At 38.9% G+C, this 286,318-nt stretch overlaps 6 protein-coding genes and 1 non-coding gene across 7 annotated transcripts; 4 read left to right on the top strand and 3 right to left on the bottom strand.

Annotated features, from left to right (window-relative positions):
* Window positions 1-2,313: 2,313 nt before the first annotated feature.
* Window positions 2,314-66,891, bottom strand: LOC135413765 (uncharacterized). The gene is made up of 21 exons (XM_064653905.1): window positions 66,746-66,891; window positions 64,647-65,206; window positions 64,333-64,433; window positions 63,905-63,974; window positions 62,675-62,805; window positions 60,937-61,025; window positions 58,398-58,497; window positions 57,038-57,081; window positions 55,881-55,958; window positions 45,496-45,692; window positions 43,235-43,299; window positions 42,903-43,009; window positions 39,808-39,919; window positions 35,146-35,245; window positions 24,709-24,748; window positions 23,664-23,715; window positions 16,909-17,020; window positions 12,088-12,171; window positions 10,409-10,532; window positions 5,314-5,404; window positions 2,314-4,221 (listed from the first exon to the last, which is right to left on the bottom strand). Exons 1-21 carry the CDS (start codon window positions 66,889-66,891, stop codon window positions 4,147-4,149), a joined length of 2,478 nt encoding a protein of 825 aa, XP_064509975.1. The 3' UTR covers window positions 2,314-4,146.
* A 6,504-nt stretch (window positions 66,892-73,395) lies between these two features.
* FGG (fibrinogen gamma chain) lies at window positions 73,396-78,722 on the top strand. Its single transcript, XM_064652297.1, has 10 exons — window positions 73,396-73,549; window positions 73,641-73,685; window positions 74,115-74,298; window positions 74,402-74,495; window positions 75,461-75,591; window positions 76,233-76,366; window positions 76,495-76,679; window positions 77,413-77,690; window positions 77,971-78,137; window positions 78,501-78,722. The coding sequence occupies exons 1-10, from the start codon at window positions 73,475-73,477 to the stop codon at window positions 78,513-78,515; spliced, it is 1,308 nt and encodes a 435-aa protein (XP_064508367.1). The 5' UTR covers window positions 73,396-73,474; the 3' UTR covers window positions 78,516-78,722.
* A 5,977-nt stretch (window positions 78,723-84,699) lies between these two features.
* Window positions 84,700-91,847, top strand: FGA (fibrinogen alpha chain). Its single transcript, XM_064652294.1, has 6 exons — window positions 84,700-84,852; window positions 86,645-86,773; window positions 88,085-88,268; window positions 88,565-88,710; window positions 89,625-90,633; window positions 90,990-91,847. The coding sequence occupies exons 1-6, from the start codon at window positions 84,802-84,804 to the stop codon at window positions 91,697-91,699; spliced, it is 2,229 nt and encodes a 742-aa protein (XP_064508364.1). The 5' UTR covers window positions 84,700-84,801; the 3' UTR covers window positions 91,700-91,847.
* A 1,763-nt stretch (window positions 91,848-93,610) lies between these two features.
* FGB (fibrinogen beta chain) lies at window positions 93,611-101,064 on the bottom strand. Its single transcript, XM_064652295.1, has 8 exons — window positions 100,908-101,064; window positions 99,146-99,349; window positions 97,726-97,909; window positions 96,910-97,137; window positions 96,187-96,300; window positions 95,548-95,670; window positions 95,076-95,361; window positions 93,611-94,198 (listed from the first exon to the last, which is right to left on the bottom strand). The coding sequence occupies exons 1-8, from the start codon at window positions 100,980-100,982 to the stop codon at window positions 93,970-93,972; spliced, it is 1,443 nt and encodes a 480-aa protein (XP_064508365.1). The 5' UTR covers window positions 100,983-101,064; the 3' UTR covers window positions 93,611-93,969.
* Window positions 101,065-106,334: 5,270 nt separating this feature from the next.
* Window positions 106,335-124,830, top strand: PLRG1 (pleiotropic regulator 1). The gene is made up of 15 exons (XM_064652293.1): window positions 106,335-106,452; window positions 108,371-108,477; window positions 108,695-108,837; window positions 109,811-109,864; window positions 111,402-111,495; window positions 111,925-112,015; window positions 112,176-112,277; window positions 114,392-114,484; window positions 114,857-115,006; window positions 115,122-115,223; window positions 115,743-115,845; window positions 116,418-116,526; window positions 118,034-118,173; window positions 120,791-120,984; window positions 121,953-124,830. Exons 1-15 carry the CDS (start codon window positions 106,444-106,446, stop codon window positions 122,010-122,012), a joined length of 1,551 nt encoding a protein of 516 aa, XP_064508363.1. The 5' UTR covers window positions 106,335-106,443; the 3' UTR covers window positions 122,013-124,830.
* A 21,263-nt stretch (window positions 124,831-146,093) lies between these two features.
* On the top strand, window positions 146,094-258,431 carry DCHS2 (dachsous cadherin-related 2). The gene is made up of 20 exons (XM_064652292.1): window positions 146,094-148,476; window positions 194,299-194,490; window positions 201,121-201,352; window positions 214,784-215,020; window positions 216,330-217,349; window positions 218,729-218,904; window positions 219,328-219,427; window positions 224,905-225,062; window positions 226,012-226,852; window positions 227,763-228,002; window positions 231,871-232,005; window positions 232,251-232,460; window positions 233,696-234,553; window positions 240,185-240,295; window positions 243,069-243,280; window positions 244,748-244,899; window positions 247,550-247,680; window positions 249,185-249,471; window positions 253,218-253,356; window positions 254,784-258,431. The coding sequence occupies exons 1-20, from the start codon at window positions 146,659-146,661 to the stop codon at window positions 257,408-257,410; spliced, it is 9,876 nt and encodes a 3,291-aa protein (XP_064508362.1). The 5' UTR covers window positions 146,094-146,658; the 3' UTR covers window positions 257,411-258,431.
* Window positions 251,052-251,157, bottom strand: LOC135413911 (U6 spliceosomal RNA). The gene has a single exon (XR_010430480.1). It is a non-coding gene; the product is annotated as a U6 spliceosomal RNA (small nuclear RNA).
* Window positions 258,432-286,318: the final 27,887 nt, after the last annotated feature.

The raw sequence follows: 286,318 nt of genomic DNA, 5'->3' as shown, positions 1-286,318 counted from the left end.
CAGGAGCCCTGTGGATTAGCCACAAGACACACACAATTATATAAATTAAACCAGTGTACTTGCAAATTCAGATGTTTAAATATATTTGGAAGGTTTGCTACAAGTAAATAAAACCAGGGGGAGGAGGGGGAAACTACTAATTTTTAACTAGTGCATTATTTTTAAGGGACAGGGGAAAAGAAAAAATGCCTCATCCTGATGAAGGGTCTCACCTGTTGGTGATAGTCACGGCAGCTGGTCCAGAGCTGGAGCAGTGTGCCACAGAAGGTTGTCGAACATTCCATAGAACGTCTGGGCACAGAAAGGTTCCTGTCTCCCTCCTGGGAGGATGTGCACTATTCCTGCCCTGTGCTGCCATCTCAAGATTCCCCCTCTCCCCTTCCCCAAAGCTGTCTAGGGAGCCTCTGGATGGTCTTTGTTGAAACAGGCGCTAGAGATGCTTCAGTCCTACAGTTCAGAATTCTTTCCCCTGCCCAAAGAAGGTAGAGAAATTCAACTAAACTCCCTGGCAGATACAGACATTTCCCAATGGGATCTTTCTCTTGGAGGCATCCTTTGTTTGCTTTCTTCACGCTAGTTAGCTTTAATCCCAAAATCACCAGGGTCCATTTCAGGTAAATCTGTAAAGGAAACCAGGATGAAATCGAAGAAGAGGAATTGCCACAAGAAGACTCAAAGTCTTCCTGCATGGGAGGGTTTCAAAGTTTTAAGGTGAAAGGTGTTACATTTATGCAGTGTAATTTCCTAGTACCTAAGGCACTAGCGGGTCTCCTCTCTCCCTCACCCCCCCCAACCCCTCGCTCAGTCCCAAGCCTGGAAACCCCAATGAACAAGCCCAAAAGGCATTACAGAGCAGACAGGTCTGTGGAATGGGTTGCAGCAAGTGAAATCCATCCACATAATGCTTTGCCACTACCTTGCAACTGTTGTGAGCATTACTGTGTGCAAACCACTTAATACAATACAAAGTAATTTCTGAATTAAACCAGATTCTTGCAAAGCAACTTGCAATCCAACATTTTCTCCTTTCAAACCCAAGGGGCTACACTCCTATTACTGCCAAATTTTCATGATGTAAACTGAAATTTAAAAGGTATACTTACCATTATTTTTCATCTGCTCTGAAGTAGGAAAAAACCATTTATTTCAGTGGAAAAATGGCTCAGTGGGAGATGGCAAAACTAAAAACATACATTGTGCATCAAACACTAGCACATCCTCTTGGGTGACCTTTTGTACCTATAATACACAAATTTAAGTGGAAAAACACTTTGGAATATTAAATATAAATCAGCAAACTGACAAAGTATTTGTTTGGACTGTTAACTGCTATGGAACAATTTAATTATAAAACCCATGCTTTAGTTTCAACAGTTAGGGTGAGATGCAGTAAGAAAACTGCAAGAGGTAAGAGAATGCAGCCTTTGTTCAGTAGTGCAGATGAGCCACAGCACAAAAACTTCTTAGGTAAGAAGTGTGAGCCAGTTTCCATTACACTGAAACTCCTGCATTACAAGGAACCTTATTTTATGCACTCGGCATTACTATTTCCATCGTGCCCTCACAGCTAACACAGTAGGGAAAAAGCAGGAAAGGCAGGCAATTGGAAAGGTTAAGTTCTTGCTTATATGAGGAACAGACTTGGTTTAACAAGCAGGCAAAATGAATTTTTTAGCTGACTTAAGTTAAACCAATGCTGGTTGCAAACATGCTCACCATTTGACATTTTACCAAACATTTCTCCATTACTCAAGTTTTACTGCAGATTAAGAAACGCAGCTTTCATGTCTTTTGGGACAGCTGAAACAAGTATAGTTTCGTGAATTCAAACCACGTTAAGGTATTCAAGGAGAATAAAATCTTTGGATAGAGATTTTTGGAGGATATAATTTGCAAGAAAATTATCTGAAAAGCAATGCCACTTGGTTTAAGCTGGTGTACTGAAAGAAGGAATGGACAGAAAACATGTTTGTGAAGGATTGTTTCACAGCATCCAAAAGGGCTATTCCAGAGATAAAAAATAACGCCTTTGTATTCCCATATCCAACCCATTTGAACACTGTACCATTCTTTTCAGCAAATTGCAGCTTCCATTATAGAGTTATAAGTAACCAGGTCTCTAGAAAACAGTATCATTTACCTTTCTAGTTTTTGTATTTAACAAAGACTAGGGACAGAACAGACAAAATCTGAACGAAGAAGGAAACCGGCAAGACAATGCATGAAATTGCAGGCAAGTGAAACAATCCCAAACAAAGAACCTTTGAGCTAAGTATCACTCTCTTCCTGTAGAAGATAAATGACTAAAACAAATTTATACTTTATAAATATTCATTTTTATTCAGAAACTTATTGCATACACATTTCCACAGTCACTTAAGCAGCATATTGAGTGAATAATTACTGTAGCGTTTTTATCCTTGTAGGTTTGTTACGGAGGCCTATCACTTTTGTTTTATTTCCTCTTAATAGGCTTCCAAATTATTAACAAGAGTTTTCTAACAAACAGTGAATGTAAACATAATAAAACCTGCATGCCATTTTCCCTTTGAAGTTATTAACTTGGATATTTTTCTGCAATGAAGTAATGACTCATTTTTTACAACCTCACTGAATCATGCTGTAAACATGGATAGTACTTATGACTTGCTCAGAGGATAATGTGTTTAGATGGATAAAGCATTCACTTATGATACCTTCAACTCAAATGAACAAAACTACAGAAAAGGTGGGAATGACTCATTGCCTAGTCCTCCTTAGCAAGCAGGAGGCTAGGAAATCAGTAACAGTAATAGCACAGACGGAGCTTTAGGAACAACTAACAGACAGTTTAGGTGACAATTAAGAAAATACTTACTTTTATAGTTTTGTCTGGTATTAATAATGTCTCATTTTGTTAGCACTAAACAATACAGTTTCCCCCCAAAACCCAGAAAGATTAATTTCTGATTATAAAATGGCTGAACATGTGGAGTAATATTTTTATGGCTTCAGCAGAGAAAATACAGTTATCAGAACTTCCACCTTGATATTGTCCCAGAAGTATAATACAGATTTTTGAGTCTCTTCTAAATCAGGTGAAGAAGTTTAGAAGTATCCTAATTTGAATATGCTAGTCATATTGTGCAGGAAGATGGGCAGGTGATAACTGGGAGTCAGAAGAGAGACAGAGTACACTGCATTCAACATGGTATTCCTTTCACAGCAGAAAACAGACTTTTCTGTGGGAAGGGCAACGCAAACAACAGTCAAGTGAACTTAATCCAGGCATGACTGCTGCACAAAAGGAGGACTTAACAGCCCTGAAACAAAACCAGGTATCCCTCCACCCCCTGCCCCCCCCTTCCACCCTGCCAGGACTGCACCATCCGGCCCCCCTTGCTCCCTACCAGGACTGCACCATCCCAAGGAGGAGCAAGCAGACAGACTCCCCTTTCCTCACGTTCAAATTTATTACCACGCCAAGATCTGTGATTTCAAAGTCAGTGCTTTCAACTGAGGGACTGATTAGTAAGAGATATTGGAAAATGTAATAATGAAGTCTGTCATTAATAAGACAAAGTGCTGGAAGTTTGGTGGATCACCACCAAAGGTCAGCATTTACAACCAGTCACTGTATAACAGTACCAATAATTACTTTTCTTTATTGCCTAACAGAGAAAGCTGTTCTCCAGTACCAGACAGTGCTGACTTCACAGCAATGCACAGCAGGTTACCCAGCCTCACTCTGTGCACAGGACAAACACAGCTGACAGGACAGTAGTCCATTCAATTTTCAAATAAAGACAGAGAAAAGGAAAAGAGAGATGGACTGAGCAGGAGGTAATTTTCATCCTGGGATAAAGATTATCTTGTCTTATAATTAAATGTTACGTTGCAATTTGATTAATTCTATTTTTCAGGAAATAAATTAATTCTTCATCCAATGTATTATCTAGATAGGAAATGTTATCAGTCACAGACAAAGCTATTAGTCTGGTATTACTCAAAACATATGCTAATCTGTGCCATATAGCTAAGCCTCTGAGAGATAACTGTCACAAATTTCTACTCTTTGACTTTAAAAAAATCTCACTCAAGAAGCCAGTTCTTGTTCATAATGTTTTTATACCACTCAGTGTTAAAAGCATATATATTAAACACCTGTTACTCTATCAGTGATTTTAAATCAGGAACATTTTTAATCTGGAAATCCAACAGCATCTGTCCAAGTGCTTTACCCTGTAAGAAAAAGAACCAAACCAACATGTCATTTTACTATCTAAATATACCACCTTTCTAAATTAAGTTTTTTAGAAGTGCTTCAATACAATATTTTTCCTGTAATCAGTGAAAATTCAGTACATTTGGGAAGTTTTTCTTTAGTATTTCTTTCTATACACACATACATATATATATATTTAATTTGGGGTGAGTTTTATCAAGCCTAAGTATGTACGTTATCCCAAGTTATATTTACCTTTTCCATTTATTTGGCTTTCCTACTTGTGAATCAGTACAATTAAGTAAGGAAAACTATACAGTTGAGTTTTCAAGCATCTAAACATGAACAGATGGAACAGTTTCTTCAGTTTATTTGGTACCTAGTGCTAAAATACTTATTTGGGGTTCAGTTCTACTATCCAATTCATATATAGCATCACCTTATTTTTTGAGCAGTCTTCTTGACTATGCTGAGATTATTTGTACACATAAGCATTTCTGAGCCTATGGTAGCTGTGCTGTAGCCATAGCACTGCTACATTAAAGGATCTCATCTTCAGGATTAGAAGTTTCAAATATTTAATACTCAAACTGTACACTTAGAAAGTGTTACTTTCAGGTTCACATAATGTCATCAACACAAAAGAACTTCTATCTGTCTGTTTTTCATATTTATATTATTTATCAGTATTTTAACTACAGAAGGCATAGGATAAGTTAGGAGTTGTTGTACAGTGCGTGGTTCCTGTATAAATACTAAGAAATAATCTAGTTGTCTAGTAAATCTGCATTTTTCAAAACATGACAGCCTTTTTGACAAACTAATTTTGCTGGTGCATCTAAAAACTCAGGTAGCACATCTTAGAATAAATGATTTGAAAACTATTTCAATAGTTTCTCGTACACATTTTTTCACCACATATTCTAAATCAACTTTTGACTTCCCTATGTTGTTTTCAAACCTTAAAAAAAAAAAATAGGTAATGTCTCTTAACAGGAAATTAAAAGGAACTAGAGTCAACCCCCAAAGCTTACAGTTCCACCCCAAAAACTAGTTATAGAGAGACTTATAAAAGATAACTACATTAAAATCATTGCTTTGATACATGCCTGTGGGTCACTTCTTAGGGATGCTATACCACCACCACCAAGGGAATTCTTCAGAACAAAATTTAATCCATGGATTCCTGGCAACTCATATCTGTAAAATAAAAAATGCACATTATTTCTCAAGAGATTTTGTAAGGAACATTTGTACAGAACATCAAGCAAAGCCAGCATGCAAAAATTTCACGCTTCTGATTGCATCCCACTGCCAAGTCAAACCAAAAAGTTAAGATTAACACAAGGTCTTCCCTGCCTTCATGTTCCTTCCCCTTACTCCAAATCAAGAGTCCCCATAGTTTGAAAGTAGAACCATAAAGTAATCATTTCTCTATTCAACTCCAAAACTCATGCATTTCTAATAGGGCCGTTTCTAAATTTCTTTTTTCTATGAGTTAAAGCCCATATAGAAAGCTCTGTAGGCCAGAGGTTCAAGATCCAATATCAACTCAGACAACACAGCAGGCAAAAGGAAGTATTTTTATTAGTTCCTAGTTCTGATACCAAAAATTACCATCACTTAATTCCTGGCACTCACTTTTGCTAACAAATGCACCAGCCAATTGGAAAGGCATCCTCTTTATTACTGAGAAATAACTATGAGTCACTACACTGAACACTTACGACCAAGAGATAATTCCATAGCAAATTAAAAGTAGAGCTACATTTCAATGCTTTCTTGGAGCCACGTATTTTGTTCAGGTGAAATTTTATTTTAGTGTGACAGACCTATTTTCCTGTTCCACTGCCACTGTAATAATTTTTCCGTTCTTGATTTTGACTAGTATGGTTCCAATTTGGAAACTTCTGTAGCAGTTTGGCAAATGGCTCTGTGGTTTCCTATTGTTCCAAAATCCATAAATAGGTCTACAGCGTATTTCCATTTGCCTCTCCTTGCACAGTTTTTCAGTGTTTTGTCATCTTCCTTCTATTCTTGTTTTTCTTTGGTTTTGCTTTCCTCCAATATTTTCTTCATCTAAGGACTAGACAGTTTTCCTTTAACTCCATAGGAAAGTATTTAATCAAAGCATCATCAAGCCATGAGGAATAAGAGAGAAAAATTATATCTAATTCTCACTGTCTCCAGATGTTTGACTGCTGCACTTTAACTTCTTCCAACACCACTTATTTTTCTTGAGTCACCTATCTGGTCTTCATCTGTTTGGGACAGATTCTTCCAGTCTTTCTCTTGATACAGCTGGAATTTCTTGCAGCACACTTACACTGCTTATTTTATCATTCTAAGGTTCAGCTCCTTTTGAGCATTGTGAAAATTACGGCTGTTGCTGATATTCACAGCCCTGTATGCCCTTGTATCTTGGGCATACGACGCAAACCTTTCATGGAAGGAGAGGATTCTCCTGAGCCATCTGGCAATTGCTTCAGTTCTTGTTCTTGCAAGCATTAGTCATGGAGTGTCTGTGTCTGTCTCCCAGACAAAAAGTTTTCACTGTTCCTTCTACTTTTTCGTTACCACACTCTACTTTAGTAGAGTTGTATTAGTATAGTTGTATTATACAACAATGTATAGTTGTATTTAGTAGAGTTTAGTATTAGTTGTCATTATGAAAAAAAATTGGTGTCAACATTCTGCTGTCCTTCCTTAAAAACCAGTTGGCAGGCAACATTATCATGCTTAAATGCAAATCCATTGGGAAGGCAGGAAAGTAGAATAATCCACCAGTGCTCTAGTAGACAACAAGAATATGACGAATAAAGCAACTTCTACAATAAGTCACCTACATTATTTACTAAATAGCATAATCAGCTACACAGCACAACCAGAGGACCCCATAAAATTTTCAACTAACAAGCTCAATGCAAATTACCAATCACCACATACCGTGAGAGCTAGGCACTACACTACAAATTTCACTCTGAAAAACTGGCAAAGATTTCCAGGCAGCACACAATTTCACTACTGGCAGATCTCTCCACAAGAACTAGACTGATGGAATATATATTTCAGAAGCTAATACCTCTTTTCTCAAAAGAAGTTTCATGAAAATCAATCAGGAAAAACAAACCAGGAAAGAAACTGAAGAGCATACAAAAGTAGAAGCAAATGACAAAATGAGTGGAAGAATTTCATTTTACTTTCTGCAGTAATTCTGGCAGAGGAATTATGTAATACAAGCAACAGATCTTAATTTGGAACATTTTAAAATGACATATTCATTTTAAGTACTTTGAGGAAATACTTACACTGATATACTCTAGCTAAAACTAGGACTACAAAATAATATACAAAGGTCAGCATCTTCAATATTTTAAGGCCTGTTTGAAGCATCTGAGCATTCAAAATATTTCCACACAGAAAATAAACTCCCACAATAAAAGAAAAAACAACCACTATAATCACTGTAATAGTCTTAAGTGGCAACAATACATTAACCAAAATGTTGGCAGGCACTCAGCATAATTAAACAATTTAAGTTTAATTAACTGAGATCTAAAGGAAAAAAATATTATCTAATTGTACAGTTCAATCAGAAGTTTTAAGAGCTGCTTTAAAAAAAAAACCAGAAAACAAATAAACCCTTCAAAGAATCATAAGTCTGTGACAGAAACCAGTAAAACAAGGAAAATTCACTGTTCTAGCTGAACTCCTATGCTTATGCACAATGGGGTGCCTGCTTAACTACTTCCTTTAAAGTGCTGTCCATATATATTGAAAGAAATCAGGTTTCCCTCTGAATTTCCTGTTAAAATGCATAGAAATAATAATGATAGAAAATTATTTACTGCATTTAAATCCAAGAAAAGATAGGATTCTTTTCATCAGAGGAAAGCAGGAAACAAGACCATAGGCTCACAGAGATGTTTGCATGTAGAAAAATATTTATTTTTCCCCTCTAATAGAGATATGTACCAAAAAAAAAAAAAAAAAAAAAAAAAAAGGCAATCTAGAAGCATCAGTGTCCACATTTCTGCTCTTGGTGAAAAATACCCCACAGGAAAAAAACAGCTGTCATTTTTTTTATTTCTGAGCATTGGAATGTTCTCAAAACATTCCATATACAATATTTCAGAAGACAAAACCAACAAAAATCTCACAGGATAGTTTTACTATCCTTCTTAAATGGCTGACCTAATACCACTACAAAAAAAGTTTCTTATTCCCTATCTTAAGATAATCAGATCTGTTAAGAATGTACTCTAGCACTTTATTACGGAAAACAATCACTTAAGTTTGGCATTTCAGGGCATGGGGGAGTTGAGAGACCATCTGTTGTTATTTTTTTACCTGGAAATTCAGGAAGTTTGAGTTTTCAGTGTTTTCTATCACAATAATCCCACCTTTTCTCTGTTTAGTATACCTATTTAATGCCTTTACTGAAAAAGCATGAAAGGCAACTGGTTAACAGACTCCGTTCTGTAGTGAGGTAGAGCCATGATTGGTGTGCTTTAAGTAACAAAACTAGAACATATTTTTAACCACTCACCATATAATAAAGAAAATAAAGGAAAATTAAACAGTAAGACAGCTTTTTTATCATAGTTAAAACTAAAAAGTAAACAATTTGAAAACAAACTACACAATCTGAAGCACATGAGCATAATCCTTATAATCCTAAATATTTCCACAAAAGGTTTTATTCTTTTTCCCCAGTAGCTTTCCAATTCACTTACAGAGCTCCATTATCCCATAATTAAAGGAAGCCAAACTCAGGAACAGATAATCTAATTAATCAAAATAATTTGGCTTCATCCAGACACAGCAAAATTCAACTTTTATTTATGAACATAAACAGCATTAAAGAACAGCAATGAATCAATTGCTAGAAGTATCATTAGGAGGCGTGACTTTTTTGATTTCTTCTCTTCTCTGCTCTGTTTCAGAGGAAATTCAATTACATTTCTTAGCATCACAATTTATTAGATACATAGATTTGTTAGCACTTACAAAACAGTGGGTGAGATCAGCACCAAGCTGCTTATGAAGACAAAAATCAGCACTTACAAAAGACCCGGGGTGAAAATAACTCCAAGCTCTCTGAGCTTTGGAGCTGCACCATTCTGATTAAAGCTCTTTGAACAAGTGAAAAGACACCTAACAATTTGTCTACTACCCATGGAAATATGTAATGATTTTGGCAGAATCTTCATATTTGCAAATAACTGACTTTGTATCAAAATACATTTTAGAAGAGTGAACAGTTTAAGCTTTTATGTGTTTGAAAAGCAAGAAAAAGGTTTAAAATCTGTTGACTGTTTTATGGACATCCTTAGGGGAACAAATCCTAATACCTCATGCTACAAGAACAGCATACATCTCATTTGCTAGTCCCCAGGAAGGACCCTGAGCATCAGCCATAGAATGAAAACAAAACTATTATGTACGCTGTCTGCTGGAAGAGGATATTCTTTTCTAGATGAGTGTCAGGTAAAAGTGTCCTGTTTGGGATGTACTCTCTTTCAGAGAATAAGAAGGGAAATCAGCTATGTTTTTTCTTTAAATTCTGGCTTTGTGTATGTGGCACAAAAGTGAGTCCTACTGGGGTGTTTGAAGGAAAGTGAGTGAGCTTCATAAATATTAAAAATGTTTTGCAGAAACAGGGATAGTATGAGGCATGTTTCTGACAGATGATCACATAAGTTTGGGCTCCAGACTACAGTGGCTGTGTGAAAGTCTTTCAGGTGGTGTTCTACAGATTTCGAACTCTCAGTTCAGCAGTGGCTCAAAGGATTCGGAAGCTTCAGTTACTAAGGCTCCTGCAGTTTCCAAATGGTTCAAAACCAATGGAGAGAGAAATTTCTCAAAGGACATTAGAAGGACATTATTTCTTGTTGGTAAAGACATTCTGTACTGGAACAAAACAAAAACAGCCCCAACACTACTATGCTAATGCTGGGAATTTAAATGCCTTCACTAAACGGATTCACGGCCTTTGTCCAGCTTCAGCAGAGGCCCAAGTTCAAGTTCTTTCATAGTGATTACACTTAAGTTGTTATTTCAAAAGGCAAAAGAAGATACATAAAAATATACCAAAGGCAATACACACAGCTTTGCAATATCTGTGTTAACATACTTTAAGATAATTTCTGATACCATCACGTATCTACCATACAATTGTAGACTGAGCAGCAAGCTACTCACCTTGTTACTAATTGTTGTTCTGGTTTTTCACGCTCTAAAAGGTGTTGAAAGTAATTCTCCAGGGCTTGAGCTGTTAAAGTTTTCTTTAGGTATGGATAGTAGAGGGGATGCCGTGCTATCACACCTGTTAAGTATTAACTGGCATTAGTTGAAATAGGAGCTGTTAAAACCAATTTGTATTTATCCTTTCAAAACTGATTTAAGATCCTCTGTTTAACTGAAACTGTACATATGGATCCTCTTTAATGAGCTCCTGAATAAAAAACACAATAGTATGACAGCTCTCTCTCTGTCAGTAGAGATGTAGGGTGGAGCATGACGAGAAAATGCTAAGTGACCACAAAGTGATTATTGGACCTCTTCTGGCTGCAAACATTCCCTGCCACTGACAGACACCTAAGGAACAACAACATCTCAACAAACAACCCACAGGCAGTTCTCTTCCCCTAAGTGGTTTGCAAGACTTCGATAAGTAATCACAATTAACCATAACAAGGCATGATCAGTGACTGAAGGTTTGGTCCTTGCCCCACCTCTTAAATGAGATTCTGACATAAGTGTGAGAAATCACAGTTACATTTGTATTCCTGTAAATATGCTTTCATAAGCTTCAGTTAATTTTATGCTGAAGCTGAAGTTCCAGAGCAGGATCAGGAAGGCAGATTTGTGTCATAGGGACCTTTTCATCTGTGGACTTCGAAGACTAATTTATCTTAGAGGTGAAGTTTGTTGTTGTTATTGCTGTTCCTTAATAAAGCAGTAGTGTCTTTTACAGCTGAAGAAGTCTATTATGTATGCATCATTCATGATCTGGCAATGCTACACTGCAACAGTGGTCAACCATAGGGAAAGGGAAATTAGAAAAAAGACAAAAAAAAAAAAAAATCAATATTTTTTCATTCTTCAACCCAAAAAAAGAGTTGCACAAACAAGGACAAGAAAACTATATTCCTAAATACAAATGAACAAAATTTATCAGTTTTAGCATGACAGCTAATAGCAAATCAAATCCCAAACGCACCTTTAATTCATACTGAGCTTTGAACACCACACGCTCTCATCTTCCAACAAGTAAGAGAGCCAATTGTTGCATGCAGAAGTAAGGAACAGAAGGAATTATTAAACAATGCAAAGAAGCAGCACAATCAATGTAAAGAGACTGCACACTGAAATACAGCATTTGGATTAGCAATATAATAAAAATGTTCTCTTACATACAAGAACAAATTTTGGTATTTCCTAACACTGTCAATGTTTTAGCCATATACATGTTACAAAATTCATGTATGAAAATACTACACATGATCAGACAACCAAGAAATTATAATACATAACATATATACATGAAGGAGTAGCAACTGTAAGAAGAACCTCAGAAAGGCATTTCTTAACTTTTGAGAGCTCGACTTTCAAACCTTAAACAAAAATCTTTCTTTGTAGTATGACATGCTAGGATTTTTTCTTAGTGCCTCAGATTACAACATCTGCTAATCAGGAAACTAATGATATTTCTTTAGCAAAATCCTTGTTCTAGATGTATTCTTTTTTTTGTTTCAGCACAATTAAAAAAAAAAAATCAAGTGATATGAGAGATTTCAAGAAATTAAGAATAGCACTTGATATGTAACTCTTATTTGAAAGTCTTACATCACTTCAGAAAACAAGAAAACTAAAAATACCTATGTTTGCAGAATTGCCTTTGTCTCCACTTCTCGTATAGGCAAGATCTTCTAAGCGATAAGTATGTGGACCACTTGGCAGATCTATACAATATAAAAAGGAATACATTTTAATGATGCTACAAATAATAGCATAATTTGAAGATGTAACTGTCATTTTAAATATATGCTTTCTGCATTGCTTGGAATAACTCTGAAAACATTTCCAATTTTTCTTCCCACAGGAGCACCTAGAGAAAGAGAGGTGAGACTGGGTCCCAAAATTACAAAGTTGTTATGTCCTGCTTCATCTCCCAAATCCCTTTCCTTTTTTTACAGCCAAGTGTTGTACCAGGCATCCCTTCTTCCACCACCCTTGAATGTGAATATTCTTCTTGATCTTAGCAGTGCAGTATCTTTGAAGGAGGCATAGCAGATACTTGTCAGTTCTTGCCTAGCTGACAACTTTTATCCCCCTTAAAACACAGATCTCTCTGCTTCCAGTGCAGGTAGAAAATACATGTGGATGCTACTGTCCTGATAATTCTATGTGTGTTTATTCTGATAACATCTGTAGAAAACTCACAATTTAAAATTCCTTTTCAGCACAACACGACTCCCACTTGCACTGTTGTAACAGTTACTTATCCAGCTGCATAGAAGAAATCTAAGACTTCTAATTACTGGGTTTTTTTAAATATCTTAGCATTATATAAGAAAATGCATTCTCTATAGGAAGCCAATCTCGATTATTTTATCCATCTACATATCAAAAAGCAAACCCACTCCTGTCCAAATCCAGAAATTCCATATCGTGGGATTCACACAGTATACACCTGAGGTTTGATGGCTAAGTTGCACAGCACAGACCTCCTGCAACTGTTGATGACTAAGAGCAGTTGGCTGTCACCATCTAGTTTCTGTCCTCCAAAGCCAGAGATGAAGCACTCACTTTGCTACTGAGTTATTCATAACTCAACATAACACAAACTTGAAGCATAGGCTATATCAAAGTTTTTAGGCACTGAGAATCTAGTAATGTTCAGCCAGTTCTGCTCCTGATCCAACTTGCCTACAGCCATATCAGCTCTCCCAGCATCCTTGGCTTTTCAGTCCCATCATCTCTAACAGATAGACCTACACTCCTGACTCAGAGTAGACTTCTCACCCCCTCAGTTGCTCTCTCCTCTATCCCCTTCCTGTTGCTTTTCATCCTTCTGCACACAAGTGGCAGCCCTCCCCTTCTCTCTGCTCCTTGAACACCAGTAGGGGGGGACTATGCAGAGCAGGGAAGCAACAGCCTTCCTGCTTTCTGTCACAGCTTCTGGTACAACTGCTGCAGGTGGCAGCCACAAGAAGTAACTGACAAATGTCCCAAAATGATCTATTTCTTTTTAAGGCACCAAGCAATTCAACCCTGGGCACATGCCTGTCACAGGAAATTTCAGTTTTATGTGTTAAAAACTGCCAGATTTAAAGGAATTGAAGTCAGGCTCCTGTAAATCAATTACGTTGGACAAACGTCACGCTGCTAGATACAATGCAATTTGAAAATATAGCAGTCTGTCATTTCTGTACTATTATTGCTTCTGCTTAGGATACCAAACTACTTTGGGCTTTTTTTTTTTTGCCTTTTTTTTGCTTTCTTTTAATTTTAGGGAGTAAGAGACCCAACACTAAAGATGCTATGCTCTAAATGCTGGCCAAAGGCAGTGTATAGAGCACAGCGCACCTAATACGAAGGCATGAGTAGATATGCACTCCATGAACTGCATCAGGTGATGAGGTAAACACAGCCCTAACCAAATCATCGTTACCTTTAACTTCTTCCTGCTCACAGGGAGTTGCTGACTCATCAGACATGAGCCAAGCTGACCTTGGTAAGAAAGAAACTATGTCCGAATCCTACTGCCTGCAGTTTTCACTGACCCTGTCAGAAAGGGAGGCTGCAAGTCTATGGCAGTAGCAGCTAGACACATCCCAAAAGTTCATTTGGGTATGGGGTGGGTGATACAACGGATAACAAAAATGCCTTAGAATGACATAACACAGAATTTGTATAGTATATCTTAGTTCATGGTACTTATTTGGTTGAAGCAGATCAGGTAACACAAGAATAGCTTTGCTGGCACATGTGAGTGGCAATAACAAGGAAAACAATAACGAAGAACTAGGGGCTCACCACAGCAACCTCTTCTACTGGCACACCTGGATCAGAAAATCTACCCACAACCTACCCAAACACCAACCTACCAGCATTTAACTGCCTTAATTAAAGACCTAAGGTTTTATAATATATATTGGGTCACTGTCAGAGATGATCTGAAGGAGCGATTATAGTTTAGTCTGGCACAATGGCTCCTCGTTGGTAATTAAGTCACAGTGGCATGAAATTTGAAATGGTGAAAGCATACAATGAAAGACATATTTGTTTTGAACTTGCTCACAATCTTGTCCATGTTCACTTACTAGCCGAAATGTGCCATGAAACTTGGCAGAAGGTATTTAAGAGTGTATTTATTTAACTGGGGAATCTTATTTTTGATTAAACATCTCTATTAAGAGAGAATCTGAAGAAGTCCAGCTAAAGCTCATTTTGGACAAGACTACTACACTTCATTTACTACAGAAATCACATGAATTTTCATAATGTCATTCAATACACAATTCGAGAAAAAAATGAAGTGTTTCTTCAGGGGCTGAAGTTTGACAATGTCTGAACTGTATAAGCTGTAGGTCTCTTCTCTATCAGACATTTTACAGTCAGTCTTTGACAATCTCCCATTAAACAAAACCAGTTCAAGACCATGTTCTGGTCTTGAATCTTCTCATTTATTATTATCCTCATTGATTTATTTTTCATGATCCATTTATCAGGAAATTGTTTTCATTTAATAAACATCTATGAAAGCTAGGGAAAATGGTAAATTCAAATTCCACCCCCCTCCCAGAATCACATCTAGCAGCTTATTTGAAATCCATTTTCACATATTTCTCTTATCTATTCAAAGACAACTAACAGTCCCACACACTTGAGATAACCATGAAACTGAGAAAAATACTTCCATTCTTTATAAATACTGACAAAAAATGCTTTACCAGAAGCTATTCCTTTTACAGTCTAACCCATTTGTCTTTCTCATCCATGCTGTCCTGCATTAAGCCACGGAAGTAGGTAAGTATTTAGTCACAGACAGAAAACATTTATATTTACAACAAAGGGCAAAAGTTTAGAGATCCTTCTCAGGGGAAACAACCAGAGGAGCTCTGCTGTCTCTCAAAAATGGGGTTTTGCCTAATAAAAGCCTGAAGAATTCAGTACTTAAAATTCTGCTGTCAGGCACCTCAAAGTTTTCTCAAATGACAAAAAGGCAATAGGGAGTCCAACAGCTTTTTGCTTCTCTATTTAGCATTGTGGTCACCTTGAAAAAAGAAACCAGACAACAGAACAATGATTTCCTATTTCTTATCTTGCCCAGTTTGATGGTGTAAATACACCACTGCCCTCCTGAAAACTCCCAGGCATCAGAGAGATTCTGGTGTGACATCAGATTTCCAACAGACATAAGAGCTGAAAACATACTTAAAGAGTTTAACTTGTTTCTGACTGACACATAAATCTTCATATTGAAGAGATGTTTGAACATATGGGGGAAATGAACACATGCATGGCAATCAGGCATCCACCATCAGTGGCTTTCAAATGGTAACAAACACATAGTCCTATGTATATTTCAAAATTTCTCTATGTGATACAGAACATTCCCTACTAACTCATAATTAGTTGTTATACTATTCTATTATCAGTTTTGAGAAATACTACTCATGGATATCTGAAATCCAGAATAAATCTTAACACACAGGTGCCTTTACAGCATTAATTTTTCAAGTATACAGACTTAAATACCTGAATTACTCTTTCAACATCAGTATTATTTTTAGAAATTTTTCAAACAAGTAATCTTTAGGTACAGTCACCTGATTTAGATTTGCAAATACCTATCCACAGCTTTAAATTAATTCTCTCAGTTCTATGGTATGCAGAAATAAGGTAACGAAGACCAAAAGGGAATTATGAAGCATTCTATACGTTAAGAAATACTATATATCATTCTGCCATTAAAAAGAAAAAAAAATCTGAAGTGTCCAGCACCTTCAATAATCAGTTGTATGAGCAACTCTGATTTAACACTTCCTTTTCATTGTGGACATCCTGACCTGTTCCATTCAGCTCAATGGCTTGCCCTTCTCAAGGTTCTTCTTTCTCAGAGAGCTTGGTTAGACAAGTCCAGCAGGAACACAGGAATTATCATGCTGGATCATTAACTAGTGTGATTTCTTTAAAAGTCACCAGTTCTAGGCTGATCTCATTCTTGTTAATTTTGTGAAGGCTGCCATATGGAACAGGAGCAAATATTAATCTTCTAAATTTTAATAATCTAAGTGCTGTAAGTCTCTAAGTCATTCTGTATGTCCATCCTCTATTCTGAACATCACTAGTCTGGTGTAGGGTAAACCCAACTATTTCCAGGATTCACAAAAAGTAAGATTATAATATACTTTGAAACCATGTTTCAATTTCAAGCAATCTTTGCAACATCTTCAAGTGTGTCTTAAGGCCTAGTTTTTTTGAACAACAATTTACTTATGTACTTCTTATAGTTTCAAATACATTTTATACTGCATGATGCTAACCACCTTCCTTCCAAGAAAAATAGTTAAAGCGTTTTGCAACGGCCGTAAAAATATATCATACAGAGGTAGAATGTATTTCACAGACAAATCTAATATGATTTTCCAGGACAAAGATAAAAAAAAAATCAGTCACAAAGATGAATGTACCTTTCAATTCACTGCTAATCTTCGGTGGATCAAATGGAACCACTTCATCTGATGTAAATGTGAGATCCTCCTCAAATATCTCAACATGCTGCCCATTTAAAAATAGGTCGATCTGCAGAAAGAACAGATTTTCAAACTGTCAAATTAGAAATCCATTGCAACATGAATAAAGCACATTTTTAATTAATTACTGATGTCGTATATTTTCAGTTACAGTTTTATAGATAAGGTTCTGTTGCTCCCTTTTAAAAAGTCACAATACAATAATAATTAATTATAAACCTAAAAGAAATCTTTGTGTAGGGGAAAAATGGTATGAAACACTCAAAGAAGTACTCTATCCAGTTTGGTATGTTTTAAAGAAACATTCCACCTCCCTCTATATACTGCAACACAACATGGAATTTCATGTCACAACTCTCGACAGTTAAATCCCAAAACTTGAACGTTTCCAGCTGTTCCATCATATAACCCCCTTTCCTTCTTAATGTCACTGTCCATACTAAAGACAACCTCCTCGTTGGATCCTGTATTCATCTTCAAATATATTCTGTGAAAGCCACCAATAAAAATAAATCAATACTGGAATTTTGGGTTTATGGTGAGATAAAATACAAAATAAAAAATGCTATGGTGTTCATTTTGCACGATGAGCTCTCCGTCCCACCCCACCCCCTCAAAAATCAGTAAAATGCATAGTCAAGTGTGCTATTTTATTAGCTGATTGGGCTATTTACTGCCCTCATTTAAACTGGCATAGAGCTCATTTTCTTCCTAGTAGCTGGCCAGTGCTGTGTTTTTTGGATTTAGTATGACAATAAGATGGACAAACACACTGATGATTTAGTTGTTTCTCAGTAGTGCTTACTCTCTAAGTCAAGGACTTTTCACTTTCCCATGCCCTGCCAGTGAGAAGGTGGACAAGCTGGGGAGGGAGCACAGCCAGGACAGCTGACCTGAACTGGCCAAAGGCATATTCCATACCACAGAGAGTCATGTCAGTATATAAACTGAGGGGGGTGGGAGTTGGCTGGGAGCTGCTGATCACTGCTGGGGAATGGGCTGGGCATCAGTCAGTGGGTGGTGAGACACTGTACTGTGCATCACTTGTCTTTCTTGGGTTTTATTCCCCTCTTTCTTCTTTGTTACCTCCCTTTTAATAATAACAACTACTATACTTTGTTTCAATTATTAAACTGTTCTTATCTCAACTCATAGTTTTAACCTTTTACCTTTTTTCTAATTTTTCTCCCCATCACACTGGGTCAGGGGAGGGAGGTGAGCAAGTGGCTGTGTGGCACTTAGTTGCCAGCTGCGATTAAACCATGACAGTCCTTTTTCACACCCAACGTGGGGCTTAATGGGTTCAGATAACAGCAAATCTGACTAGATCATGTTAGAACACAAGCATTCACTATGTTAGTTTAATATTCACTGCTCACAATGATTTACTTTCTCTCAAAGTTGATGTGTTTGTTCCTCAAGTTCCATTATGTAACAACTTGCAGCATGTGTTCTCTGTTATGATGTTTATCACCCATGGAAACCGGGTTGAGGTTATCAAATTGTTGTACTTTGTAACATTGGCTTATGATAGGATGTAATTGCTGGTTGTGAAACTAATCTGGCATTTGCGCTCAGCACTGCTGTCATCTCTGTACTTGGGCGTCATCTATCAGAAACTATTAATAATTATACCTTTTACCTTTTCTCCTCAAAGACCCAATCCACGGGGGGGGACACACTTCCTTTCATCTTCCCTTTCTTCAGGCTAATCACAATAGCCATTGACAATTTTTAACATCCTTGGGATGTTCAAACTAGAATGTTCCTATTGCTATGTCTTCACAGAACCATGGAATCAATTAGGCTGGAAAAGACCTCTGAGATCATCCAATCCAGTCTATGGCCCAACACAACCATGTCAGCTAGACTACGGCACTAAGTGCCACATCCAGTCTTGCCTTAAACACACTGAGGGACAGTGACTCCACCATCTCCCTGGGCAGCTCACTCCAACGCCTAATCACCCTGGCACAGTTTTAAGACTATGTCCTCTTGTCCTATCACTGGTTGACTGGGAGAAGAGAATGACCCCCACCTCACCACAACCTCCTTTCAGGCAATTGAGGAGAGCAATAAGGTCACCCTGAGTCTCCTTTTTTTCAGGCTAAACACTCCCAGCTCCCTCCACCATTCCTCATGAAACTTGTGCTCCAGTCCCTTCACCAGCTCTGCTGGCCCTTCTCTGTACATGATCCACACCTCAGCATCCTCTCTGAATTGAGGAGCCCAGAATTGGACACAGTACTCCAGGTGTGGCCTCACCAGCGCTGAGTACAGAGGGACAATCACTATCCTGGCCCTGCTGGCCACACTATTCCTGATACAGGCCAGTATGCCACTGGCCTTTGCCACCTGGGCACACTGCTGGTTCATGTCTACTGAATGTGTTCCAGGTCTTTTTTAAGGTTAAACAACTATTTAAGAATACTACCCAGAGATCCACCCCACAGAGAGAGACATGGGGGGGGTGGTTGATGAAAAACTCAACATGAGCTGGTAGTGTGCACTCACAGCCGAGAAAGCTAATTGAATCCTGGGTCGAAGGAGGTGATTCTCCCCTTCTACTCTGCTCTTGTGAGACCCCCTCTGGAGTACTGTGCACAGTTCTGGTGTCCCCAACATAAAAAGGATAGGGAACTGTTTGAGCAAGTCCTGAGGAGAGGCACAAAGCTGAAGAGAGGACTGGAGCATCTCCCCTACAAAGACAGGCTGAGAAAGTTGGGGCTGTTCAGCCTGGAGAAGGATATTTTGGAGGCCTCATAGCAACCTTCCAGTATCTGAAGGGAGGCTACAGGGAAGTCAGAGAGGGACTCTTCACAGCAACTGTAGTGACAGGACAAGGAGTAAAGCGTACAGATTGATAGAGGGGAAATTTAGGTTAGATATTGGAAAAAAAATTTTCACTATGAGGGTGGTGAGACACTGCAACAGGTTGCCCAGGGAGGCTGTGGATACCCCAACCCTGGCAGTGTGTTCAAAGCCAGGTTGGATAAGGCAACCTGGTCTAGTGGGAGGTGCCCCTGCTCATGGCAGTGGGAGTTGGGACTAGATAACCTTTAAGGTCCATTCCAACCCCTTAACATTCTCTGATTCTATGATCTGCTCTGAGGCTGGATAGTTAAGAGTGTCAGGGTGCATAGGATATTATGGGCAAGTGCCTAGGTGTGTGGGCAGCTCCGGTGGTTTGGAACTTTACCCCAAACAAATGCAGAATCCAGAAAAACTAGTAAAATACTTGGAAAAAGTATGCCATCACCTTGGCAATGCCAGAGAGACATAAATCACTGCAATGTGCTGGCCCAGGCCTACCGAGCTCTGTTTAACACTACTTAGTACTTTCAAGGGGAGGAGGAGGTCTCTGGATCTGACAAAAAACCAAAAAGCCCTGCAGCTACTCCAACCCTGGCAACAGGCACTGCAGCTGAGGGAGAGGACCAACACCTCCTAGCTACCAGTCACTCCTATACATAAGAAGAAATCAACACAAAACTCAGCTGATTTAGTAAAGGAGGATGAAGCAGGGTCATCACAAAAATAGGAGAAAGAGGCAGAACAAGATCCCCATCCTTGAGTGAGCAGTGGGATATGTGAAAATATTTCAGCTGTCTTCCAGGTCAGCACATTATCACCTGGCTGCTCCGATGCTGGGATAATGGAGCTAGTAGCCTGAAACTAGAGGGGGTAAAGAAGTCAAGAAGCTACAATCATTTTCTAAGGAAGGGGACATTGACAACTGGATTTGAGAAAGCGACCACGTCCTCAGCCTCTGGAGGTGACTCATGTTAAGTCTGAAGGAAACGTATCCCTTCAAGGAAAATATTTTATGTCACCCAGGTAAGTGGACCACAAGGAAGAGAGGTATCCAGTACTTGAGAGAATTAGCCATGCTAGAGATGATTTATTATGACCTGAACAATGCACAGCTACCCACAGATCCAGATGGAGCCCAAAGCTCATGACCCACATGGCAGCAATTTGTACAGAGCGCATCATCATCGTATGCCAACTAATTGGCAGGCATGAGACCCGGAGAGATGAAGAGGCACGACAGTGGATCAAGTGGCTCACCAATACAAACAATATGAAGAAAATCTCTCTTCCTCCCTATGGAGTTGTGTCTTGGCTCTGGAAAAACTGAATAAAGGGAAAACCTGTCCTGGGAGTTTCAGCAATTCAAAGCGAAAACTTCTTGCTCCTCATCTATACAGACCAGTATCTCAGCTATTAACAGTAAGCATTCTTTTGCTCAAGAGAAAGGATATAGAAAGTACACGTGGCAGGGTACCCTGCAGTTTTTCCTGTCACTGACAGGACACAATGAGGTGGGATGGAAGCAACTGACATCCATTTTATGTGTGTTGGAAGACGCCCAGTACTAAAGATTCGGACATATGATCGAGTTACAATACCACAACAAAACAATATAAACTAGCTTTGCTGCAGCAGTTATCGGTGCTCAGTCATCAGCAAAGGCAAGATAAGAAAGAGTGCTGAATAGAGTTAAGATTTCCCTTAGAGAATAACTAATAGTGACTTTCCTTCAGTAGGTTTGCTGCCATTTTTCTCCCTACAGCAAAATTTTAGGTTACCTTTGAAGTACACATGGAGAGTAACTACTATTTGAACTGTAAAACCATTGGTGATCTATGATAAACTCGGGACAATTGCATAAAAGCAGTGGAAACAACAAATGAGATACTGAATCCTAACTGACACCCAGAAAGGTGTTAAACACAGAACAAAAGAACCCACTGTAGCAATATTAATATAACTGAAAATCTGCTTATGGAGTTTTTTTGGGTTTAGGTCAAATGCTGAACTAGAGCAAGACTTTTTATAACTGAACTTCCAATTTAGAAAAATCAGTTAATTCATACTTTACTTACTCTGTAATCTCTCACTAGACCATGGTTGTTAATACATGGCTAGAATTTTGAATCAAGGACTTGAATCACTTACACCCCACTTTTACTGCAGGACAACACATTGCACTTTGCTAATGGTGTATCAGTACATTCATGAGATTAGTTACATAGAGCAAGGACTTTGGTTTTCTGTATTGAAAAGAATAAATGAGACTCTGCTTTCCTTCCTTGTTAAATTGGGTTACTATTTAACCTCAACAGCATTTTACCAAGTCTGGAACACAGTGCTAATTACCAAGTTTATATTTAATTTGATGAGCAGTACAGTGGCAGGCTAAACTTCCATAGATAGTACTTCCATATTAAACTTCACAAAGACAAGCCATTTGTATAAAGCAAAATATAAGTGATGATAAAAACAAGTACTTGAAATTCTTTTTAATGCTTTTCCACTAAGCACAGTTTACAAATAATATAATTGTAATAACTAAATAGCATCTCCTCTCTAAAGTTGTGAAACTAAAATATTTTCCATTAATGCAGAATACTACTTAAAAGAATGGGGCTTGTTTGTGCTAAACACTGTATGAGGGTTAGAAAGTGAAAAGTCCCTTTCTGGTTAGAATACTTAAGCTGTTGTGTATGTTGCCCCTTGCCAACCTTATCACTTGCTGCCTGTGTTCTCAAAGCTTCCCTTCACCACCCTAAGCAGAAGTCAGTCACAACACCTGTGGTCTAACACAGACCAACATTCTGGCCTTTGGCCACTTTCTTGACAGTGGATGAGTGAGAAAACTCATACCGAGTATGAGGATGCCTTGGCATGAGAGGCATGCAATAGTTACAAGTCACTTAAAGGCCCTGGAAAAAGAAGAGCATGTACATGATTTTGTCTGCAGTCTCCAAAGGATCAATTAAGTATCTGATGGCATTCAAAAGAGCAGAGATCAACATTTATAAATCCAAACATTTTATGGTTTCAGCAAAACCAAATTCTTTAAATTTATCTTGAAGACTTCAATCTAGACAGGGGTATATGTGTAACAGAAAAGAAGTAGGGCTCTAAATGAACATGTCATGCACTGTAATTTCTCAACCAGGGCTGGCTAGTCATCTGAACTGTAAGTTCCTGGACTAAAAGAAATGACTGCTATGAACTGAATAGGGCCACTGAGAGACATCATTCACAGGCTCCTCCATGACACTCAGCACAATAGTTGCACAGGCTTTCGTAATTTTACGGTTTTTGTAATATAGGCAAGAGCAGAAATTACTATTTCCATTTTTATAGACAGGGTATATGGAAGGAAAAGGCCCAACTCTCTGTTAAGGTAAAACATCTATGAGTCAGAGGAAATTCACTAGTTTTAATACTTATTCCCAGTAGTATATAGAAAACGTAGACTCCCCAAAAAATCACAAGATGCGTCCAGGTTCACAAGATTAATACTCCCCTTTCTGAACACCCAATTGCCTACTTTTTAAAGAGGTCCCGTTACCTTTCAAAAAAGTATAAATTTTCTTAAGGACTCCCTGCAAACACAGTAAAAACAACTCAAACCTACAATTCTAGGAAGTTCGGTTCATGAAAAGAGAAGTTTCAGTTTTGGTCTAAGATATTTCAAAATTTGCAGCAATTAAAACGGAAGGTTGGCAAGTTCAACTGTTGCAAAACATTCTGTGTCAATAACATTAGTCTCTAAGGAAATATGTTTTAATCAAAGTTACCAGAATACTTTGCAGTTTTAGAACTCAAAGTCACTGAAAAATGCCAGTCAGCTGAATTTTTCAAACTACTTCAAAGAAAACCAAGCACAGGCTTACCTGAACATTTCTTTTGGGATAATAGAAGAAAAATGGCTTCAAAACTGGAGACCTAGAAACACAAAACAACAAGCATAAATGCATTTAACTAGAAATTAATGCATGAGAACTAAGAGGAAATTAAAGCTGTTCAACCATAACTAACAATAGTTTTCCAAACAACTTTGGAAAGCCTAAGAAGTGTAAAAATTCCTTAAATTCCATTATTAAGAACGTAAGACTTTGTTAAAAAAAATCCAAGAAATTTTTTCTGGGGGAAGATAGTCAAAATACCAAAAATATTTTCTTGACATGTATTTCATGTATTTCATGACACTGAAGTCTGTTGCACTGCCAGTAGCCCCACATTAATACCTAGGCTAGTTACACAGGGCTACTGGAAATATAGCTAGAGGTCCTCCTCCCACCTTCATATGCAGTACTTGCTTAATGACAGCAAAGTTTTAAATGTTCTCATGAATAAGCATGAAAAGGTTGAGAATACAAATCACCAGCAGACCTTAGTCTTATCTAGAAAAATACTGAGTCAAACCAGGATTTTTTTTTTATATCCTTAACATTATTCTGTTCAGCTTGCTCATGTAATGGTTTCATGATAATATTTTTTTGGGATGTTCTGGGACATTTGACCTCACGTTTCTAGGTGAAGTGAGCTGGTACAGATGTAAATTTGGTGTGCCTGTATTCCAAACTAACAGCTACAAGAGAAAACTGGTCCAGAAATCTGCATGTATAACACATGGTTGAGCAACTGCCTTGCCACGAAGTCACATTTGAAGTTCTCTCTACAGCTCATTAAGAAGAAATTGCTATGAGCTGATCAGAGACTTACATAACTTATATTCAGTAAAGAATTTTACTACTTGCATATATATCCTATAGCACCCACTATTACCTTGTTATCAGTTATTAAACATAGTGTGCAAAAGAAAGATTTAGTTGCCTCTTGTGGTTGCTGTTTTAAGCTGAGGAAGCTTGTGATGGTGAGTGGTAGGAACACTATCATCACATATTACAAGAAGTCAATCATCAGGAATTAACTTACACTCTGGGGCGCCCTCCAACAATTCCAGTGAGGCCAGGTGCTAGAAATGGAAATTAAATTAACAAAAGAATAGTTAAAGCCATCTTCAAAACATTAGAAGAACATTTAGAACAACGAGTGGAAGAATTAGAACATTATCATAGCTTGAATTTTTCCTTTAATACACATTTAATAAATACAGGGAAGCATCTATAATCTCAAAGTAATAAAATAACATTTTATACAACAGTCAAAAAGGCAAAACATGCAACTGTGGCTATTAACAAAAAAATATTTTAAAATGTGCACAGCATAAGCTACATCTTTAGATTCTCCTTCCAAATATTTTGTATGCCAGTGAGGCGATACATTTGATAAAGAACTTTGCTTTCATCTTTTTGTTGCTGTTTTTTTATTTACTTTTAACGAGAGCAGAGAAACAATTCTGATCTGGACCATGCTTTGTTTTAATATTTGTTTAATATGACTTTGCTTGTTAGATTAACTGTTTCAGATTAACTTACACCATTCTCTCTAGCACTTTCAGTAGCTAACTTAGCTTTCTTAAGGTGATGGGTACTGCAGATCCCATTCTCTCTCCTTGATACATAGGGGCTTAAGGCACTAGCATGATCCCAGATTTGCAGTAAGTCAGCACTGTGATTAGATTCTTATTTATTCTCAGTATCAGGTTGTAAAGCTTTACTACCATTAAACCCATTCAGCCGGCTCAGTATTTCTGAAAGGAACAGCTCTGCTCTCCTCTTCCTGAGCATAGCTTCTCACCCTTCTTTCTGGCATGGACAGCACACAGAGCTCCACAGAGTATTGCAGGGGGAAGAAACAGTGAAGTGCATACTTCAGTATGCACTTCATTAAATCAGTCTAGGAATTAATTAGCAAGTGTGTTAAGCAGACTCCTAAAAACGAGTGCTGTGGAAAGCTGCCCACATGCTGTATTTGGTCAAATTAATTCTGGCTAAAATGGGCTTCCTGCTTTCTCCAAGTGTGAATTCTGTTTGTACTCTAAACAGACTAAAAGCCATATAACTGTGCTGTTGTGGTACTAAGCTCACAGTGATAATCCCTACTTCTCAGCTGGCTGTTCTATCTTGGATTCTGTGCCTCGGTAATGTGAACACATATCAGCAGCAGCATAGATTACAGTCCTGCCATATTCATGCTCACTGGAAGTGACTTCCCAAAAAAAAAAAAAAAGCCTATGTTTTACAGTAAAGGAAAAAAAATGCCTTCATAAAAAAAGCACCATGAATAAACACCTCTCTACCCACTAAGTTCTGCTGAAAAAAATGTGGTAGTGGAAACATTACAAAAAAATCCCTTACACCAGTGTTTACACAATTTTAAATGATCCAGTGAGGTTTCAGCACTGTACATCTCACTCATTCAGGCAGAGCTGCCATCCAACAACAAAACCAACTACAGTTATTTTATTGAACTAAGCGCCTAGTTTGTTTATTTAGGTTGTTGGAGGAAGAGGCTGGATATGGAAAGGTCATGTTGAAAATATAGGTTCATGAAGCTAGTTAAGTTATCTGTGGATTGTCACATGGGTCACTTCCTGCTAGGCAGCTGAATTGCTCATTAAGGATACCAGATTTTGCTCCAACATCAGTTTCAATTTCCTGAAAGCTCTCAAAGAAAATTCTTCACTTGCTGGCTCTCACACAGTGGATCTTGGCTCCTACAACATAGCAGTTCTCTAAACACTGACCAGAAAACAATCCACCTAAGAGCAACCATTGCTCACACCTCGAGGTTACAACTACCTTCTACTGCTGCTTGCTACTGTTGTTCTTTGAAAGTTCTCCACCACAAGCTACTCTAACAGATCTGTCTCTGGAGGTACTACACCTACCCCTGCACATAAATGCAATTGCAGAGCAAAGCTACACCAATATCCCAGTTGGAATGTTATAAAGTTCTATCTTATGATTATCCAATCCTTTGCTTATGTGAACATAAATAAGATGGAAGCCCTTTTAAGTCCAATTTAATTTTATCTATATGCAATTCCCACTTAGGATTCACGCAGAGAAGATGAAGCCAATTTTAAACTGATTGTGGCTTACAATCAGTGATTTGTTTTTTGTGTAAACAGCACTAGAGCACTACACCTCACCTCAACCCATGGCTCAGATCCCCATTACATTTCTCCAGTCAACCAAAAGGAAGCAGCAGAAGGTGATGTACAACCAGGTAACAAACAGTGGGCTTGTCACTCTGGCCAGACCTACTTCTGCTAAGTAAATTGTGATCTCCTTGGATCAACTGCTGCCCCAAGACAATACCTTCAAGAAGATTTCCTCATGCAGAACTTTATGCTTACTTTGCATTGCTTGCTTAAGTATCTGTGCAGACACTCTCCCTCCCTCCTTTCAGGAAGATTTATCTTTATCTACCCTGACATGAACAATTTGTCATACTTGCAAAGAGTATCTATCAGGCTGCAGTCTCAAGTCACTATAATTCTCAGCTTAACCGAAGCTGTTGTTCTCCTTTCCCAGAAACTTCAGGACCACGTTTTGTTATCAGAGCCCCATTCGTTAGTTACTCAAGGCAGATAAAAGTATCATCTCATCTGCCACCAGTAAACCTCTTGAACAAGTCACTTCAAGTTGAAGAACAACTCACCACCGCTGTCTGCCAAATTCCATGCCTCAGAATGGCATAGAACTGATGCATTGCAAAACCAGCTGAATACCTTCGGGTTGGAGACCTTGCTTTCAGTGCATTTATATACTGACCCCATTCACCTGCAGGTACAGTATTTTGCCTGGTGTAATCAAACTGCGTATTATGACACTTATTGTGATTCAAGTGTTTGATCCAAAAGCCTGCCATTTCCAAGAACATTTTCCCTCACATTGTCTGAGGACCTAGCCTGATAACTAAAAATTCTCCAGATGGCCAGGCATTTGAAACCAATGAGTCAGTACTGGGGATTACACCGCTGCAATTCCACTGCTTTCCTTAACATCCAAATATATGGCATGGTCAGAAAAACATCAGGCACTAAGTCAATTAAGTCTACTTCTTTCTAGGTGACTAAGCACTGGTACAGGACCATTCCTTTGGACTCTGTCCTTAAAGGTTTGAATTTACACTGAATCTAAAAAATAAGGAATCAATTATTAGTTAGCAAGTGCTTCTCTTTGGTTAATCTGCACAATTCTTCATGAAGTCTTATTCTGTCTTTTCATTTTATGACTCCTTCCTTTAGCTTACTTTAACTCTTACTCGTTTGCAGCCCAAGTACCTTAGGAAAAACAAATCATCAACCTCTGACTGTACATGGACGTGTAATGTCTCACATTTTTTCCTTCGTGTCCATGATTCTTCCAGCATAGCTGCAAAACCCCAAATTTTGGGTCCAATAGCAAACTTGATCATATATGATATGCTGGAAAAGACAGCAAATTTTTGATAAATTTCATGAACAGAGGTAGCAGGCAAACAGAAGAGTACTGGGAAAACCAACGTTGCTCTTAGTTGGGACAATTCAGGGAATGGATCCACTGAAAATCAGCTCTGGCAAAAAGATGTATAAAATTGGCCCAAACAAGCACCATTTCAATATGCAGAACTACCATGTTTTAATACATTATAATCTATGCCATAAGTATCACCCTGTAAAATGCCCCACAGCAGAAGAAGCTCTGGTTGGAACCTGGACCTATGAGATGCAAATTTCCAGCAAAGCAAGCTTCATTCCTTTCAGCTCTGGTAATTCTCCACTCGATTTTAGATGGTGGAAGACCCTTATGTTTTGCCCAATTTTGGATTATTACTATTTATTCTTTAATCTACTTCTGTCAAAATATAATACTTCTGTACAACTCTGTACACTTTTCAACAGAATAGACCATTATGCAATATATGTAAGATGCTAGACTGCTTGAAGCATTTTTTTAAATGTTTTGGAGTAAAAAAGTATGAAAATGTTCCAACTATTGGCAATCTAAAAAGCTTTAAGCGCTTTAAATTTAATAGGTGACACTTTCTTTGAAGCTTCACAGAATTCCAAAATACAGTGATGTCTCTTGCTCACCAGCTTTCAGCTTTTAACTTTAAATAGTTTCGTTCCTCATATTTCCAGTGATTGAATTAGCTCAACCAAAAGGTTATTAATGTATTTACTGCATATTCTAAGGAATTATACATATATTTATATATAAAAACCAGATATCAAAACAGTCTACTTGTCAAGCATTATTTTTTAAGCGATCAAACTAGGCAAATCTGAAATCTCAGGTTTTATACTCCACAGTTCTTACATTATGGTTGAGCACTAGCACAAAATGCATACATTTTTTACAGGAGTCAATTACATGTTCTTAATTATTCTATCTGTCCTCTGAAAACAGCAGATAGTTTATCTTCTGCAATATTAGTCTCAAAAAATGGTGACTGCAGTAAACTGCTAGAACAAGGACATTTCTGAAGTATCTTCCAACACACTTAGGAGATCAGTCATAATATTTACATATACTCAAGCACTTTAAAATCTCAAGTTGTATTAACCAGCTGTCATCTTAGTGTCAAACTCCGGTCATTTTAATGTGAAATAAGGGTCAGCGCATGATTTCAGCTATTAGCAAAACATTTCTTAGCTACTGAACCCCCGTTAAACTATAAATGCCAGTTTCCCACAGTAAGGCTCTTCTTGAGCCTCTTCTACACTGCACTTCATTCAGAACTAAATATCTGAATTAAAGAAGACAAAATAAATACACTAAATCAACACAAATTATTTCAATTCTAACCACTTGGCGGACTGTACTGTATATAATGAAGACATTTTCACCAAGTAATACAAGCCTGGTCTGTGTTTGCTAGCTTTTATGAAGTGAGGGTAAATTTCTATGGACAGGACAATGCAGAATTGCACTGAACTCCCATAGGCTATTACAGATTTAAAAATCTATGTGTCTAGGATTCTTCAATGCCAAGTTTAGGAAAGGTCACATTATATAACAGGAGAAAAACTGTGAATACCCCACTATTGGGACTAAACAGTTCACGTTTAAAGTTTTGGTTTGTTGTTTTGCCTTTTTTTTTCAGGAGACCATACATGCTTAAAACCAAACAAACTTACTGGATGCTTTTAAAAAAACCCTGGCTATTATCAACTTTCAGACTACTGAAGACTAAACAGAAGGCATGATTTTATCAATTGAAAGTTTAACAAACTCAACTGCTAATTGTAAAAAAAAAAAAATGGAATTAAGTGTGTTTGGCCTTTTTTTTTAATAATTTGTATCCCTTTAAGTTCATCAGAAGAGCATAATCCAAATGTAAAATGATTAAGTGTTTGAACTGGTAAACTAAATACCATACTCAACTGAAGTTTACAGTAAATGTCTTCCATTCCAAACAGAAAATAAACAACAAATTGCTCTCTAAGGTATGGCATGTCTACATACAGTAGCTTCAAATTCTTCTCTGAGCTTAAGAATCTCATCTGCAGTTTCAATAATACTTAAAAACAATTTCTGTGGAAGTACACTCATGTGTCCCACTGGTCTCCAACAAAAACGATGGAAATTTAAAAAGCATTAGAAAAAAATGTCAGGGAATGTCTATGAAATCTCAGTCTTTCACTCTTGATTATGGAAGCCTCTTATTAAGAGATGCAATTTCTCAAAATTCTCTCTTGTAGGTCTAACTCCTTGTCTATATGGCAGAGCACAAACACACAGGCTTCAGCCCATTCCAACATATAAATGGCATTTCTTCTTTTTACACAGAGGATAAGATTCCGTAAGAAATTGAGAATGTCAGATCAGCACAATGCCTTGAAGATGGTTGTCTTTCTACTGATTACCAGAAGTAAAGATCTGCCATAAGTGGAAGAAGAAGGGAGGGAGAAGGAGTAATCAGCACTCTTAAACTGACTAAAAGCTATAGAAGCTATACAGTGCTTTCCTTTTATGAGGTCTAAGTTTTATTATCTTTTACATATATGAATGCACAAAAAAAATGTATCCTACCCAAAAATCATGTTGCAAAGTAAGTCAGAAGTTAATAAATACTAACATTAAGACTTTAAATTCACTAAAAAGCACACCTCTGACACTCAAGACCTAACTCCCGAAGTTCTAAGTCTCTGAAGTGAAGCATTATGAAGATCATTCCTCAACAAAATTATTGTGCTTTTTAATCACAGGAAGAAAAAGAATTTCTTTTTGTCTTACTGTTCTTCTCTGCAAAGTCTGAAAAGATGTAACTGAAAACTCCCTCAAAAAGTTTCAGGCAAATAGCTAAAACATTTTATCTCAAGTGCTTCAAATTTAGTCTAAGTGAAAATAACCAAAACTATAGTCTTTTAGTACTGACTTTAAAAGAAATTAATACCTATTTTACCTACAATTTATAATTTTCATATTATGGTACTACCAAAATAAAACTACCTACCAACTCTAGCTCAGGGCTTCACAAGTAGTAACTAGCAGGCTAAACCCATCTGATGAAACACTAAGAGTGACAGTTCTCCTGGATTTCATCTCAAAAGATGCAGCGGGATCTCTTGCGACTCCCCACCCTTATTCTGAGCCATCAAATATCCTTTCTCAATCACTCTTCTCTTCTACTCCTCATTCCTAAATTTTAGACAGCTTGGTCCCCTTAAAGATTGGTGGAGTTGCTCTTCAGAATTTCTTACAGGGAAAGCAGAACCAAGGACTCTGATTCACATTCTTTTGCCATTATACTTTCTTCCACCATCGCAGGAAACCATCTGTAAAGCAGATAAATACTTTCCAATGTTACTAGAAAATAGAAAGCTTAGCTGACTGTCTTTACACAGCTTTCTAAAGGTTCTTGGATGAAAGGTGCTATGTATGAAAATTATCATCTGTACAACTGTCCACACATCACTTAGAGTAACAAACACCAAACTGCTATTGAGGTGAAAGAATAGAGTTAAAAACGATACTTTGCAATCACTAGATACAGGTCAAGCAGATGGGCAATTTTTTTTTTCTTTTTTTCCTGTTTGTCTGGTACAGATCTAGTAAATGTACCTTGTTTTTTAAAGGTCACTCTTAAATGTCCAAAAAATAACATAATGCAAGTGTTTCAGATCAAGTGACATAACCCTGCAAGTCAACAACAACTCCTTTCTCCCTACTGTCCATTATGAAGGATCTATAATTTCTTTCTGCTTTTTCTCAGTTCTTCATTAAAATATAAGCAAAATAAGAAGAAAAGGGTTGTTTGCCATGACTCTCAGTCACTATCTCACCTCCTGGAAGTGAACTAATGCAGGAGAGCTGGGAGGGGCATTACCAAGCCGGCAATCCTTGAAACACAAGACTTCATTGTTTAAAGGATTTTCATCAGGAAAAGCCACATGCTTAAAATCTCACTTGGTGTGCACCCCCACAACTGCCACCATTTGGCAGAACAAAGCCACACAAGGTTACATCACATAGATCCAAAAACCACATCTCATAGGTATGCTCCATCCATATAAGATAATTCACCTAGGACAACAACAATCTCAACAATCTTGGGTCTGGCTTCTGTTCCCAAGATCATTTACCCATCTATTCAAGTCTTGTCTATGGAGCTGCCTGTTTTAAGATAATTAAGCATCAGGAATTCCTTGTTCTGCTCTTCCCAGCAAGTCCTGAAAATCTACACTACTGTCAGAAACTAAGCATTGTTAAGCTGATTCAGTTATTAGTACACCACTAATTACTGTTTGGCAGGGTTTCACAATTCTAAATCTCACTGAAGAAAGAAAAGACTCTTCATAATGACTGCTTTAAGCATATTCCACATCAACAAGTAGCCTACTAAGCATTTATATCCCAAATCTGACCCTTCTCTGCATACAGAAGAGTTTATTTGGTGCAGGTAATGCAGAAATTCATCACACAACAGCAACTGAAAGAAGTGACCATACGAAGCAGTCACAATATATCTTCAACAAATTAAAAAGAAGGACTATGTGGTTGTTCAAGCACTCAGAAGCATGTCAGCAAACAGCAGTAAACAGCTCTGATACCCTCTGACACTAGTTATTTATATCATGGAGGCCAAAAACCTTGTTGCAGTCCTGTACCTGGCAAGCAAAAGTGTTGTTTATCACCAGATGCCCCAGATGATGCCAGAAATATCCTCTTTCCCTTTGCTGCTCATTAGCAGCACTTCTGTAACTGAAACAGATTTCAATTTTTTTGAGAATATCTGCTACAGGATGTTCTAAAAAGCTTAAGCTATTCCCTTAGGAAACAAAACTAGCATCCCTACCACCATCCACATAGACTGCCTAACCCCATTCTACACAGGAATGCATTTTTTCATCACAAAAGCCCTGATAATATGAACTGAAAGTCTGCCAGCCACCTTAAGGCACAGATGTTCACATACTATGGTAACGAAATTTCCATACTGTATATACTCCACCCAATCCATGTAGTGCAGATTTTCCACTTTTTTCATTCTGCAAAGATCAGCAGTAAAAGGAAAAAACTGAACCCTTAGTAAACCTAACACTTTCAGACTTCAAAGGTGGTTTCTATATGTAGCAGTTACTTTATAAAAGAAGCAGCAAAGATAGAGAGACAAGTACAGGTCCATTAGCTTTGGATCTGACAAATAAGCAATTATTTTAAAATCCACCCAGCTTTACTTCATTCAAAAAGATGTTTTCTAGGGAATTGTCTACGCATATGTAGAATAAATAGTAAGAATAGATATTTACTTCCATAGTAATTTTTTCTTTACTGATTCAGTAAAGAAAAAACTACTTCAGTTACGAATCCCTAACTAGTTATAGAAAGGACAGTTTGGTCCAATGCTGAAAATACCATTTTTCATTCATTAGCTAAAACCCAAGTCTTTAGAAGCAACATATATCTGTGCTACATGCTCACCCGCTAATCAGCCTTCAGAATTGCAAAATTTTAAAATATTATCTCAATGAATATTTGCAATTAGTTTTATATGACCATACTCTATATTGTAGGGATTAAAAAAAAAGATGATCATGCACTGACCTTGTCACTATAAACACAACTTTTAAAAAAACCAACAAACCATCCTTCATTAACTGTTCTCTGCTACTGCTGTAAAGACTAAAGCACAGAATGCACATGCTTCTAAGTAATTTTGAATCCACTGAAAAAAAAAAAGACTAGTTCCTTAACTGCAAGGCAACACCTAACCACTCCTTCATTAATCAGGATTCTAGATTTGCTATGGAAGTTCAGAGTTTCAGGTTAAGCTCATGGAATTTAGTTTTGAAGACCTATATAAATCCTAGGTATAGTTTTCATCAAGATATGCAGAAGCCTTTACAAAATATCTGAGCTCTAGTACTCAAAATAAGGAAATTTAAATTCATTTTAAATGGACAATAAAAGCCAGATTAGCTTCCACAACCTAAGCACCAAATCACAACATATGAATGAGCTACTTAGAACTGAGATGGATACAGTGGTGACACTTAAGGGACTCGTGAAGAGAACAGAAAAAAAAAGTTTGCTCAAAGTAATCAAACAGTAAGTCCCCCCAGAACATTTAGAGAATCCAATGACATTTACAAAGAACAAACGTGAATTTTTTTGGAACAAACATTAGGTAAGCAGTAGAAGTACAGATCTCTTCGCATTAGGTGACTTATGCAAATAATTTACAATATACCTTCAAGACTAAGATGGACTTAATTAAATCCCAGTATTTTAACTAATATGTCAATTAAAAAATAAATCTTTTAATCATTGCAATACATCACAAATTCATACAAAATCAAACACTGAAGACAGAATAATTTGAGGTTAGACAATACTGCAAGATGGTAATTTAAGTTGGGTCATTAATATGCACTATGAATAAGAATTAGATGCAGCACTTATACAAGCAGCTACACATTAAACAGGTTAGAAGTACAGTAGCATCAATAAAAATCCTTTGCAGTAACATCAGATAATAAAGTACTGAAGAGAACCTTCAAAACCCTCCAACTGCACAGCTCTTCATAAACTACAATGTTATAGCAGGACACTGTGGTAAATTTTTGCCAGCTGAGTAGCACTCAGTGTTTATTGCCAGTGAAGTCTAATACCATCACTAACTTACAGTAACATGGTAGAAGACAGTAAAACACTCAGTGCAACCACATGTAGGAAAACAAAGACAAATAAGGAAAAGGAAAAAAACCAGGAAGGAACAGTGGCAGCAATGGAAAGATAGAGTCTCAGAGGAACACAAAGGCAAACTCTCAGGACTTTCATTTTATCATTTTGCTAATGTCTGTGGGTTCCATCTCTACACCAAACATAAGTACCCTTTAAAAAATTATTTCATTATGCACAACACAGTGAAATTGAACAGAGCTTCTAAGCTGAACACAAGGTCCTAGTCATGCTCAGAGAATTAAATAAAAAAGTAACTTTAAAATTCTTAGAAGACAATATGAGTACTTACCCATGCCAGTTCCAGCTGGTGCAATCTCTCTAGAGAAGATTTCTACAGCTTCTTTTTGTTTATGGTGTACAGCAAGCCAAATAACAGCTTCCCGAGGACCCTGCTTCAAGAAGGTTGAAATTAGATTAGCTTAAGATGTAGAATATTGGTTAAATTTACCAAACTGAAAAATAACTGTAGCTCAGCATTCAAGTTAAACTATTCAGTGACTTTTCATCCACCATCATTATAATTTGCTATTAATATTTCATTATCTTCATTTTGCTACCACAGAATCAACTATTGGGTATTTCAGACTGCTAGGACACTGTGCCTCTTCTCCAGCATTCTCCAAGAATTAAGTACTGTAACTAACAATACCAAATACTTGGCTTCACTCTCAGTGGAACCGGCAAACAAACTTTACTCTTAAGTGCACTGAGAGTACTTTGGGGCCAAATTAGAGAGCCAGATGCGCTTCTCTCAGCATCAAGAAGGAAGCAGATCTGTCCACAGAAAAGAATTCAAACCTAATCTTTGGGACGTACACATGAGAACGTGTAAAACTCACCAGGATTTCAGAGAAAAGAGGAGATGCTCCCTCTAAAGGTAAATCAAACCAGTACTGTGCTCCCAACTCTACAGTCAACTAAAACACCTGCCCTTGCAGACTTGATAAGCACTGTCTCTTGCTTAAGATTTTACTTCTCTAAAAATCTGCTATCAGCCACTGAAGGATCCACCGTTGGAACCAATATACTGGCAAAAGCCTTAGACTGAACATTAGGTCTCACTGAGGGCAAAGACTATTTATTCAAGAATTTGCAATCACCAGCAAGAACCACCTTTAGTTCACCTTTGAATCTATGAAATCTGCCCACAATAGAAGTCTGTCTCTTACTTGCCTTAAAGCACAAGTGCAAGTACATATGAAATGGGATTGCACAAGATGTCAAAATCTGCTGGTCAGGAGTTCCTCACAGCACTACTCAGGTACAGAGCTCTGCAGCAGAGTATTCCTTCTCTCTTGAAGTCATCTCTTGTTTTGTTTATGAATACAAAGTTTCTAAACATTCTTTGGTAACCTTACGTGAAATTCTTGGTTTACTTAAATCAATATAAAAATCAAAAAAGGATAAGTGACTACAAGACACTAGGAGATTTCTTCCAGTGTTTATGTCCTTCTTTAAGTCAACAGGAAAGGAAAGGATGTATTTCATGAAAGCATGAAAAAAACCACGAAAGTTTGTGCGGAGTTCATTTTCTCTTGTTATTCTACAGAGCTTAGAGCACTTCATAACTCTTTAAATGCCCTGTCTAACTAATTCCTTTCTATTTGTCAGCTTTTGATATCCCAAAGAGATCATTATGTTAACAGACTACTAAACCTATTCCAACTGAAATACATGACAAAAATCCCTCAACAAAGAGGATCGCTTATGTCAGGTTATACCAAGGGAGGAAAACTTCCTACTTTATAGCTTGTGATCAGCTAAAATTCGATAATGAAGGGCCTTCTTGTTTTAGTATGTTTAAACCAATGTCCTAAGTATTCATGAAGCTGAAAGAATATTTTTGTCTACTCCCAATTCTAGCGGCATATCCACACAGAGGTACTCTGAGGTAATAAAAAACATAATTGCTTCCTTTTTTCTTAAGTACTCCTAAATAGACTCATAGGACACACACAGTTCATTTCTCAGCCTCCAAGCTCTCAGCCTGGAAAATACCTGCCATAATACTCTCATATTGGAAATCCTGCAAACTTGATTCACATTTCTATCAGATGATTTCAATACTTGTGTAGGCAAACCCTAAAATAAAAGTTTAGTAGAGCCAAGGTGGAAAAGGTTATATTATTTCTGATCATGTAGATCAGGCATCACTCAAAGGATAAAAATTTCCTTCTATGAATATAGGAAGAGATGTCCTGATCAAGATAACAGAGATAACAAATATCTCTAGAAAAAAAAAATAAATTCCAGTTTAAGAAAGTTTCACTAAGCTGCTGTAAAAAAACAGTTGCTACACAAAAAATATGCAGCCATGCAATGAACTCAACAAATGAGTAATTTTAACATTTACTGTTCCCAAAGCTATCACACAATTCATTAAATTACTACAGATAATAATGAATAGGAAATGCCCTTGTACAAAACACACTCATGCATTCACATGCTTCTATTTCATTTCAAGTTCTAGGTTTACTTCCTTGCTCACAATTGCAACATACAATGGTCCATTAAAATAAGATGAATCCTGTTTTCAGTGGCTGAATCCAGCATTAAAACTAGATATATGAACTATTTTAAAGTCATTAATCTTCCAGTATCAGAATTAAAATAAAAAAATAAGAAAACAAAGTCTTAACAATGTGTTGTACATCAGTTAACAAAGGGTTAGCAGAAAACTAACAAAGCACATACAGTTTTTATGTAGTAAACTCTAATGCTCAATGTACTATTAATAGATATCTTTTACATTAAACACATATAGTATTTCTAAACAACTCACTGACACTTTGTCACTGTCTGAACTCCTTCCCCCAGCAAAAAACGACAGAACAGGAGATATTAAAAAAAAAAATTCAAACACCACTATGGTGTCAATTCAGGTCTCTTTCTTGCTCATGCTGGACACTACTGCTGACAAAGCTACTAGAGTGAAAGGCAGCAACCACATAAACAGGCAGAGAAGTCTGAGAAAGGAAAGGGGGCAAGCACTCCTTTATTTCTCAAGGATACTTCATGCCATCAGAAAGAGTCAATACTCCACACAGCAGCTCAGACTACAGTATACAGGCCTATATAAGCCTGGCATTTACAGTGACTTCACAGCTGCAAAGGCAAACCTCTGCACTAGTTTGAGAGATGGGCATGAGAATCAGTCCAGTCAAACCAGCTGTCTACACAGAGCTCCAAATGTTATTCAACTTACCCTGTCTTGGTATTCACTTATATATTTGCTTCTCTTCAAATTTATATGGTAGAACCTTCAAGACAGGAACTGTTTTCCTTTTGTGTTAATATTCTGCTTAGCATAATATGGCTCTGGTTTAGACCACTGTGATTTGTAACCCAAATAACCATGTCTAATTTTGCATGGAAAGACATGGCAGGAAAGAATGTTTAAGGGACCACATTATTCCTACCTGAAGCCCCAATGAGTAAATGTTTTCCTTAGGATTCTATGACTTTATATTTCAAATAGAAAAGCAAATCCCAATCCCCAACCCTTTTTCTCAAGCTACTACGTCTGCTTTCCAGATGAAAACTCCTCTGGCTAGTTTCTTCTAAAAAGCTGGAGGAACCACGAAGCAGGAAGGCAATAGAGCGATTTCCTGCATTTCAGCCTTAGCCTCACATCCTGTTTAAGGCATGTATGAGAAGCACATACAATGGCGGTAACGCTGTGTTTACTTTTAATATGAAACCTGGGAGCTGAGGCTGGAAATACAGAAAATACTACAAAATACTCAATTTCATTTGAAAAAATTCTTCTATTTTCTGCAAGCAAGGTAAACTCAACAATTAGGAAGGAGAAATTGCTCTTCAACTCATTATTCACTCTATACAATGACAGAAAACCTCCGATGTAACAATTTAATTAAAGAATATATATTACAGTGCATAATCATAAGAAGCTGGTACGAACAAAACACAGACAAGTTGAACATCTGGGACATCTGTTCCTATGTTTCAAAATTTTGATGCTGCAATCTCAGTAACACACTTAAAATTGCAGGCTTTATGATTCTAAAATGAAAAAGACCACATTATAATGCTCAGTCCTCAGGAAGCAACTCCTGTTGCTGTGCAGAAGGAAATTGAAACTCGAGCGCTGAAACGGATAGCTGCAGATATAACTTGAGCAATTACTAAGAACACAATTTTAGTAAGAAGTTCACTGTCCTTCTCCAGATCACATTCTTTTTTCCCCATACAACACCAATTGTCAGCTATTAAGTGTCAGCACTAAGAACAAATTTAGAGCTTTGCCACGTGTACCTTAAGAGTTTTCCAAGACTGCCACTGACAAAGAAGAATTAAATGCTACTGTTTTGGAACAAATTAAACTGTCTAAATATTTAAAGTGCATGTAAGTGAGGGCAAGATTTACATTTTTCCTTTAAAAAGGACTTTCATACTCTCAGATTAGGAAAACAGACCATGGATATCACAGCTGCAGTGGCTACAGCCATCATTCATATTCCTACATATGAATTTATTCAGTCACAAAATACAATGCAGAATTAGGTATGTGAAGATTATTTCACAAGTAGTACTCACAGGCAGTTTTAAAGTTGTGCAGGCAACAATAATGCTGATCCTTCCTGACTCTGCAATATTTATAATGTGATCTTTCAGCATTACATCTAACGCAATTAAAGTCTATGCGATCAAAACTTTATTATAAGACATTTCTTTAGATGAACAACATTAGAATGGACTACAACAACACTTTTGTAAGATTTTATATCAGTGCCTCTGGAAGACCCAATACTGCAAAGACCTTGCCAGTGTTAATTTTGTACACTAAGTAGTGACACTGAATTCTTTGCAACATGAAGGGGTGAAATTCCCAAGATGATAGTGACTTCCTTTAAAGTTGTGGAAAAGATAACAATGTGGAAAGATTAAAAGAGGTCAGTAAAAGTTTAAGAACACTCCACTGAATACTTACACCATCTATACTCCTTCTAGCATGAGGTCCATATGTATCTTCAGACCCTAAAATCTGTATGTTAACTGCACTGTAATCTTCATAACCGAGCTGACTGAAAAGAAGACGAGTCCTGCAACAAATGATTTTTTTTTTCATTAGTAAACTGCCTCAAAACAATTATCTGAAGTAGCCCTGTGTGGTCCACAGAAGTTAGCTCTGTCACGTAAACTGGACCATGGATACTTTACACTAAACAAATATATCTGAAAACTACAAATCAAGTGATTACTGACAAGGAAGTCATGCCTATGAATTTATCCCTGGGTTTCAAACTGAGCCTTTTGTTTATTCAAATTATTTGAAAGATGATAAGCAAAGACAAATAAATGTATTTCAGTTCTTACTGTTATCTTTGAAATAAAGAGAGCTTCAAATGTCATTAGAGTATATGCAATCTTCCAGGGTTTCACACTGCTAATTCAGTTTGTAACTCTGTTTCTACTATAAGGCATTATGAACTACCGATAAATACAAGAAACAATCTTGTTACATCACAGGCACTGATGAAGGGGGGGGGGGAAACCAAATGAAGGAGAACCACTTATTCAAGCCTAAAAGATGATTACTTGGAATTAATGAACATACAACTCAAATGCCAAAAAGCAGATAATGTTTTTAAAGAGCATGTTTTTTCATCACTTGTGCCTGTCCAGTCTGACACTGCAATCTCTCAAATTCTTTTTATAAAACACATATTCCCACTACAAAGTACATTGTGTTGAGTGCCCAGTCTGTCCAATCACAATAAAGAGTATGAACACTACCTTTTTATACAGCACGAAAACACACACTGCTTTAAGAGAGACAGGAATTAATGCTGGGTTTTGACAAATACTAAATTTGGAATAAATAGACTGCTTGCCACAACTCAGAAAAAACAGCCCAACTGTCAAGTACTAAAAAAAAATCATATGAAGACCAAAAAAAAAAAAAAAAAAAAGAAACCACAACACAAAAACCCCACAGTAAAAAAAAGGTAGAAAAAAGTTATAGAGCATCCAACTGTTAAAAATACTCTGACTTGTTAACATGTTGCAGACGGGAAAAATAAGTTAAATTCTGAAGACCCTAAACTGGTTTCCTAAGAATCTTAGTCTGGCACTCTTCTAGATCGAAAAAAGATTTTATCACTTGAAACACTGGAATTATGTTAGGATGAGAAAAATAGTTTGCATAGGTGAAACATTTCAAAGACACTGCTAATATATCATTTTTGTCATAAATATTAGCATGGCACCTGAAGAAATGAAGCAATGTACAGGAGTTAAATACAAAATATAATTTTCTAATTGCTGTAAAGAGATGAAGGTGGTTCATGTACCACAAATGAGGCCACCTTTAATTTTGATGAGAAAAAAGGAAAAGAGACCTCATTTAAGGTAACTAATTTGCAAACTGTGTCTGTAGTAAGTTATTTTATATTATTTATCTACAAACATTACAGTCAGAGATATTACAGTTCAAAATACATTCTATGGATAATTTTTAGCTCTTTCATCAAAAATAAAATCATCAAAATAAAAGGACACCAGAGACTACTCCAAAAAGTCTTCTTCGCACACATATTGCCAAATCTCTCCTGCTTTCAATAATGAATGTAGTGAGGTGTAGGTCAGTGGTCAGTCACTTCTACTGCGACTGCAGTGAAAGGACAAGAGGAAATGGCCTAAAGCTGAGACAGGGAGATTCAGATTTGATATTAGAAAAAAAATTTTTACTGTCAGTGTGATCAGGCAATTCAAATAGGTTGCCCAGGGAGGTGGTGGAGTCACCATCCCTCAAGGTGTTTAAGAGGTGTCTGGATCTGGCACTGAGCAATGTGGTTTAGGGGTTACAGCGATCATCCTGGGTTGATGATTGGACTTGATGATCTTAAAGGTCTCTTCCAACCTTGATGATTCTATGAACAGGAATTGGTGAAAAGACTGAAGTCAACATTTCCTAAAGAGATATCACTGCTGGTAGAGCATTCTCTGAGAGGGATCCAAACAGCATAATTCTTATTCTCTGTCTGGGCTGACATACACAAATCTTTTGAACATGCCACACAAACAATTCCACAAATTAAGCTGTTTAAGACTGCATTTGAGATGGAGAATATATTTTTGTGTATTGTGATTTTTAACACAGAGAACATGCCTACAGGCATGCCTCATGGGCTAGAGGCTACTTATCAAAATTAGTCAACCAGCCTTCAACTACCTCACATCAGCTTTCTTCTGAGGATTACTCAGGAGACCACAGTAAACAGGCTGAATTAATTTTCTAGAGGTTGGAGAGGCAGCAGCACCACAAGCTGTTTCAATCAGGCAAAAGATTCACGTAGTCCAGTCTGAAATAATGTGCAAGAGCAAATATGAAAGGGAAAATACATCCATCTATTTTTTTTTTCTAAAATAATGACCTAGCTTCCAGAAAGGGTGCTTTTCAGAGGTTCTGGGTCCCTGAGTCTTTGTATCTAACACCTCCTGGAGGTTTTTTTCCATCATTTGATTTTCTCAGCAGCTCTTGAACACATACTCTTTTAGCATTTGCACAGTTTACACACCCCTATCAGTCTGCTCTCATCTGTCATGTCTCTTGAGGGAAGTCAGTCAATGACTCCTTCACCATAATGCTGCACACAGGTACATGAGCAGTCACTATAAGTTCACAGTAAACCCTGTATTTCTGACTATTCTAGTGTAGTTGCTGCATGGGTCTATAACAGGATGGCAGGAAGTTTTATATAAAAGGAAATTTATCTCATAACTAGAAAGACTGGGGCTATTGGAATAAATGCTCAGATACTCTTGTGAGGATATGGAATTATATTTAAGAGGAATCCCTCCTTGCCCAAATATACTGACATGAGTGCAGTTATATGTTGAAAGCAGGTTTCCTGAACAGGCTACTTAAGTCTTAAAATGTCCTCCAAATAGGAAGATTATAATCTTCAAGGGTTCTTACAATGTTACAACTGTGACATATGATAGCAACATTATTTTTTTCATTATCTCTGAAAAAACAAAACAACTAAAAAACAGATCCCCTTCCAAGACTCAAATACTAACCTTTGCAGAATACCTTCTGCAGTGCGTTTTCCTTTTTGTACTGCCTTTGGACCTCCCACTGGACAGACAGCAGTTGCTCTGAAGCCATCAAGATAAGTGGCATTTACCTAACAATAAAGGGATTATGAAATTACATGCCATTCAGTACTGATATGCAATAAATGCTCTCAAGCAATTATTATCTATACAAATACACACTTATTAACATTATACAAATTAACAAGTTTTTATATATCAAATAAGGTTTGTCTTTTTAAACTTTTCTCCTCTTTCTTTTACTCTTGGGGCAGAGAAGATGAGGATATCTCACACTCCACTGTATGAGGTAATACCTTATAAAATGTTGACGGAGGCAATCCTTTGGCTCCACAAACTTTCACTGCTCCACCATCAAAACCTACAGCGGTTAAAAATCAGTATTTAAGCTTCTTCAATATAACTTCAAAGACATTCTTTTGTGATACATATTAATCAAATGCTCTTAATTAAAAAGTAAATCGTTGATAGCTGTACTGCCACAGATGAGAGAACCTCTCACAAAACAGTCCTTCCTGCCTCAGAAAGCACAGTGAACTGGTGACTAAATTTATGACTTCCGTGAGCCTTTTAAAAGGGTGACTGAAATGTTTATTCACACACTTAAAAATACTTAACACAGAAAGCAGCCTTAGGACTTCAGACTCAATAGTTATTTCCCACTAATAGCCAGTTATTGCACACACACACACAGAACATACAATTTACTGTAGCTGGCTGGAGCGGACTGCAGTCCCTCACTTGGTAAAGAAACAAAACAAGGTGAGAAACCATGAGAGTTTATTTGCTGATAGCTTAGTAAATTAAGGGATAACTTAACTTTAGCTTTCTTGTCAATAACAGAAACTGAACAGTCTGAATATATGTTCCAGGGCAACTACCAAGTTCAGTGTTAGGAGTATTAGTGCAACAAAAAAAAAAAAAAAAAAAAAGGAAGAAAATTGCTGTTTTGGCATCAGGTCAAGCTTGAACTAGAGAAAATCAATAGGTGCAACTCCTTTAAAATCAGCAGTGCAGGATCAGCACCTCATGCCAGAGAATTATACTACAGTTCATCTGTACCTAACCTGTGCTAGCGAACATTCAAGAAGCAGTTTAAAGCTTTATACAAATACTCTGAAAAGACTAGATCAAAATATACTCAAAATGTGACCAGTACAAATTTTACACATCACTCAAATATCATGAGGTTAATTTAACTGTCTGAATACAGTCAGGGTGAAGATCTGGAAGAGTTTCATTTTTCAGGTAAAGGAATAATACAAAGAAAAAAAATCCCACAAAACAAATGCATAGCATCCATTGACAAAAAAACCACAAAGGCACCTCTCAGTTCAAACACTGCAAGTAATGCAGCAGCATAATAAAAGTGGCAACGTAAACAGCAGAAGTAGATAGCTTGCCTGTTTTTACTGGTGTACGTGTCAAAGCACTTCAAACTGAAATATTTAAGAAATCTGCCCATTTTCCATCTGTTATATTTCTAAGAGGGCTAACTGAAAGTTCATGTGAAAGTTCATTTTAAGTTCAAACATGTCATATCAGGTCATTTGCAAGCTAAAAGTTCATACGAAGGTTAGAGTTTCTTTTAAAAAAAAAAAAAGACTGGGGGCTTAGAGTAGCCTTATCAGACTGCCATTTGCTTATGTTGCATGAGCAGAAGGTTCAATGTATTGTTTTATGGAATTTTTATTATTAAAATATTTTTCATGTTACAGCATTTTCAGTTTTATCACAGTAAGTTTTTAATTTGAGATTTCAGTTGTTCTAAGCTTTATAAAGACACTCGGCATACTGTCACAGATAAGTTCCATTAGAATGAAAAAGGATACAACATAGATGCAGTAAAAAACAAACTTTAAATGACAGTCTTGCTCAAACTACAGATCTTCAAATCTGTTAAGCCTGGGGGTTTTTTGTTTGGTTTGCTTTTGAAGCTAAATCTTGAACATATATTATATCCACCTTTAGTCTACTGCTGTTAAGTGTTTCCAGAATAGCAAATGGACTTTTTCAAACACTGATTTTCTGGTGGCAATCCTGTGCCTAAGCATGCTTCTACCACTTAAGATGATCCACCTAAATGTCTAAGAAAAACACCATTACGAAGTAGTGCTTTGAAAGACTTTCCATTGTTACTAACACTTAAAATGTCCTAAGTTAAAACATGTACACAACCTTTTTTTTTTTTTCTTTGAGAAAAGAAATTGAGCTGCAGTCTAAAAAATATTGAAATCATAGTGGAGCTGTGTCAGTGTTGTTCATGCTGCATACACAGTTTAAGGACTTGGTAGGTGCAGGGCATGCATTAAAAAGTAAAACAAAAGGAATAGCGATCAAAGATACAAATTAGTCAGCAAGATAAATAAGAGTATGCTTAAAATTTCTAAAGGAATTTCTATAAGAAGTCCTTGAAAAAAATCAGTTTAATACAGTATCACACTCTAAGGAACTGATTTAACAAAAAATATGCTGAGACAACATGGAAATTAAAGTAGCTGCTTTAGTTCGATAACACAATTCATTGACAGATCTCTTTACATGTAAGAGGACTAACCTGGAATTTCAGTGATCGAAACTTGGGAAAAGTCACATGTAACATCTGGTAAAAGATAGCGCTGAGGATTTCCCAATTCATATACCAACTGTTCAGCTACAGTGCCAAAAGAGATTAGTCCCCCTGTGTCTGGTGGTTTGGAAAGAATAAAGTCTCCTTCAGAGGAACATTCTACAATGGGAAAGCCTATGTTGTGCCTAGAACATGAAAAACATTAAGAAAATAACCCTATAAATACAAAGGAAAAGTGAAAAGAAAAATTATTAACACCACACCAGAATTTTATAGTAATGACCAATTAAAGAAAACCTATCAAGAATTAACAGATCTGGCTGCTTCTACAGAAACATACCTAAGAAAAAGCACTGGACAAACTGCTCGACTAAAATATTAAGATGCAGTTTATTGTCTGGCAAAGAAATGCAGACATAAAAGCAGATACCAACAGCAAACATGGAATTGAGGAGGGAAATGGAGAAGGACACTAACAGAAATGGTTTGAATAAAAAGAAGCTGAAAGAATTAGAGGACTATAATTAAAGACATAAATTAAGAAGAAAAACAATGATTGCTAATTCTAGCCCTGTTTGGTTACTGCAGCACACATAGCATGAAAGGGAAGACATGTAAATACATCCTGCACTCTGGATTTGTAAAAAGGCAGTAAAAGCAGGAAGAACAAACTGTACTGGAAGTCTCAGAAATGAAGGGAAGTAGAAAACAGGAATAATTACACATATTAGGACAATTTCACATCAATGATACACAGGAAAGTTTTAATCATAGGCATAGCAAAAACAAAAGCAGTAAAGTTATAGATATGTTCATAAATTAAAATATTCTTCCCCCTCACCTTCTCACAAGCGTTAATATACAAAATTAATTGAGTAACTCATAATAAGAGGCACATGCTGGTCATTACAGCAGCAGGGCAGAATTTTCAGGATTATATGGATGAGATGCAGACATCTGCTTTTCTAGGTAAAAGGTTTTTATTTTATTTACAGAGAATTTGAGCAAAATTAAGGACTTAAAACTTTTCAGAAGTACCTGAGATTTAAAATAAGTGCTAATATTCTTCTAAAAAGGCTACCTGGCTAACCCTCTCACAGGAAGTCTGAAATTTGTACATGGGTCCCAGAAACACAAAATGAACACAAAAAGAGAAGGAGATATAGACCCTTGCCAAAGTTAAACTGTTCTAAAAAGGTCCTAATAATGAAAGGTGGTGAAGTTCATCACACTCATTGAAGTCAGTGACCCTCAGGTCTCTCACACAAACTTAAAATCAGTCTATCCCTGAATTTAATTATTTGCTGGTGGTAACAATGTGCTGAACATACAACCAAATTCGTTATCAGCAAAGGTTACATGAACATAGTTTGTTTAACATAAATCCACAAAGTTTGGAAGAAAGTAAGCAAAGAAACCAGTGAACTCTTAAGGGACATTTGTAAAAGTTCATGGGAGTTTGAGCAGATTCCTTATCATTGGGAATATTCAAACATAACCCCATTATTTAAAAAAAGGATTAAGATACAAGATCTGTTACCAGAGATCAGCAACTTTAATGCTTATAGCATACAAAACTTTAAAAGTATGGTAGCTAGTAAACACTTAGAAAAGCCCATATCAAATCAGTAAAGATTATACTTCAATTGACTGGTCTTTGAAACTAGTTAAACCACCAAACAGATGTAGGGAAACAAAAAAAAAGCCCACCCTGGTGAATGCAAAGAATTGAAAGGAATCAACAATTTTTTATACAAGTTATTCTAGTGGGGTTTTTCTAGGGGAAGAGGAGGGAGAAAAGATGGTAGCAACAAGTATAACATACCACATTTTAAAGTGTAACACAGAAAAAACCAACACCCCAAAAATCTCTCAATTCTTTATCTTGAACATTAATGTAGGGTAATAGACTAACGTATGTAATTATCCCAACTTTGTAAGTAAGGAGATGCATACAGGAAACATCATGATTTGTCCAGGGTAACAAAGCAGGATCAGTGACTGAACAAGGCTAGAATTAAGATGCTTTTACCCTCTTGGTGCCATCCTTGTGTGTTTTGACCCTACCATCTATCTGTCCTAAGTCAACAGCACCTTGTGAGTTAGGCTCCAAGCAGCTTATTTGAATCACCTATCCAAAACATATCCCTTCCCTCAAGACACATCACCCAGTGCAATCTCACTGCACTGACAACCAGCATCCCTGTTGCAGCCCACTTTGATCTCAGTCATCAGCACATGGAACTCTTACGATACATTCCTGCACTTATTCCTGAGTGACCTTTGTTTGGAAGGAAGAACTAGACTGTAGACACTCAACTTCCTACTCTGAACCACTGACTCTACTGACAGTGATTGAACTTCATTTTGCCCAAGCTCCACTCTCAAAAGATCCAAGCCGTTTAAAAACAAAACCCAAATATGCTGTAGTGAGGCAAAGGGAGAAATTTCACCCCCTGAAACGGTTAAAATCTGGCAAATACTTAAGTCATTAAAAGAAGACCAAACATGGATGACAGCAGATAAACAGTATCAGTATAAACAACACTATTATTCAGGTCTCTCAGTATGCAAAAGGACAGACTCAGATTTTCTTGTTATCTTAGGACCACAAAAGACAGGATCTTTATGGTGGAGTTTTTTATACTGCCACAGTGGCTGGAAGGAGCTCATATAGGTACTTTCTCAAACAGCTTCTAAATAGCCTCTGACTTTGAGATTTATTTGCTATATGAAAACAGACACTCAATTCTTAGGACTTGCAGCAAAGTGTTGATACAAAGCTTGTAAGAAAATTGTCTGGAGAAGACATTTTAACACACAAAAAAGACCCCAGACAAAAACAAATACCACCCTCAAAAAATCCAAAACAAAAAAAACCACAAACAAACAAAAAAACCAAACACCAAATCCAAACCAAAGGGGAAAAATAAAAGTCTTAAAGTCTTCCTAGGAGAGGCATGATGACACAGGATACTAGCATGTCCTAGCATGATTAGAATTTTTAGCTATATTTAAACCATTCTGAAATTTATGACCCAGAAAGGTCAGTGAAAAAAACCACTACAATCAGTGACTTATTTGGTCATCTCTTTAATTGTTACTCTATTTCACAATGAAAGTATCAGGGAAGACTTTTTGCCTTTGTCAAAGATAAACATGAGGGATGTTTCCTCCTTGGGGTACAACACTACCCAGTGAACTTTCCTGAATGCTGCTAGTTGCAGAAGATGAGTGTTCTCCTAGGTCATGCCAGGTCTGAAATTTTTAAGAATTCACAACACAGAGATGCAATGACTTGAGCAAGAAGCCCCTGGATTCTATCTGTATTTTAACTGGATGACTGGAAAAATACATATATCCAGTACTATCTCGTAGCAGATGACGGTAATAATCCACATTAACATATGTACGCTTAAGAGAAAAACGTATTTTGTGAATTGCTAAAAGACATTACTTAAAATTAATTTTCAGCATGGAAAGAAACTGGTCTGTCACTCCTATGGCACGATTCGGTCAAGTGATATCTACTTAAACCTGGCATTAAGAGCTCTCTAGAAGCAGTAGCTGCCTGAACCAGGTATTCTAGCACATACCACACCATCACATGGATCACACCATCACCCTGACCAGCACTTCCAGTGAAAGCAGTAACTCTTTGCCTGTTTCACTAGTAGGTTTTGCTGAATGACTACACACCATATGACATCTGCTCTGAAGGGAACATGCCAACTTTAGGCTGCCCATAACCCACAGCCAAGCTTTAATTTTGTAGTGTAGCAGGGGAGTTAAATCACAGAACTATGAACTTCAGCATCAATTACAGTCATGGCACCCAAAGCAGTACAGTGTCTAAGTGGCACCTTTCAATAATAAAAGAATTGTATCAGTTTAGTGACAAAATTCCTATGCAGAACAAGGCAAGATCAAGCAGTGTAAACAATTCTGAAAGGGAACTACTAAAATGAATTCTAATTAAATTATGTGATTGTGTAATTAATAAAATGTAATACTAGAGATAAATATCAAGTAGTACTTTTAGAATATTTTGAGCAGTTCTTTCAACAGAGTTAAAATAGAGAAGTACTATACATCAGTTTGTGAAAACTATCATTCTTTAATCCAAAAGGTCCATTTCAGGTTGCATGTTTGATATTTATCAATTAAATAAATTACACACATTAGTCAACTACAGCACTGAATGAAACGAAGCTAAGATTAAACCTCAGAAAACCCCTTCAAACTGGGGCTAGATGGGCATTAACAGTTAAAGCAGGTTCTCACTGATTACAGCACAGGGGTACCTAAGTCACAAAACCGGTTTTACTACTGCAGAAACTTCATCAACCACCTACAGCTGCTGTCCTATTCTTACAGCAATCAAGACTCTGAAACTGAGTCTCCTGTCAGTTCTCTGCCTGCCAATGACTTTGATTTTTTCCATGTAAAATGCTAGGGTTTTTTCAGTTTTGGCTCTCAGAAATGTTACAGCGGATGGGCATGTATGAGGTGATAACTTCAATTGCCTAAGAAGAGATCCCCCCTCTCTCTACTCCAGGACAATTCACTATTCAACTCTGTGGAGCCACGAAGACAGCCTTCCTTCTTATTTTGCCATGCATCTTACACCATTTGCATTACAACAAAAGGAAAATCCATGATCAGTACTTTGGGGAAAGACCTTGTTTGAGACAGGTCATAAAGTATCAAATCCCTCAAGTATCTCATTCTAGCCACTACTGCTAGACTGAGATTAATGGCAACAGAAGATGGGGACTGTTGGTGTAATACATTTACTTGCAAGGGAAGTTACTGCAAGAAAACAAAAAAGCCACAGCAATGTATGTGACATGGGAGTGAACCAGAATCCAAGTAAGCTGTGGTATGAACTTCTAGCTTTACAACTGATGCAGTTTCCTGGGACGTGACTCAATGAATGTCATGCTGAAGAGAGCTCTAAGCCAAGCTTCTCAACTGCCTGGGTATGCATTTTAACCACAATGCTATTAGGCAAAAAGGAGAAGCTCCTACCACTTCCAGCAGTGTTTTGACAAGAAGTTCAAAACTAGTAAAGTGTCAGGCAAGATCAGCACAAGCTTATGGGTAAAGGTATAAGCATCTATTTACACGTAGGTACCAAAATGTTTCCTAGCATGCAATTCTGCTTTAGGCAAAACTTACTGATTGCATCGCTTATCTATGCTGACTAGGGCATTTCAGACTATGTATTGTATTTAAATACTTAATGGCCAGACAATTTCAGCCTAATCAGACCAGCTGCCTGTGTTTTCAGCTGTCTGGAATACGTGGTGGTACAGAGAAAAAAAGCATTCCACATTGCTGATTGGGACTCGCATGCTGGATTTTGTTCTACTCCCAAATTAAAAAATCTGGATCCAGCCCTTAAGAGACTACAGCTATTCACTTACCCTTTTGGTCATTCCAGGCCAGAAGATTATGCAGTCTCAATCATTGTACACTCTTGGCTTAGGACAAAATGTCAGTGTTTATCATCTCCTCAAAATGATTACTCTACTGATCAGCATTAGTTTATTCTCTCCTGCATTTCAAAACAAAACAAAACAATGTACTAATCACCCATTGGCACTAAATAATAGTGAGAGACAGCAATGTCTGGGGATAAATGAAACTAAACAGAGCTGTGCATTATCAATATCGTTTTGGCAATACAGTTCATTTTGAGACATTGTATGAATTCCTCATTGGGATCACAGAATCACAGAATATGCTGAGTTGGAAGGGACCCACAAGCATCTTCATTACTCTCCTCTGGATGCTCTCTAATAGCTTAATTGCAGTGACCAAAACTGCACACAGACCTCAAGGTGAGGCTGCACTAGTGCAGAGCAGAGCAGGACAATCCCCTCCCTCAACCGGCTGGCAATACTTTGCCTGATGCCCCCCAGGACATGGTTGGCCCTCCTGGTTGCCAGGGCACCGCTGACTCATGTTGAACTTGCCATCAACCAGGATCCCAAAGTCCCTTTCCATGGCACTGCTTTCCAGCATCTCATTTCCCCAGTCTGTCCATACAATCAGGGTTGCCCTGTCCCAGGTGTAGAATCCGATACTTTCCCTTGCTGAACTTCATACAGTTGGTGACTGCCTAGTCCTCTCATTTGTCGAGGCCTCTCTGCAGGGCCTCCCAGTTTTGTCCCGCATCCAAGTCATTTATGAAGATGCTGAAGAGCACAGGGCCTGAGATGGAGCCCTGTGGAATCCCACTAGTGACAGGTCACCAGCCTGATGTTCCCCCATTCACTATCACCCTCTGTGCTTGACCCGTGAGCCAACTGCTCACCCACCACATGATGTGTTTATCCAGCTGTGCTGGACATTTTATCCAGAAGGATGCAGTGAGAGACTGTATTGAAAGCTTTACTGAAATCCAAAAAGATTACATCAACTGGTTTCCCTTGATCAGCTAGGTGGGTTATCTTGTCATAAAAGGAAATCAGGTTTGATAAGCGGGACTTTTCTCTTATGAAGCTATGCTGGCTGTGACTGATGACAGCATTGTCTTTCAGGTATTTTTCAACACCTCTCAGGATAATCTTCTCCATAACTTTACCAGGCACTGAAGTGAGACTGACAGGCCTGCAGTTACGTGCTAGACATTAAACAGGGAGCAGTGACGCATTTTCACTTCTGCTGACCATCTGCTGACATAAATTACTATACAAATAACAGGAAAGGAATAAGTGCCTTTTTTGATAACACTTAAAATCAGCATTTAAGAATGCACGTTAGACTTCTATAGACTGTAAACTAATGGTTTCTTGCACTGTCTCTGCTCATCATTCTGTCATCAGAGAATGCACACAAGAGGCGAGTCAAGCAGCCACCTTCTCACTGGGAAAGTAATCATCACCTATCCCCTCTACCTGTCTGCCTGTTTTCATGAAAACTGGATAAAACCTTACAGCTTCAAGATTCCTGCCTTTAAGTCAAATGCATCAAGGAGATACACACAGCAAAATTAAAGAAAGTGCCTTAGGTGAATAGAGAGAAATCAAGGAAATTTGGCTTCTATCAACTAAAGTAACTTGGAGAGTCATGAGTTGGAACATGCACTTCACTTGTTTTACATTAAAAACTTACTTTACTGACACAACAAAGAAAATGAAATAGCAGCTTAGGTTTTAATAGCTAACCATTAAATAGCCACAATATACACACATGAATATTCCTTAAAGCACCCTTTTGCAGTGGAATTGAGTTCCCAGAAGTATCTGCATCAAACATTTCAAGAAAATTAAAAATAAACAAACAAAACACCCGCAGAAAACACCAAAACCCCCACCAACTAAAAAACTATGTTGTGTGAACGAAGTGGGTCCAATCCAGTACCTCTATACACATCAAGACATGATAGCATACACACAGAATATAAGCTCTAACTTGCCTGGCTTTATTTAGATTAAAGTGCTCCTGTTTATTTGTTAATTATTTTGCATATGCATAAACAACACACAGATAAGGTTTTTAAGACTGAAACATGATAAATTCTTTGATTTTTTGTTTACAAGTTAGGAAAAAATCATGCCCGTCAGTCCTTCTTAGCAGTACACTTAAGCCCTCTTCAGCAGTTAAAGACAGAAGAGCCACATGGATTACTATTCTTGGGGAGGAAAAAAAAACCAAACAAGGACAGTCAAAGAAATGACCCAAGCCCACCCTCTGCAGTAGGGTTGAGGAGGAGAGAGGGTGCCCTCCAGTGTTCAGTCACCAGAGAACAGTATGTGCATGGGACAGGTTTTCTGAAGCTCTAGTAAAGGTCTGGGACACGCTTGCAAGACCTGAATGGTGAATGGTCTTGGCTGCAGGAACATGTTTATGGCAGTGGGAAATTTGTATGTGAAAGGTACATTAATGACAAACACACAGATTTAATTTGGCTTCTTCCCCCTCCCATTTGCTAACTTTGTTGGGCTGGTTTGGATTTAACATGTATCAAAGACACTATGATTTACTGAGATCTAAATTATGCACATTGACTTTCAGGAGGCTGCTAAAAATGTCGTTTTTCATAAATGAGGAAGAAATCATTAATAGACATAGTCAAGTAATTTCTGTAAACTGTCAGAGCTCTGCTGACTTACTGCCAAAATAATTAGTGTTGGTGGTAGCAGGTATGACATGTTTTAGTCATTACTGAGACTATGAGTTACCATATTATTGTATATTATTATGAATGAATGATGTCCATGCATTGAAAACAGATTCAGATTGCTTAAATAACAAAAATCCCAAGTCACCAAGTTTCTTTAACTTAAGGGGACAGGTTACTACTAAACTATCAAATGGAAACTCCATTTTTCTGCAGCCCAAAAGCTTTCATAATATTTCCCCTTCATGCACTTGGGCCTAAATACAGTAAGCACTTATTTATTAGGAAACAAATTAAACAACTAATTTCCTCCCCTCCTTCCTTCCTCCCATATCCTAAATGGATGTGCTGGATCAGAAGTCCACTTCAGTCAGTGAAGTGGATCTCCACTCTGCATCTCCAAACGTAAAAACAAAGCTCACGTGTTATTTTGGTTTTGCCTAGTTTTAGGAGTTTATCATATAGACTGATGTGTCGCATGGTTTTAGTTCAAGAATTTCATCAATTAAATGTCTATGACTTTGAACTTGCAAAAAAAACCATTAGTTTTAAGGCATCATGATTAAATTTTTACCAGACTTAAACTGAAGGTAAATAACTGTTATATTAGCACAAATAAAATCAGGTATGGTTCCAAAGTATTCACACAGCTTGATGGGGACAAGGTAACAGAGCAGTATCAGGTGCTAAATTTCTATATCAATAGAGCACCAGTCAGCTCTAAGCCACAAGTCTACTATGATTTTAGACACAGTTCTATGATTCTTACAGACATAAAAGTATTAGCTATGCATATCCATGTATTATACTCATCTGTAAAATTAACTACTCACACTCCAGTAGCTCACAGCTTAATATACTCAAACTTCCTTTTTTTTTTTTTAAACCAGACTGATATTCCTCACAGAAAAATCCTTAATGACCTATCAAACATTTTAATAAGAAAATTAGTATTCTGGTTTTTTTACTTTCATTTTTTATAAAGCAAGGTCTTCTGGAGTCACAGAAGATTTAAAAAATTTTCATGAGACATCATCATAAAACCATTGGGAGATACATCAGGAGTAAGATTAGCAGTTATAAATTTCCAAATCAAATAGAGCATCTTGTTACTATAAACTGTCTCATTTGATTTCCCGTAAAACACAACAATGAAAAGCGAGTGCAGTTTGTTCAGGGCTAGTATACTTCTAACAGGTGAGAAGAAATGTCTGACTCTGCTTCTTTCAATGCCATACATGCCTTTACCTTTAAATCAGCAGTGTTCAGGAACTCACAACAGCAGAACACATCTTTCAGGATCACACTTTGTACCAGAAGCAGTCACTATAAGAAGAAGAAAAAAGCCTGGCAACCCTAGGGCTCCTCAGATTGCAGGGCACTGCTGCTTCATCCACCTGGACCACAGTCAACTGGGGAACAGGAACACGCTGTATTAAAGCCACCCTTCTCTCCTGCATCTCCCCACTGCTCTTCAGCCCTGTCCTCCACCACACAAAGAAGCACTGTCTCTCTCATGATACAGCACAGGACAAGATTCCTCCCTCTCATCCCAAGAAATACAGGAATAAACTGGAACCAGAACCACTTGCCTTTGCAAAAATGTATTTCCCAACTACTTTTAAACACAGGCTGGTCAAAAGCAGGTTCCATCAGCAGGCAGAAGGACACACCTACATGAAAGTCTAATTCAATAGGTCTGAAGACAAGATACACGTAAGTTTTTGAAAGAACTGACTATTCAACACATTTGAATGGTGGTGATCAGGTTATACAGCAGGACAGGACTATGGCATATATTCATTCCTACCACAGCAAATTATATAAAACTTGTCACTGACCAGTAGGCAACTCTGACCTAACTAAAGACTAATATAACAGCATCCAAAATATCGATATTGTCTTTTTCATTACAGTCACACCTGACAGTCAACAATATATCTTTTCAGAAAGCAGATGACAACAAAGGAAATAGTCTGAAATAGGAAAAAATAATCAAAGGGCTAATTTTTTTTTCAAAATTTACTGAAGTTAACAAAAGAAAGACCCCTGTTGACCGAAAAGGAAAACTGCACTAGGAAGAACAGACCATGTAGAAAAGTTGAGGCAGCAAAATATCAAGAGGCCCATATTGCCTCCCCCAAAAGAGTAAGGTAGAAACAGTTCTCATAGCACAGATATAAGTAGGAAACCTCATCTTTGGTCCACTACAAACATGGATACTGATGTCAAGATTACCTACCAGTCGGGTACTGTGTGCCAATCAGTGAATATTCCACCTGTACACTGAGCACCACATTCAATGAGATGACCTGCAAGACTGGGATAATGGCATTCAAATAACTAAATATTCTGTAAAATCAAGTTTCACAAATCCAGCTTTAAAATATAATGGCACAAAGGAAATAAAGGTAAATAACAGAACATGCTACTTTTCCGTCCATAAGCATCTAATGCAATCATAAATTACACATTAAACATAATAAGGGATTTTGAAAGAGCAATATAAGTAGTTGAAAGGACTAACCTTTACATGAAGAATTTTCCTGCAAAAAATAACCTAAAAGATTATCTAACACCTAAAACCAAGTTTCCCTGGTCATTTCAAGAAGTCTTGATCTATATTCAGTATCTTAAGTAGTCTGTGTGTAACTAAATATGCAAAGCTCATTTTTAAATCAAGAGATAAAAGATCTCACTTCTAATGTGAAGCAGAGAATGTGTTATGATTATGTATTACTATTTTCAAATTTTGATTGCGACATAAATACTCAACAGAATTATGGGGAAAAGCTTCATCTCTCTGTGGAGCCAGTGTTTCTCTCCACATTTATTATTCTCAAGGAGGTTCTAGCACACTGGTATTCTCAGGCTATCTAGGTAGTTATTTTTTTATGGACTTCAACTCAGATAGATGACGAAGAATGTTAAATTAGATGACAGAATTTTATCCTGTGCTTTCTGCATCGGATTCCTTACCCTAGGACTACAACTAGGGTTTGTAAGTAGGAATACTGACATTGAGCTTCTGCAAAACCATACAGGGACCTGCCACCATCCCAACTATCAGCAGTGATTGCCCACCAGAAAAAGCTGGGAATCACTGGTCTGTACTGTAAGATTTCATCTCTTGACACCAAATGAACAGGAAGTTAAGCCGTTAAATAAAATCATTCAACCCTTTCCTCCTTTTGTTATTTTAAGCGGGTTCCAGAATGATGTTTCTATAATTTCAATTCCAAGCAAGAATACTGAGTCTTAAAAAAGAACCCAAAACCTAACAAAAACATTAAATTAATTCAATGATAATACAAAACATCACTAAGTGCTGAAAAAGTTGGTATCTTGACATTGTGATATGAAATACAAATTTATCCAATTTCTTTTTATATCATTTACCTTCCTGCAGCTAGCAAGTCGTATTCATCCCTATTCCAGCCAAACTAGAAGAAAAATACAAGTATTTTAAATATATGAAAGTTTCATAGAGTACAGAAAACTGCACACAGCCCATTCGCTGCTTTCAGTAGCAATGTATGGGATATATTTTTACTTAACTGTAGAAATCTAAATAATAATTGGCAGGTGTTGTACATGGATTTGAGTTCCTATACAGCATATTATCAAAAACGTCTGTTTTACTTCCTCTTACTGATACACACAAGAAAATACAAACTCTTAAAAGTCATACCCTCTTAAAAAAAATTGGAAGTGCAACATTCATATTATTCAAAACCTGCACAACTCAGAGGTTTAAAGATCTAGTACTTATCTTGTGTCACAGAAACAAACCCCTTTTCAATTTTTGAAAATTGTCAGTTCCTGGAGTACTACTAGTCATCCTTGAAAACTAGAAGTATGCTTTCTGTTTAACTAGAAATTTTAACTAGAATGTTTTCCTGAAGTTCAACCCAGTGCAAGTAATAGAGTAAGTTTCTTATTTAGCCCTTTGCAGAAATCTCCCCAAAAACCTTTCAATAAATTAGATGAGGTCTCTCTGGAGTAGATAATACACACTGACAATTGTTATTTTCAGAATGTAAACAGCTAGGAATAAAGTAACAAGTTATAATGGCAATAATAAATAGCAGAATTTAACTCTAGATTAGGCAAGGTTTGACATGCATGAAGAGTATGATGTTTTAGAAAGCATATTTGTAACTAGACACTAACACATAGCCTCATATTTTTTTTTAAATATGCACCAAAAGAAAGTTTCCATATTTCAATGTGTGATCATTCACAAAAATTCATGAAAATCTATTAAAAATACTTCAAAAACTACACATCTCGCTGGTATAATTTGTTGAATTTCAAGGAGCTCGAGAAATGCTGCATTGAACTTGACTACTCAAAACAAAACCAGTGTTTTAGAACTCTCATGTGCTCCCCCCTCCAACCCAAAATGAACTCTACTATCGACACCTTGGGGTAAAGAAAAATATACTTGTTTCTTAATCTTGAACACGAAATGTTAAAGAAGCAGGAGGGGGAAAGAGTGAAATAGTGCTGAAACAGAGTAAGACTTCCTTAACTGAAATTTTTCCAGCCTCACAGTATACAAGTTAAAATATCCCTGCTATATTTTTAGGAGAAGTGAAAGCTAGCATCTTTTCATGAACCTAAGAAAAAAATACAGACACTCATTACTTTTAATTTAGTATCTACATTTTCACAAGGAACAAAAATTGACTAACAATGACTGGTGAATATTGATTCACCTATATTAATTATCATATGGAAATTAACTTGTACTTACAGAATGAATGAGTGGTCCTAATACAATCCCACTGTCAACACATCTACCCGTCACAACAATATCAGCTCCAAGGTCTAGAGCCCTGCTGATTGGTCTTGCACTAAAGATGATAAAACACAACAGTAAGTACTTCGACATTTTAAAGCATTTCCTGCCACACACAGGTTAAAAATCACTTAAAAATCCCCTAGGAAGTCAATAAAATCAACTTTAACAACTAATTTGTCACTGTGTATATACAAGACTATTTTAAAGAGCAGTCATGAGAACACTATCGAATTCAGGTACCCAAATAACATAACTGAAACACTTGTCTTGATGCTTATAAAAACTGTCTTAAAGAAAGTGCATAGAGGGACACTTCTGTTATCAATTACAGAAAATAGTGTTTTTCAGAGATTCATTACTCATCTCATTTGTAGATGAGTGTAAAAAGATGAATATTCTTTACAGAGAAAGCTTGGTGACTTTGCCCTCCAATTTTAAACCTTTCAGATCAATTTAGCTAAGTGCTTCCAGAACTTGCAGTATCGATCGACTTCAAGAGCACTGTGCTGTCATTATTTTTGAAGAAATTCTGGCAACAGATTTTAGAGACTGATCAGGTAAGAGTCATCCCACTCAAAATTAGTCAGGCCTAAAAATATTCACCCAGGTGAACTACTCAAGTTTATACACCTCAGTGAGCAAGCCTTGACCAGACTGCACAGGTCCTGGCTTCTGAATCCGTGCTATCTGCTGGATCCTTCTATTCTTCGTGAAATAGGCAGCTTAAAAAAATAAAACAATCCACGTGTGCCTTGAAGAACAAAGCCAAGAGATTTTTTTTTTCTACAGTTTCTATAGATTTAGCCCCGATTTTGTCAAGGGATAGAGATAAGTTAGAAGACACCAAAGTCCTCTAAGTGATGTAAACATAAAATGTACTTCCCTTCCCCCCCCCCCCCAGTGCTACATAAACCAAAGGATACTAGCTAGAACCACAAGCAAATATAAAGCATACAGAAACAATTCACATCTTTGGGCACAGTGTTAACTAACAGGTAAAAAGGAAAAATGGGGTTTCTGCACACATACAGGACACTGATAGACAAACTGCATAACTGCATTTAAAAAGCAGTAAAAGCCATTTGGCTTATACTGTCAAAAATATAAGAGTTCACAGAATTCCTAATAGCCCAAAGGAAAAGGGACAGAAGAAACACTTCAGAACCAATAAGCAAATGAAAATTTTTCTGATGGAGTTTACACACTTGAAACAAGAATCAAAGTGTAAACATCATCAAATTTAGAGAATTAACAGTGCACCATCTACAGAAATTACAGATTTCACCCAATGCACTCTCATGCTGACTTGTTTTAAAGGCATATATAAACTTATTATTTGCTTTATGAATAAACATCCACTGCTGATGGTGTCAAAGGAAAATGTAATTTAGGAAACCACTAATTTAGGAGGCTGGTAATAGCTTTACGTTGCAACACAACTGAGATTAAGTCCTCCGTAAAGAAACACCACTTTTATTAGAAAACCAAAGTGAGAGTCTGCTGTTCTGTTAAGGAAGCAGAGACAGAGGTAACAGCTTTTTTAAATCCAGCAACAACAGAAAACATAAAGATTAATTAAAAAAGACTAATTGTTAAAAGGTTCTTATTTTACAGAGGAAAAACACGTTAGGCACAGCCATCCACTGCTATCTGTCAATGATGCATTCTAGAAAGTGCAATGATAACGACAAAAGAGACAGCACACCAGTTTTTACATTAAGATTAATACCAAAGAGGGGGGACTGTGCACAGTTTAGAAAAACACCAAGCATAAATACAGAAGGGATGATATTTATGAGTAACATGGAGGACAGAAAAGCAAAAACAGGACCATACAGATTATCAGCTGTAAGAGATGCACTTGACCATTGTCCCTCTTCTCAGTCTTTTCCCTTTGATAGATCTGATTGATTCATCTGAAGTTGATGGTGACAATAAAAGTGCAACTGTTAACAAACAGGTAGCCAGAACACTTGCTTTTAGAGATATACTGAAAGCCTTTAATATCACGATGGAGGCAAGGGAGATCTTTCAAAACAGTGATTCCTGAAAAGCCAGTTTCCAAAACTTCAACAGCGCAAAGCCTGACACACACTAATGGAACCTCCTACAGCACTCCGAGTATGTCCCAGTACTTGAAATCCTCAGTTGCACTTCTCTAGTGCTAACATCATAAAATACTCCATGCTGCAACAGAATACACAGCACATGAAAAAGCATTTTTGTGATTGTTGTAATTCAACTAAAACTGTTTTGGCTTGAACTAAAACCTGAGCATTCACAGATGATGTAGTGCTAAAGAGTTGTAAATTCCAAGGTTGTAAATTAAAATCTATTTACAAGTTACAATTTTTTTTTTCTGGTTGCTTGAATAATTCAAAGGTGAACCTCATACACTAGTTAGTTCTAACTGCAAAGTAAAACAAATTCACGTACTCAATTAGTTAAAACTGTTTGTCCATAATAAATAAAACCTGATAAAATAACTCACCCAAGATATACATTCATGCTGTGAATATTCTCTGGAAATGGTTTGCCACTCTCTAAATCAGTGATACCAGCTCCTTTTAAGTTCTCTTTCTGTTAGAAAAAAAAACAGAACACCAAATCTATGAGTATTTTGAAGTTTCTACTGTAAGCCTTTTATTAGTATCAAACAACAGATCCACTCCACAGCAACTCCAAGCAAAGTATAATTATTCAAATTACCAACAATACAAATCAGTTGAATGGTTAAAAGCCTTAGACACACTTTTAACCATAACTTTTCCAGCATGCAGAAAACTAAGTCAGTCTTCGAAGTATGCTAGTTCATTCACAGATGATCAAATACAATGAACTGGTATATTCTCTAGTCTTTTAAACTGTCTTTAATTGCTGTAGGATTTATTAAATCAACTCCTGCAAGCAGAAATGTGTCTGCCACACCTGAAATGTGTCATGGCCAGAGAACAAGGCTGATCCTGCAGCTTCTCGTGATACTTCAAAGAGGTTGTGTTTTCAGAAAAGTAGGGGGGGTGTTTTTGACCGTGCATTATTAGGCAGCCTGGCAGTCCAGTGGATGGAGGGAACAATGACTGCATAGACACAACATATAATACTAGTTTACAGGTGGGATCTGCAATGTCAAAAAAAAAAACAACCTTCCACTCTGAATTAATTTGGTGTTCTATGTTAATGACTTAAACCCTCCAAACCACAAATAATATATCCTAGTATAGTTTAGCATATTTGGTATCAACAGTAAAAGTTGCCTGTAGTCAGTAAAAGCTGTCTCTTTTTTGTTCCTGTAAGCTATGTGCTGACAACAGCATAGAAAATAATGCATTTCAGATCAGACATGTTCATAACAAGCTCAAATAATGACCACTTCACTGTTGTACCAGTAATGAAATTCTGGAAAGCAGACAGTAATTTTAGTAGGGCAGAAGTTTCTTAAAAGAAAGTCCAAGCACCACACATAATTTGCAAATAAGGAATCTTACTTGACCATCTTCCACATTCAATAGCATGCAAGGAGTAACAGATCCTAAGCAGATAAATAATTTTCCAAGTTACAGGCAGAGATTTAACCATAGTGCAAACCTCTCCCCTCTTAACCACTATCAAGATATAAACCGTTTTCCCAGTACCTTTTCAGGTAAGACCAACATTTTTTTGGAGACTTCATAAATAAAGTGTAACTCTTTAAGTCAAAAAATCCCATATGTTTCATCTTTCAATTTTATTTTTTTTTTAATATTTAAACTTCAGTCTTCCCACTTAATATTACCCTAATGGCTGTAAACTAGTTACTTAAAAACAGAAAAACCAGCTACCTGTAAACAAAGGAACATCAGGAAATCCATGTAAATTACTAAAAAGAAGCTAGAAGGGATATATTTGAATGCATGGTAACAACACCATATTTAGAAGATTTAACATGCAGGATTAGTTAGTTTAGACAGAAGCAATACGTAACAGCACATACTAGCTTCTCCTGAACATCAGGCAGACCTTATATCATATTCACAGTTTGCTTCAAAAATCTAAATAGCAGATCCACAAGCAGACCCACCCCCATCCCATACCAAACATAAGATGCGCCAAGAATTGTTTTCACGCATTAAGAAAATTAAGAAACAACTTCCAGATACTTTTAATAGTAGACTACTGCAATAAGGATACACAAAATAAGTTCCCATGCTATACAGACTAATGCTACTAAGGCTTAAGACAAAGCAGAATACCTCACTCATTAGATCATCTCCAGCAACAACAGCTATTTTCAAATCAACATCTGCTTTCTTTGCCACATCCTGAAGGGCAGCTGCACAAGCAAGTGGATTAATTCCACCAGCATTACTGATGACACGAATACCTTATATTAAAAAAAAAAAGAAGGTAAATTCCAAAGGCAGCACCATCACCTATATTTTAAAAACCTTAAGTGTGCTGAAACGTAAGCAAGGTATCATCTTGTAAGGTGGCAGATATCTAATCAAGTAAAATACTAAGATCACATTAAAATATGAACCCCATTTAACCTGTCAAATAATCACTAAAAGCCAGTACAAAATTGTTTACAGAAAAATAATTATTATAGATATTTCTCATCTTTCCTTTATGCATGGAAGGAGAAAAATGACCAAGACACATACAGAAGCAGAAAGACAGTATAAAAAAATCTCCTATAGGAACAGTATTGGACACCGGTCATTCAAACATCCATGCTCCGCAAACAGCTGCATTTTAGTAGAAATGTGCATCTAACTAAAAATTCTGTACAGTTAGCAAGGCATTACGTTCTCAGAAGTAATTCCCTTTCTTCTCTCAAACTCAGAAAGCTGTGAAGCTGTACTAAGGTAAACAAGCAAAAAAGTGATCAGAAAGTGGTACTGTAAAATTACACTGAAAACGTCTAGATCTCATGCTTCAACAAAGATCTGTAAAGCAATCTTCAATTTACAAACTAAAGCCACAGTAAAAAATTTGTGAAAATATATGTATATATTTATAATGATAGCAAACATTTTAAATTAGCCCAATTTAAACTTCACCATCAGACCTGTAACTCAAATCTATTACCATGTGATTTTTCATAGTTATCTTAGAATGGTTTGGGTTGGAAGAGACCTTAAAGATGATGTAGTTTAAGCCCCCTGCCATAGGCAGGGACACCTTCCACTAGACCAGGTTGCTCAGAGCCCCAGCCAACACTTCCAGGGACAGGACATCCACAACTTCTCTGGGCAACCTGTTCCAGTGCCCCTCCACACAGTAAAGACTTTCTTCTTAATACAGAATCTAAATCTACCCTTCCTTCAGCTTAAGGACATCCCTCCTTGTTCCATCACTACATGGCCTTGTAAAAACTCCCTCTCCAACTCTCCTGTGGTACCCTGTACAGACTGTCTCAGCCTATCGTCATAAGCAGGTGAAGTTAATTAACATACAAACTCATACAAACAATAGCATACCTTTCCTGTGAATATCTTTTATATACGGAGCCATGGTAGTGGTGACAAAATCCGGAGTGTAACCTAAAACCTGAAAAAATTAAGAGCTATAACCATCTCTTAGGGGTAGGTCAACCCAAGCCCTTTCCTTGCTTAACAGGGAAAACAGGGAAGAACAACCACCTCTCAAAATGCTCGGACAATACGAGCATTAAGCCATGTCATACAATGCCATAAAATGACATGACTTTTACTATATGAAACCGAGTAGATGAAAATAAATATATACACACAAGTAAGAAGTATATGAAAGGAATCGTATCACCGTAACCAGACATGTCTTAAGCAGACGCCGGGTGCGAGTTGGGCTGAAGGGAGAGGTCGGGAAATACCGGAGCGCCCGCCCCAGCCAAGCCCGGCACGCTGCGGCTCGCACCGACTCTACTTACGGGAGACCGGGCCCTGGCGGCCGTCAGCAGCGACATGGTGATCTCGGACAGGTAATCGAAGACGAGGAAATCCAGCTTCCCTCCGTACAGCAGCTGCGGCACTGTCGGGCAAGGCAGAGCGGGCTTTCAGCACCGCGGCACCCCCGGCGCGCCCCGCCCGCCCCGGCCCGGCGCTTACGCAACGGGGCTGTTTGTGCCGCCCGCAGCCAGCGCCGCCCGCCCGCCCCGCCAGCCCCCGACCCCGGCCACAGCCCCCGCCGGCTCTTCCCGCAGCCCCCCGGTAGCCGCTGCCGCCGGCGGCCCCGCCGCCACACCTGCGGCCGCCGTGTCGCCCCAGAAGCCCGAGGCGCAGCCGATGCGCACGGCGGCGCCCGCCGGGGGCTCGCAGCCCGCGCTGCGCCGGCGGCTCCAGCGGGGCGGGCGGACGGCGGCCCCCAGGAGCCGCGGCCCCCGCGGCCCCAGCAGCGCGGCGCAGCTCATGGTGGCGGCGGGCAGCAGCGCGGGCACCGCCCCGGCCGCGGCCGACCAACAGAGCGCCGGGGAGGAGCCGGGGAGGGGCCGGAGGCCTGCGCAAGCGGCTGGAGAAAGGGGCGGGAGAAAGTCTATAAATCCTGGGCGTGCCGGGCAAAGTGATTGGAGCTGTGGGAGTGCAGCTGGGCTTGGGTAGCCTGGGTGAAAGCTGGCCAGCAGTGGCGGGGCGAGCCTAGGGCGTGCACAGTCGGGCCTTCGGCTTTGGTTTGGGTTGTATCCTGGCCTAGGCCAGACATGGATCAATGGCAGGAGGGTGCCGGGCTGTCGCATCAATGGCAGGAGGTGCTGCCCCGAGGGCACCCGTGTCACTACCGAAGCAACAGGCGGTGTGTAGGGGGATAACCTTAAAAGTGGAAACGCCCTTCAGGTTGTGATAACTTCCAGAGCATGTCAGCTTGATTATGAAATCTTTATGTAACCCTCTCCTAAATACGAAATATGTTTATTAAAAAGTGAGGCTTTCTGTGGGAGTGCATGTCTCCGTTCTGACAGGACAGGTTTCTCAGGTTCTGCGTTGAATTTCTAGTCTGTGGGCATGAGATAAGTGTCACCAACCTAGGAACTTGTGCCGTAATATGGGAGGAACGGTTTTGCGATCAGAAGTCGGAACTGGAGGGCTGTGTCCGAACGTCTCCACTGGAGGCTAATCACGTATCGGTACTTAGAGCTACTCCCTGTCTGACATGAACTGAAGTCACATGAAGGACTATGACTGATTCAGTCTTACGTACTAATTCGATGCAATAATAGCCAGGCCTCCCTTAACACATGCATTTATATTTCATGAATTATCTCTTGCAAATGATACAATAATAAAATCTGATGTCTTTGCAGGAGTGCTGAAAAATACAATGTTTGGTGCAACATTGACAATACTATGTACGTGATGACGAGAGGGGGTTTAGTGATGTAAGAAGTAACCATGTTGAAAACAAATAAATAAGTACTTTTGAAAATTGTTGATGAAACTTCGGTTAGGCTAAATTCAAATTGCAATTAGAAATAATGCAGTTGAGAGAAGATAGAAAATAGTCATGCTGGGATCTTAGAATTTAGTTCTGTATTTAGTGAGGTACAATGTTTTCCTATTGCAAAAAAAGGCTTTAAGGACCGTCTTCCAGCATTCTTAGTGCCACTAAGAACGCTAGAAGTGATGAACAATTTCTGTCCTAAGTTATTAAAGAGGCAGAACCAAAGAGGTCACAGAGAAAGAAAATTTGGTTCCCTACACATAGCAAGGATCTAACTTTTGATTATTAAATTATTAAATACTTAATTATTATGTTGAAATTTTGCAAGGTTTGAGTCCTTATAAACTAGTAAACATCCAAATAATCATGGGGGGCAGGGGGGAACATGTTATGTATGCATAGTTTACTCCAGCTTTGTCCTAAATATATGTAATAAATAGATATAATAAATATATGTGTTATTACTTTAGCTTTATCCTAAATATATATTTATTGTAGCTCCTTAAAGTAAACTTTGAAGCAAGAACCTGAAGAGAGAACTGTCTGGTATAAAATATTCAGCTATCAGTATAGACATAAAGATAGATACTTTCTGTAGTTAAATTTTTAAAGTGTCTTTCATGTGTGTTTCTATACAGAATACTTTGCAGTAAGATTCCAACATATTGCAGTATAGCAAGAAACATGGCTAATCCTCAGCAAATCATGCAATGGTCTCAAATCCTGTGGTGAAATTCAAATGCAGTTTACCTTGGCTGAGATACTGTAACAAACATGCTGCAGTCCTCACATCTGTGCTTTGAATACACATTAAAAAGAAATGCCCCTGACAAACAGAATCATTTATAACCTATGAGTGTAAGTAAAACTTCCACTGAAATGTCTTGGGCCAAGATTTCATGCTGCCCAACTGAATTTCTGGACGTTGGAAGACCTGGCTGCTCACACCCAGTGACCCAGAGGCCGGTAGATGGCTGTGTTTCACCTCTGTCGGCAGCCGCCTCGCCTGCAAAAACAACCTCTGGCCGCAGAAGGTGCCGTCGGCTCCTACCAGCATCCTCTGTGCTGCACCAGGCAGAGAGGCAAATGTGTGCGTTTCACCCCATTTGGACTAACAGAGCATTTTATCTATATTAAGATATAAATATTCACATGCACATGTGTACATTGGTAGAACAGTCTTGTAATATAGAGGAGTGCTTTATTCTTTTCATTTCTTTCAAGTATTGTCATAGCATGGATTTTGAAAGCGACTGCTCATGGTTCTGTGAAGGACTGGATCTTGCTTTGTCAGAAACCATTTCAATGCCCTTATGGAACCTTAAATACAGTTTTAGCAAATTTGCATATGGATGTTGATATGTGTGAGAAAGAATTAATATCCAATGTGTATAAAATACTAAGACACACCTATTAGTTGATCTGCCAAAAACAAGAGGAAAGGATTTAGGATTGTTTCTATTATTTGCAATGGTGCACTGATGAAGGGATCAAAGCCTGTATTCTATTGGTTCCCCCAGCAGTTTTGTTTCTTGCACAATTTAGACTTGTCCAAAAGTAAGTAAGTAGGCTATTTTATAAGCTTGTTGAGATTCCAATAAAATAATCTATTTTTCGCAATAGTAGTTTATTCACTACCTCTATTCTCTCAGCTTGATTATTCAAATTATTTTTTTAAAGACTGAGTTTTCATTATCATCATCATTCCATCATGAGCAGTAATGATTAGCTCAGAGCCTATAATTTCATACATGAGGTTAGGATTGTTTTGATGAAAATAGAGGCAAATTATTTAGAGGTTATTTTCCAGGTAGGCTTGGGAGGCGATGTTCTGTCATGGTCAAGTCTTAATTTTAAGATTTTGGGCTTTATATGATTTTACAGATTTTAGGAATAGTTTATTGCTCTTTGAGGACATCAGATGGCGCTGTGTGGTTGTCAGTGAAGCCCGAAAGAAACTACAATCAGTAACAAGCCTATGTGAAATTCATACACAGAGTTGCTAGTGAAAAACGTGACTGTATTTGTGGTCTATATGGGGGATATGGGTCCACAATAATAGCTGCCATAACTCAATCACGGGATAGGAATCCATTGCTTAATGTACAGCTTTTAAGAGTAAGCCAGTTTCTGAATTCCTCTCATAAGCTGTGAGAAGAAAGGGGGGGAGAGGGGGGAAATCTGGATTTAATTTTTATGCTGGAGAAAGAAAAAGGCTACAAAGTAAAAAAAAAAAAAAAATTAAAGAGGATAATTTTCTCCTGTTGATGGTTCAAATGATCAGCCTGAGATTCGATTTCCTTCAGTGACCCTAAATACTTATATTTACTTTTAATAGGCTAGTGGCATTAATGTTTCATACATAGGCCTGCACTTCTCTCCCTGTAAACAGGTTTGTGCACCATCATGGAGCACAGATGTAGTGTAAAATAAATGTGAAATTCATTTTTCTGCTTCAATCATCCAGAATTAGTATCACTCAGGCCTAATTTTGGAAGTCACAGAAGACAACACAGAGTACATTTTTCCAAAGCAAATATACTTTCCATTATATTTCTAGGATTTTTCTGACAGTCAGGCTTCCTCTGATTGCTTAAAAAGGTACAAGCAAAGTATTTCACAGGCTGGGGGTTTATTGTGAAATATATTACATTTTTGCTATGTTTCTTTTAATGTCATTGTAAATAAGTTCCTGTTCAAACAATAGTTTCAGCATATATTTTAGTTTATTGAAGTAGGCTTTAGTTTATTGAGGCTCTGTCCTCTCAACTAATTACAAAATATTCAGCAAATATTTGAATTTACTACTTATCTCAGTCCCACAAATTGGTGCATTTCTTTGTTTAACAAATGGAGTTCACTGTTCTTGCCCTCAAGGTAAAGTATACACTGCAATCTCTCCTCTGCAGACAGTCTGAATACCAGCCTTTCCTAAGTGAATCAACAGTTGAAAATGATCTCTGTAAATCAGTAAAGGGAGAGAATTTGCCATGTTACATGTAATACCCCTATTTAAGGCACAAACAACTCAAAGCTCAATAATGATACCTCACTGAACCCAAAACATGGTTTAGGGTTTTGTAGTAATTTAGTACATTTTTATCACTTTGAAGTATAACATCCTATGCTCTGGGACTCAGAAAAACCTGTCAACAACCTGCCTTGTTGACAAAACAACAAAATGAGTTATCTTCTGAACCATATTGACCGCATTCCTTTATATCACGTTCCTGGGTTTTTTAGATATATGTCCTCTCCTAATACTTTAAGTTTTGAATGAAGTTTAAATAAAATCTTAAATGTATGAAATTAAGTAAATGCTAAGGAGAAACACTATAAAATTTTTCAAAAATAAGATAATAGCTCTTTCAAAGCATCAAACATCTGGCTTATGGATATGAAGTATTTTCAGGAGTACTATGAAGTGCCTTGATTTTTGGCCTTTTAAATTGTTAAATATTTTTTAAAATTTGTCTGCAATAATATTTGAAGACAAAATAAGAACTATGTGTTAAAGCAATAATCCTTGATTATTCTGTGTGGAAATCAAAAGATCTTTTAGGTTGTTATATTATCTACAAAAAGTGCTGACTTTTAGCAGTCACAAATCAATGTAACCTCCATGTTTTGATTTCAGAAAATGCATTATCCCATAATTATTAAAGAATGCACTCTAAAATGAGTGAAAGTACCTTTTCTGTATTCACAGTGTGCATGCAGCAAAATGCCCCATAAATTCTTTCAAAATGGAAAGCTCTGGCTGACATGAAATACATACATTTCTTACTTTTCCTCTCTCACTTTTCAAAGAAATAACTATTTCCAGCCAGTATTTGAGCTGTGGCATAGTGAGTACCTGTACTGGTGTCACAGGTGAAAAGAAATTAAAGTCTCTTCCATGAAGAGCCATTGATTTTTGTTGACTCAGTTCAGGAAGGGTGGGGAAGAAGTGTGTCGCACAGAGTGGACTATCCAATTGGCAAAAATGTTGTGATTTACCTTTTGCCCAAGTTTTGAGTATTGAAAGAGAAAGATCAGCTACAAAACCTTTTTGTTTTTCATTTTCACTTTCGTACTGTTGGCTTTTTAGCACACCATCAGCATAACTTCAATACTAGACAACTTGTTAGCTGTTTCTGTTTCTCATCCTAATTGTCACTCACTCATTGATTGACCTAGCAAAGGGGTTTTGCCCACTAATCTGTTTAAGTTAGTAGTAGTACAAGCAGGGTGATGCATATTGATGATGGATTGCAAAGCAGAGTAGAGGTTTTTTTTCAATATTTATTATTTGGTATTTTTCTATATTTATTTTTGATGTTTGTTTTTAAATGGGAAAATTAACTGTGGGAGCATCTAAAAAAAATGCAAGTTCAAGTCAAGTCCACTGAACACTTTAGGTTAAACAGTAATAAAACCCCATTGAAAATGTTAAAATATGTCACTACAGAATTTCTGAAATATTGTAGACTGGTTTTTCAGATTAGATTCTTAAGGCATGTAAGTATGAGTTTAAAAAACAGCTGTTTTTCCAAGACAGCCATAAGGATATAATGATATTCAGAAACTAATTTACAAACAAAAGCATATTTCTTTTGATTCATTTTTCTGAGGAAAGGTTTTCTATGAATACTGGGAAGGTGTTGGATAGAGTCCCGGTGGCTTTATGACAAAAATACTAATCAATATTGAGTTGAAAAAAGCTCTTTTAAACAAGTAATGATTTACCTTTACTATCTTCTCAAAAATATATTGCAAGAAAAAAGTAAACTGAGTTTGAGAACTCTTATTTCCACCTGTGCTACACAAATTGTTCCTCATGTGCTAACAAAGCAGCAAATAGACTTACTGGAAATAAAACACTGGCCAGAAAATCAACATGGTTAAATTATGTTGGACACGTCTCAGGGTACAACTAGGTCTCTAGCACATTTATTTGGTAAATGGGTCAGCTGTTTTGCAGCCAGAACACATCAAGACAAAATGTCATGTAAGGGAGGAAAAGTACTACGTACTCATTCTTCGAAGAAAACATGTTGTTTTCAACTTAATGAAAAGCAGGAATAAAATATTTCTAAATAATGAATGGTGTAACCAGAGAAGAAAAGAAAAGGAAGCAAATATATGAAAGGATTAATTATTTAAAGCTAAATCATGACCATGTACTTAGTAAAGCAAGCACAAATTTCTTGAGGTTCAGGTATCTACATCTTCTGCTAAGTAGTACCAGTGTTTGCAACCATAAATACAGCTAAGTAGAACTTACAAATGCAATGTGCAGATATTTGGTAATCATTAAGGCAATGTTGAAAATTGATTCCTTCATGAATATAAATATATACAGAGATAATTTTGTGCAACACAAGCACACAATTTAAAATTTGGGTTTTCTATTCCTCACTCATTTTTAGGGATAATGGTCCTTTTGCTTTGTCTGCCCAATTAGCCAACTATCTTGAACATTGAAACTCTATTTATACATGGATATTATTTCATTACAACCATTCTCATGGTTTAATTCTAAAAGCTCAGGCTTTTTATCTCAAGATCAACTAGGCTATTACTGCCAGAGTTGACTGTTGTCATCTTTTCTGCCTCTTGAAGTTCTTGCCCAGAAACACAAGACAAATTTTTTCATTTTCTGTAACCAAATATTCTTCTGACAGAATTTCAAGCCTATATGTACTGTTATTAGTGACAACAGGGAAAGGGGTGTTCTTTACTCTGTTAAAGGCTGAGGGATACCTGAATTGTGTTATGTGGTTCACCTAATTGCGTCACGGACAGCACGTGCCCATCTGCACTCTTCAGTGTACATCTGCGGTTAAAGCTGGGCCAGTTATCTTACAAAGTTCATACCAGCCATCTACTCATTCTGTATTGTCATATCTAAGGGAATCCTGCTGGTGCACAGCCTCTGACATTGTACCTCCAGGACCCTGTGGACCCATGTGTCATGACCTGCAAAGAAGCAGCAAAGCAAGCTCAATGTATGAGCAGCAGTGGCAAGGAGGTTCACTGGTAGTTTCCTGAGTCGATGTTAACACCGTCAATGAAGAAACAAGAAAAAACACAAAAGCAGGTAGACTTTTACCCAGTTTTAATTTACTTTATTTTCACTCTTTAAGAAACAGAACTAACCACATAAAAGGTGGAATCATGTTCTCTCTGTATTAGTATTGTCAACAGAAGCACATTCTGCACAGGACTCTGGAGGGTAATACCAGATTTGGAAGGGCAAACTTATAGCATTAGTCATCTTCTGAAAAATACTTTTGGCAGCCTGGCAGCTAACTCACTGGTCATCAGTACAGCTACTGGAAAGCTGACTCTCCCATGAACACTGCTTCAGCTTCACGGAAGTGTCACATCAGTTGGATTTTTAGCATCATGAATACTCATATCTCCTTCTGGCAATATCTTCGAACATGATTGGAACATTCTGTTTGACCTAATGTGACCAGATAAAAAAGGATATACAGGTCAGGAACTCTCCATGTTTCAGGGCATAATTTGATGTAATTTTGTAATAATCTGGTTTATATGGAATGCTTTTGTCTGTGTTTTAAGTACCTATTAAGCAAAGTTGAAGTATTGATCCTGCTGTACAAAGGTGAAATCATTTGCCTGAAATCACAAAGCTGACCCCAGTAACAAAAGATCTAGCAGTGAGCCCCAGTCCCACCATTCTTTTCATCATTTGGTCAAACGTGTAATGAAGTCAAAAGCCTCATTCAACATTGTCTCATCACGCATGATGCTGTACAGGCACAAAATCCAGCTTTCTCTGGAGAAGCCACAGCCTGGAGACCAGGTGCAGGGCATGAGTGGAAAGGTATGATTGCTGTTAATACAGATAGCACATACTGAAACAATTTGCCTGGGACAAAGCCCGTAGCAGAAAAGGGGGCCTGTCACCAGTCTTCTAGCAATATTGAATAAGGCAGATTCCAACAAACTAAGTTCCCCAATAAGAAAGCATTGACCAAAGTCATTGAAATGGACTCCTTGTGTTGAAGGGTAGGGAATATTTGTGCTTTCATTGTCTGTGACAAATAACCACAGGCTTCTTTGCAGATATGCCACTGTCCAGCAACTTCATGCTTTTCTCTTCCTCAGTTTTGTCATCCACAGAATAGGGAAAATTATGTTGAGTCTCTTTGCAAAGCACATTGAGATCTGTGGCAGAGAAGTGCTACATAACCACAAAACAGTGTTTATTGTTAGGCTACAGTTGTTGCACATAATTCAAATGGCTACTGTGGCTTTTCCTTGTACTATTTGAGTGAAATTCTGCCAGGCCCTGTCGTGAAGCCGTGTGTGTTTCCTTATGCTTGTGTTACTGGATGTAGCATCTCAATGCCTTGTTCCACTTTCCTGCCTCCCCTGAGGCCTGTCTGGAGCAGAGATCAAGTGGGTAAGTGGGAAACAGGTTCTGAAAATGGGAGGAGTAAGAGAGGTGTGCAAATTCTGGGAATCCACCTCAAAACCCTACCCCACCTCTTCCCACCACCTCCCAGTGCCCGCCCCTAGCTTCAGCCTGCCTCCTTAAACTGCTGCCACCCTGTGCTGGGTTGAACATTTTCAGCTGCTGGCTGCACAACTGCACAGAGCAGCTGTCAGCACCTGGTGGGACAGACATGATGGGGCTGAGGTTACACAGCTGGACTCCCCTGGGGTGTCTCCTCTCCCTGCTCTTTTGTACCAGCATGGCGGTAAGTGAAGAGAGAGTGTTAGAAAACATGTTAGCACAGAAAACGCTGTCAGAAAAAATCCACTGAAAATGGTCTTCTTTCTTCTCTTCAGTACGTTGCTACCATAGACAACTGCTGCATATTGGATGATCGATTTGTAAGTACCTGAAAAATTTTCTTATATCTTAAGAGTGTAATTAAAGCTTTCCTATGCTGATTATTAACTACCATTGTCACTTGAACCTTGTTGTTTTCAATACTTATTAAGTGTGCTGTGCTTAAACCTGTTATTTATTAATAGCAATGTACACTTGGTAAAAACGTATGGGAGGCTGCGCTGTGGATGAAAGCACATATCCAGAAGATGCTACAAAAGTAATAGCATGCACTGTTTTCTTGCTATGTATGCACATAGCATGAAAGTAAACTGCCTCTGTAAATACAAATACAGCAGAGTGGCAAATTCCTGTTCTTTTTTATCCACTATCATTTGTGTCAGCAGTGCAGGAAAGTTCCTCTGCCCAAATATTCTGCTCTCCTTTCTTTGGTCCCAAAACATTGCCAACTATTATTCTTTCTTCTTTAGGGTAGCTTCTGCCCAACAACCTGTGGCATTGCAGATTTCTTTAATAAATACCATGTCACTGTGGATAATGAACTGCAGGAAATGGAGAGAATTTTGCAGCAAATTTCTAACTCCACAGTGACAGCAGAACATCTGATTCAGCACATCCAAGGCCTCTATCCTTCTGAGAAGCAGACATTACCAAGTGAGAATATAGAAATAACTGCACAATTGAAAAATATAATTTAAGTTGTTTTCCTTTTAAGTTGCATAATTGCAATTATTTTATACCTTTGTCTGTTTTACAGATTCGATTGATGCTCTTACTCAAAAGTCCAGGAAAATAATTGAAGAAATTATCAGATATGAAAACACTATATTGTCTCATGAAAATACTATACAGTAGGTATCTTTCACTTTTTATGTTTTTGACAATACAAATTGTTTTATTTCTGTTCTTTTATCAAGTGCCACCATGGCTCTCTCAGAAATGTTTTTTTGTGCTGACATGGACAGTTTTGCTCACACTGTCATCAGTAGCTGCCTAGCAAGGCACAGGAGGATCAAGAGGATCTGACACTGAATTCTCTGCTCATCTGCATGATCTGTTAATTGTGCAAGAAGTGCAAGATAAGAATGCCATGAAGCCTGGCAATATTTCTATTTATGTTTCTTTTGCTGTAGCAGCTACCCCTACATTTTTTTTTCATGATCTTTGGAGGTCATGACTTCGTGCTGTAATGCAGAGTGTGTGGAATATTTATACAATCATTCATTCTGACCAATTTTTCTGCATATATCCATGAAAATCAGCTCAGTTACATTGTTATAAATCATAATTAACTTTAAACTCATTAGTAGTCTGTTCTACATTGACATTGAAAATAAAATTGAAAACATCATTAATATTTTTAAATCTTAAGGATATGTTTTTTGACCTGAATGTAAAAAATCTCCACTTCTATACCATTATGTCAGATTGTTTAGGCATTCTGACACTTACAGCAGTTTATTTACAGAACTCATGTTTTACAAATACATCCATAATTAAAGAGGAATAGTTTATCATTTACTTTAGGAGAGCAAAGTAAAACTCTCCATAGAGTTATATTCATACATTAATAACTAGTTGGAGTTTTGGTGATTAGAGTCAAGTTTTGCATGTGGTTTTGAGTAAGGTTAAGCATGTGCTTTCCAATTTTGGCTAGTTTCCTTAACTTTAAATATCAGTGATAATAGAGGCACCCCCTTTTGCAGGGGTGCATGTAGCAGCATGCTAGATATATGAGGCGTGTGTACAGGGAAATGTGTATTACATATTCAGAAACAGAGGAGTCAACAGCCCATTTTTATGTCTTTCTGTCCAGACAATTGACAGATATACATATACTGAACAGCAACAGGATCACACAGCTGAAAGAGAAGATTACCCAGCTTGAGTTACAGTGTCAGGAGCCATGCCGAGACAGGGTTGAAATACAGGAGACAAGTGGAAGAGGTATGCAAAATGCTTCATAGATGGTGGAGAGTTAATTCAGTTACAAATGCCGCCGATTGATGTCACAGCAATGAGTTATTTGTAATCTTTTGGGCCATAGATTTCTGCAAAGATATATAAAATGTCAAGTTATAAAGCTGGTGCTTGGATAAATGTCAGTGGCAAGTAGACACTCTGCAAACAAGGCATTCAGATGGGACACAGTTCTTCCGTGGCCTTTTTAGCCAAAATACCATTGTCCCAAAATGTATGCTAAATGTAAGTAGACTTTCCATGGAGAAACAGAAGATAACTCATTATCACATTTCTACTGAGTAACACAGGAAAAAAAATTATTCCATTAGTTCCAAAAGTGTCCTTTTTTGTTGCTATAAAAATTAATGCAATGACTATGTTTTACATTTAAGTTGCTTAAGCTCTATGTGAGACTAAATTCATCTTCATCTTACACAAGTCCTGGGATGCTCAATAAGATTTTTTATGGCAGTGACATTAAAGTATGTGGACTAAATAGCTAACTTTGCAACAATGGCATTTAGATTAATTGTATTTCTTGCGCTAAGAAAGTTAGAATATAAAATATATGTGAGGACAGAATTGTAGCTAGATTAATCATGATCCTTTGAATATCTTTACTTCAGATTGCCAAGACATTGCAAATAAAGGTGCCAGGAAAAGTGGTCTTTACTTTATCAAGCCTCAGAAAGCCAAGCAGCCATTCCTAGTCTACTGTGAGATTGACTCATATGGCAATGGCTGGACAGTATTACAAAGGGTATGTCTCTTATGTATTATTACTATCAGCAAGCTTATTGCATCGGCACAGATTTATTTACCTACATAAGATACATATATTTTTGACTGAGGTTTTTATTTCTGGTTTTGGTGGTTTTTTCCCCCCAGAGACTGGATGGGAGTGAGGACTTCACCAAAAATTGGGTTCAGTACAAGGAAGGATTTGGACACCTGTCTCCAGATGACACCACTGAGTTCTGGCTGGGCAATGAGAAGATACATTTAATAACTACACAGTCTACTCTGCCTTACACCTTACGAATAGAACTGGAGGACTGGAGTGGCAAAAAAGGGTATTTGCTCATGATGCTTTTGAAAATGACAGCTTAAAACCTACTGCTCCCACTGCTGCATCAGTTTGTACAGCTTTGAAGAAATTACAAGCCCTTAGACCTGCTAACATGCGTAGGACACTGCTTTGGCTCCTGAACTTAGAGCTGTGACAGCAGTCACTGTGGGACTTGTTGCCAGGCACACGTGCATGTCTGAAGGCCACATGCTGTCAGCACTCATTTATTAGGCAGAAGGAATATGTTTCTTCTCTTCAAGTTTCTTCGAGTCTTATGGGCTACATGACAGTTATAAGTCCCTAACAAATGAACTGTTCTGTTCTATTCTTTTATTTTCTATTCTATGTATTCCTTTCTCCTGGAGGACTTATTGTCCTTGCTATTTCTGGAGACATCCGCTCCTTCCACCAAGATATTTCTCGTGACCTAAGTAAGCCTCAGCATTACAAACCTGGGAGATGTAGATATATGTGTGTGTGTGTGAGTGTTTTTATAATGTAGATATTTCATACATCAGTGAAGACTAATAGTCAGAAAACATGTCTGGTACTGGAGTACAAAAGTTGGTCGGATGTATGTCATTGAACTGAGATCCACAATCACATAAACCCAATTCCTTTTAAAAAGCTAGGATGTAATAAATGCCTTTTCTGCAGTTCTAACACCTATGCATTTTCCATTTGTGCATGACTCGGAATGCAGCATGCTCATAGTCACCATTCTCCTTTGTTTACAGCACTGCTGACTATGCTGTATTCAAAGTGGGAAGTGAAGAAGATAAATATCGACTGACTTATGCCTACTTTCTTGGTGGTGAAGCCGGGGATGCCTTTGATGGTTATGATTTTGGAGATGACCCAAGTGATAAATCCTTCACCTATCATAATGGCATGCAGTTCAGTACCTATGATAATGACAATGATAAATATGATGGCAACTGTGCTGAGCAAGATGGATCTGGATGGTGGATGAATAGATGTCATGCTGGCCACCTCAATGGCAAATATTATACAGGTGAAGTGTCTTCTAAATACTTATAATCCAGGACACTGCATTTTAGTGGCAAAGAAAAATCCAAAGCTGGCAATAACTGTTAACACCAGCAGTAGGAACTCTCCATCCCAAAGTGGTAGAATCCATCCTGAGGGAAGCAAACTAGGAGGACAAAGGCAGTGAACAGGGCCTGTTAGCACGCCCAGGGGTGCCATGGAAGTGTTAGTACCAGAAACATGTATGGGCACATTAACTATTTTAGAAAGCAACTAACTGTTTTACTCCAACTGATATTTTTTAGGTGGTGTGTACACAGCACAAGATGCTGGTCCATCTGGATTTGACAATGGCATTATCTGGGCAACCTGGCGTGACCGGTGGTACTCCATGAAGAAATCTGCAATGAAAATCATCCCATTCAACAGACTGTCAGTAGATGGACAGCAGCACAATCTAGGCACCAAACAGGTTCGACCACAGGGCTGAGGAGATAATTAAAATAATAACAGAACATAGTGATCATTTCAAACACTGAGCATGGACAGCTGAAGTGTTAAGCCCACTTATGGAAGTTGGCTTTGTTTACCATTTTGTCACAGAAATACTTGTACTTCGATTTTAGTATACTTTTAACATTACTGTTTCTTTTAACAGATAAATAAATGGATAGTCTCATGATCAGAAATAATCCCTTGCCCTTACGTGTTTTAAATGTTACATTTTTAATTTTGAACTAGTATAACAATGTATGAACACTATCAACACGTCATCATAGCCTTATGTATGTCTTTCTTTAGAAGAACATTAAAATACTCTTTTCTTCTGTTGTAGGTTGGAGATGCGTAAAGGACAATTTCACAAAGGCCAATCTGAACAGGGAAAGCAAATCTTTTTTCTCCTAGACACTGAACTTACTTAACATTACAGTTTTGACTATAAAAAAACGTTGACTGTAAGACACCCAAACCTCTTCCCCGAGTGGTGCTTACCTCTGTGGATGGTTATTTTATTTCTGTACACATTCTCAATAAATTTTTGATTATTACAAAAAAAGTCTGAACTTGTTATCTGTGCTCTGCAGTTGGCCAAACAAAACTAAGAAAACTTTTGATGGTTGGAATGTTACTCCGATCAAACCTATTTGATTCAGTCATTTCTGAATTGCACACCAGTGGTTTTTGCTCTTTGTTTAGAGACACGAGTTGGAGCTATTTCTCCATAAAATGTGGCTTGTTTCCCAAAGTTTTCAAGTTTTCTAATAAAATTGTTTTGTGACATAGATCAAAGTACATAGCAACTTGAAAGTGGCCTATTTTACTGCTGAAGACTACTTAACTGAATTTACCACAAAGTAGTGTTCAATCGGGATGTGTTAGGAAGTATACTATCAATGACCAAGAACAGTGTTCTACTCCAGAGCATACATACTAACAAGTCACTTAAATTTTACTCAGAATAAGTTTCATTTGCTCTACGACACACAGTAGCGCACTGTACAGCCATCGTTCCTGAATACCCCCCTTTTTTCATGAATATTTAAAATTGATCCAGTGTATTTAGTGTCATTATCCAGCTAAAAAATCTTAAATTTTACAGCATAAATTCATTGTATTTTACTTGCATTTTCTTTTTCTGGGTCTGGTAATAATTTCCCATGTGATCCACATAAGCAAATTCACAGCACAGATCAAGACCTGCAAAGAGTTTGCGATGCTGTCTGAATGTACTTGCTCAAAATCTGATGAGTAGTGCATTAGCAAATCACTTTAGGCTTGTAGACAAATTTGTCAACAAAAAATACACTCAGAGGTAGAAACTGTCTCAAGCTGATATATTAAGAAGTGAAACAGAAAGTATATCCCAGTCTTTATTTTTAGCTACTTGTGAAAGAACAGAAATTGCTCTGGTATTTCTCAATAGCACATTCAAGTGCTTTATTTTAAAGACAGGGAGACATTACACTAAATAAAACAGATGTTAAAGTCAGTTTATGCTACCTCAACAGTCTTCCAATTTTGGTGCCTAGGTCTCTAGTGAGACTGCTGCTGAGCCTCTTCCCTGGATCTGAGTCTCTACAGCATGATAAAGTGCTGGCTCCCTCTCATTTTTACTGAGGTTTTGAATTAATTGAAGTTTTACTCTTGGACCAAAATCTAAAAGGAATGTTTGTTTCTACAAGTAGGTAAGAAGCCTACTTGTGTAGGGTCACCCTACATCATTAGTGTAGGGTCAGATGGGGCTAACAACTGTTTGAAATGAGGGATGACCCCTCCACACCACTGAACTGGTGTATTTGCACAACTCTGTTGCACCCATGCAACCAGCCATGCTGCACAGCTCACCACCAGCCTTTACACCCAATTCCTCACCAAGCAAAGCAGTTTTCCTGAACGTTTTGTGCTCTAAGGCCTTTCCCATGGCTCCTCCTAGCTGAAGCAGTATGTGTAGAGAGGCTGGAGAGAAGGATGCAAGGGAAGGGTTGGCAAACCCAGTCTGACCCTGATTCTGCAAACACACACTTGAGAGGCATTGGCTGAGTCCCTTCCACTTCCTGTTTTCAATTTATGCCACCTATGACATGACTTTAAGGTTGATATTACTTATATATTTGCAACATGTATTTTAAAAATATTCCTTTCCCCTCTGTATCCACACTGCTGGGCCTGAACTGTGATTTGCCTCTCCTGGTTTAGCTTTTGGCTACAATGATTTATTTCATGATAATCTGCTGTAACTGCACACATTCCATTGGTGTGAGCTGGCACTTTATGGACTGCTCACCACAAATAAGATTAGCTTATTCTTCCAGTTGTTTTGTTGATTGGTGTCTTAAGTTTTCACAAATCATTTTAACCTCTGGAGAGGAGCATTTACTCCAATGGTCAGGAGAGTCAGAGTTAGTGAATCCAAAAAGCCTGATCTTTCAAGCAAGTCCTATGCCAGAGTTCATCAGTGAGTCAGGCAGGATCCCAGCCCACAGTTATATTCTCTGGGCCCTGAAAAAAATCTGGCAAGAGTCATGCCTTTGGAAGCTCCTTTCTTCTGTGTCCAACCCTCTGTCTATCAGAAACAGGCCTGAAAAGACCTCCTATTTCCTCTAACTCTTAAAAAGAGAATAATACTCCATGTATTATTTTTTGCAAGCAAATACATTGCAATTGAACTTAATGCCCCTATTTTGCATACTGAGATCTTGTCTTTCTTTTCTCTAAATTAGTCTTTATTGTACATGACCCTCAGACCATAGCCTATAGTAAAAGTTGCCTGTATTTAGAAAAGTCTGTCCCTCTCAGTTTATAAAAATTTATTATAGGACTTGGTGGCCTTTTTTGCACACCTTGTGCTAGCAGTGACTCTTCCAAAGACCTCTGTAGCACAAAACAGAGGAATATCACTCCAAAGGAAAAAAAAAAAAGTGGATGAGGAAGGGATAGAGGAAAAGAGAGTCAAATAAAGTGCATGGACTGGAGGACTTTCTGGATTCCTCAGTCCTGGGATATTGCATGGGGAAAGTTTGGGACCAGGTGCTGGGACTGACTAGTAACAACTTCAAAAGAGTTAGGTAGCCTAAGGAGCATATGAAGAGAAAGTGTAGATGAGAGCTGAATCTGAAGGAGAATGGAGGCTAAGACAAAGCATCCAGAGGAGGGACATGAATGAGCAGATAAGAGGAGCAGAAGGCACCACTTGGAAACTGGTGATGGGGACTGGTGGTAGGGCAGGAGACAAAGGCAGCACTGGGCAAAAGGTGGGACTCACATATAGGGCACACAAAGCTGAGCTAAATCCCAGACTCCCTGACTATTACTGTGGCATTTAGCCAAGAGCAGGGCAGATGAAGTGGTGAACTGCACTTCTGTCCTTTGATCATGAATTAAAGTTAAATCCAAAGTTTACTAGCTCTTGGCCTCTAGCCTTTCAAACAAACACTGGGAGAAGTGACTGGATGATTGCAACAAAAGGTACAGGCTGAAGGTCAGGCACAGATTCAGCCCTCAACTGGAAGGCTTGAGAAGCTCCTCCTTCACCCCAGCCTTCCCCAGCAGCTCCCTTCACAGCAAGCAGGAAACCCCTCTTAGCTTACCTCATGTTTATGATCAGTTATCAGCTTTTTCCTGTCCCACTAGCCTTGATGGCCGAGTTTTCCTTGGACCAACGTTAAGTTTAATGTATCTGAGTGTCACCAGAGAGCTGTGCCCTCCACCAGGGTCAAAAGAGGCCTGGAACATGCTACTTGCCATGTCCCCTATTACACTGGTGGCTGATGCCCAGGTCACCACCTAGCAAATTGTCAGCGTGGTTGAAAAGGCCAGAAATTCTTTTTCTTTACGTACTTTTACAACTCTTGATTTTTAAGGTCTATTATATTACAAAAATAATGTTCATGTATTACTGATGATCACAAAATCAAGCTCCTACAAATTGGGAAAAGTTAGAACCAAAGTCACATGTCACATCACATCTGAATTATGAGGGATGCTTTAGTTGTTGCATAGGTTGTAATGCATAGAGTGGGCAAGACCGGGTGGGATACAGTAGTCTCTTACTTACAGCTGATATCCTGCAGAATTAGGTGCTATTTCTGCCCTGATCACCCTGTTCCTGTGGGACCAGAGGCAAGACACTCAGGTGCCTCAGAGCTATCTGCTGATTGTTCCCCCTGAGCCACAGTGCAAGCACAGAGATGCAGCTGCCATCAATGGGATCCGCATGTATGGTGTGCTTTGAAGACTCAGACTATTGAAATGGATCCCAAAAATTAGTAACTACTTTTTGACTTAACCTCCTCACTTGGTTTCTGCAACTGTGAAAAAGGGAAAGTCATGGCCAGGGAATCAATGTTTGTAAAGCACTACAGGAAAATTTTTGAAGATTTAAGCAATCTGCAGAGCATCCTCAGTCAATGAAAAGACTGTACAGCTCTGGGGAGCTGCTTGCCTGTGGAGCACCATCCATGCTCTGTGTGAAGAGAAAGGGGTTCAGTGGAAGAAACATCATACGTGATCCTGCAATAAAGCACAGTCCATGAATGTATGCACAAGGAGAACCCATGGAGGTTGCACCTGCAACTCTTGTGTTCCTAAGCAGGAAGATTCCAAGGCTGTGAACTTTAACCAGACTTTTGTATCTACCATAGAGGCTAAAATAAAGCTTTTCTGAGTTTGAGTGGGAGATTTGCAACGGACCTCAGTGTATTTTTGATGAGGCCCATTTTACTCTGTTCTGTAACATAATTAATACTAATCCTGTAAGACTTCCTCCTATTGCATTCCTTACCCCCTTTGAGCATTTAATTGTGCTATGAGTTTTTTATAGTTCTTTCACAGAACTGCTGCAACAGAGAGAACTAAAATGTATAGGACTTGATGGGGAAGCATCATCAATCTTGCCCCTGATGAAGTTAGCAGCTGAGAATTTTGGTGTGTTAGTATGTTGATTATCTGCTTTGAGTTCAGGAGCTACCTTATGTGCATTTATCAACCAACAATATGGCCATGGCTGGATGACCTTCAAACTGAGCAAAGGTAATATGGGACCCGTTTGGACATTTTTTGTTGAAGTTAGTTTGGCTTTCTTGTTGCTGAATTCAGAAGAGTTTTTGTTGCATGAGATTCTGCTGGAAATTGAAGTAAACAAACCATCTTGTTTCAGAATACACACAGATAAGATTAAGCCTTAAATATAAGAGAAACCCTTTGTCATGCAAAATACATCCTGGTGGTGTAGGTGTTAATCAATGTAGTACCATCTTACTGAGCTCTTCTGCTCAGGATATGGCTTGTTTTCAGTGATATTGGTGTAAGTTAGGTTTAAGAGGGTTTTCCTAGACAAGAACAACATGAAGTGCAAGGCCAGAAATGGGAGGAAACAAAGGATCCACTTCAACTGCAGTGAGTTTCACGTAGAGAGGCTTCAAGCCTCCTGAAGGCAGAAAACAAGAGGAAAAGCAGAGGAAAGGAGGAAAAGACAAAACCTGTGAGGCTGATGGAATGGATCCAAAGCTAAAATCAGCTATTTTGAATTTAGTATGTTTTACAGTGTCAGAGTTAAGCTTAAATGTGTTCCTGTAAAGCGGAATGTGATAAGATGTTGTACCCTGTTGATGATGGAGAGTTTTGTCATGCAGTTTTAAAAAGCCAAGAGAGTTTTGTTTTTTCAACTGAATACATCCACATTTACTCTAGCAAAAGTTTTTTTGCTCATTCCAGCTCACTGCAGTGCAACTTTTGAGATGGGCAGCATCTCTCAAGTGTCTGACAGCCATGTATGACCCTCCCCAGTAATAGTAAGGCTTGTTATAGAGATCACAGAAGCGAGACATTATCAAAAGTTGCCACACAGACTATATCCATTATATAACCTATTAGGGAGACATGACTCCTTAGGAAGATTTAATTATGCTTAAGATTTGTTCTGAGACATTTTCAAGTACCACTCTACTGTGCTCTTCGTAAATATATATTTTAAACAAATCCTACTTGATAAAAATTATAATACGCTATTGGTGTAAGAAACAGCACAGTGTTAAACCCATCATGTATTCCACAAATACCACCAAGACCATAAACTGATGTAAGTTGGTCTCTGCACCTCAGGAATTAATTTGGGTTGATGACCACATGGTCACAGATAAACTGTATTAACCTTTCTTAGACTAATACTTGCTCTGGAACATCCAGTGGATTTCACAGCAGTGGAACATAGTCACACAGAAAGGGCAAACCCATTACTTCCTTTTTCAGATGTCACCTCTTTGATTATGCAGCTAAATGTCCATCACACAGGGTGTGTGTCTTCCAGAAAATGAGCATTGCTGGATCCCACTAGGTCCTGCATACATCTTAGTTGAACATCCAGTGACGAGAAACAACTGTAGACAGATTTTTTTCCTGGAACTCATGGTGTTGCCAGCATGTTGGTGTTGTACAAACTTATCTGGAGCAAATAACATCAGAAACTTGTGCAAGAGGCCTTAAGTAATCACTGAAGGGGAGGGGGGTAGTTGGTGTGTTTTTTCTACAAACAGAGGGGAGCATAATGATTAATCCCAGCTTCACATTCAGGTTTAAATTGCACTAAAAGACTGGCGAAGAGCATCCTTTCAGTCAGAGTTCTTGCTCTTCTCCTGAAGATGATACCTTTGAGGATCCTCTGTGTTTTGCTGGGCCTCAGCATAGCTTGGGTATGAGTTTACTTACTTGACTCTTTTTATATCTTTCTGTTTTGAATAGTAAACATTTATTTAATGTTCATTAATAAATTTAGATAAATTTTGGCTGTCATTTAACTTGTAAAATTCAATGCACACATATATGCACAATTATATTACTGTAACCACCTCACTGATGTACTTTCATTAGTAGTTCTTAACTATCCAGCTCTCTATGGTTTTGCTTAATTTGGTTTTGCTGAGTCTGCCTGGCTTCAAGAGGAGCAAAACATATACATGAACATGAATTCATAGATTCATGGGTGATGCTGTAAGTCTTAGACATAACTTATTGGATGCTAGTGACTCCAGCCATTCAAGAATTTTCATGTCCTTTGGACAGTATTTCAGCAGGATTTTCCACCTACAAATGACACACAGTACCTTTATTATGAAATACACATTGAAAAACAAGGATTCTTGTGGCAGCAATGTCAGCTGAAACTGGAGCTAAAGAAGAATTAAATTTTAGATAAGGAAAAAGACAAAATTGTTTTTCAACCATGCTAACATAACCTTGCTTTTTTCTCATTGAGGACTCAGTCTATAATCTTATGTTAGATTCTTTACATTTCTCTTTGTAACTATTTATTTTTTGAAGGAAGTGCATGTTTTAACAAATGATAGAAATTATAGGAAGCAGCTGGGACAAAACAGAAGCAGCCATGTTGGAGCTGTCAGTGCCCAAAGGGCATTTGTGGTTTTATGTGTTACTTTTAGGAGGCACTTGGGTTGGATCAAGTAATTATTTAATAAAACTAGTGTGAATGTGCTGATTTTAATAAAGACATTCCAGTTCCCCAGAGTGGTTCTGACCCTAGAGGTTAGAATTAGGATTTCCTTCTCAGCCTCAGAATTAATCATTAATAATCATCATAATAATTAATATTTAATATTGTAAATCTTTAATTATGATGTTTGAAAAGTAAAAAAGGCATGCAGAGGAATCCAGTCAGACCTAATTACATTTCAAGCCCTAAAACAGGGCTTTTTTTAATGAATAAGAATAATTTTACAGTCTTTTACTGATAAAACTGTAGGAATCCTTATCATGTTTTGGCTTAGAATTAGTTTGTATATATAACTTTTTCTTCTCAGACTTGAAGAAAACCTCAGTATATTTATTTCTCTTCTTTCCATAAGCAGAGTGAAATCCATTCATGACTGACATTATTATTTTAATTATTAGTTTCTTGCTCTTTTGCGAGGCAAAACAATATTATAAGCCTGCAGTTAGTAACTGTGATTAAAATCAGGAACACTAATGGGAAACCTCTTCATATATATCTTTAAGTCAGTTTTGTATAGACTGAAGGTGGTAAAGTGACAATAAGAATTTTAAAGTATTGCAGCAAATAGAAATAGAACATAGGATTTTTTAAATATTTGCTTTAACTTACCCAGTTTCAATCTAATTTCAAGTTAATTTTATATTTACACACAAATATTGTGTGTAAATTACACAAAATATTTATGTGGAATGATATTAGCATAATATATCCTGAGCATCACTAGCTCTCTACATAGCTGCATTAATTTTAGGAGATACAAGCTTTACTCTGAGAAAACAAACAAAATCATAACTTACAATAAATGTTGAGAATAAAATCCTTGCACTGTTTGGTGTGGTGCTTACCAGATGGCTGTGATTGCCACATATCAGCTGTGCCACTAAGTGTTGGAGGACATCAGCATTATGTTTCTGTTCTCTTGACAGCTGTTTAGTTAATCTCAGTTTTGCTTTTCCCCTTTTTCCTCCTGGCAGGCACAAGCTGGAGAGAGTACCTTTGAAGAGTTGGGTGCAGGAGTGCGTGGTCCCAGGATTGTGGAGCACATGTCCCAGTCCAGCTGCCAGTATGAGAAGAACTGGCCCATCTGTGCTGATGATGACTGGGTGAGCTCTTAGCTCTGGGGTGAAAATGAGGCCTGTCCATAGGGCACTCACAGACCTCAGCCAGATCACTGCAATAGGTGCCACACAGCCTTGGGTATTAAGCCTGAGGAAGGATAGGTAACACTTCAGTTTAGGGCAGCCTGGAGAGATCTCCTGTGGGAAAGAAAGAAAGAAAGAAAGAAAGAAAGAAAGAAGAAAACAAGGAGAAAGAAAGAGGGAGAAGCTTGCAGTGGTGCAGAATGAGAAGAGAAAGTAAGTCTGGAAAAGAAAGATTAAATTAAAGAAGGCTAATCCTAGAAAAACAGAAGAAGCATTTCTTTTCAGAATTCTGATATTGCCATTTCTGGAGTGGGTAAAGAGAAGGGCACCGGAAAGAAAGATGTGAGACAAAGAAAAGAAATAGTTAGAAATCACATACTCTTCACTAGTTACTTTTTAGGAAGTCAGATTACAAGATGCTCAGTAAAAGTTTCATAGTGATTGACTGGAGGAGTCTGAGGGGAGACCTTGCAGTCTACAAGTTCCTCGTGAGGGGAAGAGGAGGGGCAGGCACTGATCTCTTCTCTGCGGTGACCAGTGACAGGACCTGAGGGAATGGCCTGTCAAGGCAGTTTAGGTTGGATATTAGAAAAAAGGTTCTTCACCCAGAGTGTGGTTCAATACTGGAACAGGCTCCTCAGGGAAGTGGTTACAGCACCAAGCCTGACAGAGTTCAAGAAATGTTTGGTTGATACTCTCAGACACATGGTGTGACTCTTGGGAATGGTCCTGTGCAGGGCCACGAGTTGAACTCAATGATCCTTGTGGGTCCCTTCCAACTCAGCATATTCTGTGATTCTGTGATTCTGTGATTCTGTGATTCTGTGACTAGATGTCTTCATATATAAACTATTAATTTCTCTCCTTCTTGCTTTTTGCATCTCAGTCCATTTCTATGCTACATTTATTTGATGACATCTTGGCAAAGAGATTAACTCTGTAAGAACATTCAGATTTTCTGATGAAAAGTTCACTTTAAAAAGTTGGACTCTAATATCCTTGCTCAAACTGGACAACAGACTTCTTACAGCACCCCTTTAGAAAATATGTGTGTTTGTACATATATATTTATTTCATAAATATATATGTATATTTAATCTCACCCATGAGGAACAGAGGAGAGAGAAAACTGCAAGTTTACTTGTTCCTCACCCCATGTTTATGGCAGGTTTTTGAGGATAAGCTTTACTGATCAGGTTTTTTTTTTGATCATTACACAAAATGTTTACTTGTGAGGATTTTAACACAATTATTTCCCTCTTCCAATTTTAGGGTACCAAATGTCCATCAGGCTGCAGAATGCAAGGACTGATTGATGAAATGGACCAGGATTATAGCCGCAGAATAGACAAAATCAAAAGGCTGCTTGCAGATAATCAAAACAACTATAAAAAATCCAATCAGATAATTGTGGAAACTGTAAATGTACTAAAACCAAACCTGGACAGTGCTAATCGTGAGTATCTCGCACCCAGTTTTATTACCCATTGCCAAATTATTCTTTTTTGTGAATAAGCAATAGGTAGTGAAAATATGTGCTGCTCTGGACATAATTGTCAAGAACCAGAATAAACATAATAATAGACTCATAATAGACTAACTGCTAGTTAGTAAAAACTAACACAATTTTTATCTGCTCAGTACTATGAAAAATATGTTCTAAATTATGTGTTTAATTACATATCCTAAAATACAATACACATTTAGGAAAGAAAATCACATGCATAGCTGACTGAGGCATTTCTGTTTCAGAGGTTGATGAGACTTATGGTCTCGTGTCAGGAGAGCTGAGACGGAGAATTGTGACATTAAAACAGAGAGTTGTCACTCAAGTAAACAGAATTAAAGCTCTGCAGAGCAGCATCCAGGAGCAAGTGGTGGAGATGAAACGCTTAGAGGTAGGTATCTGCTACACAGCTTCCGTTCTTTCCAGGGCTTAGCTACAGAAAGAGGATCTATCCCTTATACTGTTCATGGTGAGCAGTGCTCTCCCTGGAAGAAAACATGGTGCAACTCTCACAGGATCTGACTGGCTGAGACAAATCCCCAAATGAGTTGCTTTCTGTGCATCTTGGTATTCTATTTCCGCTCTGTGGGAACCAGCGTGAGCTCCATAGGACTCCTGGTCCCATCTGCTCCTTCTGCTCTCAGTTATCTGCTGATAACTGGTTCTGTATGAGGCATTTCTCCTCCTGTAAGGAGCTGCTGAGCAGTTAGGAGGTGGATGTGCTCCGTTCATCCCCATGCTGCCACTGCTGCTCAGAGGCAGGGCTGGCATTAGAACCCACGTTCCTAGACTGCAGCCAGTTCTTCTGGGGATAATGCAAGGAAATGTCCTATTTTTGATGCCTGGATCAGAAATCCAGCATTTGGATCATTTGAGAAAGCAATGGTAACCCCATGATGGCAGGCCTCACAGCAGGGCCATGACAGGCTTTGGGACAAGTCCAGTGTCTTCCCCTCTCCTTGGTGAACCCATTTCTGCACCAGTCCACAGAGAAAGCATTCCCAGCTCTGCAGCATTCCCTTCAAACCCAGGAAGACACCTCTATACCTCGAGAATAAAGGGAGCAGAGATTGGGAACGTGCTACAGTGGAACTCCATGGAACTCATGTGCGCTGTGCTATTGCATGTGTTGTATTTACAATGGAAATAAACCTATGATGATTTCAAAACTGAACTTTGAAAAGTTCAGCTGTAGGTGGGAGGTACAAGGGCAGCTCCCATCTTTCTCCTGTTCAGTAAAGGATACCCTTACTTGAGGAAGTCAGGAAAGCTCCCTAACCAAATTATTTCTCTCTGGTTATGTAGGTGGACATTGATATTAAGATACGAGCTTGTAAAGGAACCTGTGCTAGAAGTTTTGACTACCAGGTGGACAAAGAAAGCTACGACAACATCCAGAAGCAGCTTGCCCAAGCCAGCTCCATCAACTTGAACCCAGAGCTTCAACCAACCACCCTGAGCACACTGAAAATGAGGCCACTTAAGGACTCCAATGTTCCTGATCATTTTAAGCATAAGCCTCTGCCAGAAATGCAAGCTCTGAACATAATTAATGACATCAAACAGATGCAAGTGGTATTAGAAAGACCAGAAACAGAGAGAAACCCTTCCCGAGGAGACAGCCCGTATCACAAGTCAGAATCAAGGGGGGATGGACCTCCATATACCAGCAAATTAGTTACTCCTCCTCATGGGAGAGAAACCCTTAGTCTGGAAGACAAAACCTCCTCCACTGTTCGTAGATGCACCAAAACTACCACCAAAAAAATTGTCAGTGGCCCTGATGGCCCTAGAGAAGAAGTAGTTGAGAAAACAATTTCTTCTGATGGCTCAGACTGCTCCTATTTACATGGAGCAGGAAATGCTGGAGGGGAAGGGAGCACCTACCATTTTAGTGGCGCAGATGGCATGCACAAGCTAGAGATGTTACGCCCTGAGCTAGAGTCATTTTTTGCCCCTGATTCTCCATCCACTGCTAGTAAGCACATTACTGGCACAAGCAGTACCAGTCATTCAGGGACTTATGGGGCAAAAGACAAATTTGCAGACTTAGGAGAGGTGGAGGAAGATGACTTTGCAGGACTTCTCCCATCTGGATTCCCATCTGGCAGTGCAAGTCACTCCAAGTCTGTAGTGACCAGCAGTTTCAACAAGGGAGGCTCTACTTTTGAGACCAAATCAGTAAAGACCCGTGAAATAACTGAGCAGCTAGGTGGGGTGGAACATGATCAGAGTGCAGAGGACACCCCAGACTTTCAGGCACGCAGCTTCAGATCACCAGCAGTGAAGCGAAGGACAGCCAACACTGGGAAAGGTAGTTATTGAGGTAGTGGAGCTGAACTCCATCCATAACCAAACTGACTTGTTTTAGATACTATAGTACAACAGTGTGATGATAAAATGTAAGCACTGTGTCTGTTTGTTGCCACCTCGAAACAAAAGGGAAACTATTTCATTAATACTCGGGTATTACATAGACAATTCACAATTTAAGAAGTATGTAAAGTTTTCTTTTCTGAATTCTTTTTAATGTTGCCTGTCACTATACCTAGTGTACTCCACAACATGTTTAACAATTTTCCTCTGAACTATTGGTATTTGGATTCCTCTGAACCTTTTATTAAATTTTGCTGATAACTTCTGTCAAACCAGATCAACTTTTTTTTTTAGACTGTGATGATATCCGCCAGAAACACACTTCTGGTGCCAAAAGTGGCATTTTCAAAATCAAGCCAGCGGGATCCAATAAGGTCTTGTCTGTTTATTGCGACCAAGAGACCACTTTGGGAGGATGGCTATTGATCCAACAGAGAATGGATGGATCAGTGAATTTTAACCGGACCTGGCAAGACTACAAGAGAGGTTTCGGCAGCGTGGATGGCAGAGGGCGAGGAGAGTTTTGGCTGGGCAATGAAAACATGCACTTGCTGACTCAAAATGATACTCTCCTTCGGGTAGAGTTAGAGGACTGGGATGGAAATGCTGTGTATGCAGAGTATATCGTACAGGTAGGGTCTGAAGCAGAAGGGTATGCCCTTACTGTATCTTCCTACGAGGGGACTGCTGGGGATGCACTGATTGCTGGCTGGCTGGAAGAGGGCACTGAATACACGTCCCATGCCCAGATGAAGTTCAGCACCTTTGACCTGGACCAGGACCATTGGGAGGAGAACTGTGCAGAGATGTATGGGGGCGGATGGTGGTACAACAGTTGCCAGGCAGCCAACCTCAATGGCATTTACTACCTGGGAGGCCACTATGACCCCAGGTACAATGTTCCTTATGAGATCGAAAATGGCATAGTCTGGCTTCCATTTAAAGCCTCTGACTATTCCCTCAAAACTGTTAGAATGAAAATCAGGCCCATAGAAACCCTGTAGAAAGACAGGCTTTTAATGTGTGTTACGAGTACAAGTTGAAATTTTTTTTTTATATATATATGCATGATGTACCTTTACTCTGTGAATTTGAAGGCAACTGGATATATCTGTGGCTTAAAAAATAAACAATGATTAATTATTAACAGAAGAGTTCTTTGATCTTATTTTTAGCGGAAAAACCTTTTCAAGGACATACTGATTTAAAAATCCTTTTAATATGAACTTTCTCTATGTCTTTGACTGTGTCTTTGTCTACGTCTTTGGCAGCTCACACCTTGACTTGAGATAAAAATATTTATAATTTGAATTATTTATTTTGTTTAAGAGTGCTAAAGAAGTAAAAGAATTTAGAAGTATGTTCATAACAAGATCCCGCCTCCACTAACATGAACTGTGAAAGTCTGACCAAGTTCAACATTCACTATTCTAGGCCATCTCCTCTTATTTCTATTTCAAGGGGGGCATAACAGCAGTGGGAGTCAGTTCTCAGGCAGAACTGAGAGTGGTTTGGGTTCTCACTCTTGCCACAAACACCTAACATGGAGTACACTTTGATAAACAATGCATGCTTTTTGGGACTGACTTTTAAGGATCTCTTAAGCTTTGATTTTATAAATATATAGACCTTCCATCCCATTGATGATTTGTAGATAGCTTACCATGCATACTGTAGCTTCAAAATAAGACAGATCCATGATAACTCATCAAAATACAACTCCCAAAACAGGCTGTTATTTTCTAGCAATCACTAAAAGGTTATGACTCTAACCAGCACAAGTAAGATGAGGAGCACCTGAATCTTTCTCAGTACATGTGCCAAGCAAGGGTTTTTATATAGATAAGGGTTTTACATCAGCTTGCTGACAGTGTGTGGTAAGGATCTTTTAGAAAAAAAGCTGGCTGCATTGAAAACCAGTTATATTGGTTACACAATTATACAAGAATGTGTTGTATTTACCTTTATATCTTATGACATAAAATTACACAAGTATTTACACTGTTTAATATTTCTGTGCTTCTATTGAGAAACAAGCATGAAGAAACTCCCTTGTCTCTGATCTCATTGGCATGTTGCATACCATTTATCACTATCATCAAATACTGGCAAAGCAGCTCACTTTTAGCCTTTTTTCAGTGCTTCTCAAACACAGCCACTGACTAACCTTTTTGGAAAGTTTGCTGAAGAGCAAAGACCCCTTTATAGTCACGTGTGAAGAACTGTCTTTGCTTTTGGAAAACAGGCTTGTCCTTTACACGTTGTGTTTTTGTTCCTTAGCCTCAGTGGAAGCCTGCCTATGGGGATGCAGAACGTTTGTGCTCATGTAGTGAGATGCTGCCATTATGTCTCCTTCTTGTCCTCCTGGGCTTCACAGACTAAATAAACACTAGAGGTTTCAGATGGGACCCATCCACCCCTAGTGATCTGGGTCCCTTCCTTTGTGGAGGAAAGCAGTGCCCTTTGAGAAATGTTGATCCTGTCTACCAGGGCTGGGAAGTCTTATCTTTGTCTGCACCAGGGTGCCCAGACCACTAGTTCTATTGAAATACCCATCCTCCACCTATCCTGTGATTGGAGTCATTAATTACTGTAGTCCCATGAGAGTGATTGTGTGAAAGACATACTGTATTTTATTCTATAATAAAAGGATATGGGGTGGTGGGAGGGATATTAAGAGGCACAGTGTGTGAACCAGGTCCCAGAAAAGGGCATATTTTATCCAGCGTACAGGATATGAGCTGAGTGGTGACCTACCCATTTGTTCAATACTATCTTTTCACTTAATTCCTGCTCAACTTGTTAAGCAGGTAGTTATTGTAACTTATAAAAGAAAATAACTGTCCCTTATTTAGGGGAATGTGTTTCCTTCTCCCCAGATTATACATAAATAATTAGGAACCATGTGAAAAATATTTTAGTTTTAAGACTTTAATTTTTAGAAAACATTTTAAAATAATGCTCTCCCTCTTTAAAAGTGGTATAGAAGACCTTTGTAAAAGAGTGAAACAAGTTGGGTTTGGGGTTTTCAGTGTTATTCTATACTAGTTAATTCTGTCTTATGAACAAATGAAAAATGGAATACACTTGTAAGTTATCTTTATCAGTCAGTTTTTGATTTACATTTGACATAGCTTTTCACTTTAGGTCACAATATGCTTGTATATACATATTTATTTTTCATGTGTAAAGACAAGCCTGAATATCATGCTCAAAAGATAACCACGTACAAATACTAAAAGGAAATCCCTGATTCTGCACACTTTGACAATGGTTATTGTGGAAAGTATGGCCGGATCTTCATGCTCATCTTCTTCATGGAATACCATGACCCTTTCCAGTTCATCCATACAACACCATCATCTGTACCATGTTTTGCCATATCCCAGCTGTAGGTCCCTCCCCAGTAGTATCTGCCATTGGGGTTGGCTGAGTGGCAGCGGTTGTACCACCATCCACCACCATCTTCTTTGGAGCACTGTTTTCTTGGGTCTGCAGTTAACCTGATGAGGGGGAAAAAATGTGTTGAGAGTAACAGATATCATATAAGCAAACAGATCAACAGAGTACATACACCTGCCCGTATACTGAAATTTTCAAACCATAATAAACATTTAATCTCCTGACTCTGAACTTTCTGTAAAAGCTTGACCATCTCAAGTGTGTGCTACACAGTGCACTTGGAAGGTGAAGCAGCTAAGAAAAAATAGTCAAATTCTAGCTGCATCTCTTTGGGAATGTCATTTTAGTTTATTGATTGGTAACTACAATTACTTGCAGTTCATAATGATAATTACAATATCAATGAAATTTAAAGACAGAAAACAATGAGAAATGTATGTCTAATCTAAACAATTCCTTTATTCATGACTATGTAATCAGGTACTAAGCAGAGTTTAGAGATATGGTGCTCAATTATGTACTTTACAACCGAGCTCCTGTCTTCTGAGTAGGAAGAACTTTGTCTCTTCAATGGACATGCTACCTGTCTCTTTCTTCAGGAACCATTATACGTTACTGGAGAGAGCACCAATATTCCTACTTAGCAAGACAGTGTCCTCAGCACTGCTGCCATCAGTCTCTGACAATGAACATATCACATCCAGATTTGCTGATTTGTCTACGGTAAGTAATTCATGGAATCAATAAAATTCAGCATGCTTGCTTCTTACTTGGTTGTGGAATGTCACTAACCTAATACACAGTTTTACCTGTCCTTGGCTACACCAAGAGAATTGCATGGACATTTGGCTGCTGGCTTGCAGGGATAAAACATATTTCGAGATATTACGACAACTAACATAAAATTAGAGAAATATTCTATATTCAGCTCTATTTTAAGCTCTATTTTTATTTTAAATGTTTAGTGTGAGTACATACCATCCATCGTTGTCTCTGTCATAAGTACTGAAGAACATGCCATTGTGAATTGTCATTGTCCTGTTTTCTCCATGCACTTGTGAAGCTCCTTCCATTAGTGCATTGCCTGCATTGCCTTTGTAGTTACTAACTGAAAGCTGATACTTGTTTCCTTCATTCTGTATGGTGAAACCTCCATAATGAGCTGATACCTTATCACCATTCCAGTCCTCCATTTCAATTAAAACTTCAGTGGGCCCTATTTTGGTAAGCTGGCTGATCTTGTCATTTCCAAGCCAATATTCACCTGAGAAGCAACAAGTGAGAACTCCGTGAAATAGACTTCCCAATATACTTCAAGGCAACTTTATTATTTGCCAATAGGTCTGCTGAAGTGGATTAGTTAATTTCAAGAAAGTCAAAGAGCTTCAAAAAATAGGATAAAACAGTTTCAGTAAGAAGAGCTCTTTGAGTTTCATGCTGTGTGTTTTACCTGGTGTATCACAGTAGTTCTTCCCTCCACTCTTTGCAAGATTTCCAAATCCTTTTTTATATTGATCCCATCTTCTCCCAAAATTAACACTGCCATCCTGGCGGTTCTGAATCAAAGTCCAGCCTGCAGGAGCAACAGTATTTACATTAAATTGCCAGTACAAAAGGAGCATCAACCATTAAGATACAGCCCTTCTAACTTCATCTCAGGACAAGAAGAGCATATGGCTTCCTTGCAGCAGGTCATTCACTGCTTATGAGCTCAGCTTTGCCATTTTTGCTCACACTTAAGTAGTACCTTGCTTCATAAGGAAAGGTGAAAAAAAGCAGAACCCGAAGGAATGACCTGGTCTTTTGTAGACATAGTAGCGAGGTAAGAAATGAACCAGACTCTCCCTGTCTGCCCACCTCGTCCATTCTGGCCATACTAAGATACCTGCACTATTTATTTCCAGTTTCCTTATATTAGTATCCTACTGTGCATCAGCAGATGACCAAAAAGACTTTCCTGAATGAGTCAGATTTAATTCTCAAGCAATTACAAAAGGTATCACTTGTTTGTCTAAAATGCAAATTACTAATTATCTTTTGTATCATTCATATTAATTATTATTTAACAACATAATTATTTCACACTAACCTCCATTATCTGTTTCCATGTCACAGTATACTCTGTATGGTGTGACAAAAGGATCTGGCTGGATGAGGTACATTTCAGATGTCTCGCCTCCCTTTCTTATTATATCCTCACATTCTGCAAGAACAAACCGGAGACTGTTACTGGAAGAGCTGTGAACTTCTCTAATCCTCTTCTTATCCTTTGGTTTGCTGATTATAAGGGAAAAATTTTAAATATATATATTATTCTATTTGCATTTTGATTTCTGTGACACATCAAGTAAAAGAACCAGGGAAGAAAGAACAATGCACCCACATTGTTCAGCTTTTCCAAATAGGAATTTCTAGGACTTCAAACTGAGTGATGGAAGACTATATACTTTACAATGAATTTTTGAAGTAGACAAGCTTGTGAAATAAGAATCAACCTTTCTTGACTGAAAAAAATCAAAAGCACAACCACGATAGTCACAAATGTATCACGTCCACCTTACAAAGACCCTGAATCACATATTTCTTTAAAATGCTACTGGCCACTTGTGAAGACTGATATGGGGTAAGAGGATTTTTGGTCTGACCACTATAGGCATCCATAAAAGTTTTCTTTTTCATCTAGGATCATTTTCCATCTTTCCTGCTCTCCTAATCAATTGCACAGGCTTCACAAACCAACTGAATGATACCTCTATCAGTTTTCACAGTGATATAAATGGGAGAAAAGATGTCATAATAGTTGAATGAGTACCTTTTCCTGAAACCACTGGAATATTACAGGAAACAACACATGGGGAACGGCAGTAGTCCACCTGGGTTGCAATGGCATTTTCCAGTTTTTGAATCTTTTTGTGTAAAGAATCCACAACTGCACGAAGGACCCTGAGGCTAGATGGGATGTTATTATCCAGATTTTCCTTTATATAATTATAATGCAATTCCACTTCTGTGTTGTACTGAGAAAGTAAATCCTCATTGTCTAGGAAAGCAAAGAGACGAAAAGCAAATTAGTTTTCAACATATTTTCCAGTTAGGAAATGCAGAGCAATCTGTAAGTACAATTTGAGATGCCACTTCTTTCCTTAGCAGGGAGGAAGGATAGGTATTTCTTCTGCCTAATTTTCTACAGTGTGCAAAAACTATGCAGATATTCTCAGGAAAGTGGTACATGTATACTGTTGTTTCTTTGCTAGCTAATAGATTTATCAGTGGTGCTATCTTCTGCCGAAGAGCTATAATTCACTTCTTTCTGGGCAACCATGGTGCCAAGCCAGAGGCTGGTCATAAATGGATTGGATGGACATAGGAAAGCAGGTAAGGGGGTACACAACAAGACCCTTACATTTAGGGGCCTTATATGAATCTTGCTTTAGTATAAGATCCATTCCTTTGCCTCTCTCAAAGGTTTTTTTAAGATTTAAGAGGACCTGGTCATGGAAACCTGCTTTGCAGGTATTGCACTGTATTTTTAATTTTTTTTTTTAAGAAGTCCCACTAACAAGTAACTGTAGGAATTCCAATGAAACTCCAATACCATTTACACTAGTAATTAATAGAAATAGCATACCTTTTCTTTGTTTTTGCCTCTTTGCCAGTTTATCTTCTAGAACAGTCACATATTCAAAGAACGTTGAAGAGCTGTCAGACAGTTTGCTCACTTTATCTTTTAGATCACGAACAACTGGTTTCACATTCTTTTCCTGTTTTAGCAGTGTAGTTCGTAGCTCACATCCAGTTGGACACAGCACTCCCTTAAAAGAAGCAAAAAGGACTCTGAATAAAAGTCAAGATTAAAAAGTTCTAATCCCATCAGTGAACAACCATACCTTTGAATGCACTGACGAGTTTGTAATGTGAGACCAGATATTTAAGTGTCTAGATAAGGAATCAAGATATTCAACTTGCACAAAGAAGCTGCACTCTGAAGGTTGGGAAGGAGTCTGGAGTCCCTCAGGAGCACACTTTTTTGAAGCTTTTGAGAAAAGCCTTCTAGCTTCACACTTTTTTGGTCCCCTGTCTGTTTTACTCTTTTCTGCACTGTTAAATGTTCACTGTGTTAAGCCACCTGAACTATGACTAAAGCCCGTCAGGAATTACCTGGTGCCTGTGCATGTTTATGTCTACCCCTTTCCTCTCTAACTGGCATCAGAGAATCAATCACATTCTCTACACATTGTTGTATGTATCTCTCATGAAATGACCACATGATCCATTAAAAAATTTTCACCTCAAGAAGCTGAGCACCATTGCTTCTGCAGTAGGTGCTGCACCATCAAGGACAGCAGTGTTTTAAAAAGAGATGGGAAATTCTGACATCCCGTGAGAACCAAAATACTCAGGCAGCATGGGACTCTACCACAACCATGTATTCATTAAGCTTTAGCAGACTTCATTTGTTGGCAACCTCCACACTCAAATTTGCTCTCAGACAGGAGGATGTCTCTCAGCACCATCACAGCTTGCATTTTCCAGCAGGGAGCACAGGAGGGACCGTGGGATGAACTACTGCAAGGCAGCAAGGTGTGTACTAGATCTCAGAATGCTTGTATGCTCTTCTGTAAGAGCTGGGGCAGTGACCGATGGTAGACTATAATTACATCTTGAAATTGATTTTTTTTGGTTCCTAGGATTCCTTAAGATTATCTGAAATTGAAGCCAGCACTTCTGCAGAGGGTTTTCTGTCCTTAGTAGTTACCTATGCAAAGCCACATGGAAGGGACAGGCTAACCCATAGATACTTCCTTTCCTCATTTATGGTTCACCTCTCATCTTCCCATCTTCACTGTAGGTGGACTCTGTGACTAATCCCACGGACTCTGTGACATTACTTTTCTGAATGCAGTCCTAGCAAATGCAAGCAAAATGGAGAAAATCTGGACTGCTTTAAATGAACAACTGCCCCTTGATTGTCAAAGAAAACTCTGTGTTGGGTGTACTAGAAGAAAAGGACAGTATGTCACCAGCTGCCTCAACAGGCAGACACCTACCATCTCCTCCAGAGGATGCTTGCAGCCACCAGCATCGGGATAGACGATACGTTCTTTCTTTTCCCCCTTCTTCCCCGGTTTTGGGGGCCGGCGCCGGTATCCAGGCCCACTGATGGGAGGTGCCACAGGTCGGAGCGTGGGGGCCATTTCCCGCCTTTTGTCCACGGGTCGGTGGCCCCGAACACCCAATACAGGGGTGTCATCCTGCAGAGCCAGGGGGAGAGAAAACTCTCTGAATCTGGGATTGCTATTGTAAAATGGGATGCACAGGGTGGAGGCATCTGTTCAGCACTCTTTAGTATTTTAAACAGCAAAGAAAGCCATGGAGTGGAATGAAAAAAGCCATAACAGAAATATTATAATGATATTATGTAAAAGTCATTGCTATGCCCGCCCTTGTAAGACTAGTCACACTCCCTCTACCTAAATACAGATAAACTAAAAAGTCTTCAAACCTAAGTAAAACAATATTTCAATAGCCAATTTTAACCAAGGAATAAATTTTCTATAGTTCAGAGACACTAAGCACCACAAAACTTGAAGCAGTAGGATACAAAAAAATAAATAAATAAAATAATTAGAAATCCTTGAGGCTAGGAAGCATATTCTGCAGCACATAATCAATGTCACAGTTTTTTATTGGGCTACAGGAATATTTGTAAGGGCTCAGAAAATCAGGCCACAGTCAAATACATCATCAGGTCTCAGGCCACATGCCAGCTGTTAACTGAAGAAATTAGGAAAAGCATTCGATAATATCCCTCAGAGTAGGTTTTCACAGCTCCCTCTGATGCATACTTTCCCCACATCTGCCAGAAATGGGAACATCTAAAAGGTTGAGTAGGGAAAATAGGTCTGGTCCCTAAGCACTTGTTCAAACTAAACCATTTAAATTAAGAGTTGTTTGAACCACTGAATCAAAACCTATGGTCATCTCCAATCCCACTCAAACTTAGCTGCAAATGACAAACATTTGCAAGGATCCAGGATTAGAGGCTTCAAGTGGTTTCAAAACAGGCAGCATACAAAACACAGAATTGCTGAAAATGATTAAACACATTAGTGTTAGCAGTAGTCAATATACAAACACAAATGCTGAGATTGCATAAGAGAAAATCTGACTGCCCTGACCTATTTAATTTTGCAGGGATTTTTGAACCATAAAAAAAATTTACCAAGACTCTAAATTGTGTTTCCCATTAAAATATTTTACTTAAACAAAAATAAATATGTTAAGCCAAGTTAAATATGTTTAGACTGATTGCTCTTTTGTTTAGCAATTGTTACCACTCTGTTTCCAATGTAAAGCTATATGAACTGGCAGTTTATTTGGTTTTGCTTTTTTTCAATGTCTGCTGGATCACTGTCTTTGAGGCAGGACATGATTAATTACACATTTCTACTTCTTTGTACCTAAGACTAATTGTTTGTAACATCATATGTCAACACTACTAAATTTATATCCTTAAATAAATTTGGGTAATACAACTAATATGAAATAACTAATCTTACCATCAAACATCCTTCATCCTCTAGAGAAAAAGAAATAGGAAGAAAATATCTCCAAACTCAGAAAATAACTATTGTGCAGTTACATATATAAAGGTTATTTTTTGAACACTTCAAGCGGAACAGAACATGCGCTGATCATCTTTTCCCACAGCTTCTAACTTAGCTAACTCACATGAGCTGAGTAAGTCATGCATGCAATTAAATTAAATTTAATTAATTATTAATTATCAATCAATATCAGTATTACAACCTCATCGTCATAGTCAATAGAGCCCTGGGATTTAACGGAGGAAACACAGAGCAGGAACAGCAGGAGCAGTCTCATGGTGCTGGCTTGCTTGAGCAGCTCAGGGACCTTCTCTCAGCAGCAGCTCTGACAGGGAGAGGTTCCCTCTGTTCCTATATATATTGGAGGCAACATTAATTTCCTGCTTCATAGGGATAGGACCAACCCTTCTGAGCAATCACTGTTTCCCTGTTAATATTCAACCTTTCTCTTCCCTGCGTGCCTGCATACATGTTGAGCAATTTCTCTGGATGACCCTTATCTATATGTCCCAGAGACCTCTGTTGATGCTGGCATCAAATACATGTTCAAATTCTTGAAAGTACCTCCTGCTCAGATTACACAAGGTTACCATTTTCTCAAAAATCATGAATCTTTTAAAATAGCTGAAAAAGTGGACCAAAAAAAAATCATCACGTCACACTATGATGTTTCCTTTTCTTCTCTCTGTTGAAAATGTGAATGTTTCAGAGATGTACTAAATTTGAAGTAAACTCACATCATACAGATTGCTACATTTTTCTAAATAGTTCTGATGGTGCCTGTCCGAAAGTATGCAAATCTTTGGGTCTTTTTACATGCAAGTAAAAAAAAAGTATATTATATTAATTACATTAATAGTTTTGAATGAAAACAATTATTTGATCTATTAAAGATCAGATGAATACTGTAAGCATAAACCAACATTATTCAGTTAGTTTTGCCTTGTAGTATTGTAAATGAACTAAAGTAATTATATTTTACATATTAGTTTGCCGGTTTCCTTTTTTAATACAAAAACTATATCTGTCAAATATTATTTAAATATTTTAAATAATCTTTTAAGAGAATACAGCATGAAGTTACTCAAAATCATAGTGGAACACTCAAACATCCTTTCTGATGTTTTATAAGAGGTTTCATATCACTGCTCATGTTAGCAGAGTTTTAATATTTCAGTGTTTTTATCCTGTAATTTTCTGGTGCATTATAAATGATTATAGTGTACTGAATTAAATAAAGTGTGCCAAGTGAGAGCCAGCACACTTCTTTGAAGTCATTCACATCAATAACTAAACACACAAAGGGACGCGAACTGTGGTCTGAACTTCCATTTCAAAGACTTACTTGATGGAGTGGAAGATTTTACGGAAAGTAAAAATAAGAACAGCTAAAATTGATTGGTTTAAGCCCTTTTCCTGTATTTCTGCTGTTGTCAGAATTCTAGTAAACTGCAGAGGTTCAACCTGACTGGTTTAATCATTAAACAGTTTGGACCAAAATCAGCCATGGCTCAAGGAGCTCTAACTCCACTGAATTTGATCTCTTGCATGAGGACATGACCAACACTATTAGATTTGGAAGAACACAAACTTCTCCCTATGGGCACTAAAAAGATCTGTCTAAGGCCAAAGCTGACATCACTGACACGTTATTTCCCCTTATGGATGCTAGCCAAGGTATTATCATTGATTCTAGGCATCTCCTAACCTTAAATGCATGCATAAACCTTTCCCTCCATGTACCTCTGAGGGAAGTTCAGTAACCCTCATCTTACATGTAAAGAAGGGACATAGTAATTTTGAACCCTTGCCCAGGGCTTTAGTACAGCAGAACTAAAACAAGGTCTCACAAGTCCTGAGCTAGAAACTTAAATTATCCTGGATCAGTTCACACAGATCTTAATTAAATACATTATATTTGTCCAAAATTCATTTTGAAACCATCAACATGTTCTTAAGTAACTTATGGTGTCCTCCCTCAGGCATTTAAGCCCTCTTTGGCTTCCAATGAAGAAGCGTGGCTGTGTCTGCGTAGAGGATGTCGGAGACTGGATGACAGGGGAACCCCCAAGCCATCTGCAGAGTCCCAGCATGGGAAATCCCTAGGCTTATTCTGCCTTCAGATGGGATTCCTCCTTTGAAACACAGCCTTTGTCCCTCCCAGCTCCAGTACTTCCCAAGGAGAGTTGAGTGGTTGTGTCTCCCCAAGGATTCACCATGGACATCACGTGTATGTCATACCACAGCAGGTTTGCAGCTACATGCCAAATGACCAGATGCCCCAGGGCAGGGGCCTTGTCTGCACTGCAAATGTTTTGCTTGGAGACTTTTATCAGCAAAACCAGTCCAAATTTGGAATGGCATACAGAGGATTCTATGCGGGCAAACATACATATATATAGAGAGAAGCATTTTGGCAGCAGAAGGTAACCTGTGTTAGCATCTTGGTTATGAGATATGATTTTTCTCTCATGCTTACAACCATTACAGTCAGGCTGACACATTCTAAGGATTGAATGAAGCCTTATGAAGAACCAAAACTATGACTTAGATTCCTTCTAAAAATGATATCAAAGAGACCTTATCTTCAAAACAGAACAACCTATCTTTTTCCCTTCATACTCCCTCCTCCAATTCATGTGGTTAATGAGAAAGAGTTCTTACAGTTAACGTGGTAGTGATACCATAACACACCTGCTGGAAACTGCAATAATACATCATGGACCTGATGGTGCTCCAGGACACCCCTTTGTACAGTATCTTCGTACTAAAAAGGCACTTACTGGCAGAGGCGTGTGTGTGTTTTGAGGAATGACTGTTTGCATGCTGCCCCCTGTGTTTGCTGTGCCAAGGTGTCTGCCAGTGAGGCAACTCTTTACACAAACCTCCTGTCCTTAGGGGAGCCACGGTCACCAGATCATGGCTGAACGTACCCCCGAGGTGGTCTTGGGAAACAGAACCTTTTTGGCTGATGGTGAGCTATAGTGTTTACTAATTTTAATTTAAAAATAGCTGTTGATTTAGAAATGTCCTTTTAAACAACTAGTGCTGTAACAGTGCCAGCCTATGAAAAGAGTATTGTAAACCTAAATGTTCATCTCTGCTGTGATGAACACCCTCATTTCTTATTTGTTTTTACCGGTAGCAAATACTACTTCAAATGTTTCTCATAAATGATAATCAATTCTGTCTCCATGTTCTGGGAGCAAGCAAGTTCTAAAACATTAGTAAGTGGGCCTTAATACAACACCAAAAGCTCATGCAGCTGCAACTGACATGCAAGAACACATTCAGAAGTCACATATAACAAAACTAATAAAGTGCATATTCTTATTAATATTACTGACATGATTTATTGAAGTTTCAGGACTAAATTGTAGCTTAGACCATCTAGAAAAAAAATTATTAGAAAGATTAATTTGTCTTCTGATTTTCTAAAGCATTACAAGAACACCAGGAAACAAGTTGAGATTATAAATTTCCGAAGTGTATGTTTACTTGTAAAAAAATGAGAGCAACTACAGCAAATACAGGGCCAGATGAATTCTAATAATAATAGTTATAAACAGCACAGTCAAGTTTTCTTGCTAAATATAAATGGAGATTTTTAAAATTTGCTATCAGAGCCTGTATTTCAAATTTGGTTTCCCTTAAAAAAGCAGTAAAAATAAACCTGATTTCTTTCAACAGACGATAGAAAGGAAACATCTATGTCACTCTGTATGTTGCCAGATGTTAGCCTTTAAACCATTTCCATTCATCAAATCCACCAGTCAACTGACAGATCAACAGGCACATGCTACTCTGTGTGTAAACTTAAAAAAAAAAAAAAAAGACAAACCTCTTTGAAATCCCCTACCCCCCAAATCTCCCTTCAAATGTTGTGTATCTTCATTCTAACCTCACCAGCCCAAGAGGACATAACAGACTTGCCCCATTTTGACACACTGCCCTGTGGAGTTTGCACTCCAGGTTGCACTTTAAGCAAAGGCAGGTGATGCTCCCCCTCCTTGAGATGTTGTGCTGACCTTTACTAGAGGCTTTGAAATCCAGCAGGGATTGCCAGCATCACCAGAGTGACTACCAAAATAGGTCATCATGTTAAACACAACCCCTGGATGGCTGGGCTTTAAACTGAGCTGCCAATACTCTGCACTGTTAGTGGCACAATGGAATTGACACCTTTCCCCCACCCCTACCCACACCAGGAACTGGGGGTCAAAGACACTTGGAGCACATTTCCATCACTGTATCTTAAAAAACTAAATATAAACCACCAATGCAGCCATGAGAAACGAGTCACCTGCAGAAAAGACATGGTCATTATGCCAAGCAGGCAATTTTTGTGTCAGAAAGAATCCCAGGCTAATGCTGTCCTGTGGCAAATAAAGAGGTTTGAAACAACTGGTGTTCCATTGGATTACTTTTAGCCCAGATCAGTTTGTGAACTGTTCACAGCTCAGGCATGCAGACAGACAGAGTAAGTGGCTGGTGTAGTGGTAAAGAAGAGCATCATGTTGGTGTGACTGCAAAAGATGTACTTGCCAAATCACAGGTATTGCTAGAGAGGATAAGACTTCCTGAATTTAAGAGCAAATGAGTATATGTGAAGTAAGTAGGTGCCTATTTGCAATTTGCAGATGCATTTGGTTATTCTCCTCATGAAGGGAAATGAAAAATCAGGTGGAATATCAGGATACATTTGGAACGGAACTGTAACATCTGCCCTTTCACAACCTACTCTTTGCCATGAGATGCAAGGCTTGCCAGCTCGTTCACATGCATCGAAATGAGGTCCTCTGGAGCTAAACTGCATATACTTTTCCCAAAAGACCAGCTATAATGGCTAGTACCCCATATCGCACCGGTTCTAAACCGTGTGGCTTTATCCTTGAGAACTTACGAGGAAAAAAAAAAATGCTTAAAAGCTGTAGCTGCACGACCTACCACAACTGCAAGAAAAGCCGAGAATTTCTATAAAGCCGGGCTGACCAGGGCACACTCAGCCCCTCAGGGTGAGGAAGCGGCGCACACGCGTCACCCGCCCCGGGGCGGCAGCGCAGACCCAGAGCCTTTCCCAAAGCTGAGCACCGCCCTCTCCCGGCCGGGCCCGGCCCCGCAGCGCTGCCTCGGGAGGGTCCCCCCCGAGCGGGGCCGGGCCCGGCACCTCCCCCGGGCACAGAGATAGGGGTGGGGAATGCTGGAAGGCACCGCAGTGGGGCATCTGCTCCAACCTCCCTGCTCCAGCAGGGTCATCCTGGAGCACATGACACAGGATTGCGTCCAGACTGAGATATCTCCAGTGAGGGAGACTCCGCGACCTCTCTGGGCAATGTGTCCCTGTGCACGGGCACCTGCACAGTAAAGAAGTTCTTCCTCATATTTAGGTGGATCTTCCTGTGCATTAGTTTCTGCCCGTTGCCTCTTGTCCTGTTGCTCGGCACCACCGAGCAAAGCCTGGGTCCATCCCCTTGGCACCCTCGCCTTTAGATATTTATCCACTTTACGGAGGTGACTCGGACCGTCCGCTGCGGCAGCGCCAGCGGTACTCGAACCCGTGAGCCCCCGGCACACCGCGGGGCGCCGGCCATAGCCCCGCCCCTTCTCTTCACTGTCCCCGCCCCTCGGGCGCTCGTCGCGCGTCACCTCCGGTGCGGCGCGGGCAGGCGGCGGAAGCGCCTCCATAGTGGCGGCAGAGGGGGCGACGGAGGCGGCGACGGGAAGGGCTCGGCAGCGCCATGGCGGAGGTGAGGGGCTGGAGGGCCGTTGAGGCGCCCCGGGCGAGACCAGGGGCCGGGGCCGGGTCAGCGGGGCGAGTGGGGCCCCTGCGGGGACCGGTGCTGGGCCCGCCACCGTCAATGCCCCCTCGGTGGGACAGGCCGCTGGAGGAAACCGAGGGGAGACCTCATCGTAGTCTGTAGCTTTCTCAAAAGGGGAAGAGGAGAGACAGACACCGATCTCTTCTCTGTGGTGACCAGTGACAGGACCCGAGTGACAGGCCTGAAGTTGTGACAGGGGAGGCTTAGGCTGGATATTAGGAAAAGGATCTTCACCCTGAGGGTGATTGGGTGCTGGAACAACGTCTTCAGAGAAGTGGTCACAGCACCAAGCCTGACAGAGTTCAAGAAGCGTTTGCCTGATACTCTCAGGCACATGGTGTGACTTTTGGGGATGGTCCTGTGCAGGGCCACGAGTTGGACTCGATGATCCTTGTGGGTCCCTTCCAACTCAGCATATTCTGTGATTCTGGGGAAGTGAGGCTATTTTGCCCAGCCTCCGGAGAATTATTGGTTCTGTCAGCCTGTCAGGAAAACCGTACAGATTTTGTGAGGGTTTGGAAGTACAACTGTGGAGAAGGGCACTGCTTTTGTAGGCCATGGAGTTGTTACTGTGGGGTGAATGGCATGCACTTGTAGAAGTACATAGTGTTGTCAGAGTTACAGAAGAAGGTGCAAAGGCTGCTGCTCCATGCAACACTAAGAGGTGTTTTTTACAGAAGAGCATCTGTTAGAAATACTTGCTGAAGCTTCTTCCCTGTTTTGGAGATGCTGTGTTACCTACTACTTGTTTTGTGATGTCAACAGCTCTCTTGTGGAGTAGTAATTAGCTGCTGTAATGCTTATCTCTTTCTTCAGATGTATGAAATTCCTAACCCAGTTCCAAGCATTAGGGATTTTTTCACTTAATGCCTGGAGTTTGCAGGAGCTCTGAGCCAGGGCAAAAAGAGCAAGGTGTTGGTGCTGCTGAGTTAGAAGGGTAACAGACACTACAAAATGGGCTGATGAGTGAAGAGACAATTTTCAGAGCTTAACAGGGAAAGTACCTGCAGAGTGCATCTTGAAAGCTGGCCAGCTGAGTGATACTTGGTGCCAGAAGCTACTAATGTAGCTTCGAGTTTGTTGCCATTGTTTTTATTGACATACAGAACATACAGTCATGCAGGGCTTTGTACCAAAGGAATCAGGCTCAGATTTCTAATGATTTTTTAAATTAAGTTTAAAGAAAATACTAATAAAAACATGAGCTGTGCTACTGATAAGCAAATATGCTATATAAGTTGATAGCTTTATAATTCTGCTTTTTATTTCCTGAATGGGATCTAAAGTATGTTTTGCTAATAGAAACCAACAAAAATTATAAGAGGAAAACAAGTTTTGTCAGGTTCGATCCCACGTTTTCTCTGAGTAGATTGTGGTGTGTTAACACAAAGTGGTGCTGAGTGCAGAAACTGATGATTGCCCTGGTTCTTTTTATGGTGGTAGTAAAGTAAAATTTACAGGAGGTTTTCTTCAGAATTGGTTCTTTATTTCCTACATACAGAAACAGAACTGGAAACGATGAGGGGAAAAAACTTGTGTACTCATGGATTTGTGATGTAGATACCAGTTCAAACAGTTTGAACAAAGCATTTGGCTTGCTGTTCAAGTTTTGTCAGTTTTCAAGAAGGGAATATTGTTTTGAATAAACACTGAAGTAAAACAATTAACAGATAAACTTAATTTTTTAGTTTTGAAGAAGATATGTGTTTTCTGTGAACTAAACAGTTGCATGCCATCTAACAGTACTGAGATCTGAAATTGATCCTCAGTTTGATTTATGTTTCAGTTTTCAATTTTTCGTTTAAATATGTCCAAAAGTATTTCAATGCTCTTTTCTTTATTTTAGGAAGTCCAAAAGCATTCTGTGCACACACTTGTGTTCAGGTCTTTGAAGAGAACCCATGATATGTTTGTAGCTGATAATGCCAAACCCATCCCATTAGATGAAGAAAGGTAAGTGTTGCTGCACTCAGTGAAGTTTGGGACTATGTTAATGATTGCTCCTTCCAAGTCAGAAATTCAGGTCTGTCTGTAGCGTTAACAGTCTTGAGAGAATAAAAATATTAGAATAATGAAGTAAGTTTTATAACATCCTCTGTAAAATATTTCAGAACTTAATAACAGTTCAGAACTGGGTTGTGATCAGGATTATGCTTTACTCTTCCAACAGTCACAAAGTGAAAATGGCAGTGAAGCTGCGTACAGAGTACGGCTCAGTGTTGCACATGCCGACTCTCAAAGAGAACTTGAGAGAGAAAGGAGGTGCGAACACTGGGGATCCATATGGACACAAACAGTACTCTGGAAATCAAGGTTAGTTTGCTCTTAGTGGTGTATTTGCCCTTTCTTTTGTAACAGTCACACTGACATAAAGTCTGAAGAATGCAGTCCAGTGTTAATCCATTGCAGATAAATAGGGAAATCAAAGTACCTTTTTTTGATTGGTATTTTTCTGGCTAGGGTCCGCAGGAGGTAAGTGATCCAGAACAAGGTGCTGTGGATTTTTTACAGTGATTCACTACTAAAAAGTGATTTTTGATAACATAAATATGTGCTGCACTTAGGTGTTAAAAATGAGTAATGTATTTCTCTTTTTTGCAAGTTCATGATGATCAAGGGCATGCTCTTTCTTTTAATTTTGTTTCATAGTATATTTACAGCCTTTTAGACATGCAATTTATAAACCAGAAAACTCTTTATTTCAAATCTGCAGGGTTTTTTAATCTATATTTTGTAATATATAATGTGTATATGTTAGGTAGATCCCATATAGAAATTTCTCTTCTAAAGGGGGCCAAATGCTGCCTCATTTTAATTGAGATAGTTGATATTTAGTTGAGATTTAGCCCAAAGTACTTTATTTGGAAGCAGTGTGAAAGATGCTGGGAGACAATGAAAAACATTTGAAGAAGAAAAGAACCTTTTTCAGTTCTGACAACACGGACAACCAGTTGTCTTGACTAGCTTACTTTTCAGAAACTATGCTGTTTGTGTACTTGAATTCTTTTCCATGATATCTGCTTCAAAAGGCAGTAAGAAGATTTTTCTCGAGTCCCTTTCTCACAATTTAAATTAATTATTTTTTACAATTGAGTTTTAGAAAATGGAGGTAACCTGAACAAATTAAATTAATGAAAATGAGAAATGTCTGAGTACTCTGGAAGTGGTTACTGGTTTGTTCTGCTCTGTATGACCTGCTCTGTTTTCCTCCGTTTGCTATTTGAGTGCATTATTTGCAGTGCAGTATAAAATGTAATTATTAATACAACATGTTGTCGCTTTTTAGGACAAGAAGTTGAGTATATGGTAACTGGTACACACCCATACCCATCTGGGCCTGGTAAGTAAAATTTTGCAAGTGTTTGTATGGATTTTTTGGCTTCCTGTATGAACAAGACAGCCTCCATCCTAGCAGGAGCAGTCTTGCTCTTGATGTGAATCCATACTTGATAGTAGTGGATAATGCTATTCCATTCTTTCATAGTAATAATGCAAGGAGTTTTGGGGCTGGTAAATGTTCTGGGAGGAGGATTTAGGCACAGATGCAGCTCACTGAGCCTTCGTGGATGTCATCATTTGAATGGTCATTTTTTTCTATGAGGTTACACCTCCCTGGTAGTATCATCACAAAAATGTTCTAGGAATCTCCTCTCCCAAGACCCACAGATCCCTGGTGCCTCCACTGTTGTGTCAGAGTTGCTCTTAGGATTTTGTTGTGAACAAGGAGGAGGTGGTTCACACCAGAAGGCAGTTGAATGACAATATGGAATATATAAAGTTTTTCTTCACCAGCGCAGAAAAGTGTAGATTTCCCGACCTTGCTCTGAGGAAGAGACATTAGGGTCTAATAATTTTAGTGTACTTTGGTTTTGTCTGTGCTTGGAAGGGTTATGTTCCTATGTTGGTACGTTGGCCATTGCTAATTGTCACTGTTACTGATGAATCCTGCTCTGTTTTTGTGACAGCTTAGTTTTAGCTGCTGATCTTTTATTGTGCTTAAGTTTATTAGAATTACAGTGGAAAATCTGCTGTGTCTTGGTTTGTAAGTTAACAAATGTGAGTGTTCAGTGGACCCTCAACCATTTAAAAAACATGCATGGTTGCTTGTAACTGTGGGATCAAGACTTGCTCACACGAGTTTCCTCAAGTTTAGTCTTAGAATCATATGTTAGGGTTAAAAATCAGATTTCTTTTTCCGCTTTTTCTTGTTTTAATCTGAGTAGCTTGCCCAAATATTGGTTTTGTCATCAAGTGGCAGAAGTTAGCTTAGGAATAGAAATAAAGCAATGAGTTAAATTCACTAGTGTGCACCAAAACTATACTTTGCAAAGAGTTTTCAAATTTTTTGATAAAAATGATCTGCTGTTCCTGAGATAAGGTTATAAATCCTAAGATGTAGTCTGAAATTCTCAGTGGGACTAAACCTCTTGTAGTTCTGGCACCACTGTATGATGCCAACCACCACATAGGGATGGCATAATAAAGTGTACGAAAGGGCCTAAGTTAGCAAATTCTTCTCAGGATCATGTTTGTTTCCGTGATGTTTGGATTTCCATAGCAGTTGAAGCTGGGTAAAAAAATGGATGCTGCTCCTAGTAAGACTCTTTTTGTTTCCAACACCAGAAACATTGTTTCCTACTCTAGAAATTGTTTACTTATATATTTAGTAGAAGGTGGAGGGGATCTGGGCCAAAATAAAGATCGCAGTAGATTTGACTTGCATGTGAAAATGTCATTGAAGGATGAGGTTTAATATTACAGGCTTGTATCAGGCCCTTGTTTGCAGTATATATGTATATATATATATGTTTGTATAATACACTTTTGGAGAGTTTCTGTTTAATGGGGTTGTCTTTGACATGTTATTTCTCTTCAAGGTGTGGCTTTGACAGCAGATACTAAGGTCCAGAGGATGCCTAGTGAATCTGCAGCGCAGTCCTTGGCTGTAGCACTTCCTGCTTCTCAGTCCAGGTACTGCTGTGTTACCTCATTACACTGTTGTTGTCTATGGGAATTTCAAGGCAAATCACAGAAGCTGGGATAAGAGCTACTTTGAGTAATTAAAATATTCTAATTTTAAAATGTTTAAAGAAACTGCTTTTCAGGTATTGCTGAAAAGCCAGGTATTGCTTTTCTGTACGCTTTTTTTTGTATGTCAGGAAAGGCAATGGGAAGAAGTTGGGACAAGGGAAATTCTTTTTAGGTAGAAGAAAAAAATGTGAAGCTTTGTGGATGTCCTGTACCTTGAGGTGGTCAGGCCCTGGGTAGGTTGCCAGGAGAGGTTGTGGACTCTCCATCCTTAGAGGTGTACAACACTCAACTGCATGCAGCCCTGTGATACTTTATCACTCAGTAGGAGAAAGTTGATTGCAATTCACCAACCATTTTCATTCAACCTAGGTTGGATGCAAATCGGACAGCTGCTGGTGTGGGTGATGTTTACAGGCATGCTGGAATATCTGAGCGTTCACAGCCTCCTGGGATGTCCGTGGTGAGTCTGTTGCACATCTAATGTGACAAGTCCATGGTGTTGACCAGATTGCTTCTGAATCCATTTTCGTGTTGTGTGGAGATCAGAGTGAGAAGGCTTTAGGTTTTGGGCAAAGAGGTAAGCTACAAAACATAAGAGTAACCTTCCTTTTAACTTACAGGCTATGGTGGAAGCTGGTGGAAACAAAAATTCTGCATTAATGCCAAAGAAGGCTCCAACCATGCCCAAACCCCAGTGGCATCCACCTTGGAAACTGTACAGAGTAAGTTACAAATTATATGACATGAACATGCATATAAAAGTGAGAGAATATTTTATGTTCTGTAAAGACCTCAAAACATAATTTTTCTTCTCATTCACAAAAATGAAATTAAATGAAAAGTGATTGCAACTAAGTTATATACTCACACTCCTCAAATAACAAAGATGTTAAATTACAAGCTTTTTTACTATCTGTAGCTGTATTGTGATAAATTTGCTAGAAAGTTTGTTTTTTCTTTTCTAGTGAGATTCTTGGGTGGAGGAACTCAAAGATAAGGTGCAAAATTCAAAACTAATAAAACATTGAAGAAATACTTTAGCACTGTTAATGTAATGAAATTGTCTGAAAACACTTAAAGGCACTCAGTGAATGAGTCATTGACTTCTTTTATTTGCAATGAAAATAGGGGAAAAAACTACATACTGTAATCACAAATTATCTCTACAGTTTAGATTGCTTGATTTCTAATCTTATTTTTGAAATGGTTTAATTTGCCTTTTAATTTTCTGAGCAGGTAACAATAGCCATTCCTCAAAAACCTTATGTCATTGAACTTTTTAATCATGACTATGACAGAGTAGCTGAATGGAGTTGAATGGAGAATCTCTAAGCCATATGTATTGGTTCAGATATTTTAAATTTTTTTTTAACTTTCTGGTGCATCCATTTGAACACGTTTGTGGGTTTTTTCTGGTTCTTACTATGAAATTTAAACTATTCCATATTTTGTCTGAAGAAGGGTGAATGTTACTTTAGAAATGTTATGCTTTCTTGATATTTTAAAATCTTATGCTCTAGTATCAGAATTGTATTGGTTTAGCACTGTTCATCTGAATATAGCACCATATGTAGGCATTTACATTTTTAGAAGAGTCCTGAATGCTACATTAGTTGGAAATCTGAAGGCTAATCTTAAAAAGTAGTTTTTGAATACAGCAGTATTGGAATGTGTTTTCTCTAAAATTTAAAACAAATACCATTTGAAAGTAATGGCATTACATGAGAGATTTAGGGGTAAACAAATTAAAAATGCCTACTTTTTAGGAGCAGTTTCTTTTCAGAGAAATACTGTAAATACAGTTCAAGTCACTGTACATACCTATATGTATTCTACATACAAACACTTTTAGTGAAGGTTTGTTGTTAAAATCTTTGCTCAACAGGACAAAAGCTTGTTCAGACAACTCAGAAATAGAAGCATAGGTGGAACACCAAATGTGGGTTTCATCTATGTGTTGCTTAAGATTTACCTATTAACCGGTTTTCCTAAGCTTGTTTTGAAGTTATTTGTGAAAGATGGGGACATAATATAGGTCAGATGAATAATATCTTAGATTTCTCCCCAGAAATGCCCATTTCTATTCCTGTACTAGGACGAACTCTAGGCAGCTATCTCAAATGCTTGTGGCTGTGATCTTGTGATCAGAAGAATCCACTTTAGCTTTCCAAAGAATTTCTGCCCAAGGAGCTTTGTTGTGTTTTAAGTCTTTTGAAATGAGCTGTATGACAGTACATGAAATATGACATTCAATGGGTTTTGAGTTTAGCTGTCTGACTTTGGAGAAACGAGAGAAACAGAAATGCTGCTGGAAGCAAGGCGTGTATTGGCAGAGCTTTTCTTTTCAGATCAGCCTCCATTACTTTGTTACCAGAAAGTTTCTGACATACTCATGTTACCTCTTATTTGGGGAAAAGGAGGGGATGGTGTTTGAGAGGTTATTATATAGCAATATGATTTAATAGCTGATATTTTTATAATTGTTCTTTGTATAAGCACTGTATGGCAGCATAAGGAACCTGTGCTCAAATAGTCTTTCTCTGCAAAGCTTCAAGTGTTGAGCCACAGTGCTACGGACTCTTAAAAGGTGTGAAGAAGTTGCTTGTAGGAACAGGGTCTTTCCATATTATGAGTTCCCCAAGTCTTGTGTATGACATGTAAATTTCTAGTTGTCTCTTTATTTAACTAAAGTAGAATCAAGCTTTCTTCAGATCTCATTTCACATTTGACTTTTCTTGGTGAATACTAGCAAATTGCAGTGTTGGACAATGAAAATTACATTAATAGATGTATATGTATTATTTCTGATTTAGAAGAGTGTTTGTTCTTTCTGAAGGTTATCAGTGGTCACCTGGGCTGGGTGAGATGTATTGCAGTAGAACCAGGAAATCAGTGGTTTGTTACTGGCTCTGCTGACAGAACCATAAAGGTAAGAGGTTGGAAGAAATTACTGACAAAGTTTGCAGGGGGTGGATTTTTTTTCTCTAGTTATGTAAAAATGTCTTAAGCCCTTGCAAGCAATTTCTTGGTTACTGTTTGCAGAATAATGAACTGCAGAACATTTTTTTTCCTTTTGCTTTGCCATAAAGGATTTGTGGAGTAGTACTACTTCTTTTCTTGATATTTCATTTATTACATGGTAATAAATGTATTGGTAATAAATGTATGGTAATAAGTGTATTTGGAAAGCAAATGTTTGTTAATTTACAGTGCAGCAGAATCAGTTACATCTGGGCTGTTTATCCAGACTATCACTGTAGAACTTTTACCTGTCTACCTCAAAATAACTATTTTGATGCAGATTTGGGACCTTGCTAGTGGCAAATTGAAATTGTCTTTGACGGGACACATCAGTACTGTACGAGGGGTGATAGTAAGTGCAAGAAGTCCATACCTCTTTTCTTGTGGAGAAGACAAACAAGTGAAATGCTGGGATCTTGAGTACAATAAGGTAAGCTGTCATTTCTTTATTTGATTTAATTGGTGGTGGTAAATATAAAAATTAAAGCATTTAGAATATTCTTTCAGTTATCAGTTTGTGTTTTTTGTGGTTTTTGTTCATCTAGGTTATCAGACATTACCATGGTCATCTAAGTGCTGTCTATGGTTTAGACTTGCATCCAACAATAGATGTACTGGTAACGTGTAGCAGAGATTCAACAGCACGAGTAAGTATAGCATTGTTTCATTTTAACATCTTCATATGTGTGTTTCAATATCTTTCATTTGTAAAAACAAGCACTTACCGAAAGTTAACATCAATCTAGATGGAATACTCGGTTGATTTGTGTTAACTTTGACCTACGTTGTTGAGAAAACCCAAACGTTGTTGAGAAGCCCAAATACAGAAACATGCAATGTCACTTCAGGGTAACATTTTATTTCTTAATGTAGTAGGTACACTGCATAGTACATATAGGATTGCTTAGTATTTGAAGATGGTATGGGTCTATGGGGACTTAAATTATCATATGCCTAGAAATTCACTGGGAGGCTCCCTCCTCGCCTTGAAGTTTTGCCAGCTGAGGCAGTTTTGTGATGAATTGTTGGATGAAAAGTATCACCTAAATACCATTATGTAATCTTTAAGGCTATGGCAAGAAAATCATGTAATCAATGACAGTGCCTAAAATACATTGAATATGCACCTGTTACTGACCTCTGTCATATTTACTGTGAATTCCTAGATTTGGGATGTAAGGACGAAGGCCAGTGTGCACACACTGTCGGGACACACAAATGCAGTGGCGACAGTGAAGTGCCAAGCTGCAGAACCACAAATTATTACAGGTATAGTGGGCATGGTTTCATGAGTAACATGATTGAAAAACCTAATAATGAATGTATTTGTTCAGTAATTGTGTGAGGTTTGTAATACTATCTTTGTGCGTTTACTCAATTTCTCTTCCTAGTTTTCTGTTGACAATGAGCCATGCAATGTTCCATACTGTTAATGATATGTTTAAGCAAATATGGCAATACATTGTTTGAATGTTTTTCTGCACTTCCTTTTTTTCTGGTTACATTTTATGTTGTAATATGCATGGAGACTTCAATTTTCTGTGGTATTTCACAGTTCTCCCCAATTCAGTTAAGAAGTGTCCAGTACCATGGTTAAGTGTTCATTTTCTTATCTGTTATGTCAAAATCTAGCTTTGAACTGTAACTTCTTAGTTCATCTTGAATTTCAAACTGAGTAAAAGACTCTTGCAATCCAGGATCTTTTTTGTCTGAGATAGCATTAGCACAATATTTTTGTCTCTATCACATCTAAATTTTTGTCTGCCTTATGAAAGTAGTGATTGTGATAGAATCAATGTGATGGTTTCTACTATTTTTTTTAAATTTTCTTTTCACTGTAGGCAGTCATGACACAACCATACGGCTCTGGGATTTAGTGGCAGGAAAAACTCGTGTTACTTTAACAAATCACAAGAAATCTGTAAGAGCAGTAGTGCTACATCCAAGACAGTAAGTTTTCCTCATTCGTTTACACTTTCACAGTTCAAAGCTTTGGAGGGTGACAAAGCCAATGTGAGTGATGATTTAGAATGGCAGGGCATAATAATGTGAGTAACTAATGCACTTAGAATGATGTAAAAATGTATCAATTATCAAATACAGTTTACTACACTGATTGTGTTTCCCTAGTATTGGCGTTGGTGTACATTAGCAATCCTGAGAATGTCTTGTATCCCCCAGGGTTACTTATGTGTGTGCCTTTCATTCAGTCCTTAAAAATCAATGATACAGGGCTTGTAAGGCTAATAACAAATATATAAGTGAATGATCGTTGGGAGAAAGTGGTTTTGTAATGTGCCATTGCATGTGTGATTATGGCTAAAGGAGGCAGTGATTAATAAAATGGCTTTTTTTTTTTTGAATATGTGGTTCACTGCACAAGACATTTCAATCTAACTGGCTGTAAAAAAGAAACTTGCTGTGAGAATTGAATCTTTGAAGCAGATGTTGGAAGTGCTCAGAATTTAGATGCTGTATTTTGATGGACCAACAGTTGCCTATTTGGATAAATCCTCATTAAAAAGGAATTCACATAGAACTCCAGTACTTCTGGATGTTTAATATTTTAAAATTACATTCTATCAGTGCAGAAATTCACAATCTTTGATATGAATAAATTCTGATCCTATCTGTACCTGAAAAATTTTATAGCCTGTTAGCTATAGCAGAGAAACCCCCTAGTTTTACTTATATTCTGGGACAAAAACGTAATTCTTGTTTCAGATTCATGAATTTAACCATTTTGAAAATAAGCTTGAGGTGTTCTTGTCTAACAGTAGCAACTGTCAGCCTGTATTTCAGTATTTCTGTATTCGTTTAATATTCTGAGGTTTTTTTGTTATACTTATTTTTTTAGTTGTAGAATTCATAAAATCGCAAATCTGTTAGACATTGTGACAAGTGAAAGTATTCCTACAGGCTTTTGTATGCACTACCCAAATAACCATGTAACTGCTTGCACATGTTAAAATTAAGGAATTTATTATCTTAGGGTAACTCAGTAAAAGAAAATATCTTTCTTAGTTACTTTTTTTCAGCGCTTCATCCTTGGCTGTGTAGTTTTGGAAGACAAGCCAATACTGGGCATTTTGCTTAGGGTTTGTTGCTTTGTTTTTTTTTCCTGTTACCTTTGCTGATGATGCCCTTATACTTGAAAATTTGTCAGAATAACAACTGATCAGAAATTAATGTGCATTTTAAATATTTATTTTTATATTAAATCCTATGCCAGATAGGATGTTATAAAGTTTAGTCTGTGGAACAGAAAGAAAACAATAGAAATGGTAATTCATGACTTCATAAAATTGCTTAATTTTGTGTGAAGTAAATATGTCAGAAAAGCAGTTCTAGTATTAAGTAATTTTGCAACTAGCATTTAGCAGGAGTTTTAGTGAAGGACATTTGGTCTCCCTACAGCTATTCTGAACTTTAATATAATGTGTTTATTTTCTTTCAGTTACACATTTGCATCTGGTTCTCCAGATAATATTAAGCAGTGGAAATTCCCAGATGGAAACTTCATTCAGAACCTCTCTGGCCACAATGCTATTATCAACACACTGGCTGTAAATTCGGATGGTGTTCTGGTCTCAGGAGGTAAAAATGAGAAATACACATTTCCTCTCCACTCCCTCATGTACATGTGGCTGCAGGTCTTTAGGCAAAGATGCTCACTTGAGCTCTGCTTTATCTGGGCCTATAAGTCTGCTACAGCACACCATTTCATTTATAGTGAGTTGGGCCAGTTTTATCTTCATGGATGTTACTGAGCTGCAAGCACAAAAATGTATTTGAAGGACTTCTAATGTGCTGCAGGGAAGAGGTTTCCTCTTCTCCACTGGCTGCTGCTGCAAGGCTACAGAGTCCCTCCATTATGATCTGCTGATCCTTAGTGCCTCCTCAAGAGTTAGTGACATGACAATGCAGTGACAATGGGTAGAGGATATAGAAACATTTTGTGAAAGCTTGCTATACTGCTTTGGTGTGGATCCTTCCCTGGTTTTTTTATGCAGCACAAATGCATTGGCTCTGTTATCTTCAAGTTTTTTGCACGTATTTTCTGATGTTGTCTTTGTGTCTATTAAAAGAGTGATAGCTAATCTCCAAATTTGATTTGGTCCTGTGAATCAAAGTCATGTTTACTCAGCAGTATTAAATGTTCTTAAATTGAGAAACCAGCCACTTGGTTCTAGTGCCTGTGGGAGGATTTTGTGTCTATTGTTATACATCAGTTTAATTCTTTCATTCAAAAACTTCAAGGATTTAATATCCTGTGATACATTAGAGTATTGTTACTGGTCTGTGAGCTCCCAAAGTCTTAGAACTATTAGTTTGTGTTCATGTACCTATATTGTGGGAGTAGAAAAAGCATCCTGAATGCTTACTGTTATCTGATCATGAATAGTTTAATGTAATAACATTTATCTCATATTGTAGGTAGCATTTTTCTCTATATTACATGACACTGTAATAAAAATCTTTTATTCCAAATATGTGTTACTGAAACCATAATCTGAGAGTTTTTTATGTTTGTACAAGACTATTTTTAGTGGCAAGTTTTTTGGAAAGTGGCTTCTAGAAATCCCAGCTGGATCTATTTGTTAAGGCATTGTGCCTGCATAGGAGGGAGAGGGGTACATGTGTTTATAATGTAGTTGCTGTTATAAACAGGAAATGAGTAAACAGTGTGGAAAAAGGAAGTGCTAATTTTACAACTTGAGAGATGAGCTCTAGAGAAACAGTCTTAAGATTGGGAAAACACAGTTAGAGCAGGAGGCTAAACCCAAATCTCTGAGGTCCTAGACTAGTTGCTGGGAGAGCTCTAGCAGTCTGAGGCAAATTGAGAGGGGAGACTGTATTGTTCCACACAACTTGCAGAGCCTGAATTTTCATCTCTTGGTTTTGTCTAACCTTTTGGGTAGTTGCAGACAAGGATGGGACTCAATTCACAGCATCACAGGTGATAAGACAGTCTAAGACAGTTCAATGAACTTGCAGAGGGATACTTACGAAAAACATTTCTGTGTTTGTAACCAGAGCATAAAAAGAATAAAGTTAAGTTACACCGTGAAACACTGAAATGCACTTGGTCATTTAATACAGTATGTGCTATAGGCTGGGGATGTGAAGTAGGATGGAAATGTGCTAAGCAGGAGTTGGAAAATAGCCAGTTATATTGTTACCTTAGCCTGGTTATGTTTTCAAGTATGTATAAAAATTTGGATAAAGCTGTGTTTGACAACTGGCTCATTCATAGTGAGAACAAGAACTTAACAAGAACTTAACAAAATACTTTCATTATTATTTGAAGACACTTCTAGAACATCCTTGTAAGACTTTTCTATGTTAGTAGTAGAGTCTTAAAAAAACCCTTTTCCTTCTCCACATAAAAACCCCACCATTATTTTAAGTACTTTATTTGTGACTTTTTAAAAATTAAAATCTGAATATTGATTCCCCCCTTTACATCCTCATGCTATCTACAGCAACTTCAAAGAAGTTGATGCTAAATTAAAATACATTGATGTTACCTTGAAGTATTCTACTGTAGAAATACCCTTCTTGAAACATCTGCATTTCTTGTTGAGGTGGCAGCTGTGGAGAAATTTAAATTTTAATAGATCTGCTTTGGCTAGGTAATGCTTTGGGAGGGTATTGTTTTTTGTAACTGAAAAATTGTCTTGAGAGCATCCTTCTGAATACAGAGTTCAGATTGCTGTGAATGCCCTGTAGCTGATGCCAGTAGCAGTAAAATGGCAGTGGTTTAACCTGTATTTGGAATAAAACATCTTCAAACATTAAACCTATTTTGCATTACATAAGAGTCCTAAATGTCCTAATCTCTTTGGCAGGATGATGCCTCTTTGTTCAGCTGTAGTGCAGCTACTGAACAGGGAGCTTGATATTCAGAATGCCAGTCCTTACTGTGCTTGCAAAGCAACTTGCTGCAATTGCCTTTTAATGTACTGTATCATCTCTCTGGGTTGTCTGATGAAAACTGAATGAGATTGTGAGGAAGCTTCCATCAGCCTTTCTTAAGTAAGAAGGAAAACAGCAGAAAATCAGAAAACTTTCAGGGTATACCGAGCTATTCTACATGAATGTTATATGATGTATTCCTGATGTATTTATTAGTTGTTAATGATACCGTTTGTAGCAAACAGATACAAATTAACTGGTCAAAATACTAAGTTTGTTTTTTTGTTTGTTTTAGCTGATAATGGTACTATGCATCTTTGGGACTGGAGAACTGGATACAACTTCCAGAGAGTACATGCAGCTGTACAGCCAGGCTCTTTGGACAGTGAATCGGGAATATTTGCTTGTGTTTTTGACCAGTCAGAAAGCAGATTGCTAACTGCTGAAGCTGATAAAACCATAAAAGTATACAAAGAAGATGATACTGCGGTATGTCAAAGTGTCTTTTTAAAGTATTTTCAGGAAATCAAAAAAAAATTCTAACAAATTGAACATGTCTATAGGGGACATGTACAGATTTGTGTAATCCATTTTATTGAAGTTTGAAAGCCATATGTAATAGCATTAAGAGGTAGGTAGTTTCTGCATTCCTAATTCTTAATTATATGCTGTAGTACAAGTAAGTGTTAGGTCTGTCAACTCTTCTGCAAAAGACCTTTGTGATGAAGTTTGGAGAAATCTGAATACAATAACGTACATTGTATTTTGAACCCAGTGGGGAACTGTGTGTGGTTGTATTGATCAAAACATGGGAATTAGCAAAAGGATTGCACTTTGAAGATTTATTGTACTTCTGTATATGATCTAGTTATTGGCCTTGACCATTTTGAGAATTCAGAGTAGCTTATTTCCAAACTGTTATTCTCAAATCTGAATCCATTTACCGATGAAGACAACAGGTGATTGTATAGTTAATCGGTGTATGTCTTCAATACAAAGAATATAAGGATTTTTATTATGCCTTGGAATTTTTGCACTGAATTAGACTTGGAGCAACTCTTAGATATAAAGGAATAAGAAATGTTGTATCCATTTTGCAGTTGGGCAAACTGCAGACTCCGTGGCATCTGCCAATACTGATGTAGGTATCTCTGGACGGACTGTAACTGGGATTCTTGTTCATATGCTTTGATAACCACAATGTTGTTTCTGAAATGCCATCGGCAACTTGATTTTTTTGCCTTATTAGAAAAAGAAAAGAGAACAGAACAAGTGTTGCTATGAGATGATAGAAAATTTCATCTGGGTAAATTAATTACATAGTAAATTAGGTATTTATAATACTACGTACAAAATAGAGTATATATACTTGATAAGTAATATTTTAATCTAAATCCTAATTATAGGTGAGTTTCAAGTTTAAAATAATCCTTACAAGATTTTTCTTTTCCCTTTAGACTGAAGAAACTCATCCTGTCAGCTGGAAACCAGAAATTATCAAGAGAAAACGATTTTAATGCGGCAACATACTACTTCTGTAATTCTGTTTTGGCCTTCCTGAGAGCTTTCAGTCACATTTTGTTCTGCCTAGAACAGCAGAGCAAAAAGTCAGCTAAGTCATTGCTATTTCAACATGTTTTATAATAAATTTTATTTCTCTTTCCTTTTGTCTTTCTTTGTTGTGATCCCAGCAAACCAGTTGCAGCTGTTAACTTTGTGGAGCATGTATAGTTCATGAAAAGGATAGATGTGCAGGTGGTTATTTTTTTAGACTTACACACTCAATAGATTCTTATAAAAATATTTTGATGAGCTAGGTTTTCTGAAAGACCCTTGTTTGACCTCAAAAGTTAATTGCAAATTTATGCATAGGAGCCATCTTCTGGGAATTTCTTGGGGATGCTTGGATTTTAGACCAGTATAGTTTACTGTACATATGCTAAATAGATACTAAATTAGAGTAACAGAGTAATCTAGAAAGAAGCAGAACAACACAATAATAAGGTAGTTTGCTTTATAAACACAGCCACTGAGCATTGTTGGTGCTGTGTTATGGAATGAAATGGATCTTCAAAGTGTTTCTTTCCCTAGGAAAGCTTTCAAGTGCAAGAACTCATCTTCACTTATATTATTTCAGATTGGACCTTCTGTAGCAAGGACTGCTGTCAAATCATATTGTTCACAGTTGCTGCAGGGTTAGGACCAGTTGACTTCCTTTGTAAATCAGCTGTTTTTTCCACTTATCTAAAGCATCCATGACGGTAGAGTCCAGTAAACTTTTAAAACTGAACTTGAGGAAAAACGCTTAAGTAATTTAAGCCTTAATTTTACAGTTTGCTGTCTTCCCATGATTTTAGGAAGGAGTTTAAAATAAACTCTTTCTGAAAGATAATTTGTACTTCTGGAGGGACAAATAGTCCATTGGCTTTACAAATAGTCACATAACAAGCACTAAACATATAAGCCTCCTTGCTACTGTTTATCTGTCTTGTCTGTGCTGCTCTTAAGTGCTTCATAGGGCAGTGGAAAAAATCATTAAGTTATCAGACCATTCAGTTGTTGGCAACTTTGCTAGTGGTGTTAATAGCTGCACTGGCAAGTTTCATGCTGGGTAGATGCTGAGAATTAATCTGTGGCCACAGCACTGATAGCAAGCAGTTCACAATAATTATTTCTACTTGCCAGCCTGTCTTCTTTCAAATCTGAGATTTATGTTAGAGAAATGAGTTATTTGCAATGTAACTTACAGAAAGCTAGTAAAACTGAGTGTTGTTTATATTATGAGAATTTTTGTCTTTTTTATGATGCACAGGAGGTCTTGTATTTATACTCTGAATGTCTGACAATGTCATTTTAAGGAAGTCCATGCTGCATAAATAACCGAATTTTGGTTGACAGCTATTGTCTAAAGCAACTTCACAAAAAGGGTGGGGAGTATTTGGTATTTATGAGTTGGATTAAACATCTTTTATTTGAATGATAACTTGAATTTTTCTGGATCTTGGTTACTGCTCTTTCCATTTGAACTAACATAATAGGTAACAATACAGGTTATGGCTTATGCATGTTTGTACCGCTGCTAATGATTCGTTCCAGAAATCCATGAATTATTGCTGTTACACAGAATTTTCTTGCTCACACTGAAATCCTCTTTAGGAAACTGGAGTGGAGAGAAAGAACTTACTTGAAAATGGGTGGGATTGTAGAGGATTTTTGTTTTTTAAGAAGTGTCCATTTCTTTTGATAGTTTGGAATTAGGATGGAGAAATTATGGATCTTGGCTCACTGTTCTAGCACATCTTTTCTGTACTGACATTTTCCTTTAGAAACTGCATTTATTACACTTTTTATCACTTTGAAGAGATATCAGAAAGTCTCCTACAGAACCTGTGTTTCTTCTCTGGACTTCTGTGGGAATCTGCTATCATGGGGCAGTGGTTGCCTGGGCATTCTTTTTTGTGCCCTAGGTAAAGATTTGGTTTGTAAATTAAAGGCTGTGCACTATTACTTGGGATAATGCATTTCCTTTTTGGCTTTCTAGTATGTTGTCCCAGTTCTAATTGTGATTTTTTTTTCTTATTTGTATTCTTGAGCATTTGATTTACTTTTTCGTTTCCTTCCCAGCAGTTTTTTCTTCCCCTTGACAGTAAAGTGAATATCATCACATACACTTCTGTAAATATTGTTTATGGTACATCAAGATTATTTGATATCATTTAACTGCTTCTCTAGTTCAAAGCAAGCCTAGATAGTGAGTTGTGACACACATAGGTCTGATCGTGTAGGATACAAAGTGACATTAGATTTGTCCATGTAAGTCATAAGGTGAAGCAGAAGAGGAGGGTCTCGTCTACTGGGTGTATTTCCATGGTTCTGGAAAGCATCGCACTGCAATGTCAGTTTAAGTCATCTTGAATGGGACTCTAATCTCAGAAAATAATTATTGTCCTTAGTTTCATAAAATTTGATGTTGTCTTCTGTATATGATCAAATAATTTCTACCACAAACCCTGAGTTTTGTTTTATACTGTACATAATTGCAGAGAAGTAAGAAAATGGTTTTTGTTTGTAACATAAAAAAGTGTAACTGGTAACAGGGATAAATTTCAAGATCACTCTTGGCTGTATACTAAAGCATTTAGCTGTGCAGCTAAAATGCTGTTGTTTGTTGGCAGCATGAAAGTTGTGCAGAACAGTATGTCTTTGGCAACTTAAAGGCTTACGGATGTTAAGTCTTTAATAGCCAATTACTTTTTAGTTCTGTCGGGTTAGAATTAAAGTGCACCTGATGTGACAGCAATTTAGCCATCAATAAAACCTTCCATACAATATGAATTCATGTCTTTTTTTCCATTATGGTTTTTCTAGTAAGAAGAACAAAAAACAACTAAATATGTATTGAAAATGAAAGGAATTTAGGATTAGAATGGACTGTTTCCCGTAGTACAGTGACAAATATTTTTGTTTATCAGCTGTAATGGAAAGAGAGAAAGTATTGATTGTTGTTTTCTGCAGAGCTTCTGGTCTGCATGAAGGGACTAGCAAAACAAATGCAGAATTGTTCATGTATTTTCTCTAACTTTTTAAAAAAAAAAATTCAAACATCTCTGGAGTTAAGTATGAGTTCTAAGATGACTTGTGGATGAGAGCTTTGTGGGTGGAAGAAAACTTAAACTAATTTTGTCTTAATGGGAACAAATTAAAAGAATATTTCTCTACATGTCATGTGAAAATTTGATCATGAAATCAATGGGGGTTTTATCACTGAATTTTGAAGTAATTATTTCACACAGTGGGTTTTTGTTGTTTGGTTTGGGTTTTATTTTTTTTTCCCCTCCAGTGAGTTGGAAAAACTATCAATCTAGCATGTCACATATGTAAGTATCAACACGGGATGTATTGATTTTGTACCCAAAATGCCTCATTCTTTTTTAGATGAGGCTTCTAAACTTTAAATAATACACCTAAGGAAATGCTGCATATTTGGAAATTAATGAATGCCAGTAAGCCTGATCAGCTAAAAAAGAGTCAACCTGCAATCTTGTTTTACAAAGTTAACACTAGATTAGTAGGACTTGAAACTAGCATAAATATGACTTTCTGTGGAAACTGTTCCATAAGCAGAATATGCAGTTGTTGAATCACTTTGGTCCTTTGAAACTTGGCAGGCAGGTAACTACAGATTTCACTGGTGGTCATTTAGGTAGAACTTGTCACTTTGGGAGATTCCCAGCTGATGCTTCTTTAATGGCAACAGCTAAGAATCAGTTCTCTGGCTTTTACATCTTGAAGTCTTATGAATTTAGTTCTGTGCTTACTAGGAAAGAAACTGGCTGAAAACTGGCAAAAAAAAGTTGGATGAAAAATGAATGGCCGTTCCCTTCTGAAGATGATTCAAGACTTTTGATGCTCTGAGGGGAATCTGCATTTCTTGTTTTGATATTGATAAGGATCTGAAGTAAACTCTGATTACAGGACTAGCAAAATGCAAATGCTTCTGTGAACACTTTTTCACATGCATTTTTCCTATGCTTCCTTATCTTATAAAATCAAATTAATCAGGAGTCACGCAGCACTGTCATCTCATCAGAAGCTTGAAAAATACCTGCATAAACATTCATAAATTTTGATGTTGGAAATTACCTTGAGAGGTTTTCCAGCAAAATAACCAAATCTAGCCAAGAGAATTTTCTCTTTAATTAGAATGTATTCTACCAATTGCTGTAAAGCAGTGCTCAGATATTTTTTTGAGATATATGTCAAACTCTGTAAGGTGTATTTGCTTTAGATGGGAACTGTGGAGTTTCTAGATGTGGACTGGTTTTTTCGTTTGTTTTTTTTTTTTTTCAAAATATTCTCTTGAAAATCTTTTAAATAATTTGATTTCAGGGATTTGCAGGATTAACCCTTAGGTGTTATTGTTTTCCTGTTGCTGCTTGTATTGAATCTAAGTAGTATAGGCTTTGTAAGGTTTTGTTGTGTACTTTTAAGTCAATAACATGTTAAGTTCCTTCAGATGCATGTTGTTAGCAGGGTTTTGTTAACCTTTCTTTGGGGTTTTTGTTTTGAATATAGAGCACACAAGCCCCAAACTTGTTTCTAAAGCATGGATTCATGGATTAATTGGGGCACCTGCCTGCAGATTAGACCTCAGCAGTACAAACAACAATTGAGCTAAATGTCTGTCTCCAGTGAAGGAAGATTAAAATCACTTACAAGAGAACTAGAGTTGAAAACGTTTTGCAAAACTGTATTGTGCTAGGGCTTTTTCCTTTCCTCCAGAAAAACCCCATACTTTACCCTTGTGTTTAAGAAGTGCAGATAATGTGTGAAACGCTCGTTTCTGCCAATATTTTTTTTGCAGCCTCTGCTTCATTTTTTAGGGAGAACGTGTGTCTTTGCAAGACATGTCACCTTTGCTCTTTCTGTTGCAGTAACAACTCTTGGATGCTGCAAATATCTTTTTTTCCAGCTAAGAGAAGGGATGAAGGGTTAAGCCCTTCAGAGCAAGGGAGAGTCAATGCAGCATCAGTATGAATTATGAGTACCAAGGGGTACACCTACAGAAAAATAAGACTTCCTAGAGACCAGATGAGAAGAAACTGTGATTAACTGAAACCTCTGAGAGAGGTGAAAAGGACAGTGGAAAATCTAAGATTAGAAGAGACTAGAGCTATAACATCTGAAAGGAAATATTTGAAAACTTGCTGCATTTCCCTGTCAGGCTGGAGTAGAGGAGGCATTTCTGGATTAGATAAATGCTGCATGGGTATAAATGATAGAATGGAAAAGCAACACTGTGTTAATGTGGGTGCAGCCAATGGCGAAAATGAAAATGTGGGCACCCTGATGCAGATAAATCTCTTGACAGCAATCTATAAATGCATTTATGGGAAGTGCAGGTAGTGTGTGTGCATGTTCTGGTGCCCTCATGCTCTGATACCCAAGATACTGTAGAAAATTCATTGGCACGTGGAGAATTGCGGAGCACTGTACAATGATGAGTCTGGAGGGGTTTGCAATTGCACTGGGGTTTTTACTGAGGAAGTGCTTGGAAGCACAATCCTAAACAAGGATTAAGAGTACAGTGTGAAGAGTGAAGCTAAAGTTTGCATGATGAATATCTTTAAAAGATGGGATAATTTTTTTTTACAGCTGATTGAATGTAAGGATTACCTTACAACACTGAGTTTTTCTTTCTGGCAGGTAAACGGTGAACTGAGGAATGAGATGTGAGTTTATAGCCACAGAATGTCATGCTGACAGGATGCATTGCTGTTGGGAGACTATTGTGATAAGTAAGAGTGTAGCTTGTGAGATCAGAAAAACTTTTGTGCTGCATCCAACAGTGTTGGGGTTTTTTAAACTGGGAAAAGACACTATGAATCATAACATGACTTAACTATTTCCAAGTAAATCCCCTTGACAAGCAAACTTCCTGCATTGACAACTAGAGATCTGCTCTCAATAAAGGAGCAATATAGATTATGAATAGAAAAATTCCATACAAAAATTTGAGCATGGCTTCAGCTGCCAGATGAGTCAAATTTCATGTCCTGTAAGTATATTAATTCTTTCCTGCTCCTTTAATTTCTTTTCTTCCCGTGCAACATGATAATGAGCATGCTTCTTTTAAAGAAACCCAGAATCTATTAATTCTGCTAATGACTTTGTTCTATTTTGCAACTGAAAATTCCACTGAGGTACTTTTATTATACTGTGTTGCTCTAAATCAATGTTTTAACAGGAAATTCAAAAGTAACTAGCAACTCAATCATGGTAGCTAAATGAAATTATAGATAAAATTGATTGCTGCTAATTTAAATTAACATAGTGAAATGTAGTTTCTTCTTACTGAGCAAACCTGTTGTGGGTGGGTTGTTTTTTTTTTTATTGGTAGGTGAGGTTGTAAATGTCCTTTAATTATATAAGAGGAAAGAAAACTGCTCCTGGTGTTTCTCCAGTTTTAGTGGTGTTGTTACATGCATTTACCAGGTTAATGATGCAGTTTTTCTCTAGCCATTAAAAAAGAATATACTGAAAATGGCACAGCATGTTTCAAACTTTCACACACTGAAGAAAAGGTCCACACACTTTCCGTAACATAATCCTGTGGTAGTGCATTTTTTAATGTATTCTCTCACAGGTTTCAATTTCTCCTTCCTTTTTGTTTTTAGGCAACTTTTATGCTAAGACATGGGAAGCTATCTCTAGCCTGTATTTTAGCCTGATTAATTATGATCTGGTAACTCCTTTCTTTTCTTCTTTTCCCCCAAACTTGTCCTGGTCTTCTGCCATCAACAACATCCCTGAGGAGCCTGTGAGATCCTCAGCTGTTCTGGAGAGTTTCACGTTGTCCAGGTGCAGTGCGCAGTGCTATGGATTGCTCTTGCAGGTCCCTATGTGGCTTAGCCTCGCTACATCAGACATTGACAGAACTATGCAGTGGGAGTGTTTTGTAATGGGAAGTTGTTCTTGGAGACAGGGAAAATATTGACTGGATAACCTGATATGTGACCTGATGCTGACAGGTAACTGTTCTGCCCTCACCTTCCCAGTTCTCACTGTACTTGATTTTTCTTGAGTAATCCTAGTGATACAGCACACTGTGTTTAAAATGCACCAGTGGTTGTTAGCAACACCACACAGTGGTTTTAATAACAAAATCTGACAACAGATTTCACATTCTTGGCAGAAAAACGGCAAGCATTAAAGCCTGAGGTGGAATGAGACATACACCAAGGAAACCTAAACCCAAGTGAGGAAGATATTCATGTAAATCATGGCTGTGGGCTTTTTTGTTTTAACCTCATATTCAGCTCAGCAATGTGCCCAGTAAAGTTGTTTAGCCTCCACTTACCACTAGGAAAAGTTCAGACCAACCCAGTTGACTGTCCTGCGAAATGCTTTGTATTGCTGAAGCTGAGCAGGGGAAATTCTGGTGAGGGAATGCCAAAATGTCTGTGACTGAAAAGCTGTCCTTGTGATGAGAAAGTGTCTAGCCTTTTCTGTTTCACAATTCCCTAATTTCTTAAACCCCATAAATAGTTGCTATGAACAGTGTAATAAATAGATTTGGTATTGCAGGTAATACAGATCTTTAAATTATGGTCGGAACTTCTAAGTTGTCTTAAAATTGTAGACTCGGGAATACTCCAGGACATATAAGTCTCACAATAACATGGTACCTATAGAGAAATAAATAAAAAAAAAAATCACAGACAAAAAGCCATTATAAATAATGATCACAGTTACGAAACGGGAGAACTTTCTACTCAGCAGAATATTGCATCTCCAGACACATCTTCCAAAAAGAAGAGAAAAGCCTAAATGTTGTTCTGCTCAAAGAGAAGACAGAAGGGATGTGTGTGTATAAAATGAATGGCCAGAGCATAAATGTCTGTGTGCTGTTCTGTAAATGTATGCCTTACACTCTGCTTATGCCAAGGCAGGTCATTTGAAACAACGGATGATAACCGATATCTGTGTGAAGAGGCATGCTGGATGTGAAAAACAAAACTGGTGATTATCTGCGGGACACACCTCACAGTTAACCACTAGGAGCCAGCACATTTTACAATAACACAGCTGTTGTCATTCATACCTCAGTGCAATACTGTGTTTTCCTAGCTTTAAGACATGTCAGTTCACACTTTTTTTAACATGGTGCTTTTCTCTGGTGTAGACAGGGCCAAAGTAGGATGTTGAATTTAGAAATGTTCCTGTATGGAGAATACACTTCACCAAGAACAGGAAACCTCATCCTCTCGTTTTCTCTCTCCCATGTTTTTCATTCAAAGCTGTTCCTGTATGTTCTTTACAGTTCATGTAAAGTCATTTCTTTCCCTCAATAGAAAGGGAACAGAATCTGTATTAAGTGAGAGAGAATAAAGGTAATGTTCCCTGAGACTTTGCCTTGGAAAAGTTAAAACCTCTTAGCCTCACTTTTTAATGATAAGCAGATATAAAGTAAATACAGTCAGCGAAGCCCCTTCCAAAAAGGCGTTTGAAGTCTCAGCTTTTTAAATTCATTTTCAGTGCTTTCAGTTTTTCTTAGGCTGCTGTAATTTCCCCTTGTGCCAAGGCTGATTAGGACCAGCATAGCATAGTGGAATTCTGCTTTCTTCCTTTCTGCACACACCACATCCTTCCTCATCCTTCCAGTGGAGAGGGAGGTGGTGGGCAGAAACCCAGCCACAACACTGTCCTCCCAACCCAGAGTTCTGCCCCTTCTCCCAGTTGTACCAAAAGCCTCTTTGTCTCCCATATGCTCATGAGCAGAATAAAATAATAATCTGTTGTTTCCCTCCTGTGCACCCGGGACCATCAGAGAAGCGAGTGTATTACAGGGAAAGAAGAAATGTGTTTCTTTTTTTCCCCTTGATGCTTAGAGGTGAGAAAGGGATCACCTGCTGGAAACACTGGAGCTGTGTTTAAAGGGTCATGTCTTCTAAAATTCACTGTGGAGTTTGTAGACACAGACTCTAAAACTGTTTTGCTGACAACTTTGTTGTTTCTCCTGTGTGAAAGCATCATAGTGATAAAAATAATAATTGTGGTCTCTAATCTGTCACAATGAGCACTGAGTGTGGAGTTACATTTTTAATTTTTCACATGCTTTCCTCCACACAGTTTCATATATTTTTTTTAGTTTGCATTTAAAATGGGACTGAGCAGCATCACTGATCCACTCCATTGGATTTCTAAATTTTGTTTGGCAAGATCAATGCAGTTTGGGGAAAAGAAATTCTACAGCTGAATATAAAATGTAGCTGCTGTGCTCACTGCCTCCCTGCAGTGATCATTGTCCCTAACAAACATATACAGCCTGAGCAGTAATTAAGTGTAGCACCATGGGATCCTGCCCCTATGGCTATAGGGCTGTATGACTGTAGTTATTTGCAAAGCTTCTTTCTTACAAACTGTACTGTCCCTGGTGGTTGCTACGATGGTTTTGCGTCTAGGCCACTGGTCAAAGATGTTAGTGTTGAAACATTTTTGTTGTTAAAAAAACCATGAAATGTTTCCTACAGGACTCAACTGTAGGAAACTGTAACTCAACTGTAACTCTATCAGCCAAGGGAGCCATGTCCCAGTTTGGAGGTTTCCTCACAGGTACGGAGGTAAATCCAGACTATACTGCTCTATACACATCCTACCTCTTCCTGCCCTTTCCTAGGAACTAGTTTCAGTGACAGCAGCTTTAGCAGGGTGGTGTTGACTACTTGGAAATGTGCCCAGCTCTTCAGGCTGTTTGCTGCCTGATCATCCATTCTTTGTCTCCTCTGGGAAAGGGGCAGCATGCCAAATGAAAGATGTGCTAGATTCAGCCAGGCCACCACTGGTCCGTGCTGCCAAACTTGGAGTGGTAAGCTCCTTGCTGAGCTCTACCAGGTACCTGGCAGTGATAGTCTGTGGCCACCAAATTCCTTAAGTGCTGCTGACGGGCACTTGTGTTGGACTCACTCCTTCTTCTGGAGCAAAATCTCTTCTGGACTCCAGGACTGAAATTCTGGAGGCTGTGACTTCTGGCTCCAATGAAACCCCAAGACATAACTGTCCAAAGCTGATGTCTGTAATAGCTATCACTCAGAAAGTGCAGCCCAATCTCCCTTGTTATTAAAAATGTGAGATCTTCATGCCAAGTGAGATCCTTATGCCAAACTTAGTGTGTTCCACAACTGAACCATGTACTTTGCATGCTGGACATTAAGTTGGAGAAAATAAAATATATGCACATTCCCTAGAAAATAAATTTTGGGAAGTTAAGTTTGCAGTTCCTATTTCACATTCTTTTCTACTTTTAAAACAAGACAGCAATGTTGTGATTTGTATTCTCTGTGTATGTGGTAGTCTGTGCTGTTGTATCCCATAATGGGAGGAGGAGAGGAAGTGTTGCTTGTATTCGCTCTGCACTGAAGTCTTCTTTGCCCTGCCAAAATCTATTCATTGGCATTTTCTCCATATCTGGCTCATTGAAGCCATGCATTTGCTTTCCATTAGTTGCCTCAGTTAATAGGATGAGTTTTTATTATTATTTTTAAATATTGAGTTTTAAATGAAAAAACAACACCCTCATTTAATGATCTGATAAACTGTTGGGATGTTATTTGCTATCTTTGCTTTTGCTCTTCTTTTCACTAATTTTCCTTCTTTTTTTTTCCTTTCATTCATTTTATTGAGCCAGCTTTGCTCACACACACACCAAGTTTAATGTGTTTTCCTGTGCATTGTACTGTGCACAGAAACTCCCACTGTAAGCCCAAGTCTGCCATGTACTCTGCCCAGCTGAGCTGTGTGCTGGAAACAGGACACTGGAGGTACCAGGGACAAGATGGTGAAAAGAGAAAGGTGTGGTTAAGGAGCAGCATTGGCCTTTTTTAAATATGTCTTGGCTGGTTGATTGACGCACTTTCCATCTATCTACATCTGTTCTGGGCTTTTTCTCCTTTGACAGAAGGAACTAGAAATAAAAAAAAAAAAAAAGTACACAAGAGAATGAATAGTGAGAAGTAACACTGAAGTGAGATTTTTTCATGTGCTTTTTGTGTCCTGTAAACCCACCACAGAAGTAGGGTCATAGGATTAAGCCTTCCAAATTTCATACTATAAAGCTTCCTCTATCAAGTCCTTAATTTTTCCTCTTTTCCCCTTAGTAAAGATTTAAGCCAACAGATAAGTCTTGCCTCATAGACCAAAGGTAAATAAATCCACCCACCATATACCGGTGGGGAAATTAAAAAGTTATGTTGTCCTCATGGCTGTGTTTTCTGAAATGTCTTTTCTCTGCCAGTTCTTCTGGTTATAAGCCTTTGCAGCAAATTCTGCAGTCATGTTTGTGCCTTGAATCTCTTAGTCATAACAGCAGAGTTGATTTCTACCAGTTAGTAATAATTGAGGTGAGGCAGTCAGAGAGGGTAAGCTGGGTGTGCTGGGATGGGGTGTTTTAATTCATTTTGAAATGTTCTAACCGCATTCATGTACTGCTTTTTTCTTTCCTCAGAAAACAATGAACCAAGGGATCCATATTTGTTCTGTCTAAACGCCTATTTAAAACTCTAGTTTGAAGCATTTTCTCATTTTTGTGCCCTTGCCTTTTCTCTATGTTTTTTCAAAGAGGAAAAAATCCCCAGGCTGAGATATTAGCTTGACAGTTTTGTCTTTCTAACAGAGAAGTCAAATAATGTGAAGTGGCTTCCAAACTTGGGCATACAAAAACTCCCAACATTGAACGGCTGCTTTAGATATAGGTTTTGAAGAGGGAATTGCATCTCCCAGTGCTCTGGTGAGGCTTTTTAATACATTAATTGATGGGCAGAGGGAAAGCCAGGCATGAGTTCACAAAGGAGTAATTTAGCAGGAAAGCTGTGTCTCCCAAGAGAGAATTTTAAAACTCTTTGTCACCTTACCCTGAAGATACTTATTTTCCCAATGATCTTCACCTCCTAGGGAGTTGCTCACCTATTATCTGCAATGGCTTGATGTCCTTGGATATCCCATGATGCTGTCTGCTGTCTGCAGCAATGTGACTTGACTGCATGGGAGAATGGGCTGCAGTCCCTGGATCATGGCCCCTGTACCTGCCTGGCCTCCATGCCCTGGCCAGAGGCAGCTCTTGGCAGGAGCCTGCCTACATCCCAGCCTGTTGCAATTCACTGCCCAGTTTATTAGTGCAGAGTGAGGCAGTTGAGGTTAACTCATGGGAGCATAAACTGGAGCAGATGAAATTCTGGCGGGGGTCATGTCCTGTGGCTGCAGGGCAGCAACCTGTGTAAAGGAGTAGCAGAAATCTCTGAGAGGCAAGTCATGCACTGCTGCCGTGATGGCTAGGCATCCTCTCTGAACACTTTTTTCTGCCCCAATTTAATGTCCCTGATGCTCAGATCATTGCCCTTGTACTCACTGAGAGGAGTTTAAATATATTTCCTCATCCTCAACCTTTCCACTTTACAGTTTATTCCTTGTTTCACGATTAACTGCATTTGAAATTAGACATGGAGACATGTACAAGTGGAAAAGCAAAGGAAAGGTCTCTAACTGTGCTGTTACTATTAATGGCATGACTAGCAGCCAGGGAGTTTATTTGGTTATGCCAAACCCAGATTAGACAGTACAAGCCCTGAAAATTTGATATTATTTTCTGAAGAAATTATTTGATGTCTATTGGGGATACAAGACATCATTTGGGGGGAAAAGAAGAACTTTCTTTAGCTGTTGAGCAAACACAGAGCATCTGCCTAATATGCGCTACTCATGTCCAAGGAAATATAGGCAGAAAAGGTTCATTTTGGAACTTAGTGGATGAAATCCTGTCCCGTTAGAGTAAATGGGAGATTTGCCATTGCCTTCAGTCAGGCCAGGGTTTCACCCGATACTTTTTACATATGTTTTTATACATTATGATAATTCGTGAATGAACTAAAATAGTCCTGTAGAGAATATATGAGGATTGTTCTTGTGGGGAGCAGTCTTCATTTATATTGGGGTCCTTGGAAAGAAATATGGATGGGAGAGTCTTTACTACAGTAACAATACAAACTTTATCTTGTATCTCTCTTTTGTATAATCCATCAACAGCAGCATTGCACAGAGTTAGCTGAGAAAGGAGCACAGATGGGAAGAAAATGTTTGAAACCAGATCTGAAGGGGGTTGAGGTGATGTTGTCTGGATGGGGGTTTTAATCAGTGGAGAGAGCAGAGTACGTTGCCCTTTGAGCATGTCTGTCTTAGGTTGTTCCAAGTCTATGATCCAAAGGCCTAGTTGGGTTTCCAATCTCATTCTGGCTGGATTTCTAAATGCTCAAGGCAGTATTAGTAGCCAGGACAACTTTTTGCGGGGTTTTTTTGTTTGTTTTCTGTTAAATGGCCAGGGGAGATTATGGTGAACCCTTCTGAAGACAGACCTTGTCATTTCAGCCAGGCTTTTGCCTCCCAACAGTAGGTTCATTCAACATACTCCTTATGAATATGCATCTTCCATCTGATCAGAAACCAATACCCATGGAGATTATGAGCGGGCTTTATCCCCTGTGAGTGCACAATGCCTGTGCTCCACAGGCCGTTTTGACCACCTATTGCCTTGATTTGAACGTGTTAGTTTTGGCCCAGGAAGTTCCAGCAATCTGAGCGAGCTTGTCCTTTCCTGGCTCAGCCACCAGTTAGTGCTGGATCTCAGCCTGGAAGGCTGCTAATGTGAGAGAGAAAAGGGGTAGCTGGAGAGCCATTTTCTGTTCAAGAACTTTGACTTGGAAACTTGCTTTCTTGCCTTGGTCAGAACATCTCAAGGGGGTGAATAAGTGGTTTGGAGCTTAGGGAAGGAGAGGAAGAGGACAAAGTTAGTGCCATGGTGTTTTCTGTTGCAAGATTGTGGTTAGCAGGCAATTGGGGGAATCCTCCATTACTGTAACTGCAGTCAGTTTAAATATGCAGTGAAGTGGACTAAGAAGTGGCCACCTAGAGTAAACAAAACCATAGCTAATATAAACCCCATGTGTTTATAAGAGTATGAGAAGATAGTACAAACGGTAGGTTAAAAAATATTTGTGATGCTGTTGACTGCAGAGTAAAGAAGCCCCAAGCCTTTGCTGACAAATCTACTTTGCCCAGCTCAGGTGTGAAAGCAATAGAGCTGTTTGGGTGGTATTGTGTGCAAGCAAATAAGGTTGTTTTTTTTCAAAGCAGCTTGAGTGTCTTCCATACCTGTGGTATGACTAAATCCCAGCCGAGGTAATTTGCTTCCATATAGTTTAGAGCCATCTGTATTTCCAAGTGGATCCTACAGTTATGACTACATGGCTGTTACCGCAATTTAAAAAGTGTATTTTAAATTAATAAGAAGATTTAAGTGCTCATTGCTAAAGACTTGCATCTGTTTAGCAGCCTAACAGTGTGCAATTTTGAGTGGTCCGGATTTTTCATTTCCCTGGTATGCTACTGAGTCCTGAATTCTAGTTGGTATTTCTGCTATAGCTCTGTCCCATTAATCTAGGCAATAATGGCTTGAAGTTGTTGCAGTAAATAAAACATTTCAGACAACTTCTTTAGTGTTCAAGCAAAGAAGCCCATGGGGACATTTCAACTCATTCTGATTTCCTTTAAAGATTATCTTGGCCACAAAGTGCTATTATTTGTCCTTGCAATATGATTTTTTTCTGGAAAGCTGTAACACAAATTCTCTCGTATCATATTGTCTTATAATAATTTTTCATGTTTTGGCTGATGTTCTGGTTTAAGTCTGCTCTAAAACAGGAGGAAGAAAAGTAGCCTAAAATAGCAATTACAAGAGAGATTTGAGGGTCATGAATTATTTTCTGTTTCTGTCACTGGTTTAGGTCTCGGCTCAGCATGCCTTGAAGTTGCAGGAAATCTTTTATGGATTTCAGTAGATCTTGGTTCAGGTGCATTCAGTCTGACCTTGGACACGTCAGGTGCCTTCTGTGCTTGGGACTGAAATGTGCATACTCTGCTTACCCCTCCAGCAGGATCACTATAAAGCTTCATTCATTCACATCTGTAGACAGCTTTAGGACTTGCAAATGAATGCCACTTTTTGAAGTACAAACTAGTATTTCAGTGTAGATGAATTCATTTTACCTTCCCACCAGGTGCCAGCAATCTGTTTAGTGCAATGAAATCCTGACAGTCTGTGTCAACAACTGAAAGCAGCTCTTTCATGACAGAGAGAAAAAGAGAAAATGCAGACCTGAACTCTTCCCCTTTTAGAGAATGTCTTTGTGTAGGAAAATAAAAATGTCGTCTGTCATTTCAAAAGGCCCTCTCATAAAAGAATTGCACATTAAATTAAAACCCCTGTTATTTTTTCATTCCATCTCAATACGGACCCCTCCTGGTTCTTGATGAAGAGCGAGGTGAAATATCGCACAACTGAGCTACAGAGAAAATAGCAAAACTGTTCCAAGTGCATAAGCCAAAATGAGTGTTCAGAGAGAGATCACCATGTCATGAGCTCATGCTGGCAATATGTTTTTTTCTTTGCCTGTAAACTGAGATTTGAGCCTGAGAGAGACCCTATATTCAGCCTTGCAGGAGCACTTTCATGAGTGTTGTTTTCTTAAGAATAAGCGAGCAAGTTGTGAACTGCTCCCAGACCTAGGAAAATACCTACAGCCCTCAGCGAGTTCTGCTGTCCGATGGTCTCCTCCCCTTCCCTCCCCACCATTCAGCAATAAACTGAAGATGGAGCCAGAGAGAAAGCATCTAGATTTTACTGAGGGTGCAATGTCTTTTTTTCCCTGTGTGGTTTTTTCCCTGTGGGTTTGTGTGGTGATCTGGGAGTCTTGCCTGTTTTCATTTGGGAGGTGGTAGGCAGATGTGGGGGTGTGGTGGGCAGAGGCAAGGATATGGTGGTCAGGACTGGGAAGCTGAAAGGCAGAGCAAGGCCCCATGTGAAGCAGGGATGGTGTGGAGCCTGGGGTCCCCACCCCTGTGTGACAGTGGGGATCCCATCTGTATCACCCCAGCAGCAGCTCTTCCTGTGCAGATTGGGGGCCCTAGGGTGGCTGGGGCCTCCCTAAGGGAGGTCCTCTCCTAGGGACCAGCCCAGAGGCTGGCTGCAGAAATGGTCTTTCGTCTGGTTTGTGTGAAGGGAAAATGATGCCTGGGGCACAGCCCAACATCAGCAGAGCGCCCAGTTTCTCTGGTCACTGAATTTTCAGTCAAGTAAGTACTGTGCTGCACAGGAACAATGGTATTTGAATTCACTAGGATACTTTATGCCCCTCTCAGTGCTGGTTTGTTTCTGCTAGATGCAACACTGGGATTTCTGGTACGTATGTGTTTCTCCCATTCCAGGCAGTTACACCTCCCTGTGCCTGAGGTCTACTTCCAGCAGAGTGGAATCTGTTGCACATCTTTTTCTATATGTAAACACTTTTAAGATTGTCTTATCTTTCTTATTGGCAAAGTCTGAAGAGCACGGCGTTAATTCTTTTCCTTAGTGTCCTGGAAAAGGTTAGTAACTCTTGTTAGAAAAAATGTTTTAAAATAGATGCAGTCTAATAATCCCCAAAGTGCTGGCATCTAGTTTTAGAGTATGACTGAGGCTGGGGGCATCCTGGCCCTGGGAGGGGCCATCCCCAGCTGTGCTGTCCCCAAGATACCTACTCTGAGAAGCAGGTTTAGGAATCTGGTTTCATTTTCCCAATGGCATTGTTAGAACAGTTCAGCTAAAGTAAGCATTTTGTGTTATTTTGAAAGAAGCAGCCGTAAACCCTTTGATGCAGGAATTCAGGAGCAATGTGGTCAAGTCGGGCATGAACACATGGCAAGTGCAATTGAAATAGAAGCTAGGCCTACAGACAATTCTTGCCTAAAATTAGATGTAGGAATTTAGTCTTCCTATGACATCTTCTTGTTCCTGTAGCCACATTCTAGGGCATGATTGGGTTTAGAAGTACTGCTTTCATTTTACAGATGCCAAGCAGTCCTTTTTTTCCTCTAAATACATTACTGAAGTTTATCATATGCCTTACTTAAAGGCTTGAGAAGCTTCTCCTTCCTATCCTTTTTGCCTCAGTTCACTCTGAAATACAAACATCGATTGCTATATTTACAGAAGTATGATACATGGAAGCATTGCAACCCATACATAGAGTTATGTTTAAAGTAACATGGTCAAAGATATGAATATTCATGAATATGCTAGGAGTGATGAAAAAACATTTAAGAGATTTTTGTTGACTGTTCTGTATTGGGGAACAATCTGCTCTGGGTAAGGGTGTGATCTCCATGTTTGAAACTTTAAAACCACTGCTTTGATCTCAAGCATGTCATAGTTGATGTTCCCGCCACCAGAGCCTAAGATATATAGCTAAAATTGGTAAAAGCTTGTGTTGATTTATTCTTGAATACACCAGGGAAAGCAAGCAGGGAAAAACAAGCCCAAAGCCACTGCCTTGGGAAGCAGGAGGTGTAGGCTGCATTGCTGACTCCCTCTGTGACTGTGCTCACATGGAGTGAATGCTCAGCAGGGAGCTCCCCACCCCAATGCATTCACTGTGCAAAGACACCTTTTTGGCTTTAAAAATTGTGATGGTGAGATAGCCGGGGCTTTTCTGGCATATAATCTACCCCTTGGGGCTGTTATTTCAGGGTGGGGACCCTGAGGGTGGTGCTATGACATCTTCAGCTGAAGAGCAGGGTCAGTTTTACCTCCGGGCTCTCTGTCCATTGCAGGATGCAAACGTGCCCTACAGAAACATAATTTAGTATCTGCCTGTGGTTCTCTGTGGAATGTGATAAGGAACCTTCTCAGCCCCATAAAGATTCTGTAGTGATAAACTCTATAAAAAAAGAGATGAGGATCTTGGATAAGTCCCTGTAAAACAGGATTTCCCCATACCGACGTGGAGAGGCTGGAGGAAGCTGTCAGAACTACTTTTAGATGCAGCTTGTATGTCCTAAATTAAAACAGGCAATCAACTTCTGTCTCCAGCACTCAGTTTGGCTTACTCTCAAGCAAATCGGATCCATTAATTAGGATTTGTACAAATGTATTTTCACACATAGTAAATATGGATGCCTATGGAAAAGCTGCTAGGTGTCCACTACCCCAACCAAAATGAAATGAGCAGAATTAGCCAGCAACAGTTTATTGACAGCTGCCAACAAAAACAAACCTGCTACAGGAGGTAATGCAAACATCTGCTCCCCTATGGTGGGGCTTTCACCCCACCCAGCCACACCTCCAGCTGTCACCTTCCCAGATAAATACATAGTACTGCATAATACTGTATGCTCTGAAAATCAGCAGGTCGAGGCACTTATACTGGGACAATGAGTATTGTTTTGTTCTTGTGTATTTATAGCTTTGTCTTAATAGATTGTTTAATAAAGCATGTGAATCTTAGGAACGTAATTGTGGTAGTGTCAGTTTTAGCACAGCAGCCAAAATTCAGGCATCAAACTCGTTATGAAATTATCATCTGGAAAAGGAGTACAAAGGCTCAAAAATTGCTGATGAATTCGTTGCTTTTAGTGTTTGTGCACGTGAGAGAGAGAAAATAGCCAAGGGCATTAATTCACACATGGATTACAGTATATTTTTCTTTTAAAAGCAAAGCCCTTTTCTGATTTACAGCTATTTAAAATAATTACTTAGCTCAAAGCAGCATGGGAATTAGCTGGTATAGTGGCTTAGCATATTAAGACACAGCTTTATGTGTCGACTCTCCCTCATCTCAGTGCCACAAGCTTGAGTCCTCAACAGGGACTTCAGCTGATGAAGTGATAGCAGCAGGTTTCCAGGTCTTGAGCACGCTGTGTGGGCTGCTCTTCTGCGATGAGGGCTGCTGCCCCAGGAAACTGGATTTTTATAGATGCGAAAGCCAGAAAAGAACAGTCTAATTGTTTAGCCTGACTTAATTTTATTCGGTAATTCCTGCCTAAAGCCCTGCCATTTGTGGCTGAAATAAAACATGTCTGTTAGCTGTCTAACCTTGATTTAAAGACTGCAAATGACAGAAAATGCATCCTATCCTCTGGTGTGCCATTGCAATCGTTCTTGATATTTGCATATTGTTTGCAGTTTGAACTCTATTAACAGACTTTTAACTTCCAACTGTGGTATTTTGGCTTGCTGACACCAGTGGTGCTGTGCACAGTGCTGGCCAATATTAACATCAGCTAACTGATGTCACTGCAGGGAAATCTGGGAAAAGCTAATTCAGAGCAATCCTCTAATTCATGGCTTCTTATGTCTTCAGATGTGATTCTAATGGTTTTATTTTGCTTGCTCTCAGCCAGCTCTTGCTTTTTAAAGCTTCAAAGTTTAGAGAGAGAGATTTGGGGAGCGTAGTAAATGCTAGGATATCATGTCCTGTAGGTATGGAATAACTTCTCTAATGCTGCACTTATGTCTTTGAGTTAAGAGGCTGCATCCAGATGAAGATTATCTGTGGATTTAGACCTCCTGCAAATATGTTTGGACATTGCATACTTCTGGTGTCATCTGCAGTTCAGACAAACACATCAGATAACAGGATTTGGTCTCATTTTGTTTCATTGCATCTTTTTTCCTTTTGCCCTTCTATGCACATAGAATTTGACTACTGGATCTGATTGCAGGTTGTGATCTATTATTGCATGACAAAAGTTGATAATCTAGATAATCTCATACATTTTGTATCAAAATTCAACACAGTAGTCAAGGGAGATATTATATCCAAGGAGTATTAAATTCAGCCTCGGATTATATTTTATCAAGCTTTCTGGAGTTCACCTCCAAGTTTTAGAGAGACCACTAAGGCCTGGATTCAGCAGTGGCAAGCAGATGGCAAAAGACAGCTTTATGTGGAATGCAACCCATGGAGTGGGAAGCTCTTGTATATTTATTCCTGGCCCATAAGGATGAACCTTTGAACCCATCTTAAAGGGATTGCTTCAAATCTGCATCAGATTGTTGGAATAACAGACAGCAAAAGAAAGAAGCCTTCCATCTTAAAGATAGCTTTATAACATGTTAATTGTTATATAGACTGCAAAACAAACTAGGCAGTGAACAACAATTAAAAATAGGGCCTTTTGGATAAAACTCATTGCCAGATTAATGAAATCTGTGGCTAAGTTTATAAACTAAACATATAGATAAAAAATTGGTTAGGATGTCAAAATCTGAATGAACATCTGTGTAGCAGAATCTCAATTATATTCATATTTATTTTAATATTTTATTTAATATTTTCTATAAACTTTGTTCATAATAAAAAATCAGTTACGTATTGTTCGTAACAAGAAATATCTTTATCCTGCAGGGGATAGTGGGATAAATTTAATATGTGTAGAACACAGAGTTCTATTTTTCCAGGCACATCCAAATATATTCAAGCAATCATCTTGACAAGTGATGTGACACTTGGGTTTGCAGCTGGGAAGGTGTGTAGTAGAAACAGAACAGGATTTAGAGCACAGAGATTAATGAAGATCCATAAAATGAAAACACAACATCGGGACAGATGATTAGGCCTGGATGATAGCATGAGTTAAGTGAACTAAAAGTTAATGTGAAAATATTGATCTGGGTAATCCTATTTAGTCATACCTGAGTGACAAATTCTGAAATAATTGCCAACAGAAGGCGGCAGCAACATCCTCTACAGACGGAGCGAAGGCATCATGGTATATCTGGAATGAAACTGAAAAACCCACTACTACTATCTGTACCATAAACAGTATGAAAGTCTTTCCTACCTTTGTTGACAGACTCCAGTACATTATTTCCAATATTGTCAGATTCTGGCAACTACGTGATTCTTCATCAGAGATTCTTCATCTATTCCGCAGCAAAATTAGTTCTGCAAATTAGTTTGTGATTAAGAGTGAAGGGATGGCTAGCAGAAAAGAAAAAAAGAATTAAAAATCACTCTTAATTACATTTCACTACATTTATAAGGAGACAAGTCCCACACATAGCTTTTTATTATAGTAACTGTAACTAGCCTCCATTTGGTCACCAGCAAATCTTTTGTTCAGCTGACACTCCTTCAAAGAGGTGTTACTGAAATCAATATATGTGAGCCTGGGGAACTATAAATAATGAAACACCTGATGCTCTGCAAAGTTAACTCTTTCTCCATATATCACATATTCCAGGCTGAATATCGATAGTGACCCCAGCCAGCAAGGCTGGAGACAGATATCCTTTCTTAGATCCAGCTGCAATAGTTGAAGATATTAGTGCTTCCTCACACCAAAATTTTGCCAGAAAGCTGATTTATATGAGTGCTCTGTAACCCAGCATAGGAAAAAAAATCACTAGGGTTAACAGAAATCATTATTTCAGCATTGCTTAAGCTAATCTTTGTCCTTAAACTAAACCCACAGAGAATCAGGGAACACCACCTGGTAGGCAGAAATGGAAGCATGGTACCCACTGGCTAAAAGGCAGCAACGAGCAGCTGAGACCATACTGTCTTTCCTTCAGCACAGGAAATAACTTCATGGAAAGATTTTCAGGTTTTATTTTATTTGCTTCAGCTCTGTCTGGAGCAGTTCAGCCACGCTCTGCCCTCAGCTGGCTGCTACCGCCCATCTAATGAGCCCTGGAATGGATCCTGTAGTGCTCCCACCCTGCGTCAGTCCCAAGTCAGGTGGTTTGGCTTAAACTGCTGCTGCTGCTGAGGATGGTTTGCAGTGAGCCAGAGAGTTGTAGAAAAGGAAGTAGTCATGCTGCTTTACCACCTCAGCCATGTCTTCACCATGGGAGGGTCACATCTTAAGCTGCCACAGCTGTTGCGTGGGCAAGGCAGTGTTAGTGGGTAGAATTAACTCTGTTCATGATAGACCTTCATGGTTGTAACAACACTCTCTGTTTCAGTGATCTTTCATACTCTAGTATCATACACAGCTTTTGTTTGCTAGAGTTTAATTCTCCTTGAAGGAAAAAGAATTTTCAGTTAATCCAAGGAGGATTAAACAATAGTAAATAGTGATTTACAAATACCGTCCGATTAAGTTTGAGCAGCTGATATAGTTATCACCTTCCAGTTTCCTTCCTCGGTCCTTTCCTGGAGGCTGGATCCCTGCCACAAGGACAGCTGAATTTGGCATGGAGAGCTGCTCTGGGAGCACCACAGTTCACTGCCTTGCACAGTGGATTAGATGGATGCCCATGCAGGGTTGCCTGAAGAGGCTCAGCTTGAAACCTCAGCAGTTTGAAAGTGAATTTTCATGTTGTTCACCTGCCTATGAAGTCAGAGGTGGCTACCTCCAGGAAAGGGAATGAAGGACAGGTGGAGAAGTAACTTTCTGCTGTCTAACTGAGCACACTGGCTCACACACAGGTGGATCCCTTCTCAACTGGAACGCACAGGCATTTAGTGTGCTCTAACCAACATGCTTCTTCTTCAAATAATGTTATGCTTATCCTCCTGTCCACTTTTTACACTAGAAGACTTGGTAGATCTGAGGAGCTGGCAAGTGTCTTCACTATGAGACTGACCTGTGGAGGATGTAGGAGGGAGCTACTGCACTAAAACTTTGAAACCTTGCTTCCTTTGGGATAATGTCATTGTGGCAGCTTCCCTCCATGTCTTACGTGTATTACTTCCCCTTTCTGTGTAGGTCAGCATGTCACAGAGGAGATGGGGAACAGCAGGGGCAGCTAAATATATCCAGGAGATGACATACATCTCCTCAAAATTTAGAAACTTCTGTTTGTGGTTTGTGGAAGAAAAAAATGAGATCATGAACATGGCAAAAGGGAGGAAGAGAAAAAGTTTAAGAAAGGAATGGAAAGAATAGACTCATAGAAGGCAGGAGGATGAAAAAGGTGGAGGAACGCTTATAAGGTAAGGCTCATGCTCACAGTAGGCAGAACATCTATAGTGTCCTGAAGATGTACTATTTCTGGAAACATGTAGTTGGGCAGTGGTTATATATGATTTTACTTCTCATAAAACTGTTTAAGTGCCCTGGTTTCACAGAATACATGAATACTGCCAGAAACACAGATAACTACGTCAATCTTATTTTTTCCTCTGCTATCTTCATGCATGCTGTATCTGAATACAGAACTTCCCTCTTTAGGCACTGCCTGACCTTGTCAACAGAAGGTTTTACTTAGCTTTTCAGTGAATGTGCCTGATTGAACATGATTCACATGTTTTCTTAGTGACTGCATGGGCTGCATAGGACATGGCTCTTTTTCCAAACTTGCTGTGATTCAGTGGAATTCAGGCATTTTCATATTGAACATCTGTGACTTGGGGAGGATCCATGTGCTTTCTCAATGAATATGAACGAAGCTGGCAAGGACCTCAGTGTTTCCTTCTTGCTTCTATGCTTGTAATTATCACAGTATATAAATATACAGAGACTTTCTCAGAATGTGCCTAAGAAGATCTGACAAGATCTAGCTTTTGCTCAGCCCTGTCTCTGTGTGTAAGGAGGCAAGTCAGGTACACTGGATATGATCTCGTGTGTCCCCTCTCCCGTGTGTGCAGCTACAGATGTGCACTAAGACTTCTAGACTTACTTTAGAACCTAGTTTTCCCTCTTACCTGGATATGTGGGATTGTTGGGATTGTTAGGTCCTAACACTGTCGGAAAAAACATTCTCTTCCCCTTCTCCTCCCAAAACATCAAGGGGTGTTACAGAAACTTTGCTCTCTTCTCAGGGAATGCTCTGGCAGTGCTCTTCCATGACTTGGAAAAGTGGCAAATAGTAAAACAGTTGCCCTCTCAGAAGTGTCCCTTATAGGAGAGGACTGAGTTACAGTAACTTCTCTTACTACTTTATTGTCTTTGCCCTGATTTGACTTGTCTGTCCTAGAATGAATTTACTTTTCTCTGAGCATCTGCTAGACTTGCCAGAAAAGTGAAATGAAGTTTGTAAAGGATTGGTGGGAGCAGCATTGTACTTAGCTTTCATGGAAGGACGGATGGTTGGTTGGTACGTAGCATTTATATGATGCTGTGTATTCTCAGCATCATTGAAGAAATACTAGTTCATTCTTAGACCACTCTGAGTTAGATATGGGAGTAAGAAGAGTGGTAAAGGAAAGACGTTCTGGTCTTGCTGAAGCTAGTAGAAGTTTCTACTTAAAACTTGCTTCTGGTAAAGGCTTCCCTGCCGTGCTCAGTGCTATACTGACCTAGTGCTAGGATAACAAGCAAGGAAAACGAGGATCAGAATATTAAGGCGAGAAAAATCCTTGCTGAATTATCCCTTTGTCCTCGTAGATTTCTGTTTCATTTAAATTCTCCTCCTTCACGAGGCATGCCTCTGCAACTAGAGGCAGCCCGTGCGCTAGTCACGCTTTCCCCCATCAGCAGGAAGCCAGGTGATTTCCCGGAGAATCGGTTTCGGGGAAGACCTCTCTGGATTCTGGGGGGCACTGGAGCTGCACCGCGCCACCCCGGCCCAGCGCGACACGTCCGTGCGCTGGGGACGCCAAGCCCACCGGGCGCTGGGTGGGCGGACGGGGGCCCCCCAGCGCTGCGCGGGGGCGGCAGGGCGGGGGCTGCGCGGGGCGGTGGCGACGGGGAGCTGCTCTCCCGCCCCCTCGCACAGGCTCGTCCTTCCCATCACCGGCGGCGGCGTTCGGGAGTTTCTCCCGCGGCGGCGAGGCGAAGGCACCTGCGCGGCGGTGGCGGCGGCGCCGAGTAGCCTGGCGCAGCCTGCCCGCGATGCCGGCTTAGCGGAGCATGGCGCGGCGGCTGTGGAGCAGCAGGTGCCGGGGCGAGCGAGGCAGCGCTCCCCCGACGGGACCTACTAGGGCGCTGGCGCTGCTGGTGCTGCTGTGGCTGTACGCGGCGGGCGGCAGCACGGCGCCGGTGTATAACCTCAGCCTGGCTGTGGACGAGGGGCTGCCGGCCGAGACGCTGGTGGGGGACATCCGTGCGGGGCTGCCGGCGGGCGCGGAGTCCCCGGGGGGTTTCCTCCTGTCGGAGGGGAGCGGCGAGTCGGCGGTGCTGGCGGACTTCCACGTCCAGCCGGAGACGGGCATCATCCGCACGGCGCGGCGGCTGGACCGGGAGCGGCGGGCGCGCTACAGCTTTGCGGCGGCCACGCTGCGCGGCGAGGTGGTGCAGGTGGAGATCGCGGTCACCGACGTGAATGACCACCCGCCGCGCTTCCCGGGGGACAGCCTGCAGCTCAACGTCTCCGAGCTCAGCCCGCCCGGCACCGCCTTCCGCCTCCCAGCTGCCCGCGACCCCGACGCCGGCCGCTTCGGCACGCAGGGATACGCGCTGCTGGAGGAGGGCGGCGCGGCGGGAGAGCCGCCGCTCTTCCAGCTGCGTTACGGGCGGCCGGAGCCCCTGGAGCTGGTGCTCCTGCGGCGGCTGGACCGCGAAAGGGCGGAGGTGCACCGGCTGGTGGTGGAGGCGTGGGACGGCGGCAGCCCGCGGCGCCGCGGCCGTCTGCGGGTGTCGGTGCGGGTACTGGACGAGAACGACAACGCGCCCACCTTCAGCCGTGGCGAGTACCGAGCGCGGCTGCGGGAGGACGCGCCACCGGGCACCGCAGTCTGCCGTCTGCGGGCCACCGACCCCGACCTGGGCGCCAACGGGGAGGTGCGGTACGCCATCAATCGCCGGCAGAGTGACCCCGACGGCTACTTCACGGTGGAGGAGCGCAGCGGCGTTCTGCGCCTCCGCCGCCCGCTGGACCGCGAGGCGCGGGCCCTGCACCGCCTGGTCGTGGAGGCGCGGGACGGCGGCGCCCAGCCCGAGGTCTCCAGCGTCCTCGTCTCCGTGGCCGTGCTGGACGTGAACGACAACCGCCCCGCCATCCGCCTCCTCTACCTCACCGAGAGCGGCGGCCCGCGGGTCTCCGAAGGGGCGCGACCAGGCGACTACGTGGCCCGAGTCTCCGTCTCGGACGCCGACGAAGACGGCGAGGCGGAGGGCGGCGGCGGCATCGCGCTGGCCCTGCTGGGCGGCGACGGCGCCTTCGCGCTGCGAGCGGCCGGGGCCGGCGTCTTTTTCCTCTGCGTGGCTGGGCCGCTGGACCGCGAGAGCCGCGACCTCTACGAACTGCGGCTGGTGGCCACGGACGGCGGCACGCCGCCGCTCTCCGCCGAGGAGCCGCTGCTGCTGCGCGTCGCCGACCTCAACGACGAGGCTCCCGCCTTCCCGCAGCCCCACTACCGCGCCACCGTCTCCGAGGCCGCCTCCCCCGGCACGGCCGTGCTCCGCCTCAGCGCCTCGGACGCCGACGAGCCGGGCTCGCCCAACGCCGAGGTGCGGTACGCGCTGGAGGGCGACCCTGCCGCGCTGGCGCTGCTGCGCATCGACGCGCGGAGCGGCGCCGTGAGCACGCGCGCGCGCCTGGACCGGGAGCGGCAGGCGGCGCTGGAGCTGCGCGTGGTGGCGCGCGACGGCGGGGTCCCGGCGCGCGCCGCCGCCTGCCGCCTCAGCGTGCGCGTGGAGGACGCCAACGACAACGAGCCCCGGTTCGAGCGGCCCGTGTACCGCGCGCGCCTCCCCGAGCACGCGGCGCCCGGCCGCCGCCTCGTGCAGGTGAGCCGCGCGCCGGCCCGCGTCAGGTGCGCTCTCGGAGCGCGGCCCGTAACACGGTCCTTGGAAATGTGTTCCTTATCCCGTAGAACCTGTAGCAGGGGTGGTGAGCACAGAAGCTCAGATCTTCAGAAGGAACCAAGGATCACCTGTGGTTAAACCCCATAGGGGGAGTTAAACAGCCTGTGATACTTTTGAGGGCTTGAGGTGGTCCTTTGAGGAAACCCAGTAGGACCCATCCGAGGGTAAGCGTGACTCAAAGTGAAACAGAGAGAGAGAAGGGCAGTGTAACACAGAGGGGCCCGAAATCAGAGGGCTTCAGCGGCTTGGTAATATTGCCCGAGCTCTCTGCTGAGGAGGATAATCAACTCACTCTGCCTTCACAGAGACTGATTAAGGTTAATAGAGCAAAGTATTCTATTTGTCCATAAAACGCCCTTTATTCTTTGCAAGTGAGATTGAATGGAGGCTTTGGAGGGCCAGGGGTTGCCGAAGAACCCTTTTGCTTTTAGTTTGTAATGACATGTCCGAATTTATAGCTTTGAACTGAACAAAGTTTTTTCCATCAGAGGAAAATTCACAGCAGTTGATCCTGGGTAAATGTAGACATGTTTCTGAGTTTGTGCAGAACTCACATGAATTTGGGGAAAACGTGATTAAAGAGGAGACCTAGGGAGAGCTGCAGTGCGTTTCCTCAGTACATTTGATGAGAAATCATTCTGCCTTTATTTCCGGCTGCCCTAATTAATTAATTTTTCAAATCAGGGGTCGTTGGTGATATTTTGGGTCCGACAGTAGTTTATTTGAACAAAAAGCATTTTCCTCTCTGTCATTTTTTTCTCTTTTTCTAATTGCACTTTGAGCTGAAAAAGTACACAGTTTGCACAGCCCTAATAAAAATGAATCTGTAAAAAGTTTGGCAAGGTTGAGGTCATGGAGCTTTTCATTTTGTATCCCAAACCAAAAAGAAAATCCCATCACTGCCCTTTCTTTTTTCTCCAACCCCATGGGAAAAAAAAAAAGGACATCCTGAACCGATAACCCTAGGAAAGCCCGGAAGAAAATTAATAACGTGATTTTTAAAAGTTCGCCGCCTCCCGGTGAGAAGCGAGGGGCGTTGCGGCAGCCCCGGTCTCTGCCCCTGGGCGTGGGCGCGGGCGTCCGTGGTGCTGAAAGGCAGCGGATCGGAAGCCTTTGGGGTGCGCTGCCGCAGCCTGGTACCGCGCCTGGAGCTGATCAATAACGTTTTTTTGCTCTTGATTTAATTAGAGAAAAAGCTTCCTGAAGGATTCCTGAATATTTTAAAGAAAATAACCCGTGATTGTGGTTTTATTAGTTTTTTTCCTGGCATGTTTTGATGTATTAACAGTGGAGATTTTCTAGGGCCACAGGGGTCATGTTCCTGTGGCTGTCATCCGTGGTGTACTGAATTTTGCAAGTGTCACCATGCTGCCATAATCCTGTTTAGAAAGGAGAAATAAATAGTTACACCCTGGTGGCTGAATGATCAAACCTGGGATATTAAAGCCAAAGATGAATGAGAGTGAGACATGAGGGACATGATCAGGAGGAACAGCAGATGAACATCCCATGGACTGCCTGGGAACGAAGCCGTTTCTACTTACAAGTGAATCCAAGATCATCATAGTGATGTCCAAGTTTCATACCGTGTTGTGTAGCAGGTTTAAGCTTTAAACATACCCACCTTTTAAAATTATCCTCATACCTCTTCCCCCATTTTCCTGATACTCAAAGATTGTGAGCAGGAAGGGCTATCATGAAGCAGGCAGCTTTGTTTATGTTGCTCTAGAAGTTGCAGTGAGTGATAAGAATGTAGAAAATAAGTTTTGGTTTGGCCAAGCTGTTTTTCAGGATCTGTGGTATGAGTGCTGTTCTAAGTGGGCTGTTGAACTTCAGAGCTAGCATGAAAAAGAGGTAACCATGGACTCTGTTAATGCTGCTCCTGGAGAACTGGAAACAAACCAAGATACTGAAGGAGGCTACTCATGTCATAGCTTCCTCTGCTCCACAGCCTGGGGGGTTGTGATAAACATTAGTTTTACCTTTAGATTACAATCATAGTCCCTGGAAGTCTTCTAAACCTTCTAGTCTTTTCCCTCTGCAAGCAGAGGGCCTCTTGCAGTAGGGAGGGCATTACTGAAGTCTTGTTCATTAGTAACCATAGCTTGAGGACTAACTGGTGACAAACCATCGCTTCATACATTGAGTGTCTAGAGCCTTCTGCCTTAGTGCTTTGCTGTACCTCTGCCCAGCCGCTAAATAACTGGACGATTTATTCCCTTATATTCTTGACTGCATGTTGATTAATGGGAGATTCATTTCCTTCTGGGAAATCTTTTACTTCTGCTGTGGTTATTTAAATTCTCTTCATTTTCCCTACTCTCAACAAATGTAACCTGTAATATGGGCAAGACTTATGAAATGGATCAACTTGCATGTAAGTCTGTGTTTTACTGGTTTCTCCTAGTCTGTAGGAATTTAGCAATTAGAAGAATTGACTGTGTACTAAAAGGACACAGTTTTCAGCAACTTCTGGAAATACTGCTTTATTCCAGGCGTGTGTATGGGCTTTTCCTTGTAGACAAAAGGTTCTTCCTTGCAGTGCAGACTGACTAGTAAGGGAGAAGCCACATCCTGAAAAATAACTGGCATTTGTTTGCATCAGCTAATATGAGAAAGAATTGTGGCATTGTTTTTGCCCTGGATTGCATCTCTGGGGTAGATAACAAAGGTGGAGATCAGAAATCTGGGCAGACAAAAGGGATAAAGTTTAAATGAAGAAAAGGGAAAATCAGTGGGAAAGTAATGGGTTATCAGACTTTAGAAAGTAGAGCAAAGGTATGCAGTGAAAGATGTAAGAAGAATTTTGAAGTCATTAACAGACTTTATCACATTTTTGCCCATTTTTGTATACTGAACTTCTGGTTTGCTACCAGTTGTTATAGACACACCTTTGTTAAAATTTATGCATTACTGATGAGATGATTAAAAAGAAGCAAAACAAAAAAAGGTACAAGGAGGAAAAGGTGAACACAACTGGAGATAAATTGTAGACCAAGCAATTTGCAGTAACAAAAGTAGAAGCAGCAGAAGCACTCTTGGTGTGATGTGATGTCTGCAGATATTTTGGTAACGTTTTGATATTTGCAGATGTATCAAAATCCTGGTTTCTTCATGTAGAGGTACTTCATGTTAATTTTGAGTGGTCACTGGCCTTAAGGATGACATTGATTATTCAATTATTCTGATGAACTTTCAGCATAACATGAATCTGTTTTCCTGAAGACCTTCAGCATGCCCCAGAAATGGAATAAGATGGATGAATGAGTGAGAGCATAATTGGGCTTTCTCCTGTTTTTCTTATCATATGTTTTATCCCATTCTCAAGGACCAACATGATTACAAATGTCTATGACTGTTGAGTGATGGTGAGGATATCCTATTTCTGCACTCTTGGCAATTTTAGGTAGGTTTAGCATCTATGATGTATACCTCTCTGATGACTGCACTTCTGTGGCCTAAAAGTATGAGGTGTGACAAAGTGTTTCTCTTCTGAGCCATTCACTTAATCTTATGAATGAATTAAGGAATAAAGCTTTGCCATAGACTAACAGAGGTTTAATTCTGACAACAAATTTCATTTTCAAGCTTTTTTAGGTGATTGCAATGCTTCTCAATACTCTCTGTTATAGTTCTCTTTAGTACAATATATCTCTGAATTATAGTACTGTGTTGCTAGGTTTGTCAGGATTTTTAGTCTTCTAGCTGAAGTGGCAATATTCTCTCTCTCTCTGAGCAGGCTAAAACTTCATCTAAAGGGAATCAGTGCATCAGGTTGGCACCGGTTTGCCTTGTGTTTTACCTTTTACCTAGATGGGGTGGAAACTCCACATTCTGTTTCATATCCTCCATGCACTGCTGCGTAAAAGAGTATTTTCCTTATCAGGCTGTGCAAAGCTTATAGTTAAAGATTTGGTGACAGTGACAGCTCTCAGCTCAACTCATATTTTGAACATAATGAAGGTGTTTATTTTGTGTTATACAGCACAGTATATTCTGTATATGTTTGGGGCTCGTAGGTTAAACTTTCTTCCACTGCTGAGGTATGCTGGGTACTCTGTGGCGTAAATGTCATTCACTTTATACAGCACATGCATTCTTACTGAAAGTCTAACAAGTTACATACCTGTAATTGCATCTTGAAGAGAACATTAATTGTCATGAATTACTGCCAGTCATGTCAGTAGTTTTTTAGTAAATGTATTTTCTTTTATGGTTTATTATAAAATTCATGTTTATTGGCTTTAGAATCATCTCTGAAAGAGCAGAGGAAGAGAAAAAACATATGTTATCTGGCAAATGATAGAGACCCATATGCATTCCACTGTTATGACAGCTTGCACTTTTCTGGTCCATTAAGGAGGCTGTTTCAACTCCCTGGTTAGAGCTCCTCCATTCCTTTTATTTAAAAATAACAGATTTTCTGATACTGAGATTGTGGGAGGTTTGTAAATGCAATGACAGCAAATAAAGATTTTGTTTAAAGCTCTTACAGCTAATCTAGGTATACCAGAAATTCTGGAATAATAAATCTGTGGGATTTTAAAAAAATCATATTTAAAGGTATAATATATGTAATAAGAATGCTTGGGTTTTGAGGATTTTTAAGTGTTTAGTATATTTGAGAGTTGTTCATGCTTACTTGAAATGCACATTTCCAAGAAGTACTTGCAGAATGAGAGAGTCCTAAACCAGAAATTAAAACATACATCTTCTCCTATTTTTTCTTTGCCTTCTGCAAAATTAAAAAAGGACAAAGAGGACAAAAAGGGACAGAGGTTACATCGCTGCTTTGAGGGACGGAGACTTTATTCTGTCATTGAGACACTAGGCAGGTAGCAGCATTGGCTGCAAACTGCATTTTTCTTCCTTTTCTTTCTTTGAATGTTGAAACAAGGAGCTAAAAGGAAAGTTCTTTCCCTGATGGTTTTGGTTCTGGATCATTTAATCCACTCTGTAATTACTGAAAGCAGAAATGAAGCCAGCAAACTAGGCTGCTGGCAAAATAGTTATAAAGAGCTATGAAATCCAACTCATCCTAGTTAGAGGCAGACCAGAAAGAAGCTAGAAGAGATTATACCATGCATTACTCTGCTTTTTGAGCTTTCCAGGTCTGATTTTGACGGCATTCAATTTCAAGAAGTCAGCTGCAGAAAAGACAGATTTTGTTTGTTGACTTAAAACACTACTGTATTTTAAAAGTAATACATTGACAACAGGAAGACCAAACCCCAGACTGAACTACAGTAACAGCAGAGAAATTTGTCATCTAAGCTATACTTGCTGGACTTCTGGAGGGCAGACTTCAGCCTATTCAGGATGCTGATTTGGAGAGTACCTTGGGAAACAGCCCTTAAAAACAAAGGGGTCCAGGAAGGATGGACATACTTCAAGAAAGATGTCTTGAAGGCACAGGAGCAGGCCATCCCTATGTGCTGAAAGATGAGTGGGTTGGGAAGATGGCCTAGCTGGACAGAGAGTTTTTGCAGGAATTCAGGGAAAAAAAGAAGGGCAGGCAACTCAAGAAGTGTTTAAGGATGTTGTTAGGTCATGCAGACAGAAAATCAGAAAGGCGAAAGCTCAGTTAAAACTTAATTTGGTCATTTCCGTAAAGGATAATAAAAACTGTTTTTATAAATACATTATTAGCAAAAGGAGGGGGAAGGAAAAGTTCTGGTTTTTGTTGAATGCAGGCAGGGGGAATGTAGTTACCAAAGATGAGGAAAAGGCTGAGGTACTTAACATCTTGTTGATGATCTGGATGAGGGGATCAAGTCTACCATTAGCAAATTTGCAGATGACACCAAGTTGGGGGGGAATGCCAGTCTGCTGGAGGGTAGGAGGGCTATGCAGGGGGACCTGGACAGGCTGGATAGATGAGCCAAATCTGACAGTATGAGGTTCAACAAGGCCAAGTGCTGGGTCCTGTGCTTTGGCCACAACAGCCCCGTGCAGCACTACAGGTTGAGCAGCGGCCAGGCAGAAAGAGACCTGGGGGTACAAACTGACAGCAGCTGAACGTGAGCCAGCAGTGTGCCCAGGTGGCCAAGAAGGCCAATGGCATCCTGGCTTGTATCAGGAACAGTGTGGCCAGCAGGACCAAGGAAGTGATTCTTCCCCTGTGCTCAGCACTGGTGAGGCCACACCTGGAGTACTGTGTCCAGTTCTGGGCCCCTCAGTTCAGGAAGGATATTGAGGTGCTGGAGCAGGTCTAGAGAAGAGCAACGAGGCTGGTGAAGGGACTCGAGCACAAGTCCTATGAGGAGAGGCTGAGGGAGCTGGGGTTGTTTAGCCTGGAGAGGAGGAGGCTCAGGGGAGACCTGATCACTCTCTATAATTGCCTTAAGGGAGGTTGTAGCCAGGTGGTGGTCGGTCTCTTCTCCCAGGCAACTTGTAATAGCAGGACATAGTCTTAAGCTCCACCAGGGGACATTTAGATTGGACATTAGGAAGAATTTCTTCACAGAAAGGGTGATTAGACATTGGAGTGGGCTGCCCAAGGAAGTGGTGGAGTCACCATCTCTGGAGGTGTTTTAAGATGAGACTGGATGTGGCATTCAGTGCCATGGTCTAGTTGACATAGTGGTGTTCAGGCATGGGTTGGACTCAATGATTTCAGAGGTCTTTTCCAACATAGCTGATTTTGTGATTCTGTGATTCTGTGAAATTTTGAAGGCTTGTGTGTGGCTAAGTCTGAAGTTGGTGCATACTTTAGTCTATAGTTGTGCTAAGAAAAGAAGCATATATGATAAAAGTATTCTTATTAGAGAAATTAGATGTATCCCTAGCTTTGGGGTAGTGGAAGAGGAGTAATGATATTAAATAGTCTTAATCCTAGACTTTATATTGCAGAGATCTCTGTATTAAAATATTAGCTTATAGACTACTCAGAGCACCACTGGCAAACATAGAGTCCTTGAATACATTTGGCTGCTAAGTTTATATAGTTTTATGCAAAATAATGAATAAACTTTCAGTTAAGTGTCCAGCACGAGTTCATTCATAGCCACTGACCTTCTGGAGTAATGATTGGGAACTGCATTTTTAGATGGAAATGGACGGGTTTTGCTGGTGTTCACCTTTATACAAAGAGCTGACATCAGCAGTTATCTAATAATACTCTCAAGCAAATTGTTAATAGGCTGTAAATGTCTGGGCATGACCTGCCTGTCCCTTTATCAAACACTGATGTCAGTTTATCATCCATATAGATTTTCATAAATTGCTATGTCAGCAGAAGGCTTAGTCTTTCCTGGAAGGCTTTAAAGTACTAGGAAACAGATGAGTTAGGAATCTCTTAAATTCCATTTTTCTATGCAAACAGATTGACACACAGAAGAATGAGAATTGATTTGCTTCACAGCTTAATTCATTCTTGAAAACAAACTTCTAATTGGATGCTGAAAAAAATCAGTGATTTCCAGAGTCTGCATTTCTCTTTTAAAATGCAGGACTTTGATTTAGACCCTGGTCAGAAGCTTTATGAGCTTCAGTATCTATGTAGATAGCTTGGAGAAACTTGCTCTGTACTGCATTAATGACAAGAGTTTGTGTGAGCAATCCCTACTCCACACGGAGTGTCGAACAGTTGGTAATGTGAACACTGCAGTTGTGAGCAGTGGGGCTCTTTCTCTAACTGATTATTTAAATCCTGCTGCAGGTGTCAACAGTATGGAAACAGAGATATCAGGCAACAAAACACTTGGGGGACAATATCACACAGTTCATTTGGCACAGATGTTGTGTGTAAGAGTCAGTGTATGTATTGGATTGGACCAGTATCCCATTTAGCTCCATATCCCTCTTATAGATGCTAAAAGCATGCACCCTGGATGAGTGTAAGAATAGGGCAAACATATGTGAATTTCTCCCTCATGGATTCTTGGTGTTCAACCATTTTCAGCTCAAGGACATCCCAAGCAAGATAGTTTCTATGTATGTGTTGTAACCCTGAATGGATTTTTTTCTGTGAAAATTACCTAGCCTTCACCTCAGCTTTTCCAAAGTATCATCAGCCCCAATATGCTGTGGTAATGGTTGTGCCAATCAGCTACCTGTTCCATGAGAAATCACACCTATGCTTTCAACCTGGAGACAAAGAGAATGGTCAGTCCCAATTACTATGGTTTCACCCATCTGTTCTATCACCTCTCCATCTCATTTTCAGTACTCATTCTTGTTAGCTGAAAAAAAATTAGTGTTTGACCAGCACCTGCTTTTGAACGACAAATACTGAAATGTGCCACTGATGAAATTATAAAATTAATCCTTGTTTACAAAGGTAACGTAGTGGAAGCAAATTCACATTTTATAGAATTAATGAAAGTGTCCTTGGTCTCAGTCTATGAAGAAAGCTTACTATTCTGTATAAAAAGGCAATTCTTTCAGGAGGAGTAATGGATTTTTAAAATAATACTTATAAATCACAGTTCATTCAATCAGTTCTAATCTCTTTGAGACTACTCAATGAGAAGCTGTACAATGTCATTAATTTCATTGGCACTTAGGTAAAATCATTCTACTCTGGTGAATTTTGAATTGCAAGGGATTTACATCATGCCTGGAGAACATGTCCAGTGATGGTGTGTTTAGCATTGCAACAGAAGATGTGCAGATAATTCTCAGCTTTTTGTACTGAACTACTCCACTATTTAAATTTGTGTGTATAATTTTATATTATATATAGTAATATATATAGTAGTATTTTATATTATATATAGTAAATAATAATAGCTGATTAAACAGTTGTATCCTGTCTAACACATACATGACCAAATGTAGTAACTGTAAGCATTTACACTAACTACTAATGCACTCTAATGCAGTAGGGATGTTTGCAAGTACCCATGTGCTGGCCAGCTATGTTGGATATAAAATCTCTGCCCAGTCCTCTTGATAATTACTTGGTTAGGTTTTTAGGGTAAATGCAGGAACAATGTACCAAAGTAGGTGGATTACTGATGAAATTGTGTTTTGTATTGTCAGTTCTTATTCCTCACTTAGTCCCATTTGAATCAAATAGTGTAAAGAAAGTTTTAATTAGGCTTTCTTTGTGTGGGTGAACTTGACAGTACAACCCAAAGCCTCGCTCTTCATCATAGCATCTGCCAATGAGAGTTAGCAGAACATGTTTTAAGGGATGATGGTTGTGTTGCAATTCTTTTTTGTGCCTATTTCCTCATTTCCACAAGCCTCCCATTGATACTTGTGTTACTCTGGATGGATCAAATCTATGGATTTTGGAATGCTTTGATATGCTTTGTTTAGAAGTGAGTTTTCATTCTGTAACTGCAAGTACAACATTGGAGACACAGCTCTAGATTCCCTCTCTTCCTCTCTTTGCACTAAATGAAAACAATCATTACATTTATGCCAGACTTTACTAGCTCCATTTCCTGCTGGATATGACTTAAAGTAAAAATCAGGATACTGTCATGCCTGTTTACTTGTGCTCACAGGCTGCACTGCTTTAAGCATAAACTGTTGTGGTACTGACATTATTTGCTGTAATAAAAGCAAATGTACTAACTTCCAGCCCTGACAGATGTCTCAGTCTCCTGCACTGACCTTGTGTAAAGTGTTTTTGTCTCCCCTTCCCCCTCCCTGTCCCTAACTACTTCCCTCATGCGGAGAATTAGGTTGTCATGCTTATGTCTGCTCCATTTCCACTGGCTTGTGCCTACATCTGGTCCTGGGGAAGGGGTAACAGGAAGGGCAGTTTTTTAACTAATGTCTGACTACACATATGTGAGACAAACAACTTGTGTATGCCCTTTTTTTGAAACAGTTATAAACAAACACATATGGTTTAATGCAACGTCCAAGGAACTGGATGTCTTTTACCAGTCAGAGAAGCTGCTGGAGGTGACTGCATTCACCTTCTGGTACTTTATCTTCTACATGATCTTCTGTTTTCAACTGCATAAAATCCCAATAAATACAATTTTATACTGCGCATTTGGGTTTTCCTGCTTTGAATTTTGAACTCATATTCAGACACACCAGAGTAATGATTTACCAAAGCCTTTCCTTCCATGTGTTCTTCTGCGGTGTGGCATTGATAACTGACCTATCGTTTGTATTAAAGTATGTTTTCTCAAAGGCTTTTATCAGTCACAGATATGTTGATACCTTTATCTCTGCTTCTTTACACTCATAGGGTTACATATTAAATATTCTCCACAGCTACATAGACACCTCATTATTTTTACTTAGGGGTACTTCATTAATCGTTTGTTAGACTATTCCCTTGGACATGTATCCAGTTTGATTCTGTAAGAAATCCCAACATTTTGATTAATTAGATAATTTTATGGACACAGTTTGCTACTTTCACCGCTGTGATGCTTAATGACATTTCTGTAGGATCAATGTGCGCTTACATGGGCATGGACTCAAACAGGCATGTCTGTTATCCTCTTCTGAGAAGATTTTCAGTTGTCTTAAGGTGCTCCCAAATGGAGGAGAATAATCTCTTTGGGAGAAGGATTATCCCTTTGTTAATGCTTATGCCATACATTGGACCATAAGTGCATGCTGTATAACCAGGGGTTTTTGTCACACTGTTAGAAAATATGTTAATCTCAAGAATGTATCAGCATAGAATTTAAACTTTTGAATTTGAGGGGAGGGAAGCAGTAACCTTAATGTAACAACTCAGCATTTGCTCAGTTTTCAACAGGTTGGTTCCTGTTTTGAGTGTTTTGTGTACTGTACTGTTACTCTTGTTCATTAAGATATCCAATAGACCTCAACTTTACAGCATTTAGAGAAATTAAATCACTGAAAGCACTTTGGATTTCTTGGGGCATGCTCTGCTTACACTTGTAGTTATTCTAGTGAGGCTCTGGGGTAGCTTTTTAGCACCATTAATACAAAGGGTCAGTTGATGTCTGGAGCCTCATCAGGGGCTCCAGCTGCAGCTGGAGTCTCCAGCTCATGGTAGAAAAAAAAAGATGGGGCAAAAATTGCTTAAATTGAAGATTGGCTGTTTAACTTGGAGCACAAGATTTGGTGAATGATGGATTTTAAAAATAACAAAAACCTGGTAATTCCTGCCTCTGCCTTCTGCTTTGTGTAGGCCTGTAGTAATACCATACAACAACATCACGCCAGTTGATGGCTGCACAAGTTGTGAAGCAGTGGGGAAAACTGGGAGGGCATTTTCAAAAAAAGCTTTTGTTGAACAAGCATACAGGGAGCTTAGGAACATAAGCTCTAATGAAATCAGCCACAACTTGTTCTTTGGGGGGATTTCAGGTTTTCTGTATTTTGAAAATCCCAGCTAACTTCATGTGTGTCTGTGGGTTTCTGAGGGGTAGAGAGTGCTGTATGTGCGTGACACTGTAGGAGCAAAGGGATGAAACACGTTCTAATACAAATGTGACCTGCTTTCCCAGAGCATAGAACTTCTTCTTAGTGTAACACATTTTAAAACAATATGTGCTGCCATCACTAGTAATAGTAGAATAATTATTTTTCCAAAATGTTTCATTTGAAAACAAAATCACAACTTAGAAAATTCTTTTCCCTTTAGTTTTAGATTTATATAACTTTTAAAGGATCTAAGAGAGAGCATTCTGGTTTTAAAAAGAAAGAAGAATGGCAACCTCCCATATATTTGGCCCCTCTTGTTTGCTTGTTTGTTTCCTCCCTTTTGTTACTATTAAAGTAAAACTCCATATCCTGGAATTTGTTCCTTTTCTTTTTTTAGCCGTCTTTGAAGTTGATGACTTAAGCAATAATTTTGGCAGTGGTACAGTCTTATAATGATTTTGCTCTGATACCAGGCTGCTTTTGTGTTCTCTTCCCATTGATAAAAGCCAAACCCCAAGTCTCTTAGGGTCGTAATATTCAATTAAAGAAGTAATGTTTAAATTTTCATGGAACTAATAAATAATTTTTTTTTATTTTAATCTCCATTTTTTTCTGTGTCTGAGGAGCAGGAAAGACCTGACAGCTGAAACATACTGCTTGAAAGACTGACTGCTTTTAATTTTGAGAAATGTTTGTCTGAAGGGAGGACCCAAGCCAGTATTTAGGAGTTAGACCAGAACATATGTTACATTTCCAGAACCCTGTGGTTATGGGACACAAGTTATCCCTCAGTTTCAAAACCTCTGTTGTTAAAATGCCGTGTTCAGAAATCTCCAGGACACATAAATGTCTTCCAAGTCTAGTATATCTTGTTGGAGGCCGCTTAAAGTGTACTTTTTGAGACTTTGATTTTATGCTATGCCATTATTCTTGCTAATTTCTCCTAATGGAAACCATGTTTTAGGCCTGTGAGCATGCACTATATCTTAGTAATTTTTCCTAGAAAGTGTGGATGGAAGTTAGAAACATTGGTAGGAATTATCAGGTGCAAATCTCAGTACCCACCATCCACCGCCGAGGGCTCCCAGTGACTACACCTCCCCTACCACACATTTCTGGGAAGTGTATCAGAACTGCTGTGCCTTCTGAAATGTATAGTCAGGCAGGTGTTTTCATCAAGTCTCTGGCTCTAGCCCGACCACTGGATCAGACTGTCCCATCATCTATACTCAGTATTTTCCAAATGGAAACCGACAAGTTATTTGCAGGGGAATGTTAATACTTATCTGGTAATATCACCTCAACCAGTTTGCCTGTCTTTTAGGCTGGATTACTCTGAGTTATAGTCATCCATGTTTTTGGGTGTTTTTCTCCTCTTCAGTTTCCAGTGAATAAATTCCCAGCTCACAGCAAAAATATTAGTTATATTAGGTATGGAATTTCATGTTTTGTCATTCTATATTTATTATTTCAGTCGTCTAGTTTTTCTGTATAAAGATACTATTGATCTCCTATATTGACAGTGCTTTCTAGTTCCAAGAACTGTTGAATGTTAAGTGCTTATGACCTGGTTTTTTTTCTAGTTAATTAATAGACTTAACAAGCTGGTTATCAATAGAACCAACACATTCATTCTCTTTTTCAAGACATCTTGTTTTCATTTCTTCTTTATCTAGTTTCTTACCATATGATTCTCTCACTAATAGCTGTATTGTCTGTACTACAAATGTAAAGAAATATGATTTCTATGGGTTGCTTTACTAAATCGAGATCAACTTACTTGTGTGTCTAGAAAAATCTGTTACTGAATGGATACTGCGGTACTTGGCAAATGTTTTATCTTCTATCTTCTCTTTATTTGTTGGAAGGTGTTCTGGTATTGTTATATGTTTGGGCCAGGCTGATAGGATTGTAGTTCTCACATTCAGTTTTTAAATGTAGTGCCTCCATTCAATATTTTCAAGAGAGGTGGTTTTGTTAAGATGTAGAATGATTGTGGCTGCAAGTTTGTACTTTGATTTTTCAGTTCTATAGTAATTCTGTTTTGGATCCTCCCACTTTGAATGCTGTTTGAATTTTAACTTTAAGGTACATAACTTCTGTTCCTGTGTCCTCACTCTGGTTACACTGGCCATAATCATTGCTGATAGCAGAAGTGAGGAAGGTACTCCTTCAGCTCTAGAACAATGGCCAAGTTTAACAGCATGCTCTCGTTTCATCCTAGTACTCACATTTCTGCTTACTCTCTCCCGTCCACGAATACCTATATATTTTTATCATGGTTGACTGAAGTCCTAGACTTTCCTCATATCCAACTCCCCTTTTTTTTTTAGTCTTTGCTAACTGCTCGTTTTTAACATTATGCATTTATCACATGAACTTTGAGATACAGAGTAACTGTTGTTTATTCCCTCATTTAATTTAAACTTAAGGGATAATTACATGGTCTGAAGTATTCATGTCCAATGACTTTTTTATTTTCGTTGGTTTGTGAGTCTCTTAGAAGTTAAAGCTCCTCATAAAGAAATGATTCCCGGTGATATTCTTTCTCCAAGCATATTGTAATTCTCTCTGTATATCTGCAAGTCTAGCCCTGGGGCCAAGGAGACCTATAGTAGATACTGAGCTTTACTCCATGTGATGTGGGGGAAAAAAATCCACCAAACAGCATATCCTCTGAACATTAGCTCAACACTTTGCAGCTGTTAAAATCTCATCTTCTTGCTCTGAGGACTAACTATCTATGTTTCTCTTGGCTCATAGACTTGCATGTGAATTCATTGTGGTTTGATTTTGTTTTTAATAACATGTGGGTTAACTGGGGTTGATGGTAGAGTTCCTCCTCCTCCTCCTCTGGTGGGTCATTTCACTGGCTTATGTGTTAGGGATTTATTTTGTTAGGCCATTCATTCTTTAAGCCCCTGGAATCTGCATCTCTGTGGGGTCTCTTAAGCACCTTCTGGAGTTACCATAAATCTTTCAAGTCACTGTTGGGATTCAGCCCAGCTCCTCTTGGCTTCTGCATCTTCCGGCTTTTCTTCATAACAAAGCTTTTCTGACATTTTCTTCTTATGTGAATCTTATGTGTCTCCAGCTAAATAAAACCACATCTTCTTTCTCCTCTCTGAAAATTACTGAGATTACCCCCTATGTAGGCTCTTCTTTCAAGTCTTTTTACGTTTGTGTTTTATCTGCTCAGTGAATTTTACTTGCTTGGGTATTGTCCGCTCTCTCCACTTCCTCCTTATGAACAAGCAGGAGAAAACCCTGACCTGACTTTAAACAGCCTAACCCTATGAAGCAATTGCTGTTCTTTATGGCTAGTCATTCTGTCTGGTTGGAGTGGTAGGGTTGGAAATGGTGTGTATGAGAGTTAATCAATGAAAAAAACAATATTTATAAAACAATTTCTGAATGTCAGACAAAGGTCATGAGTTGTTTACAGGGAAAATTCCTGAACTGTCACAGTGAGTGTGGATATTCTCACCGTGCAGTATTAAAACTCCTTTTCTTGAGTGGAATTGTTAATGAAGCCTTCAGAGAGCCTCAAGAGGCAGTCATCTGTCATATTCCTTATCCTGCTTTTAAAGATTCTTTGAAAATTCAGGACCTCTGAATATTTAGAATGTGTGTATTGCCTTTTAAAATTAATATTCATTGAATTAAAGAAGATGCATCCCTATAAGCAAAAAATAGGATCTCTGATTGTGGAGAATAAACATCTCAGTCCTATTTCTCTTGCATCTTTGAAGTTCTTAAGCAGAAAATCTTTTGTGGTTGTAATTCAGCCTACTTTTGTTTATAACTTCGCTGTTGCATGTACAAAATGGGAGAAAAGAAGACAAAAGTAATTAAAGTACTGATGGGAGATAAAAACAGTTGTAAGGTATAAGAAGGAGGCAGACTAATAGAGACTGAGATGAGACTGGAATATTAAGCTGCTGTCAGCAGTAGCCAGGAAAAAAAAAAAAGGCATTTTGTCATTATTATGAGTTGGTGGTTGGAAGAGAAAGATGAGCAGAGTCAAAGAGAACATGATGAATTGTCTCTGAAAAGAGTCCTGCAGAGTGTTTAGATTTCTGTGAGTTGTATTGCACGTGTATTGTGATTAGTGTCCTTAAAATACTTGAAAGGTAAAAAGGAAGAATTTTAGTTTGGGAATGAATGCTGTTGTGAGAGTGCCACCTGGTTGACAGGACTGAAGCAGAGTTCTGCAAACTGTCAGAAATTCAGTTAAGCTTTCAGAGCAAAAGGGTGTATCAGTTTTCCTTTTGTATTTAATTGAACACTATCAGAGTGAAGGACACTCACCCAGAACATCTGTGTTACAAAGTTAAGGATTTGTGCAAATGGTTTTGCAGTGGCATGAAGCTACATATGCTTAGCATTAGATATACTGGTCTCCAGATTGATCCACAGAAACACTCTTTTAGGTGTGAGACAGGAACTTACCATCAATTGCAGCAGCATTTTTTGGAGACTTGGAGTTACAGGCACTTTGTGTGCTCAATATATTCTAGTCATTTAACACACAATAATGTAAGAGTTGAGGTATATGAGGCTTCTGTTTGATACAGATTTTCACTGTGTATCAAACTGCGATCTAAAAACAATTTCTGCAGTGGATGGGGAAAAGAACACTGACAAATTTCTGGGGAGAGATTTCCTCTAAACCATGACAATAGTAAATACTTTCGTTGTAAACCATAGAAGGGGACATGCTGATAAAGTGATAGGCAGGTTGGCTTATTTTTGTTTCTTGCTGTAAAAAAGTCCATTTCCAGAGCTAACTGTTAAGCTCATAGCCCCTTTAATGCCATATACACCTGAAATAATTTTTTCTCTTCAGATATCTGAATGCTTTTTAACAAGTATACAGTAATTTGTCTATTCAAGATTCTCGGCATATTCTTTTGCAGCAATAAAGTGGTAGTGTTACTTCTTCTCCTTTAAAATATAATGAAAATGGGATTCCATCTGAGACAGAAATGTAAGCTGAGTTCTAGTAATTTGACTACTCTTGGATAAAATGTGAACTTCAAGAACACTTTTTTTTTTTGCATAGAACTCCTCTAGAATTATTCATCTCACTGGATTAGTTCACATCCTCTTCATATGTACAGTCATTGTAGACCTTGGAAACTGTAATGTAGTACACAGATTTAGATATTAGGAACATTATGTGTATTTGTGACAATTCCAGGAGGATTTTATATCTTCAGAGACTTACTAGCTGTAAGTACATTGATCACTTCTAGCTGTGGCACCAATACTATGGACAATCTTTATGTGATATATTATTCTAAAACTTAAATTTCTAACATTAATTTGATAGAGCCATCTTCAATTTGTTCTTTCAAACTGTGTGTTTTGGGGTAGTTTATCAATATAAAGTAACTTCAGTGCCATTAGTCAGAAGTTCTTTTAGATGGATTTTTTGGATCATCCATATGGTTTTGACATTTAGACCAGCAGCACAAAATAAGTAGTAACAGGATTAGGCTATTATTGATGTCTTCTCTGGTTCAAATCCCCAGAGATGTGACTTCTGTTAGCTCTTTTATCACACTTATTCTGGTTCAGTGCTTTAGATCTTATCCTACCTTGTCTGAGCTGAGGGATTAACACAGGCTTCCAGTTAGGATGAACCTGAAATTTGTTTAATTGCCTTCTTCTATTTCAAATTAAATATGAAATTAACAAGGTGCTGCGGGCTGCATGAAACATAGATATCCTTTGGAAATAAATCAGATTTTTGATCTTTAAGGAAAGCAAAGAAATTAACAAAGTAAATGTTCTCTCTCTCTCTCTTTCCTTTTTTTCCCCCCAGTAGCTTAATTGTTAATTCACTCATAAAGAGACTGAGGTAGAAATCAAGCTAACATTTCCCTTTTTTCTGTAAAGAGGTGGGTGTGTGATATCTATAAGTGAAGGCTTTTCCTGATCATGAAAACCAGACACAATTTAGAATGTATTTTCTACAATCACAGCTGTAGACTCGTGCTTGTAAAACATTTCAAGTCTTGAAGGTGTTCTTAATCAGTGTGATATTATTCTGGTGAGATGCTGTAGCATGCCAGGATGTTTCCTAGGGAACTGATGACAAGAAAACCAGAACATGGAATTCATTTTGTGGAAATAAGACCTAAGAGAGGAAAGTTGAAAGAGAGTGCTGGACAGTAAAGCAAGGTTCTCTTTCATAAAGGAGAGGTTACTGTGAAATTTCAGTTTTCTTTGTACTCACACCATTTCATTGCTGTTGGTTTATTTCCCCCAGAGGCCTCTTTAATCCTGAAAGCCCGACTTAATTATCTTGAATTAATTAGTTAAATATAAAGCAGAGAACACTCAGTATCAATGGTTGACTTATGAGGGACCTGGGGTGAAGTTGTAGAAATGGGTATAAAAATGTGAAAGTCTTAACAAATGCTTCTGCAGGAGCACTTGCAGGGAATGGTAATGAGTTACTTCAGAGCCTAATGGCTTTTTTCAGGTGTTAACAATCTAAAGAGTGACAGTTTCAGCTCCATTCCCTGTAGTGGGATATAACACTTAAGGCAGTTAATTGCTTAATAGATTTCTAATAATTTCTGCAAGGCAGATTATTAATGTATTCATTCCCATTCCCTAGAAATTTCACTTGTTCAGCATTTAATGTGCCCCTTGCCTTCACTTGCCACTTAGTGGAGTATTATATCACTGACCTGTTTACTACGTGTTAGTCTTTCCTTGGTTAGTATGTGTTGTGAGCAGGAAAAATGGATTACTGGAAAATTAGACCTGTGTGTTGCAATTAAAACCTCAATAAGTATAGGCAGAATTCTGAATGGCCATTGAACATAAAGCTTTCCATTTTGGTAGTTGTATGTGGGAAGTCTTTATTAATTTCAGGTATTTGAAAGTCTCACAGACTGTGTTTTCCTTTGACAAGGATAGTGTTTTTGTGAACTCTGCTTGACTAGAGTTCATGCTGTTGTTCCCTGCAATTAGAAATTAGATGTCTTTGTCACCTTTTTGTCTTTATGCATTTTGTTGGAATATGAAAGGTATTGTTAAGATACTGAGATGTGGTAAATGCATGCCCAATTTAAAATCCCCAGGTTAAACTATAGAGATCATTAGGAGAATGTGTTACCATTAGCCTGCTACCACATGGAAATAATCAACTATTCTGCCACTCACAAGCTTTATAATTTAGTTGGAAGCTTCCCCTTTACATATAAATATCAGGTTGTGGTGAGCTTTCACAGCAAAAGTTAGGGGTTTTTAACATCTTAGTAGAAGTGGTACCTAGAAAACTTCCACAAGTCCAGCAGATGCTTGAAACAGATCTTTTACTGAATTTTAGATGTCAGTATTTTTCATAGCAATTGTGCAAAAAGATATGCTGAATTTTCTTGGTGACACTGATGCTTGTAATAAAGGGAATTAAAAATAATAATTAGGTACTTTTCCCACTCCTGCCTATGCCAGGGTCCAGCTCTAAACAATATCTAGCCTCATGTAAAGCTTTTGTCCTCTAAACCCAGCAATACAGAACATGGAGCATGCTCAGGTTACAGAGGCTCTTCTGCAGCTGTGCTTTCAGGTAAGCCGGTGTTGCTGAGCAGTGAGCAGCTTGATTGATAGTGCTTAAATCAGAATGGGAGGGAGAGTTCTTTTCTCCCAATCCTCTCCACAAACTACAAAATCTTGTTTCTTTTGTATTTTTAATATTTTGTCAAGGTGCCTAATGTTTCTATCCTAGACCACGTGGCTGGTTTATTTTTCTTATTTGACTGAAGCTGTTTCAGCTTCTTCATCTGTCTTGTACAGTCTGTCTGGACAGAAGCTTTCCTCCTGAAGTCACTTGTACAAAACGCATGTATTGTTGCACTGTGCTTTATAGGAAACTCTTCATGTTGTAAGCAATAGCATAGTAAACTGGCAGATATATAGACTTTGAAGACTGATTATAATAGAATAATGTTTCAAAGTATACAAAGAGACTTAAGTTATATGGGGTTTCTTTCCAATTGTTCATGTTAACTTTTTGCATTATAATATTTATCAGCTCAATAGATAGAATTTTTCATAGCATGAACCAGGATGGTGGTTTGTTCTGTGTGCTGCTAGAAAACTTGCTCATATGAAAAACATGCTGTAGTGGGTTTCTGTGGCTGGGGTTTGGTAGTGGGGAGGGCTACAGGGATGGCTTCTGTTAGAAGCTGCTAGAAGGTTCCCCTGTTCCATGGAGCCAATGCCAGCAGGCTCCAGGACAGACTTCCTGCCGCTGGCCAAGGCTGAGCCAATCAGGAGTGATAGTAACGCCTCTGTGATCACATATTTAAGAACAGAAGATTGTTGCGCAGAAGAAATTCCAGCCAGGGAAGAGCGGAGTGAGAACATGGGAATAACAACATAGTCAGCAAGGTCAGTGCAGAAGGAGGGGCAGGAGGTGCTCCAGGTGCCAGAGCTGAGGCCCTGCAGCCCATGGTGCAGACCATGGTGGAGCAGCTGTGCCCCTGCAGCCCATGGAGAGCCACTGGGGTGCAGAGACCCACCTGCAGCCCATGGAGGAGCCCATGCTGGAGCAGGTGGATGCATGAAGGAGGCTGTGACCCCGTGGGAGGCCCAAGATGGAGTGAGGTCCTGCTGGAGACCTGCGGCCCTTGGAGAGGGAAGCTCACGCTGGAGCAGGTTTTCCCAGGTAGGACTTGTGGCCCCTGTGGAGGACCCACAGTGGAGCAGCTCATTCATGAAGGACTGCACCCCATGGAGGAGTGACCCATGGGACAGCAGTTTGGGAAGAGCTGCTGCCCAAGGGATGGACTCATGCTGAAGAGGTCCATCAAGGACTGTCTCCCATGGGAGGGACCCCACAGGAGCAGGGGAAGGACTCTTCTCTCTGAGCAGCAGCAGGAACAACTGACCATAACCCCCATTCCCTGTCTCCCTGCACTGCTGGGGGGGAGGAGGGAGAACATGGAGGGAGGGGTGGGAGGAAGGTGTTTTTAAGACAGTTTTACTTCTCACTCTTTGGCTCTTATCCTGTTAGTAATAAATATAAGTACTATCCCCACTTTGAGTCTTGTTTTGCCCGTGAAGGTAATCAATCACTGACCTCTCCCAGCTCTTATCTCTACTCATGAATTCTTAGCTGTTTTTTTCCTCTCTGCTCTGTCCAGTCACAGAGGGAGAGTGAGAGAGCGGCTTTAGTGGGTACCTGGTATCTGGCCAGGGTCAACCCACTACATATGCTTTTAATAACGCAACTGGATTTTGTTTGTCAGCAGCATTTGGATTTGCATGCTTTAATAGTAAGGAACACTTCAGTAACATCAACGTGACAAATGTGGCACATTTAGTTCTATCGTGAGGCATTTTTTGTGTGTGGCAGCATTTCTGTTTTTCTAATTAAGTCAATGAAAGACCTAGTTCTGTTTTTTTTTTCTTGTCTTTCTGCAGTGTGGTTGGTAAATCTCAAACATTCTTGCCCCAGATAGTGGTCAGTCTGTTTCATTCCTGTGGGAAATTGCTGACATGCATTGGAAAACTTTTCCAAACTTCAAAGCTTAGTCTATTAACTGTCAGGCTTCTCTGGTTCTGCCAGTGTTGTTATATATTTATGTCAAAAGGTATCTTTTTCCTCCTGTATTCCTGGCCATGATGATTCTTTAGTTCTAGTTCAGTAATCGTGGAGTTTAGTATCTAGTTCTATTTCTGAATTCCTTGTCCATTCAAGATGAAAGCTTTCATTGGTAAAAACAGGGTGAAAAGAAGCACTCAGGGACAGTTTCTCTGACTCTTTATTCTTCCTGCTTTTTTTCTTGATTTTCTTTTTTAGTACTGTCTGACTTGAAAAGAGGCAAGTGTCTCCTTTTGAAGTTGTTGATTACCCTTGTTGGGCAATGCTGTATTTTTTCTTTAAGTAAAAGAAAAAATATATCTTTCAGTCTATTCCTCTCTTAAGCACTTGAAAGTGTCGAGTACCCAGAGCTTTACTGCTAAGTAAACATATCTGTTTATATATCTATAATTATGTGGTCAGCTAGCCTGTAAGTATAAATAGAAAGAGAAGTTTTAATTTTGTCACTGTGTGTCCTCTGATGTCTGTTATAATAATACTACTGTTCCTGTTTATTCAGAGCTAGCTTTGGATATTTTACCTGTATAACAATTTAAACTATCTCATTGACCACAGTGTTACCAGCCATGAAGAACAGCAAAATTCAGTGTGTTTGGCCCTGCCATTTAGATTTGTATTTGCTTCTGGAACCTGACTGGTCTATTTTCCTTAGTATTATGGTATAAATTCTTTATAGTTGTGAGTTATCTTTCCGAGGTTTTCTACTTATAATTGTTGTTACTGTGCATTTTTGTCTACATTTCTGTGATATTGTGAAGAGTATCACAATTTTGAACAAACATAGATTCACTGCAGTTTGTCTTTAGATGCATCTATAAATGAAGAGCCACTTGATTTCACAGACAGTCCAGGGATATTTAAGATAAGGCTTGAATTGTTTGGTAGCAGTATTTCATCAGGAATTTAAAAACTTTGTGAGATTATTTTGACAGTAATTGTCAAATTTCCAGGTGTCTCTACTGCAGAAAAATTCCACCCCAGCTGTGTAGATAGCCTGCATACCTCTCAGATACAGTTCATCAACAACTGTCCTAAAACAAATTTAAAGCTTCACATTTTATACTTTCAGAATGACTGTGGGCAGTATTTTGTTACAGAATGAACTTTGCTTTCTTCCAGAGCTGTGCAGCTGTAGTGTGTCCAAGTGCCTTCATCTGAGGAGCTACAGAACCAATAGGTCAGGTCCTGTCATGAAGAAGAAACAAGCACCCACTCTTCTTTGTAAATATGATACTGACTCCTCACTGTGAAATCAGGGCTCAAAGCAGAGTGAGAAATTTAGCAGCTGCTCTTAGTTTTCTTGAAAGGGCTCACATGCTTCCATGAGACTTGTGTTCATTGTCTTTAGGCTGCAAGAAAACCTGACTGCTTGAAAATACTCTCATTCCTTCCACTTGCCTGGATATTATTCTCTGTGCCAGGATGATGACTCTTTCCATGGCTGCTTATCCTCAACTGTGACTGTAGATGAGTAGGTGTGAGTGGACTTGTTTTCACAAGCAACTTTGTTCTGGAGGCTACATCACAAAAGCATGAAGAAAACTCCACTGGGCAGAACTTGAAATAAACCATAAAAAATATTTTTACTATGCTGGCACTAGATGCATAGCAGATGTAGTTACAGTAAAGGAGTTTTGTATGCATTATCTTCTGGGACAAAAGAAGACAGTGTAGCTGACCTGATGCTTCTCAGGAGTTGAGAGTCTTTATAGAGCAGTGCTCTGGTGCCACCTCCTTATTCAGACCCTTGGACTTGAAGCTTGGCACTGCCAGATGATACAGGCAAAGAAATTATTAAAGTGTAAAATGAGGCACCCCTGTGTAACACAAATTACTGTAGAAAGAACACAGTCTAATTTATAAAACTCATCAATGTACTGGGCTTTTGTTACTGTAAGAAAAAAAAATCTATTTTTCTTAGGCATATTGAATAATGATACTGTAACAATACTGTTTTCATAATACATCCTTCTGTGATTTTCATTTAGTTACAGAACTGCTAAGCTTGTTGAAATGGCCATATTGAAAAGATGTGCTTTGACCTTCTGTGTAGTGAAGTATTATCTTAATAAGCTTTAAGATCTCCTCATCAACTGTGTTCAATAGTGTTTGAAAGTGAACGGGTTTTTACGTCTGTCAATAAGAATACATGAACTTAATAGATAGAACAGTATAAATAGTGTTGAAAATGTGACAATGCTCCTCCACTTCCTCAAAATTGCATCAGATCTCCTTCCCATAATGGATGTCAGCAATGTATTTTCTTTCAGCCCCAAGTAATAGGTAATTCTTTTGCTGTAATTTTCATTCAGTGATTCTGTTCTTCCTTCCCTCTCCTTGCTTATGTACCTGTGTTATCACCAAGAGTCCCTCAGGTTCTCCAGAATCTGCCACTGTGTCTGAGACTCTCCATTCTTGCAATGTGGGACCTCATTGAACCACAGCTGAAAATTCTCCCACTGAACAGCTACTTCAGTGTTCATTGCTTTGTTGAGAAGAAGGGAAGTTCTGTAGTCATCTGGAATAAATTTAATTTTGTGCAAGGGAAGGACTTATGCATCTGTCTCATTCAGAAACTAGTGGTGCCTTTGGACACGGTGCTTGTTTGCCTAAGGGAACACAGATATGTTTCTTTCTGCTTTCTTTTGATGTTCCTGACCAAATAGTGCTTACTTGAGGGTGAGGGGCATTTTGGTTTATCTGTTACTGTCAGAAGAGTAGTTTAGGAAAATGGTTTTGCCTTCTGTTTTGATAAATCTAAGGTTTGTTGCTGTCCTCATCCCTTGTGGAAATGATCCTCACATTTTTTGTGTTCATCACGGAAACAAGAGTTTGAAACATGTAACTTGAAACTAATGGTTCTGTCACTTTTGAAAAGCAGTTTCTTCCAGAGGTGAGACATTTCCAATGAAGAAGTCTAAAGATAAGGATGGGAGCCTTAAATTTGACCTGTTATTTAGTGGAGAGTTAGTCAGAGAAGAATAAATGGAGAGGAGATGTGCTGAGTGACTGGTTGCTGAGCAACTGCTGCACTGTCTTTCAGTTTGGTGGAAGCCTTTCCAGGATTTGAAGCTGTGGTGTGTTCAGTTATCTGCTCCATTGCAGTCAAAGTTGTGAGGCCTAAAGGTGAAAGAGCTTGTGATCACTGTGATTAAGTCCAGCTGTGGCTGGAACAGAACCCTGTGAGCTCTTCTGGCCTTCTGAATGTTTGGGAAGAATGATAAATTCAGATGAATACCAAAATGGGTAGCTTAATGTTCTGTAGGGAGATTACATTGGATATGGGTGATAGTTGAAAGGTGGTAGGGTTTTTTAACAACTTTTCTTTTTCACTAACATAACCTTAGGATTGCTAGGGTTCAGTCAGCTATCTAGTATTCACTAGATATCTTACATCTTGTATACCTGGGAAATAGTGCTCATGTACATGATAGCAGAGAGGGATGTTAGCAGTACATAAGCCATTATATTTGATTTTTCCCCACTGGTTTTGGGTAGAGGAAGAGCCAGGAATATTTTATGATTTTCTGAAAAGAGCTGTGAAACCATCTCAGCACAAGACCCATAACACCTTGGAGGCATTTATGGTAGTAACATCCCCAGCTGGGAGGAGTCCCACTTCTTGGCAGTTCCTGCATAGACTTTGAGGCAATTCTTGTCGTGTGCCTCATTTGGTTTACTCAGGAATTGGGAATTTACAGACAGTAAATAAATAGAGGAGTTGAATAAATGGATAGCCAAATATGGTGTGCTTCAAAGTGCTTCTCAAAAGATTTTTTAAAAGGGAATGTGACATAGCTGAAAAACAAGGAAAAGTTAAATTTGCCCTTATCTTACAAGCCCAGCTTGTTAGGAACAGCTTTGTATCATGTTATTAATTAATAGTCTTACTCCTTATTCCTTCTTAGCCTTCATGAATGGGACTGGATATCTTTGGCTGGTTACTGCTGCTTCATTTGTCTTTGTCACCGAAACCCCTGTAAGAGAAACTACTCCTTTTGGCAGCCAAGCAAAAAAAAAAAAAAAAAAAATCCAAAAGTGTACAGGTAGTGAAACCTCTGTACTAAAAGTGTGTTCCTTTGTGATTGGTGCCAATACACATCAACAGGAACTTGTCCTGTCAGAGGGGAGAAGGGTTTTCATTTTGCCAGGGCTGTTAGTTTGGGGTTTTTATGGGAACCAAATATATATTAAGGAAATATTTCAGTTTCCCACAAAATTCATAAAGTCTCATTACACTTGTTTACATTAAAACCTCCAAATGCAGTTCACATGACATTATTTAGTAACACACAAAATGACTGCTGTGTGACCTTTTGAATTTGATAAAAGTAGTATGTAATTATGGACAGGTTAAACCAATAGAAAAAAATAATAATTACTTTACTGAGTGACTAAAGCCCTAAAAAGAGGGAGAGTAGATCTGTTTAGCTGTTATCCAGCCAAAGAAAATAAGGATCAAGATCTCAATAGTAGCAGAGATTTATGGGATTCTGATGCTCACTGAACTTATATCAACAATATACTAGCTTAAAATTAATTAATTTATAGTTTTGCATCTGTATTGTAACTGTATTTATGTTAAGCATGTTAATGTGAGACAGCTGTTACAGCTTCATACAGAGACAATGTCCACATGATGAGCTGTTTCTGCATGCAGCAGAGAGGATCCAGTACTATTCATACTTTAAAGTGTTGTAGAAAAATGCTGTTTCACCTCAGAACTTTGTCTTCGCACTAAGCAAGCAGGTTTTTCTCATTTCCATTGGTTCAAAGTTTAAAACTGTAGGTACTTGTTATCTGCAAAATAGCAGAAGCAGCTTACTTTCCTAGCTGATGTTGGTAACACATTTGAAGATGAGAAGCTTTTAAAGTTTGTCAGTGTGTCTATCAATGACCAATAGGCCCATGGATAAGCCAGATGATCTTTGTAGTCAGCATCAGCAATGCTAATTCCTCAAAGAATGCAGGGGAGCTGCATGTAAAGTAAAGCAGACAGACATGCTGCAAACACTCTTATCACAGGATTTGTTCGCTAAAGGCTGTAGTTTTCTACACTTGATCTTTTGAGTTATATCACTTGATGTCATGTAATTATTTTTTTTTAAATTAATGAGCTTGATTTCAAGGTGAGATTACTCTGACAGACACAATGATTTGATGAGCAGGTATTCATTAAGGGTTTAATTCTTTTGTTAAGGTCTGTGCCAATTTTACTTGCTTGAAGAGATTTTGTTCCAATGTATTTTGCAGCAAGAGATGTTTCTCACTTCTGTCATGAAATTATCCCATTCAGTAATGACATACTCTCTTTGCTTTTACTGCTGGAAGTCCAGAAATAACCATAGAATAGACTTTTTACACTTAATGCATGAATTGTACAGCTTGTTTAATTCCTGAAATATATATTTTTTTCCTTGTTGCATTCAATATTTGGGCATTGGTAGCCTGAGCTGTGGCCAGGGTCTCTGTAGTGTTGTTATCCACAGCAGCAGTCACACCTGCCCGCAGCTGCCTGGAAACAGAAGGCTCTCATGAAGCTGCAGTCCAGAAGACCTGATCACTCCAGGCTTCCCATAATTTTTCTTTATCCCTGTGTTTATTTTGCAAAACATTATCAGTATTTAGTAGTAACTTTTTTTGTTGTCTTTGGGCAAGTTATCTCAAGGCACAGGACTAAGATGAGTCCATGGCAGCATGACTTTGCTCATATTTTATTACTGATACTATTTACCACCGAGTGGTGTTATTTTCTATACTAGGTGTGAAATGAGCCTTAATAAAGGTGCAGAGTTTGCATTCCTTTTCCTTTGAATGCCAGGGTGATGATGATATAAAGCTAGTGATCATTTTTCTGAAATTTCCCAGTCCATGGCTAGTATATTAAAAAATAATGGAAGTCTTTGTGAGGGGAAAGATTGTTAAAGGCAAGCAAATATACCATGGCACAGTTTGCTTTGAATTTTGTGTTAAATATATTTTTATTAATTCTGTAATAAAGAAGAAATTGCATAAGATTTTTTTATTTGTGAAAAAAATTAGTTTAAGAATTTTGAAACCCTGAAGATGTATTCTGTAATTAAAGGAGGCATTTAGACTGGAGGGAAGCTAGAGCAAATAGCAGTTATTTTTCATCAGATTATAGATTAGATGGTAGGATAGAAAGGAGATACTTACAGGGAGGAAAATAATGGTGAGAAAGAGACCTTTTTCTGCATGCTGGCCTGCATCCAGGGTTTTTCTTTTGTCTGAAACCCACAGGTGGTGGCACTGGGGTTAGTTTCAAAATGTGTTGGAGTGCAGTCATGGTCAGTTCAAATCAGTCCATCTGGATTTCGTGTAGTAATAGAGAATACTGCCTGTGCTGAGAAATTGATTTTGCCATACATTTTGCAAATGCCTTTGCATGCTACTGTGATACTGTTACTAAAATCCTGATTATTCTGTGATGCAGAACAGTATGAATTCAGGGCAACGTTGCCATGTTTTTTTAATCTTTGTTATGGAATCTCTAATTTTGTTTTGTCATTTTTATCTCTGTAGTATAATTCTATATTAATTTTATAGTGGAATTTTAGAACTTCTTTCCTTTTCTCAGAATTGGGTGAAAAAAACCCCACCTTTAACTGCATTTCTTTCCTATTCTGTGTCATGGTTTACTAAGTGTTTTCAATTTTTTTTAATTCAGACAGTTTCTACAATTTTCTTACTGTCCTTTAGTTGTTCTCAGCCTGTCCTTCCTTTGCCTTCTTGTATGTTATGTACTTTAAAAGATATTGGTGTGTGGCCTTACATTTACAAAACAAATATGAACTTTAATTTGGGATTTTAAGTTTGCTGTGTGTGAAGCTGCACATCTTCCTGGAAAAGCTGTGGCAAGCAAGAACATTGAATAATGCTGGTGTCAATGTCTTTACAGGACACTTTTTTTTTTTTTTTTTTAGCTGCTGGTGGGCTGAGGTGGAGGAACCTCAGTGACTTCAGGAAAAGTATTTTTTGGCTCTGAAATTATCTTGGAAATCAATGTTGTTGTCTATGAATGGGTGTTTTACTCTAATTTGGTGCAAGTGGATCTTCAAGGAGTCAGAAAAGAAAGACTTTTGCACTGTGGCTGTGAAGAGCCAGATGCTGTAGCCAGTGTGGTATTATTATTGAAGGCAGCTTTAGCACAAAGGACTGTATCACTTGGTAGCCGTGTTGTGTATCTGTTGCTTTCTCTAAAGGCTGAAGACCTGGATTTCTCTGATAATCTCATTTTCCTGGGGTTTTGTTCCGAGTTTCCCCTTTTCTCCTTTTCTGCCTCTGTAGTAAAATTGTACAGCACTGTGCTTCATAGTGCTCAATCCACATTATCACTAGTCATAATAATTCAAACCTTGGTCTGTCCTGCAAAGTATGTCCTGCTCCTGATTTTAGTGTGTTCTCTAGCTTCTTAAATGGTGCCTGTAGAAGATGTCTATAGGACTAAGTGGAAATGAAGTAAGAACTTCTTTTCTGTAAGGATGGTGAATTGCCACAGGATTTAGTAGAGGAACAGTTTACAGTTCCAGCTTTTTGAACTGGTATATAGAATAGCCTTTTGTAATTGTATAGGAAATTATATAAGAGGTTAGAAAATAGATTGGAGAAAAAAAACTCTTATGCATTCTGTAGTTTTATTTTCATTCTAGATTTTATTCTGAAAATAAAAGGAAACATTTTTTTGTCCACTCTTCAGTCATGTCTTTCCAGGCTAAGTATAGTGTGACGTGTGCCTTTATATTGCTGTGACACAGGAGGGGTGGGAACCATTGGTGATCCAAAAATGCCACTGTTACTCTTAGGATGAGACAACTGAGCCTTCTCACCTTTATTTCCGATCAGCAGAAAAAAAGTAAATTCAGTTTGTTACAGAACAGATGAACTGGCTCTCAGTACCTGCCTGTATTGTTGTCCATTCTAACTGCAATAGCATATGATATGTGGCACTCCAGAAGACTTAAACTTGACAGATGTTTCAGGAGTGACTGTGCATTCAGCACACTAAATGTTGGCACAGGGAACTGCGCAACCACTGTTATGAACTTGTGCTCTTTAAGTGGTGTGGCTAATTTTGGAGAAGCAGACTGAATCCTGCAGAGGAGGAGTGGGTAAAAGGGAGAAGGCTGCAGGAAATGAGATCATGATGTTGGCAGTGGACAAGTGACAGAAGAATCAGGAGATGATGTGAAGGGTCTTTTAAGGATTATTTATGTTTAACTAATGAATATATCTCCTTTGACTTTATAGGAGACTGCTGAAATAGTTTGCAGGAGCAAAGACAGTCAACTTCCATTGGCTGTAATTATGTGTTGTTAGCCCAACTAGGCAAAAGACCCTTCCTTTCCTTAATTTATCACCTTGGATTTTATAATACAAAGGATAGAAGTAGTAGTAGTAGTGCATGTGTGAAGCAGTGCATTTATTTGCCTTATATTTTCTCCTGATAATGACAATCTTTCATGAGTAAAGAATACTACAGTTTCTATGGATAGTTTTCAGAGACAAAAAAAAACCACAACATTTTCGGTTGTCATTAGTGAGAGAAAATATATGTAAATCTTACTGTTCCATTTTACAGTGCGTTTAGAGATTGCCTCTGTGGCTAATGGAGAATGTATAGTAATTTCAAAGAAAGTTTTGCCCTGTAATCAGAATACAAAGTATTGATTTTGTTGTTCGTTTTTTCCATGAATCTCTTCACCTTGCTTACAAATATTTTTGAGCATATTGCACAGCCTAGCAGATAATTATTATAATCAAGTGCTTGGCAAGCATTGCCTGCTCTGTGGCAATCCTGTTCAGCTCAGCCGCTCTCAAGAAGAAGCAGTTTCTTTCTTCAGTGTAGGCTATTTATGAGTGTGTGTTAATGGTAAAGTAGCTCTACCAAGAATTATTAGACATCTCACTGCTCATAAGCTTCAGCTGCTACTGCTATGGTCACTGTGTTCAATTATTTCTAGATGTACTTCCAATCCATTCTGCATTCAATTCCAAACAGACTCAATTTGTATCACCCCACCTGTGGTCCCGGTGCATGCAACGTGCATTAGATTACCAGATGTGTGTTTAGGCTGGGCTGCTGGAGCGTTAGGTTACAGATGTGAAAGCAGCTCAAATGACAGAGTTGTGAATTGTAATGGAGCACAGAGCATGGTGGCTATGTGGGGATCATGTTTCTGTTTCCTGTCACAAAAAACTGCATGTGCAAAATACAGGGCTTGAATGCTAAAGTGCACAGGCTTCTTTAATTCTCTAAGCGTGAATGTGTAGAACTGATGGGCCAGATGGACTACACTTACTTTGCGGTAGAGCAGTTGCTTTCCCACCAAACCCCATCACTCTCAGCATGATTAATTCTTTCACAAATTTCTAAAGCGTATTCTTTAACACCCTGTAGGAAGAATCACATTTAAAAATGTTATTTTCCTGGTTTTTTTTTTTTTTTTTTTTTTTGTGTGTGTGTGTGTGAAGGTTGTTTTTTTTCATTCCTGGCTTCCAGCTCTTTTTGGAAAGTAATTCTTTGATACTAGCACGTGTGTATTGATGATGGTTTGGTTTGGGTATTTTTTCCCCCATGGAACTGACTTCTTTAAAATGTCAAGTTTAATTTTAATCTTTTCAGATAAGACACTGGGTTTCCTCCAACTGCATGCCGCTTCCCACCATCACTTTTCTACTGGAGTAAATTTTGAGCTGCACTGGTACCATGCTTGCTTTAGGCCACATTAGGGAATAGTGTTCCATTATTCCCTAATGTCACTTTGTATTCTTCAGCCTTTCTGCGAGTTGATTTCCATTCTGCTCCATGCGCCATTATTGCATCCTACCTTTCAGTCAGCACACTGAAGGCTTCTATCCTTCCAGTAAATGGTAAATTTCCAAATTTGAAACATCTGCCAGTTAAAAAAGTTCTATACTTTATGGTGAAGTGAATCTAAGTGTCAGAAGTTGTTGTGGAGGTACACAACAGTGGTGTCTGATGCCAGATCCAACGATGATAAAGATCTGAAGAAGGCAGACCAACCAACTCCACTTTCCTTTTTGACGGAGGACTCTGGGACACTGGGTGAGGTCACTCCTTTAAGAGATCATTTCATGCCTTTTCAACTTTCATGAATAAGTGATCAGTAGCAACAATTAGTTATTAGTCATTACAAATGTTCCCGTGGGCTCAAGAGACCTTACTGCAACCTGTGGAGAGAAGCATGGATAGAGACATGAAGGATTAGAGCATCATCTGTGGAGAAAGATCTTTACTGGCCCTGATCCATCACTTTCTAGGACACTGTCAGAGACTGAGATTTTCCTTTTCTGCAGTGCTGACCAATGTCAGCTTCATAATCAGTCAAGGAGATGAGGTTTTTTAGTGCTGTATGATGTGACTCTGCAGATACAGTAGCCAGCTTCTCAACACAAGCTGTGACTGATGTCAAATGTTTCACATTTCAGAAGTGGGAAATAGAAAACAAAGACTGGACTTGTTTATCTTGGCCAGAAAATGAACAAAGGAACACTAACCAGAGGAATTATGAAATACTGTATAGTTCAGATTAGATATTATAAGCTTTTGACTCCATGTCTAGCATTGAAAAAGCATAAATTAAAAAACAATGGGGTAACATTCTTCCTGTGAAGAAAATTTGTAGCCATGACTTGTTTTGGCAGGGAGTTTAACATCCTTGGAGAAAGGTTGGACATTTATGCATGTAACACAAGAAAAGACAGTTCATTCAGAAAACCTTAAAGAAAGAATAAACCCCTGACCTTAGCCTATTTAACTATTGTACTTATGTTGAACCCTTCATGGGAGACAAGAAGAAAGGAGAGAAGAAGAGTAGTTTTGTTGATTGTGGGGTTCTTACATCTTACTCTTCAGACCCTGGGCCTGGCTGTTGTCCAGTAACAAGGTCCTGCATTAAAGACTCAGTTGTTATGCTCCAGTCTGGGAGTTTTATATCTTTATAACATTTCTTCAAAAGCTACAGTTTCACTTGGGAAGGAAGGGGGGGGAAATGAGGTTATGTGGCGAGACCAACTAGAAAACAAGCTCTGATTCTGTATAGTGGATTGAGATCTTGAGAATAAAATATGCTGGCGTATTTACAAGCAAAGTGGAAAACAGTGGTACAAAGTGGAAAGAGCACACACTGTAGCCCAGATATCCCCATCTCTCTACTCTGTTCTCTCCAGTGTCTCTTGTATGGATGAAATATAATAGCTCTGTTGTGAAACTTTAGCTGCTGTGATTCCCACTTGTGTTCTTTAACAGGAGCCAGAGCTCACTAAGAAACTGTTTAAGAAGTTAAATGAAAAGACTCTTGCCATGTGTCTGCTGTATAGCTGCTGGTGGGGGGAAGCTGTCACTCTCCAAGGAGGTATGGGAAAGGATGGGACCAGGTCTAGGAATGAAATGGCATGGCAGAGGTTGGGAAAAACAAGCCATTTTTTTGGCCATATGGTGAAAAGCTCCAGTAAAGTCAGCTGAGATTAACTAACATCATGGACAGGTACCAATAGTATGCATGAGAAATGGAAGCAATTGAGAGCAGAATCTCATTATTCAGCAGTTTGCTATTCTAATGTGTCTTTTTAGTTTCTCCAGAAAATGGAGGAATATTATACAACAATGAAAATTAAAGGGCTACAAATTTAGCACATAGATGTGACAAAACTGCCGGGATCCTTTTGGTTTAATAAGAATATCTGTTCTGTTTATAGTTTAAATACCACACTACAAATGCTCTCATCCATTAGTTTGAGAAAAAAGTAATGAGGAAATAGGGCATGGATCATCTAAGAGTAGCACATGTGATAAAGTGATTTAGTATTAGAGACATATTGTCTGAATATTCAGGGAGGCCTCAATCCTCCCTAGGCATATGGATGTACAAATTCTGTGTACACCAAGTTGGACATACGCTTCTTTTTGGAGTTTCTATGTTTTTAATTTTTATTTCTGCAGAGCAGATACTGAAGAATTCCTCTACTTGCCAGCACCATCTCATTCTTCTGATCGCTGAAGCTGAAATTCATTCCAGTTAACTGTTTTGATCACTGAAGGGGCTAAATCCAAAATGTTCAGAACCAGTTCCCAGAACAGAGAATTTCCTTTTCCTAAGAGAAAACAAAAGACTTCGGAGAATTCTGGAGCTGAGCAAATGGACCTAGCCATCTGATTTTCATCATTTCCCACTTCAAAGCAGCTGACTTCTGCTTTGCAAGAAGTACAGGAACAGTATAGGACTCTAGTGTCCTGTTTCTAGGAGAATTCTTTATCAGAAAAAAAGAGTTGCTTCCATTTGTATCACTGATGTGGCCAATTTATACCCTGTCATCCCCTCTTATTTCCTTCCCGGAACTTAATCCACTTTTACTAATTAAATATTGCTGCTAGTACACAGTGTGCTTTCCTTAAATATTACACTATGAAACTTAGCCACATTCTGTGCTTGTAGATGTGCTTGAGCTATTCCCTCATACAATGTTCCTTTTGTTAGGGGGTGTATTTTGTGAATGCTTAAGGTTTGTCAGGTATTGGATCAGGCTATTTAAAAGCTCTCAATTCGTGCAGCAAGAGGTATTGGTGAATAAAGTATCGGAGTTTGTAATGCATCTGTTGTAATATGCTGGGATCCACTTGTGCTGCAGGTTCATGACTCCTTTCTCTTTGGCCCTGTTAGCTGGCTCTGGACTGTTGTGGCCTGGGAGCTTTTGTAACTTGGCATTTCTGTGTGGCATGTGTAGCTCAGGAGGACAGTCTGCTCCTGAGTCCCCATTTGATGAAGGTGCATCTATCACATTGACGCAAATGAAACATTTGTCACACAGTGCTCCATCTGACTGCGTATGCATGTTACATGACTTGTGTGCATGTAACATGCGGGTCTTGAGGCCGTCATGTCATTGGGTTTGTGCACAGAGCTTGTATGAACAGAGACAAATTGTAGAAGGAAAGGCTGTGCATCCTGTGGTTTCATTTAGACATCTAGACTAGTCTGAAAAGGGAATAGAGGTATTTCTGGCCCCATAATTCTGAATGACATAGATGTTGCTGCATTCATTTGAAGATCTGCAGCTTGTGAAGGGGTGTGTACACACAATTGTTTTCATTATTGATGGGTATGGCTTAGTTGGCATGATAATATGTTTCAGGTAAATTTCACTAGCCCCTCACTGAACAGAGTATTTGCTCTATGCATAAGTGTAATTCTAATGAGGATTTTTAGTTTGGAAGGTCAGGAAGTATTTTGTGGTAAGCTCAATTTTAGATATTGAGAGTGTTTAAAAGCTCTGTCTTGTGTTAAATTTAGAGTGGTGGTGACTTTGTGATGCTTCTGCATGTCATTGCTTAAACATGGATCATAGATGATATCCTTCAACTTTTTTGGATTGGCTCTGCCACCTCCATATTCAAAGCTGGGCCATCTGAATTATATTTGTAAAGTACATAGCTGACTTAAATTGAAGAACTTGCTGGTTTACTTACATTTATTGTGCACTCAGTGGGTTACAAAACCAAATAAATTACTAAAGGATTCTTTATTTTTTTTTGTTAGACATTTTTTGCTTCATGTTATGCAATTGAGGTTAAGATTTGCATATTCTGTAATTTTTGTTCTTTCTGATGATTGCTTATTGTTGCACATTGCACTCTGTTAGCCCCTAAATTCCGTGTGTGTGAGGGTTGTGTAGAGCAAAAATAGCTAGAAATGTAGACAGGCAGTGTTGGAGAGAGAGGAAAAAATTGGTGTGTATATGAAAAATTGATTTAGAAGGAAGGAGGGGAGAAATGTCTCTTTCTGCATCAATTATTAGGAGATGTATAGATCCCTTGCTAATTTTTACTCTACAATGAAGAAAATATGAAAGTATTTTTTCTCAAGTGCTATGAATACAATATTCAAGCTGTGAGTTTGGCGGTGTTTTAAATTTTCCATAAAAGCAGAAATTAACTAAGAGTCCTCATCTGCTTACTTCCAAATATAAATTGGCTATAATCTATAAGACTCCAGTTACACAAAATATATGCTTTCCTTAGGAGAGTTTGTTCTTCTTTTTAACGCTTAGGGACACAACTTTTACAGGGAATAAATGAAAGTAGTGCAGGCTGTATTTCTGAGAGCCAAGCTAGAAGATGTTATTAATAGTGTGATTTTTGCACATAAGCACATTAACAGATATTCATGATACAGGGCAGAAGGGGCCAGCTTTCTGAAGAGATTCTAGAAGGCATTTCATGTTTCTTCATATTTGGCAGTCTGTTAAAATGAGCGTTTGGATTCAGAACACTAGGTGTGTAAAGTGATAAAAACCTTTGACTACCTTTGCTTATGTGTCCTGCAAAGCTTGTCTTGAAGTGGTGCTCTTGAACCTTACCATGCTGATCAAAATAAAATGGGACAAATGATGATGATGAGGATGATAATGTTATTGCTAATGATAATGTTATTGTCACCTGACTTACAGTAGTACCTGATTTTTAATAGCTGTAATAAAAATACCTGGTTTTCAAGGGTGTGTGCATGACTAGGTAAATTAAACAAATCCATTGCCACTTAATTAATTGACTCAGGTAGCAGTCTAAAGGATATAAATAATTGTAAAAAAAAAAAAAGTAGGAAGTAGATAGTAGGAAGAAATTAATTCACTACTAGTTGAAGAAATAAATAAACTGAAACAGCAGATGAAAAGCTGATGCCATGAGGAATGCAAAAGAACCTGTCTAGCTTTGATCAACTTGCTTGTTCTGGGTTTTGTTTTTTCTGGGTTTGGTTGGTTTTTTTGGGGGAGGACTCCTTCCTGATTTATGGAAAGGTGGTGAGCAGTTAACGTGCTGCTCTAGCAAACACCCACATGCAATTCATTGAATACCACAGCTGTAATACAGGTGGGGGGGACCAGGCTCTGGGTTGACCCTCTCTGATGCCTTTTTGGGCTGGAACAAAGCTGTACATTTTCTAAATTAACCTTCTGCTAGAGCTCATTGGACAGGTAATGATATCTCAAAGGTTTCTCCCCCAGTGACAGCAGGCTGCCAGCTGGCCTCCCATATCACCTTTTCCCCTGTGTTAAACCACCGTATTTACCCAATGAGTGCAGCAATTTACAAGGGTATTTGTGAGTGGCAATTTAGGGAGCTTGCATAGTCTTTGCTTACTGTAAAGGTGTGATAACAAACCCTTTCACGCTGACAGCAAAATTTGAGAGATTTCTGCCTTGGCTGCTCATTGATACTCGCTAATGTGACTTGGAAATAAACTAGGAAAAGAATTTTTCAATAATCTGAATAAAGCTTCTTGGGTTTAATTCTGTTTTCTGTTTCTTTAAATGGAGCTCTACTCTTAGTGATATTGTTCACAACATGGCTCCATAAATAGTTGTATCGATCTAGCCAGGAATATTGTTTGGAGTACTGTGGCTTGTGAGCAGAATTCGCAGGTCAGACTGGTTTTGGGGCTTGGGAAATGTTTGCACAAACACGTGTAAGTGTTTATATGGAGCCTGTCTTAAGTTCATGCCACTGCTGACAGGGCTTTTAGGCTCTACCTGGACTGTACTTTCCTGCCACCCTCCTGCCATTTACCCTGCAGGGTCAGCTGCATCAGGAAGTGACTTGGCTGAAATGTAGTGTTGCACCAATAACATAGTTTTTATGATGAGCTTTTATTGGATCACCTCCTCAATCTGACTCAAAATCCAGTTCCACAAGGCTGTGCCAAAAGGAAGGGGCAGCTGGGTTCAAGGTTGCTTTTCTACTTACACAGTTCTTTCTCTCCTTTGTAGCATCTCCCTACAATTTGTTTCTCAAAGATACTAGTATGGTCAAAAGATCTCTTTGTTATTAGTGTTGTGTTTTAAGGTCACCCACCTACTCTGCATTCAGGATATGTATTTTGATCATTAGGATCAGTTAAATAATATATCACATTACAGCTTTATAAATATAGTAATTATGTTAATTGATCTAGGCAAAAAATAGAATTATTTTTTATTAATGTGATAATACATGCTAATAAATGCTTAATATTAATTAAGTTACAGATTTGTCATTTATAATAAGGCATCCTTAATAAGATAGCCAGTTGTGGTTTCTAAAACAACTTATTAAACATGAGTTTAAAATTAATCCTGCCACCAAAAGTTAAAACATGCTCCAATGCAAAATCATTAAAATAACATATTCAGTACAAATATTTATTTACTTGTTTGATAGATATTCTTGATTATTAAACCTGTGACTCCTTTTTTTGTGTAATTAGCACAGAATAGGGAAATTTTTGTGCTCTGCTGTTGCTTGGCAGAGGTGCTCAGTCTTGGAGCTCTGTAGCTTACTAAAGTTAATGAATAAAAATGGATTTGTACTCAAACTCTTAACAGTGCATAGCAAGGTTATAAAATCTAAAATTATAGCAGAGTATGCGAGCAGCATTAATGAATGGATGAAGCTTCTTTCACTAAAAAGTAGGGGTCTGGACTTTGATGATTAAATAAGGCTTTAGTCCTGCAAATATTTGCTAGTTGCTATGAAAATTTATTTTCCTTCCTCAGAAATATATTCTCTTTTCAGTTCTTTCAGCTTACATATACAATAGAAATAAATTATCTTCTATTTGGTTACATTTGCACAATAAGAAGGAAGGCAGTGTAGACCAAGTAGTCTGACAGAGTATATGGTCCTTTAGCAGACATTTTTGGTGCTGGAACTCAAGCTTCCTGCTCCCAAAACACATTTTATAACCACTATCCTACTGTGTACTATGTAGGCATTAGCAGCACTGCTGCTTGCTGTGAATTCAGACATTCATAATTGTATTTTGTAATGGTCCAGATCCTATCAGTGTGATAAGAGTGATAAGGTAGGACCTGCCTCCCACACCTGTGGATCCTGGCTAGCATCAATGGGATTTAGCTGCTCGTGCTGTTTTGCAGGAGGCATGGCAGCAAAACTGAAGGCATGTCAGGAACAGTTTAACAGGATTAAACAGGAGTGAAGTCAGGCTCTGGCTAGCATCAGAGCAGGCATTGCAGATTACAGTACGGAATGAAATGCCTAGTTCTTCTGGATCTGGACTTGGCTTGCTGGATGAGGTCTGGTGTTCAGAATGAGAGCGTGATGCTGTAATGTACTTAGGCTGTTTTCTCCTCCAGTGATTTTAATTTTTCTTGCTTTCTATAGCCTAACTGAAAGCAGTAAATCAAAGATCTGTCAATATTTTTTATTGCCAGGTTTGTTCACGGTCAGCAGTTATGTACACAGAAGAGCAGAGAAGGCAAAAAGCTAAAATCTCATATTAATTCATCAAGTAAATTACGTTTCCTTTCATTTACTTGCCACGGGGAAGATGCAGAAGGTTATAAAATGTATAAAAACCCAGTGTATTATAAAGAAGATAAAAATCAGTGTGATCTTTTATGAGAGATTCGTATGTGAAATGGAGTTAGTTTTATCTTATTTTAAAATGATGTAGCTTGGAAATTTCTATACAACTTGTGCGGACAAAAAAGAACCCAACAGATAAGCACAAAATGCATTTGCTGAACCATTTTGTAATTGTTTGAAAGGCCAAACCCAAAAGCCTTAGCATAATTAAGAAATGTAATGCTTACTTGAGGTTACAGTCCGTGTGCTGTCATTCTCTTCTTGCATTTAGGCTTCTGTATTTTCATTTTAAAGGCTGTTGAGAATTATGAACTGTTTCTGATGGGATTTGATTCTTACTAGCACCTTTGGAAAACTGATGACAATTCCTGGATTGACCTGAGGGAATTGGCATCAGCTGCAGGTGAAGTCAGCAGGGTCGTACCTGTGTAGTGCTGATTGTCCGTTGTTCAGCTTTGGTGGTCTCCATTCTATAGCAGATGAAAAGAATGCAGAAAGATTGACATTAGTCAAGTCTATTGACCTGACCAGTACAGTGGAGAAATTTTGCATCAAAGCAAGGATGAGGACGAAGGATTTTGTTATTCTTTGTGGATCTTTTGAGTATGTGGTACCTGTGGTGGTTGGCAGAGTGAGCATCAATGCCAGTTGTAAGATCAGCTTACATTCCAGTTACTAATTTGATTTGTGGCTTTCCAGATGCAGCCCAGTTTGAGGATGAAGAGTGGGGCTTTGTTGTCAATGCAAGTTGTTGTTCAAGGACTGGTGTTAAGTTCTGTTCTTGAAGTCATAGCTAATGCCTTTAGGACTTCAGCAAGTAAATCTGCAGCTTTATTTCCATTTCTGTGTGTTAAACCTGCCATACTAGGGAGATGGGGTGTAATCGTGGGTGTTGAGGCAGATATACAAAAATCCAAAGAAATAATATATTTATTACACTCTTCAGGTTTGGTTTCATGATTATTGTCAACACTACCTTGGGCAGCTGTGAGGTAAATATCATTGGTTTGTATTTTATATGCTATTTGCTTGCTAACCAGGGTTATAAGAGCACTAAATTGAAGACATCTGACAATGTGTGATTATGGCAGCTGATGTGCTGATCTCACAGGTACAGTTACAGCCAAGTGACTTGAAGAATATCAACTACCAGTAATTTCACTACCAGTATTTCTACAGTCACATTTTACTCATAGCATGCCACCAACTCAGGCTGCTCCTCTCATCCCCAGTGGCCATGGACCTGGCATGAAGGTCAGGCATAAAAAAAATGCTTCCAAAGTACTGATACCACCATTCCAGTGGTATTTGGGTTGCCTACATGAGGAATTGCAGAACTCATCTGGTAAGGGTTAGCCATCAGGCATTATTATACTGCAGGGAACAGGCCTGCTGTCCTTCAGTATGTTAATCGTAAGGATGCTGCATTTTGTGCTGGTGATGTCTGCAGGACAGGACTATGCTTACACCATTCATCAGCAACCTAACTCTACCACTGAACCTCTTCCTTTCAGTTTCCTGGTAGTTTCACCAGTTTTTGGTAGTTTGGGGGCAGTTTTCCCCATTTTGTGTATTTTGTCCTGTCTTAAAGATGATGAATATTGTGGAGTATACAATCATAGAATCATTAAGGGTGGAAAAGGCCTTCAAAATTATGAAGTCCAATCTTTGACCGAATATCACTAAATGCCACATCCAGTAGTTTCTTGAACACTTCCAGGAATGGTGACTCCACCACTTCCTTGGGCAGCTTGTTCCAATGCTTGACCTTCCTCCCAGTGAAGCTATTCTTCCTGATGTCCAAACTGAACCTCCCCGGCACATCTTGAGGTTGTGTCCTCTTATCCTGTCACTAGTTGTCTGGGAGAAGAGGCTGACCCCCACCTGCCTACTACCTCCTTTCAGGCAGTTGTAGAGTGATAAGGTCTTCCCTGAGCCTCCTTTGGCCTTCTTTGCCAGCTGGGCTCACTGCTAGCTCATGTTCATACAGCACTGCTGTTGACCAGCACCCCCAGGTCCTTTTCTACCTGGCAGCTTTTCAGCCACTCTTCCCCCAGCCTGTAGCGCTGCAGGGAGTTGTTTGATGAAAGTGCAGGACCTGGGACTTCACCCTACTGAACCTCATACGATTGGCCTCAACCCATTGATCCAGCCTGTCCAGGTTCCCCCGCAGAGCCTCCCTGACCTCCAGCAGATCAACACGCCTGCCCAGCTTGGTGTCGCCTGCAAACTGACTGAGGGTGCACTTGATCCCCTTGTCCAAATCCTCAGTAAAAATATTAAACATGGCTGGCCCCAACTGGATGCAGCTCCATTCACCACCACTCTCGGCCCGGCCATCCAGCCGGTTTTTAACCCAGCAAAAAATGCACCTCTCCAAGCTCTGGGCTCCCAGCTTTTTCAGGAGAATGTAGTGGGAGGCGCTGTCAAAGGCTCTGCTGAAGTCCAGGTAGACAACACCCACAGCCTTTTCCCTCATCCTCTGGGGGGGTCACTTGGTCATAAAAAGAGATTCAGTTGATCAAACAGAACTTGCCTTCATAAACCCATGCTGGCTGGGCCTGATCCCCTGGTTGTCTTGAGTAGTGGAGTATGCTTTTGTTCACCCAACATTATGATTTTCTGTAGAACTGGCTGCTGGCAATTAACTTGCCTTTCACAATATCAATACAACTGAAAGGAATGAACACACTTTTTATGCACAAAATAAAAATCTGTCTTACACTCTGACATTAAGTTGACCAAACAGATTTTATGAGCTATGAAAGCTATATCTTGGTAAGCTGAAATCAGATGGAGTAAACTTGATAAAATATGTGGTATGGGAGCAATTCTTATGCCATGAAGAATTGATTTAATATTTCTTAGTCTCATTTAATTGCTATTAGAGATGACCACAGTCATGATTTATTTGGTTGAATGGTCTGCTCTTTCCCATTGTAGTCCACTTTTAGTCAGTCAATCTGAAAGCCATAAAATTAATCCTGGTCACTCACATGTGAAATTAAGCATTGCAAAGCATTCAGCTTTAAGGCTGCATACTCTAAATCCTAAAAATTATTTTTACATAGGTCCTGAATTTTTGATCTGCAAGTAATAGGATTGTCTTTTCTTATGTGGTTTTGTGTGCACAAGACATTTCTCCCATTTTGTATATAACATAAAATATATGCCCTGCTTTTCAAAATATATTCAGTTGTTAGGTAATAATACCTAGGAAAAAAACATAAGGAAAGCTAAATCTAACCACAGGAACTTTATTTTAATCTGTTGAGGACAAAAAGGGGTGGAAATAAAGGAAAGGAAAAAAAGGGGGGACTTTTCTCTTAAAATGGCTTAGTATTTAAATCAGTCTGGACTTTAGTGGGTGATATAATTCTCTTTAATCTTTTTTTACAATTTTTTGGTTACGCTATTTAATGCCTGTAAAATATGGGGACATAGTGCCCATTGCTATGGGGACATAGTGCCCATTGTCATCATTCCACTGAAGTTAACAGAACTAGCAAAAGATCTGCCAAATATTTGCTTTCTGTAAGCTCTGAAATCTCTCCTTAGCATAGCACTAAAAAATATGTTTTTATTCCCTTTTATTTATGTGTACTGCCAGCACTTTTTTTCTCCATTCAAACTTTCACATGTGTTAATGGATTAAAGTGTGCATCTAGGGGAGGTTAATTATCCTTAATTTCACAGATTCTTTGAGATCATCCCCTTTCCATATGCAAATAGAAGATTATTTCTGCACTTCCAACACTGTTGAATTTTCTGTATTTATCTTCTTACACCCTTTGGTGTGTAAGAATGTTCACACTATTTATTCTCCTCATGCACTAGTCTGTCTGTCTGAACATCACACAGGTGGATCAGCTTTTTTTTAATTGTTCTCTGTAATGTTTCTCTAGGTCCTCCTTTCTCCTCCTCCTGAGGGTATGTCTGCAGCCTGACCATTTATTATGTTACTCGTAGTATCAACAGCACCAAAGAAACTTTCTTTTTTTTCTGATGAATTTGCAGTCTAGACAGTGTACAAACAGACCAAAGGATGTAGGCTGCAGAAGGCATGACTGATGAGAGAAATCCAGCCAGTAGCTCTCCATTCCATGACTGTTGTTGGCCTTTAAAAATGTTTTTTGAGGGAATACTTTCTGGTGTACTTATTCCCAAATTTACACTCATTAATAATTTGTATCTTCAATTTAGTGTATTGAAAACATGCTTAGTGAAAGAAGGAGAAAGGTCCTGTGGGCCTAACACTTCCTTTTCTTCCCCTTTCTTTTCCTCCTAGATCCCAGTCTTATATTAGGCTTGTCAGAGGTGTTACGTATTTGGTATTCTCTTGCCTCCTACTTCTCCAACGCACATAAATCCGTTCAACTCTATAACCTTCGTGATATTGCCAACATACAACACTCTTGATCAATCCACTGTGAAAATTCCTGCTGCTGCCTTCATTTCCTCCTGTAATTCACAGCTCTCAGGCAGTTAACAGCTGCAATCCTCAGTAGGATTGGTACTCACACAGTATGCTATTACAACTCAACATGTTTTGGACAGAGACTACCATGTGTTTTAATTTCTAAGATCTTCAATAACTTGGTCTCTTAATTGTATCAGAACTTGAATTTGTTAGCATGTTTTCACTGAATTCCTCCTTCTAAATCAGCTTGCATTGACTCGATAATCTTAAGGTCTTTTTCAACCTGAATGATTCCATGATCATAGTTAATTGCTTCCCTGACCTTAGGTGTAGTGCCATTCAGTGTCAGCTCTGTCTGCTACAGTAAATTTTTCATTCATTTTTAACTCCGGATTCTTCCCTCTTCAGATCAAAGGTTTCATGGTGAGTGATTAAAAAGAGGACTATTAAGTGGGTAGAAATTGAATAGATGTGAGGGATTTGAACAGGGAAAAAGATCATATTTTTCTGCAAAAATTGATGCCACTTAGTTCTGCTGCCTGAGAGATGATTATAATAATTGAAGTTGACCACAATTAGACCTTTAAATTTGTATTGCTTTGAACTGAAGCATTTTTATTTAAATTCTTCACTCATAGCCTTTGCATGTGCTATTCAAAGTCTGAGGACTGCATAATTTACCAGAAAGAAAACAAGTCACTAGACGTAATGGGCAAAACTTCTAACAATGCCCTCAAATTTTACCTGTAATTAATCACTCATGCTCAATTGCAGACACAAATGTTAGCATTTACGCATGTAACTGCATGCAGGCACAGGCACACAGAACCTTTCAGTATCGTCACCCCTTTTAGATTTCAGGCAAAAGAAATAAATGGAGATTCTTTTCTTATAAGGGCCAAGTGAATTATTGTTTCATAACATTATTGTGGTAGAGTACTGAGAGCACACTAGATGTATGTTCTGTTCTTGCTTTTGTGACAAATAACAAAGTACAAGGCTGGAGAAATATACATGTTGTAGACTTGATTTACATACAGCTGTAAGGAATTTTTAGGGCCGGATCTTTGTTTTGCTGCACAAGTATAAGTTTTGCTTTTAACTTGTCCAGAACGAGTGGTTGGACTGAGGTCAGGAGTGGCTGCACGTTGTACCCTGAGCTGCAGCCGTGGGATGCAAACTGCAGGGGTGGGAGAGGGGAATGAAGGGCTCTATGAGCACAGGGTTCTCCTAAAGGAGCTTTCTTTTTTGCAGAACCAGAAACTCTGGTATAATAGCCTTTGGCGTAGTGAGAAAACATCTTGTGGGAGGAAAGGTGTTCTGGTGTATGTGGTGCAGTCACAGTGATACTTCTGAAATACAGCAAATCTTGAGCATTCCATGCAGAAGTGGAGAAGTCTTAAAAACAAACAAAAATGAAACCACAACAAGCAAAAAATAGTAATTGAAGCAACACATGTATCTTCTGGGCTGTCACTTGGAATTCTGATGGATATAACTAATCTAGAATAAGTTTTAGCTTTATAATTTGCCTTGGCACTTTTTATGTGGTTTCCTTCCCTTTCCCCACTTCCATGCTTTTCACCCTTCTCAAGACATGTTTTGTTCATTTGGTTTTAATTCAGTCCCAGTTCACTGTCTTAGTGCCAAAACAATTCCTGTGCAGACCAAGAAGTGAGCTTGTGATGAAGGCACCAACTTGTCTTTATGGCCATGTTTGTATCAGTAGGAGCAACAGCCAAAGGCTGTTCTGGGTCCCAAGGCCAAATGACCTGGCACAACTTCTGTTCATGCAACTAAATTAATTTACATCCCCAAAACAGGATGACCTAATCCAAACTTACTGCTAGCAGTATGCCCTGGCTGGGCCTGTTTTGTTTTTTTTGTTTTGAAACTGTACCTAAAACTGTGCCAGGTGTTTTCCTGTACAGGCAGTTACGTGCAGACCTCCACCTTTGCACTGCCCGTGGTTGATGGCTGTGGGTCTCACCTTACCAAACTGTGTCAGGTGCAGGCAATGGCTAGCACAGGTCTTCTCTGTGAACTCCCACCAATTCTAACTCTTGGGCTTTGTGATACTAAAGTTTCCAAAGCTCTGTTAAGGTCTTCAGACATTGAGCTTGTATAGACAGGCTGATGGAAAAAACACAGAATTTATAATTTTCAAAGAATAAGTAGAAAAGGAAACCCATTGAGAAGGAAAAATTCTGTATGTGTCTCCAATAATGACAAATTAGGGAACTGAAAATACTGGCTTTCTTAATGTATACATATTTCTATACATTATTTTCTACTGAAATGTTTCTAAATTTGAGTGAAAGCTTTCACAATGGAACATTCGGAGAAGAGCCAAACTCTGCACAAAACACTTGTTTATCAGAGATGTTAGGGCAATAAAACTGAAGGTGCAGTGTACAAAACTGTTCTCTTTATCAAATACATTTTAAATTAATTCACCTGTGGTCCAAAGAGCATAAGTACCACCAAGCTTGCACTCAAATGAAAACTAAATTAAGCTCTAGGAAGTCTTTTATAAAATACGTTAGGTAAGGATGTCCTGCAGCACTTGTCTGATCTACATGTGACATATTTTCATAAGACCTACCTCCACTGGTAAAAATAACATGAAGGGAAAGTAGCTTAATGTATGGCCTACAGTCATGGCTTAATAAGCATGGCTTTTCCAGTCCTGGGAAGTTTACTTGATTGAGAAAATTATTGACAGATACACAAGTAATTTTAAAGACATGTCTAATGGAACTTATATGCTGGTTGCAATAATTACACTATCAGTACCTGAGTTATTTTATGAACTGCAGACAGACAGATTAGGTAGCAGAGCGTGTTTGTATTTTTTGTGTGTATGCACATTTGCTTTTACACCACAAACAGGTTACTTTCATTCAAAAATCATGGACACCTCATTTTAATGAGTATAGTTTCATTGGCTTCATTTTTATCTCTGTTGTCTACCTGCAGGTCAAAGCAACAGATGCAGATGCTGACCAGTTTGGTGAAATTGAGTATTCTCTTTACGATGGATTTCATTTTTATGAAAAATCCAAAGCCTTCCAGATTGACCCACGAACTGGTCAGATCTGTGTCTCTCAAGACATTGACAGAGAAGAAGATCCAACCACTTATGACCTCTTAGTAAAAGCTACGGATGGGGTAAGTTTCACCTTTCCATACTGCCAGATTTGTGAATGCACTTGGAGATTTGGATGTGCTGTATAGTTTTAAATGAGAATGTCATCAGTATGTAAAAACTGCATGAATTTGAATAAAATGTCCTATCCTTAAAGAGAGCAGAAAATAATATTTCATGAACTCTAAATTTTGACCCAAATTAATCAAATCAGCTTGTGAAATTCCCAATTACTGATAAACAAGTTGTTGAAAAACGTTTCTAGGGTGTGTTATTCCCTGCTGATTTTCCTCCTCCTCTTGGAACCAGTGCACCCCAGGTTACTTCTGCTCCCTTCTTTCAAGATGACTTGTGGTAGAACTGCATGGCTACTGTTAGTGACAGTGATTTTCCTGGATAAATTCCCTGTCCTTTCTAGCTGGCTGATGCCATTGCTGCTTCTGAGGCTGGGTACAGCCTCTCTGCAGCAGCATGTCTGAGTTTTCCCACTTTACAAGATTGGGTGCTTGGAAGTGGGTATTTGTGGTACAGCAAGAGTAGGATAGTTGTATGTGCCTGAAATTATCCATTTCAGATCTCTGTTTGGCAAGGAGGGTGAGAACACACTTTGTTGTGGTAGGAACACATCGAGATGTCTAGACCCGTTGTCTACCTAATGCCACTTAACAGAAAATTTTGGTAGTGCAACTCCAGAAAAACACTGAAAGAAAATTATTAATTTCATTATTTTCACAGCAAAATATTCATTTTGTTATGAAAATATCCAAAGGTGATTTGTAATGGGAGTCCCAACCTGTACTTGTCTTCACCTTCCTCACTTTTAGTAATGAATTGTGAAGAAGCTGAAGAAAAAGGATACTGATTGGCTTCAAATGTTAAAATTAACATAAAGATACTTTTCAAAATGTTATTCAGGCCACATTTTGCAGTAAAATTTGAGCTTAAAAGCATTGAAATTGAATTATTTCAGGCTATGTAGTCTTTATTTCATACTTTGGACATTAAACTTGCATTTAAGATAATGTCCTAAGTGTATCTAATTTTTTTTAAAATGCAGTTGTGCTGGTAATACTGTATTTTTCATTAAAATGCCTGTGCTTTTTGTTATAGTACACCGAAAAAACTTAGCGAACTATGATTTCCATATTCATGACTAGATCAATTTAAATAGCTGCAGTTGACAGTTGGTATTAATTACTGCATTTTAAGAATGTAGCAGTATGAGGGTCTCTATTCTGTTGAATTTGGATATGTGTGTAATAATTAAGCAGTTAATCTGATTTTTCTTCTTTAGCTGTCACAATTCAGTGTTTATTTCAGAGGCTACAGAAGTATTCCCTTTTATTAATAGTGCCTTTAGCAACATGGCTTTTCTTCCCCATAGATTTCTTTAGGGGAGAAACAATTACATAAATATATTTGTATGTTTGTTTCCTGACTCATTTAAATGTCTAATAACTTGACCCTGCTTATTGCAGGAGGGTTGGACTGGATGACCTTTGAAAGGTCCCTTCCCACTCAAACAATTCTATGATTCTATGATTTTAGTATAAGGATATAAGGGTGGGTATTTTTAGGACAGTGCCTGCAATCCTTATAGCAGAGGTAGTTCTATGTAACCATTTTGGAATTTCACTGATATGTGATTTCTGTCTTCAAAATTTGTACTTTGTACAGATATCCAAACCTTGAAGAGTAAAGCAGTCGGTATTGCAGTGTATAACAGCAGAAAATTATCTATTCTTCTATACCTAAAAATTTCATTTTTCCTTTAATTAACATGCTCTGAAGCTGTATAAGTTTAAGGAAAACATACACATAGCTGGAATATCAAGATTAGTCATTAATAAAGGTTACGTGAGAGCTGGACAATAGCAGTGAAATTTTGACAACTTTCTAAGATACTTAGTCTGGTACAGAATATTATTTTGAAAATCTGAAAGGAAATATGTTTTCATGAAAAAAGCTTGATGCATTTTTTAATTTTTCTTAGTTAAATTATTGCTCTAGTGATGAGTCTTATTGCAAAAGTTAAACAGCCAATGCATTGAAACTGTAGAGTACTTAATTTTCAAATTGGTCTTTCATTTATCTTAATTAGGGACCCTGTATTTTCACAAGTTCAATAATGGGGAGAAGGGTTCAGTTTTTGATTACCTTTTCTGTGACAGGCAAGACTTGATCTTTTTACTGAAAGTCAGCACTCTGTAGATCCCACTGATATATCTTCTAAAACTTTGCCCATCTGACACCTAAATACTAAAGCACCTAAATTCAATATTAGCTTTTCAGCATTTTTGGTATACCTGAACTTGTGTTGAGTCACTCTCCACATTTACAGCAGAATTATAGTAGAATATTTATTTGATCTTCTGACACTGTGCTGCTGTTTTTGATGGATTAATGATGCTAGGTGTGGGCCTCAAAGTAGAGGCTATGATCAGGGGAGAAATGTGTCTAGAAAAAAGAGAGGAAGAGTGAAGTGTCACTGTTGACAAAGGAGGGGAAAGAGGTTAAAAGCAAAGAAAATAACACAGTTAATTAGAAATGATGAGGAAAAGGAAGTATTTTCCAGGTGGTGCTCAGTTTATCTTACAGCAAAACTATCAGTTTCCTCCACCTGTTCATGGCTACTCCATTACACGGGTTTGGAGTTCGTCAGTTGTGTCTTTAATGCATTATGTAGAAAATGTAGTGAGTGAACTTAAGTGGCACACAAGAGCCTGTGGAGAGGCAGATGGAAAACAGCTTCTGTTAAACTGTTGTTAAATGAACATCCCATGAGAGCTTGTGGGAGCACTCTCATAGATTAAGCGAAGAGGGAAAGAAGCATCCTTGTATCTTCTGTAAGAAATGCTAGGTCTTGGGTTTTTCAGCTGCTACATCATCATTGCAAAAGGTTCAGTACACCATCAGCAGGTGTATTAGTGAGTTACTGCCTTTCTGCATAGAAAGATACTTTGTTCTTTGTCCTTTGCTTTTTGGTAAACCACTCTGCTTATCCGATTTTCTTTGTCTTTTACACTGAAGCAATTGAAACATAAACACTTGACACTCACAGGCAAAGCTTCTGAACAAATTAAGGCTTTTGAAATAAATGGAGACATCTCTCTACTTTGACAGCTTTACAATTTCAAGTTGACATCCTTTAGGTTTACAAAAAAAAAAAAGAGTCTGCATGTCAGATTCTGTATCTAACAGTTTAGTTTGGAACAAAAATTTGACAGCACCACTGACAAAAACATTGGAGGCTGTAATGAAAATCTTGATGGAGTTTTAAGCATTTTACAGCTCCAAAATGAAGAAATACAGCTATTCAAAATAGCACCATTTCTACTTATTAAGACAAATACTCTTTCCTGCCAAAGGCAAGGTAACTTTTTTTCTGAGACATGATAAAAAGGTGTAGTAATAGCTTCATATTTGCATACAAATTTTGTCCTGACAAAGTAAAGAAATTTTTTTTGATGGTTATTTTGCCTTAATGGTAGTTTCTTATGCCCCCTTTTTGTTCCACAGGGGACACAACTCTTGGGACTCTGACAAAGAAGCTGCTATAATTGTGACTTTTTGTTGCATCAAACACCACAACAGTAGTTAAAAATACTTGAACATATGAAATAAGGGATATCAAAATGAAAAACTGTGGCTTTCTGTTGCTTGTAACAAATGTAATTTTCTGTCAGCAACAGACTCATTTAAATCAGCCTTCATATTTTGCAACATCTATGTTTTGCTTGCTTCTGAGTAGATAAGTGTACCTATGTTGTTAGAAATAAGAGTACGTTGTTCCTTCTCACTTGGGATGATACTTAAATTTTTTCAATAGCCAGCGCAAAAACTGGGGCAGTTAATACTGTAAGTTGATAAGCTAATATCATACTTGACTCGTGTGAAGGTATACACTGCTTTTTCAGGAAAAGAAGGTTCTGTCTCCATCATAAAATTTGGTCTGTCTTCTGAGAGATTATGCTTCCCCATATACTTAGAATTAATCACTTTACATAACTCCATAGCATAAATACAAATTGGAGAGTGGGGTTTCGGGTTTTGTCATGTCTGTTTAGCAGTAATGAAACTTAGAAGAAACGAGTTTAACACAAGTTCTCGTGAGTTTCATTTCATGCTGTTCTAACTATCTTTTCAGATGTTTTTTAGTCTTGATCTCACTTCTTCCCTGGCCTTCTTCCCTTAAAAATATTTTTGATTTCTGTTCTAAAGTACCTGAAAGCTGTGGAGCTGCAGAGCATCTTCTGACAGTGAACAGAGCACATTCCTTCCCCTCCTCCAGCCCCCCCTTTTACCTCCTGTAGAGGGTTTCCTTACCACAGAAATCAAGGTACTGGGGAAGAGGTTTGCCCTGAACTGAGGGTGTTGGCAGCGAGCCCACTAGATCTGCACATCTCCATTTCTTCATATTGGCATCAGGTTTCATGATGGCCCCAGTAATTTTTGGGCTGATGCTGGTCCAGTACTCTACAGAGTCCTGGCCCCAGGCACGTGTCCTGGCTGCTGACTGCCTCTGCAGCAGTGTGAGCCCTGGAAGCATGCCATGCCTGATTTTCTTCAGAAGAAAACTGGAGCACACCAGGAGAATGCGGGCCAGATCTCCTAGTCTGTGGGTGAAACACAGACACCTGATGCACAAGATCAACTTAATTTTCCACATAGTTGGGCCTTCTTGGGAATGTCACTGCCCCCCAGCAGAGGTTCAATACAGAAGAAAAAAACCAAACCAGAACAAAGCAAAAATCACTATGAAAACGTGGAAGTGAATGCTGATAGTATTTTTTGCCCCAAATATGTCTGAACCCTTGGAGATAAAAAAGCAAACCTTCGAAAATAGTTTGTGGGAGATTGTTATGTGGCAGGGCAAGTCTAAAGGTGTAATATCCAGTCTGAATCACTGAATAGTTTCACAAAGGTCAGGTTTAAGAATAATTGACATGAACAATTAGATTGCAGAAATATGCAACATAGTTGTTTGTGGGTTTTTTTTTTAATATTATAGCTACTGGGACTGCAAAATTAAGTTTGGACTAGCTCAGCATAGTTTGTTGTGTATGCAGCAGCATCTGATCTGTGTCAGCAGTTTCTGTAAGTGACTGTTACAAGCACAGTGTGCTCAGCGTGACTTAGAAGAGCACAGGATTCTTCCTCCATCTGTATCTTAATGTACTGCATACAGCATGTGCAGGCTATATATGTGCTGCTTTGTGCCTCTGAACATGTCAGTGACCCAGCACTGCCTGTTAGCTGTGCCACAACAGAGCTGCTTTCTTTTAGAAATGTTTGTAGTTGTTAGAGCTGTAAAATAATCTTGGAAATATGAACACCTCCAAACTCATGGAGGGAGTCTGCAGTGAGTACGAGGTAGTGTCTCTGAGAAGTAAATTGCCATTTGTTTCACTCGGGGGCCTGTGGGGTCTACAGTTCAACACCTGCAGGATTGCCTTTTTTTGCACATTGTCACAAAATTCAGCGCTTTTCCAGAGCAAATCTGTATTTTGGTGTAGTGTAGTTTGATAAGCCAGCTTGCAGTTGCTCCTTGCTTCTCCAGTTTCACTCCAAAGCAAGGCTAAACACGGTGCCATGGCTGCCCATGTGGTATTTTCGTGGGCTTTTGGAGGGCACCTGTAGAAGGAGCTTCAACTGTGTGGAGAGCAGCAGAGCTGCTGGGTTTGAAGAAGTTATGATGCCAAAGCTGCAACCAAGGTCTGGCTCTTTTTCCAGCTCTTTGTTGTAGGGAAAAGAAACAAGAGCAGAGAAGTTGAGCCAAGATCCCTAGAAAGTATGGTGAGACTTCCTTCTCTCCAAAATCACAAATGCACTGGAAACAATTTTATGTAATCAGTTATGAATTTTACATCAACATATTGTTTCAGTTATGTCCTTCAGTGAATTTGGTACTGTTCTGTCTTTGTGTACACCAGCTGAAGGTGTGGGTATGTAGGCAAGCAGAGGTGCACACATATAGAGATTTAGATGCACCCCCCCATATATATATATATGTCTAGACACAGGCACACGCTGGATGAGCAGAACCTGCTAGGGTGGTAAATTGAGGATAGGTCTTGCAGGACAAGTCAGCTTTTGGCTGTCCTGCACTGCTCCTAGTCTGTGTCCCTGATCAATGGTTGAAAAAGCCCATATTCACTGTTAAGATGGTCATGCTTTTAAATCTAAAAGGTGCACAGATAAGAGTTATTCCTGCTTTACTGGAACACCACAGTCACCTGAGAGGCTTGTGTTTCTGGGACAGAAAGCCTTGACTTTTATCTATGAAGGAATAAGTGGGGTGTTGGTGATGACAGTAAAAACATGTGAGGTTAGACTAGTAAGATTTTTGACATGTGTTGCGCTCATTAGTATTAACAAAACTGACTTTATGTTCAGGTGTCACCATTGTAGAGAAGCTGCAGTTCTTTGTGTACTCAGTCAGCCCACTGGAGTTTGCTGAGCAGGTAGCTTGCTTGCTTGCAGTATTTTGGGATATTGTGGATACCATAAGTTGCTTTTAATGGACACTTTCATTGATCAATATTGTTGCAGCATGCTCCATTTCCTAAGGATAGGCTGAAGCCAGTTGTGCATCATCCTATTTTTAAAGTTGACTTTGTTTTTTGTTTTTATCTTTCTGATTTATCCAACAGGGTGGACTGAGTGCCCAAGCTTTTGTTCGCATCGAGATAGAAGATATTAATGATAATCAACCTATATTTGAACAAGACATCTATGTGACAAGTATCAGCAGTCACACACAGCCAGGAACAGAAGTCATCAATGTTGTTGCCACAGACAGAGATTCAGGAATATATGGCCTTGTCACATACGAACTGGTCCCAGGAGAATTTTCGTCTTTTTTCACAGTGGATACATCCACAGGTACTGTATGAATCTGTGATTCAGAAAGGTGATAGTTACACAACATGTATATTTTCCCTGATTATACTTTTTTGATTTGCAATCATGTCATACAGTTGAAACTTAGATTCTGATGGAAAATAATTTTAGAGTAAATTGGAGGATTTAGGTTTACCATGAAGCCTTTGCATTCACTGGAATGAGGAGAAGAATGGAAAATACAGTACATGCCAGTACAATGAAGGACAAGCAGCATGCCACTTATACACTATTTTCAGCCATAAATCTGTTCATCCTTGTAAGATATAATCAAAACATTGGCTTTTTACAACAGTATCTGAATTCCTGAAATGTTTAGGTGTTACTCTTGAGGAGCAATAAAAGAACTTTCAGGATGCTTGTCCTTCCATTTTATCTCTCTGTTTTTGTTCTAGTCTCTCCCCTTCTGTGCTAGGATAAGTCCCCATTCTGCTCACAGTCTTACAGTACTTAATCACCTCCCTATTTGACTCAATGATTAGCTTTGTAAGTGTCTTTTTCTGCCTTTTACTTCCTGGTATGACACCTCATCCTTCTGGTTTCTGGAGAGAGGTTCAATGAAGGAGTGATGACAAGAGCAGGAAAACAATTATGGCAAAAGAAAATTTTTGTGAATTTTTTCCAAGACAGGTTGAATCTCACAGATTGAATTACTGTACAGCAGCCCCTGTAGTTAGCTCTCTGACCTTAAAATAGTTGTAAACATCAGCTGGAAAGAACATGAGTATTGCATCTACAAATACCCACATTGCCTTTCAGTGAATAGTTGACTAAACTGCAACTACCATTTTTCTTGAGAGCCAGCCCTTGTATATGAACGTATCCTGATCAACAGATGGTCATGGCACAGGTGATTATTTTATATGTTTGAAGATTTTTTGACTGTGGTACATGTGTGTATATATTAGCTATTTGGCATACAAAATGTTGCAAGGCTCTATTCTTTCAAAATGATGTCTATTTTTACACAGTTCCCAAAATATTCTGATGAACAGAAGAAACTAATCTGCTTAGGAAGTTGGTCTGCTTGCCTTGGCTTTTTCAGAATTTATTTAATTGTGGACTTTTAACTACCTGTCAAATCAGATTCTCTGGGGCGTAACTGATGCCAAAAATACATAGGTCAATCAATAATTAGGGAGCTGGCTCTCCACAGGCATTTAACTGGTTATTTTAAAACTGCCCCAGCAGGCTTGTCAGAGAGAACCCCTGTGGATCACATTAGCAGCACTGGCTTTGCAGAAGCCTTTTGAAGGGCATTTTTCCTTGGATTGTGACCTCTTGGCCTCTCTTTCCATTTTGGCACTTGGTATAGGAAAAATGTCATGCTTGATCATGAAGACTCTCTAAGTTTGTAAGTTATTATTACCTTGTGGATCTATCATGGTGTTTTATCAAAGGCAGACCAAATACAAGGTGAAGTAGGTTGAGGTCATTACTGCTGACATTTCGTGATGATAAAAGCATTTAGGTCAGCGACAGTGTTCCCAACATTATAGTGCTTGGAATCTGATTGCACTTAATCAGATCTCCTGGGTAATTCACAAGGTTAGACTGTGTCTAATTTTATCTTATTAATATTAATGGTATGGGATTTTTTTTTTCTGAATACACTTTTTCCTTTTATATTCTTCCACATCTACCAACAATAATGCTTATGCTCAGTCATTGGTGAGCAGAATGATTTTTAAACTCTTCAAAAAAATAAATATTATAAAAAAGAAAAACCCATTAAAATTGCCAATTTGTCACATAGAAGTTTTTCACTCTTTGTGGATTAGAATAGCTGCAAAAGCTGTTCAGTATTCAGAGGCAGATGACAAGTGGCTCACTGTTAGAGCACAGAGATTTTGAGCTCTTCCTCACTTCTTGTTAGAACAGTGACATTTTCCAGTGTTCATTGTGCTAAAGCTGTCTTCATATGCTCTGATATATGGCCTAATTTATATGTGCCTCTCTGAAGGTTATGTGGGGAACCTCATCTAGTTATGTGGGCTGTGTTTTGTGAACAGAGGACAGTGGATGAGTATATCAGGGAATAGGCATTCTTCAGGAGATGAATCTCCAAACCTGTAAGCCAAACAAGATCATATTGCAGTTTTGGTCGTTTTTCTTCTAATCTTGTGAATGTGCAGTCTGTTACTGATGTGTTCTGCAGGTTTTCCAATTTGCAGTATGGCATATTCTGTTTTATCTGCTCTTTTTATTATTAGAAGACCTAAAAGGAGGCACGGTGATGGTGTTGGAGTATTCCGTGGATTTGCCTTACTGATAAGTTTTATTTTTTTAAATTATTATTTCTCTCACTGATAGAGCATTTAGAAAGGAGGAATGAGTGCATTAGTAATTTTGATTTACTATGTTGATTATAGTCCTTAGCATTATATGTGTATGTGGACAGAGATATTTTCAGTATTATGAGATTTAAAATAATTAGTAGCTAACAGTTTGTCACATTACACTACGATACATTAAAATCATATGCAAGATGATGCTGTTCTTCGTGACACGTAATTTCTATTTTGTGGCATCTATATGGCATCTGGATTTGAAAATTTATCTCACTGTAATTTTCTTTGGGGATGTTTTTTGAGCGCTGCACTTAGAATACTCACTAAAAATTCACTTTTCTCCCCCATTCTCTTTCTAATTTTTTAAAGAGAAATGGATAAAACAGTAAAATAAAAATTGAAACCTGAATTCTTCACTGCTATGGCTTGCTTGCTTTTGGCTATTGCTTTGTTAAAGCAATTGTATGGATATATCAAGAAAGCTCATTGTTTTTCAGTGAGCTGTGTTCACAATACAGGATATCCTATCATCTGGTCAACCACTGGCTATATAGAATATATCAATACTGCTTTTGATACATAGATATTATGAGGTTGAGGCACATCCAAGCTCTTTGAAGGGGATCCATGTTTTGTTTCAAGCACTGTGACACATGAATGCTGTATATAGATAAATTCAGTGAGATGGAATATCCTTCATTGACCAGATAGACATTCCACTGAAAAGTTTTTTGAATTCTAAACGAGTCTTTGTTAGTTATATTTGTTTGCTATTTTAGGTTTTAGACACTGCATTTATTTTTTTTTTATATGCTCTTGTACTCATAAATAACATTTATTGTGTTTCCACTTGTGAAAAAGTTGAAGTGAAGTATTTTTCATTTGATTGATGATAGACTGTCCACAAGAAAAACCACTTTAAGAGCTGTGTAGCTAGAAAAATGTATGGGTAGGGAACTGTAAACCAGTTCCTCTGCTAGTTCGTGACTCTTCCTATCGTTTGTTTCTAGTGTTGGTGTAAACAACATCTTGGCTTCATTATGTTGCCTTTTGTAGATATCTGATCCGTGCATGATCTATGAACAGTACTTGTGAATTGATTAGAACAGGGCAAGTTGAAGAGCTCTTCTGGCTAAGAAACTGTTCCAGCTATGTTTGTTTATTTCCCATTGTTACCTAACAAGCTATCTGAAAGATAGTGTGTTTATAGTTATGGCAGAGCTGGTAATTAAAAATGTAAGTCACAGGATACAATTATAAGTGTGGCAGAAAACCTATGCAGTGCTTAACTTTAGGACTTTGGAATTAACAACTGAATTTGTAACCTTTCATTATGTTACTAGCCAATAATATTTTCCTTCACCCAAGGGCATACTGTTCCACTGATCTTAGTGATGCTCTTTTTGAGAGATGGATAAAAAGATGGTTTTCTTACTGTAGCTCTGGTTCAGGGAAGTTGTTTCAAATAAAAAAAAAATTAAGAATAATCTTTGAAAATTGTTTTGGACCAGTGTGACTTCATGTGTCGGTCTTCAGGTAAATGGTCCATTCATAGTCTTAGAACAAATTCCCTAGCTAGTCACTGCGAGCAAAGAAAACTCCCATGAAGGCAAAGTAAAAGGCAGTAGCCAGTGGTTTATCTTCATTTGAAGTTATTTGTGATTTAAACCTGGTATGAAAGGGATGGAGAGAAAGTATCATTCCCACAGTGTACATTACAGCAGTATAAACATTTAACTTAGCTTCTGTTTCTTTCAACTGTATAAGATATTTAGGTTTATGTTCTGTAATTCCTATGTAAATTAGATGCCTAAAACAAAACCTATGACCTTCCTCCTGGTATTTTATTGAGACTGTTTCTGTGCACCTGGTGGGTTGACCCTGGCTGGACACCAGGTGCTCACCGAAGTCACTCTATCACTCCCCTCCTCAGCTGGACAGGAAAGAAAATTATGATGAAAGGCTCCTGGGTCAAGATAAGGGCAAGGAGAGACCACTCAGCAACTACTGTCATGAGAAAAAGAGACTCAACTTGGGGAAATAAATTTAATGTATTGCCAATCAAATCAGAGTAGAGTAATGAGAAATAAAAACTACATCATAAAACAATGTCCCCCAGCCTTCCTTCTTCCTGCGCTCAACTTCACTCCCAGTTTTCTCTATCTCCTCCTGCCCCATCAGCACAGGGGGATAGGGAATGGAAACTACACAGTTCATTGCAGGTTGTCTCTGCTGCTGCTTCTTCCTCCTCGCACTCTTCCTCTTCTCCAGCATTGATTCTTTCAACAGAGTGCAGTCCTTCAGGAACAGAATGATCCAGTGTGGGTCACCTGTGGGGTCACAAGTCCTGCCAGCAAACCTGCACCAGCACAAGTTTCCCACGGGGTCACAACATTCTTTGGGCATCCACCTGCTCCAGCATGGGGTCCTTCATGGGCTCCAGGTGGATAACTGCCCCATTGTGGATGTCCATGGGCTGCAGGGGGACAGCCTGCCTGCTCCCCATGTCTTCACCACAGGCTGCAGGGGAATCTCTGCTGTGGTACCTGGAGCACCTCTTCCCCTTCCTTCTTCACTGACCTCTGTGTCTGTAGGGGTGTTGCTCCCACATACTGTCACTCCTCTCTCCCAGCTGCAATTGTTTTTGCACAGGTATGTTGTTGGTTTTTTTTTCCCTTTCCTAACTTTGTTATCCCAGAGGCACTACCACTGTTGCTGATGGGCTTGACCCTTTGCCAGTGGCAGGTCCATCTTGGAGCCAACTGGCATTGGCTCCACTGGACATGGGGGAAGCTTCTGGCAGCTTCTCATAAAAGCCACCCCTGTAGCCCCCCTGCTACTAACTCCTTGCCATACAAACCCAGTACAGTGAGATATTTGGAGATTTCTCCATTGACTTGAAGATACTTGGATCAACCTTCTGTTACTTATTTAACCCAAAAAATACGTATTGAGTATAACAGACAAGCCTTGTTACAAGAGTTGGTCAGTAGTTGGACATTAAAAAAGTTTTTCAGCTAAGAAATACAGCTTCTGCAAAATGAACATACTTCTGAGAAAATTTTGATTTGCTAAAAAATGAATACATTTCCTTTAGGATGTGTTGTGATTTCTTTTTAACTGAATAGCATAGGGCATTATGTGACTAAAATGTCCTCCAATAGATGTAGAGCAATCTAGGAGCTTGGTCTGTTGGAGAAAAGTAAGAGGAGGAATACACCTAAAGATCATGCAAATTTAAGAATGTAAGAATTAATCAACCAAAAGCCAGATTTAAGTGCAGCATCTTATCACTTTAACAGTGCCTGGTAATGGATGCAAAAGGAGGGGTTAAGTGCAGAGCTTGTGCAGAATAGTCCCTCCACTGGTATATGTTTCTTGTTTTGTGTGTATTTTAGTGCTGTACTACTTCCATTACTGTACTATGGCACCATATGTAAATGCAATTTAATGTCAAACTGACTTAAAATAAAACTTTGATTTGGTTCCGAATAGCTTCATTCCAGTTAAGTATGCTGACAAATTTTGTTTTATTGAAGAAAATGGAAATGCTTTTTAACAGTCACATATTAGGAGAGTTTAATTGCATGAAAAAGTTTTGCTTTATTTTTATTGCAATACAGGTTGAAAAGTAATGCTGAAATACCAAAATCTCTTTTTTTTGGTGTGGGGGGAAGGGGGAAATCCAAACTTTGCTTAACTGCATGTATTATACAATGTTTAATATATAGCAGATTGCAATAGGCATCAAAGTAAAATGGGGGTGCATCCTTTCTAAAGAAAACAAGGCCATTTTTATGATGATTAATGATGTTTTCATATAGTATTGTAGGAAAAAATAGTTTATTTTTAAACTACTTTTGGCATTTTCCTACAGCATGTAGTACATTTGCTAAACATATGAAGAGATTCACATAAATAACATTTAAAAATAGGAGTGTTTTATTTTGGAACATTTTGAGGCCACTTGTTTTTTTAAACTGCAGTTTCTTCGATTAATGTTTTTCTCATCTTTCATATGATATGCTGCAAATCAGAGACATTGGTTTAGTAAGTGTTCACTTTTGAAGAATTTTGTTTGAGTTAGGAAGGAAAAATTAGCAGTCTTAGCTGAGTAATTTGTGGACGTTTACCTTCACTGAGATCTCATCTAATGAGAAATCTAACATAAAGAATACAGGAAATGGTATATTTCCTAGAAGCACAAAAAAATTGCTGTCATAAGTGTGAGCATGCTGATTTGTACCTGAAAGAAAGCCGTGTAGCAGAACAGCATGAAAAAATGTCCATACTGCCAACTCTTAGTGTATGTGTCTCTTTTTTTCTCTATGAAAAAAATCCAATAGAATTGACCATCTTCAAAGAGAAAAATTCCTACAAACCATGTGCCAAAAGTTAAACCATACAATGGTGGGGTGACGTGTGTACTTGAGATTCATTGTGCATGACAGAGTGCAAAGCATTAACAAAAATACTCCAGCCCACTCCCCCTTTCTCGCAGTTAAGTCAACGCTACATCTCAAAAACAGAAGACCTCATCAGAAGAGTGAACTTCCATGACATTGCACAGGTGATGTGGGCTGATAACAAGAAAAATGAAGAAAAGACAAAAATGATGCCCAAACCTCCCATTTTGGAGGAGAGAAATGTGTGATATTTGTACGGTAAAGTTCAGACAAGCAACACTTTTCTTTGCTAGAGACTGTATGGCTCCTTGAGTACAGATGTATTTAATGTACTTCATGTTCTTAGTTAACCTGGAGAAAAGAAGAAAGTGACAGGTCACACCAAGAAAGCAGACAGCCATGGCAAAATGCCCTCGCACCGTTGTCAGAATGAGCGTAGCAGGGGAGTGTGCATAGTAGAAAATCAGTTCATGAAGATTAAGATGAGCATCAGGAATGTTTTGTAATACTCTTAATATAAGAAGAGCAAATATATTTTATTTGTCTTATATTAGGCTTCATTCTGTATCTGTCCTGGTACAGTGCGTATTTTGGTACAGTACCTTCAAAGAAATATAATCTCTGGTTACCATGGCAGTAGAGTTTTGTTACCAGGTTGTGCACTGAGCTGTTTTTGGATCTAGAGGCTGGCAGCTTGATTGAAAAGGTCCTTGATTAGAAAGCTGTTTCTGGAAAACTTCAATAAACTAAGAAAGCAAAGGTGACCTGTTGGCGTGGTGTGGCAGGGCTGGAGCTGTGCAGATTGTGTGGGGAAGTCTCTGCCTTTGTCCTTTGAAATACAGCAATTCACTGGGCCAGAGTCCTGCCGACTTAGTGGTGTATGCATTGATTTCTGGTGTGGGGTTTTTAACCCATGTTTATATAAGAGTGTTCACTTTTTATGTAATCAGACAGCAAACATGCTCTGAGTTACTATTATGTCAGATTAACTGACCTACAGAGTATGGAACAGCAGGTTCAGTGGCCAGCTTTGAAGGTGAACTGGGGTGATGAACCATATGTACCTCTGCCATCTGCTTGTTGTCTGAGCTGTGTGTCAGATCATGCCAGCTGGCCCATCCTAGGATATATCCTGAAGAAATACTGCTAAAGAAATACTTGCTGAAGAACTACTTCTGGATTCCTGTCTCTGACCTTTAACTCTTTAGAAACAGCACTTAGCAGTTAACCTGCTTGTGGAATAGGGTGCACCTACACAGAAATAAGAACAACAAAAATGCCATGAGAAATTTTGTCATTGCCAGAGGATGGCGGATGATGCCAAGTCCTATGTTTCATTAATGCATTTGCACTTTTTGGGCCAATATTGGCTTCATTTACCTGACATGGTTCATAGGCACAAAGTGGAGAGCAAAACTTCTTGGAAGTTCATGCCCTACAATGAGTGAGGAAGTATGAAGCAGATGAAAGAGTTCATAGTCATGATTTTGCCCTTCAATAGTACTAGCTGTCACTGTACATCCAGCCCTCCAAACCATTGTAACAATTTCTGCTAACCACTAATCACATTGTTCTGCAGCAAAACATCTGTAAATTCCAGCATGACTGTGCTGAGCAAACCTCCCTTGGAGCAGAGCTGTTCCCAAACTAGAACCTGCAGTGGCAGTTGCTAAAATGCAACCAGCATTGCAAATTCTGTCTAAAATGCGTTTCCATATCATACCCAGGCAGTAGGCAATCTGTATGTCATGCTTTTAATTTATAAAGGTTGGAATCTGCAGTCAGTTACAGCCATGCAGATCTAGTTGAGGAAATGAGATTGCCAAGGTGTCAGTGAGGCTGGATGTTAATGCATCATCTGGTGTGTAATTAGATGATTGTTCACCTCTGAAGCAGAATTGATTCCAGCTCTCTCTCTCTCTCATGCAGAATGAGGAATTAAGCAGAGGTAAAATCTTCAAGGCACTGCAGTAATATAAATAATAAATTTGAAAGATGGGAGTTAAATGCTTTTAAAGGCAGCAGATAAGGGTATTCTTTTATATTCTTACAGCCAAGCTGTAAGAAAGAAGGTGGCATTTTTCACACAGTAACTTCTTAAAGTGGACCTGTGCTTGTGTCCATACAGTCTCCTGCTGGGAGCTTTCGTCTTGGTAAAACATTCCTCACAGAGGAGCTGTCTCATTATTCCCTTTCCATTGTCAGTGTTTATAGAAACTGTTTTTCATAATGGAAGAATATATTCAGTACCACAGCAACCTAATTGTCTTTTAAGTTCTCTGAAGCATGAACTGCAGGATGCAAATGACTGTGGTAGTAATAATAATCATGGCTGGGCTTCGCGAATGAAGATTTGGGAAAGGTCTCTACCTACGTTTGTCACAAGCGCGCTGGTGGCTAAAAAGGCCAATAGGAGACAGGCATGTCCGATTGCAAAAGGCACAGCAGAAAGACTCCTTAGGTGGTAAATTCTGCAAGGCACAATTCTTTTCTACATTGCCTTACTGATGGAAGCCTTTTCAACCTAAGGTGACTGAAGGCCCACACTAAGACCTTAAACCATCTTGTCTGGGAGCTGCTTTATGCTGATGATGCCGCCCTTGTCACCCACACAGAAGCAGCTCTGCAGTGTTTAACATCCTGCTTCGCAGATGCTGCTGAGCTCTTTGGGCTGGAAGTCCGTTTAAAGAAAACAGAAGTTCTCTGTCAACCTGCACCTCAGGAAGTCTTCCATCATCCCCATATCACCACTGGCGAATCAGAGCTCAAATCAGTCCAGCAGTTTAATTACCTAGGTAGCCTCATCTCCTCGGACCGTAAGATTGACGGAGAGATAGACAACAGGTTAGCAAAGGCATACAGTGCCTTCAGAAAACTTCATAAAAGTTTGGCAAAATAAACACTTGAAGAAAAGTACAAAGATCAGTGTTTACAGAGCCATAGTGCTGTCTACTCTCTTATATGGATCCAAATCATGGGTCATCTACCGCCACCACCTGCGTCTCCTAGAACGCTTCCATCAACGCTGCCTCCGTACAATCCTAAACATCCACTGGTCAGATTATGTGATCAATACATCTGTTCTAGAACAAGCAGCAGTCACAAGTATTGAGGCCATGTTGCTGAGAACACAGCTGCACTGGGCAGGCCACGTCTCAAGGATGAAAGACCACTGCCTCCCTAAGTAATAATAATAAGCCACTGTCTTAATTACGGAACAGGGAAGAAAGGAAAATCATGATTCATCTTCAGCCTGTTATTTAGTGAGACATACCTCTGTCAAGTATGTCACACAGTCTTTGACTGTTCCTGTTCCTTGCAGTTAGCCCCTGGTTTCTGTCTTTGCAGTGTAGTGCTGGGGATCTCCTGCACCATGCTTCAGCAGACCAGGTACACCTGGCCAGCCTGCTCTGAGGTGTGCTGGCAGCTGCTTTTGACCCAAGTGGTCTTGACTGTCCCTTTTAGTCACAGTCCCACATTTTTCCTAACCATATAGAAAGTGGAATCCCAGATGCTGCTTACTTCTACAGCTTCTTTGCCATTATAGAGCCTAATGAGGCATGTTCGCTACCATATGGTAGAGCTATCTCAAATCTCCAGTCTGTATAGATTATTTATCACCAAATGCAAAGCTAATGCCCAGTCCTACTAATGCTGAAAGAAACAGAATGTATGTAATTAAAATTTAAAATGGGTTATTAAATTTCTGCATACTGCAGTTTTTGAGGTTGGAAGGAACCATATGTAAAACATATACTTTTTGCTTGGAATCTGCCATTGTTCTTAGGGTGTCTCTGATCCTGTAAAAGAGAGCTGAGTTGGTGAGATGTACTTGCCTATTCCCTTCTTTCCCCAATGGCAAAGTGAAAAAATGAAGAAAGAAAGCAAAATCTTGTATTAATTTTCTTTTTTCTTTCTAACTGGCATGGAGTCTGCTGCAGTCTGTCTAGGTCAGCAGAGAAGGAGTTTTGGTTCTGAAATACTTCTGTTCAACCAGGTCTTCACAATTCCTGCAGTGGAACACTGTTTGCTACACCATTTGGTAAAGAATATTCTGAAGGCATTAGTTATTACTCTGACAGTAAGATTTTCAATTTGATCCTTTTTTGTAGAAGTTTTTAATTTTTCACATACATCTTGAAGTATCCAAAATGAGAACAAGATATTTTTGTCCTTGTCAATAGAAAAATACCCAATTGGTCAAGTAACATACAGTCCACTTGATTGATTTAATTTCATTTGACAGCAGTGTTATCTAAAATCCATGTTTATATATTTAACCTCTGAGGGAAAAATTAAACACCTTTTTCCTTCAAGCTACAGTTGCTCAGATTACCTCAGGTAATGCCAAAAGTTTATGTCCTTGAAGAACTACTTCATTGAGCTGTTTAAATAATCATAAAACTCAATCATCAGAGACAAAAAGAAAGAAAAAAAAGACCAAAATGAGGTTTATTCTTGGAATTGTATGAATTGTTGGCATAGGAGCTGGATCAGTAGTGAATTCTGAATTTATCTGTATCACTTGCACTTTTACTGTTGTTCATCACACTGGAATAAGTGCCCCTTTTTTCTTAGTGAAAAGCATTCTTCCTTGATCCTGAAGACCCTTTTAATGCAATTTAAGCATGTTAAGATACAGTTTGTTATTATAATGTCCTGGCAGTATATTTGGAAAGTGTAATGCATGCACATTTGAATATTTATGAGGATTTTATGTGTTTTCCATTATTCTGCTTAAAATGCACTGTAGTAAAATAGTAGTGTGACTTCACCCTAAATTTTGAGAAGTTATATTGTCATTGAATCATGCACTGATGCTCCTAAGACAGTTTAATTCTAGTTTTACCCTGTCTGACCACTAAATGTCCAACTTGGATGACAAACGTCATCCTTCCTAAACTCGTCTTGAGAGCCAGGAAATTACAAAGGTCCTTCAGAGTTTAAAGGTTTGGTTTTACTGAGCTGCTGGAGGTTTTGTGTCTTCACCAGCTTCTATAAAAATCATAGGTGATCTTTTAAAAATACCTTGTTGGTATGTAAAAGGCTGTCCCTATTAGTTGAATCACTTGAATTTGATGCAGCCCACTCCTTAGCGCACTGTGATTTTATCATTTAGTGTATATTCAGTTAAATTCGTTCATTGCTAAGAAAAATTTTCTTGCATTTGGTCATCTTTCATCTTCATTTTTATATTGAAAAACTTTCTTCACAAATAACTCTCTCAATGTTGCAAAATCTGTGACCACTTAAGGGTCTTAAAATACTAATGGATTTTTGTCACCTCAGAATAAGTGAAAGTGTTCTTCCTCCTGCTCGGTGATAGAGAAGATGTTGGAAAGGATAAGACAAACCTGTATTAATGCTCTCTAGGACATAATTACATTTCTGTATTCCATCCTTTGCCTGGCTGAAAGCACCTGATCTTCCACTATGTGCCTCATGTTATAATTTAGTTATAAAATTTATGAGTAACACAGATACTGGGATTTGCTGTACTGCTTTGTGATCTAGTGTTTATCCCTAAGATTTTAAACATTTATGTTCACTTCATCTAAACCAGACATTTCAAAATGCTCTGAGAGCTAGTTATTTATTTGTGGGTTTATATCCTCATTTATAAAACCTCAATTTGCTTGCAAAGGACAGTGTATGACTGTCTCTTGTGGAATAATTAACAAGTATCAGTTTTGGATAATTGTGCTAGACCATTTTGAACAGCCCGTAGAGAGCTATGGTTTGGATGTTGTTCTCATTGCTGAGACTGAACTGTTCATTCAAACAAAGCTTTTTTGAAGTTCATACAGGCTTTTACTGTAGAAGAAGATGGGACAGGATCCCTGACACATTCGTTCTTTCTGCCATCTTAGGTAGTAATAGTTAGATGTAGGTTTCTGTAGTTATAGAGAGAGTATTTGGAAGTCAGGCATAACTATTTGATAGTACTAAAAACTTTTATTTTAGCAGTCAGAAGAGTGTGTATTTGGAGACAGCTTGTCTCATTCATCAGAGTTGAAGGATGAAAATGTATTTATCTTGAGGAAGGCACATCCAAAGTGCTGTATTTTCTTTTCAAAGAATTACTTCATAGAGTTTATATAAAATGTAATTGGTAGCAGCTTGCAAATTCAACAGAACTTAGAATTCACTATTAAAGGGTATTTTACCAGAAATGTGTGATCAGACAGCAAGTGATTGTTTCCCAGATACTTTCCATAGAGCACAGTGCTCCTAAGGTTTATATTTTGGGGCTTAAACCATTGTGTGGATGTTTTATTTCAAAAGTTACTTAAGCAGAATGTCTCCATTGCCTGTTTGAAATAAAGTTAACTTTACCATTTGCAAAGATAAATTAATCTTTTGTAACAATAAAGTACTTTTTTCCCCTCAATGCACTTCCAAATTCCTATAGACTAGTACTAGTAAAATTGTGTTTTGCCTAATATTATCAAAGATATAGCTGAATCTGCATTTCTGAAATCAGAATTATGGACACTGTGTTTTGACACAGAACTTGCCGTGTCTCAGTGTCTTTGTGAATGTTAAAAACCATATCACTTGAAAAGAACTTGGCTCTCAAAAAACAAATTGGGAGTGCTGCTTTTTGTCCACGTTATCATTTCTCTAAGAGAAGACTGGACACATGTTGAAACTATTTTGACAGCCTGCTGAATTTTATCTTACATCAGTGCTCTTTTATTTCTGTGTACTTTCAGGAACTATTTACCTTGTCTCAGTTCTTGGCCACCTGGCACATTCTGCACTCTTCCTGACTGTTTCTGCACGGGATGGGGGTGGCCTTCCCTCTGCCACCAATGCAGCTGTCACAGTAAACATCCTTCAGACTGTTTTGGCTCCTGCCATATTTGAGAGATCGCGGTATACCTTTTCTGTTCCAGAAGGTGCACCTGAAGACAGCCTGATAGGCACTGTAAAGGCCAGAGAACCTCCAAGTAAGTTGCATGCTCAGTCAGAGATTACATTGCATTTTTGTTGTGACCATTAACTGCAAATATCTGTAGATTACTTTTTTTTCCTAAACTTCCATGTTATTCATTCAGTCTGTCAAGCAATAATTAGAATTTACTGTTGGCATTTACAGCAACTGGTGTAGTCACTGGTTTATCATAGTACTCTTTAGAACAGTTGGAGATTTTTGGTACTCTCCTTGGTGGTCCATGGGGATTGGCAATGGCCTCCATTTTCTTCAAAACGGGTTTCTATAAATGTAAATGGGTGGATGGGAAGCATGTTGTGAAAGTGTAAGGAAGGGTCTGTGTGATGGTCTGGATTGTGTTAAAGTATTAGCCATGTAAGACACATCTCAGAGCGATAGTCATAATCAGAGAGTATTCATAAGTTTCAGAGGATCTGTATGAAGTGCTGCTGACCACCCCTCCAAAAACCAAAACAAAACCCAGCCAACCAAACATAGCCCCACATTGTCTCAAATTAGGCGGAGAAGTCCAGATGAATGTTTATGGGACCTTTTAAAAATGTATTTAATCCACCGTCTTTTTAATCTTTTGTAAAGGGTTAAAGATGCCAGTCCATGGTCATAAAAGACCCCGTCCTAAAAGCCATATGTATTTGGTTCCTATGCGGAGCAGTAGGAGCCAGAAGTTCACATAACAGGTTGATGGTGGATCTGTAAATTTAAAGTGGTAGAGGTTGAGGTTTTATACAAGTCAGGTCCTCCCATTTCCTTCTTTTGGGAAGGACTGTCCTCAGGGTGGAGGTAGCATCTGCGGGGCAGCCTTGATAGTAAGCCTGAATCATTACACAGCTTTTGCTTTAGGTAGCATTTGATGTATGAATGGTCACCCACGAACAGTAAGTTGATTAAAATGCAGTTCTTTCAGAGAACTGCAATCTGTTTCATTCCTTGCTATAGTGAATGCCTGTGGGTAGTGAAATTGCTCCCCTAAGACTAATTTGTAAGAGTGTTTTTTCTATATTTTAGGTCAGGGAAAAACAAAAGGCTATTATACCATTTTCTCTATAGAGTTTTATAATAGCAGTGTGATGAAAATCAAACAGTGCAGAAGTGGACAAACTGTGTACATTCATATTTTACTGAAGGGCTCCAGGGAGAGGAATAAGGAAGCATAAAAAGCCCAAGAATGTCAAACATCTGTGTAGCCTACATTTATTCCATTGAATTTAACAGCATGCATTCTTAACAGATGTTCTTACCAACATTCATGTTATCACTTCCAGATATTTTTTTTTTATATTTTTTGTTGTTATTTCCATTTCTAGATTCTTTAGAAGTGGTTTCTTACCGAATTTCCTCTGGTGATCCACATGGAAAGTTCTCTATTGATCCCCAGTTTGGCATTATCCGCACCAAAAAACAGCTCGATCATGAAACTCAGTCTGCTGTGGTGCTCACCATTCAGTCCCAGCTGGGTAACTCCCCAGTCTACAGTAGCACTCAAGTCAACATATCTGTGATAGATATTAATGACAACCCTCCAGTATTTCTGACCAAATCTGATAAGGTAACTATTTCACATACCCAGCCTCCTGGCACTGCTGTCTATATTGCTCATGCGGAAGACAAAGACAGTGGCCTAAATGGGGCAATCAAATACAGTATTGCAAGTAAGCAGTCAAACACATTTAGCATTGATCCAAGTCTTGGAGTGGTAAACCTTACTAGGACAGTGTTTGCAGATAAGCAGCAGGAATATACTCTCCACATAGCAGCTGAAGACTGTGGAAGTCCTCCTCTAACTTCTTTGCTGATGTTGACGGTGGTTATTGAAGAGCAGAAGATGGGCCCTACTTTGGTCTTTCAGAACTTGGTGTATCAAGTAGAAGTCAGTGAAGCTACCTCTCCAGGTGCCCGAATCCTTCAGGTTCAAGCCCACTTGCTTGATCCACACAGCATTAGCTCCAATCTGACGTATTTCTTAGAGCCTAGCACTGATTCTGTTGCATTTGGAATCAGCTCTGATACTGGCTGGATTTATCTTCGGAAACATTTGAACTATGAATGTGCACAGATACTAAGTTTTAGAGCCTTGGTCAGCACCTCCGAGGATGAAAACCTCAGGCAAAATGCAAGTACATCTGTAATAGTTAATGTCCTGGATGAAAATGATAATTCTCCCATGTTTATGCATGAGAGCTACTTCTTTGAAATTGAGGAAAATCCAATTCCCAGGGGTGTGGTTGGCACCATTACAGCTGTTGACAGAGACTCAGGAAGAAATGGACAGCTTTCCTATTTCCTCTTGTCTGATGGAAAGTATTTCAAGATGAATTCCAACACAGGTAGCATTTTATGATTTGTAATCTGCCTAATATTGCTTTTGGAAAGGAGCCCTCCCTAAGGGTATTGAAGTAAATTATAAAGCTTTCAGAAACTGCTGTGAATCTTTTGGTTTGATATGTGAATATTCTAACTCAGAACTTCACAATTTGGGGAATGAAATAAATCCAATACATGTTCATGTGGAATGAACTTTAGGATTTGATTTTTTTTTTCATGACTTTGTTGAGGTCACTTAGTCATAAGTTTCAGTGTTTGACTGCAAGAAATAAAGAAGTTTTAAGTTATAGCTTCAGTAGTTCATACAGGGAATTTAATTGCCTGTGATCAAGTAGAGTTGAAAAGTACAGATAGCCATAAGTAGCTATAAGGGTACTTATGATGTCAGACAGAGTGATTTAAAATATTTGTGAAAACTTCTGTAATTTACATCAAAACTGAGTTAATGTTTTACATGGCATCACAGAAGTCAAATTGACTGAGAGAAATTTTTCACAGCACAGGGTGTACTCTGCAGTGAGTCTCAAATGCCTTGAGTAATAGATATTATGTCCACACAGTATAACACCACAGACCAGAGCATGGAGAGCCTAGATGAAGGGAATCCTCCAAGGGACACAGGCATTGTAAATAATCCAGTTTAGCAAAATGATATGTAGTGAGCAAAGATCTGCTGTTTAAAATTCCTATTCCCAGACGTTCAGTCTTCATGGAGAGTGAGTAGGCTTTTCCAGAATTTCTCTGGATGAATCTCAAAATAAAATTGCCATTTCAAAGCAAGTTCCTTTTGAGTCCGTTTATGGAAGTTTAAAGGCAGAGTACTAGGAGTTAACCAACAAGATCTAAAAAAACCCATGTGGTTGTCTGTGTGGAGGGCATTTGTCAACCAAAAATCTACAGCTATATTAAGCAGACGAAGAGAAGATTGGTCAGATTTATTTACTGGGTTTACCAGAATGTATAGGAGACATAAGGGCTTCTGATTAATGTTCTTAATTAATAAAGGCCCTTTGTCAGCCGTTAAAACCCTGTGTTCATGTATTATCTGTCCTGAAGTGTGTTGAAGAACAGGCCAGATGGATTTCTTTGGAAGGTCAGTGGATTGGTTCGTTTTATACCTTTGCTCTGGGGCATCCACTGTACACCAAAGGATGTAATATGGTACTGAAGTACACGTGCAAACTGTACTGTGTTTCTACACAATGCAGTTTGGAAAGCTGAAGTTTTACTATCAGTGGAAGGGTGTATCAGAGGGCACGTATGTTAAATTAAATTAACATTTCATGTTAAATTAAATGTATAATTGCATGCAGTAAGACGAGTGCGCTAGCATACAGTAAATACCCAACTCCATTTCTCCTTCCTTTCCTTTTGCCGTCAGGTGAAATCATAAACTGGGTTGCGCTGGACCGCGAAAAGCAGGCTCACCACCAGCTGTCCGTGCTGGTGACCGACCAGGGGTCCCCTCGGCGGAGCGCCACGGCCGCCGTGTACATCGCGGTGCGGGACCGCAACGACCACGCGCCGCGCTTCCCGCGGCCGGCGCTGCGCCTCCAGGTGGGAATGCGCCGGGAAGCGCCGGGCTCACAGCGACACCCTGTGGCGCGGTGGCGGCGCGGGCGTAACGGGGAACCTCAGGTCTTGTCAAACCATGGCACTTCTTCGCCTTGTGCACTGCCAGATATAAAGGATACACGGATACAGTTTTGTTTATGTATGCAGTGGGTTTTAATCTCTTTTAATTTTCGACCTCCCGGTTTTCTGTACTGAAGATTGAATTAGCGATTTATGCAGACGGTAACAGAGCATTGCTTAAATAGCTGTTACTTAATTATCTCCTGAAATGCTCATTGCACTGACTGTAAGTTATTACTGAAAACAGAGCAACAGATAAACTCTTGTGTTATGGCAAGGAATTTATTCTAAGACTCATTTTATCGACGTCTACTTGCAAATTATTTATGAATTGCTTGGTGACAGGTTTTGGAAGGGCAGCCATCAGGGACACTTGTTACAACCATCTTTGCAAAAGACTTCGATTCTGGAAACAACGGTGTTGTATTATATTCAATAGAATCAGGTAAGAATTTAAAGTGTTATTAATAAGAAAAGATACATTAAGGTAACTGGAATTTTAGAGGTGCCATGTGTACATACATTTTGTGTTTATTTTGTGTTTCTGGTAAAATAAAGGTGCCTGTGTAAATAAGAATCAGGACCATCATGTGTCTTATGAAGTACCCAAGTACATCAAGTCTTATGAAGGAGGTGCAAGCAGCTACCTTTCCTCCCTTCCCCCTCTGTGCTATCTTTCCAGGGGTTTGGTTGCTTCTGTGGCTGACCAGAGTGTGTTCAAAGAGCACTCAGGAAAGATTAGGACCATGATTTTGTACTGTACAGTTTGGTATTTCAGTCAGTTGTTTAACATCTTAAAGGAAAAATGATCTCCCTTTTCCCATGACCAATTGAAAATTTTCTTACTAAAATAACAGTTTGCGACAGTCTGAGACAGGGATTGGAGGGATCAGCAGATAATCTGGGCAAACAAGAGGCTTGTGGTTTTTAGTTCACGTTTCACCCTTTGTTTACCACTGTGTTAACCTGACATAGCATGGCCACTTAAAAACACTTTTCTTTAGTTTTCCTCATAATTCCTACATGTAGTAGTTCACTTCTGGGGTAAGCTGTAGGATCCAGTTTTGTTTGCAGTGAAATTAATAACAGAGCAGTCCTAAATTAGAACATGAGTGGAACTGGGGCATTAATACTGGTAAGAGACATAGATATGATGTCTGTTTTTACTGCATGTTTTTACTTGCTATACTTTCATAAAAGTGAGTACTCCATCTGTAACCAGGGAGGTCTGTTCCTCCTGCTTTGTTTCACTATTGGTTCAAAACAGTAAGAGCTACCAGGAACAGAACTATTTCTTTCCGTTTGATACCTGTTCCATTTTACCAGCTTAGTGTAACCAGTACCTTTTAAGTGTGATATTTGTAGTCTGTGGAAATTTGCACATAGAGCATACTGTATGGCTGGAGCAAGAAAACATTCCCTTAATTTGAATACAAATGACTGCCTCTTCCAGAGGGAATTGGAGAGAACCTTAAGACTTCTGCACTGTGAGTAAGAATATTTTGCACAAAATGATCCCCCTTGAGAAAAAGGGAATGAGTAGTGTGCAACCCTTTGTTTGACATGTGGTAGCCAGGCAACAGAGGAAGTGCTTTTCAGGGGTCTCTGCCGGTCTGTGTATCTAACTATATCCCCTTACTTCAAACAGCACATTGGATTTTCTTACTGATTTCACTGTAGAGCCCCACAGAGGAGTAAGTTAAAGTTCAAATTAGAAAAGTTACTAGCAACACAAAATATGGCTGGTCTTGCAAAAGCTGTTTCTAGAAAGAACAAAAGGATAAAAACAGCAGCAAAAAAAACCCAAAACCCAACCAAACAAAAAAAACCCCAAACCACTAAAAAAGCCCTTCCAGCCTTGGAACTAGATATTTTCCTGATAAACAAATCCAGAAACAGCTGAGTTTCTCTGATACTAATTTTTGTTGTTGTTATTCTTAGTTGGCTCACTGCCTTTAACATCTGGTCTTCTGTTTCATGGTGAAGTTCTTGCCTGGTTTATATTTAAAATAGTATTTTCTAGTTCTGGGACACTGTTCAATACTAAAATATGAAGAAGAAATATGATCTGATTTACAGCCATATTTGTTAAACACAAAGACAAGCAGGCTAATTGGGGCACTGCATGCAGACCAGTGCTCTTTTCTACAGTTGTGGAACTTCCACAAGATGAAGAGCTATGAGTGTCAGTGTCAACTGTTAAGCTTGTAAATGTCACTGGGAAATTTTTAATGTTCTTGAGATCTTGAAGAAATGTCAAGATAGCAGCAATAGATTAAGCTATGCAGGAGGGTTACTGACAAATGCCAACAAATTACATAAGGAAAAATCTATAAAAGAACTGACGTTTACATGCCAGATGAATTTTGGGTTACAGGGAAGTGTTTCCTTCAAAATTCCCCTCCCTCTTCCAGAAAATCAAAGCAAATCATCCTTGAACATTTATGTGTATGGAAGTGGGTGGTCATATGACCCTACCTCCACTTCTGTGTTATCACTGAAAGAGTAACCTAATTCAGAGGGAGGTGAATCCCAGCTATGCGTGCTGTTCCTTAGTGATGCTGGCAAATGCAAAGTTTATTGCCTGGCCTCCTTGATGACTGCCAATAGGATATAGTATAGCGTTTACAAGAAAAATCAGTGTGTATTTATAGTGCATGTTAAAGTATTGTTTTGTGTGTTAAGACTAGCATTGGCAAAGCAGAGGCTTTTACAGTTATGTTTGGACCAGTTATGTGAAGACAACATTAGCGCTTGACCACACAAGTGCTAGGAGAAACCTAGTTTACACTGCTAACACACACAAATTGGCAAGCATTGTATGTGTGTCTGTGAAATACTTGTTCTCCAGAATGAATTGCAAGCAGTGTGCAGGGAGCATTCCAAGAGTTGCAGAGGGCTGCATTTCTGCAGAAACCATCATATTCAGGTTCTTGGGGAGCCATGGCATTGCTTTCCTCTTTTCTGTTAAGAGAAACAACTTTTCCTTCATCTCAAAAGAGAATGAGAAGGCCAAGGTACTAAGTATTTGCACACCTAGGGAAGGTACAGTTCTTCAGGAATTAGGTTAAAATATACAGCTAACCATCACTAAATTCTGAAGTCACTGATACCTGAGAAATCTCTAGTGTTACTCTGTGTCTGCTTTCTGGGCCATTTTGCTGAAGTGCCAGTCTGTGGAAGGCCTGAATGTTTTGCCAAAGTTCACAGTAACACATTCCTGGGGGTTTCTCAGGCCATCTTTTTTTTTTTTTTTTTCCCCCAAATTGCAATTTCTCTGATCATGTTTGAGACCACAGAGCTGAGAAAGTGCCTTGGCCTTGGAAAACCTCATGTAAATGAAAGCCTGGCCAACAGGTTGGACAAGGCAGAGGTGAAAAATTTAATTGTAAAAACATATCAGTTTATTGGCAGGTTACTTTTGCAAGCACGAGAAAAGTCTAATTACCAAGAGATTTACTTTTTTTCTGTTTCATGCTTCATCTGCTCTCCCCAGTTTCTTTATTTCTTATTCATTTCTCCTGTACTTTCTTCCTTTTCCCCTCATACACAAAAGGACGTATTTAGGGTGCATGATATAAGAAGCAGTTGCCTAATTCAAGCGACTTTTCGAGATGAAAGCTGAGCAAATGTTTCTGGAAATGCAGGGAGCATGAGCTTTTGCAGCAATGACTGACATGCTCTATGAGTGTAAAACTTTTTTTCTGATTTACAATCAAATGGTTACACTTTTAAATTTTCCAAAAATAAATTTAAAAAAATAGACTGATAAAAATATCAGAAAAATAGAAATAAAATGTTTCAGTTTTGGCTGTCTTTAGAGAGACAAACAAAATGACAAACACAAAATGGAAGTCCCAAGGGGTTCTGGTTCTAGGCAATATCTCTTTCCAATATTATCAGACTTTTTTGTTACCTTTATTACCACCAAAATATGCACAAACCTGAATGTTTCATGCAATATTTGTATTTTAATGAAACTCTAAATGTAAGTTTTAGCAAAATACTGAAAATATATGCATGAAATTCACATTATGTGTTCTGTTTTTCATATCTCCTCTGCCTTTTGCTTAGCTGGGATTTTATGTCATGAAGCATTATATGGAACAAAATGGCATATCTGTGAATGTAGACATACTGTTGGGACAAAAATCAGGAAAGTAACCCAAAAGCTACTTATGAAAACAGTAATATAGAACCATTAATATTTTGAAACTATCATGAAAAATGCAAGATGCAGGACTGTCTCATTCAATATATTTGTCTCTACATATTGTTTTCTTTTGTTGGCTATTTCCTCATTATGTTCCAGACAGAAAGACTCAACCCAGAAGGGACTCATGGAGAATTAGGAACCTATAGTCAGACAAAAAGAGCAGAACCATACCAAAAAACCCTCCTATTTTTCGGTTGTGAAAACCCTGTTTTCTATCTAGTTTGCTCAGTGGTTTCTCAAATTTTACAGGTGCAAGTATTTTACAGGTGCAGATGAGGTGATTGGGAACAAAAATGAACATCTATATGTGCAGCTAACTAATTTGCATGTGTAGATTTGGAGAACATAAACAGCTTCATGCTCACTTAGGTGCCTATGGAAATACAGTCCTTTATGGGTGTTTTGTGTACTACATCTGCAGTGAATTTATTTTCACCACAGATGCTTATTAGAATAGCAGCTGTTGCTGCGTGACTTTGTTTAACCCACTAGTACACCTTATTAAAAATTCTTGTAACAAAAAACTGTTTGCATAGTATTTTGAGAGAAGTAGTTATGACAATTGTGATTTTCTCTGTTTCTGGTAAGATATATGAAGTAATAGATACTTTCCCATTTTACTAAAAATTCGAGAGTAATTTGATTCCATTTCTTGAAAATGGGGGAGATGTGTGTCGGTCTCTTTTCCCAGGTACAGAGTGACAGGACAAGAGAAAGTGGTCCCAAGTTGTGTCAGGAAAGGTTTAAAATGGATATTAGGAAAAATTTCTTCACTTAATGGGTTGTCAAGCATTGGAATTGACTGCCCAGGGAAGTGGTGGAGTCACCATCCCTGGAGGTATTTAAAAGACATGTAGATGTGGCACTTAGGGACATGGTTAAGTCAACTTGACAGTGTTAGGTTAAAGATTCCACTTGATGATCTTAAAGGTCTTTTCCAACTTAAATGCTTCTATAATTCTAAGTCAGAAAAAGCTATTTACTCATCTGTGGTAGAATTATTCTTTGTAGCTCTAGAATAAATGTAATATGATGTAGCTGCAAGTAGTAATTTTAATTAAAAGTTGCTTGTTACTAGAATGCCACCAGTCCTCGATGAAGGTTATAAGCATAATTTCCAATATTCACATGTTGCTCTGAAACAGGTTACTGTAAGATTTTAGCTACCCTCAATTAGGTCCTGATTCAGAGCACAGACAGGGCAGGCAGCATCACTGCAGTTACAGTGTCTTAGGGGTCCATAGGGCTCTTTGCTGACCCCATGGTCTGGCAAGGCACAGGAACCAGCTGTGTGGCCAGCAGCAGATACTTGACCCTTTGTGCTCGTTCAGAGACTAACACTTAATTCCTTCTCTGGCCCTGCCTGCCAGAGTTGGAAACAGAAGGACCAATCCTGGGGTATCTGTTGTTCTCCTGATGCGTGTGCCATTGATGTGAATAATGACCTGAGAACAAAATGGGGCAGTTGCTTTAGTACTCCATGGCATTTCTCTCTGTAGCTTTCTAAATCCAAATTAAGTGGTTTATAATAACTATGTACCTAATGAAGGAAGATGAGGTGAATGAAACAAGCCAGAGATCCAAATGAGTGCAGCAAGTTCCTTTCCTCTGCGTCCCGCTCTTTTTCAGTGTTTATCACAGTGTTCAGTATTATGGAGGCAACCTGAATTGATTTACAATAACACATGTCCATTATTACCCCACAGAAGGGGATATAGGATACTTCCAGATTGATGCTGTCAGTGGAGAGTTAAGAACAACCCGGTCTCTATCACATGCTGAGAGATCAGACTATAGAATGATGATCACAGCCAGGGACCAGGGGATGCCTTCACTTCAAGGACATGCTACTGTTTACATCCAGGTACTTATTTACACTGTACAGATAGAACAGTTATATTAGATTATTAATTTCTTTGAAAAGAAGACATTTTGGAAGAAGGTAAGGAAATAAACTGAAGAAAGGAAGAAGTTCAAAATTGTAAGCACCTTGTCTCATGGTAATTTTCTTTAGCCAATTTTCTGTTGAGGGAGGAAATGAGAGGGCAGACTCCTTTTGATTTGTTAAGAATACCCAACACCATTCTGGATTGTCTTGCAAATAGATGATGCTTGTGCTTTAGTAGGAGATCATTGCAAAATCCACTGTGTGCTCATTCCACCTGCTCTTCATCCAGCCAGAGTAAGGCTGCTTTGTCCAGGCCACCTGGGCACTCCTCCATCACAGGTTGAATGTCACTGAGGCTGCTGTGTTCAAGTCACCCAAAAGATGGTTAATTTTGGATAGCTTGTAAAAATATGCTTTGGTCAAGACAAGTTAGAGATCCTTTCATTGTAAAGCATTAACTTGGAACACTGCAGCAAGCCATAATGAAATCCTGTAATGACATAAACAATCCTCAAAAAACCCATCTGTTTGCGCTTGGTAAACTGCATAACGTACCGTGCGTTCTTTGTCACATCTGTCCCTGTGGTGCTGTCCTATGAAGAAAGACAGTTGAAGTGCTTCAGAATAGAGGCAGAGATAGAAGTCTTCAAGTTGTCTGTCTTTGGACCCCTGTGATTCAGAGGATGAGAGACAGTCTTGTCCTTTTTTTTTTTTTTAAATGTGGCATTAAAGGATTATGGAATGGCTGGCCAAGGGCTATTTGCTCTTACATAACATGCTGAGTTTGTTTTCTGGCTTTGAAGCATACTAAGAGTAAACATAGTCACAAATAAGAAATGATTAAACTCTCAATCAAGGAAAATAATTTTCATGTCAATATTCATAATAATGGGAAAACACAACAGTCTTTGTGTTTTGGTTGCAGGTAATCCCACTGCCCAATGGGAGATCTGGCTTCTCTCAAGATTTCAAGCACTTTGTCGTACCTGAAAATTTTAAACCTGCACAAGTGTTGGATTCTCTGAAGTGGCCTGATAATCATCTAGCAATTAACAGGAAACTGCATTTCAGTATTGCTAAAGATGATGATAGTGTTCATTTTGAAATAGACAGCTTGACAGGAGACCTTTTTCTTTCCAAGGAGCTTGACTATGAAACAACTTCACACTTTCTTTTGCAAGTTATTGTAAAGGATTATAATAATAATCCCCCACAAAATAACAGTGTCTTCATAAGTATTGACATAGAAGATAAGAATGATCATTCTCCATATTTTCAAGATGACTTTGTAGTGATCGGCATAGAGGAAAATGTACCTGTTGGCACTCCGGTTTACACATTCAATGCAAAAGATGGAGATGGCAGTTTTCTGAACAGCAAAATACAGTATTCCCTAGAAATGAGTAACATGGGTGAAAATCCATTTCTTATTCACCCTTTGTATGGCACTTTGACCACGGCTTCTCCACTAGACAGGGAGATTACTGATTCTGTGATTTTTACAGTGTCTGCGTCAGACCAGGCAATAAATCTGACTGATCGGAGACTGGATTCCTTGGCTGTGAAAATTATTATTTTAGATATCAATGACAACAGTCCCAATTTTACATCTTCGTCTCTTTCCTATGTCATGGAGGATGTGGAGGTGGGCTTCCTTGTACACCACATAATTGCAAAAGATCCCGATGAGGGAAGAAATGGACAAGTTACATATCACATTCTTTCAGGCAATGAAAACAAAGCATTTGTATTGGATAAAATCACAGGTACTGTAACTTCTGTTTTCTGGAGTTTCTTGTGATGTGCATCTCAGGACAACATTTGGGAGTGAATACAGTGCAATACTGAAATACCCCGCTGGCATTCTACCCAGGTGCCTTGCTGTCCTCAGGAGGGATTACCTTGAGGAGAGCACTGCACAAGCATGGCAGTACTGCATGCAGTGAGACTCAGCTCAAAAATTTTGGCATGACACTGTTACCATGTTGTTTAGGTGTACTGGAGCATCTTCCAGTAGTGCATTAAGGAAGGTGGAAAGAAAGTGTGTGCAGTGAAATACTCCATTCTGATTTTGGCATGATGCATACTTAAAGCATGTGCACACACATGCTATGATACATACACACAAGGGAAGGCAAGTCAAGATCAAAGAGTGTGTCCACTGTGAGTGGAACATGTTAAGTGGAGGCTCAAAGTGCCAGTGCATTTTATTCTTCAGTCCTCTGAAATTCTCTGGTTCCTGACTATTAACCATCTTAATGCAAATGCAAATATCACCCTAATAGTTGCAATATGTTCTGGTTCTTATTCTGATTTTGAATCCATTAGTTGATGCAGCTGACACTAATCTGTAGAGCTCCTAAGAACATAACTTATGTGCAAAAGAAGACATATATTTATGTTAAATAAAGTTAAAAAGTTAATCCCAAAGTCATATGAAAAGTAGTACCTGAACTTTAGGTGAATTTTCCATGAATCCCAGTTCCCTCTAATATCAAAAGGAATATTCTGGGCCAATTAGCACCCTAAAGGGAATCAAAGGTAATGAATGACTCCAAAGTCTGGAAGCCTTGCAGCAGTGGCACAGTGATGCTACATTGAAACTGTGAGTGCCGTAACAACTAGGATCCTAACCTGGACCAGAATACTTTTTAATACCTTCTTTTTTTATAATAGGACTCTTAACTACAGCCCAGCTTCTAGACCGTGAGATTCAGGAGCGCTACACTTTGACAGTCATGGCTCTTGATGATGGAAGCCCAGCTCTCTCGGCCACGCAGGTTCTGACCATCATTGTTCTTGATGTGAATGATGAGATCCCAATATTTACAAAGCAACTTTATGAGACTGCAGTTCATGAAAACCGAGATCCAGGAGAGTTTGTTATAAAAGTGGAAGCTGTGGACCGAGATGCAGGTAATTTGTGTCCTTTTGCTATTGATTTAATTGTGGACCATAGTAGGCCAATCCAGTCTTGCTGCCGTGCGTGTACAGCTGCTGTGCTTTTCCAAGGTAATGTATGAGTTTTGAGTTTCAAAACGTGTTTTGGTTCAGGCTCTCAACCTTTATTCAGGGCTTGGAGGTATTCTGACTTGCGCTCTGGGGTAGCTTCAGCTCTGACTGCTATGTAAAATGTGCACTTGCATGACATGGCCTACTTTAGCTTTCATGTGAAGAAAGCCAACGTGCGCTGGTTAATAATTAGCAAACAATGTTCAGCTTAGTTAAAGTTAGCATCTGAATGTATTGTTGCTCTCGATCAGAGCGTTTTGAACAGTTTTAAAGCAATTCACTAGGCATGAGCCCTCGTTTTGTATCAGAACCGGCAAATATGCACTCATCTTTTCTGACCAGAGAGGGGCACTGTAATCCAAGATTTTCCGGCTGGTTGAGCTGTGAACGGATCGTGGAAGCCGCTCTGGAATTTAAACAGGATTTTTCATGCAAAAGATGTTAATGCATTGCTTTTCAACCACACACAGAAAGGGTGAATAAGGCGGGTGGTGGGTGGTTCATCTGCTCTGTGAATCACAGGTGAGGACTAAACCTGAGAGAGTCTAAGCAACACAAAATTCTTTTTAGTTCTTCAACTACCTGCTCTTTTGAAATATCTAAAATGCACAGCATATGATGTTTACATCATATGTAACTGATGTAACTGCTGGAGCAGTTACACAGAGTTTTTGGTCTGCAGTAAAGATAAAATCTGAAAAGAGAACTAAATATTATAATACTGCTGCATTTGCCCAAAAGATGGTCTCAACTCTGTGCATGACTTTCTTTTTACTGTGGATTCACTTTCTGTACATCTTTAGAATTGTGTAAGATTGTGCCATCCAAAAAGTAGATTATAGAACTTTTTAGCAAAATAATTTTCTGTATTCAGTAAGATTGGTCATTTTAATGTAGAGCATATATTGATTACAAAAGGCAGATGTGAGCTCAGTAGAGGTGTTATATAGAAAAAGACATTTCCCCACAAATCTATAAAGCATTTAGAAATTAGGAATGGGTAGGTGTCCCTGTCTGTGATGATCTTCATGACAGCTGAGCAGTGCTGCAGTCTGCCTCTGTATCTCACTCTTCCAAGTATTTTCTTTCTTTTGTGGATCACACTATATAAAAAAGGTGGTATTTGGAGAAAAATGTTTGCAAGATAATAGAGAAAAAGTGAGAATTTGCTTGAATTCCTCTCCCTCCTCCCTTCCAGGGGCAGTTAGGAGGAGGGAGCCGGGGTGGCTTGGCAGGGTGGAGAGGAAGGGCATTCCAAGTGTACTGGGTGGCACAGTGTGCGCCTGCCTGCGCAGACACTTTGGGTTGGAGCACTGTTGTGGCTGGTTGTTCCTTCCTGCTTTTTTTTCTTGAAGTACATTTTCCAGTAACCACAGTCCTTCTGTTGGGTCTTTTTCTCACATTTTCCTTATTTGGCCCCATGTCATGCATATGTAATAGTGTCGTTTCGTACAAATACTGAAGTGATGTTCATAATGTAAGAAAACTTGATTTATATAGGAGTCATATAAATATAATGCTATGCACTTTTCTTGTGTTTTTGGAATACAGTTTTTTTGAATGATGCTATTCTCATAGTGTTCTTTTTTTTTTTTTACATCATACTTTTTACTTCATTTTTATAGGCTCTTTAAATTGCAGTTCACATCCCAGTAATATTTGCATAGTCTCAGTGGAGGACTTTCTTCCATCACATTTTTTTGTTCCCTTCATACATTCTCTGACTGACCACTGGGAGGAATAATTTTTATTAACAATATCAGCCATTCTCAACTTTTTGTTTTATTTTTCTTTCTACTTCAGTCTCTGTGAAGGGAATAGGGTCTTTTTTGGGGGAAATCGTGACTAAAATTTTTGATTGGAGTGGTTTTCTTTCCCATGAATATCCATGAAACTTCTTGTTCAGCTAACTCCCTCATGCACATTACAAGACCTGCACTTACTGCATGTCTGTGTTGCCTCATTTTGGGAGCCCTCCATGCCCCCCTGCTCCCCCAGTTGACATCTGACAGCTCAACACCAGTAAGTGCAAATGTAAAAGACACACATAATACAGGTGAATGTTAAAAAATATGCATGGGAAAGCAGAGATACCAGCAGCATATTTAAGATAGGTCAGGGGTTTGTCTTGAGGCAGGTCTTAGCAGAAGCTCTGAATGAACTAAACTACCATTTGGTAAGGCCTGTTTTTAAGCTGATGTGCACCTCTGTGGCTCAATAGTTGTGTCTGGAGCCTTACGAGAAAAATTTCAAAAGGTTAATAGAGACCACTGACTTAGAGTTATGAGACAGGGCTTATTGCCATTCACTGGATGTTATTAGAAAGTCCTATAAGGATGAGATTTGAGTCTAGATTTGGGGCAGGGAGGACATTTATTCCCATTGCTTCTTCACCAGTGTTGGCACTTAGGCATAACCACAGTATAATTCCACGTTCTTGCTGCTTTCAAGAAGCTGTAGGAGTGCAGGGACTACCCATGCTGTGGCAGGGGAACAGGAAAAGGGGCTGAAGGCTTTCCCTGGCTGCAGCTCAGGCACCATGCATCCCCTTTGCCATTTGGCCAGCAGGGAAAGGGGTCCTTGTGACCGGCCAGTGGCAAGAGATGGGTTTATTTCCTCTTCCAGCTTGTGATGTGCAGGAAGAATAGTTTATTTCTCATTTCAGCTTGTAATTTCAGCCCCTGAAATGTGGCTGGTGCTACTGAATAATTAACCAACAGGTTGGATTGAGTGCAAATGTGCTAGCTGCTCTGCTGTGCTATGAGAATGTGTAAAGTCATCATGCTTCTCTCTTGGGCAGGGTGTGCAGCTTTTTCCTAATGCTTCTTGTACACTCCTCGCAGCTGGATATGGGAAAGAAGGTTAATTAAGATGTTACGTATCTGTGTCTTTTAAAGGCTAGAAGTTTTAATTTCAACATTATGTGGATATTAACTCAGATGGCACCTATATGTGTACATACGTATGCTATGTATTGTATGAATATGTCCCTTCCTTGACTTAGTTTAGGTGCAAACGCATTTATAGTAGTAATTCTCTTAATCACATTTCAGTAGCATTGTCAAAGCTATTAAAAGGCAAACAAAGGAAGTCATGGATGTTAAAAACTGTAGGCTCTGTTTCTTCTCTCACATGGGTGTTTCTCCATCAGCTCCAGTGCAGATGTGTTGCTCGACTGTGATCTGTGCTTGACTGCAGCAGATGAGGACAGGCAGGCAGTATTTGACTCTGAATAGCAGTTTCTGTATGACTAGGGGTGCTGTAGTTTTCCAGGTGCACCAACTGTTCCTGCCCTACTAAAGGACTGATTGTTGGTTGGAAAAAACACAGAAGGATTAAATGAAACTTCGGAAAATTTTTAAAAAAATCAAAGAGTACAGTAGTACAAGCCCTTGGAGTATAATGTAGGATTAAACTCATTAAAGGTAATAATAAGTGTGATGGAGATGACATTATACTTTCCTCAGGAGGGTGTTGCAACTAGAAGAAATATGGCAGAAATTATTTTATAACCATAATAGGTAAAAGTGTGGAGTCACATTTCTTGTTCAACTCAGGGATGCAACTTGAAGGAAAGGTTTTTAAAAGCCTGCACACTTTTAGCCTGTTTCCTAGAGAAAGAAGGAAAGGCTAAAATCCCTATACTATATACAAATGGAAGGTCTGATTAGGAGCTGTATGGAAATGTCATTCAGAAAAACCAGACAAATCTGTAGACCTGAATGTGAAGAGAGTGGCAATGTTTTACTAAGACTTCCATTCTGTTTTAAAGGATTGAATTCCTTGCTTTGGTATAAAATCTTACCAGGAGTTGGTTATGAGAAATTCAAGATGAACTTAAGCAGTGGAGAGCTCGTCACAACTGCATCACTGGACAGAGAAACCCAGGAGGTTTTCAGCATTAAAGGTAACAATGTGAAATATCTATGAGTGCCTCTACAATGGAAAGTGAGAATGGGTATGGTGTTACTATCAGCATTACTTTTTTTCATGCCTTCTGAATTATGTACAAGTGGTAAGATTTTCTGGTACAGAAGTGTATATGCTTTTTGCATTGCACAAATAACTCTCCTACTCTGGTATTATTAAGGAGTATTTATTGTTGCACCCACAACCACTGAATAAAATTTGCTTTCTTTTTACTGCTCATAGTTTTGGTTCAAGACAGTGGAACCCCATCGCTATCAAGTACGGTGACAGTTATCTGCACAGTGCTGGATGAAAATGATCACTCTCCCATGTTTCTTTTTCCTGCCTCTGAAATCTGGATCCCAGAGAACCAACAGCCTTCTGTTGTTTACATTAGCCAGGCTGTAGATATGGATGCTGGCAATAATGGAGCTCTAAGATACAAAATAATTGGTAAGCTACACTCCATCATTTTTGTTAATATAAATCAGGGAGTATATAAACAGCAGGATCCAAGTTTTAGACTAGTCTTGATTTTACCAGGCTCCCTAGCTCCCATCTTGTCTGCATGCTTCTTTTATGTGGAAAAGAAAAAAGATTTTTCACCTCTTTGTCAGCATTAATAAGCACTTCCCAGGCATACTTTCATTCTGCTTTCTGGATTTGAAATAGTACAGAGAGAAAACCAAAAAATACCAAATGCTGGAAGGAGGAATTAATCATGAAGGCATGATTTTGTCCTTTCTGTTATAGTTGTAGAAGTCTGAATGTAAATATACCCTTGAAAATAAGTGCAAGAACTAATTGATTTTATTTATTTAATGGTATTTAATTTTATTTTATGAGAGCTTCTTTCACCCAGCAATTAGTAATGTCATACTTAGCTTTCACCTTGCCAAACTCTCCCTGTGTCCACTGTGCCAATATAAACTCTACAGCTGTTCAAAGCCTCCTGTAATATCTTTTCACAAATATCTTTTCACAAATACAAGTTTGCTACGCTTATTTTGGTCTGCAGCTCTCAGCAATAGCTCAAGTGTAGGCAAAGAACTACTGTGGTAACAACCAACAATTTTTCTTTGAAGAAAAAGTTACGAATTCCTCTGTTTTCATGATTTTCTATGATATTTAATTTAATTATCTTTGGTTTTTCTACACATTATAAACTATGTATACCATTCACTGTTACTAAAAATGCTGACTTCTCAGTTGACTGATTCGTATTTATCTCCCACTCCTCCCAAATCAAGACCTTGTACAACTATTCAATTCCAAGAGACAGGTTTGTAAAAGAGAACAAGGAGCAAGTAATTACAATTTTCAGCAATGCTTTATAGGTTTCTGGAATTTGTAACCAAGGTTGGGAAGAGGTCACTTCATGCAGCAGCCTAGATGCATGAGCTTTTATAAGGTGGGCTGCTTTGGGAAAAACGACATGCATCTGTTCAAATAGCCACTCTGTAAATTGATACGACATTCTGCACTTACTGTCATTGCCACCCACTGATTTAAATGAAATACAGGTTTTAATTTGTGTAAGAGAAATAAAATATGTGAAAGGCACATGAGCACACCAGCTGTACGAGCAATTGGATCTTGTTATTGCAATTTACGTAGCACAATCACAAAGGGTTCTTTTTTTTTTAAATAGTTTTTGGTGATAATTTTATTTTTTATGTGTTTGAAAGGTGGAAATGTTGGAGGATACTTCACACTAAATCACACTTCAGGCAAACTGCTGGTCACTCGTGGCTTAGACAGAGAAGACATCAGCAATTTCACTCTTGTGATTGAGTGCCATGACCTAGGCAGTCCCTCGAGGAGCTCCACTGCACAGCTCTATCTAACAGTCTTGGATGAAAATGACCACAGCCCGTTGTTTGCAAAGACCCAGTATCAAATCTCTGTGACAGAAGACCTAGAGGAAGGCTCAGCCATCCTGGACCTCTATGCTTCTGACGAAGATGATGGTGTAAACGGTGAAGTTATGTACTCCCTCATTGACGACACCTTTGGAGCATTTGCCATCGACAGTGTAACAGGATCTATAGTTACTACAAAAGCACTGGACCGGGAGACCAAGTCCCACTATACATTTAGGGTTGTAGCAAGTGACTGTAGCACCCATTTGCCAAGGAGCACCACTGTCAGTGTTGTGGTGCACATTGAGGATGTCAATGACAATGATCCCATCTTTTTGCAGAATCCTATCAGGGCATTTGTGCCTGCTGAAACCCCTGTGAATGAGACAGTAGCCACTGTGAGAGCAGAGGATGTGGATCTGGGATCAAATGGAGCTATTGTTTTTAATTTGATGATAGCAGAAACTGTATTTCAGATTGATGTGAAGACAGGTGACATCATTCTTCAAGAGCCCTTGGCTTCCAAGGACTTCAGTACCCAGCTGCTAGTGACGGCTTCAGATCAAGGTATCTCACCTCGAACAGCCACAGCTATGGTCATTATCTTTACAGAAGAACAAGAGGAGGAGATTTCATTCAGCCATAGCCTGTATGAAGCAAGCGTGCCTGAGAACAGTGCAGCAGGTGGGCATGAAATCCCTCTTCTTGGGGTTGCCAATCTCCCCTCCTTTTGAAAGAGTAATTGTAACAAATAGTATAGGAAAACCTTTCTTTTCTGTGCAGCAGCAGGGAAAAGTTAATGCGGATGTAGCAAATACCCACCTGCCCTTTTCCAGTTCACCAGCATTAAAAAGAATGGAGGTGTTGTCTGGCTCTTAAGTTTGCTGCCCTTGTACAGCAGTGATGCTCTCGTTAAATAGCTCCCTTTTCAAAGGTGGTATGTTTCTATCCCTGAGCTGGGGAAGCCCTGAGCATCATTCCTTTAGCAAAATGACTTTTGTAGCGGGTGCACAGCATTTATTTGTTTCACTGGCCGATGCTTACAAGCATAGATAAGGTGAGTGTTGGGAACCTGTTTTGATGTGTCATTTCTTATTTTGGCAATACCCTACGAACTGTAGTAGCTTTCAGAAATACTCTAAAACCGTACTGAAGTTTTTGATTTTGCAGAAGAAGGAGAGAGGGAGGTAGGGTGAGGGGAAGGGTAGAGAAGTTCAGAGGCTGTTGGTACACTGCCACTCAGACAGCTTCTACAGCGTCTCTCTATTCTCTAATGGAATGCTACCAATAGACAAACCAGCTTCGGTCACAAGGTGTTTACAGATTTATTTGGGTTTGTTCTGTGTAATGATGAGAAATACTGCTCTACTTTTTATCATTCAAAGAATAATAGTAGTTATCCCTCCAGCCAATTAGGTATGGTAAGTATTTTCTCCTGCTTCAGGGACTGGTTTCATACTAATGAAGGGCAAAAAGGAGTGCCTTTCACATTTTTCTGTCCACAAATCTCACTATACAATTGGCCAGATGTATTTAGAGATTTGACTTGCACTATATTCTTGATTCAGACACCTCATGAAGTTCACCTTGAACAAGTCATTATTCCTCTTTGTAGTTCTTTATAGTTTAAATTTCTCTCAGTAAAATGAAAGCAGTACTCTTTTATATCCTAAGGGTCTTGTGAGACTAGTGAATTCCTGGATCTTGAGTAACAGCCTATATATTGGATTAGGAATCAGTAAATAAGAAATGTGTTAGTAATTTTGGAAAACCAATCAATATTCTTGGATGATTGCAAACAGAATAGAGAATGAAGGGTGAAGATGCCTGTTGCAGTAATTACTGCTGAGGTTATTCAGCCATTCCTTTGTGCCTGTTTGGGACTACAAGCCAAGTCAATGTATTTTAAGATAAAGATAAAGCTGTGAGTATTACTGTTGTTTCAATTAACAGATTGAAAATAGGCATTAAAGTGTTCTTTTAATTAAGTGGCTTTCTTTTTGTTAACTAGAGAGGAAATATTTTGGTTTCAGGTTATTTTTAAAAAGTTGTGATGAGTGATTAATCAAACTGCCAAACAAGAGCATCCTTCTGTCTCTCTCACTGTCTGTCTAAAAACATGGAATGTTGGCAAAAGTGAAAGGTTTCCAACAGGAAAGAGTGGAATGTGCAACAGCCTGATGGTTAAAGCACCCTCCTGAAATATGAAAGATACCCTAGGGAAATGCTACTTCCAGAAGACAGTTCTGATGTCACGGCATTGTGTGTTAATCTCTGGTTTTCTATCTTTTCACTGATCTGCCTGTTGGCAGTCAATTGTGGTGATATACAGGGCACTCTGTCCGCAGTGGCCAGAAAGCCAAGAGACCAGGCTGTTTCCAGAGGCAAGTTCTGGGCTCTGTTTTGTCTCTTCCTTGCTGCAGCAGGCTCGGCTTTTCAGAAAGTGTCGTGAGAACCTGTTTGTGAGGCTTCCCAGGAGAGTAAGGTCAAGGCCCCGGGGTTTCAGTCTTTTGATGGGAGATGGAATTAACCTTCATTAATCTTGCATTAATATTTCTTTCTATTTAAGAAAAAGAAAAAGGAAAAGAGGGAAGATAGATTTTGTTAGATTTAAAGAAAGAAAAGAAGGATCAGGGCTTTCTGGCAATCGGTAAACTGCTCTGATCCTAGGTTTTCATAAGCATAGATATGTTCCTGGCTCAGGCTAGAAAGTCCAGCCTGAAATTACAGAAATGCCCCAAGGAACTGTGGTATCAGAATGCCATAGTGTTCTCCCATTCAATCTATGGAAAATATAATTAAGATTCAATTTAAGTTGTTTTGATTAAAGGAAATTTAACAAAGCTTCAGGGTAAACAGGAGGGTTTGATCACAAAATCAAATTTGTGTTTAATAATAAGTCTATTTGCTAAGAAGATCAAATTCTTTTAAGAATATGAGAGATTTTATCAAATACTAATACTGTTTTGTCACTGTTTATGGTGTTTTCTTATTTATATAAGCATACATAAATATTAAATATTTTAAATTTCAGCAGGGAAAAAGGCATGATTATAATTAAAACTGTCATGGAAGTTAGCTTATAGGATATATGTGATCCTGGGACCTCTATGAATGTGAATAGTACCAGTGTATTCAATCCAGGAGAGATTTACATTACATGCTGATTATTTATAGATCTGGTATTAATAAATGTGGCTTTTTCTCCTAATTTTATTTCTGCCTTAACTGATAGAGGGGGAAAATGCTAAGTTTATTTTTAAAAGAATAAAAAATCTGAATAATATAAACAACAAAAACCAAAGCCAAGTGTCCTTAATTTTAAGGTAATCTAAACCTCTCAACTGGGTGAGTGCCTTGGGAACTGATCTCAGTGGTCAGATTTTCTTTAAATGTTTGACCAAGTTTAATGACCTTCAGAAAACCCCATTTTTCTATTTTTTGTTTAATATTGAATATTTAATGTCTTTAAATATTATAAACTGCATTACAGCAGGCACTTAGAAACCAGTCAATAAATAATAAGACACTGTGCTCTTCAGAGGGTAAGAAACCTTTATTATTCACCAAACTGTCAGTTGAATTGTTGTTTCCATAACAATTCCTTGGAGAAAGATTCACCAGTAAAACTTTTTGACTCCTCTGGTTTTTTTTCTGATAGATACAAAATATGTAGGCTCTTACTCTGTAAGGCACAGAATCACAGAATGGGTCAGGTTGGAAGGGACCACATCTGGTCCAACCTCCCTGCTCAAGGAGGGTCATCCTAGAGCACATTGCACAGGATTGCATCCAGACGGTTCTTGAATAGTCATCTCTGTGCTCAGTTAGCTTTTCCTTTCATGGCAATTAAGAGGTCTCAAGAAATAATGGCAAGGATGAACCCAGGTTAGAAGGCAAAGGACAGGAAAAGAGACTACTATAATGAGTACTGAAGAGAGAAGAAATGATACAAAAATACAGTAGCTCAGTGCAGTGCTGGTGTGTATATAAACATGTATGAACATACATATGAATGTAAAAAAGAATAAATATATACATATATAACATATATGTCCTAACACAAAACACAGTAAATGTGTTGGAGCTGATTTGGCCAGATAGGCAAATGCTGTTCATGCTGCTATTTTTCAGTTTCAAATCCAGAGACATAAAGCAAAGGTTGAGGTGTAGGCTATATAAAACTGTTTGAGATACTTCCAAATGAAATCAGGTTGTCTGTGATTAAACTGAAAAAAACTCCCTAAATACAAGCATTTTCAATTACACTTCATGTCTTTTAATATTCTTAACTAATTCAGAAGTCAATTGCATAACATTTCAAACCAATCTGACTGCTTCCTGCTTTGATCCTGATCTCCCTTCTTCCTTGCTCTGACTTCAGTGCTGATCTCATCCTCAATGTGTTTTGTGGGCAGAAAGCTTACCTTTCCTTTATTTTTCTCCATGTTAAGCATTACATATTGCAAACTCTGCTTGAGGCAACCTTTGAATTGTGTATGATTGAAACTGCAAGTTTCAATGGGCACTGGCTTTTGCTACTTATTTGTATAGGGCCTCTTTATGACACAACAGACCTCAGAGTTTGGTCATACTTTTTTGACAATGAGCTGTAAAAATTCATTTTTTGGAGGAATTTTTTTCTGGGAAAGGTATCGGAAACAGGAAAAAATTTGTTCTCTGACAGAAAGAAGTTGTAAACAATTTTATCTGAAATGTGAAAAATGTGAAGCTTAAAGGATTAGGATTTGAGGACCCAGAACAACGGTTTATTAACCTAACCTTTGAAAAACAAGGATTCAAGTAGAAATGCTGCTGCTCCCTTTATTTCTGGTGGTTTCTTTTCTTAAACATAACAAGCAAACAAACAGAAGGACTGCAGACAGCATTAAAAGATAAATTGTGATATTCTTCAGACCTTACATTTTTCTCTTAGCTTTAACTATGTTCTGAGTAACATGAATGATTGCCCTTGCAGGAACTTGTAGCAAATCAAAGTTTCTTGGCAATGAAAATCCAACATATAGCCCCTTATTTTAGTTCCTAAAAAACCCAAGTGCAGCATTCATATCACTTTTTACCTATTAAAAAGATGGATTTTACTTTCAGAACTTTTCTAGTAAATATCTTACAAGTATATTGACAAATACAGAAAATTACATCTGTCAACGTCGGCATATTTTTGCTATTTTGAGAGCAAATAGTAAACCATTAAAATAAAAAGTCTGTTTTTTATAATGTAATACACAGCAATGGTAAAATAAAAATGTGTCAGATAGTTGTAAGAGCAATGTTTCCTCTCATTTTTTATACTAAAATCTTTTCCTCTGTTCCTTAATATCCAGGACACTGAGTGTGAACAGCGTGCCCTTTGTGATGCAATAAAGTAACTATTGTCTCTAATGCTGTTTGGAAGAGTTCAGGTTGCCTCACTCCATCACAGCTGCATGGAATCAATTACAATTAAATTAAGTAATTAAAATCATTAAAATCAATTGCTATATATGCTAAACAATTTCCTCACTCACTTGAAAAGAATAATTATTTGGAAATTTTTATAATACTTTTTAACTTGCTACATTTTTGTTAAATGTGATGATTCCAAGCAGGATAATTTATTCAGTTCCACATATTCCCTTTAATCCTATTTCAAACAGGATTTTTATTTCATGTCTCTTGCATTCTATATTAAATTATTGCTGTTTTAGTGAAATTTGGATTCTCCGTGAATTGACACATAGCTGTGCACATAGTTTCATCTTTTCATTCCCTTTGTCAAAAGGTGGATAATTAAAATATTTTATTTAGAGTGTTGTTCAGAAACTCAAATTGAATTCTGTTAAGTGGAGCAAAAATAAACCCTTCCTGGTCATTCATGGGTAACATAATGCACAGGGGGAAAAAAAAAGACTATTTTACCTAAAAGCATTCATGAAAAGGTGAGATTTAAATGATCAAAGACATCATAACCTGAATGAAAGGAATACATATGACTTCAGGTAAGAGAGAATTCCATTGGTTCATGTGAGTTTGCTATTAGGAGAAGTTAAAATTCATAATTTTATTTAAGCGGCTGAGGAAGTTGGTATCAGATGCATAATTTACTGGGCAAGGAGGGATAGACAGTACCTTGCCTATGAATTTGTAAAACAGTGAAAGTCATGGGGGAAATATTTTTATTGTCTACTATTTTATTTCATGAATAAGCACCTAACCTGGTCCATAGCTGTGCATCTGCTATTAATATCAGTAATATAAAATTAGAATAAAACCTTCTAAAGTGGACATGATGAAAATGTCTTATTGCTTCCATAGGTACATCACTTCTAACAGTAGAAGCTTATGAACACAAATTTACAGGAGAAGACATAAAATATAGCATCTTCAGTGACAAGGAGAGCATATTCTCCATACATCCCACTACAGGTATGTTTTTACAATTTTTTTTCAAGTCTCTATGTTTAGTTTAGATCATTAGCAAGTTCCTAGCACAAGAACAAGGGCTAGATATCTTAAGAGTACTCCCTAGTATTTAGGGTAGTTCTCCTGTTACGGCGAATAGATCAGGCACAGTAAATTCAGGCACATGGAGAGACCTGCAATGTTGTAAACTTGATGTAAAAAGACACTGAACACCAGTATATCTGTTTAAGACACTCAGTTCTGATTAACTTTGGTCACCAGGTGTGGGGGTGGATAAACTTTGTGATTCAAGCTGAAATTCTATCTTGTTTCTCATCATAAAGTTGCCTGAAAACTCAATAAAAAAAACCTTCAAAACACTTCTAATGTAGAAGCGTTAGAACCTTGTTGAGCTTAATGCTCTTTGTTTCAGGCAAACGTTGACATGTTCTAAAGTAGTTCATTTGGGGTTTTTTTTTGTGATTGTATTTGTGTTCTGCAGCAGGTCTGCTTTTAGCTGCTCTTCAGTCAGGAATTTCAGGTGCAGGAGGTAGCAGCACTTTCCCCCTATGCCTTTACATGTTTGTCATCTAAGGTTCATAAGACAGCATAACTACTCTGTTGCCTGTCAGCTCCTAAACATTTGCCAGAATAGAGTTTGCCTTCTGAATAGCTGTAGCCTTTCCTTCTGGGATGGCATAGACAATGTAAGGAGTTTTCCTCAGAAATAATGTAGGTTGTACTCTTAACAAGTGGCTTTCTCCCTCAGTTTCTGGAGGCTTTAATCTGATTATCCTGATGTCTCCAGGCATAAAGTGGCATACCACTGTAAAGTTTATCATGGTTGATGCTGATGGACAATTAAAATTATTTTGTTTTGTTTAGATGAGGGGCACTTAAAATGCATACTCTTGATTTTCGAGTCCTTTTTATGTCACTGAAATAAAGCTAGAGAGATTAGTCTTAAAGAATATCTTAGACCCAGACAAGTTTATCCCCAAGAAAATGAATCTTCTCCAATATCACCTCCAAAAAAAAAAAAAAATCAAATGGGATTTTCCTTTTTTTTTATCAAGCTAGGCTGAAAAATGGTTACATGATGTTTTGAAGAGTCTCATAAGCACTTTCTTCACAAACAGGAGTGGAATTTCTATAGCGGTGAATGTGTCACAAGTCTTCTTTTGAGACATTTGAGCCATTGTGGTTTCTTCTGTTTCCTTTCCTCTGAAACTGTTCTGTTTCTTAGAAAACATTAACTGAAGTGTAGCCTTTAGGAATTTCTGAGAGCAGCTCTTATATCAGAATAATTTTGACACCAGTAATTCTCTATCCATTGCTTCTACAGCAAAAGTATTTTGAACTGTATTGATGCCCTTTCTATGTTACATATTCTGAACAGCCAAAGGTGTGCTCTACTTGTCTTTTCAAGCACTGAAGTTAATTAACCATACTTTAAAGAAGATTTTCAACCATTATAGGGGGATTTATTATGTTGTAGAATCATAGAAAGTATAGTAGGAAATTACTCAAAGACGTGAACTACTCTGTTCTCTGATACAGAAGGGGAATCTATTGTGCCAAAATCTGACATTTGTAATGTTCTTAAAAGCCATCAGGGGTAACGATTTTGCAAACCCTCTCAATAATCTGAACAAGTCTTGGCAATTGGAAAGTTTTTATTCATATTCATGTTTGCTGAAATCTTTTAAATTTATTACTTCTTAACCCAGTAACAGTAGAAGTAAGACAAAGGCAACCCCCCTATTATTTACATATTTGAAGACTGTTATCTCGGTTCTTCTTAGCGTGCACTTCTTTATAATAAGCAACTCCGGTTCTTTCACATGTTCCTCCTAGCTGGTGTACCTCAAACTTGATTATTTATTCCACTCTACACTTGAGTCTTTCAGTTTACTCTCTGTCATCTTGAAGTGAATTCCTTCTGCCACTGTCTGTTTTTCTTCCTCTGTATACAGAATGTGATAATTTTTAAGGGTTGTGCTGAAGAAAGGCCACCTGCCAGCTTTGAAATCCTTATGTTCAAGACATAGATTGATACACAAGAGTTAATCTTTGCTACTTATCTTAGAAAATAAAAAAATAAAAAGCACTTATGCTATCTCAAGTTTGAGATATAGATAGTCATGGCGTTGTTACTGAAAAGTCCATAGAAAACTGAATTTGAATTCCAATGAAATTAATACACAACTATTTTTGATGCTTAGATGTAATGGAGAATTATTACCTAGAACATTGAAACAATGACTACAGATTTCCAAGAACATTTCACGTTTAATATGGAGATGTCTAGTTGAACTTGTAGTCTCAATAATTTTCATTTATTATTTTGGATAGAATAATAGTTGGGGTGAGGGAGCTCACTGCATCAGAAAGAGCCAGTGTTTTACCTGTGTGTCAGTCAGATAAATAAATTGCTGCAGCTGTTGCCTGATTTGGATATAGATGGAGGGCTAGATGAGGGACAAGAGTCTCTTCTGGCATGGCAGTCTCACTGTCATGTACCAAGGAGCACACAGCCACTTTCTATCCCTCTACCAGTAAATGTGCTTTGTTTTAGGAAATTGCCAACATGGCAATGATCGGTGAAAACTTAGCTGTTCATGTGGGGGGTGATGTTACATAGAAGAAGGACATGATGGAGAGCTTGCTGGAATTCTGTCATGTGTTCGGTGGAGGTGACCATAGATGTTAGGAATTTCATAACTGCATTTGTGCATGTTTTTCCCTGGATATGTGTCACATCTTGGGATTTTTTATTTTTCTTTTAATAAACTAGGTACAATCATAGTGAAAGAGCCAAAGTTTCTTGATTATGAAGTTAAGTGTAAAATACATCTTACAGTTCTGGCTGAAAATAGCTTGAATTCAGCGCTCTGTGGAGTGACAGTTTTGATTCAAGATGTCAATGACAACGTACCTAAATTTGAACAAAGCTATTACAAAGCATCAGTATGGGAAGGCCAGAGTCCCAAAATGGACATCGTACAGGTAAGTGAAGTATATCTTCCCAAGCCCAGTGCTGTAGTTTAAAAAAAGTTTGGCTGATCTGTTCATGACTACAATCCTGCTAGGTCTGTTCTGGACCACTGTCTTTTAAAAACTGAGAATGAGGTTCTTGATGTTGCTACTACTTTACTTGGATATCTAAAATATTAAATTAAGTTTTCTTCTAGATGACATTTCAGATCTTTCATTCAGGTTTAAGTTGAAAGAGAATTCTGTATCTTCTTGATAGTTGTGCAGCTGGACTTTAAATTCTCTTTTTAAAAAATTTATGTTTCTATCTTCAAGCAGTTGAAAGATACTATTGAAATCTGTGGTTCTGGTTACAATAGAGGCTGGATCTTGTACTAATGCATCTACTGAAAGGGCTATAGTAATACAAAGAATACTTTCTACTCATCAGACTAGTAGAATCAAACCCAAGTGTTCAATTTAAAATCTGATGCCTAAAGAGCAGCTTGTCTTAATTTAAATGTGCAAACACTTCTTCCTCTGAATGGATCCATTCTCCCAAAGTGTTTCCATCTGGCTATGTTAGAGCAAAAGAATACATCAGTTGGTCTAGAAGAACACATAATTTCCTCAGTGTATGTTCTTGCATTGCAAGTCAGGTCACAGTGAGGGTCATGTTAGGTACTAAAGATATTCTTTCTCTAGAGAATAAATAAATGGAACGCTACAAATGCCTCCAGGGCAAAGTGATTAAAAACTGATGGACGTTGTATTTAGAGAAACATATGTCCAGGAATGAAGAAAAATCAAAAGGCAGTCAAGCCAGATGTGTAATCAAAATTTTATGACAGAATACATTCTATTATGTTTCCTTTATTCAATCTGACTGGTTGCTTCTGCTGTGGTTTGGATCCCATACTCATTATAATGCTTGTTCAGCAACCAGAAAAATACAAAGATGACTCTTCAAGGAGTCAGAGGAGTCTTTGAGAAACCTGTTCATTGCTGATGGATGTTAGTTATTCTGTTGGTTTTATAGATTGCTTCTGCCATTTTTATGTTTTCTGGTTTGTGTTTTTAAAAGGTAATTAACTATTCTATGAAAGATCCGAAAACTTAATAGTTTAATTATTTTATGCTTTCTCTGTTTGTATAGCAGCAATACTTTAGGGTCAGTCCTGTACCACTGAGAAAGTGCATATTTGTGTACTAAACAGGGACAGCGTTCTAACAGCAACCTGATAGTAAAATTATTATATTCAGCCCTAACACTTTCTTTAGCTGAATTTCAGATTACTCATTCATGTGCAGCCCATTGCAGTTCATAAGCAGATTTTGTGACCTCACATGACACTCATGCTGGGGACAAAGACGATGATTTATTTAAATCTGTGCAGTTGAAAGGAAAGTAACCAGAAATATCTGACTGTAGTATAAGGTTTTCTTTCTGAAATTGCATTCTGCAGTTTTTAATTAAGCCTCACGTTTGCTCACAAACAGGTATTTGCAACTGACCTTGACAGTGGGCTGAATGGAGAAATGGAATACTCAATTTTATCTGGTAATGAAAATGCAACATTTCTAATTGATTCAGCACGAGGAATTCTAGCAACAAATACAGGCCTAGATCACGAAAACACCTCATCTTACAGGTTTGTATTCAAGGTTCTCATAAAAATGTATTTTTCTTTGTTCACTCTAACTTGAAAATGCTCATATTGCATATTTCATATTTCATAGTTTCCTGTTGATATCCATTACCCACAGAACCTGGGTGCAAACCAGACAGCACTGGCAACAGCACTAAAGCTGACCATTTGTACTATGGATTCTTGCATACTTATCAAATTTAGAGAAAGAAGTAGTCTTGTTTAATCAATGGCAACACTTACTGACATAAGTGAGTGTGATGATTCACTAAGGAACAATGACAGTTCCTGGATTTTAGTTTATGAAGAACTGTATAGCCATTCCCTCTCTGGAAACATTCTTTATAAATATGTAAAGACACAGAGAAAACATCAAATCAAATCCAAGAAATAGAGATATGTTCTGGTTTTAGATTAGAATATACTTAAATTTTCTTCTCCATAATCTGATAAAGATGCTTTTGTAAACTGTTTCCAGCTATAAGCTGTCTTGCACTAAATATTTTTTCCTGTTTTTCAAGAAACTGTGCATAAATATGGTCAAGTGGACATAACAATTTTTCTTTGCAGGTCATGCCGTAATTGGAATTAGAAAGCAAATAAATCATGCCTTGAAGACAAATATGTGTATGCAGATTCATTAATAGACCCTTTTTAAGTACCACAGTCTCCACAAAAAGTAGATTTCTTGTATGTGTCAGTAGAAATTACGGGGTTTTTTACATATGGTTGTGGCATCAGTAAAAATACTTGCAAGTTTTCCTGTCCTCTGGGACCTCAAAGTTTTAAACATCCAATAAGAATTCTTATGTATGAGAATAACTTGTAGAAAATGACATCAGAAAGATTGAGAGAGTATGTGGGGGGTTTTTCTTAGTATCAGTGTAATTTGATAATAACGTCCTAAAAAATATATGTTGTTTTAACATAATATATAGGACACTTAACTTGAAGTTTATTTTTCAGTTTTTCACTGAATCAAAAACACCAGTTCTGATTTTTAGTAATTTAAGTAGTGCAACACATTTTATTTGTAACTAGGTACTTTAAAAGAACACTTGAATAAATCCTTCAGTGGAAGGATGTTCACTGCTGGTGAAATATTGAGCATATGAGCATAATTCTCATATCTGTCTTTAAGTGGCAACCTGATTTATTTCAGCATTTATGTTGGAATTCTAGCCTTTCAAACTGACAGTATATTCAAGGAATATGAAGCTTCATATTCCTTCTCTTTATAATTAGTTATTAATCTGTGTTAATCACATTTTTATTAATCTGTATTAATCACATTGTTAGGTGAAAAGTGAATAGCAAAAGAAGCTTTCAAAACTGTTTTCCTGTTTGATTTCAAAATGTTACCATCAATTCTTTCAAATTTGCAAGGAGTTGCTTATTTATCTAAATTGAACATTTTCACCCCCAGAAGTTCTAAGTCCCTTATAATAGGACTTATAATGGAAGTGTTGACAGAATTCTAATGCCTTGGCTAAGATGTTTTTATGAGAGGTTTTTTTCCTGAAACCTTAGAAAGTGATTATTTTTAGTAAAATATTTCCATATGTATACCTTAACAATATTCATTCTAAAAAAAATACACTTTCTGTATGGAATTTTGCATGGTCATTGATTGAATACTGGTCTGCAATTCAAGTTATGTCTTCTGTCAGTGTCAAAAACCACAAGGACACCCAGAGCAGAGCTGGTGTGGCTCAGGAATGGAAGTGCTGTAATCCACAGCTTGAGTTACAGCCTTGGTATTCCATGTTATCATGTGAACATTTAGGAAGTAACATCTATTTGACACTTTAAACAGAAACTGTGACTTAGAAGAAAGAAGGAGAAATAACGCATTCAAAAGATCGTCAGGGAGACCCAGGCAATATGGTGTGACATGTAAACAATTGTTATTGCATAAAACATTTAATTGAGATGCCCAGCTTTGACTTGTCTATCCCTTCACGTAGCTTCTTGTTTTGTCTGATCTTTACTACCCTTCCTTATGGAGGTGTAATATGGAAGTGTACAGGCCAACTCTTCTAATCTGGCAGTGAGATTCTGGTCCTGCTAAAATCAGCAGGAACCTTGCCGTTGTCAAATGGTGCATGTATTCAGGGTTTTCATTTCATCACTTACATTTATAGTGTAATGGAGGGGCTATTCAATGTGTCTGCAGGCATTTTGGATGAATGTTACTTTGGATGTTTTTGTATTACCCCATTTTCACATCCCTGTTTTCTCTTTATAAACAATGAAGAGAGATAGGTTCCTCCAAAGGATAATTTAGTGCTTACATTTTAATTCCTGCTCTGAATTACCAACTGAAAAACTGTGTCTTATTTAAAAGAGTTGTTTAACCACCTGCATTTGGTATGTAACTGGCTGAAATGAATACAGAAAAACGCTTCCTTTTCTTTGTGTGATTTTAATATATTTTTGCCCTTTAGAATCTCCTGGACATTTTTGCTCAAAGATGAAAAAATAAAACTCTGGATAGTCAACCTTACAGAAAGAAAGATGGAATTTCAGAGTTGCCATGAGGAACAGAAATGACTAATCTTTTTGGTTTTAAAATTTCCCCTGCTTATAACATTGGGGGATAATTCAGTGATTTCTGACCAAAAGTGACAATTACTGCTTCCTTTAATTGTAGGTTGGTTGTACAAGCTGCTGATAAAGGAAACCCCAGACTCTCTGCTACAAGTATTGTGAGGATAGAGGTGTTAGATGTTAATGACAACGCTCCAGTTTTCCAACTGCTAGGTGAAGTGGAGGTCCCAGAAAGTAAGTGTGATAGTACAGCTAAGTTTTGTTAAGGCTGGGAATTGTGAGATAACAGTAGTGCTTTTGGTGATTGGTGTAACTAAACAACTGTAGTAAAAAGGCTAATGGATAGTATTAAAGCTGAAATATCAAAATTAATTATGTTTTGCTTTTGTTCTCAGAGGCATTATTCTTAATCTTTAGACATTGTGTTTAAGAATAGTTTGGAACAAAACCATAGGCAATTCAGAAAGAGAAAAAAATCTGCAGAAATACAACTGTAATCTGTTCATTTTGAACTCCAGTATCATATCCTTCATATGTCTTCAATTTCCACTTTTTTCCAATAAAAATGCTTGGTGGTAAAACTAGCATTGCTAGAAATGAGACATTTTGAATTTCATTGTGATGAAAGAAATAATTTCTGTAAATTTGAATGAAGTGTTAAAATGCTCTATAACTTGATCCAGTTGATGATCATAAATAGGAGGACCCAGGACCTCCCAAGTTCTCATCCCAGCACACATCTGGTATGTTGTGTGATGTTAGCTCAACATTTGCAGATCTTGAGTCTTAAGCCCGTAACTTTCAAATACAGGCATCATATATGTGAATGCGTTAAGATACACAGCGGAAAATTTATAAAGACTTAGGTGTTGAAACCCCAGTACTTCTGTTAAGAAAAGATATCAAGGCTGTCTTTCTAGTGATATGTTTTAGCCTTTCCTAAATTTAGCTCCCACTGGTAATGACAAGTACAGAATTCATGGATGCACAGCAGCTGTAAATAGTAGTTACTTATTTAGCTTTTTGTATGCCATTTAAGAACAGTTGTTTTAGGATATGATACAGTATTTTTGAAGCCTCATGCCCCAGGCATGCAAATGGGAAATGGTTTAGCTTCTGTTAGTTCCAGGCTTTGTTAAGTGATCACTAATAGGTTCAGTTTGCAGTTACCGGTACTGTCAGTTTAGCCCATGACAAAGCTGTCTGTATCCAGTTTCTCAACCTCATAGGGTTATACCTTGATAGACCTTAATATTTTTGTGCCATGTAGGTCTGTCTGGAGGTCTCCTTTCTCTCTAGTGGCCTCCTCCTTTGGAAAAGCTTCAGAATTGCATTTGCTGGTTCTACACAGACCAGGGGTCTCTGATGCCTCAGTTAAATATTCTTGTGGAGGTTTGTGACATTGTTCAATAAATTCATGTCACCTAAATGCTCATGGAAAACCACGTAAGTTCCTGTTGGTAGCAAAGAAACAGTTATGACTACACTGGATATGAGAAAGTCTAGAGAAAACCCAAATTAAAACTGGGATACAGCACATACCTTTGAAGAAATCCACTACTATTTCCATAGTGTTTCTGGATACTGTGCTTATTGTAAAACACAAACTTAAAATACATCAAAAGCTATACTGAAAGTTTACATATATCAAAGATTCAATATTACAAAATAGGCAAAATCCTCAGAAATTGTAACATCATCTTTTAGCTATGACTTATTCTCAAAATTATTGTTTCAGATGCCCAGCCTGGTTTTATAGTGACTCAGGTGTCAGCAAGTGATGCAGACTCCAGGCCAGCACTTCAGTTTGGTTTTATTTATAATAATGGTCCTGGAATGAAATTTGCCATCAATCAACAAACTGGTGTAGTCACAGTAGTGGAACCACTAGATTTTGAAGAAACTGCTGTTTATAAGCTGAAAATCATAGTTTCAGATTCTGTGCATCAAACAGAAGCAGAACTCACTATCCTTGTTTTGGACATCAATGATAACCCACCAGTCTTTACTCAGGATTCATATCAGGTGAGAACATGGGAAATGGACAACAAACACGTGATAGATATCTTTCCGTATTTGATGATAAATAGTAAGAGTACTTGTTTATATTTGTCTTAAAAATGCATTTGAGCACCAAGAAGAAAGGTCTCTGCAAACTATTTCTGAGCAGAAACAGAGCAGAGCTCTTCTGGGAAACCCCAGCCTCTTCCTAAGAATTTTGCTAAAAGAACTGAGGGAATTGTTCTGTTTTAATGTTTGTGGTTTCTGACTTCAGAAGGCAAGTGATGTGAATGCTAGCTGTATTCCATACACCATGCATTCATCACTAGGAGTTATGGGATATTATCCAAACCAGTGGGGAGCAGGGTTCAGTGTTCAGAACTTCCTTCTTCTGAGAGAATGGTGAAGAAGTTGATACATTTATTCTGGCCCTGTTACTATGGCATGAATTTCTTCATTTTCAGTTACACAGCTCCACAGAGGTGTAGCAAGTGCCCCTATGGTAGTTCATGCACTTATAGTTTGTAATGTGTAACCCTGCCTTACGGTAGTGGCACTCATCTAGGGAGTGAGGCATAGGAGTTCTGACTTCCCCAGTTTCCCCTACTGGACTGAGGAGGGTGCAGAGCTCAGCTTTTGGACTTTTGGACAAGCATTTGAACTGCTATACTGTTGTAGAAATCAAATTGTCTAACAGTGAAACAAAGCAGTTTTAGTGACTATGGACAGCTATGGGCCACTGAGATGATTTAAGAAATTAGAGCATCTATAAAACAGAGTGACAGATTTCACAGAATATTGAGTTGGAAGGGACTCACAAGGATCATCAAGTTCAACTCTTAAATATGTGGCCTGTATTGGGATTGAACACGCAACCTTGGTGTTATTAGACCATGTTCTAGCCAACTGACCTAATCTCAGAGTCCTTGAGTTATAGAATAATTTAGGATGGAAGGGACCTTTAAAAATCATCCAGTCCAACTGCCTGACCAATTCAGGGGCAGACCAAAAGCTAAAGCATGTTTTTAAGGGAATTTTCCAAATGCCTCTTTAAACACTGACAGGCTTGGGACTGACCATCTCTCGAGGAAGCCTGTTCTGGTTTGACCACCCTCTCGGTAAAGAAGTGCTTCTGAACGTCCAGTCTGAACTTCTCCTGGCACAGCTATTGAGCCATTCCTACGTGTCCTGTCACTGGGTTATCAGGGAGAAGAGCTCAGCACCTCCTTCTCCACTTCTCTTCAGGAAGCTGCAGAGAGCAATGGGGTCACCTCTAAGCCTCCTTTTCTCTAAATGAGACAAGCCCAGAGTTCTTAGACACTGCTCATCGGACATGCCTTCCAGCCCTTTCACTAGCTTTGTTGTCCTCCTCTGGACACATTCAAGAACCTCCACACCCTTCTTAAAAGGGTGGGGCCCAGAACTGCCTACAGCACTCAGGGTGAGGCCACACCAAGGCTGAATGCAGTGAGACATTCACCTCTGTTGACTGTCTGGTGATGCTGTACCTGATGCAGCCCAGCATAGAGTTTACTGCCTCTGCAGCCAGGGCACACTCTTGACTCACATTGAGCCTGCTGCCAACCAGCACCCCAGATCCCTAAAACAGTATGGAATGCTTCACAAATTCGCATGTCATCCTTGCACAGGGGTCATGCTAACTTCTCTGTGTCATTGCAGTTTTACTATCTGTGCTGCCGAAGTGAGCGTGATATCACACAAGACTCTCAAGAGCAGGCTGCTAAAAGGGTTTTGCTGACTTAATCAGCCGTAGGACTGTGGGGTGTGGTCTAAGGCTCAGCAGAGGTAACAGCTTGGAGTTAGGGCTTGGAATGGGAGAGAGACAAAGTCTGGAGCTTCAGGTTAAGGTCAGCTGCAATAAAACTACCACAGGAGAAATTGGGTGCCAGAGCAGTTGTTTCCTTAGGACTTGTTGGTGTGGGACTAGGCCTATGCAGCTTGGGCTGAGGCCCAGGAGAGCCTAGAGCATGGATAGTTCAGCTTGGAGAAGAGAAAGCTCAGTCTTACCAATTTGTGTAAATAATAATGGGGAGGAGTAAAGATGGGCAAGCCAGATGGGCAAGCCACACTCCACTCTGTGGTGTCCAGTGACAGGACAAGAAGCAGTGGGCACAAATCAAAGTACAGGAAATTCTATTAAACATCAGGAAACACCTTTCTCTTTTTTTTTTTTCTTTTTATTTTTAAACCTCTAGCAGTGACTAAGTATTGGCACAGGTTGCTCAGATCGGTTGTAGAGTCTTTGTCTCTGGAGATATTCAAAACACATCTGTACACAGTCTTGGGCACCCTGCTGTAGGTGACCCTGCTCTGAGCAAGGGTTGCAAAAGATGACCTCCGGAGGCGCCCACCAGCCTCAACCATTCTGCAATCCTGTGAACTGAGCTGTTTGTTTGATCTGGTGCTTTTTGTGTGTGGTGGACGTCCTCAGAGCCAAAAATATGAGGCACAACAGAAGACTTGGATTGAATAATGCTTCATTTATAAATATCAAACAGATTTATTCAAGAAATAAGTCTAAACATTTGGCTTAGTAAAGAATTTTCAATCTATGAGCAAGTGCAGGCACAGTGGTTTAGTCACTTAGATACCTGTAAAACTTTCAGGTGCCTGAGTTGTCAGGATTTGTGTAAAATTCCCACTTGTACTCCTAAATCTACATTCTGGAAAAAAATGCGCTATTAATGCTCAAATGATTTTTAGACTTTAGTTTTCTTCAACCCTCCTATGTGTCTGATTTTGGATAATAGTTTAGGCAAGTACTTTCTTCTGCAAGTGCTAGGAATTTTTTTGTAGATCGGAGCAGACATTATAAGGCAGCATTATTAACTGATGCAAAACAGTGTAGCTCTATTGACCATGTTAACATAAACAGCTGAGCTTCTCTTTTCCACAAGCCTTATGTTTGGATGTGTTGCTTGGAGAGCAAGATACAGTGCTGCTTTTTGGTCAATGATATGTATAATTCCCTATTCATCATCCTGTATTTTTACCCTTTTATTATCCTTTCAAGTTTTTTCATATTTATATTCCTTATATATAGTTTAATATATACATATGGTTATTATATACATATAATCTCTCTGTTTAAATTATTTAAACTAACACTTCAAGTTATGACAGAGGTAGCTGCTATATCATGGTGTTCATTTGAAATTAGATTTATACTTTGGAAGGAAACTTTGGTCACAAAAGTACTGTATCTGGACTTCAAATAATGAAAATTGTTAAAAAGGGAATGGGCTTTCTTGGTTTCCTAGAGGAAAAAAGGGAGAATTTTGAAATACTAAATTCTAGGAATAATCCAATGCTCTAGAGCTGGAATTTTCAGGGTGCATGTATTGGGTTTTTTTAGTGGTTAAGCATATATTCCAGACAGAGACTGCAGACTGTATTCCATGTATGGAAACGAAGGTGTTTTTGAAAGCAAGAAGAAAAGCTATTAGTTGCAGTCCATTAATGTAATTTTGAAAAAAGTGATTCATTTATTCTCTGAACTCACTGTCATAATGAGCTAGATGGATTTTACTACTGCTTAAAGTGTACTGTGAATTTTGGCTGTATTGAAGGCATAGTTTTCAATAACTCAGCTCTTTATAGTTTTGCCCCAGAAGAAAATGGGTAAGTAAAACTTTTTCCAAAGCTGGGAACTGTGTGTGTTTTTTTTCTAATAAGATCAAATAAAGGCAAATGTATATTTTTTATGTTTCAAATATTTTATTAAGCTCTATTTTTGCTTTATATGTCAGGTGAACTTGCCAGAGCTCATTTCTATGGATGCCACTGTTCTGACAGTCTCTGCAACAGATAGAGATTCTGGGCATAATGGAATGATTTCCTACAAAATCCTCTCTTCTTCTGAGGGATTTTCCATTGATCACAAGAATGGTGAGTGTGTAAGCATGGCTTATTATTTCAGCTTTTTTAGTGTAAATTGAAGAGTCCTATTGCTTCCTCACCTGTTGCCAGCGATTAGTTGAGTTCTGGAAATTTTTGGTGGCCAAAGTCCATGCATATGTTTTGGCTAAATCTGCCATTATCAGTGAAGAACTGATTGCATCGAAGACTGGAGTTCTCGTGGTTTGTCCCAGAACCATGCATATTTTTGCTGCTCTAGATGCAGTATGTGTATTTGATACTTTATTGTTGTGGGGAGGCCTTGGCTTCACAGTGTTAGCTATGAGTTCTTAGAATCACAAAATAGTTTGGAAGTGATCTTTAAAGGTCATCAAGTCCAACCCCTTGCAATGAGAAGGGGCATCTTCGACTAGATCGGGTTGCTCAGAGTCGTGTCCAATCTGACCTTGAATTTTTCCAGGGATGGGATATCTACCACCTTTCTGAGAAATGTGTTCCAGTGTTTCACCACCCTCATAAAAAAAAAATAGTTCCTTATATTTACTCTGGCTTTACCCTCTTTTAGTGTAAAACCATTACCCCTTGTCCTATCACAACAGCCCATCCTTCTTATAAGCCTCCTTTACGGCCACTGTGAGGTCTCCCTGGACCCTTCTCTGGGCTGAAAAATCCCAGCTATCTCAGCCTTTTATCACAGGAGAGGGGCTCCAGCCCTCTGATCATTTCTATGACCCTCTTCTGGATTCGTTCCAATAAGTCTGTATCTTTACTGTGCTGAAAAGTCCAGAGCTGGACACAGTACTCCAGGTGGGCTCCAGCAAGAGCAAAGTAGAGGGACTGAATCGCCTCCCTCAACCTGCTGGCCACACTTTTTTTAACACAGCCCAGGATGCAGTTGGCCTTCTGAGCTGTGAGCACACATTACAAGTTCATGTCCAGTTTTTTGTGCACCAGTATCCCCAAGTCCTTCTCCACAGGGCTGTTCTGAATCCCTTAATCTCCCAGCCTGAACTGGTATCAAAGGTTGCCCCAACTCATGCGCAGGACCTTCCACTGACCCTTGTTGAACTTCATGAGGCCCCACTTCTTGAGCTTGTCCACGTTCCCTCTGGATAGTATCCCATCCCTCAGGCATGTCAGCTACACCACTCAGTTTGGTGTCATATGCACACTTGCTGAAGGTGCACTCGATCCCATTGTCTGTGTCACTGATGAAGCTATTAAACTGTACTGGTCACGGTACAGACCCCTGAGGAACACTACTAGTAAGTGATGTCTATCAGTGTCCATCCATTGAGCTGTTGACCCACTACTCTCTGGATGCAAGAGATTTACTATGGTTTGTGCAGCCATTATGGTTGAGTCGTTTTCAAATATGACTGTTTAGATTCAGCTTTTGGAATCACATTTACTTGCCTATGGAGTGTGGCCTTTTGTTAATTCTTTTGTATTTTTAGGTTCAGTGTTTGCTACAGGACCAGTGACACAGCTGAAAAATATTTCCACTATTCATCTTCTGATAGAAGCCATGGATGGTGGCAGTCCCACTCTCACTGCAGTTACTTCCATAGAGGTGCACATAGAAGACGTAAATAACTATGCCCCTCAGTTCACAAAGGTTCTGTACAATCTCAGCGTGAGTGAGGATGCCTCAGTCGGAGAAAGTGTCCTCATGTTTTCAGCCATCGACTATGACTGGACCCATGAAAACACATATGTTGAATACTCTATTATTGAAGGCAATGCTGAGAATTTATTCTCCATAGAAACAAGTGTCATGGGGTCAGAAACATCCTACAAACTTGTCGGCAGTCTGGTTTTGAGCAATGTTCTTGACAGGGAAACAGCTTCTTCTCACCATTTGGTCCTCCTTGCCTCTGACTGTGGAACACCCTCCTTGAATTCAACTGCTACTGTACTAATAACTGTGCTGGATGTTAATGATAATGCTCCAGTATTTAGCAGCCCGGAATACCATGTTCATGTCAAAGAAAGCATCCCTATAGGTAGTCACGTCACTGAAGTTTCAGCAAATGACTGTGATGCAGGCACTAACGCAGAGATCACTTATGCAATCATCTCTGGAGACGACAGGGGCCATTTTCGCTTGGATGAGAAAACAGGATCAATGGATTTGATGAAAACACTGGATTATGAGGATACCATGAAATTCACTTTGATCATCCAAGCCACAGATGGAGGAGCTGATATAAAAAATATGGCTTTTGCTGTTGTTTTTGTAAATGTCCTAGATGACAATGATTATGCCCCACTTTTTTTGTTTCCCAGTCTGAGCTGCATTGTCAGTGAAAATATGCCTACATTTTCTTTTGTGTGCGCTGTTTGTGCACTGGATTTTGATAAAGGCTCCTACGGGCACATTACCTACTCCATTCAGTCTTCATGTTTGGCTCATCGTGAAGCTCCTAGAGACCATGACATGTTCTTTATTGATCCTTTGACAGGAGATATTCATACAAAGCAAATGTTTGACTATGAAAGTCAGAATAGGTACTGCCTCATAATCCAAGCAAAAGACAAAGGTGACTCATTGACTACCATTACAGTTCAGGTAGATATTGAGGGGAGAGATGAATTTGACCCAGTATTTACACAAGAACATTATTTTTTTAATCTCCCCGAGAAGAACGAAGCAGGCCAGTTACTTGGCAGAGTGACAGCATCAGACAGTGATGGTGGACTGGACGGAGTTGTTCATTACTCTCTTCTAAAACCTTCTCCATTCTTTTCTGTGAATCAAACCAGTGGTAATATTTATTTGACTCAGACTGTTCACAGAAAGAAAAATGGCATCAAAAAGAATGATGATAGTCTGGAATTGTTGGTAAGAGCTCATAGCCCAAAAATGGAGTCAAAGTTCACAATATGCACTGTTTTTGTAAATTTTTCCAGTTCTCCTGATATTGATCTCACAGCATCAGCACACAGCCTGACCATTAGTGTTTCCATTTCATCGATAGTGTTCTTGCTGCTTGTGGTCAGTCTTATCACACTTACTCTGAGACATAAGCGAAAAGATCTGATGAATGCTTGTGTGAAAAAAGAAGCGGTTTCCTCCTCAGCTACTGATGTGAATTCAGCAAGAGAAGATAAGGACTGCCAGAAAATCCAAAGTACTGAGAGCAGTATGCTTCCCATGGGTGCTATAGCAAAATGGCTGAGCCTAGCAAGAATTGGAGAGGGGAAGGATGATGATGTCCTCTGCAGGCATTCAGACTCCAGTGGCCATGGTTCTGCTGAAGGAGAAACTGCAGAGGATGAAGAAATAAAAAGGATCAATGAGTATCCTTGCAGAAAAAACACCAGCTCAGCACTGAGCGAGTACGGCTCACGAATGCCAGATTCAGGGATCCCAAGAGAGTCTGATCAGTTCTCCTATCAGTCTGGAGAAATGGATGGCATGGCTACCATGCAAAGCATGGAGAACATGCAGACCATTAAAGGAGAAAGCAGAGAAGAAGCCTGTGACACAACCTATGCACATGAAATTTTGTCTCAAACACTTAAGAAAATTGGAATAAAAGAGACAGGTATAATGACAGACCTCACAAGAGAATGTGTCCCGATGTCAGATAGGCAAGACTCTGGGTATGATTCACTTGCAACTGTTGGCACCTCTGATGAGGGTCTTGCAGGTAGTTATAACCGAGATTATGTACTCAGCTGGGAACCCAGATTTCAATCTCTTGCCTCAGTGTTTAATGATATTGCAGAACTGAAAGATGAAAACGTACACATTCACAGCTTGCCCAAGGAGAAGAAATCTCTTGTTTTCCCTCCTCCCTTGATAACATCAGTAGCACAGCCTGGCATACGGACAGTGCCACCAAGAATGCCAAATGTAACATCAAGGCAAGCATTTAATAAATACGCTCATTCTCCCATTATCCATAATCTTGGATACCCTCCACCAACCATGACCCCAAGTTTTTCTCCTTCTCTCTCTTTACTTACTATGCAGACACCTACTGCTTCTCCAGTAGTATCTGATGGGAAAATGATAGGAACATGTCTTATTGATCCAAGCTATGAACTTGCAATGGAGGAAGAAATTCAGGTCTAGGTTATTAACTGACATATCTTACAGTAAAAAATATGGCTTAAAATATATTTTGTTATTTTTTAACAGTAAAATATGCCTGTCAGAGCTATATCACCAGTGTTCTTTGTTTCCATGAGCTGAAACAGTTAAAATATAAAATAACCACAAACTTTGTAACTGTACATCTTATTCTTCCTAGAATGCACTGTGAGACCATGAGGCTTCTCCTCTTTCAGCTCTCACCTGTGGTTTCCTATGTAAAACCCACAGCCAGGTGCCTGATAACCAACTTGACTAATTTTACTGTTCTTCTCATAAAATACATCAATAACAAATAAAGGGAAGTAATTATTTATTTTGGCAAAGATTCATTAGCATGCTGGTGGGTTCTGACTGCTTCTATGGTGGTATTAGAAGAGGATACCAGAGGGATGTGTAAGTACAGCAGGTTTGGAGGTGGGCAAAGAATAGAGCAAGGATTCCTACAGAGCTCTTTCTCTAGTGTGTATCTAGACTTCCCAAATCTCAGCCCCTGAGTCCCAACAACCTGCTGTGCCTGGTGTGGTTTCATCATCTGCTATGCCTTATACTTGGGCTTTATTAGCTATCTTTGTGCTGTGGAAACCCATTAGCACTTTCTGTGCACCTTTTGTTTATCTCCTGGTTCAAAGCCAGCAAGTCACAATCATCTGAATAATGGTTCACCCTTGGAAAACAGAATAACCGTAAGAGAAAAGCAACCATCTTCTCTATTATTACATCACAAATAGATACCTACTGTCTTTCTGTCCTGTTACAGAAGCTGTCCTGGTCCTCAGGCAGCTGTAAGCACAGACAGTGTTACAGTTCTGAAGGTCTTGTATGTGTCCACCCTGGTCTTTGGTCCTGTGTTGGACCAAAGATCTCTACAAGACCAGATAATCTGGCCTTGTTTGTTGTATGTATCATACATTTGGCATTTTGTGTATGTATGTATATCCAGACACACACATGCTGCGTATGCTTGTGTATTGTATCAGATCAATAAAACACACAGAAAATACATGTAGAATAACTGTTTTTTTCTTCAGTGTATATTTAAAAGTCTTTTGCATCACATGGATTAAAACTGAGCTATAGGGGAGTGTCTAATTGGTGCCCGGGAATCTGCTACGACTTGGATGTGTACAGAAGTATACATTGTACAGGTGGAGGGAAAGCATAGTGTGGTCAGGCTGAGTGATTTTGTGGAATCAGCATCAGGTGTGCAGTGGCTGCTTGTCCTCAGTCATGCGTGTCAAGACTTGCAGTCTGTGGGCTCATAACCTGTCTTTGGATAAGATCCTATTTCTGAGGCTAAATTGTCAGCGTACACCCTACATATAGAATAGGATCCATACTGCTACGCAAGAGAGTGTCTTTTAAAACTGGCATTTTTTCTGTGTACTGCTGTGGAGTAGGAAACAAGACATAGCTTAGGCATTCATTGGGATAGACAAATTTTACTAAGAAGACAGAATGGTAAGTTTTATAGTCAGACCTGTGCCAGGGAGAGGAAAGCAAAAAAGAGGACTGATTTCCAGTTCATATCTGAGCTGGGAATAATAGGATATCAGTTTAAGGACATTATTTCAGAATGAATATTATTCTCCACTTGTTAGCATTATGTCATCTATAGCCTGTTTACTTTTGACTTACATGTCTTAAGTTGTACAGTAATTTCTAATAGAGTGAAAGGTGTTCTTTGGGTGTTCACTTCTGTGCAGTTATAGTTTCGGGAGGCACACAAAGATACCTTTTCTATAACGTCAAGAACTTAGCAAATGTGCTGTTAATTTCAGATGGTCATGGGCAAGTGGCAGCTGTTGCTCTGAGGAGCAATGAGCACATGCCATCCTGACAGGAGTCATCTTTCCAGTGTGTGATCAGTGGAAGAATAAATGCTTTATACAGCAAAACTGTATTTCATCCTTCACATTGATGGATATGAAGCTGGTAGCTAGGACTTCCTTTCATGTATAGAGTCTAGGCTAATGGATGAGTAGCTTTTTCTTTGCTAATATTGCTGTTGCAAGAGTTCTAATGCTATTAGAATTAGAAATCATTAGAAAGCATCAGTCATCATATTTAGAACAATATTTGGTCCTCACCATGCTAATGGTTGCCCACCTCCAAGAGTTCTTGAAAAATGTGAAAACTATTTCTGTTTATGCATTTTTTGCAGAGCTTGTTTTTGGTGCCTTTCTAATCAGATTTGATATTATTTGCACCCTATTTATCAAGCACATTATATAACCAATGCATACTTTGTGTTCCTATTAAGTGTTACAGCAATGTTTTCATTGTCTCTTATGTATTAGTTAATTTTTTATAAAATGAGAAACAACACGTTGTAGTCAGGCTTAAAAGTATAACCATTGAAACAAGTGTCTGCAATAAATCATGTACAGTTCTTTTAAACCTTACTGTTTTTATCCCTAAGTAAACAGTATAACTTCTATAATTTACCATGAGTTTAATATTAGCTTGCCTTGAAGAGGGTGTGTTACTTTGCAATTCTGCACACCAGTTTTAGCACTTGGGAGAAGGTACAAAACTTGTTAGTGGAAAATCATATTAAGCTCAAAAAGCATAAGCTATAAAATAAAAGACAGTTGTCTCTTCTGGAATTTTGGCTGCCTGCCTTCTGGATTTGCTTGTTGGCAGCCTTGAAAACACTAGTGTAAATCACTACCAAATGGATATAAAAATTCCATCCACCGGTAGTAATCATTATAATGATGCTCAAGCAAAGGGGGAAAACCTTCATATTTTTAGGGAACCCATCATTTACAGATTATAAAAATGTATGCCTGTTTTCTAAAATGATACTAAAACCACTAGTTACCTACACAAGTCCATATTTCGTTTGTCTTTTATCTTCAACTGAAGATAGGAATTGTTCCTAAATCAGTTACAGGTAAAAATAGTTCCAATAAAAATAAACTCTTGTTGCTAACTCTATTGCACTGACAGTTCCTACTATCATTTACATTTAGTTGTCATCCATTCTCTGTGCTGTATGTCACTTGTTTTCTGTAATTGACATGTAGCTTCCTGAAGAACTATATTTAACTGTTCTCTTCGGGAGACATACAAACTACAAACATGCTGCCCTGACAAAAAAAGTGTTACTAGCACCAGACTGACAGTTGTGCCCATATGGCTTTATACTTCTACAGCTCATGGAGTCAAAGACCAATTGGCAATCCAGTTGGCTACCACAGGCATGTGAGGCAATTGGGATTAGACTGCCTCCCAGCAGTGCTGCCTTGAAAACCAGCCCCTGAGGATGAAGGACACAGAGGAGTTGAATCCTTGCAATGAGGGAATTGCTCTGGTTGGCTGTGAATGAAAGGTGCTGTTCCTTAAAATCCTGTAAAATCACTAATTGGAATAGGAGGCAGTTGCAGCTTTGTAATTGAATATACTGTGATGAGAGGTTTATATTTACAATTTGGCTTACTTGGCTAGTGAAATGGCTTTACGGCTTCTTGCTCTTAGTATCTGTCACAAGAGAACCAACTCACTATGGAAATATGTGACTTAGTTCCCTGTAGATGATCTGGTTGGAATAACTAGAGTGTTGCAGAATCAAATTGAGTATACTTTTGGGTGCTGCCTACTTGCTAGCTCTGTTAGCTGTTCTCCAGCATGTATAGAAGGCCTAATGTATATTCAGTCTGTGTATGGATTTGTATAATCAGATCTCATTCAGAAGAACTGCAGTCTGACATCAAAATCCTCTTGGTGGCTTTGAAAATTCCTCCATAAATACATGCAGCATTTCAAAAACATTGGAAAAAATGTGGATGCCTAAGCAAAAGAAAAGGGGCCTCATAGAAGGGAAAAATGAAGATCTAAAACTTTTTGGTTTAGACTTACACTTTACATTGCTGCTAGGGCTATTCCTCATAAAACATCAGATGCTTTTCTTCTAAAATGTGTAAAAAGTAACAGAGGAGCATCTGTAAGGAATACAGAGGGGCAGCAGGGTAGGCTAAAATTGCAAAATGATTATACTTCTCGACACATATGGGTTACTTGAGCAATGTAGACAATACCAAATCCTTTAGCTGATGATAGTCATAAAAATCACAATTGCTGACTTGTTACTGTATAAATGTTCAACTGACCAAACAAGTCCTGTAGTGGATGAAACATTAGATGCCAAGCCACATGCCTGAAAATGCAGATGACATAGTAAAGGCCTGAAGGCATCCATCATGGTATTCAAAATATCAATTGAAAATCTCATTACAATTAGAAAACTCAGATTTCTTGAGTATCATGTTTACTACATTTAAAACTTTTGGTCACATCTGTGTAACCTTATCCTATTGAAAATAATATTATGTTTAACATTTTTTTGGAAGGTTGGTATTTACACAGTACTGGTCACCTTGCCCTAAAACTGCATGTTAATTGCTTACAAAAAGCTTTCAGAAAACTCAGAAAATGAAAGTAAAGCTCTTGATTGTGAGAGCTGGTCAGCTAGCAGTAGCTATTGTATAAAAGTAACATTTCAGAATGGATAGGGCTACATGATTCCTACTCACTAACTGTTACCTAATATATATGCCTCCATCATTTTTTGGAAACTTTCAAATGGGAAATTCAAAAGAGCTTCTAAAATGGTGTTACTGGTAATATAACCAAAAGAAAGGGGTAGCAAGTCAAACTTGTTTGCGTTGACCTCAGAAAGTCATGTCTCAAGCCCCATCTAGCTGGATGCAGACTCATTTCTGGACTCTCCTTTTTAACAAACTGTAGAGTTCATTTAATTTCAAAGGCTTTTAAAATACTGGGTTCTGATCCAACACCCCAAGACTTCTTCTAGTGAGTTCAGTGGGACTTGAATAAAAAATGCACCTGGAAGAAATCGACAATGTACGTGTGTTCTTGGTTCTCCCACAAGAGTCCCTGGCAGTGGAGAGCTGTCTCCCCACTGTACAGTGCTGTAAACCAACAGGAAGCAGCATTAAGAGAAGAGACAGCAAGAGCCTGGAAAAGAGAGTAGAACCAGCATGCAGTGAGGGGCTGTGATTTGAAGTTGAGGTTCCTCTATGCTTCATGGTGATTGATGCAAACCTTGCTTTATGTGCTTATTTTGGAGTGACTTTTAAAAGAAGTCTGAGAAGGTCTGTAAGGGAAAGGTCACCTACTGTTTCCTCATTCTACTTTTATGTAAACTGTATTTGGCTGCCTGATTTGCTACTGCTTTTACTGAACGCACAGAATAATCGTGCCTTCAGACAGGAATTTCTGCACTTGTCTTTGTCTTGTAAGCACTTCACCTGAGGTCAAGTACTGCCTAGAATTAATCTTCAAAATGATCCTAATAACTGTTAAAGGAGCCAGGAAGGATCTGGGAGTTGTTGAGTGGTTGTTAGGGTTTAGGGGATTTTGTGGAGTTGTTTTTTGTTTGGTGTTTTTTTGGGTTTGGGGTTTTGTTGTTTTTTGAGGTTTTTTGAAAGATGCATGTGTTTTTTTCAGTTTTAAGTTGAACTCCAAAGTCATATATCTTTTGAACTTAGAATTCTGTCTTCTGTGACACTAGTGGAGCATCTTGTGCCATTGGCTGATCACACATTCACTGGGTAGAGATTGATAAGTTTCAGTGGCTTACTCTATTCTCTGGCAATCAAATTGCAGTAAACTACATGTAACTTTGTTGCTGAAGGTCATAAACTGTGCTTGATCAATGATATGTTTGAACTCTCCATTTTCCTTCAGTTTTTCCATATCCAGCTAATATGTTTCAGTGTTCACCATTTTCATCTCTCACATATTTCTTTTAACTTAGTTTTAATAACTGAAAATTAGGCATTCTTATCTCTAATCAGTTAAGGTGTGGAACCAAGATGCTAATGTTTCCTGTTAAAAGAATGTGATATGCTCCATCATTATTAGAGATAAATGAGGGTTTAATAACACAAACTTCCTCTTAGTGGTAGTTTCTGTGTGGGGTTTAATGAGGTCTCCTGTGATTTACATTAAGTAGTGATATTTATACCACAAAACCAAAAAGCAGCAAGGAAATTTGATTACTGCAACTAGTGTAAAGATGAAATGATAAAGCAAGGAGAACATCTTGATAACTGAATTTTAAAAGATGAGACTGAGTAAAAGGTGCATCCAATTCACCCACCTGCTTGAGACATTGACTGCTTAGGAAGATCTTTTGTTAGTCAATACTACTAGGTAGTACTTTGTGAAATGCAGACCTGCTAATCCTTTGTTACAGCTCATGTTTTGTAGCAATTATAATTCTCACAGGTATAAGCAAAAGTGCCTAGCAATTCCCATGGCAAAATTAGTGATCCTTTATTGCAATAGCTCAGACCAATACAGTGCCATCGAAGCTGTCACCTGCTGAGCTTCTTAATTTACAAAAAACTGCCACAAGTAAGTAACAAAAAGACAGATTTTGAGGTATTCTCCCTAAGAGAGAGATTAATTATGAATCTGGACAAAAGCTTTCCAGTGACTTCTGATTACATTATTCTGAAATGTGTGTACATTTGCTTACTGTGTGTATCTCTTAAGCAGAGATGTTCTGAGTCTCAGCAATGAAGAAAGAGGGTGATATGTAAAAGTCTATGACGGAGACAAGACAATGGGATAAACTGGAGTTGAAAGGGAGAGCAAAGATACATACAGATGCAGAGCAGATCTCTGTTAGTGAGAATTCCCTGTTAAGAACTGAGTGCTAGCCAGTGCAGCTGTCCAGAAGACAGTGTTGTTCTGCCTGCCAGGGACAGAGTTGCATGTTAAAGACCTGGCACTAAGAAATAACCTCTGAGGAACAAAAAAGCTTCCTTTGCTCACCTGCAGCCTCATGACAAAAGAAACTGTCTGCTTGAGTCTGTCAAGGCTAGTAGCGAAAAGCTGGGGCTTCGGGACCTTGCAGCCTAGATGACTGTCCTGGTTCCAGCCAGTACAGGGTTCATTTTTTGCAGTATCTGGGAGGGGGCATGACTAGGGCACAGATGTTATTCCATACCACCTCCTTTCTGGTAAAGAAAACGAGGCTGATATTGTCTATTATCAGGTGGGTTTTTCTGTCTATGTGAATAGTTTCTTTTCTGTCGCTAGTATTGTTGCTCTTACTGTTCATTTGCTTATCTCATTGATGTTTCCAGTAAATTGTTCTTATCTCAACCATGATCTTTATCTTTTGTACCTCTAATTTTTCTCTTCATCCTACCGCAGGAGGAAGGGGTAGTGAGCAGCAGTGGAGCAGTAGGAGCACTAAACTGGAGAATACTGTCCCTAAACTACAGCAATGACCTTCAGCAGAGTTCTGCTGATCAGCCAAGAGGTAAAGAATAGGGAAAAACAATGTGGAGAAGGTCAGAGAGGACACACACAGTTTCTCAAGCTTGATTCTGTAATATGGAAGAGAAAAGTCAGGTGAGTGAGGAGGCAATAATGGAAAAAGGAATCACGGAGGCAAGAGGAATGGACAAGAGATTTGGAGGTTTGCAAAACTGAACAAGGCCCTGAATAAATTGATATAACTTTAAAGCTTGCACTGCTTTTAACACCAAGTTTAATTAGGGACTTCAAGGGGTCCTTACTGACCTAAGCTATTCTGCTACTGTAAGAAAGAAGTGTTACCATCAATAATAGTGAAAAGGTAGATGATTCAGTGGGTGATTAAAGGTCAGGTGTGGTATTGAACGAGGTTAGACACAATTGAGCTTCCTGTATGTTTTTTCAGAAAGATACTTTGCAGCACAGTGAAACTTCAACTGCTCATGCAAGATGTGAAGTCAAGTATAATAATTACAATTAGAACATGGGTATCAGAAGCATTTGTGCTGTCCAGGGAGAGCCTGCTGTGGCTTGTAAGGTTGGCTTAGGCACAGGTATATATGCACACGTAAGATTTTCTGTTACTGTACTGCTGGATGATTCTCTATAATAATATATTTATGTCTGGTAAACAAATATTGCTAATCATGTTAGGATCATTTAGAGCTAACATATTTATTCACAAAGTTAATGACAACAGGTGATCTATATTAATTTTTATTTTGATAAATAATTAGTATGTTATGGAAGACTTAACTTTCGAAAACAAGGTTGTGTCTGTAACCAAAAGCTAATTTTGTTTAAATTAAAGAAACCCCAACACCTGTTCTGATGAAAGGAAGGAACTGATCTGTAACTAAAAATTATGTCTACACAACAGTATCTACCCATAAAAGAGAACCAAAATACTTCTGAATGGGCTGATTTGAATATCTGAAGATGTGCTGCCACATTTTTTGCTCCAGCTAACAGACTCACAGTTTACTAGCTCAAGTGGAACATTGTACAGATATAGCTACACTACCTAAAATAGGTTTGATCATATTCCCTACTGTGTAATGTAAGCTGAATTCTAGGATTACTGACTTCAAAGAGCAAAAAAATATAGAGGTGAAGGCATTGGGACCCAGCAGTCTGAATGCTGAAGAAGTTTAGAATTGTATCCAGCTAAAGATGTGAACATTAGCTGGAACTGTCTGGATAGCAAACATTATTCAGGGAAAAAAAAAAAAAACAAACCAGGGTATGGACTGTCCAGTATGTTTTATCCTTATGTTTATGTTTTAAAGGGGACAAAGTGTAAGGATTACAAAAAGTCAGTGAATAGACTTCGGAAAATAACTGTAAACTGCCAAAGGCTGTTTGCTCATAAAAAGAAAGAAATAAGAACCCTGGAAAATGAGGTTGATGTTGACCATGGGATGAATGACAGGACAAAGCTAATAGTAAGAGCAGGGAAGGAAAAGAGACCATGCCTGAGATGAAAACAGCATGCTCAAAGAGAGGGGAAATAAAAGTTGTTGTCCTAAGAGTGTGAAAGAGTATGTGAGTGTGGAGTTAGCATGCCCAACAGGAAAGGATAAAAGCATGCCACTAGAAAGTCGTGATGGAGTCCCCCTAGCAAAGATGGGGAGATTCACCCAACCCTTGAACAGTTATCTCCATTGGATTGGAATCAGCTTTGGAGAAAAATCATGACACACAAGTGCAACAGTATTGTGCTCAGGTTTCAGGGTAGGTCATGTGCCCAAACCCTGCATTTTTTAGGAGACAGCTCAATGCATAAATTCAATGGAATTCATGTATTTGAGTTTCAAAAAAGCACTTGACACAGTGCCAAGTAAGAGTTGATTCTAGAACTGCAACGTGATACATTTATTGCAGAGTATATTGGAAGGGAAAACCAGAGTTGGAGCGAAGTCATTGGTAGACAGATTTTTCTGGACTTGGTTTCACAGATGGATTTTTCTGGATTGCTTAATATTTCCAATAGAGCCAGTGACAGAAAGAAGCCTGATTGGAACAGAGCTTGGTCAGTTTACAAGAGGGAATTTGGATTAACTTCATATGTGAATTGTTCAAACTTCATCCTCCAGCTATTGGTTCTTATATTACCTTGCTCTGGTTTAGATTAAGGGGCACCTGAATTTCTGATATGATTGGTCTTTGTAACCATATCTATTTTAATCTCTATTTAACCTTTTCTACTGTCACACCATATGTAATTTTCTCCAGTCCTTCAGAAATTTTTGTGGCTCTCATCAGAAGCTACGTATTCAGCTCCTTGAAATACATTTCATTCCGTTATTCCAGTGTTCTTAAATACCAAAAATAATTGCATCTTAACATTTGTAGACCTGAAGTATTTGCAGCCAATTTTTATTTGATTCTTGAATGCCAAGTACCCCAGCTGCTGATTCAGCCATATTCATCCTGGTATCTCTGCTCTGACATTTGTAGCATTACCATTCCTTCACTTACTAATGGACTGAACAATGTTTAATGTCCCTAAATAATGTCAGAGGTTTGTCATGTTTCTTCAGAAGTACAAACCAGAAAGATGTATTGAACATTTATTAATTAATAGTGCTTCACACAATTGTATTTGAAGAAAGAATTTATCTTTGTTAGCACAAAGAAAACACTACCATTTGAAAAAGTTGCATAAAGCATGAATGCAAGTACAAAAGAGAATGTACTGAGATGGTGGTGTCCAGGATCATGCATCTTGGCATGGACTTCAGTACTGTTCAAAGTACCATAACTCACAGAACTCTGTTTAATCCATTAGGCTATCTAGAACTGCCATTTCTTGATGTGAGTTTGGGACCAATTGAGTAGTTTCAAAATTTGCCCAGGAATTCAAATATTTAAAAATATTTTGTTTGAGTTTTCATCAAGGTATTTTGAAATTTAATAGAGATGTTCACATTTCATAAACAATGCATGAAAACTCAACGGCAGGCACATTTTACTAAGCTTCCAGTTTCATGAATCTACCTTTTTTCCTTCTTCTGTTTCCCTGCCTGTTTTTCTCCCCACCCCACAATATCTCTTCCTGCAAAAATTATTTTGGGATTTGAACTCAAACTGAGGACCTGTAGTCAGATGACTGAAAGCAGATTTTGCTATTAAATGTTGTATTACTGGATCATCTCACTCCATTTTATAGATGTGGAAGTATAAAAGATGTGTATGAGACATATTTAAAAATTGTAACATTTTTGGAATGTGGTTGTAGAAAGTTTCACAGTGTGCATTTGGAAAGATTCAGTATTTCTGACTGAAGATGTTGTCAGTGAGTGATACATGTTGTCTCCAAGAAGCAACAATAAGGCCTTTGGAGTATTTCACACCACAGTGTGTGCTCTGTAGATGCCTGATATTTTACAAGAGCTTATTCATAAAATATTTTAGTAAGTTTTAAAGTTTTATTGATTCTATTTCTGTCTCTGATTGTAAAGCCAAGCTCCGTTAATACTACAATTCCAACTATAAAGAATTCTGTGAGAGTAAAGGAACTTATAAATAATGCATTTATAAACCTCTAAAAATGAGAGAACTTTTGGCATGCCTCTTAAAGCAAAATATCTCATGATCAGCCACAGACAGAGATTTTTTTTTTAACCATAAACAGTTAGGTAGGAAAAGACTTACTGACTTTTTAATGGAATTAAATCTTTTGCTTGCAACCTAGGAGAGTCATTAAGCTTACTGGTAGCTTTTATTCTGGGCAGGCTAATTCCAAAGGTGAGATTCATAGTTTATTTTGAGAGGAAAGTAGTCGACTTGTGGTGTCACCCTGCTCTCATGGACTGGGGTCTGAGTCCTCTGTGCATATGAAAGAAGTTACCACAGCTGGATCCCAAGTTCCTATCCACTCATAGTCTGCAAAGTGTCATCTGTAGCTCAAGGGCTGAATCAATTACTGGATATTATGTATTTCTGTGGAAATCTTGGAGGAAATACAACAGTAGTATCTCCTCCCAGGAACTTTCCCAATAGGCTTTGTTGTTGTTTTAAATTGATTGCTGATGTTTTAATTAATTGGTTTTTTCCTATGGGTGTTCCTCTTAGTCAGTGCTGCAATGCAAACACAATACAAACAGTGTCCTTCCTTAAGTGGCCTTCAAGCCAGGAGCCTGTTTTAAGAGGGGATACAGGAGGGAGAAGTCCCACTCCTTTTCTTCTCTCTAACATCTTTTCCTCTTGACATTATTCACAAATTTTCCCTGTTTTCAATACCTTTAAATGTAATGAAAATGGAACTTAGCTCTCTGGGAATAATTTATTTGAATCCAATTCTTCCCCAGGGCTTCAGTGGGAATTCTCACCCAGGACAGATCTCTTCAATACATGAAAGAGTACTCACAACATGAAAAATTACATCATTTTATGCTTTCCTCTGCATTAAATCTAACACTTTATGATTTTCAGAAAACTCCCTACTCAGAAACCAAATTTATGACTCAGGAACACCTTTAATGAAGACACTGTCGAAGATGTAGAGAAATGATAAGAAAAGAGGAAATCTTCCTGTGGGAACAGAAATTGTCAGTGGTTGAAATATCTGTGTAAGCATGTGCTTAAATCCTGTTTCACATTTAGATCTAGAAGATGTAGCTCAATGTCGCTTGAAGAATTTCAAGAATTCCTAGCTGGCTTTCACCAAAGGAAAAATAATCTTTAACTTCTTTTCTTTCCTTCTCTTTCTTTTATTGTAGACATTTTGAATGCTTTTTTTACATTTTTTCTTCTTCCGATTCCTCAGTTTTGAAGCATTTCAAATTCTTTTCTCTGTTACATTCCCATAAATATTAAGCAGTTCCTGTCATTTGCGCAAGGTATAGGCAAAAGAGAATATGATTCAAGAAATAACTCTTTGACAGTGGCTGCTGAAGAACAAACCTGGAGAAAGCTGGCAACTGGACAAACAGATAAAAAGGAAGTGAGTTGAACACTCTCCCAGATTCTGTGGTTGTTAGATGGCTTGGCACAAGTATTGGGTTTCTTTTTTGGTGAAGTCCCTGAATTGCAGCTCAAGAGTTTTAAGCCAGGTCCTGCCTTTGGAATGTGCTTTGTTCTCTGGTCGGTTCCTGAGGTGATCCACCCACTGCTAGGATGGACTTCAAAGTTGTAATCTGGTCTTTGTGGGATCAAAGGCAGCCCATCAAAATGAAGCTCTTGAGGATAAGTTCCTTGTTCTGTATCTTGCTACTTGCAGTCCTGCCCACTTACTGTAAAACTATTTAACACACGATCAAAGTCTTTCCATGGCAAGTGACAAAAATTAAAAACTCAACTAGTGGGATTGGGAGCCAATAAAAGAAAAGGTAATTTAGGGTTTCTAACAGAAACAACTTTATTATGTTGCAAAAGGATTTAAAAACTGACTCTTTTCTTGGGTCTCATTAGGTTCTTGCTTGCCTATGCTGAGATGCTTCAGAGTATTCCAGTCCTTCCTTCATTGATAATTACAGGTTGATTAACTCAGCATTAAACTATTTTTTATGTTTTGGAAAGAACACAGAAGTTGCTTATTTTGTATGAGATACTTATTATACTTCAATCTTGAATACTGCTAAAATTAATATAAAAAAGAATTTTGTATTTTTAAAGAAAAAAGAATTGCCATGGATTTTTTATCTTTAGTTTTATGTAACAAGTTTTTATTCAGTTATAGCTGCAACTTTGCGAAAGAACTGAAACTTGTAAAGCAGTGAAAACCTAAGATTTTACAGAATTGAAGAAATTTTTGTTCTTCATACCTAACCCTTCCCCAGGCATGCAGAATAGTATTTTTAATATTAAAAGGCATTTTAAAATCATACTCCTGCATAATTTTCTATGTGATATTACCTAGCCAACCTTTTTTGTACACTTTTTCTCAAAGGGTTCAGAACGTGGCACTGTGTGCTTTGATGAAGGACAAAGTAGATAATTTTATTAAACTGATGAACTCAGGATGAAAAAGAAAAAGAATGTAGAGTAGGTGTAAATCATATAAATAACCTCTAGAGTTTTGTGTTTCAGTATTGGCTGATGGATAATGGCATTTCCTGGTGGTGCATAAATTCAAGGTTGTAATCTGTCATGTATCATCCATATGCTTTAAAGACTTTAAAAATAGGAAAAAAGGCACAATAGCAATTTTCAGATGACTCAGAATGGTGTTATCTTTCTTTATTCTTGCATTTATAAATTCTGTCAAAAAAGGGTTTCTTGTATAATTAGTTGTCCAAGGAAATGATTCCCAGAAGAGGAAGAGCTAAAAGAGCTAAAAATTGACAGGGAGGAAATTGCTTCACAAGAATTTCTTTGAAGATTAATGCCAGAAGTGAAACCTTTCAGACATTGTGGGAGCCATTTATTCATGTAAAGTAAACAAAGATGTGTAAATGAGTGATGCCTAGGTATATCAAGATATTTCAGAATAACTCTCAGAAAATGTCACTGGGCCAGGCCTGGGGCTGTTTTCTGTTTGTTCCTTTGCTGGTTGTTGTCTTACGCAATTTCTTATGTTGTTTCAAGCACAATGAAGCTTTAAAAATAATCAGATGTGGCCCCCATTAAAAGAAATATTCCCTTCAAGAAGCAGAAGGGGAGGTTCAAGTAGACTACCTTGGTCACTGGCCTAACTATTTTCTAAGCATTTGGCTCTGCCAGGGTTCTTGCCTACTCTGAATTATTTATTCAGTCAGTGAATTCCTTACTGAGGCAACAGGTGCCTCTGGAGGTGTGCTGCTGAGCAATGGGCCGTTAACTCTGTCGACTCCCTAAAGAAATTGGTCATGGTCAGAAAATGACTCGGCCACCATCAGTGTCTCACAGAATGCGCAGAGAACAGCAGGAATCTCCAATGGCCTCTGTTCACCCAGAACTCATCCTGTTCGCTGACTGGAAAGGAGTTAAAGACTCATCCAAGAACTAAGAGTTATGAGGTAAGACCTATCTTAAAGGGTCCTAATCACCACCATTTGTATCTCAGGGACATCCCTAACCACCAGGGTTTTTTTGAGGAAGGACTCTCCCTTCCCTTCTGAAGATGAGCTGCTGCAAGGATTTTTTTCCCAGAGGGAAAGAGTAAGAAGAAGATTTTTTCAAACCTAGTAAAGCTCTTAGAAAACATAGTTGGTTTATTGATTCATTCCCTTTCACCTGTGCTTCCCTATTCTCACAGTCTGAGCACAGAGCCCTCACACCTGATGGAGATGGGAAGAAATTCAAGGGCTGGATTAGCTCAGATCTACATACCCATAAAATAGAATTAATTTTTCTACAGGGTGACTTCAGTGAATGGCAGGTTCCACAGCAACATAGAGATCTTGTGCTCATTGACCCCTGTAGTACATCCACCTGTAGACATCTCAGCCATGAGTATACATGGTATACAGCACACTGTTTGTGAAAAGCCGCAACTTTGCTAAATTAAAGCCAATTACTTTCAGACCATGCAAGAGCACTAATTTTCATTGATTACTCAGTCATGGCTGAGTTTCAAATTTCATCTTTTTTTGCTGTAGTTCTTCTGGAAAAAATTTGGTTAGAATCACTCTCCCGTAACCTAAAAATGGTTGCAGGGACTTTGCTTTGACTTTAACGGAATAAGAAAAAAACCCCTCTCTTTAGGCATGGAAAACTTCAGCCTGAACAATGAGTGATTCAGAAGAATGTGGTTGTGAGAAAAATGGACTTTTAATTGGATTCATTTTGCTTATGTAACCATTTGGCCCCTACCAAGCAGCTACTCTAATAATCATTTTGCTTATCGATGATACGTAGTCTGCTCTGAATTAACGTATCACAAATGTGCCACATATATATGCCAACGTCCTGCAAAAACCTGTGGGAGAAAACCCTGCGCAGAGATCTTCATAGAAGGACATTGGTTCTGGCTCAGGAAATCCTTCAGCCGCAACTGTCTGGAGCTTGGGAACATATTCTGGAAAAACTAGGTTTGCTGGTTTAGATGGACCTTTGATCCAGTATGCTCAAACTTGGGTGAACAAAGCAACAGCAGCATGAAAAGAGGCTTCCTGTGAGAAGATTAAATGTTTACTACTTTGTCCTGAGTTCCATGGAAAAAAACACAGGCTTTGCCCTCCCACTGTGGCTGCTGTCATTGCAAATATCTTGAGTGCTTTTAGCATCCCGCTTCAGAGTGAGACGGACATGCTGCGTCTGTTCTCAGTGAGCTTCTGCACAGAACGGCTGGAGGAAGGTCTTGCCTTCTTGTGGCTTTGTGAAGACAAGAAGCTGGGAATTGTTTTTTGGGTTTGCAGCTGGCTCTGCTGTTGAATGATTCAAGCTGTTAATCCATCTGGGTCAGCCATAGTGGATGAAGCTAAGCAGAAAGATTTAGCTCTGAAGTTCCTGTCAGGGAAAGACTGGAAGTGACAGATAGAAGAGGCAAGCAAGCAATGCTTTTATGCTGGCTGATCATGCAGTGCCTTCCACTGACATAGTCAAGTAGGTTAACCCAGAGGTCTCAATAATTAGATCATAAGAGTTTGTAAAGAGCTACCTGAGAAGGGGCTGTTTTTTAAATGAGGTGATCCTCCACACCTTGGGAAACTCATATAAAGGTAAATATTAAGTCAGTCTTGAAATAGAAACAACTGGAGTCGCTACTCAGGTCAGCCTGTCTGAATGAAACACTGGAAAGGCTGAGATGTGACTCAAGAGGGAATTAAACAGCAATTAAATACATAATGCCAGTTCACAAAGACTGAGACAGACTTGGGGTAGGAGAAAAGATAATTTACTAATTTAATTTGATAGAACTGTGATGAGGTGGTGAATTTACTTGCTAGTGATTGCTGTACTGATATGAGTTGTCTGGTATTTTATTTGTTTTTCCTGGCTGCATTTTAGTTTTGACATGAAAGGAGTATAAAATCTCTGCAACCTAATCAATGAAATTAATAGGATCAGATCTCACATCAGTGCAGTTTGCTACCTTTTATCAATGGCCTGAAGAGTAAGTGGCAGTTAACCTAGAGACCAGTGAATGAAGAGCAATCAAGGGATGTGTTTTGGTGAAAAGTAGTCAGTTAGATACTTTTGGTTCTGGTATGGCATTCTGTGTTGGTGCAGTGCTGACCACATTTGTCAGTACTCTGCAGTCCAAGGAAAGAGCTGGAAATCATGGTGGCTAATGGATTAACTCAAGATGCCTGTACAATTCTCTAAGAAAATGTGAGCTGAGTCTTCAGCCTTGCATCTATAATCAAGGAGATCTTACATGGTGTGGGGACTTTCTCATGTTTGTACTTGGCACAATGACTGCTGTGCAAACTCCATGCTTTTCTAGTACTTGTTATTCAAAATGTGTTGAATATAGGTTTGGGTTAGAGTTGAGCCATGAGAGTGCTAACAGCCTTGCTAAGTGGCACTCATTTCCCTCTGCTGAAGTTTTCCTCCTGACCACCAAATAAATCCAGATTTGGTTAGATGAGAAAGGCCTCTAAACTGCTGATTAGGGCCTTTACCTCCCAGGTGACTGCTGACTGTAAAACAATGAAGCTCTAGGAGGAGGCAGTAGCATGAGCACATTTCACAGGGCAGAAGCTGCCTCTACTAGTATGAGAAGTAGAGCCAAGAGGGCTTTAAGAGGAATAACCTCCTGTGTGATATAATTAATGAAATAAAAGAAGCTCTAGACACACAGTCTCATGTAGGTAAAAACAGACCAGCTTTAGGAAAACTAAGGTAATTGTGCACAGAGGTTTGGAGCATAGTGCCTGTGCACTGATCATAAGCTCCCTGAGCATTCTGAACATTGCTACTTTGCCTATGAACACTCTCTTTATGGATCAGATGGATTAGGGAGTGTAAATGCTTTGCAGCATCAAGTCTCACTAAGAATGTATTTCTAAATTTCAGTAAGCAGGGCCAATGGTTATTCCTGGCTGCCTGAATGGGAGAGATGGTAAGACAACAAGTTTTTGGGTTTGATAGACAACCCCTAAAACTGGAGGAAGTGGTAAAAAAGATTCAATGAATTGTGTCATTGTAAAATCATGACCACCACCTAAGATGGATTGAGAGTTTAATAAAAGCATTTTTATTTTTAAAAAGTCCTTAGTAAGCAGGAAGCAAAACAGTTCAAGTTAATGAAAAATCAAAACATTTGAATTTCTGAATTGTTTGAAAGTCTAATAATTTTTGGCCAAAAATGTCAGTCAAATCACAAAGAATTTTGGTTAATTTAAACAAACATTTTTTAGAGAAAAGCATTTCTTCAAAAAAAAAGTCATACTTCTCGAGTCAACAGAACATTATAAACAAGCCAAGTAAAATCATTAATCTCTTATGCAAAACTATGTAAAGACCCCATGACAGAGGATCCATGATACACCCTTTTGAGTTATATATATGATCAAAAATGTGATCAAGAGCTTAGATTTGATAATAAATTAAAGATTTTAAGGCTAAAGTTCCCTCCCTGCCCCACCAACATTATGAGGGTACACAGTTTAATCCAAGTGGTCTAGTTTTCAAGAGCTCAGAGCACATCTACTGATCTGCAAGATTTCTACATTTTTGTTCTAATTTTCTTTGTTGCCGTGGAGTCTAATAGGATATTTAGATGTGTGACCATTGGACAGGATGGGTGGGATTACAGCATGTGGCTGCTTGCCTTCTCCATATGATGAGCAGATTGGGCCTGTGCTCAACTCCTTCAGTTGTCTCTTAGCTCTGGATTCTGGTTCAGGGCTTAGACCCCAGTCTTCCACCATGTTGATCAGTCAAGTCCCAGCTACGTTGAAAGGTTGAATTCCAGTTTGTGTGCCGCCAACTGCAGACCAGCACACCCAACTACTCTGTATGATGGCTGAGTCACAAGAGCCTGGAAGAGATCAGGCGAGCATGGAGAGTAGCTCCCTTGAGGAAGCACAACAACATCTTTCCAGCCTTCAGAATTGCCATTCACAAAACTTGGCTCCAAACCTCCTGTCAACCTTGTCCCTTTCCAGTTAATCCCTCTCTCCAGCTCTTCTCAACCAAGTTTTCCTCTAAAAAGAAACAAGTCAGAAATTGTAGCAAGGTCCCAATGCTACAATTTCAATAATGTGTGCTCAGATTTATTTATTTTTTAATGATGAACAGCACTGGAAAACTCAAAATTAGTTTGGGTGGACTGTGAAGAGTTTGGGAAAATGAAGAGGAAATTAAAACAGTATTTTAAAAATCAACAGGTTATTTCAAAATAAAAATGTCATCTTTGGAAATATGTTTCCTTTTGATTATACATACAGAGATAAAGAATATGACAGAGTCCAATATTTGACATTTCAAGCTGAAGGTATTTAGATTAAGGCGGAAGGGGAAAAATATTGCACTTCCAGTGGCTGTTTCTTTAGATATGCCTTCAGTTTGAGCACAGAGACATCTCTTAAGGAACTGTCAGCTACATCAATGTCTAAAAATGAACAAAATTGAACTGTCAATTATTTAAAAGTGTAGATACAGCTGGTGAGCAATTTGCTGTCTGGCATTCCTCATGAAGAGAGGTGCCAGAAATTTACTGGCAAAACACTTCAGCCAAGTGATCTCAGATGAAAAAATGACAGTTTCTGCTAATGAACAGTCAGTGCTGTGAGCATAAACATTCATCATAGTCCCAGAGTGGAAAGACACTGATAGTATCTGGCTTTGAAAAGACTCTCTTTTCTTTGCACCCATGTGCACACTTATCCCAGTCTTACTCTGGCATTGTCCTGGAGTTGGAACATGTACCATCAGAAGAAAGAGCAAAGAGTATCTGCTGCCAACGACACAGCTCAAATGCTTTGGTGATCTCTTCCCAGAGTGTCATAACTTTGCTCCAGAGGCAGATGCAGGAACACTTGCTGTATCCACAGATCCTAAGGAAGGAAGTGAAGGTCATATGAACCACCCCATGTCCTGCTCCAGCCATAGTCAACAGTGGATGCCTGGAAGAAGAGTACCAAAACCAGCACAGTATTGTCCATGTGGGGCCTGGCATCCTCCATGACACATGGTAAGCTGCAAGGTGTATGGGTAGAATGGTGTTCAGGAGCCACTGCACTAACCTGTTTTCTGTTAATTGCCCTAATCTCTTTTTTTATCCATTTAAACTTCTAGTTTCCATGTGGTAAGGATGATGTGTTTTACCATATCATTATGCTCTGTGTGGGAAAAGGCCTTTCTTTCTCTTCATAGCATTCAGAATGAATTGTTTTGGGTGATGCGTTTGTTTGGGAATATTTCTGTGCAACCACAAATTAATTACTAAGACTGATACGTGTCAGCTTGATTTAAAACCTAAAGCATTAAATCAGCAGGTTATGCACTGCAGACACTAACAAACACTTTTGAGTGTTTTATAGTGAAAAAAGTTCTAAAGAAAGAAGACAGCTGTGGCTGTGGAGCTAAAGGTTTAATGCCTCTGTTTGAGGGAAGCCCATGTTAACTGGCACAAATAACATCCTGACATTGCCAAAAGGGGCCTTTGCAATGCCTTCCACTCACCTCCAGATGACAAACACACAGATGTGTAGAGACTGAATACAGGCATGGAAGAGGTTTGGTGTTTGCAGAAGGATTTTGTACAGCATTTGAGAAAAATAACTAGGAAGGGTACACAGCAGCTGGATGTACAAAACCTTGTGAAAATGTCTGGTCCCTGAGAGAGTACAGGCTGGGGTGGCCAGTAATGCCTCGGGGTTGATGCTTTAGAAAGTTGTTGAAGCTGATAGTGAGGCCAGCTGGGACTACACCTCCCACCTGTCCCACTCAGTACTTTCTTAGGATGCATGGTGGGTGATTCCTTGGGCATGAAAGAAAGCATATTCAAAATCATAAAATCAAGGAAAGCCATTTCATTCTTTCCTTAAAAGAATAGATAAAACCAATAAAGCTTATGACAAATGCCAAGGATACAAACCCTGGTAAATGAAAGAGCTAATGTTGGTGGCCAGCAAAAATTCCTGCCCTCAAACGGGGCAGAGGTGAATGAAGTTTCTCTCAGTTTACATTTACTGCAAAAACTATGTTCAAATTTTAAACAGGTATTGTCAATCCACTGCTACAGTTCCCTAGCATAGTTCCCCTGCTAGAGTGGAATATAGCTAAACAGAAATAGGTTGCATCTAATGTAGTCGGACATGACTCGACAACTTATCATTTATCATTAAATATTATCCATTTCATACCTAGCATTTGAGGTTTTATTTTGCTCATACAATACTTCATGTCACTTTTCAGGCAGGAGGCATGATTTTAGTCAGTCTGTCATGAAGTGCAGTTTTGGATATGTAAATAGTAACCTCTTCTGTACTCAATCCACTGTACGTGGAAAAATGTTGGTAAATAATACAATGGCTCCTGAAGAGAACCACACATCTATCTTTCTATCTAATCTGTCTATCTGTCTATCTAATCTATCTGTCTATGTAGCTATCTTTCTATCTATCTAATCTATGTATCTGTCTATCTAATCTATCTGTCTATGTAGCTATCTTTTTATCTATCTAATCTATGTATCTGTCTAATCTATCTATCTAGGTAGCTATCTTTCTGTCTATCTAATCTATCTGTCTAATCTATCTATCTATCTATCTATCTGTCTGTCTGTCTATCTGTCCATCCATCTATACACATCTAATCCATATAGAAATGTAAGAACAGCAGTAACATAGCTTTGCTTCTCATGTATATTTTTAAGACAAAACACTGAGGGCTAGAGTTCGCGTTGCTTTGGCAACTGAGGCCAGAGAAACTGGAGCAAGGCTGCAATACAAACTGATGAAGGTTAAACCCAATAACAACAAACCACTGTGATTTGTTGTCTCAGGACACAACACATTTACAACGGGTTTTTTTAAAATTATTGCAAACAAGAGGGGTACCACAGAAAGAAGTCAATAACAATGTAACACAAATGGCACAAGGTAACCACAACACCTAAAATACCAGCAAGCACAACTGCCAACAGAAGTAGACTCAGTTTTTTGACAGCTGCTTTGCAAGGGAAACATCAGGTCCAGGCAACAGTAAAAGGCACTGCAGGGGTTGGCCATGCCATCAGTAGTAAGTTCAATTAGTTAGGCGGGTAATAAATAGCCTTTGTAGGATCCAGTGTGGTCAGTAAATGTAATTCTTCAGCTAGCTCTTTCAGTCTAATTTATCAGTTATGATTTCTCATTGACCTCAGCCTTCAAACTGACCACAGGGTGCAAGATAACCTGATTCAGCCGCAACTTCTGCCCATGGCCTAACAGAGCTTGTGCTACAGGGTAGGTGTCTGTCTCAATGTCCCTTTGTGGAGTCATCAGTCACCAGGATATATTGTCTTTCTATGTGTCTTGCTATTGTTACTTTGGTAAAAATAACACATTTTTGCAGTTTCATAAATAATAGCTATTAGGTGAGGTAGTTATTAGCACGTCTGCTGTAGAAATATTTGGCATACCAAGGATGGACTGTTTCCTCTGTTTTCATCCAGACCAAGAATATTTTCCAACTTCAGAGAGCTCAAGCTTTCCCCAAACATTTGTTTGTTTCAAGAAAGTCCCACCTGTGATATCCACAGGCATCCTCCCTGAAGAACTGAGAAAACATAATTTTTTAGAGAGGCTTGGTCCTAGCTGCAAACTGAACTGCTTGTGGCAGTTTTTTTCCCTGCAGCATTTGGGGATATTCTCAGAAAAATGACAGCCTGTGGATATAGGCAAAAATCCACATCAAAACAAATACAAAACACCTCCCTCCAGATGCAGCAGTGCACCTGAAAAGTGAGTTTTCTTTATGGGAACTGGGCTTATACACCTGTCAATACATCAGGCAGGCACCATAAAATGAACAAACTGTGAGTTAATAAATAATATTTTACCATTCTTATGAGCTCTTTCCTCTACTGATGTTTATAGAAAAAATCTTTGTAATCCTTGCTATGTTTTTGGCTTTATTTATTCACCACCATCTGTTCTTTGTCTTTTTTCTCTTTTTCCAGGGTTTGTTTACCATCCTCCTGATTGTTTATCTTTGGGGGCAGCCCTTTCTTGCTGCTCCTACGTTCTTCCTAGTGTGTTTTTCTCCCTTGCTTTGCTGAGCTGTGTTATTTTTCCCCATGCACATTTGACATCTGTGGGGGCACTTATGCTGCAGCCTTTTCTTTCTTATTCTGTGAACGTAGTTGTTACTTTGAAGGCTTGAGCTGATTTGGCTGATTTCAGTGGATTTTGCATCCTTTTTTTTGTGCTCTCTTGCAGTCTGTTGCTGTAATTGCTTTAGTGTGGGGCACAGAGGGACCGAGCGAGGCTCCTTGAGCTGGCACTAGGCAGTCATGGAGCACAGAGTGCAGTGGTGAGCCTTGTTCTCTCCTGCAGGAGAGGGAAGGGCAGGGAGATATGGAGAGGTGTCTTGAAGTCACTCAACTGCCAGGTGTGACAGCAGGAATGAAAATGGGGCTTCCACCTACTACTCTGTCACCAGGAAAATACCACGAACCATCACTCTCACTGTGGTGTCCTGTAGGCACCTTTAGATATGCGCTGGGGCTGGTACATAGGAGAAACCTGCCTGAGGAAGCCACAAGGCATTGAAATTAGTATATTAGGTGTTAAATATAGATGTTTCTAGCTAATACAGAAGAAGGAGAGTGTAGCCAATTTTATTCACATCAATCAGTTGCAAAGTTGTGTTTTCAAAACACATGTTAAACATGAAAAGATTGATCTGAGCTGTCTGAGTTGATCCATTGCATCTTTTCTGTCAATTAATAGCAAAAAAAGTTGTTTGCGTCTCATATTTATCTAAATAAAAAAATTAGTTTGCTATATTTAAGACGGCTATCCCTACTTGTGGACTCTTTGAAAAAAACACTAGGAGGAAGTAAAGTAAGTTTTGAGTTTTACTGAAAATGAATCTAGATTTTAGACAATGAAAGCATTTTATTCTCTAAGTTAAAACAGAATGTATGCAGCCTGTTTCTAATTCACATTGTCCATGAAATTGAAGTAATGGATGCATCTTGACTTTCATGTTTGTTGTCCCTAGTAAAAAATGCTCTCCATCAATTGCTCATTATTTGCTGATGTTGTTTACTGTTAAGTTTGTGTATGATTGCAAATTAAACAAGCTCATTGCAACTGACTCCATCATCTAACACATGGCCACTATTGATATCTGGCAAGGCCAGTTTTTCTCATTGAAAAAGCATCACTGAAAAAGCACCTCAGATATAGTATTTTTCTTGATATTAAAAAAAGTGCTATGTTTCAGTACTTCTGTTGTGTAGAAAGTACAGGAGACAAGCAGGGGGGTTAGTACAAAACCAAGTTATTTTACATCTAAAATAATGACTAAATTTGTTCTATGAGGTAAGAAAGTAATGATCTTGTATATGACTATATATACAAATATCCAGCAGAATTTGATTAATTATTGCTACGTCAAAATTATAGTGGAATAATTCATGGTTTATAAAAACAGTTCTTAAAAGAAACTATTACTTTAGAGGTCAAATTTCTTGGATACCTATACCAAATAACTTTCAAAAGGATTCATTTTCAGAAGGCTACTGCTTGATGCTTTCTGAAGACCTGACATTGTTAGAGCCTCTTATGTGAACACCTCTCATGTGATACACTCAGTGCTATTATTTTTTTAATTTTACCCACTTTCATTGAAAAAATAATGAAAAGAAATTTTGTAAATCAGCAGATTTATCAAAGGGGAAAAAAAATCTTTTGTTCACCACCACTTTTCCTTGCTGATGGATGACTACTTTCTGAGCACCAAGCCATGCAAATATGTGAAAACCAATATGATCTCTTCAAGGCTTTATTTTCAGAAGTTTGTGAGTCAGCCAGGAGCTGCTCCTGCCACTACACTTGGCTGGCAGTGGGCATTTACCCTGCTGGCCATGGGTGTTTCGTATGGCTGGAAACATCTCTTGAAGGGGAACTACAGCTGCTTCACATGGACTATTGCTGTGTGCTGTAGGAGAGCTCACCGGCCATTTTTCTTTTCTTCACCTCCAACTGCTACAACTCATCTATCATGGTAATTGATTTCTCTTCCTCAGTTAAAGACTTTCATCTGGTCTCTCCTGTTCAGAGCCTGATCTTACAGGAGTCTGGGAAGCCATAGCCTACAGACATCTGTAACAGATAATGCAGTAAAAATGAAGGATGAGGCACTGCCACCCTTGAGCAAAGCCCTCCACCTGTCACACCATTCTCTGCAATTTCCTTGTATTTCCTTTCCACTGCTGCTGCTCTTGGAAAGGTGAAGCCCTGCGGAGTTGGAACTCAGCTGGTACAAAGGCAGCTGTCAAACAGTTCCTGGCTAAGAACACAAGAAGCTGCAAGCCTCAAGTTTGAAAATTATGCAACAGCATTGCAACACCAATGTTGCTGCTCACCAGAAGCACTGGATATTCCTATTCCCAGTGGCCCACCAATGGGCTTCACGATGGGGCAATCATCGGCTGCATCAGGAGCTGAATGGTGTTGAGTCTTCCCTATGACCTACAGTTGTGAGCATGTGGAATCACGGCAGGCAGGCGTCCACTGCTGGGTAGATGAAAGCTGTGTAATCTGCAAATGGCATTTGACAAGCTGCTGAGAGAGAAAGGGCTGACAGCAAGGCAGGGGGAGTAGCAAGTTTTATCTTCCACATGGCAGCAGCCAGTGATAAAATAGCAATGAGATTTATGTCCCAGGATCTGACTTGTTGCTGGCCGAGGAGAAACACTTCATGGGACAAATAACAGTATCGACAGAGCACCTATGTGGAACTCACATTACTGCATGATCCAAGAATGCCAGCATGAGGTAACAGCTGACATCTAACCATGACTTCTTTAGGACTCCATAGGTTTATCTTGATCTTATACCCTACACAATTTAACCCTTGGGTCTCCATCTGTAACTGTATCTTTTGTAAGACAATATAACTGAGCCAAGGGCACTGGAGAATGGAGTGACCCAGCTGAGCTAAATGGAAATTGAGATTGATAAGTAGCTCTGGAGATCAGGCTGTAGGTTATATATAATTCCTTCGAATTTTGCAATATCACATTTGGCACAGGGATGAGACTTAAATTCTGCTAAGGAAGAAAGTTATGCACTTTTCACACCATAAGGAGAATAAGTATTTGGCAGTAGAGCCAGATTTTCAGGAGCATGTAGGTGCCCAAAGCTAGTGGCAGGCTCCTTGTGAAACTTATCAATGGATGGAGCAGCTGCCCTGGATTTTCAGCAGGAGCCCTGGTACTGCCAGCTCTTCCCTGAGGGCTCCAACTGCAGCAAGGAGGCATCAATCTGCAGGTGATTTGCCAACACTTGAGCACAGTCCAGCACATTAACATTAAATAACTGGTGAAGGCAGAAAGATTTTCAATTCATCCTAAAGAGGACCTGCCCTCTATAAATTTAAAATAAAAATTACAGTAACTTCCAGTCATCATCCTTTTTCCTAGTATGGTATATTGGTGAGGGGCCCCCTGGTGGTCTAGTGGTTAGGATGCAGCACTCTCACCGCCGCAGCCCGGGTTTGATTCCCGGTCAAGGAACCCCTCCGGGCAGATGGAGCTCGTCAGCCCTGTAAGGCCATCCATCTAAGAGAAGGTCACTCTAAACAAACCTACGTCCTGAGGACCTCGCTGCCACTGTCCAAGCTTGCTCGGCCCCGGCAGATGAACCTTAGGATTAAAGGGTGGGCTCAGTTCAGCGCACACTGTGTCTCACCTAAAAAATCCACTGCGCAGGTTCAAAGGGTAATGACCTTTCCCAAATCTTCATTCGTGAAGACTGGCCATGATGATGATGATGGTGAAAAAATGGACATTGTATACTACCATGTCAGGAATGGATATGAAATCTAACTTCAGAGAAAGCTCAAGAGGTATTTCTTGTCATTCAGATGCACTCAGTCCTACCAAAAAAAACAATTGTTTACTACTTTCTAAAAAATGTGTTTGCTTACTATGTTTTTTTCAGACACAGAGCAAAACGTGGTTTAATTTTTCAGCTTCGTTCCTCAGCTCTGGTAAGTCTGTGGTTTGGGGTGGAGAGGAGAAAGGCTCCAGGCACAGCAATGAGACAAAATGTTCTTGTGGTCATTCATGTGGCTTGTCATCAGCTCCAGGGGAGGTAGGCACAGCTCTTGGGAAGGCTCTGAAAGCACTGAAACCAGCCAGGATTGCAGAAAAAGATGCACAGAAGGAACAGTCCTGTGATGAAGAACCTGTTTCTCATGTGGAGAAAGCCCTTCATAAAGTGTAAAGCCAACCCAGAAGTGCCATCACTCTGGAGGGACATAGAGGGTTCTGAGTGCACATGAACACCACGTCACTGGTGCTTTTATCTGACGTTTTCTGCAACCACACAGCACAGATGCAGAGAGTCACCTGTTGTGCAGTGACAGGTATGAGACCTCCTGTTTTGCTTGGAGCAGTGCACAGGCAGTGGAAAGGGCAAGAGCTTCCCATCAAGGGCAGTGAAGAGAGCTACCTGCCACTCCATGGATATGTGCCTGCGCTGAAGCATGTGTCCTGAAGCCAAGGGATGCTTCGTCCACTGGAATATGTGCTCTGTAGATGATGCTTTTTCTGATTCAGAAAGCAAATTATCCACACTTAAGCTCCATGGGGGAACTTTCCCAAGAGGAGGGAGCACCAGAGGGAAAAAATGAAAATTACATCTTTCCCCTTCCAAAGAAAATAGGCCTCCTCCCAGACCCTTAATTAAAACACAAAGGTTTAATAGATAAACCAGCAAAAGGCTTAATCATTGTGACAGCTCATGGGAAAGACATCCAGCATTCAGCTGAACAGCAGCGGATTGTTGGCTTCCTTTGAGGAGAGACAACTGTTCATCGTTCCCTGGAAAGTGCCTGATGTTTTGATTATAGGGGATGTAAGCAATGGCCTATTGTCTCTCACTTGCAAGGGAGTCAAATTCTGGTGAAAGAAAGAGGTGAGGACAGCCAGGAGAGCAAGGCTGGAGTCACAGGCTCACAGAGCTGTGGTGGAGGTATGGGCTCAGGGACCACCCAGATGCTCTTCCCTGTCACCCTGGAACATCATCTACTCCGAAACCTTTTCTGACAGGCACTTCTTGGGTCTGATCTGGAGTATCCTCATCCTCCACAGGCACGTTTGGACATTTAACTAGATCATCGTGAGAACTTTTTTCTTGGTGCTTAACCTAAGCATCCCCAGGTGCAGCTCTGTCCCGTTATCTATGACCACATGGGTACCAAAAAACTCAATTCTCCTTGCAGTTTTGCCCTTCTCCCAACTGAATTTTGCACTCTGCTTGCCTTTACTGACGTCCAGTTTTATGTCACTCAGCTTAGGCATTATATATTTTCAAGTAAACTATATTTTCAAGTTGGGTTCCTGGTAGCATGCATGTATGTATATATATGTACTTAACGTGTTTTTACATATATATGTGAACTTAGCACAAATATTTATTTTTATATCAGCTGTATGATATAATATGAAGTTCATTACATATTATGGATAAGAAATGAAGCTGCAAGGCACATAATTTTTTTTGTGAATTCATAGAAAACTCCATGAATGCTTCCAGTCAGAACAAAAAAAAAGGGGAGAAAACAAATCAAGAACAGCACCTTCTTTTCAACATTTGCTTGACAAATTAGAAAAGAAATAGATTTTTAACAGCTCTTCACCTGGAAGGTAGTTTGTTCTAAAAGTTTTGAACCATATAGAATGTTTTAGTCAACTGGAAGTAACACTGAGAAGGGAAATATGCTGATGAAACAAATACAACTTGAAATTGAGATCAGGCTGAAATCATTTCCCTTCTGTCTCTCTCAGGTTGGCTGGTGAATTGTGCAGATTAATTGCATGGCTTCCACTATCCCTCAGCACAGGAGTTCAGGAATCTTGGTACCCTGGATTTGTGACCACAGGATCGTGTGAATCATGAAAGAACATTTAAGCACAGAAGTCCAACTACAAATAAAAGTATGTCTTTGTGGAAATCTAATGAGAAGATAATTCAGAGGCATGTGTATTAGTAGGAAGCTATTGTATAAAATGTATGGGTAAGGCAAAACACTGGTTAAAATACCACCCAGGTAAATCAGTTTCCCAGGCAATATATGGAGAGCGCTGCCATTTAACTGCTCTGAGGCAGCCAGCAAAAATTCTAGAGCATCCTGCCAAATAGCTAGATGTTGCTGATGGAAAAAATTAGCCTCAGTACATTGGCATCTGGAGTCTGTGACTGCCATCCAAAAAGAAAAGGGACTGGTACTGTGGAATCGGGTAATTGCACTCCAGAAGCCTACCACAAGTCTGCTGTGGCTTTGTCATTAAAAAAAAATAAATTAGGTGTTCTTAATTAAAAAATAAGACTTTGAAAGTACAGAAAGTAAGATGTTAGGGGAAGACATACATTTAAGTGGATAAAAGGAATTACAGTTTCTCTGTGTGTCTGAGTACAACACAGACATATATGTGTTTCTGTGCATGTGCTGGTTTGTGTTTCAGAGTATTTGTTTCTGTGTCCATTTCACAAAGAATTATACACTCCATTTACTTGAGATTCCAATGTATATTACTAGGAGGAAAAAAAAAGC

Source organism: Pseudopipra pipra, chromosome 4 (genome assembly GCF_036250125.1).
Source record: "Pseudopipra pipra isolate bDixPip1 chromosome 4, bDixPip1.hap1, whole genome shotgun sequence".
NCBI lineage: Eukaryota > Metazoa > Chordata > Aves > Passeriformes > Pipridae > Pseudopipra > Pseudopipra pipra.
Note: the sequence above shows the minus strand (reverse complement) of the source record. Positions and strands in the feature narration are given on the sequence as shown.

What these genes read in the sequence shown, in the direction of transcription:
- LOC135413765 (XM_064653905.1), bottom strand. Translation starts at nt 66,891, where the DNA reads ATGCTGGTAGGAGCCGACGGCACCTTCTGCGGCCAGAGGTTGTTTTTG. An exon ending in ACCAGCTGGAACTGGCATGG is followed by an intron (nt 24,749 to 35,145) that starts GTAAGTACTCAT and finishes TTCCATTTCTAG; the next exon opens with CACCTGGCCTCACTGGAATT. An exon ending in GTTGGAGGGCGCCCCAGAGT is followed by an intron (nt 23,716 to 24,708) that starts GTAAGTTAATTC and finishes TTGTGTTTCTAG; the next exon opens with GTCTCCAGTTTTGAAGCCAT.
- FGG (XM_064652297.1), top strand. Translation starts at nt 73,475, where the DNA reads ATGATGGGGCTGAGGTTACACAGCTGGACTCCCCTGGGGTGTCTCCTC. An exon ending in TCTCATGAAAATACTATACA is followed by an intron (nt 74,496 to 75,460) that starts GTAGGTATCTTT and finishes CTTTCTGTCCAG; the next exon opens with ACAATTGACAGATATACATA. An exon ending in ACAGGAGACAAGTGGAAGAG is followed by an intron (nt 75,592 to 76,232) that starts GTATGCAAAATG and finishes TCTTTACTTCAG; the next exon opens with ATTGCCAAGACATTGCAAAT.
- FGA (XM_064652294.1), top strand. Translation starts at nt 84,802, where the DNA reads ATGATACCTTTGAGGATCCTCTGTGTTTTGCTGGGCCTCAGCATAGCT. An exon ending in TGGAGATGAAACGCTTAGAG is followed by an intron (nt 88,711 to 89,624) that starts GTAGGTATCTGC and finishes CTGGTTATGTAG; the next exon opens with GTGGACATTGATATTAAGAT. An exon ending in GACAGCCAACACTGGGAAAG is followed by an intron (nt 90,634 to 90,989) that starts GTAGTTATTGAG and finishes TTTTTTTTTTAG; the next exon opens with ACTGTGATGATATCCGCCAG.
- FGB (XM_064652295.1), bottom strand. Translation starts at nt 100,982, where the DNA reads ATGAGACTGCTCCTGCTGTTCCTGCTCTGTGTTTCCTCCGTTAAATCC. An exon ending in GAGGCAAAAACAAAGAAAAG is followed by an intron (nt 97,138 to 97,725) that starts GTATGCTATTTC and finishes TTGCTTTCCTAG; the next exon opens with ACAATGAGGATTTACTTTCT. An exon ending in TCCAGTGGTTTCAGGAAAAG is followed by an intron (nt 96,301 to 96,909) that starts GTACTCATTCAA and finishes TTGTTCTTGCAG; the next exon opens with AATGTGAGGATATAATAAGA.
- PLRG1 (XM_064652293.1), top strand. An exon ending in CCCATACCCATCTGGGCCTG is followed by an intron (nt 109,865 to 111,401) that starts GTAAGTAAAATT and finishes TTTCTCTTCAAG; the next exon opens with GTGTGGCTTTGACAGCAGAT. An exon ending in GTAGTGCTACATCCAAGACA is followed by an intron (nt 116,527 to 118,033) that starts GTAAGTTTTCCT and finishes ATTTTCTTTCAG; the next exon opens with TTACACATTTGCATCTGGTT.
- DCHS2 (XM_064652292.1), top strand. Translation starts at nt 146,659, where the DNA reads ATGGCGCGGCGGCTGTGGAGCAGCAGGTGCCGGGGCGAGCGAGGCAGC. An exon ending in GGCCGGCGCTGCGCCTCCAG is followed by an intron (nt 218,905 to 219,327) that starts GTGGGAATGCGC and finishes GCTTGGTGACAG; the next exon opens with GTTTTGGAAGGGCAGCCATC. An exon ending in AGCTGTGGACCGAGATGCAG is followed by an intron (nt 228,003 to 231,870) that starts GTAATTTGTGTC and finishes TCTGTTTTAAAG; the next exon opens with GATTGAATTCCTTGCTTTGG.